General features: G+C 38.8%; 1 protein-coding gene and 2 pseudogenes across 6 annotated transcripts; 1 reads left to right on the top strand and 2 right to left on the bottom strand.

Moving 5' to 3' along the window:
* Nucleotides 1-5128: 5128 nt before the first annotated feature.
* Nucleotides 5129-7260, top strand: LOC125395864 (prolyl-tRNA synthetase associated domain-containing protein 1-like; annotated as a pseudogene). The gene is made up of 3 exons (XR_015002529.2): nucleotides 5129-5297; nucleotides 5335-5414; nucleotides 6740-7260. The product of XR_015002529.2 is annotated as a prolyl-tRNA synthetase associated domain-containing protein 1-like (transcript).
* A 3361-nt stretch (nucleotides 7261-10621) lies between these two features.
* On the bottom strand, nucleotides 10622-162991 carry Ccdc88a (coiled-coil and HOOK domain protein 88A). Of its 5 annotated transcripts, none has more exons than XR_015002849.2 (33): nucleotides 162220-162988; nucleotides 162023-162123; nucleotides 112518-112626; nucleotides 97099-97168; nucleotides 94417-94475; nucleotides 88903-88986; nucleotides 87949-88089; nucleotides 81408-81580; nucleotides 77825-77906; nucleotides 73585-73743; nucleotides 73113-73259; nucleotides 72185-72329; nucleotides 65598-65782; nucleotides 62166-62303; nucleotides 59775-60845; nucleotides 58550-58677; nucleotides 51225-51366; nucleotides 47703-47867; nucleotides 44791-44952; nucleotides 43135-43412; nucleotides 42776-42919; nucleotides 36388-36574; nucleotides 31427-31572; nucleotides 28834-28926; nucleotides 28494-28708; nucleotides 24846-24929; nucleotides 23719-23922; nucleotides 23072-23143; nucleotides 21284-21364; nucleotides 19069-19337; nucleotides 18771-18877; nucleotides 14581-14678; nucleotides 10622-14109 (listed from the first exon to the last, which is right to left on the bottom strand). XR_015002849.2 is itself a non-coding variant. In XM_085692315.2 (33 exons), the coding sequence occupies exons 1-32, from the start codon at nucleotides 162280-162282 to the stop codon at nucleotides 14614-14616; spliced, it is 5622 nt and encodes a 1873-aa protein (XP_085548441.1). In that variant the 5' UTR covers nucleotides 162283-162987; the 3' UTR covers nucleotides 10622-14109; nucleotides 14581-14613. The 5 variants fall into 5 exon arrangements, 4 of the variants coding, with proteins under 4 accessions (XP_085548441.1, XP_085548442.1, XP_085548439.1 ...); XM_085692315.2 differs by having other exon boundaries at nucleotides 18418-18877; nucleotides 162220-162987; XM_085692316.2 differs by lacking the exon at nucleotides 24846-24929 and having other exon boundaries at nucleotides 18418-18877; nucleotides 162220-162987.
* Nucleotides 162992-179939: 16948 nt separating this feature from the next.
* On the bottom strand, nucleotides 179940-180219 carry LOC146893975 (large ribosomal subunit protein eL43 pseudogene; annotated as a pseudogene).
* Nucleotides 180220-243031: the final 62812 nt, after the last annotated feature.

Here is a 243031-nt window from a genome sequence, read left to right as displayed (position 1 = left end):
GGCTGGTTTTGGATATTTGTTTGCTTTTAATGGAAGAGACAATGTAAGCTACCTACTTATGCTCACAAGAATTTGAAACAACCATCTTAAAAAAGGGTATTTTAAATTATGGGTGTTTATGTGTATGCACATGTGCACGAGGGTGTGTGGTGAGGCCAGAAGAGGGTACAGGTTCTCCTGGAGCTGGAATTACAGGTACTTGTGAGCCACCTAGACATGGGTGCTGGAAACCCAACTCCACTCCTCTGCTAGAGTAGCCAGTGTTCTTAAGTACTGAGTCATCTCTCCAGTCACCTCCTTTGTTTTTCCCAGCTTAGTCTGCTATACAGATTTTTGTTTGAAGCAAAATCACACTGCTCATACTCTTCTAAACATTTGCCATATCCTTAAATATTAATATGATTGACAGCATAGACACACTAGGAAAATGTCAGTTTATTTAACAGGCCCTTTTGCTGTTAGACATTTCTGCCATTTCTACATGGAATACAGGATCTTTTGTGTCTAGCTTTAGCCCTGTCTCCACTCACTCCATTGTGACATCTGATCATAATGCCACAGGACACACTGCCTTTTCCAACACCTCCCTTCCCCAACTTCTGGAGTTTATAAACCAGACCTCTGGCAAACTCATGACATCACCTTCGCCTAATGCCTTCTCTGGTACATCTTCCCAGTCAGGGTTCCCAAAAGGTCCTTATGGCATAACTAGGCGTATTTTCTTTAATCTATACTCATTAAATATTTCAGTCCTTCTGTGTGTGTGTGTCAGAGAAAGAGAGAGAGCGCATCTTGCTAGATTTTAAGGTCTTTGAGAGCAGAAAGCACACATTTCATGTGCATGCAACATAAATACTGAAAGATTTGTTGAAAGAGATAGCAGCAAGCATCAAAGCAAATACTGTCAGACTTTCTGTTTGGTTACGACGGCTTCTTGGTGTAACAGTGCTGGCTGTCTTAGGACTGCTTTCAACTCACCTATCTTAGAGCTACCCTTATTTTATTCAGCTGAGGAGCTAACATCTTTCACCTAATAAATCCAATGAACCCCTCCCTGTCCTCTGGGTGTTTATAAATATCCCACTTTTTTGGGGGTGGGGGGTTCCTTTTGATTTCCTTTGGCAGGTAGGCTATAGTTGTAATTTTTCTTTCACCAAAAATAAGACACTAGGGTCCTTTGATTGTTGATTCTCACCAGTGGTCCTCTCCACAAGTCAGCCTTTCTGCCAAATGCCTACAGTTTTCAACAGCAGGTCTCCCTTACTGTTATTCTGTGGAAATGCCACAGACTTCCTCTTACTTTCCTTTAAAAACAATTTGTTGGCTTTCACTTTTCAGATGCAGCCACTCCTGTGACTAAATGACTATTTCCTCAAGTCCGCGCTAGATACTTTTTCAGTGGGACTGTTTTCTCTTAAAGTTCCTGTGTGTTTCCCCTGAGGATAAAGGACCATGACAAGCGTAACATTTCTTTGTTCTTAGCACAGGTGTCTGATGAATAGGAATGATGACGCCAACGCTATTTCACCACACACAGATAAATTAGCTCCATTTCACAATACAAACCTGTGGTGGAAAAATCTTCATACAGGATACTTGTCATCCTGTATGTAGACTAAAATTAAGAAGTCATTATTATAGATGAGAGGATAAAGGTAGTAATTTGGGCAGGGTGGAGAAGGTTATAATAGAAAGATTTCAGAAACTAAATGATAGACAGCTATGGTCAAGAAGGCACCCCGAGCTTATATAGCTGATGTCTGGTCAGAAAGATCAGGGTTTAAGCATTTTCAATTTGTGATCCCTTTTTATCCAAGAGATTGGTACATGACCCCAAGCACATAAAACAGGTATACATATCAACATTTACTAATAATAGATCATAAATTTTAAGCCAGTTTTTGGGTATGCACATATTTTGTCATTTGTTAATGAGGAACAAAAATACATGTACCAATAGAATAGATATACTTCATTGTCCTGTACGGAATTAAATTTTTCTGAATATTTCATATTAGAGAGTTGGAGCATCTTCAATGTTTTTCAGAGTTGATCAGTATTTTGATTTTATGAACATCAATACTGAGAACATCACGTTGCTGTCATGTGGGTGCTGGGAACCCAGGTCCTCTGTAAGAGCAGTAAGTACTCAGGCCGTTGCTCTGGCCTTGAATTAAACATGCTTAAACTTTTTTTTTTTAAACTCTTGAGACGGGTCTCACTCTGTTGTCTTGCTGGCCTGGAATTCTGTGTAGACCAGGCTGGCCTTGAACTCACAGGGGTCTCTGCCTCCTGAGTGCAGATCACAGGTGTATGCCATCATGCTCAGAAAATAAAATGGATGTTTTATTGCTGGAAGTTAACTTTCTAAACTTAAACCAGAAAAACAAGAAAGAACGACACTTCTGTAGAGAAAATCAGTCTAAAAATAAGTGAGAGAAAGGAAAGAACAAAGTAAACAAAGCCAGCCATACCTTTCTCTCACTTTTTCCCTTTTTATTTTTATCTAACATCAGTGGTTCTCAACCTGTGGGTTGCAACCCCTTTGGCAAACCTATTTCCAAAAATATTCACATTATGACTCATAACTAGAAAATTTACAGTTAAGAAGTAGCAATGGAATAATTTTATGGATGGGGGCACCATGACATAAGAACTGAATTAAAGGGTTGTAGCATAGGAAGGGCTTGAAAACCACTGCTCTAAATGAACCAAGAATAGGAGCAAAGTTAGCTCAAAACTAGGGAAAAATAATAACCATGAGAAAAATGTCTAGCTATCTGGTAATTAGAAAAACAAACAAAGAACCCAAAAAGGTGCCAGGCATCTTAGGTCCCACCTAGCACTTGGTGGCAGCACTAGACTGATCTCTGAGTTCCACCCCAGTCTCGGCTCGAGTGAGCCACTGTCTCAGAAGAAAACAAAATAAGCTCCTCAAACGGAAAGAAAACATTAAGCTGTTTCCTTTGCTACTTTTTTCAGACACACACACACACACACACACACACACATACACACACACACACACATACACACACATACACACACACACATACACACACACACATTCACACACACACACACACACACACACACACACCCCAGAAAAATACATATTAAACAACAAAATGTCCCTTTGATCAAAAATTATCTCCTAAGAACTCTATCAAAAATGCCATTAAAGTTTGGGAAAGCACTCTCTGTGAAGCCTTATGACCTGAGCTTGATTTTTGGAACCTGCACAGTCAAAGGAGAGAACTGATTGCCACAAATGTCCTCCCAGTCCCTCACTGAAAATGCGCAGTAGGTTAATTTACACATGGCTAGTAAATTTAGAATCATTTTGGTAAACAATTCAGAATACCAGAATTGACTAATAATAAACATCTTCATCAATATGGAAGTGGCTAAAGATGGTGATCCAGGCTTGGGTAGCTCAGGGGTACAGCGCTTATCTAACATGCATGAGGCCACTGGTTCCATTCCCCACACCCAAAAAGCAAACAATTATGATCCTGCTACATGAAATATTTACTAAAATAGCAATTAGGCTAGCAACAGGAAAATTCTTATCATTTAAAAAAAGCAAAATATAAAACTGTAAAAAATTGCTGTCTTCAGGGACTTTTTTTTTTTTTTAGATTTATTTATTTATGCAGTATCCTGCCTGTAGGTCAGAAGAGGGCACCAGATCTCATTATAGATGGTTGTGAGCCACCACGTGATTGCTGAGAATTGAACTCCGGACCTCTGGAAGAGCAGTCAGTGCTCTTAACCACTGAGCCATCTCTCCAGCCCCTTTCAGGGACATTTTAAAGGGCTAGAGAGATAGAGCACTGACTGCTCTTCCAAAGGACCTGAGCCTGCACCTACAAGGTGGTTCCTGACTATCTTTAACTCCACTTCCAGGGGATCCCACACCCTCTTCTGCTCTCTGAAGGTGGTGCAGACATAGACAAAACACATAAAAGTAATAAAAAAGATAGGTTTAAAAAAGTTTAAAAATTTTGCAATCCTGAGTTCTGAGAGAAACTGCAAATACAACTCTGAGCACATCAATGTTTCATTTTGTATATGAGCCTTAATCTATTTTTTTTTACATTTTTTATTGATATTTGAGCTCGACATTTCTCACTGCTCACCTCCCTGCCTCTCCTCTCCCCCCTTCAACCCTCCCCAAGGTCCCCATGCTTCCAATTTACTCAGGAGATCTTGTCTTTTTTTATACTTTCTACTTCCCATGTAGATTAGATCTATGTAAGTCTCTCTTAGTGTCTGCATTGTTTAAGTTCTCTGGGACTGTGGTTTGTAGGCTGGCTTTCTTTGCTTTATGTTTAAAAATCACCTATGAGTACATGTGATAATTGTCTTTCTGTATCTGGGTTACCTCACTCAAAATGATGTTTTCTAGCTCCATAAATTTTCCTGCAAAATTCAAGCTATCATTATTTTTTTCTGCTGTGTAGTACTCTATTGTGTAAATGTACCACATTTTTCTTATCCATTCTTTGGTCGAGGGGCATTTTGGTTGTTTCCAGGTTCTGGCTATGACAAACAAAGCTGCTATGAACATAATTGAGCACATATCCTTGTGACACAATTGAGCATTCTTTGGATATATACCCCAAAGTAGTATTACTGGGTCTTGAGGAAAGTTGCTTCCTAATTTTCTGAGAAATCGCCACACTGACATCCAAAGGGGTTGTACCAGCTTGCATTCCCACTTAATTTAAATCTTTAAGTGGAATACTAAGGAGGAATTTGAAACTCAATAGTGAGTGGTCCCAACATTGCTGCAGATCCCCGGCCAAAAGGTATTAAAATGACCACGGCAAAGAGTGAATCGTTACACTACTAATATTTCTATTACCAAAACGGGCTGGAGTACCGACTGTTCTTGCAGCGGAAGAACCCACATAAGTCACCATCTGTAACTCCAGTTGTGGGAAATTGAACACCCTCTTTCGGCCTCTTCAAGCACATGTGGTGCACGGAAATGCATGCAAAAATAAATAAATAAAAATAAAACGCCCATACACATAAAATTTAAAAAGAAAAAGTCGTACGTTACAAATTATAGTTGGAAAGCTATGAAGTCACAGTGCTGCAGCCCCGGGATGAGCACCGTATGGGACGAGCACCGTATGTGGAGCTTTCCACGGGTGTGGTCAGGGGTGCGGCTGGCTGCACTCAAGGGTCCTCAGTTGGGCTAGTCCTGGGCACCAGCCCGTGCTCTGTGCCAAGCGCCGGCGGAGGAGGCACCGCTACGCCCCGGAAGCTGCGACACTTCCGGGCAGGCGCCTCTGTCAGCCTTCGGGCGTAGCTGAAGGACAGCGCCGCCCGAGCTGTGGGCGGCGTTAGAGCAGAGGTTCGGCCCCCTCACCATTCTCACCGAGCTAGTGTAGTACTCCGAGGTGAGTCGTCGGGCCCCGAGTCGGGGCCATAGGGTGAGTGTTTCTTGGATCCAACAGGAACTTGCAGGTTTTTCGATTTGAAACTCGGTTATCATGAACTTGTCTTGGGATGATGGGTGTGACTTAACGAGGGCGGGATGGCTGCCGCCTTATGCAGATGAAGGTACTTAGCTGCACGCCTCCACTTAAGTGGCAACCCTATATTAGTACCTATGCTGTACCAGGTACCAAAGACCAAAGCCGGTCATTAAAGTGGGTTTGGTTTTTACTACTTTGGACAGTTCTGATACCACCGCAGCAAGGCGACAATCATTTCGAAAATAATTACAGAAAAGTATATACCCCTGGGTCTGGAGAATTGGTTTCGCGGTTAAGAGCACGTACTCCTCTTGCAGGTGACACGAATTTGATTTCCAGTATCTACACTGAGCTCTTAACTGCCTGTTTAAAACTGCAGCTTCAGTGGACCCTGAGAGCCTTCTTTTGGCCCTGCATGCCTGTATGTGTCATAAAAATACTTTTAATAATTTTAACATGAGTTATTGTTCTGAAGATTTGCAAGGTAGTTTATGGAAACCACCATGAAGTTAGGTATGGCTTGAGGTACACATTTCATAATGACAAAAATACATGGTTAATATTCCCCATCTTTACAAACGTCAGAACAAAATTGCTTTCTGACCTTCCTTCCAGTTAGTTACATTCATGTGTACGGTGCCTTTTTTTTTCCTTTAAAGTTCTTTATGTACTAACCCGGGGTCTTAAGTTCTCCTGCAGTGTTCTTGTATAGTGGAGACTGTCAGGTATTCTGGAAGTATTAAGGACAGCCGCAAACTTTTACTGCAAAAAGTTCAAAAGCAGTAAGCTTTTCGGGCATCTGAGGCTTTGCTAGCATTCTGGGACAGAAAACTGGCCTAAGAAAAACCGAGGTCCTGAGGTTAGCAACTTTAATGACTTAAGGCCCCCCCGCCCCCCCCCCCCCCAACACAGGGTTTTGCTGTGCAATCATCTGAACTCTTGTTCCTAACCCTAGCCCAGAGTACCACTGTTACAGGGTACAAGGGCTTTAAAGTATTTGGAAATTGAGGGTTTAGATCAGAGGTACCGAACTTGTCTAGTATGCATAGTGCTCTGGGTTCCACCCCCAGCACCAAAAGCTCAACCCTAAGCAATAAAAACATTTATAATGAATAGAGATGGGTCTCTACTAGTTAAATTCAGAGCAGAGTACTCCCCAAGTCTTTCAGTCACCAGGCAAATTATGTACAACTGTGGTTGTACATATGCATGTATGTGTGCTACTTTATGTGTGTGATATTTTGCAGGTGTTTACAGTAGAAGAAATGATGCTTCATATTCAACATTTGAAAGGAGCACACAGTAAGAAAAGAAGAAAAACTACTGGCTGGTGGCAGTTCTTCATGATAGACAAATTAAATGATCTTGGCAAGCAGTTAGGAGTTGGGAGTGGAAATCTTTGCTTTGCTGATGAAACAGCCATGCTAGAAAAAGTGAAAGTTGGTCAAGGCTGCGCTACACCTTGGCACTCTTCTGTGATGATAGAGATAGTTAAGTTTGTTTAGGATTCAGCACTTTCAGAAGGTGGACATGAAGAAGTATACTTCCATCCAGTGACTAATGCTGCAACCATGGAATTGAGTCCTGAAGACTTTGTCGTATTTGTGAATGCTACAGGACATGATCCCATAATTCTAAACTTCGATTAAAAACTGCTAGGCAAAGCAGGCTGGTCTCTTGAGTTCTAGGTCACCCAAGGACTACATATTCAGATACTATGTCAAAAAACAAGCCAATTAGGCTAATGCTAATAAACTCATTTCTGACAGCTGTTTTATTTTGTCTTTGATTTGGAGATTATCATTCATCTTAAGATTTTCATGTGTATGAGCATTTTTGCCTATATATAAATATGTGTATCACATGTGTGCCTGCCTATGGTTGTGGAAGTCAGAGAACATTGGATCCCCGGAACTTGGGTGCTCTGCAGGAGCAAGGAGGTCTAACCACTGGGCTGTCTTCCTAGCCGCAGTCTTAAGGATTTTTTAAAAAGATAAATTGAGGTAGTTTTAGTTGAGAAATTCTACTCTCTCTCCATCTGCCATGGCCATTATTCATTTTAAGAAGGCCTTCAACAGTTGGGAGTCCTTTTGGGATTAATGAACTTAAACCTTCAGATTTTACTGCACTTGGAATATACTGATAGTGACTATTCTTGGGAAATTAGGATTGTCCCCAGTGAGATAATTGAAAACACTTTGCAATGTTGGATGCGTTTTTAAACTAGTGGTTTTTTTTTCAATAAACAAAACTTTCTAGTAAACATTTTTGTTTTGTTGGGATACGGTCTCATGTAGGCCCGGCTGTCCTCAAACTAGCTGTGTATTCAAGGGTAATCTTGACATTCTAATTCTCCTGCCTCTGCTTCCAAAATACTGGGATTACAAGCAGGAACAATCACACTTGGCTTATTAAACTTAATGTAGAAAAATTAGAAGTAGAAAATGTTATGATTAAACTTTTTTTTTTTTTTGGTATTTTGAGACAGGATTTTTCTATAGCTTTAAAGCCTGTTCTGGAAGTAGTTCTTGAAGACCAGGCTGGCCTCGAACTCAGAGATCTGCCTGCCTCTGCCTCCCGAGTGCTGGGATTAAAGGTGTGTACCATCTTTAATTAAACTTTAATAGTTAATAGTTTGATTAACTTTAATGATTAAACTATTAAAGTTACATTTTAAAAACTCAGGAGGAGGGGACTGATGAGATGGCTCAGTGGTTAAAAGCACTTTTTTAAAAAAAAATTTACTTATTATGTACACAGCGTTTTCCCTACATATATGCTGCAGACCAGAAGAGGGCATCAGCTCTCATTACAGATGGTTGTGAGCCACCATGTGGTTGCTGGGAATTGAACTCGGGACCTCTGGAAGAGCAGTCAGTGCTCTTAACCTCTGAGCCATCTCTCCAGCCCCTCACAACTGTTTTTTAACTCCAGTTCCAGAGAGACTGACACCATTACACCAAGGTACACAAAATAAAATAGATAAAGTTTAAAAAATACTCAGGAGGAAAATATATCTTATGGCTTCAGGATTTATTTAGAAACAGAAAGACTATAGTGGTATACTATTTGTGTTTTAAAAAATAAAGCTTTCCTGAAGATCAGAGGGCAAAGCAGCCATAAGGTCAGGGATCCCAGAACTCAGGAGACAGAGGCAGATAGATCTCTGAGTTTAAGGCCATCCTGGGCTACACAAGATTGAATCTGTCTAAAAGAGAAACAGGTCAATACAAAGGTGATCCCAGAACTAGGGAAGTGGAGACAGGATGAAAAAGGAGTGATATGGCTAGGTGGAGAGAGGAATATAAAGGGAACAGACAGAAACTCAGTAGTGTGTGGAGTTTGAGGATTCAGAGACAGGATCTCACCCACTTCAGTCTGAAGATTAGGTAGAGGTAAAAGGTCTCTCTAGTGGTTGGCTGCTTTGCTTTTCTGATCTTCAGGTTGAACTCCAGTATCTGTCTATGGCTTTTTTTATTCATGCTACAAATGGTAGTTTCTTTTGTCCTCTATCCTAATTTACTATCCTATTTTAGAATAACTTTATTAATCTCTGTGATGGTGAATCTTGGTTGTGAATTTGATTTGATCAGGAAACAAACACTTCTCTGGGCAGGTCTGTGAGCACATTTCTAGGGCTAAGTGAGGAAGGAAGACAGCCACACTAGGCAGAACTTTGTGACAGCAGCCTAGACTCAGAAGTCCCAGGAAAGAGCAGTGAGTCCCATCGCTGCTACTGCCATCCTTTATTGACATTTGCCCAGGTGGGCTCCAGGTCAGAGGCTCTTCAAGAATTCTCTAGGCCTTCTGCACCTACCAGGTTCTCAGACTTTACAGCATGTAAAACCGTCACTGTTCAGATACTCAGGCCAAATGTAAGCTGGTTTAGTAAATCCCCTTTGTAATAAATATTCTCTTGGTTAATGTTCCTCTAGAAAATCCTAATGCAATCTTCTTTCACTTATGGCATCTGAAAAACTAAAACTAGAAAAAATGTAGTTGTTTATTCGGTGAGGATCAGACATAGGCGAGACTACAAAAACTGACAGTCAAGTGAGATCTTATTAAAAGAACTACAGTTTTGTTTAATCTTTGAAAAATATTATCTAGTAGAGATTCTGTAATTTGTACCAACTTGTGTTTCAGAAAGGCAAAATAAAAGTGATGCTTGCCTTGTTGCTGAGGTTCCATGCTTGTTTGTCTTACCTGCCCTGTACTCTATCTCTTTCTAAGAGGCCGTGATAGGCACATAAAATAGAGGATCAGGACGAGAATTTGTAGACCTTGGATGTCTTGTTGATAGTGAAAACAGGCCTTGGAGGAATGATGTGGCAAGACTCAGCTGGCTGCCTCAAATGTCTAAGTAAAAATAAAACATTAAAATTATTTTTCATAGTTTATTTTTATTTTATGTGTTTTATCTGCATGTATGTCTGTTCACCACCTATATACATTGCCTGTGGAGACCAAGCGAGGGTGCTGGAATTTCCTGGAGCTGGAGGTACAGACAGCTGTGAGCTGCCACATGGAAATTGAACTTGGCTCCTCTGCGAGAGCAGCCAATACTCTTGATCACAGAACCATCACTCCAGCCCCCACAAAGAGATTAATTTTGCAGCTTGTCACATTCTTGGCAGTTTTACTTCCTGACATTTTAGTAACCTGTGGTTAAGTGATCCAAAATTAAATGGAAAATTCCAAAATTAAACAGTAAGTTTTAAATTGCATGCCATTTTGAGTAGCAGGAGACGTCATCATTGAAGCATGTCTTTGCCTAGCATATCCATGCCGTATATACTACCTGTCACTTAGCCTTTGTGGCCACCAGACTGTGGCAGTGTCTGTGTTTTCACAGTGCTGGTGTTCAAACAACCCTTACCTACCAGTTCAACAATATATTTCCTGTAGCACCTCATCTCACCACCTAATTATTTTATGTCGTATCACGAGGAGAGTGCATACATCACAGTAACAAGTTCTGAGAAAGGAGCTGCCTATAGATAAGCGGTAGACTGCCAGCCCATCTACCATGCTTCAGGCCAGGCAAAATCTCCAGCAGTACCCCCCCCCACACCCCGCAAAACAAAAACAAAACCAACCCTGAGAAACAAAACAAAAATCCCAAACAGTATTGTTATAGCTCTATTTTATTATTAGTGACTACACTTCCTCTTACTGTGCCTAATTGATGATTTAAGCTCTTAGTATTAATGCACAGGAAAAAAAGAAAACAAAAAGACCAGCCGATTCAGGCATTCATTGGGAGTGTTAGAGCATACCCCTTCACGGATAAGGGAAATGACTATAGATTGCATTTAAACATATTTTAGGATTGACAAAATTTGACACTCTCCCCAATCCTCTTAATAACCAAAAATGATTAGGGTAAAATATATAAAGAAGGAAAATAGTTCTTCAGGACAAAACCTAACATGTGACTAATATGCAATTTTAAAATGATAATAACAATTTGTTTAAAAAATTCACCTTTTTTATTTCTTTTTATATCAGTTAATCCAGCATATATATTTGTAAGGAGAATCAAAGGAGGGGGAAAGAAAGTGACTGTAAAGACAATTCAAACAATGGTATCTTGCCATGCATGAAATCCTGTGGCTGATATTAGGCACCACCAAGTAAAACTGTTTTGCCATTCAACTCTACCTCCCTTATTAGCATTAATTTTTAAGAAAATGTTACAGCTTTTTATTTGATTTGGTACTTAATAACAGTTATGAGTACAATGGCAAACACTGAAAAAAAACTAGTAGAAATGAAAAGGACAATTTAAAATCAGGTTTTGTCAAAGGATGTTACAAGTGCAACATTATCCATTAAGCATTCCTCTTAAGGCATTTTCACTGTCCAAATAGCTTAACGTGTACATCAAGGTTTATATTATAAAATGGGCTCTTTTTGTGGTATTCATATTCAAGACTTAAAGAAAAACATACATCTCAGGACAAATAACTGTAAAGAAAACAATTCACTTTTCTCATAAAGAGTAACTTAAAGTACAAAAGTAATTTAGAATACATAATTCCCATTATAATTCCAGGTTTGGTACAGTATTGATTTCACTTCCTGACATGAACTGTTAAAGACAGTACAGGCTGTAGTACTCCATTTGTGAGGTGGCTACAATTCTATAATACACACAGTGATTTTTAAATAGGCTTTTGACATGCCTTGCATGAAAGGTGCTACACATGAACCTGTCTTGTGAACTCTTTGGTAACCACCAACTCAAAAAAACTTGGGTCAAAACACTGCCATGGCCAGCCAGGAGGCATATTATTAGAGTTCTGGGCTGGTGCTGGTATTCTACTTTTTTTAAGTGTTCTTAGAGGTTTAAGGGTTGGTTAAGGAATAGAAAGAACCAGATAACTAAAGGCAGGTTTAAGCCTGTTTAGAAAATCAGTTCTGGTTCATTTCCATTTGGCTTAGCTTCCTACAAAGTCTGCTTCTGAACTAGATTTTCTAGAACAAAAAACTTCTTGTGGTTATTGTTTAGTCCTTTCTTGAAACAGTATGAGGAAGGTAATGAATATAATTATGAACATTTTAATAGTTTCATTGTATTCACTTGGTTTTCTCTTTTCTTCTCAGGGCCGGCCTACTCCACTTTAATGCATTACAGGCGCTTTCAGTTGAAGTGGTCGTGCTGGTTAACCAGCAGGCTCTGCTTCAGGATATTAGTATAAAGAGGTCAAACGCATTATCACTCACCCTCATTAGGTCACCTCACACTCATGAATTGTCCTGGGATATGTGCTAATTGTGCAAATTGGATGCTAGTAATATAAATCTAACTTACCCACTTACTATTTTTATCTAAAACATAATTCTACACTTACTCTCAACTTCTCGATCAAAAATGAATTTACATATTTTACATGCAAATGTCTCTAGACTGCCGTGTACCCATTTCCCAATTTGATACTTGAACTCAAGGACTCATGATGTAGTGAGATTTCAAAGTCTAGAGAATAGATTTTCAGTATTTCTGTTGTGCAGCATTTGGGTTTCAGTAAGAATCCTTTGTATTTACATATATATATAGCACCTTTCATTCAAGAGTTTCAGAGTGATTTCATTTTATAGCATAGTTTTCTGGCAAAGCCTACATTATGGCAACACTGAATTAAATAAATCCAAGTCCTCTAACTTTCAATTTCTGGTCAACTAAGCATTTTATGTCTTTTTTACTGATGGTCTTTCCAAAGGTGGCCTATTACAGAGATAGTGGGGGAGGGGGAGAGAGAGAAAGATGGGGAGCAAAGAGAAGAGACCTTTGTCATGGCTACTGGGTTAGTGATGACACACTGTAAAACCACGTTATAGAATATGTAATAATTGCAAAAAGTTCTTTAGAGCCGGTAGTAAGAGCTTAAGAAGTATACTGTTAAAATAAAAATAGTATTTTTTTTATTTCAAAAGATTATTCTGGTTTTTACGTTAAATAATGAACTTGTCTTAATGAGTAGCAATGTGTTTTTTGAACTTCATAAGAAAATAAAACTGTGATATAAAATTGCTACTACTAAAAAAATTCGTGTTTCTCTGGGTTAACTAAATCTACATTTTTGTGCTTTTTTCCCCAAATGTTTAAGGTAACAAACACATACAAATATTTCAAAATTACCTATAATAGTTATCAAGTTTAATATAATATAAAGGACAAAACAGAAAAATTCTTAGTAATAAATGACAACCTTAATAGTAAATGAGTTCCTGAAAAAAATGTAGATCATAGAAATGATTTACATTGTTTTGCCATAAGAAAACTTGTTAAGTAATAATCAGCTCTCACGTTTAAAAAAACACGTACATAACCCAATAGCAAAGAAGGGAAATGAGTTAAAACACAATTGCTTTATCTTGGGAATACTATTTTCTGGAAAACCATCTCATTAAAAAAAGTTTCAGAAAAATTATTTTATTTTGGATCCATTTATGAATGCCTAGTGCAGCTTAGCAGAGAAAGTTGTAAGATTAATATCATACAGTTTTTATAATTCTAATATGTCATTATGGAATTTTCTGCATATCTTATGAACTGAATTTCCTTTGCAGTGCACCCAAACAATTGGTTCTAAAAACAAAACCAATAACCAGCGTACCAACACATGCAGTCTGCTAACCAAAAAGACCCTGACATGCCAGAACAGTTCTCTCTGTGTCTTGATATATAGTACATTCCACAAAATACTACAGCACTTCATTCAGATTTACACAACTAAATAGAAATGGCTAGCTTTCGGGTAATACTTAGCAGAAGCAGTAAGCAAACATGGATAAATTAATAAATGTTGAAAGAAGTAGGCTGTTCTCAGAATACTTGACCTTAAAACACTCATCCTTAGTGAGAGAATGTCCTTTATTCAGTAGAGCTTAAAGCACTGTACAGTATCTAAAACCTTCTAAAACTTCTGGCAGTTGGATCCAGTAGTGCTCCTTGATTCAAGGAAGGAAGTTTGTATTCTTGCCTGCTCTATTCACGAAGGGATGTGTTAAAATCGCCTTATGATTTTTTAATAGTTCCTATAGTTGCAAGGTGTCTTGTTACTTCAGAAATAAAGTCTTCATACTGAGAAACTGAAGGACACTTTTCTCTCTGTATTTTGTTGAAAGACAGAAAGAAGAAAGAAAACATAAGAACAGCTTGAAGGTAAGAGGGATGTAAACCACAGCGAAGCTAGTATAAGAACACATGCACCAGGTATTTATATGGAAACGAGAATGACAGAAAACCAGAGGCAACATCTGAGCTCTTCTGTGTAAGATAGGTATTTAGTCCATTCCTATCCATTATTCAGAAGTTGTAACGCATAGAAGACAAACTTCACATTATTCACGACTAAAATTAAATATAAACTGAGAGAAAATACTTAGGTTTGCCACCCACATAGACAGGCAAAAACCTATGGCAGCCAACTAGTCTTTACTAAGTAAGCAGGAGAGAAAGTCAATGGATTCAGCAAGCAAAATCGAATCTGTTAATGCAGTATGCACTGTTATCATACTTAATTCTGTTAGTCTGTAGAAATGAGACCAATTTCAGTTACGATTCAAGCAGGAAACTCACCACTTGGCCCACGTCATGCAGTGGGTCACTGAATTAGGAGCTCTGTTGCTCCCTAGACCTGCTTTTTGAATTTCTGCTTTCTTGTACTTTGTTCACATCTGTGGGAGAAAAGTAGTTCATGTTATTTAGCCAAAGGTTAAATATAACACAATTCATGAAAATGAAAGTGCTCACTGAGCAGGACATAGAGGAATATGAACCTGAGAAAATTATTAATCTGACAGGTATCTATTATGTGAAGCCTGTTTTTTTTTTTAATATTTTGAAGCCATAAGCAACACAGCTATGAACGTGGTAACTATTTTTTTTTTTATAAATTTAAAAGAGTTACCTTTTCTCCATCTTAGTTTCAGAGGCTTGCATACTTACCATATTCTTATACTATAGTAATATGGTAATGGTCATCACATCATTTTATGTTAGAAAGTCTTGAAGTACAATAGTAGAACATCTACACTGTGGTACTATTTACTGTGAACACCAGGGCTGAGGTATACCTATACCTGAAGCTGCTCAGGATCAAACTAGTCATAAGGATGTAATTTACAAAAGGCCAGGCCAGGAATTTATAACAGCTATCAGTTTTATTATTTATGAAATCAGGGTACTGAATCTTCTAACTATTTTTGTGAGTTACAAGCCACGGAGTTATTTCAGGGGAAGTAAATGCAGGTGCTTGATCACAGGTGCTTCCTTCTTAATGCTGACATAATTATCTCTTGGGAAACATTTTTCCTATATGATTACTACGAACTCTATTTCCCCCACCACTGAAAACATAACACATGAATAGTGTTTGACGAAACCTTGGCTCCATAGCATGTGATGTTTTCTGGAGGAAGTCTACATTGTGATCTTAGACAACCCTCAGGAAACATGGACATGTCTTACAGGCAATGTGTATGTATTTTTGAAAACATGCTGGATATATCCTTACAGACATTAGGGAGAAGGTACTTAAGTTTACTTTCATAAAATAACCCATATAGCTTTTAATAAAATACATAATTTAAATGTGTTTTAATTAACAAAATTAGTAAGAATTTAAATGTAAAAAGTGCAAAGGCCAATTTTATGATATCAAAAACTAAGTAAAGCATTTCTGTCATATAGTCCCCATTAATATCAGCTGTTTACCATTGAATTTTATTAGTAGGCTATGAAAAAAGTAAAAATAATAGCACAAGAATATCTTAACTATTAATACTGACTAAACAAAATCTGATAGTACAAAGCACTGCTATATTCATGCAGAAACTGTATTAGGTGGCACTAAACTATGTAAAATTGCAGCATGTGTTCATCTATAGTTACCTGTACCAGCACTATTTTTAATAGTAGCTGTAAGGAAAGAAAAGCAGGGGCAGCAATATAAACAGAAGGATCTACCCACTAAGTGACCCTGTGTACATACAAGAGGAGAACCTTTTACAAACAATACAAATTTAATTAAACAAAGACTTGTTGAAGATGTTCCCTTTCATCCAGTATTATAGTAACAGTGCAATACAGTGAGTGTACAGTACTCTCTTCTTCACTCATAGAGTGCCGATGGCACCTACCTAGGCTGAGTTATTTATTACCAGTAACATTTAAGCTGAATCAAAATTGCAAAAAACATTCCTGAGACAGCTTAATGTACTGCAGAAATAAGTCAGTCAGGATTATGGATTTTTAAATCCTCAGAGAGACTGAAGCTGATTTGCTTCAGAGTGACATGAACACAAAGATAAAATGATATGAAACTGGAGTCCATGTTTATCAATATTATTTCCATCTTGTGTGAGTTTTGTTTTGGGGGATGGAGAGCTAAAGACTTGCTCTTCTGCTTTTGTTTGGAGTGTTTGGGACAAGGTTCCTCCCTGGCTGGCCTGGAACTCAGAGATCACCAACCTCTGCCTCCCACAGCGCTGGATGTGCTGGATTAAAGGCATATACTATTACATCAGGCAAGACTATGTTTGTTTTTTAAAAAACATTTCTAAAAATTTACTTATTATTATTTTGTGTGCATTGTTGTTTTGTCTGCATGTATGATTGTGAGGGTGTTAGATTTTCTGGAACTGGAGTTACAGACAGTTATGAGCTGCCATGTGGGTGCTGAAAATTAAACCCAGGTCCTCTGGAAGGGCAATCAGTGCTCTTAATCACTGAACCATCTTTTCAGCTCCAGGCTATATATTTTTTCTTTTTTAAAGGTTTTTTTTTCTTTTTTAGACAGGGTTTCTTTATAGAACTGGAGCCTGTACTACTGTACTAGAACTTAATCTGTAGACTAGGTTGGCCTTGAACTCACAGAGATTCACCTGTCTCTGCCTTCCCCGAATGCTGGGATTCAAGGCACATTCCACCTGGCTCAGACTATGTTTTTAATACAACAAATTTTAGAATGAAGACTACATACTTTTTAATTTTTACTCTCTCAAGTCCTAATTTTATACTCTAACACAATGTATTAACTTTTAAAGAGTCTGCATTATGGATGTACATATTTCATTTAGTAGTAAATGACAAGTTAAATTTTTCATCATTTAAAAAATTGCTATGCTTCTGAATAGAAGTAAAAATACAAGTCCCAAGATAATGAATAACTAGGTTTATTTCTCTTTGATTCGTATGCAAAAAAACTGGAAAAGATTTGTTAAGGGATTCCAAAAAAATAGTGGTCTTGAGCTATTGTGTTTATCAGGAAAAGAATGGCACCAAGAAGTGAATATAACACAAATGTTCCTAGTCACTGTGCAAATCACATTTAAGTCTGATGGAAAATTTTAAGAATAACACATTTATGATTAAACAATATTTTAAATTTGAACAATGTTTTATGAATATGAGAATTAGTCCAAATTAAGTTGAATTATTTTTTGAAAAGAGAACAGGACAGATAACATGATTAAGTGACAAAAGCGAATGACATTTTCAAAACCATTTCCATTATTAATACTGTACATATGCAACATGAACTGCACACTCAGGAAATAAAGATGAGTGAGAGAGAGGAGGCGGGAAGAGCAAATGAACACTCCTTAGAAGCAGCCAAACAACGACGTGGATACGCTTTCTTGGTAACAGAACATGCAACTATTTTAACATGCTTCATGATATCAAAGAATATCATCTTTATCAAGTGACAAAAGATGTGAAAGAAAAACATGTATGGTTGGATTTTTAAAGGCGTGCAAAAATGTACAATGTAATTACTATTTCATGCAGACTTTGGTGTGGTTACACATTCATGTTTATATACATGCCTTTATATACAGCTGAACTCTATGTAACAATCTTAAAAAATATAAACCTAGCAAATAACATCAACATATTTTGATCAAACACAACCATATTCATACCAAACAGTCTGACTATCCTCTGAAACTGATAATGCAGCTTCAGTGTCATCAGGGTAGAGGCAGGCAGGACTGAGAAGACTGTTGCTATCTACAGAGGACTGTGGGTTACTGTCACTAGAGTTCTGACTATCACAAAACTGTTCATTATGTTTCTGTGCAGCCCAAGAGGCAGAGACCTGGTCAGTTACTCTAGTGAGTGACTTGGGAGGTAACCCACTTATGTTACTAACCAATTCTGTGTTCAGGGATAGAAAAGGTTGAGATGAGTGAACCACAGTAAATGGCCCATGACTACTGTCAGCTGATATTCCAAATGCATCATTAGACATTTTGACAGTGGCAAAAGTTTGTCTTAGAAAACTTCCTGGTTTTGATTTTCTAGTCTGGGTATAAAGAGACTCAGATGTGTCTGCAGCTAAATCATCTGGGAGCTGATGCCCTCCAGCATGTGTCAGCACATCCGAAGACCACTGCTGTAAATGGTACTCACTAGATGCTGCAGTGATGCTGCTATCAGCAGTAGGTGGTGCTGAATCAACTGACACGGGCAGTCTACTGTCCTTGGTCAAAAAATCATGGATGCTGGTCCTTCGTGTTGTTCCTTCAGCAGTAGAGATCACACTGCTTGCACGAGGTAAAGTGGCATAAGGATTGCTATCTTTTGATTGTCTTGACACAGAGGTTTCTTTTACTAGTTTTATTTTTCCTTGAGTGCTTGGTGTAGGTTTCCCTGAAGAACTAATGGAGGAGGCATCTTCAGTTTTTCGAGGACCAGGTCTCAAAAATTCAGGTTTAGTTGTCCGTCTATCATAGAAGTCCCCTGGAGTTTTTCCACTTACTGACCTGGCCAGGGCACAGCTAACTGGTTTGTCTTTTCCCAGAAAGTCAGAAGAGACAGACAAACTTTTCATTACTTCATCTAAAAGATTCTCTTGACTTGAGGACTTCAACTGTTAGAAGAAAAAACAATACAGATTACTGAATATAACCATGTTTAGAGTCTCAGATAAACTGAACTATACACTATTGAGTTGCTGTTATCTCTTAGTGCTCCATAATTTAAAAAAAATTCTAAGGCTCATCCACAAGCATTTAACTAGTGTTACTCATCTAAATCAAGGTCACCATTTGTTGAACTAACCTGTATTGAGGTAAGCTTGTTGCTTTCTTCCAAGAACTGTTGTAGGGTAACAACTTCACTTCCAGGGGAACCAGCTTTAATCTTGTGATGTGCTCGACTTTCTACTGTTTCAGACATTTTGTGCTGGAGCATAGGACTTGACCTGGTCTGTCTTCTCAGATACTGGATTGGACTGCTACCACTGCTGGACCAAGCCTCATGATCATGAAGCAGACTAAATTCTCCACTGCTGTGGCTTTGTGGCCTGCTTTGGTTATTAACTGCACCTGCTTTTGGAGTAAATGCTGTGTTGAGACTTCAATAATAGAAATGCGATAATAATACTATATAAAATTTGTTAGCAGAGTTCTAATTCTATAAGTACCACACTGACTCTAAACTTCACTTAGACATGCTTAGGAAAGCTATGTTACTTGTTCCTCAGTCTAAGAACTGCATGCCACAGATGCTTTTCTGGTTTTATTAAACTGACAAATATTCTAAGTTCTATAAGGGCAAAATATACTTTTATCACCAAAGTCAGCCAAATGAAAGTTTCACGTTAAACAATCATTCAATATACTGAACACTAAATGAATGAATAGAGAAATAGACATTAACAATTTAGGTTCAAATAACTATAAAATAACTCACAGTTTACAAAAAGAATATATTTCAAATTATTTCAGAATGTTAAAGCCCCAAACATTTAAATGCAAAAAGTATTTTAATTCTGTCTTTATGAAGTCTTGATTCAATTGCTTATTCGAAGATTTTGTACTAAATGAAAAATTCTAAAATGTCTAAAAAAATTTAAACAGCATACACAAAAGGGAAGTCAGACACAAAATAATTAGACAGGTCCCATAAAAAAGAAAACAAAGTATTTCAGAAAGCATCTCACTGGAAAGCCTACACTTGTTTGGAATGTAGTATGTACGCCAAGCTGGCCTAGAACTTGCAATTCTCCTGTTTCACCATCCCAAGTGCTAGGATTACAGGCATGTCACCAAGCGTGGCTTAGTCTTTCTTCAATATCTGGAGTATCTGATTGGTTCTGATGTTCACTGTTAGTACCGCTACCCCATAACTTTAAAAGTTTACTTGAGGTTGAATTACATAGCAGGGACACTAATTCTAGAATAAAGTTTGTAAGCATATGCACTATTCCTTTATAGGACAGATTACCAGTAATAAACTGAACAGTACATCACAGTAGAAAATTATTCCATCATAAAGAGTAAGGCAGTCATGGAAGAGTTTTCTAAAATTATATTATTTTTTAGAACTAAGATTTTCTTGTATTTCCAAATCAAAAGGAATTTTTCATAGTTTCAGACTATATTATCAGATATGATTTATAAAAAGAAAAATTAATTCTCAAAATCATGTTTCTGATCACTGTAATAAGTCATAAAATTAATTATAATAATGACTAAGACAAATAATGTTATAATCAAAAAGCAATAGAACAAATGCATTCATTGTAGTTGTACAATTCCAGAGCATAGAGAATAGCTGTGGAAGTGTTTAACAAGCACAAGAGTCTGTAAAGGCAATAATACGTTTTAAAGAAAAAGGTACTAGTTAAGGTTTCCAGCTATTAAAACCCTCACCTTGGAATAGACATTAAAACACAAAATAAAAGAATATTGAAATAATTCTTTATATGAGCCATATGTGCATCCATATAATTTTTATGTGACATACATAGATACACGCAAAAAATACAAAAGAGGTGTGTATTCTGTTGACAAAGTAAGCTAACAATATTTCTAAAGTACAAACAACGCAAGTTTAATGCACATGCATCGTGAAGAAACTGAAGGACACCCATTTAGATGTCAAGCACAAAATGTCACTGAAAATAAGGGCCTACGGATAATTCTGAAACAAAGATTACAGTGAAGACTATTTTATCTGTGAAAATGAAGAACTGAAACCAAAATAAATGCTCCTGATTTTACATTTTATACATTGAAATACATCTGTATCACAATGTAAAAGTGCAAGCATTCCAGAGAACTATGTTTCAAACATAGATGATTTGGATTTTGCACTTTTCATCAGAAACTTCATCCCATTTCCAACGTTTTCCACTCTTGTTCTAGAGTTAAACTCAGACAGGGCCTTGTGCATAGTAAGCACAAGGTGCTCGACCACTGAGCTGTCCTTCTACTTGTAAACAATTCTGGAAACCAGAGGGAGCACATGAGTTAATTTACCTACAGCATACCTTTGACTTCATGGAGTGAAGCATTATTATTGCTATTGCTAGTGGAAGTTCTGCCACTATCAAGGCTGGCTGGTCTTGAAGCTAAATGAAAAAATCAGGAGACAGTATAATGAAACATCCATCTGATAGCACTGAATTTTACATGCTGGCCACAGAAGGCTTTGAGGAAATGGTCATGCATACTCTTTTCAGCCTGGGCATGCTCACAGAATGGTGAATCATACAGATTAGAAAGAAAAGACATCTTTAGGTAGTTCACTAAGATGCTTTAAAACACAGCACTTCTGGAAAAACAGCTGCAATTAAAAGACTGAGAGGGAGGGAGAAAGAAGAAAAAAGATCACATTTATATTTGAAAATGATTTCTAGAGATGGATTCCACAACTTTTTCAATTTAATAAAATTCCATATTCCCATCATCTCTGCCAAATGCTTCAGATCTGGTAACTTACAACAGAAGAGGTAAGGGACCTCCATGCTTCAGAGATGCCATGAAGTGGAGGAATGTAACCATCTATACTCTGTTAGACACACACACACACACACACACACACACACACACACACACACACACACACCAAATTATTTTAATTTTATGCGTATGAGTGTCTTCCTGAATGTATGAATGTATATGTACCATATTTGTGCCTGATGCCCTTAAAAGTGAGAGAAGGGCATCAGATTCTCCGGAACTAGTGTTGCAGATGGTTGTAGGCCACCATGTGGGTGCTAGGAACTGAATCCAGTTCCTTTGCAAGAGTAGCAAATTAACTATTGAGCCATCTTCCTAGCCCCCAACATCCTATATATTTAAGAAAAGTTTTAATTTATAATTATTATCATGTACATGCACAAGTGCTTGTGCACATGGGGGTAGGTCAGAGGACAAATCTGGAATTTTCTTTCCATCCACCATTAAATCAATTCTGTGGGTTGAACTAAATGTGTGAGCCATTCTGTTGGCTCTAATAACATATAATAACCTATATTCTTTCTAGAAAAATATATGCATATGAATGCAGTGTCTGTAAAGGCCAGAAGAGGGTGTCGGTTCCCTTGAATTTAGAGACAGTTTGTGAACTACTCACTGTGGATGATGGGTATTAATGTGAGTCCTCTGCAACAGTAGTATGAATGCCTTTTATTTTTTTTTTTAATTTTTTTTTGAGTCAGGGTTTCTTTGAAGCCTATCATGGGACTTACTCTGTAGACCAGGCTGGTATTAAACTCACAAAGACCCACCAGTCTCTGCCTCCCAAGTGCTGTGATTAAAGGTGTGTGCCACTACTGCCCGGCACAGTATGCACTCAACTGCTGAGCTATCTCTCTAGCCTCATACATCTTATATTCTTATCTATACAAGGGAAGCTATACAATTAACACTGCTCCATGTAACTTCTTAAATACCTGCTTACCCATAAAGTTTGTTTTAGCATGTTATCTATTTGTTACTAGTAATAATTTCATTTAGTGACAGGACTTTCCAAATAGAAATTAAAACATCTAAAACTTATCTTTTATCAAAATAAGTATTTAAAACCCAATGATGAACTATAACTCTTATTTGAGAATGGTAACAAAATTACCTCTGAACATTATGTAGGCATACTTTGCAAAAGACCTTAATTAAAAGAGAATATTCACATGAAACAGTAATCTTAAGAGGGACAAATGCAGTATTAGATAAGAAGAAACAGAAGTAATGCACATCCACTGACTCAATGCAAACATCTCAGCATTCCCATTCAGTATTTAATGTATACCATCTAAGTTAAGTTCATTGCTTACCATGAACTCTGGATCCCGTACTAGAATCATCACTAATACACTGTGGACTTACATCTTCAAAGGATGTAGTATCTACATAAAATAGCAAAACGGATATAAATATATTTAGTACTAAAACAATTTTGCTATAATATTTATACAGAATATGGATATTCTTTTTCAGTCACACATAGTACATCTTGATTTAATGTATTCTTAGATTCAGGTAGAAACTGGAACTAGAAGAGAGTACCTCTGATGAGAACTGACTTGTTAAGAAAACACTAGAAGCAATGAAACAATCTCTCCTGTAACCCTGCAAAGCAAAGCAAAAGCCTGGGTGGTTCTATGCAGCTCTCTTAAGGTGCAGGGCTTTTGGGTTTTAAGATGAAACATACCACTCCCTCCTCTTTTCCACTCTTTATTTGGTTTTCTTCTCTTCGTGTCACTTCATTAGCTATTTGTTATGACAGGAGGCCTATGAAAGATTATTTACATACTATCTTAAAAGTTTAAAATAAGTTGGAATTTTCCCCATATCAAATCTAGATCATGGTTTCATAATTATTTCAGGTTGTTTGAAGAAAAAAAAGTACATAGGGAAGTCATATTAGAATTTCCGTTGCCAACAGTTACACAGCACAGTGCAAATAGCAGACGGCCTATACCTTTATTATTAACCAACTGCTTGGATCGGAAGGCTGCAGAGGAGTTGACAGTTGAAAAGTTGATGGCTGTAGTAGAGAAGGCCATAGCTCCCAATTCTTTTCTCCTTTTACCCGTTGAAATATCATCAGGGACCTCCAAATTTTCAGTACTACCTGTCCACTGTCCTCCTGCTAGGACCATGGACTGCACCAGGTCATTCATGGCTGGGATGCAAATGAAAGCATATGAATCAGCATGGTTAATGGATTGGCTTTTATTTCTATTACAAATGATCTGGTTTTGTCTATTAATTAATGCAAATGGGCCCCAAACTGTAACTACAAGGCCATTTGAGTAATGACATGCATTCAACTGAATGAAGTGATGCCAAAGGCTGATAAACTCCAGGACTCTTACCACCCCCCACCGCCTTTAGAAGACAGAAAGGAATTTTACTATATACAATTGCCATGCTTTTGTGCTATGAATTAGAAGCCTTCACAATGTAGTTTTGTGGTGGCAAAATGGGATGAAATAAGATGGAGAGAGAGTCCTTGGTCAGAGCAGGTTACTGAATAAATTCTTCATCTTTATAAATCAAGTAAATATACCAATGTATAAAAACCTGAAAGAGATACTCAAAGTAACAGACATTTAATGTGATTATGTCATTACCCATTTCACTTAAAAAGAGAAAGCCATGATTATTACATAAAGAATGACAAACATTTTCAAGGGTTATAGGCCACTTTATTCATTCATTCGTTCATTTAATTAGATTCATTAAGAAAATAAATTCCTAATGCTGAAGGGTTTATTATATTTTTCCTTAAACTTCTTTGGGGAAAAAGCTGTATGGCATATAAAATTAAGTTTGCTTGTTTTTGCCAGTTTTAAGAATGCACTGGACATTTACAAGTATATTTATTACATGTATTACTAAACATATGCATACATATGTATGGATATACATATAATGCAAATTCAATGCCTTTTTGAAAAAATATTCTTCCAGCTCCTCATATTAAAGGAAGACTGCACTTTGCAAAATAAGCAACTAGTACAGTCCAGAGAAAGGTTAGTGAAAAATTAGTGATGGAAGCCAGTGTGGTCATTTGAAAGAAGCTGAACTGTCATAAAGTCTTACACATGGAACGACGGTAGCAGGCCTTCATTTTGTCTTTATCCTTCGGTCTGTTCCTCAAAAAGGGCAGTCTTTTCAGTGCAACCACTTTAATGTCAGAGCATGAGGAAAAACAGAAACAGGGAAATGAAAGAAAAAAGGGAGAAGAACAGATGGGAGTTAAATGTTGAAATTAAGGACAGGAATGAATGTTGGTCTCACTATGTACGCTACATTACAGCTAATACCTCACACTGCTGAGGATAGTGAAACAGGAAGCATGCACTCTGATACTGTAAACACTTAGAAAGCACTGAAGACAACCATGAGGAACATGTATTTTGAAAGCACTGGCTACAGTCCTATTAAAAACAGGAACTGCTTAGAATTACTTAGGAAGAAACCAAATTTCCTAGTTAAACTGTAAAAGTAACACTTTTAAAATCCGGCTACCAGTGGATTATAAAGTATGAAGCATATAAGGCTCACAAGCATCTATTTTATTTAAAAATTTTAAGTTTAAAGGTTTCTTTAAAAAAGTTAGGAACACACATATCCCACCAGAGAATTTTAGTAATATATGTGTATATCTATGTCTATATACAGATGCAGATAATGCACACATATCAACCAAAATTAGGGTGGTTAGATATTTAAACCAAAATAAGCTTTTAAAAAAGCCTATTTTTTTGTTAGTCTCCTAAGGTTTAATAAAGAAAACACTGATTTAAACTGGAATCCAGTGCACCGTTTAGCAGCACTGTAGAGATACAAACTCTTTCAACAAGTCTTCCTAAAGATGAAACAGCAGGTATATCAGGCTCATTTTACGAAAAGTTGATTGAAAGAAGGAGGAAAAAGAATAGTCTGACATCAGCAATCAGTGTTAGCACTAAGTTCTGAAAAAAAAATAACAAAAAAGGAACCCCAAGGCAAGCAAAATTGGAGGGAAACATTTAAAGGTATTTGGGGGTGGAAAGAGAGAGGGCTCAGCAGTTAAGAGCACTGGCTGCTCTTCAGAGAACCCGAGTTCAATTCCAAGCACCCACATGGTAACTCACAACTGTTTGCAATTCCAGTTCCAGGGGGTCCAATGCCCCCTTCTGGCTTTTGAAGGCACCAGGCATGCATGTGATATCAGACATAAGGGCAGGCAAAACATTCATGCACATAAAATAACATAATAATAAATAACAAATTTAAAATGTATTTTGAAGGGCCCATAGGGTAGATTTATGCAAAAAAATACGAAAGGAAGCACTCCACAAAAATATTTTTGTGAATTAAAGGACTATCGCTCAAGTATAGGAATCATTAGAATAAACACTAAGCTACATCTCAGTATGGCTTAATATAAAAATAATTATGTTTATGAAAGCATTATATACAACCTTAATATTCTTAATGTTCTTTCTCAAAAGGTTGTCATCAGCAAATAAATATTAAAAGCTATTTTTTGATAAATTGGTAAGTATTCATTGAAAGAGGTGCAAACTAAACTAGCTTCTTAACCTGTCTGACTGCTGTGAGCAGAGTTATGATTCATCTAAGCTTTTTAATTTGACATATATCTTTTCATGCTTGGTAAACATAGCTAGTCTTAATGATCAAAAAGGAATGAACCAAAAGCAATGTAAAAAATGGACACTTAGCTAAAACAAAGCTGAATGGGTGCAGCATGCACATGTCATATGTGATACTTTTCTTTTTTTTCCTTTTTCTGTTTTCAGCTGTTTTTCAAAGACTGCTTTACTGACATGACAGACAGACATTCTTCCAAAATGGACAGGATAAAAGAATTTAAAATTTGCTAGGGTTATGATTCTTCTCATGGCAATTATGTTTGAGACATATAATGTTCTTTTCCCAAAGCATACATATATCAAGGGAACATTAGTATTGAGTTTATGTTTATTGAAAAATCAAAATCTAAAGTTGAACAATTGAAGAAAAGGAGAATATTGTTTCTGACTTTTACCCTGAATGTTCCAGGAGGTAGTATGAAAGAATGACTTACACTTTGGACAGACAGGATAATATTTAAAAAAAAGAAAAAAATATCTTTGCAGCATGTGGTGTGTGTGTGTGTGTGTGTGTGTGTATGCTCATGTCTAAATTATACTTCTGTAACTTAAAATAATTAAGGACATATATTATATTTTCTTAGTAGGATGCCAGACAGTTCTGTGTCTGAAGGTAGCAGATCAGCTGACTTATTAGCTACGTGAAGAGGAAAACTTGATGACCTCACCACACCAGAACTTATCAATAGGGAACAAGGCTAGATGGCAAAAGACACCGGTAATAATCATCTTCCATGGAGCTATAGGATTGTACTGCTTTCTATGTATGCATCTGTATTTTTTGTTGTTATCACTGATTGACTATCTAGGCTGCTAAAACTGTATTGGGAAATATATGCTACCGTCCAAATACCACCTCCTTTGGGAGACAATTCATGAGTCCCTAACATTGTACCTTTTTTTTTTTTTGAGTATTTTGAGAGCCATCCACATGGATAGCCTACTTCTGAGAGAAGCAGCATCTGCCTTTGTTTACTTTTTATTTCGTAAGAATAGTGTAGTCTGTTAGAAAGACTGTTTCAAGCCTGGTGGTGATGGTGTGTATCTTTAATTCCAGCACTCAGGAGGCAGGGGCAGGAGGATTGAGGCCAGCCTGGTGTACAGAGCTAGTTCCAAGACAGCGAGGGCTACACAGAAAAATCCTATGTTGAAAAGCAAAAAAAAAAAAAAAAAAGGCCAGGCTGGCCTTGAACTTGCTATATACCATTAGAAAATTCTGAACTCCAATCTTCTCGCTTCCACTGAGATTACAGGTATGTATGTATCACCACACCTGGAAACATGTATGAATTTAGTGACACTGGTAATGATGTGATCAAAGGATATACTTTTCAGGTATTTTATGAGAACACAATCAACTTTTAGACATCTTCAAAGAGTTGAGTATTGAATTCTTTTTCTCTTTTTCATAAAATATATACTTTTCAGGCTCTTTCTTTGGTCTTGCTATTTAGCTAAAACATACACCTGCAGTAATGAACTAAAAAGTCTATAAATTTTATCAGTATTATGTGGGACTTTAAGTCTAATAAAAACTAAATGATAACTTTATACATTTACATTTCCCTATCTTTATTTCATTTTAATCAAACCTTAGCAAGTATCCCTTAACTTTAAACAATTCTATAATAACTTTTCAAATTAGTATTTATTTTTCTTTACTTCCCCAATACAATAACTGTGTTCCAATTTTATACCCCAAAGCATATGAGCAAAAACCATATTATAAAATGCCTTATTTTGTGTAAGTTATGAATACTAATGAAATGAAATCTCATTCTTATTTCTTATCCTTATAATTACTTTGTGAAGCATATTTAACAGCACATTTTAGGAGCAGATATAGCCAAGCTGTTATTTCAATGTTCTTTTTACATATTTTACTTTTCTAGTATAATGATAGTTATCTCTATGTGCATGTCAGAAAACCAGGGAGTTGTACACTACTGTAGTCCGCCATTAATTTTAGAAACAAAGTCAAAATGAAATATCATTCATCAAGCTAAAAGATTATTGGAAGTTGTTTTTTAAAAGAAATCTTTAGACAAGATTCTAAATCAACACTCTGTTTAAAGCACTTAGCACTCACTGCTGCTCTTCTTGGTCCCCAGAGTTTGGCCATCTTCTAAAGAGTTTGACCCTACTGACGAGCTATCTTGGCTATCTTGATGAGGCAGCTGAAGAAATCCTTCACTGGAGTCTGAGCGGGTAGGCGTTAATGTTAGAGATTTCTGACGTTCCCGATTAATATCTTTCTTGGACTTTATCAATTTTCTCATTTTTAGAGTAATCCAGTTGCCTCTCCTAATAGAATTAAAAGAATTCTTAGTCTAAAGTTCAACAATAAACCTCATAAAATGAAAAGCCTCAACAATACTACAGATAAGGTTTTCTTCAAAACAAGATCCATAAAATTTGATTAGTGATACCTTCTAGGAGGAGATGGGTCATAAAATTTGTATTGATCCATAATTTTCTCTTCTAATTTCTCTTTTTGTCGTCTCAATTCATTTAATTTATCACTATAAAAATGGAAATTACATTTTAGAATATGCATAATATCTTATATGATGACTCACGACCATGATCTTATTTCTTTCCAAAACATAAACACCAAAGACCATAATTAGTAACTGAGACCTAAATAAGGAACATGAGCTTCTTCCATAGCTCTTTCTCGAAATGTACTTAAATCAAAGTATGTAGTGCTTAGAAGTCTCAATTTACAAGAGGATTTATTTGAAATCTTCTAAATATAATCTCATCATATAATTGTCTCAACAGCTTTGTTTTTCCCTAGCTTTTTAGCATTTCAAACATTTTTATAATACAGTATGCTTTATTAAAAATAAATAAAAACTGTTGATATTTACTTTTCCAACAATTATAGATATAATAAATCTTGAAACCACTTCTTTATGCAAATATTATTTTGTTTTAGGCTGAATTACTCTTGCTTAACTTACCTTTAAAGATTTAGTTCTGACACTCCTTCCCCCAAGTGTCATCCAAGTGGATGAGTATATATTCTATTCTTCACATCTTAGCCTCATTTTATGTTCTCGCTAATTGTGATGGTTTAAATAGGTATGACCCTCATAAATGTATGTGTCTGAATGCTTGGTCCATAGGAAGTGGCGCTATTAAGAGGTTTGGCCCAGCTGGAATACGTGCAGCCTTGTTGGAGAAACTGTGTTACTGTGGAGGAGGGCGGTCTCATATATGCTCAAGCCATGTCCAGTGTGATAATTCACTTCCTGCTGCTTGAGATCAAGATGGAGAAGTTCTCCAGCACCATGTCTACCTGCAAACCCCTTGCATGATGATAATGGACTAAACCTCTGAACTGTAAGCTAACCCCAATTAAATGTTCCCTTATAAGAGTTGCTGTGATCATGGTGTCTCTTACAGCAATAGAAACCCTAACTTAGAAGTATTTATTACATACAGAAACACTGAAGACCACAGAGCAGGGTCTTATACAGAAACACTGAAGACCACAGAGCAGGGTCTTTAAAAAAGCTTTCAATGCCAAAAAATACTAATTGCACAATAATTATTTAATGATGCTTTACATTGAGGAAGGTATGAAGTTTATATAAAGATGATGCTTGTAATACAGTAGGAAAGAGAACATATATACATAAGTGACTATTACAAGACAATAATAACAACCAAATAAAGTATTGTGGAAATATAATAAATACTTATAAAAGGGAAAACATTTCTATCTTAAACATCTGAAAAATCCTCATGAAGATGAAGGCTATATTAAACTGGGTATGACAACTCATGACTATAATTCTATCACTCTAGAAGAATTACCCACACTTGGAAGCCAAGATGATGTACATAATGAGTTCTAGATCAACCAGGGTTACACAATACCCTGTCTTAAAACCCAACATTGAGGATAGGATTGGAGAAAGAAAAAAGAGCCGTGCAACGGCTCACTGTGTAAAGGTAAAGGTTTTGACTGCCAAGCCTGATAACACAATTATTACACTTTTACACAATATATCTGCATCTCTTGCTTTTTGTTTCACTTTAGATGAGGGTCTTTTTTTATTTTTTGAGATAGGGTCTGATGTAGCCCAGGCTGACCTTGATTCCCTATATACTAAGGATGACCTACACCTTCTGATCTTTTTGACTATGACAAGAGGGTTGGGTTGCTTTCAGGCAAGGACTACCAATGCCTGGCTTATATGAGACCCCTCTACAATCCATCTTGGTCTTGAACTTGTAAAGTCAAGCAGTCTGTTGACTTCTGAGACTACAGGCATATGTCTTGTTTATAATAATTCTCTTAGGGCAGGTCCCATGTTTTCTAGTTAATATTCTGGTTATTAGCAGAATGCTTAGAATATAAGAAACTTGAAAAATCCTATTAGGGCAGCATTTCTCCCCTAAAGTTATTTCTTGGCTGACCAGCATGGTCTCACGTTCACCCCTGGGAAGGGCCTGTCCCAGTCAGCTCTGCCCTACTCTGGTAGGGTTCTTACCTGGCAGAAGACTGACATCTGGTGATGTAAAGGAGAAGATTTACAAACTGACTCCTTCACAAATCAATGTGATCCTGTGAGACTCAACATGGTGCTACACAAGTCTATTTGGGACTAGTAGTAGAATCTTGAGAATTTGAGGTCCAAAACGCCATCTCCTGAGCTACCTAAAGACTCTACCACTTATATGAGAAAGAAGGTGCTGTTTGTCAACACCTTGAGAAGAATGGAAAGGATACGGATGCTAAATTCCATCTGACAGCAATAGAGTGTCAAATTTACTCACCAACTCATTACTGTAAGACAGTGAGTCTTCATTCCCAAATGGAAATGCCTGTTGTCCACAGTCCACTATAGTACTAAAAATTTGTCTTGTGCACTTAAGCAGTAAGATAATTTTAAATAAAAAATACAAACTGAAATAATGATGTAATAACATCAAGAAAAATGTGCATGGATTTTTCTCTGCCCTAGGTACAGCAGTAACATCATGAATACAAAACTCTTTGGTACCTACATGTACTGTCGTTGTTCAACATGAAAGAGATCCTTGCTCTCCATGTTTTGTTCCAGCAGTGTTCTGTTCTGTAGCATCAGTGTCTGGATCTGATCCAATAGGTGACGATTTTCTTCCTCTAAATTTCCTTTAAGTTGGCTGAGCAACTGTTTAGACACAAACATTTATTTTTGAAGACAGATTTCCATTTTATACAAATTACCTGAACCATCTAAAATATATTAAGTATTTCATGAAGAATCACTTGATCAGAACACTGACACTATGCTAAATAACCTGCTAATACGTATATCTTAAGTCTTACAAATATTGGATCTAATATATCTAGTTTCAAAATCACGGACTTCTATATTCAGATCTATTCAAAAGCTACATTCAAATATTTTACCTTCTATTTAGTAGCTAAGAAATAAATGCTCAATAGGATAGTTAATTCTCGAATCTATACAATGAGGATAGCTCCTATCCTGCCTATATTGCACCAAAAATTAAATAATTTAAGCAAAGTACCTGGTTGTAACATGGTAGTTACTTAACACAGCTTATCCTTCTCCCAACCAATGTATTCATGAAAGCATATTAAGTCTGCGAATAGTCTGGGTTGGCTTGATCAAAGAGAGTAAAGTGATTTAATCAATGACTGGTATCAACAGTTAATTTAGACTTTTTGTAAAAAGTCAGCAGAAACTGGAAATATACACTAGCTAAGCCACAGTTTACAAAACCCAAAAGGAGTTATTCTAAAAGTTTATCATTCCTTTTAGGGTGGATTTCTGAATCCCAGCATCAGGCTTGAACAGTCTTTAAATAGCCTAGGGATCTGTATTAAAAGCAGCAAAACAAGCAGAACAAGTCTAACAACTACTATGCCCTACTTTCTAAAGGGGAAGGTAGATATTTAAGAGTTCTCAAAGGTACCAGAAAAAACAGTACTTAGGAATATACAAAATGAATATACATAATACATAACAGTAAGATACAATGGTAGTACTGTATCATGTATAATATTTTTATATTATAAAATTAAAATGTGATAAGACTTGTCAAAAAACTGAATGCATTCATTTTCTTCCCTATCTAAAGTTTTGTTTGGTTTTTGAGACATGGACTCATGTAGCCCCAGCCACATAACTTGCTATATAGCTGATGATGACCCTGAACTTCTGATTTTCAACCTCTGTTTCACCATGTCTAGTTTACGCAATGCTGGGGATTGATCCCAGGGCTTCATACATCCTAGAAGAAACACTTATCAACTGAGCTAAATCTCTACTCCTGCAGTATGAATTCTCACTCTTCCTATCAAGCAGTGACATCTACAGCCTGTTATAGTGGTTTGAATGAGAATGTGACCACTATGGCTCAGATGTTTGACCACTTGGCTCCTAGTTGGTGGCACTGTTTGGGGAGGTTTAGAAAATGTGGCCTTACTATGTACATCACTGTTTGCCACTCCAGGTAGACTTTGAGGTTTCAAGTCTTGTAGATTTCCAGTTCTCACCATCCTGTTCCAGCCACCAGGCCTGCTGCTTGCTACCATGCATTCTTCCCAAGACAGCCTCGGCTCCCTGGCTACCATGCATCTCTCCCATGACAACCTCAGATCTCTTTGGAACTATAAGCTCAAATAAACCTCTTCTATAACTTACCTTGGTCACAATGTTTTTTTTTTTTTCACAGCAATAGAAAAATAATACACGTTTTCTTAAAATTGGAACGGGCTTGGCCAAGAAAAAGTGGCCAACTTTTTATTAAACATGTTTATTTTCATTAAACATGAAAATTTCAAACCTAGGCACTAGGCATTGTATGTGTTTCCACTCAAAGCACTGGGACCTTCTAGAAGATGGAAATTATGAAGAACAGAGAAGAAACAGCACAAAACGTCACAGACCAACCTGCCCTACAGTGTCTCTTCCAACTAAAGATGAAGAAGTGAACACTTGAGCTTAAATATTAGTGGATATATCAATATCTTCTTGAGCCCCCCAAAACATTTACTGCCCATTATCACTGAGGTTCTATTGTTGTTTATGTAGCATTACTGTGACAAAAATAGTCAGAAAACAGAAAGCAATGTAAAACATAACATAGTTCAGTAAATTGCCACAGGTTACATGTTAAACTAGTGCCTAGATGAAGACACAGAGCAAGAACTGTACTTCAGAAAAACTTTTGCTCTGCCTTCTAGTTACCATCCTTCCTACCAAAAATTGACTCTCATCCTGGCCTCCTACAACAGGTTAATGTCTCTACCTCTCCAAATCTTATTCTATCATTTTATATCCAATCAAGGGTTAATATTTTATTCAAATTATTATAAACACCTAGAGCAGACAGCTCACACATTCTCTAATCTTTGCTGATTAGCCTTCTAGATCATCAGGGACATGTGTTGTCTTACCAAACTCACTGTAGTTGTTTCATTTCTTGGAACTCCTAGTTCAATTTCTTACCAGTTCACTGGTCTATTTGCCTAAACCTGATGTGGGATTTCCCTCTGTATACTGTGATTACCATTAATGAATAAAGAAACTGCTTTGGACCTATAGCAGGGCAGAACTTAGCTAGGCAGGGAAAACTAAGCTGAATGCTGGGAGAAAGAAGGGTGGAGTCAGGGAGAAGCCGTAGAGCAGCCAGAGACAGGCGCTGGGAACTTTAGCCAGCAAGCCACAACCACGTAACGATATAAAGATTAATAGAAATGGGGTTAAATTAATATGTAAGAGTTAGCCAATAAGAAGCTAGAGCTAATGGGCCAAACAGTGATTTAATTAATACAGTTTCTGTGTGATTATTTCGGGGCTAAGTGGCTGGGAACAAACTAGCAGCCTCCTTACTACCATTGTAAGTAGAAATTGCTTATTCGTTTCCCGGGCTGCCAAGACCCAAATAATCACACAGAAAGTATATTAAATTACCAGACTGTTTGGCCTATTAGCTCAGTCTTCTTATATCTTAACCCATTTCTATTAATTTATATTTTGACATGAGGTTCGTGGTTTGTTATTTCTTGCTTCTTCAGCTGCTACATGGCTCCTGCCTACTTTGGCAGCTACATGGCATCTCACTGACTCCACCTACTCTCTATTTCATGTCTGGCTTTACTCTGTTAAGCCACTGACTGAAACAGCTTTATTAATCAACCGACAAAAGCAACACATGTACAGAAGGACATCCCACATCACTCCAGAGCTGTCGGTTTAGAGTTCCTGAGCTTTCACGAGCTTGGTTCAGCTGTCTTTGTATAACTCTGTCATGATCTTGACCTCCCTTGCTCATATAGCCCCTTCTCCCTCTCTTCATTTGGATTACTGGAGCTTGGCCTGTTGCTTGGTTGTAGACTTCTGGATCTGGTTACATCGGTTACTGGATGAAGGCTCTATTCACTTTGATTCTAAATATCTTAGCATCCCTTTGTTTCTTTTTTCTTTGAAACTCCTTTATTTATCTTTGCTTCTTGAGTGAGGATGAAAGATGATCAGCTGTTTCATATCCCTTCCATACTTTTCCCTGCTATGATGGAATGCATTCATCTGAACCACAGCCCAAGTTTCTTTCTGTCATGTATTGGGTAAAGTATTTCAACCTCAGGCTAGCTAAAGGTTAACTTTTGATGACTCTCAGAGACAAGGGCTTTCTCTACTCTTTTCCAAATCAAGTCAGTATTCCCAGTAGAAATGCTATTGGTTTGCAGTGAAATCTGTGCTCTCTCAGAACTAACAGTAAACCATCCCTCATAACCACTACCCACCCCTGCCCAAAAAGAAAAAGAAAGCCAACATTTGAAACTTCTCAAGTGGTACAGAAGATCAGGAAGAATGATTATTTATTATAAGTACATGTAAACCACCACCTCCATGTGGCAACTATCAATTTTGTACAATGCATGGTTTATTTAAATGTTTGCTAAATAATATTATGTATTATTTGTAGGAAAGTGGGGCAAGAGAGATGGCTCCACGGTGACAAGCACTGGCTGCTCTTCCAGAGGGCCCAGGTTTGAGTCCCAGCTCCCAGTTGGTAGCTCACAACTATTATAATTCTAATTCCTGGAAATTTGAGTCTCCTGACCTTTGTAGGCACTATACACACATAAGGCAAATGTCTCATATACATAAAATAATAAAAAGCTAAAAGAAAACCTGAACTTCTTTCTTTCTCTACCTTACTGCAATGACTTTGCTCCAAATCAAGTCAGCGTGAACAAGTGAAGAGGAAGAGAAGAGCAGAGCAGAGAAGCCACAGGCACAAATGCTGCATGCTACAAAACAGAAGTGGACTTGATTTTCTGCAGGCCACTCTTTGAGTTCTGGAGTCCTAAAATGGGGCTCTCCCACCCCAGCTTTATCCAACTGTTTTGTTGTTTATTAAGGACTCGATTTAGAACCATGTTTCTCACTCTACCATTCTAGTAGAATCCTAACTATATAAATATTTTTATAATCAAATCACAGGTAGAATGAATGCTTTGAATTTTCTGAGCTATATTGGGTATTAAAGTATACATGATTACAAACTAATTTTTCATCCTATTGGTTTATGATTTCACGCTACATGTACAAAATCATTTTTCTTTTTCTCTCTCTCTTTTTTTCTTTCAAGACAGGGTTCTCTGTGTAGCAGCTCGGCTATCATGGAACTCACTTTGTAGACCAGGCTAGCCCCGAACTCACTAAGATGCACCTGCCTCTGCCTCCTGAGTACTGTGATTAAAGGCACGCATCACCACACCCACCACAATAACATTTTTTAATAAACAAGCACACAATGTGACACATTTCAAAGCATCTGGACATTTTAAGTTTATACAATTAATAAAAAGGTATGAAATAAATCGTTTTTCTTTAATTACTTGTGTATACCAAGACCGTCCTTGTAATATGACTCATACTTTTTAGGCATGCCTTATGCCTTGACACCTAAAAGGAGAAACAATGATTAAGTCTGTTAGCGCTCACCTCACACTGGTTATTTAGCTTGGTAGATGTGATATCCAGCTGCTGATATTGCTCCTTTAGCTTTGAAAATTCAGCTTCTAATCTTGTTTGTTCCAATTTAGAATTATTTAGAAGACTTTTCACATTTTTATGGTCAGTTTGTAAAATTTCAGTCTCTTTTAAAAGTTGACTATATGTGTGATTTAACCTATAATTAAAAATCATCAGAAATATTTCAAAACTTTTCACAATGTGAACATGCTATTAAAATCATTCAGACACATTTAGAAAATATAAAAATTATTTTGCTAGTTACTAATTGATCAGTAATCAGTTTTTCTTCAAAAATTAGATTTTATGAAAAAAATGACCTATCTGGTTATGATTTCACGGAAATTTCAGACTCTAAATTAAACATGAACAAAGATCAGGTTAAGTGAATCAATCCAGTATTAAATACTAAACCAATATGCTGGTTGAAAACTGAGAAATACAGGCAGCAAACAAATTAAAGATATGTAATCCCCACTTACCACTTTGTAAAAATCAAGCTATAATTATTTCTCTTCCTTCTCACAATCTACCTTCAAAACAAAGTATTACTGACCTCTAAGGACAGAGACTGACACTTTTTTAAAGACAAAGTAAGTACATAGGGCATAGTAGACCATACACATTCCCTGTAGCATTCTACTTTCCCCCATCCCACTAACTCTTCAAAAACATTTAACTTTTTTAGTTTGGGAGCTGTTATGTATGACACAGGTAGATAGCTGGATTTGGTCCAGAGAACTAGCTGTAACTGTTAATGTGGAAGCCCTACCTCTGTCTATATATACCCACAAAAGGCTGGAATATTGGGGAACTCCATGTTGGGACCCCATTCCACACCCTGGTCTCATTCCTCCCATTTCAAACCCTGCCCCTCAAAGAGTCCATTAAAAGTCAGCCCCTCCCCGGGGCTGCTCAACACCATGCCTACAGGCTATATCAGGCCTACTAGCCATATTTGTCATGTGATTCCTCCCCTGCCCTCTCAAGGGTCACCCAGTGATATAGATGGGTCTTCTGTCTATGTGTTACTTTCATTGGTCAAATAAAGAGATTGCCTTGGCCTTTGATAGGATAGCAGCTTAGATAGGTGGAGTAGACAGAACAGAATGCTGGAAGAAGGAAACAGAGTCAGGCAGACGCCATGAAGCTCTGGCCCGAGATGGACGTAGGTTAGAATCTTCCCGGTAAGCCACAACCCCATGGTGATACACAGATTACTAGATATGAGTTAATCAAGATGTGAGTAGCCAGTAAGAGGCTGGAGATAATGGGCCAGGCAGTGTTTAAAAGAATAGTTTCTGTGTAATTATTTTGGGTAAAGCTAGCCGGGTGGCGGGAAGCGGCCCACCGCTCCTTTTACAACAATTGGCTGCTCAACGTGGTAACTAACTCCATGTAAAACCTAAAAGGGCTTAAAAAGGAATTCTAGACACAAATATAGAGTTTAACACAACTTTTTGCTGTTTGCTAGGTGTGCTGTAGAGAGATTTCCTGATTCTGCAACGGCAGCAGAAAAAGGCTGCGCCATTTTAAAACGTGGCTTCCTGGGCCCTGTCGTCAGTGCAATCTCCGGCTATCGAGTATTTCTGGGCCCAGATGTTTGTGTGCCCGCTCGGGATTGGGAAGAAAGTACTCTGAGACCATGCCAATGGCTCGGTGCTCCCTGCCTGGGCAGACAACAGGATCAGGCTTGCAGTGGGATCAGGCTTGCAGCAGGAGAGCATGGAGGATTTCTGCCGCCATACAGAGATGTTTCCAGGCTGTGCAGTGCTCTGCGCGTCAGATTTGGCTGTAACTTGGATAAAAAGAGTTTCTGTGCTGCATGCTCAATCTCAGAGTTAAACAGCTGAGTGTGGCTCCGACCTGGAGACCCCAGAGCTAGTAGAAAATGGTACATCCTCCATTTTGAAATTGGAGAGAGGTGGAGCCAACATCCAAATCAGCCCACTGCTCTGCAGCTCAGAGGCACAACTGATTCAGAGTCACAAGCAGCTCTGCCATGTTGGGCTGGGCGGGGCAAGCCCACAGTAACTCTTTTTGACCTAGGAATGTCACAGCTTAGATTCTTAAGCGCTTAACGATTTAAAAGTGCAAAGCAAAAACAGACAATGCAATAGGACAGATTCAGACATAAAAGACCTCTAAATGGGTCATAGTTTTAGACATACGTAGGCTTGGGAGAGAGAAGAAAAAGAATATAGAGAATAAAGTTATTGACTTAAAAAAAAGGTAAAGTCTTTAAAGAGACAGAGTATAGATAGTTAAAAGAAATTAAAAGAAATAAAGAAAAACAAGCCACATAAAAATGGAAAATTCACAGAGAGTTTGGATTCTGTATATTGTATTTTCTTTAAATTTTTTGACTGTAAGGGAGCTAAGTACAGAGAGACATTTCATTGTATGGGTTGCTAGGCTAAACCACCATTATTATAAAAGTATTATGACTGCAGAATTTGGGTCTAAGGACATGATGCTTTGGAAAGGAGGTTCTTCTTTTATTTTCACAGAGGATGAGACCCTGTGGATTGTTTCTATCCCAATATGGTATGGTAGACCATGCCCTCCTGAAAGGTTGCTGTGAACACCCTCAAAAAAATTACTTCATTCAACTGCCGACTGAGAGGAACCTGGCACACAGGATATACCATAAAAGACCTGATTAACAGCGCGCCTAATTTGGAGAGCAATAACTACATCCATATTCCCATATTGTTTATAAATGTTCTTTTACATTTAAAGGGGGATATGATATAGATATGAATAATTTACATTGGTATAAATTTTTCTATATTGATAGGAATTTAAGGTCAATTTTGTTATATGTATATGTATTTCTGATCTTGATTAAGGTATTGTGATTGTGTAGTTCATTTGAAAATGTAATGTATAATTAGGAAATATAAGTTGTTAATGGATAACCATCAATAACAGTCAAGCTTGTAGTCATGTTAGTTAGATTTTCTAGATATATAGAGATATATTTCAGTTAGATAGGCATTCTTCATATCTTTCAAAGACTACAGAATATGGCATTTAATGTTTTAATAACTTAGGGCTGTTCATGACAGTGAGACACGTCTGCTCCTGGCAGCACCAATCTACCTCAAAAGGAAGATGGGCATTGAAGAGGCTCCTTATGGAATTGGTTAGCCATTTGGGCAAGAAACTGCTCTTGCCTGGACTGATGCATAGACTGGATACAAGAACCCGCAGAGAGAGGACTGCTGAACTTGCCTAAAGGTGAGATGGTCTTTCGGGGTTCCTGATTCACGAAAGAGTCTGCGAGACATTCTTCAGGACACAGCAGATAGTGACTGAACTGCCTTTGAAATTTCCTGCTTTATGGAAATTTCTGCTAGATACTATGGGTCTGTAGGCTGAAGATGGATGCCCCAACAGTACTAAAGAACTTTGGGTGACTGTATAGGGAGCAAGATGTCTCTGTCATTTCTAGAGTTTGGAAGTTGCTTATTTCTTGTTTACTTAGGTAGTATTATATCCTTCTGGAGTCTTTGATGGAATTAAAGAATGGATAGATAATTATAGTTTTCCTTAGTTATGATAAAAGATAAAATAGATATAAATATTGTAACTGTAATTCGTGCTTGATAACTGTTTTGTTATATGTAATTTTACTATGTTAAAGTGAAAGACTTTCTTTTTTGTTTAAAAAGAAAAAGGGGAAATGATGTAGGTGGGTCTTCTGTCTATGTGTTACTTTCATTGGTCAAATAAAGAAACTGCCTTGGCCTTGGATAGGACAGCAGCTTAGATAGGTGGAGTAGATAGAACAGAATGCTGGGAGAAAGAAACAGAGTCAGGCAGATGCTATGAAGCTCCGGCCCGAGATGGATGTAGGTTAGAATCTTCCTGGTAAGCCACAACCCCGTGGTGATACACAGATTACTAGATATGGGGTTAATCAAGATGTGAGAGTTAGCCAGTAAGAGGCTGGAGATAATGGGCCAGGCAGTGTTTAAAAGAATACAGTTTCTGTGTAATTATTTCGGGTAAACCTAGCCAGGCGGTGGGAAGCGGCCCGCCGCTACATTACAACAACCCCGGAGTTGCTTTGCTCTGCTCATATTAAACCTGGTCTTACTAATTTGGCTGATCTAACTTCCTACATTGGCAGTGGCATTACTACCGTGGGATTTAAATTTTTTAGTACCCTGCAAAATTTATCTTCTATCATTATGATCAGGAATCCACCGAAGGGGCACAATGAACAAATCACAATCTTGCCTAGGTGGTCTTTGTCCAGAATACCTAATAGTTCACTCAATTCATTCATCAAAGAATTCAAGTCAGCTTACAAAAATCTAAGCAATGAAATATTTGTTAAAAAAATTAAGAAATGATGATAAAATGGCAAACTCCTTATATATCTGGCAAATGTATTATAAATAGGTGAAATTCATGAACAAAAGCATTACCACTCATATAGCTACCTCGGATATATTAATACTTATGACAATAAAAATTTTCCATTGACACTTCACAGGGAATAGGTAGCACAGAGAGAAGTAGTAGAATTTATCAGTGTAGAATTTATCACAAATTCTAAAGTGAGTTAGATGGCTGTCATTAAAGAGAGCCAATTGAAAAGCTCTAGGTTCAGTTAAAGAACTTCTCTCAAAAAAATAGGGTGGCATTCTGAAAGGACAGCTCAGCAGTTAATAGTGCTTGCTCTTCCTACATGGGACCTGGTTCGATTCTCAGCACCCAAATGGCTGCTTAAATCAGTCTATAGCCCCATTTTTAGGTGATCTAACATCCTCTTCTAACCTCTAAGGGTAACAGGCATACACACAGTGCACAGACATGCATGTCAGCAAAACATTAATACACAGAAAATAAGATTTAAAATAAATAAATAAATAAAGAAGATGTGCTAAGAAGATGGCTCAGTGGCTAAATGGCTTGCAATGCAAGCCTGAGGACCTGTTGTGATCCCCAGAGCAATCATAAGTGCGAAGTGGCCCAGGTGGCCCAGTGTAATTTTGGTTTTGGAAACTGGACACAGGAGATCCCCAAGGCAAACGTACTAGTGAGACTAGTGACATCTGTGAGCTCTGAGTTTGACTTGAGAGATCTTAGCAAAAATGAATTAAGAGAAAGAGTATTAAGGAATAATTTTCGACGTGCCTCAAAAAAAGAAGAATAATTCACCATCGACCTTGTACTTCCACACCTACTCCCACATCTGTCCCACTCGTGCAAATATGTATACACAACATGAACACCACATACATACACATGAAAATGGAAAAAAATGGTGAAGTGCAGTTAAAGATATTTGATGCCAACATCCTACTTCCATGCTCCCACACAAACATGTAAACACATATATAACGACACACACATCAAACCCAAAAACCTCCTAAACACAAGTGCTAAAGTAGTTCTGAATTTTTTATATTTTCCTTTAAAACAATAGTACCAAATGAAATCCAGTAAACAGCAGAGGTCAAAACAACAGAGTCTAAGAAAGAAACTTTCTGTGGATTATCTGTGATTAAACAGGATATTTAGAATTATCAGTTTATGTGTGTGTGTCTGTGATAGTTCTTTCATGTTTTACTTAATAAAGCCTTTTATTTCACAAAACACAGACATTAATAAGTAAATGCTGGACAAGAACAGACTTGAGACACAGAAAATACTTTACTTGAGATCATTCATTCCAAGCCTGGGACATTATTTTGGTCAAACTCATACAAGATTTCTTTTTCATTTTAGCCAAGTTGTTCTGGAGATGCCACAGAAATGTACAATTTGATGTTTGGAAAGCCCAACTAAAGTTCATGATTCCAGCTACTTCTTAAAATACCAGCATTAGTTAGCTACAAGATGAGACCTTTATACTTCTCCGAAGTTTGGTATATAATAAAATAACCCCGCCTTTCTATTATATAACTTGTCACAATACGGTCTTAAATTCTTGTACTATCTATATAGCATCCTCTATAAATTACAGTCTATTTTAACTTTGTACTGTGCTTACTTAAGTCCAGTATCTTCACATCAGAATATTTAGCTATAACATCTATGGGAAACTAAATTCAGAATTTTGGAGTATCAAGATGAAGATGGTTCTAGTGATTTAGGGCCTTTTAAAAAGAAAGGAAAAGGGCAAGCTAATTATAAAGTTGAGTTGTATACATGTGCACCTGTACACACACGCAAACATTCATACAAGCACATACACTGCTGAGATGATAAAAATTCCATGGTAAGTCCAAATTGTGGATGCTATTATAAGCTCGCTCTCTCTCTCTCTCTCTCTCTCTCTCTCTCTCTCTCTCTCTCTCTCTCTCTCAGACACAGAAAATAAAACACATAGTATTATTACCTATCATTTTCACCACAAAGCTTCTTGTACTCTGCAGCTACCATCTCATGGTTTTTGCTTTCAAGCAGCATTTTTTCTTGTTCCATTTTGATCATTTTTTCCAAATCTTCCAATTGTCCTTTCTGTTTTAATAACTGATTATAACTGGGGAGGGAAAGTTAGGTATTTAGCATTAAAGAGTTCTAACAAGAAAATATTTTAGAAAAGAAAATGACAAAGTTAACAAGCATCACATAAAAGACATATAAATTTATATAAATTCCCTTCAAAAAATTATCTTAGATGGGTCTAATGTATAAAATTTATTATATTACCCAAAGAAAATTTGTTTTAAATTAACACAATAAAATATAAGTTACCGGTCTTCAAGGTCTTTATGTTCCACCTCAAGATTCTTGTGGACAGACTTTAAGGTTCCATGTTTAGAGATGAGAGACTCATAATCTGAAGCCTGTCGCTCATGAAGAAGTTCCAGCTTTTCGTGATCTTTTATCAGAGAATCATAAAGAGATTTCAAGTCTTCTCGTTCTTTGATTATAGATTCGTTTTCATTTTCTAAGGAAGACTGTTGGATGAGAAGCTGTGCATTCTGGTTCATAAGTGATGTACTTTGTGAATTAAGGGTGGAATTTTCAACCTGTAAGAATGTGTATATTGTTAACAATATAAAGAAAAGTTGCCAGGCATGGTGGTACATGCCTTTAATCCCAGCATTTAGAAGGAAAAGGCAGATCTCTGTAATTAGCAAATTACTTAAGATCTTAGTAATTAGCAAATTAATTAATTAATTAATCAATTAAGCAATCAGCAAATTAATTAATTATTAATTACTATAAGTAAATAATTACTATAAGTAATTAATAATTAATTAGCAAATTAAGTAATTAGCAAATTACTTAAGATCTTAGTAATTAGCAAATTACTAAGAGAGCGAGCAGTAATGAGAACAAAAGAAGTTTATGTTTGTGGTGGCGTGCATGTGATAGTGAGAGGACAGCTTGTAGAATGTCACGCGTCTCCTGTGTAGACGGCAGGGCCTGAGCTCTGTCTGCTGAGCCCTCTTGCTAGTCCTATTTTTTTTAAATGGGCAGGATCTCTTCCTACCCCAGAACTTACTGTTAGGCAAGGCTGGCTAGTAAGTGAGCTACAGGGATCAGGGATCACCTGTCTGTGCCTCCTCAGTGCTGGAATCACAAGCATTTACTACCATGACTGGCTTTTTTTGTGACCTGACTGAACTCAGGTCCTCCCACTTGGGAGTGCTTTACTGCCTGAGTTAGCTGTTTCCTCAACCCACTTGTTACTCTTTTTAACAAAAAGTTACAGTGTTAACTTAAATAAGCTCTATCTAATTAAATCACTGCAGACATATTCCTATTATAAGTAATTTGTATTGTAGCCTCTCAAAGAAATAAGGCTACCTGTTTAATTTTGGAGCTGAAAACCGTTTTTGGAAAGTCTCTGTGGAGTCTAAATTAGTGTTTACTTCACCACTGAGAGAATGTTAAAGATTTAAAGAAGGAACCAGTTTCTTTTCCTCCTCCTAGACTGTTCTGTGTGAACTGGCACTGGCATTGTTAAATTGAAGATGGATCCTTTGGGTTACATCAAATATATCCTTTAGACAAAAAAATCTAAAGACAAAATTGCTATGCTGTATACATTTCAATAACTAAACTAAGAATGTTTTAAGAATGAAATAAAGAAATGAAATACTATGTTGCAATCATACTCTGAAATAAGGGGTTTGTACCAACTGATTAGAATCAACTTGTTGTAAGGACAGAAAGATTCTCAACTAAATATAAGTAAGATCATTTTCACTTATACTGTGAGTGAATTTAGTAATTTATATAAACGTTGACATTTTAAAAACATTCACATTAAAGAGTCTGGCATAGAAGCAAACAAAAATATTTCCATCTATCTTCAATCATTAAATTCACTAAGGAACAATGTTTCTATGTCTAGGTTCCTTTTCTATAACATTGCATAATTTAAATGTTTAGTACAACCTGAAGTTTGGCATTCTGTGTTTGAAGAGTGGTATTCTGCTCCTGTAATGACACTGTCTGCCTCTGAAGTGCAAGAATCTGGGCCTGCAAATTATTGTTCTGTGTTTCAAGCTGCTTCAGTTGAGTTTTCAGTGCTTGCTTCTCTGCTTGCAGTGTAGCATTCTTAAAACAAGAAAAAGAGACCACACTTATTAAAAATAAACATGGGACATTTTTCTTTAATAGATAACAGTATTTTAAAAAATGAGCTTGAACAATCTTAAAAAAGGAACCTTCCTCTTCAATCACAAGTTGTAAATATTTAATCCATAATAAAATGACACAATACTGCTATAACCTTAAAATACTATTGCGCCTGTGTTCTTTCTGCTTTATGATGTCCTAAAATATTTTCTTCCAGTGCTGAAGGTATAGGTTAGCGGTAGAATACGTGACTTTACTGTATCATGGGTAAGTAGTGATCCTGGGTAAAAAAAAAAAGTGCAGTTCATAATAGACCTAACTGGCATTATGTTTTGTTTTCCTTTATCCATAATAAGAAACTCTCACTAAAACTATATTTCATCTCTAAAGACTTCTGAAGTATATCCAAAAATTTTTATCATTTTAAATTTTTTCAGTACATATGACTATAATGACCATATTTCTTCTTATAGTTAAACAAGTGAATTACTATATTGGTCACAGACATTAAAATATTAGGCATGGATATTATACATTTAAGATAAATTACTTATAAATTACATTCCATAAAATCTAAATTTGTACTAAAAATCATAACCAAAGAATCCACCATATAACATAAATAAAACTTGAATATATAAAAAAAAACCTAATTAGGCAATGTAGTACTGACTACACAGAAAAATGATCCAAAGAATCACAATAGTTCTCTTGTATCTTGTAAAGAACACTTCACTTTTATATTATATAAACAACATATCACTGTACAAAACAGAGGTTGTGATTTGACCCCATAAAAATCAAACTGAGAAATCAAGGTGGATGTGGCTCTAATAATAGCCTGAAACATCAGCAACTGCGAGACAGGTGAACAAGACTGTGAGTTTCAATTCTGTCTGAGTGACGTATGGAGAACCTGTCTCAAACAACAACAGAAACAGCAATAAGCAAACACCTGCAGAAGCTGAGGTAGGTAATTATACTGTTCTCTTTTTAACTCATCTGTTAAAAGAACAAAAAAAATCATGGATGAAAAAACATGGAATACTGTCTATCTTGTTCAAACACACACACACACACACACACACACACACACACACACACACACACACACACATTGTTTTGATGTGAGTATCATATAGTCCAGGCTGTTCTTGAACTCACCACGTAGCCAAGTCAGTCATGTATGATGTGATGGTTAAAAATGAATGTCAACCTGACAGGAGCTAGACTATCTGTGAAAACAGCCTGGGCACGTCTATGTTAACTGGGGTTAACTGATGCAGCACCATCACAGGGACTGGAGTATAGGACTGAACACAGATACAAAGGGAAGCTGAGTAATAGTATCTCTGTTTCCTGATTGTAGATGCAGTATGAGTAGGGCCTCAGGATCCTGCTGCCATGATTTCCCTGCCTTCACAGACTCTACCCTTCAAGTTGCTTCTCACAGGTATCTTTGTAACTAACGGAGAGTATTGTTACAAAGTGGGCCTGTTGTTGTGATAACCTGGCCACACAGTCCTCAGGCCTTTGGAAGAAGAATTCAGGAGCATTAGGGAAGAGTTTGAAAATTTGGACTAGAAAGGCACTACACTAATATAAGCAAGGGCCAATCTAGTGTGATTCTGGAGAGCAGAGAAACACAGACAATGGGAAAACTCTAAGGGAACTAAGATAGAGGCCATTCACGTTACATTTTGGCAAACAATTTGGTTTTATTCCTCCAAGTCATGGATGAATTGTTTTGGTGGAGGAAAACTCAAAAAGAGGATAGCATTCATACCATGTCATGGTAACTGTAAGCCCTCAAGTGGCCAGGCCCCTCACCTGAGGACTTCTAACTGCTAGGTTTCACCCACAGAATATCCTAACTTCTGGGCCCTGCTCCCACCTACAGAGTAAAAACTCAATCTCTGGACATGAACTCCCCCAATCTCCACCCTGGAAAGCTCCACCCCCTTCCCAAGAAACTCTGTTTAAGGCCTTATTCTGTTCAGTTCTCTGCTGTTTCTCGCCTGAGTAGAGACAGCCACCCAGCCACTCTCCTGTTTGTTTCCCTCCCAATCTCTTGTGTGATGTTTGTTGTGTGGTGTGACTTTTGTGGTATTCTTTGATATATTTCCACATGAGCTGTAATGCATACAGTTACTGTTCGCTGTTTTTATTCCTTCTACAGCTAACCAGAAAGAAAACAACAACAACAACAAAAAAAAAAGCAAAAAGATACAAAATTTACTAACAGCAGAAGAGGGCATAAAATTATAGGCAAGCTAGGTTCTGAGACAGTAGTTGTAATTATTAAAGAGAAGCCTTCTGCTCTTCACTGCGACTTCATAGGTGGGTGGAGTACAAGACTCCAGCCACCAGACTCCACTGTATAAAAATCAGTGTTGATTTTGATTTTGTACTGCTGAAGGAGTTCCCTGGGAGAAAACAACCAAGTCAGCCTGAAAGGCACACAGAGGCTAATGCATATAATCCTACGGGTCACACTTTACCTGACAGAACTTGATAGCACTGTTTACATGATACTGATTTTGCAGACATGATGGATGGAGCATTGATTAAACTTGGGATTGACTTACAAGAGGGTAAGGAGCAAAGCACACTTTTTATATGATAAACTAGACAAGAAAGTACAAAACAAATTTATGAAAGATAAATATATCCAACAATTCATTATTTCAGAAGAATTCTGTCCCTACTAAGAGTTCTTAAATACTTACATTTCTTTCTACTTCAATTAGCCTGTCTTTAACTTTTAGGAGCTCTCTGGTCGTCTCTTGACTTTCCCGCTCCCACTTGTTCTCTTCCCCAGAGACAGGCAGGGAGCTCTGTACCATCGTTTCCTCATCTTGTCGCTGCTTGAGAGCTTCATAATTTTTTTTCACCTAAAATCATTTAAAATATTTTAATGGGAAGAAAAAAACTCAAGATTTTTATATAAGATATGTCCTATTAATTACATAGAACATTTTATGATATGGGGCTCTCTTCCGTTTACTAAGATATTCTTTATCTTTTATTAATACAGAGTTCTTTAAAGTACTTCATGGTATTTTACGGTACTATAAACGGTATTTTTCTTTTAAATTTTATTCTCAAATTACTACTTGCTAATATATATAAATATGGTTAAGAGTTTAATATACTAGTCTTTAACGTATGATACTTGATAAAACACACTTCATATAATTTTCTATAAATTGGTTAGAATTTCTTGCCAAAATAATCATGTCAGAAGTCAAAAAAATTATCTATATTTCATCCTTTCAAATTTATATTTCTGGGGCTAAAGAAATGGTTCAGTGGTTAAGAGAGCTTATTGCCCTTCCAAAGCATACAAGTTTGGCTCCAGTCACATCAGGTAGTTCACAGCCAACTTTAAGTACAGCTTCAGGGGATTCAACACCCTCTTCTGGTCTCCACAGGCACCCACACATAACACCCACACAAATATACACAAAAACAAAATCTTACAAAAAAATTAGCATTTCTTTTCCTTATTCTAAAACATTAAAACAAACAACACAATGTTTAATAGAAATACTGAGAGGAATAACTTTCCTTTTTCCCCTCTGAAAGTAATAGTCTTTTATCATTAAGGATGATGTTCAGTGTAGGTCATCTATAAACACCCTTTACTTATTTAATAAAGTTCCTTTTATATGTAAGATTGGTATTAAATCCTTTAACTATAATTGCAGACAGGTCATTCTCCATGTAGTTCTAACAATATCGCCATAGTTTGAAGCTGTTGTTAGACATGAGAACATTTATCTTGCTGTGTCATGAAGCTAAAATGATCATTTTATAATTTTTAGATGAGATAAATCATTACTATAAAATCAATCTTCATAATAGCTTTCTTTTGATAAGTGTAACAATGGTATATTATTTTTCATCAAAATTTCTTGTAGGTGGCATTTCATTAGGTTTTACTTTTCCATTGAGTATAATCATCTCTGCTTTAGAACAGAAATGTTTAGACTTTTTTACAGTAAATATGATTTGGTTAAAAACTTCCCTTTTACTATTTATTTTCTATTTGTCCAATCTGTACCTTGTTCTCTGTTTTGTTCTGCCTTTTTTTGGATTTTTAAAATTCCCTTTTATATTTCAATACCTTAGTTTACATTGTTTATGTCTAAATTTCAGGGTCTATTTTCAAGAAATACGACTCTTCGTGTACAGTATTGAAAGCTTAGGAAAGTACAATTCCATTTGAATTCTTGTATACAGGAGTAAGTCAGTTTATAGCTATTATAAAAAAAATGGCCGAAGTTAAAGATGGAATTTGGTATCTCTGATATTTAGACTTAAAACACAAAAACTAACTCATGTACAAACCTACTTATTTTCTTGCTGAGTAGCTTCATAAAGGTATCATTATTTATGACTTAATAATTTTGCTTATTAAAGTATAAAATTCAGAACCTAAAGCTGATTAATAATTATCTATGCTAACAAAACAGAACACTGAACCAGTGTAATAGGTTCCATCACGGCAAAATCAGCAACAAACACCAGAAAAGATACTATGGGTATATGGTGAACAAAAAGTCTTCCCTTTCTGCCAAAGAAACCCTAATTTGGTTAACTGTTCCTCTAGAACAGTGGCTCTCGAACTTCATAATGCAGTTCTTAATGTTGTGGTGACCCCAACAATAAAATTATTTCATTGCTACTTCATAACTGTAGTTCTGCTGTTACAAATTATAATATAAAAATATGATATGTAGACTCCAAAGGGATTGTGACTCACAGGTTGAGAACAGCTGCTCTAGAAACATAATAAAACTAGAATATTTGATTATTAGGCAATAATGCTTATGGGAGGAAGACCCATGATTGGTAGACTATCTGGAATAGGAAAACTAATTACCTAATAGAAGAAAGAATTACTGGATTTCTCTACAGGCAGCAACTCTTATAATCAGGACACACATTTTGGAGATTTTAAATTTATGCTTTCGGAGTTGTAAGGCTTAATGACTGCTATGAAGCATTAAGTCTCAAACCAGGGTAGCACTCTCCTACTCCAGTGTAAATCTTGTTTTGCTTGAACCATTTCAAGCAACCATTTCAGCTTGTACAAATACATCTCATGGATCAGCAAGACAGTTCAGTAGTTAAGTAGTTCAGTAGTGGTGTTTGCTGCCAAACCTGACAACCGAGTTTGATTACCCAGGACCCATATGGTAGAAAGGAGAGACCTCCCACCAGTTGTCCTTTGATCTCCATAGGCAACAGGCATGCTGTGGTCTTCTCCCACCCCAGTGTGTGTGTGTGTGTGTGTGTGTGTGTGAGAGAGAGAGAGAGAGAGAGAGAGAGAGAGAGAGAGAGAGAGAGAGAGAGAGAGAATGTGTAAATACAAATAAATAAAAAATTAAAGAATCTCACATAATTATAAGGAGAGACCCGTAACACTGCCTAACCATCTATTTGTACTTCCTAGGGTTATTCTGAATAGAACAGTCTTAAATGTGGCCTACAGGAATCTCATCACTCCATCTGTTTGTCATGTGGAACACTTCTATAATCCCTGTGCTTAGGAAAGATGTAGGATGATCAGTTCAAGGCTATCACTGGCTACAGAATAAATTTAAGGACAACCTGTGCTACAAGAGATCCTGTCTAGAAAATATGGAAAATTAAGAGAAAGCCAACATCTGGAGCAATGTGGAGGCTGAACAGGGAAGAATAACACAGAATGGAACTCTTCTTGTTCCCCTTTCAAATAGGTGAGCCCTTTACACTTCAAGTTACTCATCTAGTGAACACAGTGCTTAACTTCACTCAATAATTCCAAATCTCACAAGAAAGCAGACCTAGACAGCATCTTATTTGTGAGCAGATCAGCTGTTTTCCTACACAAACTATCTATGCCTGTCCTCTGCATCTTCACAGTCATATCTTTATTAAAATCTACCTGGAGGCTCAACAGGAAAAATGCACCAGGGAAAGGTATCAGTATCTCAAAAACTGAGTTTCTGAAATGAAATTAGCCTACTTCTTCTTGTCAACCTCATTTCTACAATCTTTTATGTCCTCACCTCTAAGAGGGACTACTGCATATTTGAAAACACCGAGTAAATTGTAGCACCTCCAAACAAATAAAGATCCATTTAAGTTATACTCCCAAATATATGAAACAGAATGAAATATTAACATAAATACAGCTGAGTTTTTATTTTTTATGTTTTTCTGTTCAAGCACTTATGAAGTTATTTTGAACAAAAACTTACTGTTTTAAGTTCTTGGCGCAACTGTTGATTGTAATTTGTGGACTCTTCCAACCGAGCTTCCAAAGCAGCAATTTTTTCTTCTTTTATTTCAAGGGACTTCTTAAGAGTGGATTCTAATTTTGATTCCAAAAGTTTGTACCTACTATCCAAGTACAAGAGTAATACAGTTTGTCACTAGATGTCAAAACATTTTTTAGAGACAATCTATGACTACAACACTGATGTATTAAATGAGATCTATAAGCTTTCATGTTTGATGTAAATTATACTCCCCTTAGTGGTAGTCACAGAACAAACTTAAGTAACTAAATAGAACTCTAATTACTATCAACACTACCAAAAGAACTATTAATGCTCAAAAGGGAAACTGAATAGTTAAATCCCCAAACATTTCTTTTAGTTTTATAAGACCAAAATAGAAAAAAGTTGATGTATCTATTATATCACATATATGTCTGTGATATTATGTATGCCTTTTTACATGATGGCCAATATGAGCAGTTAAGACTTAGAACTCAACCTAAGTTGGGCATGGTGACACACACCTTTTATTCCAAAATTTGGAAGGCACAGGCATGCCTAGCCTTCAAAGAGAGTTCTAGGCCAGTCAGGGCTGCATAAAAAGACCAAACAAAGAGCAAAACTAAACACGTCAATACTGGCTGTTTCTTCAAACAGTTACAGTAAAAGAAACAATGCTATAGTCATGTCACATAGTGGTAAGAGTTAGACAAATACCAATATTCTAGTTACTTTACAATATGTTAGAATTCATAAATCAGTTATTAAGTAGTTTTAAAAATTGTGCATATGTGATGTATGCATGTGTGCACATTTATGTGCGATGGGCAGAGGGGTTATCATTTTCTGTTGCTGTCTTAGTCCTGACAGGGTCTCTCACTGAACCTAGAGTTTTTCAGTCAAGCAGGATGGCCATCACATCCCAGAGGTCTTCCTCGTCCTCCTATTATACAATCCCTAATCTCTGACCCCACCCAGGGTTGCAGGCACACATACCTATACTCGACTTTCTACATGGGTACTAAGGATGCAAACTCAGATCTTCACACTTGCACAGCAATTTCAGAGTATACAGTAAAATAAAGGTCTCAGTTAATGCAATTTTTATACCTAAAGCTCCCAAAGAGAGAGCTGGGTGTGGTGGTGCATACTTGTAATCTCAGCACCTGAGGTCATTATCAGCAACATCACTAGTTAAAATCCAGTATGAGCTACACAAAACCCTCTACAAAGGAATCTAAAGGCAAAACCACTGGACAAATGAAACATCAGAAGGACAAATAATCAAGCGAAAATTATTCCAAGAAGAAAAGTAAACTGGCCTAACAGTATAGTACATTTTCAACATGATAGAATTTCATAAACCTCCCCAAATGTTTGTTTCTAATGTACTCTATAGACATATAATGCAAATGTCATTTTTGTATTATCAACTCCCTTAAAAATTAAGGCTGGCTTTTGAGTTGGAGGATGGCTCTCTCCTTTAGGAGAATCCAAAATCTGTCTCATGTAAGAAGAGCCACCTGGTATGGGACAGAAGAAAACCAAAATTAAGGGACTATTCTATCGCTGTTAATCTCATAATCCTTTGGTTTTGACTTTTTAAAACTTTTTAAGGTATAATTTATAAGATTATTATATATCTATATATAAATGCTCTGTTGTGATATTAATGGTCATACAGAGTACTAATTAATTCTAGAAATAAGCTTCATCCAGTTTCTTTGTACATGACTTCAGGCTTGAGTCTGAAGCAGGTAACTAGCAAAGTTTGTGTACCCTGGATATACTTTAACAGATTATGGTCCTTTAACTTCTCAGAGATCTGTTGCATATGACATTTAAAATATTTTAAGTTTTCTGCAGGAAACCGTGACCATTCCTGACAGTGACCTTTGAGGTCTCTAAGATGATAGGGTCCCACAGTGATGAATCCACTTGGATAAGCTGACAAAAATGACCCAAAGAGCTGTGGACGACAAACTGCTCAGGACAACTTTAAAGTGGTTAATTAAGATGGTCCAGCCTCACAGACTACTCCAGTCAGGACTTCAGATAAGCCCTGCCCTTTCCCATTACACTAAGAATGGACAACAGCTAGCTCTCCCAGGACTTGACCATTATCTTCATTTCCTCAGGGTTCACGAAAGATGCCGTTGCCCTCAAACAACAGGAATTAATTTTAAGAACATGACACCCACATTCCCAAGAGGTAGTGAGTGGTTTTTGGTTGTTCAGTGGATTATAGATGTTTAGTATTGTTTAAGGGGTTTGGTTGCAAGCTGTTTTTGGTCATATAGTCAGGAAGGAAATTAAGCAAAGGAAATTAGATTCAGGGATTTCATTCTGAAAAGAAAAAGGGGGATACAGGAACAACAGTGTAAAAGGGTATATTATTCAATCTACTTTTAAACTAAAAAGCAACTATTAATCTCAAATATTTTATATTGGTATGGATTTTTTTTGTATATTGACACAAATTTAAGGTTGTTTTTGCTAGAACACACTATATGTTTTCTCTGTTGTTTAAGGTATTGTACCTATGTAGCTCATTTAAAAATGTAATGTAAAGTTCTAGACGTTGAAAGCTACCATCAAAAACTATTTAGGATAATAAAGAAATGCAGGTTAGTAGTTCATCATCTATAACAATCAAAGTTGTAGTCATAACAGGTATATTTTCCAGGTCAAACATATATTTTAAACAGATAGATGGTCTTCAAACACTTCAGAGATCTGCAGACAATGGAATTTAGTGTTTTAATAATAGGCTTTTCATGAAAGCGAGACACATCTACTAGCAGCAACAATTTACTTCAGAAAGGATGATGGACAACAAAGAACCTCCACACGGAGTTTGCTTTCATTGTGGCAAAGTTAGCCACTGGGCAAGAAACTGCCCTTGCCATGACTGCTGACAGTATGCTGTCCAAACTGGACAAGCACAATACTAAGGAAGTGGACTGCTGAACTTTGCCAAGATAAGGTAGGACAGTATTTCAAAATTCCTGCTTCACAGAAAAATCTGTCAAATATTCTAGGCCTGTAGGTCAAAGATGGATGTCCCAACATTGCAGAAAAACCTTGGGTGACTGTCTAGGAAGTCATGGGTGACTGTCTAGGCAGTCAGATGTCTCTGTCATTTCTATAGTTTTGGAAGTTGCTTGCTTTGCACTTCCTGTTTACTCATGTAATATATCTTTCTTGGATTGCTGATGGGGTTGAAACTATAGTTACAGTTTTCCATATTACCAAATTCAAAAAAGAAACTCACAAAAGAGATATAAAGTATAAGACTGAGAGACATAAAAGCTTAAGTTGGTTATCTGAGAAAATGTTTTAAGGTCTAAAGATTTTTCTAGTTTGGTAATACAAGTTATGATAATAACTTTGGAGTCACCATGATAGGACAGATTGAGTCTTTTCTCTGTATTTGCCAAATAAAAATTGACTGGACATTGCAAATGTAATTCTTAATTGATAATTATTCTTATTGTATACAGTTTTATTTTGTCAAAGCTAAACCCTTTCCTTTTTATTTAGGCAATACCTGGAAATCACTCTTATTGTGTGTAGTTTTACAGTTAAAACCTTTCTTTTTTATTTAGACAAAAGGGGAAAATATTGCAGGATATTTGTTTGCACTGACATAGAGACCAGAAATAAAGTTTACCTTGATTCAGAGGGCAGATTTAGGAACTAGCTGACTAGAATTAGTCATAGAGGTTTTGGAGGACCCAGCATGCGGACAGAGACAAAGGAAGTAGTAGGGAGGGGCTTAGAAAGATTCATGGTCTTTTTGGATCAAGGAAGGAGACAGAGAGGATGTCACTGGAGGCTTCTCCACCACTTCTCTGATTCAAGGTAAAGTTTATTGGCAGTCTCAGAGTAATAATGCGAATATCCCACTATACCATCCTGCCTGTTACTATAGTTAACACTTTAAGAGTTATTTTTATTTATGTGCATGAATGAATAGATGCCAAATGTACAAGTGCTTATAGAGGCCAAAGGGGTCATACAACATAGGTGCTGAGAAGTGAACTTGGGTCCTCTGTAAATATAGCAAGTACTTTTAGCCACATAGCTAGTTTTTCTTTTCTTAAAATTTTTTATTTAAAAGTTTTTTTCAATTTACATACTGACTACAGTTCCTCCTCCCGCTCCCCACACCTTCCATCTACCCAACCCCCCCATCCACTCCTCAGAAAGGGTAAGGTCTCCAATAGAGAGTTAACCAAGTCTGACATAGCCTCTTTTCAGCATCCATAGTTAATTTTTATATTTTCGTCCCCAAAAGATTTTAAATTTCATGAATACTTAGAATAAATCTCATTCATTTTGTTGTTGGATTGATTCTAAAGCACTTTTTAATACATTTACTGGGTCTGATTTTGGCTGTGTTTAATTCTGATAGTTGAATCGTTTTAGACAGTTCTGGAAGTATGTAGAAAAAAATAAAAATCTCAGGTGAGCAGATAAAATTTCTGAAAATATAAATTTCAAGAAACAACTATATTTAAGAAGAAAATAGGATAAAGAGACAAAAGCATCTGTTCACAACTGTAGCAATGACTTACTTTGTTATGTATTTACATATTTGATCCCACCAGTAACCTACATATGCTTTAATGATAAGAAACCAAACTTTAGTAATAGTTGTATCTTCAAAGTGGCAGTGATGTTAATTATAAAGATAAGTGTAAGAAAGGGATTAGGAACATCACCTCATGCTGAGAGGCATAAATTCCAAGATGGAGAAGATTAAATATTTAAAGTATTTGTATCTGTGAGCCTCTATTTCATTTGTAACATAAAAGCTTACTAGTTAAAAGAAGCTGATTTAGTGGCTTAAGACAAGGCATTCTTTTCTGTTTTCCCCAAATTTAGTTATCAAATGTTTCCAATCCCATTTCCTGAAAGTTTTGTTGACAATATACTCAAAAGCTCTCATTACATAAACAAACACATGGAGCTGGATGTGGTCATTTAATACCAGCACTTGGAGGCAGAGGCAGGTGGATCTCTGAGAGTTCAAGGCCAGTCTGGTCTACAGAACAAGCTCCAGGACAGCCAGGGCTGCATAGAGAAACCCTGTCTTGAAAAAACAATAATAACAATGATACTAAACAAACACAGAATAATGGATGTTATTACATCTTGTTTGCAGGTTTTAAATTGCTCTAAGAACCAATAAATATCGGGTTCCTGCACAATAAGGATTGGAAGAGGTGACAAGCCCTAAGAAGGGCCCATCTAAACTAGGCTCATAAGTTTTTAATGAAAGTGTCACTTAGGTCAAAACATGCTTTGCCAACAAACTGAAATATAGTGTTCTATAAACAAAAGGTAATTTGAATAAAGAAATGATATACATTTAGAATCTATACTAAGATAGTCGATTAAATTGGCAATTAACATTCTGATTAAATCAAATGAAGAATTACCCCAGGAAGTTAATTTAATAATAGTTGCCTGACTTGTTTTTAAATTTTAAATATTTTCTAAGATTTATTTATTTTAATGGTATGTTTGCCTGAATATATGTCTATGTACTTATATCCATGCTTGGTGTCCAGAGACATCAGAAAAAAGTGATAGAACCCTGGAATTAGGATAGTTCTGCACACTCACAAGGGTGCTGGGAATAAAAACCCCCTGTCCTCTCCAAGAGCAACAACTATTTTTGTTGTTCTTGTTTGGCTTCAAAACAGGGTTTTTCCATGTAGTCCTGGCTGTTCTGGAGCTCTCTCTGTAGACAAGGCTGGTCTTGAACTCAGAGATCTGGCTGCCTCTATCTTTAAGGTGCTGGGATTAAAGATGTGCACCAACAACTGCTGGGCTGCAGCAAGGATTCTCTGATCATTGTGCCATCTCTAGGCTCCTGGCTGCCTGACTTATAACTGAGTAGGAAAATGCCTAAAATTATTTCTTTGTATTACAGAGCTGACCATTTAAATATTTAACCTACCGACTAGTCTCAAAACTACATTATTAAATGCCAAATAATAAGCATTAATTCTTTCTAATTTGTATATATTAATCTGTATTAACGTATATGCGTAAGATATCAAAGCTAGAATAGTAAATAATACAATGTAACTTGTATCAAGGTAATGGTACCAATGAATTAAAATCTATTCTACATAAAACAGAATTCTTTTTATTTTCTGTGTGTACGGTACGTGATTATGTATTCTAGTGGACATCTGGTGTCTTCCTAGATCACTCTTATGTACTGAAGCTCAGTCTCTTGATGAACCAGAAAATGAACAATTTCAGTTTGTCCATCTAGCAAGCTTGCCTGGAGATTATAGGTGGCCACTATGTCCCACATGGCTTTCACATTAGTCCTGAAGATCCTAACTCTGGTCTCCATGATTGCAAAGTGAGGGCTTTATCAACTGAGCCATCTCCCCAGCCTCAAATAATATTATTATAGAAAAAGGTTAATTACATTTGTTTGTGTATATGTGTGTGTGCACATGTGTAGGAGCATGTGTGCCACAGCATGTGTATGGAGGGCAGAAGTTGCAAGAGTTGGTTTCTCCTTCTACCATGTAAGTCCTGAGATTTATGCTTATAGGCTATCAGACTTGGCCTCAGGAGCCTCTACCTACTGAGCCTTCTTATTGGCCCACAAAACAGTATTCTTAAGTCTAGCTGAAACACATGGCCCTTTGGCTACTAAATAAAAGACTACTTGGTAGATCTCTGTGAGTGCAAGGCCAGCATGGTCTGCAGAACAAGTTCCAGGACAGCGAGGGCTGTACAGAGAAACCCTGTTTTGTAAAACAAAACAAAATCAGATTATTCCTAACTAAAAAACTATGATTAACATTGAAGAACAGAAATTTTAAAAGAAATCTGTATCAATTACTTTAAAAGTTAAAGAGTAATTTTTATACTGTTTGTCCACATCACTTTTAGACACTAATTGTATCTCAATATGTATTTTCCTTTGTTTTATATTTTTCTCTTTTTGGTCCATGTCTGGCAACAAAATAAAAGAACTGAGCCACTTAGCCAAATGAAAACCAAAAAGGTTAATTTCCTGAAAGGAATGTTTTGTCTGTTGGTTCTTCACTCTACTCTCAAAGGCGGTTTCTAATCTTCTGCCACTTCTGGCATCGTGCTTTTATATAAATTGTCTTCTTACAGTTACTGGGTTGTCTTTATTCAATTTTTTCTGTTCTTACAGAACTTTCTCCAAAGCAGGAAGGAACCAGAAACAAGAAGATATTACTGTTTGGGCACAATCTCCCCAGATAAAAACTCCAGTGATTTGCTCACACAGTGCTCACCTGTCGTCAGTGCTCTGCTCATCGTGTAAGAGTCGCTCTTTATTTAAGCCTATCTTCTCAAGCTCATGCGTGAGCTTTTCGAGATCATTGTTCATTTGTTGTGTCTTCAATTTTTCACTCACTAAGTCCTTATTTTAAAAAGAATGTACAATTCATATGTCAAGAAAAGAAAGTCACTCAAGACTCTAATTATTACAACAGAAGACAATTTCAACCAGATAAGGTCACTGACACTGTCTTTATTAACAAGAAGAAGCTAAGGAGTATACTACACCCAAGCTGAAACCATTTAATAATCTCCTGTTCAAAATACTGTCTAAAAAACATTTTTATTAGAGACAAACTCTTTCCATGTGCTGCTACTTCTTTATAATGCTATGCTATAAAATGAGAAGAAACTCTTTCCTGGTAAACACACAAGATAGGTTTGAAAACTGTAAAGAACCTCCAATATACCCAAGGACTTTAAAGAAACACAAAAACTTACGTGCACATTGGTTCCTAGAAGAGGCCTAACACATTGATCTAAAGACTCAGGGACATGTTTATTGGCCTGTTGCTCATATTGGGAAGTTCCTTCTTAATGTTTTGCAATAGAAATGCAGACCACAGAACTGTAAGGTATCCCTGTCCTCATGCCAACATCCATTTCCATACCTGAGAATGAGTACAGACCCTATTTTCTGACGTATTTCTGATGTTGCAAGTATTATAAGAGATACCACCAACCTAATCTTATGTCAGAATTTTCAATAGTGCAGTGTTGCAGTTTAAGTTGAACCTGATTTCCATTCTCAGGCATCTCAAAAATCACAGGGCTTTGGAGTTTGAAAAATCTGAGATTGAATGCAGAAATTTAATTCTTTTATTAATTCTATGATTCTGAGTAAGTTAATATTTCTGAACTTGTTTGCTAATATGAAAGTTAAACAATATTTAAATGACTGGTTGTGAAAATCATATCAATTTATTTGAATATAATCTACATGTGACTCCTTTACTCCCCTGGTAAAATCACTCACTCTAATTAATAATACCCTATTACTAACATTTTTAAATGTAATTTAAACTTTTCATCTAAATAGGAAAGTTAGAAATTATTTCTAGTTCCAATTCCAGAATTCACCGAAGTATAGAAAAGGTGATACAAGTGAAAAATGGGTTCAATAAATGTGGGGTACAAATACAACAATGTCAGTAGCTTAGCTTAGGTGAACACACTTACCTCACGTAACGTCACCAAGGTTTTCATGTCAATAGTTGCTCTCTTTACAAGCTCCTTGTTTTCTTTCTCTAATTCTTTCAGACGAATACAGGACTCTTTATATATACTAATTTCTTTAAATAAAGTTTTGTTTTCTTTTTCCAGATTTCCAATTTTCACATTATTTTCTTCTAATGTGGTATCTTTTATTTCTGCTTGTTGCCGGAGTCTCTTATTTTCCTTCTCCAGCTGTTTCTTGTCCTTTTCAAGTTGAGATGTCTCTTGCTCTAACGATTTATTTTCTTTTTCTAGTTGTTCAAGTCTTTTGCTAGATATTTTCAGTTCTTCTAGGTTTTTTTGTAATGTTTGATTTTCCATCTCTAAGTCTTGTAGCTCACTCTCTAATTGTTGGATTTTTTTATTGCTATTTTCCAGAGCTTTCTGTAGCCTTTGATTTTCTGTGTCTAGCCCCTGGTAGCTCACTTCCAAACGTTCTGTCTTCTTAAAAGAGGCTTTCATGAGCTCCAGGCCCTTCTTGAGCTGCTCCTTCTCACTCTCCAGCTCCTTGTTCTCCAGCTGGAGCTGGGCCATTTTCATGCTTGCGCACTTCAGAGACTCCACACTCCTTCGCAGCTCCAAGTTTTCCTCATCAAGTTGGGAATTCTCTTTTTCTAGGGATTCTAACTGAAAAGTAAGATTTTTAAAGCTATCCAAAGTTTTTTTTAATTTTCTATTTTCTCTTTCTAGCTCCGAATTTTCTTGTTCTAGTGCCTCAATTTTTTCACAAGTAATCTTTAAATTAGTTATCTTCTTCTGTAACAATTCATTTTCTTTTCCAAGATGATGCAACTCGTTTTCAAGCTCTTCTGTTCGCTCCCCCTTTTCTTTATAATGCTCCAATTCTTTCTTTATTTGTCTTTTTTCAAATTCAATCTTGCTTAGTTTCCCACTTGTTTCTTTGATAGATTCATGGAGAATTTTGTTTTCTTTTTCAATGTCTTTCACCCTTGCCTCAGCACTAATCTGGGAGCGTTGCCGTAAGGAAGACACTGTTTGATTCAGATGTTCATTTTCCTGCTCCAATATTTTAATCTAATTAAAACAAAGAATAAAATGTAAGCTTACAATGAATAAACATAGTCTTTAAACTATCAAAAACTAACAAGAAAAGAACATGGATACCAGAGTGCATGGCTTACTGTTTTAATATGAAAAATATTTACTGAAAGGCCACTTTGTATATGTACTGTCAGGCCACTAAAGTTCATGTTTTCAGGGGTTTTACAATCTAAAGTAATATCTAAAAGAAAAGTATTTACAATTAAAGTGATCTTCAGATTGTTTAGATTTGATCTACTTCAAATATCTTTAAGGACCTAAGGTTTTAATTTTCATTAAATAATATTTATATTGCCTACCTACAAAGATGGGTCCTTGATAAGAATGCGTACATTATTTGTTTGTGTATATGTCATTTCTAAAAGAAACTTTTAATTGGATAACATATAAACAATAAAATGCGCTAGTACATCTGAAAACAAATCATCTGATTTGCAGCATAACATGTTCTGTCACCTCCCTTCTTCCTTGTTACTGGGGAGGGAGTGCTGTGCATTTTCTCCAACTTCTCTTTAAAATCTGCAGGGCAATTATTCTACAGACACCTAAAAGCACAGGAACTGAAGAACATTTATAATAAATTATCATTATTAAGCAAACTAGCAATTTAAATTTTCTGAGTTTCTCTTCAAAGTTTCCAAAATATATGATATCGAATATGTAAAACAATATAGCGATTCCTCCCTAAGACAGAATATATTTCAAGATCTTCCATGAATAACCGAAACTGCAAAGACTTCTAAGTCTGTACATACTGCTTTGTTTCCACACGCCATGCTGATAATTTATTAGGCACAGTAAGAAGATTAACAATAATTTTATCATAGGTCTCAGTGTATTTTTCCTTTCCTCACTACATGGAAAACTCGAAACTTCTCATCTTAAGGAAGTACTTACCAGCTTCTCTGACATATGAATAGCTAATGTTACTACTTTTACAACTTAGGGCCATTATCAAGTAAGAACAGGTGACACTGTGACACAAGGGTGACAAGCAGTAGTAGGCAGTAGTGGATCTACAAGGGGGAACTTGTGTGGGCAAAATAACCATTCACGTGCATGGCCTGGACGCTACTGAGAACAATAGACCACTTAGAATTTACAGACTGCTGATTTCAGGAAACGGGGATACAGAGGATGACTTAAAATTTTTGAACTGTAAAAGACGGCAGGTTACAGTGAAATGGCAGAAGCAAAACTACACATAAAAGGGAGCTCATTGCAGCAAGTCAGAAATCTAGAATGCTCTAGGAGGTTTCCGTGCAGTGGTGTTTGAGTGGGAAATACACGAACCTGCCTCTCCGAATTTTCTCTAAGCGTTTCAATTGTTTTTTCAAGCTGAGCTTTCTCTTTCATTAGATCCTTGCTTAAATTTTGACAATTCTGAAGACTTCGCTTTTCTTGAATAATTTCATTTTCAAGAATTTCAACCTAGAGAAATTAAATCACAAAACCAACATAATACATAACAGACAAAACATTTCATATCAAAAGACTAAAGTTAAAATCAATTTAATATTCAAATAATAAAAGTTAAGAATCTCATATAGAATTTCAAGTAGCATTTCATGTTAATTTTATGAGCTGCATAAAATCGACAAACATGACTCTTTTTCTCTCTTTATGTTAAGACAAATTTGTATTTTTGAAATACAAAGGCAGAGCAAGAAGTGAGTATAATGTGCTAATGAGGACTACCCAGGTCTCACTGGAAAACTCTTGGCTATAGTGGATTTGTAGTATACAATCTTCATTAGCCTAGGAAGTTCAGTAAGAAAGGAAGAAGAAATTATAAAAGATCAGGAAGGCAAAAAAAGATGTGGAGTTTGATAAAACAGCAAACAAGAGACTCGGCAAAAATAAAAGGCATAAATAAAAATAAAAGACAAAAATAAAAGGAGAAAAAAAGAATAATACTGAAGAAATAAACTGCAGTAAAATCTTACATTTTCAGCCAGGCATGGTGACATGTGAATAGTGAGACCTTGCTGCACCTCCTGACAAAACTTCAAATGTTTACTTATTTATGCAGTAGTGGGGATTAAACCCCTCATGTTGTGGCACTGACCACACTAGGCAAGCACTTCAGTCACTGAGCTATATTCTCGCCAGTCTGCAGTGTTACAAGAAAGGGGCTAAAGGAAGTAACAAGCTAGAATCCTTGCACCCTCCACTCTCTCTTCCTTTGCTCCCCTCCAAGCTCCTGACCATTGAGTTCTGCTTCATCACATGCCAAGAAGCAATGGAGGAGCCAGAGAAAAGGCTCTGTGGTTAGGGTTATTTTTCTAAAGGGTCTGGCTTCAGTTCCCAGCACCCATGTGGAGGCTCACCACCAATGATAACTCTAGTTCCAGGGGATCTGATGCCCTCTTCTGATCTCCTTGAGCATCAGACACACACGGTACACAGACATAGAGGAAAAGTAACCATATACATAAAAAATAAAAACTATTTAAAAAAGCCACAGAGCAAGTCCACTGTAGACTGAGAAGCTCTGAAACCGTGAGTAAAGTAAGTTTTTCCTACTTATAACTTTTTCATGTCAGGTATTTTAAAATCACATAAAGGAAGTAGATACATGGGAGGGTCTAGAGAGAGAACTAGTAGGGGAAAATGATATAATCTCAACAAATATTTTTAAAAGATTCTCACCAGCCCACAGTTGTATAGTTAAGTAAAATAAATGTGGTAGGCTGAATTGCCTCAAATATTTTAAAATCCATGAGCTCAAACAAACACTACATAACCAACAGTCTGAGTTATCTCAGGAGGGCATGGGGAACCAGTTCACAGTCTGAGTCAGGGGAAAGGATACCAGAGCTCTTCAGTCAGCTGATGATTTGAGTAAATCATACCTAAGAGCAGGAGCTTTCAAAAGGAAGCTTTCTTTGTAATAAACCCAATTAACAAATTATGAAAAATATAATTAGAATATCAGAATTTGTTAAACCTCTTAATTAATCACAGGAACCAAACTTTCCGTAACACCACACAAAACAGAAAGCAGACAAGACATGCCTCCTAAATGAGATATACACACACTCTACAAATATTCTTGGTTAAAAAAAATCATTTTAAAGCACATTTAGTCTGTAGATAAAAGAAATACAGAATACAAAAGAACTTGCTAGGTGACAAAACAAGGGAAGTATCTAGACTGTGGACAAATTATAACATACCTAATTCTGTTAGCAGAAAACACGCTAGGAGAAACGGAGGGGACTTACATGCTAATTCAAAGACTTTGGTAATACAGTAATTGATTATACATCTCTCAGCTGTATTCAGCCTACTACACAATATAGTCAGCCATGGAGGCACATAACCGTTTAGTCCCAGCACTCAATCCCCATGAGTTTGAAGCCAACCTGGTCTACATAGCAAATTCCATGCCAGTGAGGGTTACAAAGTGAGCCCTGTCTCAAGCAAACAAACAAAAAACTCAATGTAAAAAATAAAGAACAGAATAAACTGAGAAAAGTGGAAAAACTTGACAAAAATGTTTGAAGTACTTTCCAAAGGATTTTTTTTCTCTTTTACTTTTTTATTTTTTAAACTTTAACTTTATTTCATGTGCATTGGTATAACAATGTCAGATTCTCTTGAACTGGAGTTACAGACAGCTCCAAGCTGCCATATGGGTGTTGGGAATTGAACCTGGGTCCTCTGGAGAAGCAGTCAGTGCTCGTAACTACTGAGCCATCTCACCAGCCCTCTCTTTTACTTTTTAATTTATTTTTTTATTTTTTAGTTTCTTGAGACAGGGTTTCTCTGTAGTTTTGGTGCCTGTCTTGGAACTCCCTCTGTAGACCAGGTTGGCCTCGAATTCAAAGAGATCTTTCTGTCTCTGCCTCCTGAGTTCTGGGATTAAAGGCATGTACCACTGCCTGGTCTCCAAATAATTTTTTTTTTTTTTTAAATAGAGTAGTGCTCTACAGTCTTAGACTCTTAGGAGGCTGAGGTAGGATGACTTCTTAGAATTCATGAGATTTGAGAGTAATCTCGGTAATACAAATTTGTTTTTAACAACAAAAAGTTAATTTGGGGGAGTAAGAGGCCTGGAGACAGGGCTAAGTGATTAAGAGCACTAGCTGCTCTTGCAGAAGACAAGAATTGGAGTCCTAGCACCCACCGGGAAGCTCATAATTGCCTGTAATGCCAGTTCCAGGGGGATCTGATGCCCTCTTCTGGCCTCCGCAGACACTGCATACAGTGCACAGACATGCAAGCAGACAAAACACACACAAACATAAACTAAAAACAAACAATAAAACCTTTAAAAAGTTAATTTTTCTGCTGTGACATCACTGTTCTTCTAGAAACTCCTTACTTTTTGGAGATTAACATTCTAACGTTTTAGTTTCAAAATGATCACTGATCCCATGGCTGTGAGGAGGAAACAGGAAATAATAAAATAAGATTAGCTGCAAGTGGGTTCTTAAATTTCTTTCTTTGAAGTACTGAGGGTTGAATCAAGGAATTCTCCATATTATCAGGCAATTGCTCTACCACTGAGCTGTATGACCAGCCCCAAATTCAGCTCACTATTACTGACTGAGTCTGGATGACAGTAGAGGGCTTGGTGCATCCATTCTATTTATGAATACTTGAAAAGAGCTTAAACAATATATTACAAATGGAAAATAAAAGTACTAACATTTATATGATATTAATATTTATATACTAACATTTGAACATTACAATAAAAATTGAATTTTTATTTACCTTTTTATTTAGTCTCTGGTTTTCTTTTTCAATTTTCAGGATTTTGGAAGTGTTGCCTTCTGCAGAGTCCATAGTACTCCGAAGTTCTTCTACAGTTTTTGTCAAGCTTTGGTTTTCCATCTCCAACTTTAATAACTTACTGGAAGTCAACTCATTTACCTCATGGCCCAAGGATTTCTGTGGTGCTATAATATTGAAAAATATGTCACTGGTAAATTATTTTTACCTTTTCATATTAAAAATGCTTGACTTCTCATGTATCCTGACACTTGATCTTTAACTTTGTAAAAATGTAAGTTATATAAGAGACACTATTAAAAAACTAAATGAAACAAAGTCTTGAGCTTCTACCATATACAGTTTAGACTAAAGAGACCATAGAATTCTAATTCCATGAGATATTATTTTGTAATGGCTACGTCCAAGTCAATGAATCTTGGGTTACTCTATAAATTACAGATATTGTCCTGCAATCTTACAAGATCACCTTGACTCAAATAAGAAATATAAGGTATATCATAAAATTTTGGAGCAACTTCAAAGATTAAAAGGCAGCTGAAGAAGAACCCTTAAAAATGATTTGAAGATCTTATATACTGCTCATATTCTGGACTAAGATGCTAATGTTCAGCTTAGGAGCAAAGACCACTACCATCTGCTCTATTTTGTCATGACAAAGTATCTTCATAAGTAGATTTTTTTAAAAACAATTATTTATCTGTGGATTAGTGCTCTGCCTGCATGTATGCCTACATGCTACAAGAGGGCACTAGATCTATTATATATGGTTGTGAGCCACCACATGGTTGCTGGGAATTAAACTCAGGACCTCTGGAAGAGCAGGCAGTGCTCTTAGCTTCTGAGCCATTTCTCTACTCCCATCATTCTTGAGTATAGCATCACTGTCAATTCAATCTGGATTAGATATTTAAACAAGAACAAAATAAGTTCACTTGTTAGAATATGGCACTGTGCACAGTTTATTCAAATTATATATAATGGTTTGATCTACAAAATAATTCGTATAATTTTCCATTATTATCATTGAAGAATGTAAAAAAATTGAGAATTATGGAAATTATCTATGTTATTTCTTATTATTTTGTTTTTCAAGACAGGATTTGTTTTGAAAAGTTGTAGCCCTGGCAGTCCTAGGACTTGCTCTATAGATCAGGTGTGGACTTGAACTCAAGAGATTCGCCTGCCTCTGCCTTCAATTTCTGGGGCTAAAGGCATGCACCACCACCACCTGGCTTATTTATGTAAATCTTAAATGTACATTTTCACATAATTTATTTAGGTTCTCATGTTAGTACCAATATACTTATTTTTTAACTGACAAGTAAAATTTATATTCAGAGCATTTAACATGAAGGTCTAACATACACATACACACCTATGGAATAGCTAAATGAGGTTATGAAGGATATGTATTACTATACATATTTTTGTGGCTAAAAACATTAAATTTTACTCTGTTAGCAATTCTCAAGCATACAAATAAATGGCTGCCATTAACTGTAACCACTGATGTACAACAGACCTTATGAACTTATTCCTATCTGAAATCCTATCCTCTTTGTCCAACAGCTCATTTTAACAAGCAAACTTTTAAAGATTCCACAAGGATGGTTCATTACAATATAACATAGTATCCTTCAAGTTCATGCATGCTCTATCATGTAGTATTTACTTTTTCACACGGTTCATTACATATGACATAATATCCTTCAAATTCATGCATGCTCTCTCATGTAGTATTTACCTTTTCACACGGTTCATTACATATGACATAATATCCTTCAAATTCATGCATGCTCTCTCATGTAGTATTTACCTTTTCACATGGTTCATTACATATGACATAATATCCCTCAAGTTCATGCATACTCTATCATATAGTATTTACCTTTACACACGACAAATGCACTAACCTAGGTGACGTGAATACTATTGGAATAGACATGAAAGTGCAGATATCTTTCATAAACTATATAAATTTTGGCTACGTATACTCCTAGGAATAGGACTGCTGAATCACATTATTTTGTTTGCTGTTTTTTTTTTTTGAGAAACCTGTTTTCCACATTGGGTATACTAATTTACCCTGCAATTAAGAGTATGCATTAAGTTCCTCTTCTCCACAACCTGCCAACATCAGTGTGATGATTCATTTTCATTTGTTGATTTGGTTATATTTGGAATCACCTAGGAGAGATAGTTCTGAGTAAAGAGAAATGTGAGTGAATCTTACTGGCTGGGGCCACAGGCTGAGTGGAGCAGAGCACCAGGGCTATTCTCCCTCTCCTTTCCAACTGTCTACAATGTCACCATCTATCTCATGCTCCTGCACTGTCATCTTTGCCAGGATGGACGGTTCCCTTTTAAAACATGAGCCCAAACAACTCTTCCATCCTTAAGCTATTTTGTCAAACGTCACAACAAAGAGGTGATGTATGTGCTTATCTTCCGTGTTTACAACAGCCACTGTAACAATGGGCAGTGCAGATAGGCTGTGGATTTTCATCTTTATGATGATTAAGACACTCAACATCTTTTTATGTACTGTCATGTTTTAAGAAATGCCTACTACTGATACTCTTTGCCTCTTTTGTGTGTATACATGTGGTCCTGGGAATTAAACTCAGGTCTTTTGTGCATGCTATGAAAGAACTCTACTATACAATTACTTTTCCTGGTTCTCAGATCAGTTTTTAATAAGGTTACTTCCTTTTAACTATTGAGTTTCTTACAGATCAAATGTGTATTTCGCAAACATATTATACTATAAACTATCTTGATTGTTTCATTTTGTACAGAAACTTTTTTGCTTTTGCTGTTTGTGATCTGGGTATACTTTTTAAAAAAGTGCCTAAACCAAGATCATGAAACTTTCTCCCTGTATTTTCTTTCATAGTTTTACAGTTCCAGGTCTTCCATTTATTTAAGCCTTTCATCGATTTATACTTGTGTGAAATCACAGTCTAATTTACTCTTTTACAATAGAATGTAATTTTCTCAGCATCATTTATTGAAAAAATTATACTTCTCTGTATCATTTCCCTGTCATTTTTGTCAAAATTCAGTTGAACATAAATGCATGGATTTATCCTTGGGCTTACTATTCTGTTACACTTGTTTATTATTTTGCTTTTGTTGTTGCTAGTATTTGTTTATACAGTATGCTATTTTGTTTGTATAGATGTGTAGACTTTTAAAATCACATATTATGATTCCCCTGTGTTCAGAATGTTTAATTATTCATAGTTCTTTATATTTTTACATCAATATTAGCATTGTTTCTTTTCTATGTCTTTGTTTCTCAAGATGGATTCTCTTAGCTCAGGCTGGTCTTGAATTCACTAACTAGACAAGGTTTGAACTTGTGATCCTCTTGTATCTGGCTCTGGAGTCATGGCTATAGCCACCACATCCAATACTGTTTATCATTTCTGGGTTTTAAACTGTATTTTAGTAGACTGCAGTGAATCTATAGATCACTGTGGTTAGTATGAACGTTTTAATAACATCAATTTTTGTAACTACTGAATATGGGATACTGTTCCATTCCTCTTCTTTTTTAGTGATGTCCTACAGTTTTAGCATAGTCATTTTTTACTTCCTTTTATTTTAGTGTTCTAAAAGGTTTACTTTTCCTGGATGGTGGTAGTGTCAGCACTCGAGTTTGAGGTCGGCCTGGTACACAGAGAAAGCTCCAGGACAGTTAGAACAGTTACACAGAGAAACCCTATCTCAACTGAAAAAAAAAAGTTTATTTTCACTTTTTGTTTATATGTATTTGTGTCTGTGTTTGTGCATGAGGATGTCTAATGTGTGTGGGTGCCTTTTAAGGCCAGAGGAGTGTGCCAAATACTCTGGAGCTAGAGTTATAGGAGGTTGTGAACTGCCCAACATGGATGCCAATAACTCCTGTCCTCTGGAAGAGCAGTAAGCACTTTTAACCACTGATTCATCTCTGTAGTCTCAGTAAAATTTATTTTTACATGTTTTATTTTTTAGGAACTTACAAAATATTTTAAATTACATTTTAAAACATTTTTATTTTTGTGTGTGGGCATTTTGTCTTCATCTTTATCAGTGAATCACTTGTATACCTGATGCTCTTGAAAGCATGAAGAATGCATTAGATGCCGTGGAACTGGAGTAACAGGACAGTTGTAAACTGCTATTTGAGTACTGGGAATCAAACCCACGCCCTCTGCAAGAACAGTCAGTGTTCTCAACCACTGAACCTTTCTCTAACCCTAACTCACATTTTAAAAACTCAATGTGTTGTTTTTCTCCTTTTACCATTTGGGTCTTGGGGACTGAACTTAGGTCACCAAGACTAGTTGCAGGTACAATTACCTATGAGCTATCTTGCCAGTCTAATTTTTTCTTCTTTTTTTAAACGACTTTTTTTTTGTTTTTTTTTTATGTGCACTGGTGTTATGTCTATATGAGAAGTGGGAAGTCTTTCTGTCTGTGTGTTGCTTTTATCGGTTAATGAATAAAGCTGTTAGGACCCGTGGCTTAGCAGAATAAAGCAAGGTGGGAATTCCAAGCCAATGGAGGAAGAGAGAGTAGGCAGAATTGAGGGGATGCCATGGAGCTGTCACTGGAGACAAACTTCAGGGAACCCTGCCGGTAAACCACAAGCCTCATGATAAAATATAAAATAATGAAAATGGGTTAATTTAAGATATAAGAGCTAGCTAGCAATATGATTAAGCTATTGGCCAAATAGGATTGCGAATAATAAAGTTTCTGTGTTATTATTTTGGGTCTTGGTGACCGGGATCCAACAGAGAGTGTGAAATTCCCCTGAGCTGGAGTTACAATTGTGAGCTAGCACGTGGGTGCTGGGAATTGAAGTCAGAGTCTCTGGATGAGCAGCCAATGCTCTCAATCACTGAGACATCTCTCCAGTCCTGTTTCTTAATAGACACTACAAGTGATATTGTTTTATTGAATAATCTGTTCTTATTTTGACTTTATATTCCTAATCTTTATCAAGTTAAGTTTTTTGTTTATAAACTTACAATTTTATGGTACGTGTACGTTTATGTTGTAAACACAATTTAACTCCTTTCTAGTTTGGATGCCTTTCATTATTTTTTCTTGTCTAACTACTCTTGTAGAATTCTAACATGTTGAAAAGAAGTGGCAAGTATATCCAGTTTTGTCTTAGTAATGATGGAAGTAAGAAAGGGTTTAATATTTTCATTGTCAGGTATATGGTGACAGCATGAACTTGTTACTCACGGCTTTCATTATGTTCAGTTACATTACTCTATACTTCATCTGTTGAGCATTTTTATGTCAAAAGTGCTTGAGACTCTGAGTTCAAACCCCAGAACCATGGGATTAAAGAGCGAGCTATGGTGGCACATACTTACAATTGCAGCACTGAGGAGGCCAGCAGGAAACTAACCAGACAGACAGCTGAGCCTGCTTGTAGAGTTTTCAACTAGTGAGAGACCCTGTTCTCAAGGGGGAAGGAAATGACAGTGGCTCCTGAGGAAGGACATTCATGGTTGTCCTCTGTACTCTACAAGTAGGTAAGCACACATAGATAGGCTTTTTAAGCAGAAAACTTAAATCTGTGCTGCTTTCTTGTAGCTCAATTTATAGAAGTAAAATAAAAAGTTTCAAATATTTAGCCAGGTGGTACTGGTACACACCTTTAATGCCAGCACTTGGGAAGCAGAGGCAGGCAGATCTTTGTGAGTTCGAGGCCAGTTTAGACTATAGAGTGAGTTGTCTACAACCTCACCCCCCCCAAAAAAAATTGCAAATACTTTAAGTAAAACCATGAGTTCATTAGTTCACTACTTATTATGTAACCAGTACACAGGATACCAGAATTTTATTATTAGGTTCTCAAATAAAAAAATCGGAAAAATCTAATACATAATACACAGGACGAAGCATTTATCTGCACAAATAACTATTTATAAAAACTAGACTAGAAATTCTTTCAGAGCTTATATCTACCGGATAACTATGTCCTCAAGCTCAATATAGTGTGCTGTATTTCTAAGCGCTTAACAAATTTAACTTTTATTTTGTTTTGTTTTTTGAGACAGGTTTCTCTGTAGCTTTGGAGTCTGTCCTGGAACTAGCTTTTGCAGACCAGGCTGGCCTTGCACTCACAGAGGTCTGCATGAATTTAATTTTTAAGAAAGTGTCTAGGAAAAAAAAAAGAGGCACAAGTACGAATTTATTTTTTGTTTTTTGAGATACTTTTTAAAAGCTATATATTGTCTAATGTATAATAATTTAATATACATACTAAATAAAGCTATAATAGAATTATTTTAGACCATTTTAAAGAGAAGTATGGAAATTCAGGTTTTTAAAAAGCCCCTTTTCCCAGAACAAATAAAGTTGAGTTTTAAGATACAGAGAAGTAAAAACCAGACCTAAAAAAGTAAAAACAAGATATGACTTTGTGAGATAGCAGTTTTGGAGACAACTGGCAGTTTTATATGATCTTTCGCTAGAGAAAATAAAGAATTACAACACTATATTCAAAAATAAAACTTATTGATTAATCCACTTAAATGAAGTAAAATTGAGACTACCTTCAGCAAGTTCACTAGTTCTGGATATCTGCTCCAGCTCCCACCCAAGGTGTAATGACTCATCCATACTTTGTTTCTGTGCCATTTCCAAAGTCATATTTTCTTCCATTAATTCTTCAATCTTCTTTCTATCCATATCTCTTTCCTATTCAATTGCATAGAGTAGAAAAAGAAAGCTACTAAGTACTGCAGTTTTCATTCATTATTCATTATTTTTTGCATATTTTAAACTGAATAGATCTTTAGTTTCTTACAATTTTTGCACTAAAGGCAACATTTAGTTATTATAATCATCACTGATCATTATTGACCAGGTACCAGACATCCTTTTAAAATGATCTTAAAAACCTAGTTCTCTGAGAATTTAATACACATCTGGATTGTTTTCATTCCCCCTCTTCCAACTCCTAAATCTCCTCCCTCCTACCCAAGTCTGTGTCCTCTTTTGTTTTTTTAACCTATGAAGCCTAATTTGTGCTGCCTATATATTCCTGGATATGTGGCCTTTTCAAATAATCTTTAGGGACAAAATGAAAACGTTCCTTCACACTCGGTATATTATTTTAGTCATCTAACAACATAATTATGGCCACTGTTAAATTTCATCTGATAGCTATAAAACTTCTGCATTTTAAGACAGAAGTTATAAAATAGATTTACTGTTTTTGAAAGGAAAAACTTAGTAATATCCATCTATAATTAAAACAGAAAATATTACTATATATTTATTTTATGTAATGGTGGAGATATCTTAAGTTATATAATATATATAATTTATATACAAATTTATATATATAATTATAGCTATCTTATCTATGTTAAAGCCTTATTAAGAACTCTAGCCATCCTTGTCATTATAGAGGATTTAGATGAATCATGGAATTCTTCCTCAGAAGGCAGGAAAACTGACCAATCCCATAAAACTTACCATTTCCATATCATGCAATTTAGCCTTTAGTTGTAAATTCTCTTTCTCTAACTCATGTAATTTGTCAGAACGAGCTCGAGTTCCTTCTAGTTGGTCTTCCAACATGGTTTTTGTTTCTAATAAAACTTGATTATCTTCTTTTAATTCCTATAAATATTCCAAATATATTTTTAAAAAATGAATTAAAAATGTGCTAATATATGTTTTATATAGCTGCAGAATATAACAATTCATCATTGCAAATAAACACACTAACCCATTCTTATGGACACTTCTGTGCACAAGTAAAGCTACCAAGCACTATACTGTTGATGGTTTTTTGCTTCACCCACTTTCTACCTCCCTGTCCCAGAATTAAACATATTATGAATTCAACTTAATGCTTTCTCTACATTTAAATCCTCGTTTATAAAATGAATTCTGAAAATCTTAACACTTTAAAGAAAAAAGTATGAATAACTATGCAACATACCTCAACTCTTGCCTTATAAAATTCAATGTCATGAAGTCTCTCCTTATATCTGCTGAGTTCACTTTCAAGCTTATCAACTCGGACTGCCTTCTCTCGAAGTGCATCCAATTCATCTCGGTACATTCGAGCAGATCGAGCATCCGAAAGCAAATTCATGTTCTAAATATAAATAAAATAATGCTTTCAATACTAACTTTCCCTTTCAAACTTTATTTTTTTTGTTCAGACAACCTCATTAATTTAATAAAAGTCATCAGTCATGTATTTGAAAGGATATTGTACATAAGTAATAGCAGCTTCTTAAAAATGAGGACATATTCCTTGGACCAATTTTAAAGCGTTTTATATACATGTTTATATACAAATATATATAATATTTACACACATATATATAACATACTTACATAATATTCTCTATTAGCAATGTTTTTTAAAAAGAAATTGTAAATTAAGCTAACCTCTTAACACAACATTCACAATAAAATTTAAGCTTAAAAGTTAACTTTGGGGATGGCTCAGAGCTGTTAAGAGCACTGCTCTACCAGAGAACCCTGTTTGATTCCTACCACCAACATGGTGGTTAACAACCATGTGTAAGTCCAGTCCCAGGGGATCTGTCACCTTCTGGCCTCTGTGGGCACTGCACTCATGTGATACAGAGACATACATGTAGGCAAAATACCAAGAAACACAAGATTAGTAAGAATGTAACTTGAAAATACACAATTATAAACATAGAGAAAATCTAAGTGATACAACTAAATTACTACTTTAGAAAAAAATGTTTTATCCATATATGTGGCCTACTAAAATTTAGCTGAATTTTTCAAATGCTTCTAAGTAAAATAATTATCTCTCTTACAAGCATTTAACTATTACAATATAATCTTTTAGGAAATTCTGCAATCATTTACAACAGAAGTCCTAAAAATGTACAGAGCAATTTTGTGGACCTCTGAAATATTCATAGGAAATTTATAAGATCAAAACTATTTTCATGATTTCTTTTCACTTTTAGTCTCTCATGATGTCACTGGACTGTGAGAGTTCAAAAGATTTTTTTTTTAACTAAAATAATTTTGTGAGTACTACAGAGGTTGAAGGACAGCCGACAGAAGCTGCTTCTCTCCTTCCACGGGTCCTACGGACTGAACTCAGCTCATCAGGATTGGTAGTCAGGGCCTTTCCCACTGAATCACCTCTGCAGCCCACATCGTAAGTGAAAAATAGTCTTCTATGTCAAGCATAAAGAGATTTGCAAAAATAAAAAATGAATTTTTCTTCCTTCTATTAGTCTTATTTGTTTTAGAGAACCACTCTTTTGGGGGCAAAGGAAGTGTATAAACACATGTGTACACACACATGTGTGCACACACACACATACACAAACATCTGTTATCAGAAAAGTGGAATAAGAGAGCTCATTCATGTAGGATGGTCTCAGTTTATGATCTCAAATATAGTTTTTAACATTCAAAATAGCAGACAAGGTATGTAAGAGAAAGACATAACTGTCCAGCCTTACTCCAATCCTTGGCATTTGTGGTTTGGATATCCAATGAAAAACTAAAGAAAACAGTGATTAAAAGAAGCAAATTCTTTAAAAATACAAAAAATATAAAAAACCCCTCTTGTTACTAGTTTTTAAGGTTAACATATATTAATTAAAAACATAATGGATTTTACTATGACACTTTAGTTTTTTTTTTGTTGTTGTTTTTTAGTCAGTATTACTCTGTGTAACAGCCCCTGACTGTCCTGGAACTCACGGTAGACCAGGTTGGCCTCAAACTCATAGAGATCCACCTGCCTCTGCCTCCCAAGTGCTGGGATTAAAGGCATGCGCCACCACCACCACCCGGCACGTTATGACATTTTAATACAAACATATAATTTGATTATTTCACTAGATCCTTTTACTGTTATGTACACTATTCTATCTCCTCCTTCTTCTCTATCAATCCCTTAAAAAAAATCTTAATACTTATGGCTCAAGAGGGGGGGGGAAAGCCAAAAGACAAATACAAAAACCATTTTGATATATATCACCTAACATAATCACATTGGGAAAGCAGAAAATTCTCAACAGAGGAATTTCAAATGGCTGAGAAATACTTGAAATGTTCAACATCCTTAGCCATCAGGTAAATGCAAATCAAAATGACTTTATACCTGCCAGAATAGCTAAGATCAATAACACAAATGACAGCTCATGCAGGCAAGGACACGGCTAAAATCAATACTACAAGTGACAGCTCCTGCAGGCAAGGACGTGGAACAAGGGGAACACTCCTGATGGGAATGTAAACTCATACAGTCACTATGGAAATCAATGTGGTGGTTCCTCAGAAAACGGAATGGATCTACCTCAAGACCCAGCTATACCACTCCTGAGCTTATACCCAAAGAAAGCTCCTCCATACATGAGGACATTTGCTCGATTATGGTTCATAGCAGTTTTATTAATAATAGTCAGAAGCTGGAAACAACAGAGATGTCTCTCAACCAAAGAATAAATGAAGAAAAAAAATGTGGTACATTTACACAATGGAGTATTACTCAATTGTTAAAAACAATGACATCATGAAATTTGCAGACAAATGAGTGGGACTAGAAAAAAAAATCATCCTGAGTGAGGTAACCAGACCCAGAAAGACAGACACTCACTCATAAGTAACACTGGATGTAAAGTAAAAGATAATAATGCTACAATCCACAGACCAAAAGAGGCTAAGAAACAAGGAGGACTTGGGGGGCAGACACATTGATCTCCTTGGGAAGGGGAAATAGAATTTATTTTACGGGTGGGCTGAGGGCAGGTGAGGATGGAAATAGGAGGGATCAGGCTCAAGGGTCAGTTGTGGGGGATGGCAGAAGAGAGTAGTGGGAAAAACTGGAATTGGGGACATTTGGGGAGGCGTTTTAGAAACCTAGTGCAATGGAAACTCCCTGGAATCTACAAGGGTGACTAGTGAAGACTCCTAGTAATAGGGGATATGGAGTCTGAACCAACCATCTTCTGTAACCAGGCAAGGCTTCCAGTGGTGGGACTAGGAGGACATCAACCCAGCCACAAAACGTTTGACCTACAATTTGTTCTGCCTACAAAATGTGCTGGGGTAATGGTGGCACAGAAATTGTGGAAGTGGTCTACTAATGAACTGCCTAGATGGTTAGGTACCAGAAGTTGGGTAGCCCAGAGACCTAGGACAGAACAAAACACAATCGGCCAAAAACAAACAAACAAAACAAGTCAATGAAATGATTCCTAATGATATTCTCCGATATTCATAGACTGGAGCCTTGCCCAACTGTCATCAGAGAAGCATCACCCAGCAATGGACTGGAGTAGATACAGAGAGACCCAGAGCCAAACATTAAGGGGAGCTCAGGGAACCACACTGAAGAGGGGGAGAAAGAACTGCAGGAGCCAGAGGTGTCAAGGACACCACAACAACATGCCCCACAGAACCAACTAAGCAGGTTCATGGGGGTTTACAGAGACTGAAACAACAAACACGGGTCTGAGCTAGGTACTCTGCATATATGCTACTGTTGCATAGCCTGATATTCATATGGAACTCCTAACAGAGGGAATGCAGGGTGTTTCTGACTCTTTTGTCAGTTCTTGGAACCCTTTCTTCCTAATGGGTTGTCTCGTCCTGTATTGATATGAGGGTATATACCTAGTTTTATTGTAATTTGTTATGCTATGTTCAGTTGCTATTCCTGGGAGGAAAAGCTCTTTTCTGAAGAATGGAGGGGGAGTGGATCTGGAGGGACAGAGGCAGTATGGGAGGAGGGACTAGGAGGAGTGAAGGGAGAAGAAACTACATTTGGGATATAGTATATGGGAGAATAAATAAAAATTTTAGTGTATATGTGACCTAATATAGTCACTATGGGAGACTACATACAGACCCATAACAGCTCAACTCAGTACACAGAGGTATGTGGGTAAACCAGCGATGGATGACAAACAGCGATAGATAAAAACGAGTGACAGACTTAGAACTGCTCCAGTCTAAAACGACTACTTTGAATCTTGGAGAAGTTTGAATAGTAGGAACAATAGGCCTTGATTTCTAGCTCTGGCTCTGCGTTTTGGTAAAGGTAATAAAAAGTCACCAGATTTTATATAAATATATGAGGTAACTGAGAGGTCATGGTTATAAATTACAATGAGACAAATCAATTTCCAACTATGTCATTCTCCAATATAATAAATCCAGGTACACACCTCTTGTTGCAGCCTCTTCAATTCCATTTCTATTTGTTCAAGTTCTTGTTTACAGTCCAGTAACTGTTCAGTCTTTTCTTCCCTTAAATGCAAAAAGATATTTATTAAAGAATAAGCATACTCTTCCAGAATCTGTGATCATCACAACATTAAGACACAGTGACTATTTCTTAAGTAACTGAGGGCTGCAGATGGCTCAGCAGTTAAGAGTACTTGCTGACCAGCACCAACACAATGACTGAGAACTGTCTGTAATTGTAGTTCTAAACATTTCAATGCTTTCTTCTTGCCCCTGTAGGTATCAGACATACATTTGGTACACATACATGTTTGCAGAGAAGCACTCATACACATAAAATAAAAGTAAGAGAAGCACTGTTGGACAAGATGGCTCCTACCTTTAATCCCAGCACTAAGTAGGCAGAGGCCAGCAGATCTCCACGAATTCGAGGCCAGGCTGATCTATGCAGTAAATTCCAGAGCTATACAGTAATACACTGTTGCAGAACAAAAACCTAACTGAACGGAGTATTACCCCTAACCAGAACACTTGGGGGAAATAAAAGCAAGAAAAAGATACTATGAATATATGATTAGATGTTATCAAACTTTCACCAGTGATGTTAAAAGGACAATAACTAATTCCTTACTGTTTAGTATATACTTTCTATCTCTTCATCTGTCCTCCTACCTTAACTTTCTCTCCAACTCTGCAAATTCAACAACAATTAAGCATGAATGATTTTTATATATACTGTGTATGGGGAATTCCTCATAAAGGAAAACCAAACTAATTTCTACATTTACAATGGCCTAAAGGAAGCCATACACTTACTATTTGCCATACATATACCCCAAATCTCTACATATTACTTAATACATTGTTAAATATATACATAATATACATAGATGTTCACATATATTGACACAAGGTCTCACTATGCAATGCTAGCTACCCAGGAACATACTATGTAGACCAGGCTGACCTCACAAAAATCCACATCTCTGCCTCTTGTTCTGAAATTAAGTGCTGAAATTAAAGGCATGCACTACCATGCTCAGCAATATATCTCAATTTTTATTGATTTTTGAACTGCTTTATTTTTTTATTTTTTCATAATTTTTCTATCAGAGCTAATCTTCTCAAAGGAAGATTGAACTTAACTATTTTCTGCTTTCTGTTGTTTAATAATAAAGGGCACTGTATCAAACAGCTTACTTTTATATATCTAATTGTTTCTCTGGGTTCAAAACCCACAAATGTTTAAATGGTAGAGATATTTCCTTTGATAAAAAATATAATTTACTAAGTAGGTTTTAGTTTTCAATATAATGAGTAGTGTTTTATTTACAAGAGTACTCTAAAAAATTTGTATTACATGTCTGGACATATTTCTAAAAGGAAACTATAGTCTCGGTTCTTGGTATCTACTGTTAAACTGCCCTGTTAAAAGAACATTAACATCCTGTTATTTACATTTCTCATTAGCCCCTCTTTCCCTCCCTCCCCCCACCATTTTTTCATTTGCTGAAGGAAGGAGGTTGAGTGTCATGGTGTATGGGTGGAGGTTAGAGAACAACTCGACTGAGAAAGGTTTTCTCCTTCCTTCCACCATGTGGATTCTAGCGACCGAACTCAGGCTGTCAGGCTTAACAGCAAGCACCATCTTGACTGCCCTCTTCTTTCTAACTTTCATTCTGTTTGTCTTTTTATAGATTAGAAGGTTCTGCTTTTGTCATTATAACAAGACATTAGCTACAGCACCAATGAACCTGGAGGACACCATGCCAGACAAGAAGGCCATACAGCATTTGTTCCCTTTATGTGAGTGTCAAAAAGAGGCAAACCCAGGGAAATACAACAGATTAGCCACTGCTAAGATCTGAGGGCAAAGTGAATGGACAAAGAAACTTTTATTCAATTATTGTGGAGATTGCACAACTTAAAAATTCATTTAATTGTATACTTTAAAAGGAGGAATTGTCAGATACTGAATTATATCTTAGCAAAATATTTTCTTTTTTAATAAAATAATTAATCATTATATTAAAGAAACTCCCAAAACATATAACCAATGGTGGTTGAAAGAACTGCTGAAGGAAGTCTTCAATAATGTTAATTATTGTATAAAAAGCTTAATTTATAAATAAATTATACTTTTACTCTGTAAATCAAAAGCAATTATACTATTTGGTATTACCCATAATATTCTAATTATTTATTTTATAGTTTCCATTAGGTATAAAACAATCTGGACTTTTTTTTTAAATCAAGATTTCTGCTGCTAATTCACTACAGGAAATATTTGTCTCTTTTAAAACAAAAGAAAGACTTAGTAAATGTCCTCTTAAGAAATATATAAAAGAAGACGTTTTCAAAGAGATGGGGTTTGATAAAATGCAGCTACTGAAATACTTGCTGCATGCGTCTGCTATCTTTGCTCACTCAAAAGCCTCCACTTATATTTTCAAATCATTACACACGAAAACAATTTTTGTCAATCTTCTCAAGGTTGTTTGAATTTTTAATATATTCCAAGGCCAAGTAAATTCTATTTGAAAATTAAACTCTAATATAATGCAACATGGTAAATGAATTCACAGCCAGCACTGTAGCTCTAATTGCATGCTTCATCTAAAGACTGGAGAAGATTGGGCTAAATTATATGGAAAGAACTAGTGCTCACTGTCTAGGCTATCCATTAGCTGCCAGTCAAACTAATAACAGCAATCTCGTCTCTAATTCTCCTGGTGCAGCTGTTTATACAATATCCTGGGTGTGCGCACGTCAATAGACACATAATAATGCAGACATCCACAAATGAAAGAGTGTTTTTTTTTTGTTTTCAAATTTTCCTACAGACTATTTAATGCTTTTTCTACCTTCCATATCCAATTCACTTTTCTAAGTTACTTTAAATAATTAATAAACAAAAGTAATTACTATTCTGGGTATTTAAATTTAAAACCTACATTCTGAAGCTCAAATTCCAGGAAAACAAATTTTAAAAAAGAAAAAAACCTATAAATCAAAATTCCTTTGTTCTTCTTAAAGTACAAAACACAAAATCTTCAGCAAAGACTGGTCTTGTTTTCACTTGTGGTTCATCCAAAAATGAATATGTAAAATTTATACTATATTTTCTGTAGTGAGCTTTGATAACTTAGTAAGTACAATTTTATCAGTACTAATGAAATCTGAATATTTTATTAAGTAGATGACTGGCACATCATTGACAATGTGGATGATACATATAAAATTATTTTTGTAATATTATATGTCAACAATTCAGTCTTGAAAACATTACTGTCATTCCTACTATTACTCAGGCAGGGTTTCACAGAGTCCAGATTAAGCTCAGATTTACTTTGTATCTGACAATGACCATGAATTGCTGAATTCTCCTGCTTATACTTGAGTATTAGGATTGTAGGCAATTTTTTCTCAGTTTGACAAAATACTAATAAATAATTTGATTTAGGTTAATGACAGAGGACAATTGGTTTATTGTCAAACTTAAAATACCACTAAAGTCATTTTTGTTACCATATAATTTCAATGAATACTAAGTCAGGGACTTACAATTCCTGCCTCAGTCTTCGGATCTTGGCCTTAGCATCAGCCAGTTCCACTGAGAGGTGCTGTCGACTCTCTGTTCGCTTCATGCCCGGAGAACCGCAGGGTGACTGTGCAGACGAAGAGGCATGGGGTAGAAAATGAAGACCATCTCGCTCTTCAGAGAGCTCTACGATAGTCTGAGAATTACAAGGTAAACACAGAATCCGTTTTAGTGTCCTAAACATCAGTAACCTAGACACGGCAACACTAGTCACTGAATAATCTTATAAAATAAAACAACTCATTCATCAAAAGCATCTAGACTTTGCCAGGAGAGGTGGTGCAAGCCCTAAATCTCAGCACTTTGGAGGCACAGACGAAGGTGGTGGGTGGTTCACTGTGAGTTTGAGGCCAGTGTAGTCTACTTCGTGACTTTTGGCTCAGCCATGGCTACATGGTGAGACCCTGTCTCCGAAACAAGGAAATAACAACAACAAAACCACCATTTTTACTTTTTAATATTAGCTGTCATTTCAAGTTTTAATCCAACAGTTTATGCATGAGGTTTTTAGCAGGTAACACTGAAAAACATCAATGCTTTTTTTCATCTCCCTAGTTTTTTAATAAAAGAAATCACAGGACAAAATAATAAGATAACAACTATTGGAAAGGTATAAAAGACATGTCGACACAGGAAAGAAAATCAAAAAGTGATCTGTCTACAACTGTGATATCCAGTTATGATCGCTAATAGTACAAATGGTTATTTAATAAAAATTTAAACAGCTCAAAATTCAGTTCTTTAGTCTAATGAGCTATGTTTCAAGTGAAAACCAGGCATCTGTTGCTGGCTGGTACTACCACAGGTGGTATGCTTACACCACCAGCTGCACGGTAGCCCATCCACTGTGTGTTCTGTATTTTATAATATTGTACTGCTTCCTATATCAAAGCTTCTCTAATTTCTTTCTCCAAAGATCTCAGTAGGACATAAACCTTTTTATTTTCCTATATCTCAGCTTTATGGATTAAGTATGTAATCAACCTACAGTTTCCACACCATGTTATTCCATTCTCCTAATTTTCCTTTTCTTTACTGGTAAATTATTTTATTCTAAGTCATTTTTTGTTTGTCTCTTTTACTTTAAACTTTATCAGGCAAACGAACTTACCTTGTAAGGCAACTTTAACTGTCCACCCAGACAGAATGGGTGGCACTACTATTCTAGGACCATGAAATCACAATCCTTAATCCTCATCACCACATCTACCCTCATCATTTGTTTTTTTATTTAAATTTTAATAAATTCTATTTTATAAATGAATGTTTTAACTGAATTTATGTACACCATATGCACGCCTAGTACCCATGGAAGTCAGAACATGTACTGGCTCCACTGGAAGTGGCCGTTACGGATGAATGTGAACCACCATATGGGTGCTGAGCTTCAAACCTGCATCTTCCATAAGACAACACATGCTCTTAAATGCTGAGCCATCTCTAACTCCATTTTTTGTTTTGTTTTAATTACATAGCAGGATTGATTTATTTATCTTTGGAAAATATTTCAGCATCTCTGTCTTCCTGCTTATAACTACTGCTTATACACTTTAGAGAGCACTGACCAAGTGTATGGTCTCTCTACAACTCAAGGTCTATTACTTATTCAATAAATACACATTCCCCCAGTAAAGGAACCGACTGTTTTGTAGTATATTTCCTTTACTGTCACTGCTCCTATGTGGCCACCCTACCCTTGAACCTTCTTAAAACTCAACTGCCTCCTTTGGCCACATAAGAGATCATTTCTAACTACTCTAGAGTTCCCAGAGTCTGGAACTAGAGTTAGGTATCTTATGTATCCTTTTTCCCTTCTAATTTTAATACTATCATTTTATTGTCTAACAATTACTTGTACTTTTTTCTATAATATTCTCCAACAAGATCTCATTTAGCACTGTAATTTTCATTAAAGGCCTATTTTAGACATGAGAAATTGAGAATTATATAGACCAATATAAATTTAGGTCACAAAAGCAATGTTGGGTACAAGAGTAATTAAATTTCAAGTTGACATATGTATTTTAAAAGTGCTTTTTATAAAAATGCTACAATAAATTTGCTATATATACATTTTTACAAAATAAAATTAAGTTTGGCTATAGTCATTTTTTTTCTGGTTTTCTTCTTTGGTTGGTTGTTTGTTTTGAGACAGGGTTTTACATAGCTCAGGCTGGTCTCAAACTTGGTATGTAGCCAAGGCTGGCTTTGACCTCCTGAAGCTCTTACCTCTACCTCCATAGTTCTGAGATTACAGCTGCACATCACATCTGACATCTTGATGCCTAAGGATGACAGAACTTGTGGACAGTCCTAGATCTTACCATCCATTTTTAATGAAGCTCTCTGTATTATGCAATGATCCTTTTACCTAATTATTTATTCTTGGGCAAATTGCACCATAAAGACTTTGTAAATGATTTCCTTTCCTTTGTTTAAACTTCCAACTAAAAGCTGTTATCATTGATACCTTGCTCAGCCTTGCTGCAGGCAGGAAGGGCTTGGTCCTGCCTCACCTAGGTATGCCAGATTTTGTTGATCCCCAAGGAGGCCTTACTCCTCTCAGAGGATGGGGGGTGGTTGAAGGGGAGGGAGGGGGAACTGGGATTAGTATGCAAAATGGAAAAAAACTGCTATCATCACTTCTCAATCAATGACCTCCAACTAATCACCTAGGGTTAGCTGCTTCATTATTATATAATTTTCACTCAAAACATGCATAAACTTAAATTTTTCCTTCTTGTTCTTCAAAGATAGGCACACAGCTTCTTCTATGTTTTTTTTAAAGAGAGAGAAGCACCAGATTCCTTCCTTGTTACTTCTGAAGGTGACTTTACATGTCCCTGACAGACACCTGTCCTCCTATACAGAAGCACATCCCAGAAATTCCCCTGTCTTTATGGACAATGCAATATTATTCTCCACAGTGGACAAAGGTTCCATTTCCAGAGTCAACTTTTTGTTCATTTTTCTTGTTGTCTTAATTATCTTTAATATTCCTAACACTTTCTGATTTTAATAATAGTACCTAGGAGATAATAGTTAATGAACGTTTGATTCCTATACAAATCAATTAGTATCTACTTATATACTAGCCTTCATTTCTACTTAAAAATAATGTAGTTTTTTCTCAATAAACAAGAAATAATCTTTGTTATTCCTCCTCTGTATCTTTCATCCTCTCATCTAGCATAGTATGAAGCACAAAAAAGGTGTTAAAAATATTTCACTATGTAATACACAAGTAATTTAAAACCAAGAAAAATACAGCAGTCCATGGTGGTATATTCCAATTATCAATGGGTCAGGGCAGCTTGGGGATATATTTTATATAAGGGCAAAGCAGGAAATTTAAATAAAGTATACCACAACAAGGCTTGTGACAGATGAAACGTAAAAATAACTGGTAAATGTATGGTTAGGCTGGCTTTTACTAAAGGGTATTTAAAGAAATCCCCATGGCTAGGAAGAGTGGCACATGTTAATCTTGGCACTCAGAAAGAAGAGCAGGTGGCTCTCTGTGAGCTCCAGGGAAGCCTGGTTTTTGCATAGTGAGTTCCAGGACATCCAGAGCAACATAGTAAAACCCTATCTTGGGGAAGAAAAAAAAAAGGAAAAAAATTCCCAAGGTCAAAATATATAATATACTAATATAGAAGCAGGATATAATTCTCTATGTTTAAAGCAAAGTTTTCTTTAAAAACTAGTTTATTACTTACAGAAAGTGAATTTTTCCCCCTGAGACAATATTTCTCTTTGTAACAGTGTTGGCTGTCCTGGAACTTGCTTTGTAGACCAGGCCGGCCTTGAACTCACTGAGATCCACTTGCCTCTGCCCCCCCCAGTGGCATCTGCCACTGCTGCATGAAGAGAAATCAAATCTTTAAAAGTATTTTAAACCTCTGATTTTAAAACATATTTAAATGAGTATTTTATGGCTCTAGTTAAATATATATTGATTATATTTGTTACCATTATGTCTATAATTATGGATACATATGTATTTGAGGGCTTAATATGCTATATACTAAGCTTTGCCTAAATGTTATGGTCATTTTGTAGAGGAACACAAGTATTACATATACAAAGATAAACAGTAAGTGCTCCTTTTATACAATATTATTTGCATCTAGTTCTTCAATAGCCAGAAAGCTCTTGGTCTTTGCCAGCTGTATTCATTATCTTCAGATAAAAGGACTACAGTATTTGGCTACTCCTGCTATTTGAAACCTGCTATATGTGTTTGCTTTAATTAAACAAACGTTTTCCCATTGTATATGTGAGATGTACTTGTTCATCAACTACTAAGTTATTATGGCTGACTTCTGCTGTTTTCTAAACTTGTAAGAGGTCTAAACCTATTAACAATTCTAAATTTCTCTTTGATAGTTAAAGCTAAGTATATAAGAAGCTTCTGTATATTATTGACTTTTTCTATACTATGTTCCTCCATTATACATTTTTCCCAAATATAAATTTTAGAATAATTTACCAAGTTGGTATCAACTAAACTAAAATTCTTAATAATGATAAACTTTTTGCATAGGAATAATTAAATGTACCTAAGTATTTTAAACTTTCAGCAGTTAGACAATGGTCACCAGGAAACCTGGTAATAATAATGTCTGTAATAAAACTAGAGACTGGTTTGTAAACTGCTAAACTTTCTTTGGTTATAACTGTTGTTTGCTGATATGCTACAGGAGTTTAATTTTCAAATCAACCTTAGTAGTCTGAGATACTAGAACCATCACATAAAGATGAGATGAAATTAAATTTAAAATAGATTCCAGGTAAAATCAGTTTAAGGACTTTCCTCTAGATCAATTTGACTAAAAATGTGTCTGGGACCTTGGCTGCTCACACCTAAAATCACAGTACTTGGTAATTGGAAGCAAGAAGAGGAATTCATGGTCAGCCTCAAATATATGTTAACTTTTGTAGTATGAGGGGGCCGGCTTGTTGGGGTTTCCGTTCTGCCCGGTACCCCACAACCGGCAAATCCCAAAGAGAAATTACACACAGAACTCCATAAGGTTATAAACTGATTGGCCTATTAGGTCAGGCTTCTTGTTAACTCTTATAACATATATTACCCCATTATCCTTATCTATGTTAGCCACATGGGCTCCGTACCTTTCTCAGTGTGACAGCTTACATGTTGCCTCTTCGGTGGTCTGCGCAGGAATGGCAGAGGAACCTCCCTGCTTCCCAGAATTCTCTTGTTCTCATTGCATCACCTCTACTTCCTGTCTGGTTTTCCCATCTATACTGCCTGCCTGGCCAATCAGCGTTTTATTAAAATATGATTGACAGAATACAGACAATTCTCCCGCATCAAACTTTGAGATCCGTCTGAGGGTAAAATAATTTTAAAGAATAAAATAAAACAAAAAGGTTGTTTGCGCACTGACTCCCTAACTGCTTGTCCCCTCCCCAACTAACTTGAGATCAGATGGGCAACCAACAAGAATGTAGCAAATTCTTGTGCTACAATGCATTTCATTTTCCACTTATATCAACTATATATTCAGTTTCATACTTCTGCACCATTGCCAAAGTAATGGGGTAACTTGAAAAACAGGAACAAAATCAGAACAATAATGATTTAAAAAGAAAAAGAGAAAAGAACTAATAATAACGTGCTTATTAGAAATTCAAGATTCGAGGATTAGAGAGATGGCTCAGAGGTTAAGAGCACTGGATGCTCTTCCCGAGGTCCTGAGTTTAATTCCCAGCAACCACATGGTGGCTCAGAACCATCTGTAATGAGGTCTGGTGCCCTCTTCTGTCCTGCAGGTATATGTTCAAGCAGAATACTATATACATGATAACTAAATAAATCTTAAAAGAAAATCCAAGGCTCTTTTATTTCCTCTCTAATTTCTGTGTTTTACACACACACACACACACACACACACACACACACACACACAAGCAAGCAAAATATAACAACAACAAAAGAAAGACATTATAGTTTGTACACCATCTAGGTTTCACATCTGCAAATTAAACCAACTGTGGATGAAAAATAATAAGGGGAAAAAATCCCTGTGTTTGCACTGCACATATATAGGTATTTTCTTGCCACCACTCCTAAATAATACAGCATATCAACTATTTGCCTATTATTTACATACTATTCATTATTATAGGTAATTAAAAGATGATTTACAATACACAAGTTATCTGTAGTTTTATATGTAAACACTGTACTTTTTTAAAAAAAATAAACTAAGAATTTTTGGCTTTAGTATCCCTTTTTTGTGACAGGGTTTCTCTGTGTAGTTATGTCTGTTTTGGAACTCACTCTTTAGATCAGAGGCCCACCTTCCTGGGCCTCTCAAGTACTTAAGAAGGTCCCAGAACCAACAATACGCTGCACTGATACCAAAGAATGACTATACTTTATTACCTGTCCCTAAAAAACAGGATATCCATTCTAGAAAACATTTTTTTTTCTTTTAAGAAAGCAAACTTCCATAATACAACGAGTGAACCAACCTCTGAATGTTCATCTCTCTCATCGATCAGTCTTTTTAGATGTGATGCCATATTCTTCAAGAGTGGTTCTATATCTTCCTGAGACATATCTGTAACCTCCATCCATTGCAGGTCAAACACATTTTCCTGATTATGAGTTACCTTTAGAGAGGCAATCAAACAAAGAATGGCTAATAATTAAATATTGATTTCACTTTAGTACAAAATCAGTTCAATTATAAAAGCAGAAAGAAGTAGATATGAAGTAAAGGATAAAACTAAACATTTTAACTGAAAAAATAAACTCTCATCCGGATTCTGAAATTAACTAAGAGAAAAAGATGACACGAAATAGTCATCTGAGACTATTTTAAATACAACCAATTTTCACATTTTTAGAATTCTCTCCCAATATGCAAAATTTAATGTATAACCTAATTCTACAAAAGACATTGTAAGATTTATAGCTCATGAGTAAATAGTTATGGAAGTGGAAGCTTTTAAAATAAATCTTAATTAAAAATTACAATAACATCTATAATTTGACATGATACATTATGCCTCAGATTTGTTTTATATGAATATTTTTAAATAATCAATGTATTTGTGTAATTTGAATAACAGCCCAATAAAATGATCATTTAAGAAAAAGACACATAGACTAAGTTTATTATCTTTACTCCTATCATTCATTGTGTGCTACCTAATAAAAACAAACTTCATTCAACATTCTCATGTCCTCATGGAAAAGAGAAAGGAAATGTGTGGCAAGCATTGTGCCATACATAACACAAGTCACTGGTGGAATTACCTATCTCTAAAGAAAATAAATTTACATAAAAGTAAGGTTGATTTATATTTGATCTTTAATTGTTCTTGTTTATCTTGTAACTAAGTATTTGGAGAGATATTATTAAAAAACGTACTGCAAACTTCATAAAAACACATTAAATATATATATATATAAGTAATTACCTCTTGAATATGTGCGGCAACTGCTGCTTTTGTATCAAAATCTAAACCTTGAATTCTTTCAATAAATTCTTCCTTTTTCTGACACTGAAATAAATGAAGGGGGTACCATTCAGACTCTGTATTGTCCTTAAAATGCTACCTATAAGCACCAAGTTTTACAGTATTTCAACAGTACAGTGAGGGTTTTGTTCTACATTTAGACAACCTCTCAGATATACTTACCTAATGAAGACACAATGATTTTGAAATATTTAAGAGCCAGACTCTGAACTCTACAGTTTTATACTGGAAAGTTCTGAAGTAGGAACATATTACACAGCACATCTGAGGTCAGGATATTATTATGCTAACTTAACAAACAGAGAAGTAAAGAATCAAGAACTTGTTTCAGGGAGAACAAGTGACTGCCAAAAACCACAGTGAGTCAGTGGCAGAATTCGGAATACTGCCAAAACTCTCAGTCAGTCTCTGACTGTCACCAAACAACACCGCCTTTCTTCTTGGGGAGAAAAATTTGGCAATTTTTACTTCAAGCTTACAATTTATTCTCATATACAGCCTATTAATCTTAATAAAAAAAACTAACTCCGATGGCCCAGGTCAACATTTATAAAGTAATACAATAAATATCTGGTTTGTTTCTACTGTAACAAAGAAACCAGGGGCAAAATTTAACAATTATAAAAACACATGCAACCAAATAGGAACAAGGCAACAATTCCTTATTATCAACTTTTTAAAGCTTTATTTCTGCTAAAAACATAAAATATAAACATATTTTTTCCCAATAAGGATTAAATAACAACAAACATCTTCATCTCCGTTTCTGTCTACATCTCGCATATTGAAATTCAACTGCTGATACAATTGTATTCCTGCAGCTACCAAATGAGAGGTGCATACAAATAGAAAGCACTGCCTCGTGCCAAGCTAAGATGCATCTCCTGGGCCAATTACAGACCCAGAGAAGACAATAAACCCTAAAGAAGAAATACTGGCTCTTTGATCAGTAAGAAACTTACAAAGCTCTGATTCAAGTCAGTTAAGTTGCTAATGCTCTATTTCTGTCATTACATAAGCTAAACAAACGCTACACTTTCATCCACAGTTCTATATCCCAGTAAAAACTAAAGTATTGTTACAATATAAAAATCTTTTAAAGTAAACTACCGGAAAGCACAATTCCCAGGTCTGATTAGGAACTGAGGAGTTTTGGAGGAAATGGAATAGAGAGAGCAACAGGCTTAAAAACACGGACTTCTTTTGGTCTAGGAAATATTATCAGGTCTGTAAGAACAACTGAGAATTAACTGTATATTTACAGTGCATGTAAACTAGCTTTTCAGAAACAATTTCAATCTTTTAATTCAACATTTCTGTAATTACTGACTTATAAATAGTTTTTGGGCAATCAGAATATAAATGGCAGGGTTATTATGAAATGTAATAAATAAAATTTATTCAAAGTATTCCAATTCCACTGTCTTATGATTTTTGTTACAGTTTTAAAAAGAAACAGACATTTCCTTTTATAAGCCCTGCAAGCCTCTGTTTCTTTACTAGCACTACCTTGAGAAGCTCACCATTTATACAGTGTAACATTCACCAAGAAAGGTATTTTTTTTAAAGCAAATGTAGTGTATAGTAGCTGTAAATGAGTAAAAATAGTGTTTCCAACTAAAGACCTGTTGACCAAATTAGAAGAGCAGAAACATCAGACACTATATCTTACTATTTAATCAGCTGTTAGGTAAACAATCAGGTACAACACATTACAGAAATGCAATGACTTAATTTATATATGAACACTGCCCCCATAGTGATTACTAGAATTCAGAAAGGATGTTAAGAAGAGGAAGACGGTGGGAATAGATTAGATCAGAGAATTGATACAAATATAGAGATCAATGGATAGGATGATAACTTATGTCATATGTAGTACAGCAGGATTAGTGTGGTGAACAACAATTAACTGTACAAAATCTCAAGTACAGACAATTGTGTATGCCCTTAAAACAAAGAAATAATGTCTTGAGGTAGTAGGTACACCAGTAATCCTGATCTGATCATTACCTACCATATGTGTGTGGATGTGTGAGTGTGTGTGTGTACAGTAACACTGACCCACATATTTAATTAATTGCTACATGTAAATTAAATATTATATCTCCAAAGTCAGCACTAAGCGTCAACAAATCTAGAATATAAAATATATGTAAATAAATTACATACATATATATGAACTATCACCAGTGAACTTGTTTGTTTGTTTACAAAAATCTCATTTCATAGGCTGAGGATGTAGTTAACTTGGGAAAGTGCTTGCCTAGCACACATGAATACAAGGTTCAATTCCAAGCACTGTAAACATTGGGTATAGTGGTACATGCCTGCAATCCCACCATTGGAAGACAGAGGTAGAAGAATCAGAAATTTAAGGAAAACCAGAGCTACAAAACAAGTTTAAGGCCAGTCTGAGATACATGAAACCCTGTCTCAGAGAAAAAAAAAAAAGGAAAGTCAAGCCCTAAAATAAGACCCAAAATATTTCATTCTATGAAGAGCTAGGATAATTATAGATTGAAATAATTTATTAATAAACTAAAAAGTTAGATTATTGAAACTACTTTTAAAAAGCAACTACTAGTTTTAAACGTTTTACGTTGGATTGGATATTGCATACAAATTTTGTGCATTGATACAGATTTGAGATTAATTTTGTAGAACATGCTATACTTACATTTCTACTTTTGTTCAAGGTATTGTACTGTTACAACTTATTTAACAATGTAATGCAGGTTAATCACCTATATAATTGAACTTGTAGTCACATCAGATATGTTTTCAAGGTCAAACAAATATATATTTTAGAGAGCTAGGTCATCTTCAAACACTTCAGAGATATACAGAATACGGTATTTAAGATATTTTAATAACACATGTACTTTTTGTTTAATGACAATGAGACATGCATGCTCCTGGTAGCACAAGTCTACTTCAGAGAAATAATGGGCATCAAAGAAACTCCACATGGAATTTACTTTTTTTTGTGGCAAAAGTAAGCCACTGGGCAAGAAAATGTCCTTACCTTGACTGCTGACAATATGTTGTCCTAACTGGACAAACAGGACACAAAAGAAAGTGACTGTCAAATATTGTCAAGACAAGGCAGGACAGCCCTTTAGAATATCCTGCTTCACAAGAAAGGTCTGTAGGCCAAAGATGAATACCCCCAAAATGCAGAGGGACTTTGCGTGACTGTCCAGGCAGCCAGCTGTTTCTGTCATTTCACACTTTTTGGAAGTTGCTTGCTCATTCTTCTTACTTACTCAGTTAATATTATTTCTTTCTTGGGTCTCTGAAGGAGTTGAAGTTATAGTTTTCTTTGTTTACCGGATGCAGAAAGCAAGTTATGATAGAAACTAAATTCAGTACAAGACTTTGGACTCACCAAGATAAGACAGACATGGAGTATTTTCTCTAAATTTGTTAAATGTAAATGGACTAGACAGTGTTGATGTACTTACTGCCTGTATATATTGTGTATAGTTATTGTACTTATTGTATATAGTTTTTCTTATGTTAGTTAAAGCCTTTTTATTTTAGAAAAGAGGAAATAGAGTGGTATATTATTTGTATTTTAATAAATAAAGCTTGCCTTAAGAACATAATGCAAAACAGCCACACTAGTCAGCCATACAGGCCAGGCAGTGGTGGCATACACCTTTACTATCAGCAGCCTCGCTAGTTAGCCATAGAGGCTGGGGCAGTGGTGGTGCACAACTTTAATTCCAGTAATCGAGAGGAATAAAAGGTAGGAAGAGACAGGTACTAACCCTCTTTCAGTCTGAAGGTTTCCGAGAGGTAAGACCTCTCTAGTAGCTTGCCTGCTTTGCTTTTCTGATCTTCAGGTTGAACCCTAATATCTATCTCTGGGTTTTTGTTAATCGTGCAACAATTATTCTCTTAAAAAGTACTGGGCTTCAGATATAGCTCAGTGGGTAAAACGTCTGCCAGACAAGTGGGATAGCCTGGAATAGGAGCCCCTGGATATTGTGTGCAGCTGTAATCCTAGGGTTCTTACAAAGATTGGACAGAGACAGAAGAACTCCCAGAAATTAAAAAAAAATGAGGCACAGGTGAACAATCTCAATAAGGTTGTTCTCTTACTTACACAAGTGTCATGGCATGTTCATGTACACACACACACACACACACACACACACACACACACAAACACACTTTTTAAGTTAATCAATGAAAAATTTAGCATAGTACATTTGGAAGTCATGCCAGTGTTCTTTAGCATATTAGCAAATTGACCTAAATCTAAAGTGACAATCTCAATTTGCTGCAGATATATAGACTCCCACTGTAATTATTAAAGTAGCATACTGTTCTTGCAAATGTCCAATAATATAAGAAAACCTTAATAAAATATAACACCTGGCAAACTGCATATCCAATAAATCTTGGCAGTTAATACTGATACAAACATCTATAAAGGAATAATAAGACTGAGAGTATTGTTTGTAAGGAAAGTGCTTACTGGGTGTGAAACTGTAATTACAATGATGGAGGCGGAGATGGGAGGATCCCTGGGACTTGGTGGCCAGCAAGTAGCACTGAATCAGGGAGTTCTAGGTTCAGTGAGACACCCTATCTCAAGAAATAAAGTGACTTAGCTGGGTGGTGGTGGCACACCCCTTTTATCCCAGTACTTGGGAGGCGGAGAGAGGCAGGTGGATCTCTGTGAGTTTGAGGCCGGCCTGGTCTTTAAGAGCTAGTTTCAGGACAGGCTCCAAAGCTACAGAGAAATCCTGCCCCCCCCACAAAAAAAAACAAAATAAACTTAAACCAATAAAAGCAGAAATAAGGTGACTGACATGATACTGACCTCTGACCTTCACATGTCTACATGCATACATGTACAGTCATGTACATAAACAAATACCATACATAAAACATTTATCACAAATTTTGTATTTTAAGATTTATTTATTTTTATGTGGAGTGGCATTTGCTTGTATGTATGCCTGCATACCATGTATGTGCCTGGTACCCACAAAGGCCAGAAGGAGGTGTTGGAGTCCATGAGACTAGAGTTACAGACAGCTATGTGCTACCACATGCATGCTGGGAAACAAACCCAGTCCTCTGAAAGAGTAGTCAGTGCTCTCAAACTATTGCTTCAACCCCTAATCCTCTCAACTATTGGTCCCTCTTCTCTTCTGCAGCATAAGCTTGTACAAGCAAACTAAGAGAGATGTATGGGAGAACCCTCTGAAGAAGCACAAAGATCTGAGCCATTAGAAGCATCTAAATAGGAAAAAAAATAACTAAAAGTTTTTAATACATGACACTGTTGCTATAGTTAATTTCTGAAATAAATGTTCTCATACATAATTTCATTTTAAGAAGATATATTTAAAATTATCAAGTCTTTCAGAAAACTAGATAGAAGCTCAAGGACAATTGATAAGAATGAAAACATGAAGAAACACATTAACTTACCTGAACTGCACAACCCAGTAAGAGTAAAAGCAACTTTTTAACTTCTTCTGTGCCTTGTTCTGAAATAAAAACACTAGTGAATATAGCATTTGGCTTTGTTTCAACTCTTTCAGACACTGGAACAATTGACTCTAAGAGTCAATCACCACAACTTGACCAAAAGATGAATTTTGTAAATAAATGGTGTAATTTAAACACGTGGTTTCTGTGTGCATAATATGGTGACAGCAGAAGACATGGCTAGGAGACTCTTTCTATTTTTTTTTTTTTTTTGGCTTTTCAAGACAGGGTTTCTCTGTAGCTTTGGAGCTAGCTCTTTTTTTTTTTTGAGTAATTGATTTTTTTTATTAAATTATAAAAGTTTCCATTTCAGCCCCTCCTCCCAACACCCTCCCACTCCCCCCACTCCCTCTCCTCCTCCCTCTCCATCCCCTAGAGCAATCAAATCTATCAATGTAATCCATCATATAAATAAACTGAAAGAAAAAAACCATATGATCATTTCATTGGATGCTGAAAAAGCATTTGACAAAATTCAACACCCATTTATGATAAAGGTGTTGGAGAGACTGGGGATACAAGGATCATACCTAAATATACTGGATTTTGAAACTAGCTCTTGTAGACCAGAACTGGCCTAGAACTCAGAGATCCGCCTGCTTCTGCCTCCCAAGTGCTGGGACTAAAGGTGTGTGCCACCACCACCCGGCTAGGATACCCCTTCTAAAGAGTTACAGTGTAGATAAAGAAGCTTTATGCTAAGTCTGCTAACTGCATCTACACCTTTTCTCTAAATTGTATTTACCAACCCTCTAGATAGATTATGCTGATATAAGAACGCACCAGAGTTGCTTGGGTCTGCCCCTCTTTAGTATTTTTTAGTAAAATACAAATATTATGGTTCATCTACCTATACAATTTAAATACATTTTTCACTGCACAGGTTCCTAAGGATCAGAACCTTAAATGTACATCACAGTGAGTCTAATAAAATAAGCTGGGTGTGGTAGTTCATACCTATAACCCCAGCACTCCAGAGACTGAAGTAGGAGAACTACATGAGCTACCCTGGGCTACACAGTGAGTTCCAAGCTAGTTTGAGTCTACAGTATGAGAATCTATTTCACAATAATAAATTATAAGGAAAGAAAGAACTGTATATTAAAAGCTGGAAAACCTTATCAGTCTATAACAGAACTGCAGAACAATCTTTGTTAACATGCATTCAATTAAGATTGTCTTAAAATATTCGGGTGAACATAACCACAGACATAAAATTCAGAAACATTTTCACTATCAGGTTAACTTTCCTGTGATGAATTTCAAATCTTCATATTAGAGACTCTTACTTTCCATGAAGCTAATTTTTTCTAGACTTGCTAGGTCATTTTAACAATCAGTACACACTCTTCGGTTGTAACTTAGGCTACAAGTTGCTTTCCTTCCCCTCCTCAATTCCTTAGTGAACCACTTCCACCACCATACAGATCTCCTATGTGTAGTCCTTCTTGAACATGTCACCAGAGTCCCAAGTCTAACCCTGACAATTTTAAGAATAATTAACATTCTATATTTTTACATGCCTTAGTATTTTGTACGTATCTCTGTCATATGAATTATATGATCTTACATTCATCTTTGGATCTTTCACCAAATCATAAGATTTTCTAGCACATAAACCATTTCTACCCTATGATTTGGTAGTTAGTTACTAAATACATATGAAATAAAAAACAGTTCCATTCTACATGCTAATCTTCCTGTTTACTTGTATAACCAAACATCCTAGTGGTATCTCTAAAGATTATCTAGGTTAAAAAAAAAGATTATCTAGGTAACTGAATTCCTGAGTTTATTACTAATGAATTTAATTGGTAGTTTCCTCTATTAAAACAGCTGCTTACATACTGCCTTCTATTTGTTTCAACTGGGCAAGGGTTCAAGTAAAAGAGGACATATTCAATTTAGTATCATGCAGCCTGCAAGGATTAAGCCCTTTCTGGAAATGTTTCATAGCTACTAGGTAATTGTTCAAACATTAAATTCTAGGGTGGATGGGTACAGCAGCTGTCTGGTGTATACAAGGCCCTAGGAGCATGTTCCAGAAACAGCAAAATACAAATAAAAATAAAATGTTAGCAAAGGAGTATGAGTTTTTGAGCATAATTTAAATAATCTAAAAACCTGCCTTTCATCCTTCCACTAAAGCTGTTTAATATAAATCAAAATGTTCACCAGTAAAATTTTCAACTTAAAGACTGGAATACCTTTTATGATTATAAAAATGAACTAGCAAACAAACAAGAAAATCCAGAGCTCCAACAATTTTGGCAATAATAAATAGGCATTTAAGTATAAAAAAAACCAAGTTTCAACATCATTTGTTTTCTAACATGACTGCTTAGACTGAGATAATAAAAACCATAAATACATCACCAAAATACCAGCTTAATATGGTAGAGAAGACCACTGATTTAGTGTTGCACGTGTATCTCACCAACAACTTAAATATTGTGAGCTTCTTTTTTCTCTACAAATAGAAATATCATTCCCAACTTTTCCTACTGATGTTGTGGAAAAACCTACTGAGAATGGAGATAAATAATCAAGTCCTTGGTAAAGATTACCAGTGTTACAAAAACATAAGGCATTATTATCCCATTATAGCAGCTTAAAACTTACCAGAAAAGGGATTTTTGCCAATGATTAAGATATTTGGCAATGACATCATAATCAACTGCTGCAAAGTCTCCTGTAAAATGATATCCAGTAATTAGTAATTATATGGCTAATGCTGACTATGTAAGCACTCACCACATTATCATTTACGATTTGTATACACTTCTGTGGGTGTGCTACATTAAAAACAAACATGCAAAAGATCTTAAGTTTTGCACCTTATAAATTAAATAAGTTATGACAGACTTAAATGATCAAGCATGGTGGCTCATATCCATAACTCTCTTACCTGTGAGGCTGAGATAGGAGTTCTTTTTACAAGTTTGAGATCAGCCTGGTTTAAATATTGAGTCTGAGATAGCCTCAGCTAAAGAATAAAACCCTATCTCAAAATATAAAGTAAATAACTTAAAAGGGAAAAACCTCAATTAATTTTGATTTTTAGATTTTTTGCATTGAAGCAAAATGAAGACTATCACTTTAAGTTTTAAAAAACATAAATATTTATTTTAAAGCAATTGCTACTTTTTTCTTTTTAGTTTTTTGAGATGGCATTTCTCTGAGTAACAGCCCTGGCTGTCTTGGAACTCACTCTGTAGACCAGGCTGGCCTCGAAATCACAGAGATCTGCCTGCCTCTGCTTCTTTAGTGCTGGTATTAAGGCTGACTGTCAAGCCGCCACCACCTGGCAGCAATCACTATTTTGTCTATACCATGCTTCATGAAAATAATCTTCCTCTGAATACAGAACTTTTAAATTCACCCTCATAAATAAAGCTTATGGAAAAAAGTTTTATCTTAAAGACTTTACAGATAAAAGATAAAAACTTATTTTTGAAGAACATGAGTCAATATTGACAATCAAAACATTAATCCATTGACTTGTCATGTGACACTCTGTATCAGTCAACTGTTACAAGCAAAACTGTCCAAATGGGTGATAGTCTTTAGCATGGTCACAACTCTTGTTTCTTCACTCTGTTCTCAGTACCCCACCCTCTCACTCTATCGTTCCCTACTTCTCCCAAGTCACTGTTCCCACAATGATAACATCATGCTCCCTCATCAGCAGTGGGCAGCAGTGACCTCAGGCAAACACACCCTGACATTTACACCATGAGTCTGCTTATATTTTGAGATAATTGCTAAATTTACTATCATGTAAAATTAACATACAATATGAATGCTTAGTATAGTGTACCCTGTTGCAATGTAACCTGAACTCTAGGCTTATGTTTATAAAAACTTTTGTTGGGAAGAATAGAAAGTGAAACAAAAGTACAAAATCATTAAATTGTAGAAACTGTTACCTTGAAATTACTATGAAAATTTATTTTTACTTTACAGTGTTAATTTAATTCTGATAATGGTAATATGGAATAGAAAGAGAGCTAAAATTACATAATGTTTTTAAAAAGAAAATTATTTTTTTAATTGATTTTTATTGAGCTCTACATTTTTCTCTGCTCCCCTCCCTGCCTCCCCCCTCCCATTCAACCCTCTCCCAAGGTCCCCATGCTCCCAATTTACTCAGGAGATCTTGTTAAAAGAAAATTAATTTCTAGTTGGTTACCCTGGGATATTTTAGATCTTAGCTTTGTTTTCATAAACCATCCATATATTTCCCTAATTTAGTCTTACAAGTGGTATTTTCAAATATATACACCATATAAGTTGCAATGGTGTCACAAGCCTGCGACCCCAGAACTTGAGGTCAGAGGAGTGCTGCAAGTTGAAGGCCAACCTGGCCTACACTGAGAGGCCCAAGTTAGGAGTGCTGATGTATACCTTTAGCTCAGCACTCAGCAGAGGCAGGCAGAGTATTGAGCTCAAAGCATACCTGGTCTACATGGTGAGGTCCAGGAAAGCTAAGGTTATATAGAGACCAAGTCTCAAAAAAAAAAAAAAAAAACCCAATCAAACAAACAACAACAACAACAAAAACCAAATACAAAATAAAACAAAAAAATAAAAAAAAAACCAAAAGCAAGATATAAAAGCACTAACATAATTAAAGCTTTACTGTGTTATTCCCAGGCCCGCAGGAATTCATCTAACTCTAAAGATTGTCATATCAAGGTATTAGAGAAACTGGAGCAAGGACATGGAAATGAACACAGGATAACCATGGCTTTACTAAGAGGATCATAAAACAGAGCGATGACAACATGTACATGAACTAGTTAAGATAATTTTGATTTGATATATGTGATAAGCCTATAAAATTCATGAAAAGGTAAAAACTGCAATATACCTGAAAGAGAAATATTTTAGAAAATTGGAGCATTTGTTCAACAAATACTGAAGGCTCACTATTTGTCACATATTATTCTAAGCAATCACCAGCGCTGAGGGAGCGTACATTTTAGTAAGAATGAACAAAATAATAAACACATACTTTAGGTTGTGAGTGCCACAGATAAAAATAAAGCAAGAAGGGCTGGAGAGATGGCTCAGAGGTTGATGTGCGGTTCATTCAGAGGACCTGAGTTTAGATCTTAGCACCACTTCAGGTACCTCACAACTACCTCTGATATCCAGGGGTGACCCTATTCTGGCTACACAGACATCTGCACAATGTGGCACTCACACTCACATATACATAAATAAAAATTTAGAATATATAAAAAAACAAAAATAAAGCAGGAATGAAGAGTATTAGTAGGTCGGGTGAATAAAACTGCAAAAACTCTCAACAAATAGAAAACATCATTCATTATGATCTTTATTTAAGGGATACAGGGATGGTTCAACAAACTCAAACCACTAAATGTAATATATACCACATAGACTCAAGGACAGAAATCTCTTTAAATCATTTTTTAAAAGATTTATTTATTTTAATTTTATTTCATACATGTAAGTGTTTGCTTACATGTGTGTAAGGCACCAACTGGGTGCCTGGTGCTTGAGGAGGCCAGAACAGGGCATTGGATCTCCTGGAACTGGAGTTATAGACAGGTGAAAGTGCCTAGTGGGTGCTGAGAAATGAACCCAGGTCCTCTGCAAGAGCAGCAGTGCTCTTAACCACTGAGTCATCTTACATCCTACTAGTCATCTTCATAGATGGCTTTTGGAAACAAACAAACAAACAAGCCTGAAGAAACACAGAATAGAAGATAAATCTCAATATAATCAAGAATATAATGCGACAAACATGAATATCATATTAAATGAGGGGGAAATATCAAGGTATTGTTACCTAATTAGGAGAAAGAAAATGTCCACTTGATTCACTCTTTTTTTTTAATTTTTTTATTAAATTATAAAAGTTTCCATTTCAGCCCCTCCTCCCAATACCCTCCCACTCCCCCCACTCCCTCTCCTCCTCCCTCTCCATCCCCTAGAGCAGTCAGGGTTTCCTGCCCTGTGGGAAGTTCAAGTTCCTCCCCCCTCCCTCCAGGTCCAGGGAAGGTGAGAGTCCAAACAGACTGGAGTGCCAAAATCCAGTATATGCAGAGGAAGCAAGTCCCAGTGTCATTGTCAATGGCTTTTCTCTTACTCAGTACAGTGCTGGAAATTTTATATACAGCAACAAGACATGATATGCACACATACAAAAGGAACACAAAACGGAAGGGTAACCAAGTATTTTTATTTGAAGATAACAACTGTATACATAATATACTACAATAAAAAACCCTTGGAACTTGTAAAAACTTTAAGCAAGGATCAGAAAGATGGCTCAGAAGTTTGGAGCTCTTGCCGTTCTTTCAGAAGACCCAAGTTTGGTTCCTTCCCACCATGCAAATGGAAATTTACAACTGCTTACAATTCCAGCTCCAGAAAAACATGACATTCTCTTCTGTCCTCTGTGGGCAGCACTCACACCACACCCAGTCACATATACTCACTCCACTCCATACCGCACTCACACACCCCACACACCACACCACACCCAACCCCCCCGAAATAAATCTTTAAAAAAAAAATCAACAAATCTGATATTTAAGCAACAGAAAAAAAAAAACAAAAAACCCTTTCAACAAAGTAGCAGAATACAAAATATACACATAGGGCTGGAAAGATGACTCAGTAGTTAAAAGAACCGGGCCTGGGTTCAATTCCCAGCACCCACATAGCAGCTCACAACCATCTGTAACTTCAGTTCCAGGAGATCCAATGCTCTCTTATCACCACCACAGGACATCAGGCAAGCACACAGTGTACAGACACACATACAGATATAACACTCATACATGTAAAACAAATATAAACGTAATTATCAGTGCATTTATGCCCATTCAAAAACAAAAACAAAATATATTATATCAATAGTAAGCAGGCTGGGGAAGAAATCAGAGAAACAATCCCATTCAAAACTACCTGAAAAACAAACAGAACAAATAAAATACCTTAAAATAAATGTAATCAAGTGGTAAAATGCCACTACAATGAAAACTTTAAAATACTTAAAGAAAGGAATTGAAGAAGACACTAGAAAGAGGGAAAAAAACTTGCAATGCTCATTGGTTTTAAGAATCAATACTGTGAAATGGCTATATTTCCAGAAGCATTATACAGATTAAATACAACCTCCATCAAAACACCCATGCCATTCTCGTAGAAACAGAAAAAAAATGCTAAAATTAATTTGGAAGCAAAGAAACCCTATGAAACCAATGAATCACCATACACGATTTCAAGTTATGCTACAGAAGCATAGGACTAAAAAGCAGCATGGCACCGGCACAAAAACCAGACACAATCAGACTGAATCAGAGTAAAAGACAAACATAAACCCACATAGTTTGATGTTTTGGTTTTTCCCTCCAAAGATGTCAAAAACTCACTGGAAAAAAAAGACAGCCTCTATTTTTCCAACAAATGTTGCTGGGGAAAAAACTAGAAACACAAAGGTAGAATGAAACTGGCTTCTTATCTCTTGCCCTACACAAAAATCTACTTCAAACAAACAAAGCCTGCAACAAAGAAAACTGCTGGAGGAAAGCAGGAAGAAGCCCTGTACCCCACAGGTGAGGACTTTCCGGGCGCAGCTGCAGTTACATAGGCTATATGGCAAATGGAGTCTCATGAAGTACACTTCTGAACAGCAAAGGAAGCGGGGTGAAGAGATAACGTACAGAATGGGAGGGAAATCTTTGCTAGTTGTACATCAGTATCTAGACTATACAAGAAACTTAAAACTGAACAGAGAATTCTCAAAAGAAATACAAGAGATATTTTCAAAAATGTCCAATATCCTTAGCTTTACAGGAAGTAAAATACCTTACTATGTGGCAGCACACAGTGGCAGGGATATGGAGACAGAATAAAACCTTATTCACAATTAGAGTGGCAACTAGTGCACTATTATGGAAATCACTGTGGAGAGTTTTGTTTTAGACAGGCTTTCTTAGTGTAGTCTGGATTGCCTTGAACTCACTATGTAGAAAACTAGGTTGGCCTTGAACTCGGAGATCCACCTGCCTTCCAAGTGCTGGGATTTAAAGGTGTACACCAGCACCACTCAGCATGGAGGTTTCTTAAAAAGCTGAACAGAATTACCCAGCTATAGCATCGTAGCATATATAGATATATATCCAAAGGATCCTATATCTTACTATCATCCATGTTCACTGCTGCTCTATTTGAGATAGAGAGGAAAGGAGCCAACCCAGATGCTGTCAACAGATGTCATACATGTACACAAGGAGTTTTAATCAGTCACAGGTAAGAATATTTATATTTCCCAGTAAAAAACAGATAGAAATTACTTTAAGTGACATAATCCATGCTCCAGAAGAAAAAATAAGGAATGTCCCTATAGTACTCAGGCATTTTGTGCTGTATGGGAAGGTTTAGGAGGTGCAACCTTGCTGGAGAAAGTATGTCACTCGGGGTAGGTTTTAAAACCCTACTTCCAGCTGGGTGGTGGTTGCGCACGCCTTTAATTCCAGCACTCAGGAGGCAGAGGCAGGTGGATCTCTGTTAGTTAGAGGCCAGCCTGGTCTACAAGAACTAGTTCTAGGACAGGCTCCATAGCTACAGAAGAACCCTATCTCAAAAAACCTAAATAAATAAACAAGTAATAAATAAAATCCTACTTCCAGTTGGCTCTGCTTTGTGCATGCAGTAATGGATATGATTTCTCAGCTTCCTGCTCTGTTGTCATCCCTGCAGCTTACTGCCATGCTTCCCAGTCATGAAGGACTGCTATCTTTCTGGAAGCATAAGACAAAATAAACTTCTTCTTTAACTTGTCTTAGTCATGATATTGTATCACAGCAACTATCCTAGTTAGGATTACTATTACTATGATAAAAACACAACGACAAAAAGCAAGATAGGGAGAAAAGGCTTTATTTGGATTACACTTCCACATCAAAGTCTATCACTGGAGGAAGTCAGGGCAAGAACTCAAGCAGGGCAGGATCTTAGAGGTAGGGGGTGATGCAGGGGCCATGGAGGAATAGTGTGTACTGGCTTACTCCCTATAGCTTGCTCAGTCTATTTTCTTACGAACCCAGGCCCACCAGTCTAAGGGTGTCCCCACCCACAAAGGACTGTCCCATAAAATCACTAATTACATACAGTTCCTCATGTTGTGGTGACTCTCAACGATAAAATTATTTGTTGCTACTTCATAATTGTAATTTTGCTACTGTTATGAATTGTAAATGTAAATATCTGATATACAGGATATCACCCACAGGTTGAGAACCACTGCCATACAGGCTTGCCTGTAGTCCTATCTTATGGAGGGAGTTTCTCAACTGAGTTTTTTCTTTCAGATGACTATAACTTGTGTCAAGTTGACATAAAACTAGCCAGCACAGTTCAGAAAAGTAACTGATACACCATATTACTCCAGTCAAAATGGTTGTCATCAGAAAACTGAATGACAAGTGCAGGAGTGGATATGCAAAGAAGGGAACCCTTAGTTATCGACTGATGCAAACATTGCAGGGTACCAAGGAAACTAAAAACAGAACTACCATATGATTCAACTATGTGATGTTGGGGTATACACACAAAGGATTCTATATCCTAACATATATACTTGGATCCATGTTTACTGCTACGTTATTCACAACAGCCAAAAAATGGTATCTAGATTTCTATCACCTGATGAAGAGATAATGAAAACATGGTACATATACGCAATGGAATTTTATTTATTCATAAAGAAAAAATAAAATTAAGGAATCTAAAGGAAAATGGATGAAACAGCAAAAGGTTATATTTAAGGGATATAACCTAGGTCCATGAAGACAAATACTACATGTCCTTTCTCATATGTGGATCCTAGTTTCTAATTATTATATATGTGTATTTATATGGGAATAAGTGCAATAGAAGCCTGGAAAGTAAAAAGAGGTACATGGCGGGGGAAAAGATTTGGATGGGGTTGGCTGGTAAGTAGAAGACAAGTGATATAAAAGTGAAAGGGGTAAACTGGGTTGGAAAGGTTTAAGCAGGGAATAAGGTCAAGAAATGGAGAAGATGGTTAATCAAAACTTACGAAAAAGCAGTAAGAAAATCTACTGCTTAATTAGCTAATTTTAAAATAAAATTTCAAGAGAGATGACCCAAAATAAGTAAACTGAGAGATAAAAAGGGGGACAACTACGAGAGAAATAAAATACAGATTACTAGAGAAGACTTTTAAAAAATATATTCTAACAAATTGCAAAATCTAGGGAAAAAAGGATACATTTCTTGGCACTGATGATCTACTAAAATTAAACCAAAAGGAGGTATAAAAAACATAAGTAGACCTGTACCAAGAATTGATACTGAAAAAGTAATAGTTGTCTTTGTTTTTATTTTTTAAGCTTAGTGCATGGTCACTGTTGAATGTTACTAGATCATTAAAGAATAAATTATTTCATAAAATAGAAAAGGAAGGAGTGTTTCCATTAGAGTAGCAATAAAGGCTATTAGGAAAAAACTACTTCTAATCAAGAAAGTACAACCTCTGGTCCATGTGGAGACCCCTAAGGAAGCAGGTTCACTGTAAGCCACGCTGAAGAGATAGGCGGAATAACTAACCCTCTTTACCTTCTCAGAATTCCTGCCCCTAAGGTGCAGTCTCTTAAAGAGCACAACCAAATGGCTTAGACCTATTCTTCTTATTACTCAGAAAAGTAATATTTCCTTTTTGCCTTTCTCTGTTCTACACATGTGCTCCACAATACTTTGGGATTTCCTAATATTTCAGTCTTCAATCTTTTTCTAAAGCACTTACATACACACTTCCCATTGTGTGGTTGCCTCTGTATGTATTTTCTTTCTCTCTTCTAGTTATCTTCTGCGCAGCAGCTGAAATCTACAGCTTGCCTGTCTTGTAGTGTATTTCTTTTAAACTCTTAATTTTACTGGCACTTCCAATTGAATCCATTCTTGAATTATTTTATTAATGAGACTAAGAAACTCAAGATGTCTCAAGACCTTAGTCTTGGTATCATCTGGCAACATAAAGGGATGCCATAAAATATCTGGAGACACTTCCAGACCTTCTCCTAAGAAAGCAGCATTATCTCAAAACCCAAACCAGGCATGAACACTAGGAAACGAGAAGGTGAAGAAATTTTTAGTAAGATAGCAAAGTGAAAACTCTATGCATTAAAAATTAAGTAAATAAATAAATAAATAATAAAAATCAGGTAATAAAAAGAGTCAGGTTCCTTTAAAGTATTCAGAACAAAGTGCCTCAATTCTTTGTCATTTCTTTGAACTGTTAAAATACGTCTATTATTCTTAGAATTATTCTTACTGGCCAGGGAGGGTAGCAGCAGCCATCCACCAGACAGGGCGATTGTTCGAGTCAATACCATGAGCCATAATTCCCAAGCTATGAGACAATCAAAAAGGAGTATGGGGAGACTGAACTGGGAGAATCCCAGAACTCAGATGTGGTGAGGACCACCTTGATCAACATGCCCAGAAAGGTCTCTGTGCCTGACCATGTCGTTTGGTCCCTGTTCAATGAACTCTTTTTGAATATCTGTTGCCTGGGTTTCATTGCCTATGCCTAATTTGTGAAGACCAAGGACAGGAAGAAGATGGGCTATGTGATTGGAGCCCAGGCCTATGCCTCTACTGCCAAATGTGTGAATATCAGCTCCTTGATCTTCAGCATCCTACTGGTCAATATCTGTACCATTATTGTCTTCACCACCTCTGTGGCAGTCTTTCAAGACTTTTCACAAAGAATGCCACATTTCGGATTCAGTCCTGCCCTGTGCTACACAGTTCAGAGCTGCCTGCCCCATAATCCTTTCTTACTCTACACATATGCAAATGTTACCTTCATATATCTGTCCACAGTGGATTCAATAAAGTGTACATGCTGATAAAAAGAATTATTTTTACTTCTTATATTATTTTTTAAAAATATTTTATTTACAATCTTATTTTTAATCCTTTTTGTAGATTTACTTCATCACATTTGTTCTGTTACTTTTTTTCATCTTGTGCTTAAAAATTGTTTTTCTTTTTTTGTCTCATTTTACCTTCCTTTTTCATTCATTCATTCATTCATTCATTCATTCATTCAGCATCCTTTAGTTTACACATATACTATTATTTTTATCCTAGTTATAAACTTCATAATTAACATGAATTTTCCCATTTTCTTATCTAGTGCATTTAGTGGTTTATCATTTATAGTTAATTTTTATTTCTGTGCATATGCTTTGTCTTGGTGTGTCTGCAGTTGGGGAAATTTGTTTTCTCCTCTCTGAGATGCAACAGGAATTGAGCACGTGAGAGAAGGTTTCCACCTAAGATGAATCCCTAGTAAAGAGATAACATACCTGACAAAGGTATAAACTGCAAATTTTCATGTTTGCAATTTAAACATGAAAAAAGCAACAGGCTTCCTCCTGTATAAGTTCACACTTAGGGGACATGTGAGGGCCCATGGCTCTAACCTCAGCACTCCAAAGGAAGAATCTCTATGAGTCTCGGGTCAGTATGGCCTACATAATGAGCTTCAGAGTAATCTACATAGTGAGAGCCTGTCTAAAAATCATAAAAAGTTTTAAAAAGAAAATTCAAAATAAAATATCATTGCATGAATTAAAAGATACAGAAATGGTCTAGTTTAAAACTGATCAATAACCTCAAAGAGACTTCAAACAAGCTGATGAGTAGAGTATGGAAGTAGATTCAGGACCTAGACAACAAGGTCAGCAATACAGATAAGAAATCCAGCAAGCAAATGGATAACACACAAAAGAAACAAACAGAAGTGAACCCAGAAAAGTAAAGAAGTGAAAATTTCAATGAATCAAATAAAAAAAAATCACAGTGACTAGCAGCACCAAATGAGAGATAGTCAATGACTGATGACAGAGAAGAAGAAACATTACAGCCACATACCCCTCCACAAAAAATAACCAAAACTATCAAGACATCTAGGCCACAACCAAGAAATCCTGAGGACCCACTGAATACACAAGAAGTTGTCAAAACACAAACTTAAAAAGCATAGAAAATATTTTTAAAAATTAATACAGAAAATTCCCCAAATCTAAGAAAATCCTGGGAATATCCAAGTACAGGACCCATTAAGAACCCTCAACAGACCAAACACAAAAGAAATTCTACACGGTGTTAAAATGCTAAAACCATAAAATGAAGCAGTTTTAAAAGTTGCAAGAGAAAACACCAGTTCACTTAAAAAGAAAACTCATCAGAATAGCACTAGGCCTCTCAGTGGAAAGCGCTAGTCAGGGAAATACACAACACATTCCAAGAGCTGAGAGTAAAGAACGGCCCACCAACATGACTATAACTAGCAGACTTTTTTTTTCTTTGTTAAACTGTCTCCTTTACTACAAAATTACTTCATTTGTCACATTTTATGCTTTTGACCTAAATTTCACTGTTAATATAAATATTTTATATTCTATTCACCTTTGTTTCCTTTTTCTATAAAGTATGTTCATTGATGCCCTAAGTTCAAGCTATATTTTACTCTTGAATTGTTTCTTTTCTGATGAACAAATAGTTCTTTTTATCTCCATCCAGCTGTTGTTACTATTTTGACTCCAGGTTTTATTCCAAGTATATGCACAGTTAATGATAGGTAGATATATGTCCATGCTGTTATTTTCTGAATGTTTTAAATATGTTCTTTGCATTGTTCCAATTTGTTTTTGGTTTAGTGTTTTCATGTGCTGATAAAATTCTAGCAGACTCTTTTAAAATCAACAGAGAACAAAAATGTTGTAAGTGCAGCACAGACTAAAGTAATGCATGGCTACTAAATCAGCACTGCAGAAGATAATTAAAGTAGTTAAAGGGGGAAAGAAAAGTCATAATTTTTAGATTAGGAAAGAATAAAACTTAGAAGCAGAGATAAACAGATGACAAAAGGGAAAAAATAAAATATGTCCAACTCAGTAAAACACCAAACCTCTAAGGTAAACAAAAAAGAAAGAATGATGTCTTTTCTTTTTTTTCCAAAGAGGAAAATAAGTTTACAGAAGTCAGCAAATAAGTCAGTAATACAACTAAATGTAGACAGTCCTAACTAAATTAAAAGATGCATTCCAGGGCTGAGGACACAGGACAGTGATACTCAGTACACAATACAGCAAACACACACAAAAATAACTTATTGAATTAAGAAAATCCTACTGTTCTCTATCTACAAAAAAAGAATGAAAGTGAAAAGATAGAATTAAGTGGAAGCCAAGACAATTAAGAATAGCAATATGTAATTCTGAAAAGAGCTGATATCAAGTCAAAAGCAATCAGAAGAGAGAACTATTGTTACCATCAACAAACTATAAGATAATTAGTCAAGAATATACAATTGTAGGGGCTGAAGAGACAGATGGCTCAGTGGTTAAGACTGTTTGCTGCTCTTGCAGAGAACCCGCATGGCAATTAACAACCTCTGTAACTCTAGTTCCAAGAGATCTGATGCCCTTTTCTGATACCCATGGGCACTGCACACATGTGCTACACAGGCATAAATATAGGCAAAACATGTGTACACAAAAACTAAAGTCTCAAAAATCAAAAAGGACTGAAGAGATGGCTCAGGGGTCAAGAGTAACTGTTGCTCTTGCAGAGACCTACATTTGATTCCCATATGGTATTCATAACCATCAGGACCACCAGTTCCAAATGATCTGACTCCCTCTTCTGACAACCTTGTACATTGGACACTCACATGGGAGAAAAGAAATCTGCAGTTTGATTTAAAGAAATACGGGTTTAGCCAGGCACTGGTGGTGCACGCCTTTAATCCCAGCACTCGAGAGGCAGAGGCAGGCAGATGTCTGTGAGTTCGAGGCCAACCTGGTTTACAAGAGCTAGTTCCAGGACAGGCTCTAAAGCTACAGAGAAACCCTGTCTTGAAAAACCAAAAAAAGAGAGAGAGAGAGAGAGAGAGAGAGAGAGAGAGAGAGAGAGAGAGAGAGAGAGAAAGAAACACTGTGGTTTGATTTGAAAATACTTTGTCAAATTAGAAGAAAATAGAGAAGCTGAAGAGATGGCTCCGTGGTTAAGATCACTTGCTGTTTTTGCAGAAATTTCATTTCCAGCACCCACATGGCAGGCAGTTCACAACTACCTGTAGCTATAGTTCCAGAGGATAACACACCCTCTTCTGGCTTCTGTAGGCTCCTGCCCAAACACACGGTACACACAAATATATTCAGACAAACACTCATATAATAAATAAATCTTTAGAGCAAATATACAAATCAAGAGTTTAAAAATCATAAAGATTATTTAATCTGTTCTATGGTTATAGCACTATTTTTTACAGAAGCACACAGATACAGGCTAACTTTGGCCTTTGTTATGTTAACTATGATGATCACTTAAGTATTTTCAGAGTGGAGGAGAAACAAATTTCATATAAAAATATTAATTTCAAGAACACTGAGAAAGAAGAGGTAGAAAGAACCTAACTAAGAGCCAGAGGGTCTCCAATGCTGTCTTCTGGACATGACATCACTATTGTACCTAGGAACAGGCTGCCAGCAAGATCAGTCACCCAGCAGGCAGCACTAACAGGACTTGGTGGGGGAGGGATTCCCAGGAGGAGTGGGAGGGCATAGCAAATGAGGGTAGTTGGATATAATTAAGACACACTGTATGTATGTACATGAAATTGTGAAACAAGAAATAAAAGATTTTCCTCAGAATACTTAAACCAATAATCAGGGAGAATTGTAGACACAATGATCCAGTTCTCTGCTTGAAACAATGGTCTTGTACCCTGTAAAGATTTGCCACTTGTATTGGTTTAATAAAACGCTGATTGGCCAGTAGCCAGGCAGGAAGTATAGGTGGGGCAACCAGGCAGGAAGTATAGACGGGGCAACCAGAATAGGAGAATTCTGGGAAGACGAAAGGCTGAGTCTGCAGTCATCACCCAGATACAAAGGAAGCAAGATGAGAATGCCTCACTGATAAAAGGTACCAAGCCATGTGGCTAACGCAGACAAGAATTATCGGGTAATTTGGGATATAAGAGTTAGTTAATAAGAAGCCTGAGCTAATAGGCCAACCAGTTTATAATTAATGTAGGCCTCTGTGTGCTTCTTTAGGACTGAATGGCTGCAGAACCGGGTGGGACAGAAACCTCTGTCATCATTCTCCAAAACAATTTTATGTTCATCTGTACCTACTAACAATGCTTCAAAGTATATAAAGGAAAACTTGGTAAATCCTTCAGCTTAAAGTAGCACTTCAACTCTTCTTTCTCAATAGTCAAAAGCTCAAGGGAGAAATCAATAAAGCTATACTAGGTAATTATAAAGAAATGTCAGATGCCCATCTACCTCAGTTGGTAGAGCATGGGACTCTTTTAACTTTCTTTTTATTTATTCTTTGTGTCTTTCACATCATGCATCTCAATCACATTTATTTCCCTGTCCCTTCATATATGCCCTCTGTCCTTGCAACCTTTCCCTACCACCCACAAATAAAATAAAATAAAACTTAGGAAAAAAAAAAAGGACAAATCTTGTTATGGAAGCTGTAATGTGACATAGTAAGCCACATAGTAAAAACTTTTATTCGTATATCTTTACTTGCAAATGTTTATTGCAGAGGTCTGGTTTGAGGCCTCTGGTTTCTGCTATACTATCAATACTGGGCCTCACTGGGACTCCTCTTGATTATCCTGATGTTGCCCTGTGTTGTGGAGATCCTGCAGCTTTCGGTCCCCTTCACATGCTTCAGCAGATCACAGATAGCGTGGATGTTGGGGTGGGCCAACACATAACCCTGGTTCTGGGCCAGGGTAGTTGCAGGGTTGGTCAACCTGCTAGTTTTCCCTTGCCCTCATCACCAGGGTGACCTCTCCTGCATTGCTCTGGCTAGTTCACCTGCAGTGATGACCAAGGGGCTGGGCCCTTGGTCCAGGAGAACGCTCCTGTTTTCATGTCCTCAGAATTAGTTCTCCCACACCTACACCTTCAGGGTCAGCTCTACTGTAATGCCCAACTGTGGCATAGCGGTCACTCTCTTGAGTGCTGCAGCTGAAGGGAAGCAGTGCCAATTTTCCAGTTCTATGACCTCAGGGTCAGCTCTTCCTCCCACCTCAGGCATTGATGAGAGGGGGCATCTCTTCCCCTGTCCTGAACATGGGACTCTTAATCCCAGGGTTGTAGGTTTAAGCCCCATGTTGAGAGGTGTCTGTTTTTGTCTGGGTGAGTTTATATATTCAACTCAAATTTGGAGCCAGGCTTGATAGGTGGCTGCACTCAGGAGGTAGAGGCAGGCAGACCTCTGAATCCAGAGCCATCCTAGTCTATACAGCAAGTTCCAGGACAGTCATGGCTACAAAGAAAGACTGTCTCAAACAAACAACCGAACCAAACCAACCTGCCTTCCAAAAAAAAGTCAAAAAATTAGAAGCAAACAAACTAAATTTTCTGAACAACAAAGAATTTAATTACATAAAAAGCTTTGTAAGTTTAAAAGGGCACTTCTCCATAACTCATACATGAAACAGAACAAAGCATACTAAAATAAACATTTAAATATTGGTCATGAAACACAAGTTTGTATAAAGCAAATACATCAATTTTAAGTGATACATTAGTGACATTAAGAATTAAGGTTTGGGGCTGGAGAAATGGCTCAGACATTAAGAACACTGGATGCTAGTTCTGAGTATTCTGGCTCACTTTACAGCACCCACATGGTGGCTCAGTTATTCCAGTTCTAGGGGCTCTGTCTTTTTCTGGCCTCCATAGTCACTAGGCATGCACATGGTACACAGGCATACATGCAGGCAAAATATTCAGACATTTAAAAACAATAATAATAATGCTCAGAATTAACAACTGAAATATGTATTCAACTTAGTGCAAAAAAAGTGTACATCAAAAATGTAGCTCATGTAGACTACCAAACTATTACATTTATGAAAGTTCTTAATAATTATTTTAAAAATATAAATGTGTACAAAAATACTAATTTAAAAGAAAACAGCCACTTACCTGATAATAAAATTTTATCTGTTTCACCAAAATGGATAGATTATGAATTCTAAGTGAAGCATCATTGTTGACTTTTTTATTTACTCTCTGACTCTCCGATTTAGGATTACTGAAAGAAATTGGGAGGGAAAAACACCCTTTTAATTATACTGAAACAAGATATAAAATAAATACAATAGTTTCTTTTAAAAATTATGCATCCATTTGTGCTAATAAGTGATATGAAACAAATTATTGTGTTCTTACGTATTCTTTGCTTCTAATATCAAAACATGCAATATTCTTTAATTGGTGGCAAAATATATCTGAAACTAAAATCAGATGTCCTTAATTGTCATGTCACTTTTTATTCTTGAAGGAAATAACCTCTTAATTCCATCCTCCTAAAATAAATCCACTTACACAAAGAATTCAAAATATAGGTTATTATTCTGAGTGATTATTTATTCTCATACAGTAATGTGAATTATATTTCATCAGGAAATATCCCAGAAATAAAAAAAAATGAAGTAGATGACAGAAGTTGGTTCTTTAACCTTGTGTAAATTTTGGAAATTGAATAAAACCAAAGGGATACATATTTTAAAGAAGAAAAAAATTATAGTAGAAACAGTCATGATATGGTTAAGAATGAAAAATTGAAAATTGGTACTGGGACTGGAGAGATGGTTCAATGTTAGAAGCACTGGTTGCTCTTCCAGAGAACCAGGTTCTGATTCTCAGCACCCAGTGATATCTCACAACTCTCAGTAATTCCAGTCACAGAGGATTCCATGCCTTCTTCTGGCCTCTTTGAGTACCAGGCACATGCATAGTACAAAGACATGCATGCAGGCAAAACACCCATGCACATTAAAAACAGGGGGTGTGATATAAGTGCAAAAGGTTCTGACCAGAACATAAGCTATGAGCTAGTTTATTAAGAGCAGACAAGTCAACATGGAGAACAATATTGATAACCCATTGAAGGGCTAAGTCTACAATATAAAATAGCCTGTTGAACAGTTGCTGGCACAAAATACAATGACCCTAATATCCAGCATACAATAAAATAATTACTAAATACAACAAATGAAAAGCAATCCATGACTTGGAAAGAAAATGGAAACAATCATTAAAAACACTCTTGGAGAGTGAAGATCATGAGAGAGGATAGAAAGGGAGGGAAGAGGAAGAGAGGAGAGTGGAGGAAAATATATAGTTCAATAAAAAGAATTAAAAAGGAAATGAATGAGAAAAAGAAGTCTCAGATAGTGATTTTAAAACAGCCACTATAAGCCTTGGAGTGTGGAAGAACTGTAGAGTATAATGGTGAGGTCTAACAGTCAATCTCCAATACCATAGGTGGAGGAGGCAAGACAAAAATAAATATAACCATAATCCCAGGAAAATTCTTCACACACCTCGAAATAACAATACTCTCAACTTCATATGGTTGTTTTTCATATGAAAAACAAAACAAAACAATCCAAGATAGCCAAAGCAATCCTGTATAGGATTGTACAATAAAAGAACTTCTGGAGGCATGATCATCTCTGACTTCAAACTCTACTACAGTACTAAAAACAGCCTGGTATTGGCATAAAAACAGACAGGAGGACCAATGGAACCAAACTGAAGACCCAGATATCAATCCACACACCTGCAAACACCTGATTTTTGACAAAGAAGCAAAAAAGTAAAACAGAAAAAATAAAGCATATTCAACAAATGGTGCTGACATAACTGGATATCAACACGTAGAAGAATGAAAATAGACCCACATCTATCACCATGCACAAAACTCAAATCCAAATGGATCAATGACCTCAACATAAAGCCAGCCACACTGAACCTCATAGAAGAGAAAATGGGAAGTACACTTGAATGCATTGGCACAAAAGGCTATGGGGTGGGAGAACTGTCTGTACTCTGTCAATCATGTATTTTAATAAAACACTGATTGGCCAGGCAGGAAGTATAGGCGGGTCAACAAGACAGGAAGTAGAGGCGGGGCAATGAGAACAGGAGAAGGCTAGGAAGGAGGAAGCGCATTCCTCCATTCCTGCCCAGATCACTGAAGAAGCAACATGTGAGCTGACAGCTAAAAAAGGTACCAAGCCATATGGCTAACATAGATCAGAATAATGGGTTAAGATAAGTCATAAGAACTAATAAGTAGCCTGACCTAATGGGCCAATCAGTTTATAACCTAATGTAGACTATGTGTGATTTTCTTTGGAACTTGCCGGCTGTGGGGTACCGGGCGGGATAGAAACCCCAACAAGCCGGCCCTCATGTTACATATGGCGCCCAACGTGGTTAACTGCATCCGCAGAAAGCCTGAGAAAGTTTGGGAAAGAATAGAGTAAAGCATATTTTCTTGGTGGCAGCAATTTCTCAGGTCTGCTCTGCTTGCTAGAGGCAAGCAAGGCTCTCATCTAAGAGAGGCTTCCTGACTCAGCTTTAGCTGCAAAACCCTGCAACTCCATTAAGAGGTCCTGCCATGAAACGCTTAAACGGTGTTGGTGAAAAACTGAATGCGTGCTTTTTGGCTTTCAGCCATAGCAGGATAAAAGCTGCGCTGTTTTAAAATGCCGGCTTTCTGGGCTGTCCTGCCAGGGCAATCTCTGACTCTTTCAGGCAGGCAGTCCGACTGAGTGTGGTCTGTGAGCAGAAATGCTGCGGCTTGCTTGCTGGCAAGGACCTTGAAACGACACAGAGTTGTGGCGATAAAAATGGCTCCAGCAGTACCTCTGCCATGAGGCTGGAAAGCTAAGGAATGGGCTGGATCTAGCCGTCAAAGCCACAGCTTTCCGTATTGCTTTGTAAATTAAAGGCTCATGTGGTCAAAAAAGAGAGATATACAGTAAAGAGAGATTCAAAGAGGAAGAAAACCTCTAAATGGTTTACAGTGTGTTAAAAATATTTGCAGGATAAAAGTTAAAGTTCTTAAAGTAAAAAGAAAGAAAGAAAGTAGTTGGGTGTGGTGGTACACACCTTTAATCCTAACACTTGGGAGGCAGAGGTACATTGACCTCTGTGACTTCAAGGGGCAGAGGTAGATTGACCTCTGTGACTTCAAGATGTGGTAGCACACGCCTTTAATCCCAATGCCTGGGAGGCAGAGACAGACAGATCTCTGAGTTCAAGGTGTGGTAGCACACACCTTTAATCCTAGCACTGGCAAGGCAGAGACAAGTGGATCTCTGTGAGTTCAAAGACAGCCTGGTCTACAGAGTTATTCCAGGACAAAGATATACAAAGAACCTGTCTCTAAAAGTAAAAGTAAAAATATAAGAAATAGAGGTTAAAGTAAAGCCACATAAAGATGGAAAATAAACAGAGAATCTTGATACTGTATGCTATTAAGCTCTCTTTGAATTGTTTGAATGTTGAGGAAGGAGCAATAGCTGCTAAAAGACTTTTGTTTATAAATGCTGCTGAACTAACCCAAAATAGATATTTTGAAAATACTTTGGCTTCAAAATTGAAGTCAAAAGGTATGCTACTTTGGAGAAGAGATTGTGCTTTTGTTTCCACAGGAAATGAGAGGCTGTGGATTCATTCTGAATTAAGAAAAATCAGGTTCAATCAAGGAAGACCACCCGAGAAATCTCCAGTAGGAACAGATGGCCTGGATACAGAGTTCTACATCCAGAACTGATTCAGGATTGCTGCCTGTGGTGATCAAGACTCACAGGATACTCCGGACTTGATAATAATTTTCTTTAGTTCCCCGTAAGATTATCAGCACCCCCAACCAGCAGGAAGTAGCCTGAAATACTACGCCCACATTCCCAACAAATGGACTATGGGTATTTTCCTTTGTTTAAAAATAAAAAAGAGGAAAATGGTATGGGAGAATTGTCTGTACTCTGTCAATCATGTATTTTAATAAAACGCTGATTGGCCAGGCAGGAAGTATAGGCGGGTCAACCAGACAGGAAGTAGAGGCGGGGCGATGAGAACTGGAGAAGGCTAGGAAGGAGGAACCCCAACAAGCCGGCCCTCATGTTACAAGACTACTCCCTAAATATAACCCCAGAAGCACAGACACTGAGAAACAATTAATAAATGGGACCTTTTGAAACTGAGAAGCTTCTGTAAAGCAAAGAACACGGTCAACAAGACAAACAAACGGCAGCCTACAGAATGGGAAAAGATCTTCACCAACTCCACATTGGACAGAGGATTGATCTCCAAAATACACAAAGAACTCAAGAAACGTGACATCAAAAGAACAAACAATCCAATAAAAAAAATGGAGTACAGACCTAAACAGAACTCTCACCAGACGGATCTAAAACGGCTGAAAGACACTGTTCACTTTTCACACTGAAAGAACTGTTCAACATCATTAGCCATCAGAGAAATGCAAATCAAAATAACTCTGAGAGTCCATCTTATACCTGTCAGAATGGCCAAGATCAAAAACACTGATGACAGCTTATGCTTGAGAGGATGTGGGGTAAAAGGAACACTTCTGCATTGCTGGTGGGAATGCAAGCTGGTACAGCCCCTTTGGATATCAGTAAGGCAATTTCTCAGAAAATTAGGAAACAATCTACCTCAAGACCCAGCAATACTGCTATTGGGTACATACCTAAAAGATGCTCAATCATACCACAAGGGCATGTGCTCAAGTATGTTCATAGCAGCATTATTTGTAATAGCCTGAACCTGGAAACAACCTAGATGTCCCTCAGCCGAAGAATGGATAAAGAAAATGTGGTTCATTTACACGATGGAGTACTATACAGCAGTAAAAAATAATGACATCTTGCTATTTACAGGCAAATGGACAGTAATGGAAAAAAACATATTGAGTGAGGTAACCCAGACCCAGAAAGACAAATGTAATATGTATTCACTCATGAGTGGCTTTTGGACATAAAGAAAAGAAAAACCAGCCCACAGGCCATAACCCCAGAGAAACTAGATGACAAAGAGGACCAAAGAGAGACATACATGGAGCTACATAGGAAGGAGAAAAAAAAAACAAGATCTCCTGAGTAGATTGGGAATGTGGAGATCATGGGAAAAGGCAGAAGGGGAGGGGGGAGGAAGGGATGAGAGTGAAGAAAAATGTATAGTTCAATAAAAACAATAAAAACTAAAACAAAACGTAAACATGGCAGACTTCCCATCCAAGCCAGCACAGACTCAAGACAGGAAAAGGTAAAGTTCATACCCTTTCTTCTGGTGCAAACTTCAACTGCCCACTAGATCTGCTCCAGAGAAAAAAGAGATGCACAGCCTCCTACTTCTAGGCAACAGTTTCACCACTCAGTGACACCCATTCCAGCTAGGAAGGTGAAACATTGCTTGATTACTAGTATATCAGAATAGAAAAACTTCTAGTTAAGAGAATGGACTCTCTGGCCAGGTAGAGGCCTAACACTCTATATGAACCTCATTATTCATTATCTTTGGGAAGGCAGGCTAAAGAAATAAGTGGAATAATTTAGTCATTTCATGAGAGACTAAACATTTTCTTCCCAGAATCTCCACCAAGTGTAATTACTTATAGAGAACAGACCTGTAAGGTTGTCCTGAATTATTTAGGAAAGTGCTTATTTCTTTTCTAATACCTTTTTTCTAAGCAAGCTCACCTTAAGAATTTGGGCCTTCCTCCCAACATTTTGGGCTTCCTTAGTCTTTCTCAGAAGTCTACCATGTGACCCTCCATACCCACTTAAATTGACATGGCCTTTTTCTTTCTTTCCTCTATTAGGTTTTACTCTTGTCTGCTGGGGGCAGGGGGGTTGGTTCTAATACAATTGTTCTTGAGCTTCCATTTGAGAAAACTCTTAATTTTTTTTCATTAGTAAGACAAGAATCCCAAAAGAGACCCAATTTCCCTGTTAGACCCTCTCCAAAGTAGCCTGAGTAGTCAAAAAAGCCCAACATGTAATCCACCTCCAGTTCACACCTCTGCCACTGAAGGGAAACGACAGGACATAATCCACTCTGTTTAACTGGCACACACACATAACACTCCATACACACCCTGGCTTGTGAAGTAAAGAAGCCAAGGTATCCTCTACTTCAATGCACACTTCCACAAACCTTACCAACTACTGGCTCTGAAGATCAGAAAACACAAACACTGCCCCCAGTGTAAATCCCCTCACTACCACGGCCCACTGCCTCAGGCTTATAGGGCTGTGCTCCTCTCTTCCAAACTGACATCACCTTCAACTACCTCTCCCTAGAATCAACACTAATTCCACAACTAAGCTTTAAGCAACAATGTATACTACCAGGACTCATGAGGTAAAGGAAACATGAAGCATAGAAGCATGCCTATTCTTCTCAGCTGTGCTGGAAAGAGTCAACCAACAAACTTTGGACAGGCAGATCTTCATATAAAACACGAGTAACATATAAAACCATCACAAAAATGTCTCTTCAAAAATCAACAACCCCACATACACCCCAGTCCATGGGGATGTCCCCAGCTAGGTCCTTGGGCAGCAGAGCAGAAGGTGCCCCACTATCACACTGATGTTCATCTCGAATATCACCATAGAATCTTCGTTCAGCTACAGATGGAAATAGAGACAGAGACCCTCATCAGAGCAACGGACTGAGCTCCCAAGGTCAGGATGAAGAGCAGGAGGGAGAAGATGGGCAAGGAAGTTTGGACTGCAACGGGTTGGTCTACCCACTGAGACAGTGTGCCTGTTCTAATGGAAGCTCACCAAATCCAGCTGGACCGGGACTGAATGTGGCTGACAATGGGGGCTGACTGAGAAGCCACTGATAAAGGTACTGGGACCTGTTTCTACTGCATGTACTGGCTTTTTTGGGACCCTGGTCTATTTGGATGCAAAGCTTCCTAGGCCTGGAGGTAGGGGGAGGGCCTTGTACTTACCACAGGGCAGGGTTCCCAGCCCTCTCTTAAGGAGGAAGGAGGAGGGAGAAGGGTGAGTGGGGGAGCAGGAGGGGAATGGGAGGAGGGGAGGAAGTGTAAATTTTTGAATGGAAAAAATAAAAAAAAATAAACCACAAAAAAACCCCACTAAACATACAGAACAGAGAAAGAATATTAAAAGTTGAAAGGGAAAAAGAACAAGCACCCGATTTCTCAATGGAGACACTAAAAGCCAGAATGGCCCAGACAGATGCCCTGCAGGCTCTAAGGGACCACAGATGCTGGTCCAGATTACTATACCCAGTAAAACTTTCAATCACCATAGATGGAGAAAACAAGATATTTCATGATAAAGCCAAATTTAAACAATTATATATCCACAAATCCAGTACTAGAAAAGGTACTAGAAAGAAAACTAAACCCAAGGAGGTTAACTACACCCATAAAAACATAGGAAATAATCTCACACCACAAAACCAACGGAAGAGAAGCAAACGCCCCCCCCATCCCCCACACAAACACTCTCACCACCACCAACAACAACAAAAACAACAGGAATTAATAATCATTGGTTATAGATAACTCTCAGTATCAATGGACTCAATTACCCAATAAAGACACAGTCTAACTAACAGAATGGATGACAAAGCAGGATCCAACCTTCTGCTGCATACAAGAAACACATTTCAGCATCAAATACAGACATTATCTTAGGGTGAAGGTATGGGAAAAGATTTTCCAAGCAAATAGACTTGAGAAGGAAGCTGGTGAAGCCATTCTAATATCTGACAAAATAGACTTCAAACCAAAATCAGTCTAAAGAGATAGGGAAGAACACCATCAAAGGAAAAATCCACCAATATGACATTTCAACTTGTAACACCTATGCCCTGAATGCAAAGGCATCCACATTTGTAAAAGAAACATTACTAAAAATTAAATCAAACATCGACCCTCACATATTGATAGTGTAAGTCTTCAATACCCTACTTTCATCAACAGTCAGGTCATCCAAACAAAAACTAATTATAGAAATACTGGAGCTAACAGATATCTACAGAACATTTCACCCAAACAAAATATACCTTCTCAGTACCTCACAGAACTTTCTCCAAAACTGATCACATACTCAAACACAAAGCAAGTTTCAACAGATACAAGAAAATTGAAATAACCCCCTGCATGCTATCAGACCAGCATGGGTTAAAGCTAGACTTCAACAACAACAGAAATAACAGAAAGCCTACAAATTCATGGAAACTGAACAACTCTCTGAAAGACTACTGGGTCAAGACAGAAATAAAGAAATTAAAGACTTCCCAGGAATCAATGAAAATGAATGCTTAACTTATCCAAACTTATGGGACACAATGAAAGTGGTGCTAAGAGGAAAGCTCACAACACTAAGTACCTATATTAAAAAAAGGGAGACATCTCACACTAGCAACTTAACAGCACATCTGAAAGCTCTAGAACAAAAAGAAACAAACACACCCAGGAGGAATAGATAGCAGGAAATAATCAAACTGACTGCTGAAATCAATAAAATAGAAACAAAGAGAACAATACAAAGAATCGATGAAACAAATAGTTTCTTGGAAAATCAACAATATAGACAAACCCTTATCCCAACTAACTAAAAGATGATGAGAATATCCAAGCTAACAAAATCAGAAATGAAAAGAGGGTCATAACAACAGATACGGAGGAAATGCAAAGAACCATCAGGTCATACTTCAAACCTGTACTCTACAAAATTGGAAAATGTACAAGAAATGGGAAGTTTTCTCAATAAATACCACTTACCAAAGTTAAATCAAGACCAGATAAACAACTTAAATAGATCTATAACCCTAAGATATATAAGCAGTCATTTAAAAAAGAAAGAAAGAAGCCCGACAAAACAGCTCAGGCCTGACAGTTCCAGTGTGAAAGAAGAGCTAATGCCAATGCTCCTTAAATTATTCCAGAAAGAGAAGGAACATTGCCAGATTCATTTTATGAGGTCACAGTCACCCCATACCCAAACCACAAAAATATTTTTAAAAAAACAGAATTACAGACCATTTTTCCCTCATGAACACAGATGCAAAAATACTCAATGAAATACTTGCAAACTGAATCCAAGAATAAATCCAAAAGATTATCTGCCATGATCAAGTAGGCTTCATTTCAGAGATGCAGGGATGATTCAATAAATGAAAATCTGTCAATATAATCCACCATCTAAATAAACTGAAAGAAAAAAACCCCACATGATCATCTCACTAGATGCCAAAAATGCCTCTGACAAAATCCAAAATCCCTTCATGATAAAAGTCTTGGAGAGAGTAAGGATACAAGGGACATACCCCAACATAATAAAGGTAATTTACAGGAACCCTATAGATAACATCAAATCAAATGAAGAGAAACTCAAAGCAATTCCACTAAAATCAGGGACATGACAAGACATGACAGTCTTGTCATGATACTCTCTCCATATCTATTCAATATAGTTCTGGAAGTTCTATCTAGAGCAATCAGACAGTTGAAGAAGATCAAGGGGATACAAATTAGAAAGGAAGAAGTCAAAGTATCACTATTTGCAGAAGATAGGATAGTATTCATAAGCTGCTACATCCACGGCTGTCTTGCCAGTGTAGCAGAAATGCTGACTGGGCAGGCAAGTATTGCCGGAGGATTGGGATTTGTGCTTCTCGGAGCTATGTGTTCCAGGCTGTCCCTTGGCAATCAGTTGTGGTGTAATGCCACCTGAGTCGCCATTTGTATTGACTCTACCTGACTGTCCTTGGAAGCCATATGTGTGTCTTTTTCTTTGTCTTTGTGTTCTTTGTGATCCTTGCATATTGCTAACAGATCAGACTATTCCAGGCAGTTGCGGATACAAACAAGACTGCTAAGGACACTTTTGAATTCTGCTCCACTATTAATTAAAGCCTTAAAAGAAGTAGCTAGTTCTGGGAATTGGCAGGGTCATCATTAGGACAATTCTTGATGATATGGAACAAAAGGAGTTACTTTTACTAGGAAAAACCTTAGAAGCCTTCGGCATTTGACTGAGAAATATATACAGTTGTAAATAGAAGGCCTATGAAACCTTTCTTGTGGGAAGAAAAAGACCTAACCTAAGCTGACAATATCTGAGCCTGAGAATTGAAAAGGGAGGAGAATTGAGGTTAGTGATATAGAGTAAACTTTAGAGAGATTCAAGACTATGTCTTAGAAATTTCCTAGCAGAAAGCTTTCCCAGGGAGATAGTAGCCTTTTTTTCTCACCCAGGCACACAAGCTCACTTAGCTCAAACCAGCTAGCCACCTGCAAGCTGATAAAGATGGTCTAGCTCAAGGGCAATAGTCTCTCTGAAGGCAAGAAAAAAGTATATTTTACAAAATATGAGAGAGCAGAAGTCCTTGTGCTCAAGTCAAAGCATCTTCAAAGATTCTTTTTGTAAACTATTTTATGCTGTTCTTTTCTGTTTTATGATTTGATGATGTATGCCTTTGCCAAGTTCTTTGATTGTAAAAAATATGTAATCCTGCACTGAAAAAAGTAAAATCGCAGCAGCATTTTCAAAATACACTGAGAGTGACTATAAATTTCCTCGCCGTATCCTGAAATCTTCCGTCCTTCGTCCTGTTCCCTCACTGTCTGAGAGGCTCCCCTGAGCAGGTCCGTAGCAATAAGCAACCTCAAAAATTCTACTAGGGAACTCTATTCGCTGATAAACACCTTCCATGATGTGGCTGGATACAAGATTAACTAAAAAAAAATCAGTATCCCTCTTATAAACAGATGACAGACAGCCTGAGAAAGAAATCAGGGAAACAGCACCCTTCACAATAGCCAAAAACAATATAAAATACCTTGGTCTAACTCTAACCCAGTGAAAGACCCATATGACAAGAACTTCAAGGATTTGAAGAAAAAAAACTGAATAGGATATCAGAAAATGGATTGGTAGAATCAACACAGTAAAAATGGCCATCCTACCAAAAGCAATCTACAGATTCCATTCAATCACCATCAAAATTCCAACACAATTCTTTACAGACCTTGAAAGAACAATACTTAACTTTATTTGAAAAAACACAAACTCCAAAGAGGATACAATGGAGGGGTAAGTGTGTTCCTGACTGCCACACAAGTCCGGAAAGGGAACACACAATCTTCCCGCCATCCTTATCTCCCTGGCTACTCCAAAGGGGCGGCTTCCCCCAGCTAAACCCCCTCTCCTCCTACACCATCCCGGATTTCTGCCTGGAACCCCTACCCTTCCTCTATCCCTTTTTCGGGGCTTAAATTCCTCCAACTCAGCCTGGGTGGGCACCGCGGCCAGAACGGGCGGTGAGTGAACACAGGAGGGAGTTCCTTTGTTTTAATAGCCTGCCTGCAGCAAAGTAGGACTGCAGGCAAAGTGATTCCTGGATAGCAAGGGGCAATAATCTGGTAGCAGAAGACCCAGCAGAGGGAAGAGCCACTGGAGAGCATCTGAAGGAAGAGATGGGCAGGCGCCAAGGCAAGAATTCCTCCAAAAATCTGAAAAACAACATGAAAACACCAGATCCCAGTGATCTTACAACAGAAGGACTTGAACAGAGAATTAAGACAACAATGAGGATCCTAAGAGGGACATACAAAGATCTAATCAACATGGGAAGTAGAAAAAGACAAGATCTCCTGAGTAAATTGGGAGCATGGGGACCTTGGGAGAAGGGGAGGGGAGAGACAGGAAGGGGAGCAGAGAAAAATGTATAGCTCAATAAAATCAATTAAAAAAAAAACCCAAAGGCTTTCAGCCACGAACCCCTTCCCTTCCTCTCTCCCTTTTTCGGGACATAAAATCCTTCAACTCAGCCTGTGTGGGCTCTGCTGGGATGGGGTGGTGAGTGCAAATGGAAGGGAGTTCCTTTGTTTTAATAGCCTGCCTGCAGCAAGGTAGGACTGCAGGCAAAGTGATTCCTGGACAGCAAGGGGCACTAATCCTGTAGCAGAAGACCCAGCAGAGGGAAGAGCCATTGGAGAGCATCTGAAGGAAGAGATGGGCAGGCGCCAAGGCAAGAATTCCTCCAAAAATCTGAAAAACAACATGAAAACACCAGATCCCAGCGATCTTATGACAGAAGGACTTGAACACCCTATTCCAGAAGCAGTGGAAAACAGTGTCATTACGAAAGCAATAGAGTCTCTTAAACAGGGTATGAATAACTCACTTAAAGAAATAGAAGAGAAATATAACAAAAAAATGGAAGAAATGAGTAAAGAAATGGAAAAGAAATATAACAAAAAGTTTGAAGAAATGAGTAAATTCGTAAATGATACCCTGGGAAACCAAGAAAAAACAATCAAACAGGTAATGGAATCAATTCAGGAATTGAAAACTGAAATGGAGGCAGTGAAGAAAACACAAACCAAGGGCCGGCTGGATATGGAAAATCTAGGTAAACAAACAGAGACTTCAGGAACAAGCATAACCAATAGAATACAAGAGATAGAAGAACGAATCTCAGATTATGAAGACACCATAGAGCAAATAAACGCTCTGATCAAAGAAAACAGCAAATCCAACAAATTCTCATCACAAAACATTCAGGAAATATGAGACATAATAAAAAAAACCAAATCTAAGAATAATAGGAATAGAAGAAGGAGAAGAATTGCAGATCAAAGGTCCAGAAAATATATTCAACAAAATTATAGAAGAAAACTTTCCCATCCTAAAAAACGATATTCCTATGAAGGTTCAAGAAGCATACAGAACGCCGAATAGACTGGATCAGAAAAAAACATCCCCTCGCCATATAATAATCAAAACACAAAGCATCCAGATTAAAGAAAGGATATTAAGAGCTGCAAAGGAAAAAGGTCAAGTAACTTATAAAGGTAAACCTATCAGACTTACACCAGACTTCTCTATGGAAACCATGAAAGCCAGAAGGTCCTGGATAGAGGTAGTGCAGAAACTAAGAGACCATGGATGCAAGCCCAGACTACTATACCCAGGCAAGCTATTGTTCACTATCAACGGAGAAAACAAAATATTCCAGGATAAAAACAAATTTAAACAATACGTAGCTACTAATCCAGCCTTACAGAGAATATTAGAAGGAAAATCGCAACCCAAGGAATCCAACATTCCCAACACAGCCTACAATAACTCAAACATCTAGCGACCCTTCACAAGCACAACTCAAAGAAGGAAAACACATACACTCTACTACCCAAAAAAAATGACCGGAGTCAACAACCACTGGTCATTAATATCACTTAATATCAATGGACTCAATTCACATATAAAGAGGCACAGACTTAGAGATTGGATACGAAAACAGGATCCAACATTCTGCTGTTTACAAGAAACACACCTCAACCACAAAGACAGACACCTACTCAGAGTAAAGGGATGGGAAAAGGTTTTCCAAGCAAATGGATCTAAGAAACAAGCAGGTGTGGCCATTCTAATATCTAACAAAATCGACTTCAAACTAAAATCAATCAGAAGAGATGGAGATGGACATTTCATACTCATAACTGGAACAATTCATCAGGAAGAAGTTTCAATCTTGAATATCTATGCCCCTAATATAAAGGCACCCACATATGTAAAAGAAACTCTTCTAGAACTCAAGGCAGTCATCAAACCACACACACTAATAGTAGGAGACTTCAACATTCCTCTCTCACCAATGGACAGGTCAATTAGACATAAACCAAACAGAGAAATCAGAGATTTATTGGAGGTATTGAATCAAATGGACTTAACAGACATCTGTAGAACATTCCACCCAAATAGGAAAGAATATACCTTCTTCTCTGCAGCTCATGGAACCTTCTCGAAAATTGACCACATACTCGGTAACAAAGCAAACTTTCACAGATACAAAAAAATATCAGTAACCACCTGTGTCTTGTCAGATCACCATGGATTAAAATTAGAATTCAACAACAATGCTTCCCCCAGGAAGCCAACAAACTCATGGAAGTTGAACAGTCAACTACTAAATCACCCCTGGGTCAAGGAAGAAATAAAGAAAGAAATTAAAGTCTTCCTTGAATTCAACGAAAACAAAGACACAACATACTCAAACCTATGGGACACTATGAAAGCAGTGCTAAGTGTAAAGTTCATAGCACTAAGTGCCCAATTAAAGAAAACGGAGAAAAATACATTGGAGACTTAACAGCACACTTAAAAGCTCTAGAAAAAAAGAAGCTGATTCACCCAGGAGGTCTAGAAGACTGGAAATAATCAAACTGAGGGCTGAAATCAACAAAATAGAAACACAGAAAACAATCCAAAGAATCAATGAAACAAAAAGCTGGTTCTTGGAGAAAATCAACAAGATTGACAAACCCCTATCCAAATTAATCAAGCGGCAGAGAGAGAACATGCAAATTAATAAGATCAGAAATGAAAGGGGGGACATAACCACAGACACAGAGGAAATTCAGAGAATTATTAGATCTTACTACGAAAGTTTATATGCCACAAAGTTGGAAAATGTAAAAGAAATGGACATTTTTTTAGATAAGTACCATATACCAAAGTTGAACCAAGAAGAGGTGAACAATCTAAATAGACCTGTTAGTCGCGAAGAATTAGAAGCTGTTATCAAAAGTCTCCCTACCAAAAAAAGCCCAGGACCAGATGGTTTCAATGCAGAATTCTACCAGAACTTCCAGGAAGAGCTAATACCTATACTCCTTAATGTATTCCACAATATAGAAACAGAAGAGTCATTGCCAAACTCCTTTTATGAAGCTACAGTTACCCTAATACCAAAACCACACAAAGACACAACCAAGAAAGAGAATTACAGGCCACTCTCATTCATGAACATTGACGCAAAATTCTCAATAAAATACTGGCAAACCGAATCCAAGAACACATTAGAAAAATTATCCATTATGATCAAGTAGGCTTCATCCCAGAGATGCAGGGCTGGTTCAACATATGCAAATCTATCAATGTAATCCATCATATAAATAAATTGAAAGAAAAAAAACATATGATCATTTCATTGGATGCTAAAAAAGCATTTGACAAAATTCAACACCCATTTATGATAAAGGTGTTGGAGAGACTGGGGATACAAGGATCATACCTAAATATAATAAAAGCAATATACAGCAAGCCAACAGCTAACATCAAATTGAATGGAGAGAAACTCAGAGCCTTTCCACTAAAATCAGGAACATGACAAGGCTGTCCACTCTCCCCATACCTCTTCAATATAGGGCTTGAAGTTCTAGCAATAGCAATAAGACAACATAAGGAGATCAAGGGATTCGAATTGGAAAGGATGAAGTTAAACTTTCGTTATTTGCTGACAATATGATAGTATACATAAATGACCCCAAAAACTCTACCAAAGAACTCCTACAGCTGATAAACACCTTTAGTAACGTGGCAGGTTACAAGATCAACTCCAAAAAATCAGTGGCCCTCCTATACACAAAGGATAAAGAAGCAGAGAGAGAAATCAGAGAAACATCACCTTTCACGATAGCCACAAATAGCATAAAATATCTTGGGGTTACTCTAACCAAGGAAGTGAAAGACCTATTTGACAAGAACTTTAAGTCTTTGAAGAAAGAAATTGAGGAGGATACCAGACAATGGAAAGACCTCCCCTGCTCTTGGATTGGGAGAATCAACATAGTAAAAATGGCAATTCTACCAAAAGCAATCTATAGATTCAATGCAATCCCCATCAAAATCCCATCAAAATTCTTCACAGACCTTGAGAGAACAATAATCAACTTTATATGAAAAAACAAAAAACCCAGGATAGCCAAAACAATCTTATACAATAAAGGAACTTCTGGAGGCATTACCATCCCTGACTTCAAACTCCATTATAGAGCTACAGTATTGAAAACAGCTTGGTATTGGCATAACAACAGAGAAGTCGACCTATGGAATCGAATAGAAGATCCGGATACTAACCCACAAACCTATGAACACCTAATTTTCGACAAGGGAGCTAAAAGTATACAATGGAAGAAGGAAAGCATCTTTAACAAATGGTGCTGGCATAACTGGATGTCAACCTGTAGAAGAATGAAAGTAGATCCATATCTATCACCATGCACAAAACTCAAGTCCAAAAGGATTAAAGACATCAATATTAATCTGTCCACTTTGAACCTGATAGAAGAGAAAGTGGGAAGTAGTCTACAAGATATAGGCACAGGAGGCCACTTCCTAAGTAGGACCCCAGTAGCACAGACAATAAGAGAAACAATGAATAAATGGGAAGCTTTTTGAAAGCTTCTGTAAAACTGAGAAGCTTCTGTAAAGGAAAGGACACTGTCAGTAAGACAAAAAGACTACCTTCTGACTGGGAGAAGATCTTCACCAACCCCTCATCAGACAAAGGTCTGATCTCCAAAATATACAAAGTACTCAAGAAACTAGACACTAAAACTCTAATTAACCCAATTAAAAAATGGGGTACTGACCTGAACAGAGAATTCACAACAGATGAACTTCGAATGGCCAGAAGACACTTAAGGTCATGCTCAACCTCCTTAGAGATCAGGGAAATGCAAATCAAAACCACTTTGAGATACCATCTTACACCTGTCAGAATAGCTAAACTCAAAAACACCAATGATAGCATATGCTGGAGAGGATGTGGAATGAGGGGAACACTCATCCATTGTTGGTGGGAATGCAAACTTGTGCAGCCACTGTGGAAATCAGTGTGGCGGTTTCTCAGGAAACTGGGAGTCAACCTCCCTCAGGACCCAGCAATTCCACTCTTGGGAATATACCCAAGAGATGCCCTATCATACTACAAAAGTATTTGTTCAACTATGTTCATAGCTGCACTATTTGTAATAGCCAGAACATGGAAACAACCTAGGTGCCCCTCAATAGAAGAATGGTTAAAGAAGGTGTGGAACATATATACATTAGAGTTTTACTCAGTGGTAAAAAAACAATGACATCTTGAATTTTGCATGCAAACGGATGGAAATAGAGAACGCTTTACTGAGGTAACCCAGACCCAAAAAGAGGAATATGGTATGTACTCACTCATAAGTGGTTTCTAGCCATAGTTAAAGGTCTTTGAGTCTAGAATTTGTGATCCTAGAGAAGCTAAATAAGAAGGTGAACCTGAAGAAAATCATATAGTTATCCCCCTGGATAGTGGAACTAGGCAAGATTGCCAGGCAAACTCGGGTGCATGGGGGGTGGGGGGGGTGGTAGTAAGGGAAGATGTTCAGGGAGAGGGGAGAGGGGGAGGATTGGGGATGGCTTGGGGGAATGGGAGGGAGGGAGGGAGGAAGGATGGCTGTGGGAGCAGGGAGGTTTATATCTCAACTAAGGGAGCCATTTTAGGGTTTGCAGGAGACTTGATTCTGGAGGGGTTCCCAGTAAAAACTAAATAAAAAATAAAAAAATAAAAAAAATAATAATTAAAAAAAAAAGAAAACGCTTTACTGAGTCAGGTAAGCCAGTCACCAAAAAGAGGAATATGGTATGTATTCACTCATAAATGGATTCTAGCCATAATTAAAGGTCTTTGAGCCTATTATTCGTGATCCTAGAGAAGCTGGATAGGAGGGTGAACCTGAAGAAAATTCAGGTAGTTTTCCTCCTGGAGACTGGAAATAGACAAGAGTCCCAGGTAACCTCGGGTGCTTGGGGGTGGTGGTGGGAGGGTTGCTGGAAGGGGAGAGGGTTAGAGAGAAGGGAGCAGGGGAGGAATGGGGAATGCTCGGGGGACTGGGAGCGGGGGAGGGAGGAAGGATAGATATGGGATCAAGGAAGAATATTTCTCAACTAAGGGAGTCAGTTTAGGGTTTACTAGAGACTTGATTATAAATGGGATCCCAGGTCCAAGGAGACTGTTCTCTGGATAGAGGAGAGGGTGCCTGAACTGGCCTTGGCCCATAACCATGCTGATGTATATTTTGCTTATCACCATAGATCCTTCAGCTGGCGATGGATGGAGATGGAGACGGAGACCCACATTGGAACACTGGACTTAACTCCCTAGGTCCAAACGAGAAACAGAAGGAAAGAGAACGTGAGCAAGGAAGGCAAGATCAGAGGGAACCTTCATCCGACGATGGATGGCGATACAGACGGAGACCCACATTGGAGCACCGGAAGGAGTCCCCCAAGGTCCAAATGAGGAGCAGAAGGAGGAAGAACATGAGGAAGGAGATCGGGACAGCGAGGGGTGCGATCACCCACTGATACAAGGGGACCGATCTAATGAGAGTTCACCAAGGCCAGTTGTCTGGGACTGAGCGAGCACGTAATCCAGCCAGATTCTCTGATTGAGGTCGGATTCTCTGAATGTGGCTGGCCCGGAGTCTTTCTGAAAAGCCATTGACAATGACACTGGGACTTGTTTCCTCTGCATATACTGGATTTTTGGGATCCAGTCTGTTTGGATGCTCACCTTCCTGGACCTGGAGGGAGGGGGGTAGGAGCTTGGACTGCCTGCAGGGCGGGAGACCCTGACTGCTATTGGGAATGGAGAGGGAGGAGGGGAGGAAGTGGGGGGGAGTGGGAGGGTGTTGTGAGGAGGGGCGGAAATGGAGACTTTTGTATTTTAATAAACTTTGAGGGGAAAAAAAACCCACAAACTCCAGGATAGCTAAAAGAATCCTGAACAATAAAAGAACTTCCAGGGGTATCGCTATCCCTGACTTCAAGCTGTACTACAGAGCTATAATAATAAAAACCACGGGGTATCAGCATAAAAGAAAGAAATGTTGATCAATGGAATCCAATCAAAGACCCAGGCATACATTCACGCACATCTGGACACCTGATTTTTGATAAAGAGGTCAAAGCATGTTCAACAAATGGTGCTGGTCTAACTGGATGTCTGCATGTAAAAGAATGCAAATAGACCCATATTTATTATCCTACAAAAAAATTCAAGACTAAGTGTATCATGTATCTCAATATTAAACGAGACATACTAAAAAAGTAGGGAATAGCCTGGAAGGTATCAGCATGGAAGACAACTTCCTAAGCAAAACATCAATAGTGCAGGCACTAAGATCAACAATTACTTGAATGGGACCTCACAAAACTGAAAAGCTTCTGTAAGGCAAAGGACACCTTCAATAAGATAAAAATGGCAGCCTACAGAATGGGACAAGATCTTCACCAACTTCACATCTGATAGAGGGCTAATATCCAAATATAACTCAAAAAACAAGATACCAACAAACCAAACAATTCAGTTTAAAAAAATAAAAAGGGGTACAAAGTTAAACAGAGAATTCTTATTAGAGAAATCCCTAACAACTGTGAAACACTTAGGGAATGTTCAATATCCTTAGCCATCAGGGAAATGTAAATCAAAATTACCTTGAGATTCCATCTTACACCTGTCAGAATGATTAAGATGAAAAACACAAGTGACAGCTTACACTAGTAAGGTTGTGCAGCAAGGGGAACACTCCTCCATTGCTGGTGTAAGTGCAAACTTGTACAGTCACTATGGAAATCAATGAGGTGGTTCCTCAGAAAACTGGGAATCCATATACTTCAAGTTCCAGCTATACCACTACTGAGCAAATACCCAAAAGAAGCTACCACAAGAGCACTTGCTCAATTATGTGCTTAGTGGCTTTCATAATAGCCAGAAACTGGAAAGAACTTAGCTATTCCTCACCTGAAGAACAAATAATGAAAATGTGGCACATTTATACAATGGATATTGCTTGGATGTCAAAAAATGGCATCATGAATTGTGCAGGCAAAAGGTTGGAACTAGAAAAAAATCATCCTGAGAGAGGCAACCCAGACCTAGAAAGACAAACGTGATATGTACTCACTTATAAGTGGACATTAGTTATTACTAAAGGATAATCCATTACTATCCACAGACCCAGAGAATTTAGATAAAGAAGAGAGGTCTGGGGGATCATGGTTCTCACTGGGAAGTGGTAATAGAATAGATTTTGTGAGTGCACTGGGGGCAGGTGGGGATGGGAACTAGAAGAATCAGGTAGGGGGGAGGAACAGAGGAAGAGAGTATGGGGAGGTGACTGGCCTTTGCGAGTGATGCGGAAACCTAGTACAATAGAATTTCCTAGAACCTATGAGGGTGACCCTAGTGAGGACTCCTAGTGAGGGAGGATATGGAACCTGAACCGGCCATCTGTAAACAGGCAAGTTTCCCAGTGGTGGAACTGGGACACCAACCTAGCCACAAAACTTATGACCCACGACCTGTCCTGCCTACAAGATGCACTAGGGCAATGCTGGCTCAGAACTTGAGAGAGTAGTCAACCAGTGACTGGTATAATATGAGGCACAAGCCATGAGGGGGAGACTATGTGGACACTACCCAGATGGCCAGGATTAGGAAGCTGGATTACCCAGAGACCTAAGGCGTAACCAAACACAACTGACAAAAAAAAAAAAGTCAATGAAATGATTCCTAATGATATTCTGCTATACTCATGGATTAGTGCCTAAACCAATCATCATTAGAGAGGCTTCCTCTGGCAGCAGATGGGAACAGATACTGAGACTCACAAAGAAGAATTAGGCAAGGGAATCCCCCAGAAATAGGAGTAGGGGTGGGGGCTTTATAGGAGCCAGAGGGTTCAAAGATACCAGGAGAAAACAGCCCACAGAAGCAACCAAGCAGGGCTCATGGGGGCTCACAGAGACTGCAGCAACAATCATGGAGCCTGTATGGACCTGCACATAGGCCCTCACACACATGCTGTGGTTGTTAGCTTGGGTGTCTCTGATTCTTTTGCCTGCTACTTCATCCAGCTTTGATATGAGGGTTTATGCCTACTTTTATTGTACCTTGTTATGCCAAGTTGGGCTGATAACACTGGGAGGCATGCTCTTTTCTGAAGGGAAATGGAGGAGCAGTGGACCAGGAGGAGAAGGGATGTAGGGGAGGGGAGGGGAGGAGGCAATCAGGATGTATTGTATGAGAGAAGAAAAAAAAACAACAACCCCATAGTAACAGGCTCCTCATGACATGTATAAATGTTTGAACAAATTCAAACAATCTCTTTAAAAAGAAAACAAAAACAGATGAATGAAAAAAATAGGAAGTCAACACAGGATACAATGGAATTCAACAAAAAAAATAGATATACAGAAGAAATAATAAATTGCAATGAAAAACTCAATTAAAAACCTAAACCCAAATAACAGAATTGATCATATAGAAAACTAATATCCTACACAGGACACTGTTGTGAAATATTATTTTAAGATGTGTTACATTTGTTTATCCTGTGGAATATTTGTTAAATGATGCAAAGCTGTGCTGCTCTGGCTGTCTAAACATCTGATTGGTCTAATAAAGAGCTGAATGACCAATAACTAGGCAGGAGAAAAGCTAGGCTGGGCTGGCTGGCAGAGAGAATAGGAGGAGCAATCTGGGAAGAGAGGCTCAAGGAACAGGAAAAGAAGGTGAGAGGACATCAGGGGTCAGCCACCATGCTACACAGAAAGCCAGGCAGTAAGAACTAAAGAAAGACACACAGAATAGAGGAAGGTAAAAGCCCAGGGACAAAAAGTAGTCAGGATAATTTAAGAAAAGTTGGCAAGAAACATGTCAAGCTAAGGCCGGGCATTAATAAAATTCCATGTATTTATTTGGGAGTAGGGTAGTGGGGCCCCCTGAGAGCAAAGAGTAAAAAAAGAACAAATACAGGACATATAACAGGACTTGAGAATAAGGTAAAGAAATGAGATCACTTCTTAAAGTCAATAACATTTTTTTAAATACAGCACCAGACCATACAAGATTTGTAGGCTATTAAGAAAAAGCTAAGTTTAAAAGTGTGAACATAAGAGGAAAATAAGTTAAAGGCATAGCAACTATTTTAAGAAAAAAAAATCATAGAAGAAAAGTTTCTAGATCTAAGCAAAGAGTTGTCAATCCAGGCACAAGAGGCCTACAGAACACCAAATAGAACCAGAAAGAACAGCCCTTCACCAAGGCAAACTATGCCATGCTTAAAACAAGAAATACACAGAACCAAGGCAAGCCCGTCAGATTAACAGCTGACTTTTCAAAGGAAACTTAAAATCCAGAAGAGCTGAAGCAATGTACTTCAAGCCCTGAAATTTCAAAAATGCCAAACCTGACTACTACTGCCAGAAGAACTACCTGTCACAAAGGAAGAAAGAAACTTCCCATGGGGAAAAAAAAAAGCAGGGTACAGCAATTGATAAGAAAGAACTAAGCCAGCTCTCTGCAGAGAATAATGGAGGGAATGAATCGAACATAAGAGACTGATAAATCTAAGAAGCTACACAGAAAGAATAATGGATAAGACATTTGTTGAACAAGTAAAGACTAAGAAAAACAACAAAATGAAAAGAATTAATTCAAACCTTTCAATAACTGAATAGCAACAGACTCAACTTTCCCATCAAAAGACACAAACTTGCATTATTGGAGCAGTGCACAGGACCCTTTTTTTGTCTTGCCTCCAAGCAAACTATCTTGCCACCAAAATTAGACAATACCTTTGGATAAAAGATGGACAAAGGTATTCAAACTAAATGGAACCAGAAAATAAGCAGGAGTCACTATTTGATATATGGTAAAATAGACCAACACAAATTAGAAGTGATGAAAGTCACTTCATAACGAGTAAGGAAAATCTAACAAGAAGACATTATTATTCTAAACATATACATACAAAACACAGGTATACCTGGTGTTGGAGGTCCTTTTGTTTATGTGTTGCTTTCATTGGTTAATGAATAAAGAAACTGCCTTGGCCTTTTGATAGGGCAGAACTTAGGTAGCCAGGGAAAACAGAACTGAATGCTGGGAGAAAGAAATTAGAGTCAGGGAGAAACCATGGATCCTCTGCCTGAGATGGACGCTAGTTAGAATCTTTCCTGGTAAGCTGCTGCCATGTGGTGATATACAGATTATTAGAAATGGGTTAAATTAAGATGGCACACACCTTTAATTCAAGCACTCGGAAGGCAGAGGCAGGCAGATCTTTGTGAGTTCAAGGCCAGCCTGGTCTACAAGAGCTAGTTCCAGGACAGGCTCCAAAGCTACAGAGAAACCCTGTCTCGAAAAAAAAAAAAAAGACAGAGAGAGAGAGAGAGAGAGAGAGAGAGAGAGAGAGAGAGAGGAGAGAGAGAGAGAGACAGAGAGAATATTTCTCAAATAATCCCATACCTGAATTCTAGTTCTATTATAGAACCACAGTGTCGAGAGGCCTTGCTGGCCAGAGGTTGTGGTCTAATATGCCTGGCAGCTTTCTCCAAAAGCTTAACAACATGGGAACTCCCTCCCCAGCAAGACTTCCTGCTCTCTACCTGTAAAGGGAGACTTCTTGTTCATTTCCTGGCTGCCTGTCTGAGACCAGAATAATCTACCTGCCCTTATTTGCAGAAAGAATGTCCCTGGGCCCTGCTGTGGGTTAATGCTCTTGTACAATGTAAAGATTTGTCACTTGTATTAGTTTAATAAAATGCTGATTGGCCAGTACCCAGGCAGGACATATAGACAGGGCAACCAGACTAGGAGAATTTTGGAAAGAGGAAAGGCAGAGATACAGTCACCAGTCAGATACAGAGGAAGTAAGATGAGAATGCCTCACTGAGAAAAGGTACCATGTGGCTAAATAGAGGCAAGAATTGTGGGTTAATTTAAGTTGTAATAGCTAGTTAATAATAAGCATGAACTAATAAACCAAACAGTTTATAATTAATATAAGCCTCTGTGTGTTTATTAGGGGCTGAATGGTGGCAGGACTGGACAGGACTTCTGTCTACTAATAAAGTCTCAATTAAGGATTCCTGGAGGCAGGACTGCCATTTTGGTTTGAGGTAAAGGTAAGAGTCAGTGGCTGGCTGCTTTGCCTTTCTGATCTTCAGATTGAACCCCAGTATCTGTCTCTGGGTTTTTTATTATTCATGCTACAGGGCCCAAAGCACTGATCTTATCTGAAAGCTGTTTATAAGCCTGGATAGTGATTTACCTTTAACATGACCCTTGGCATAGTTTTCTGCTAGGAGCCTTTCACCTGCTGCACATATGGTAACTAAGACTTGTACTAAGCTTTGCTATAGGACCCTGCTGCCACATACAAAGTCTTATGATAGGAGCATGCCACTTATGCAAACTAGGGTTTGTTCCAAGGTTCCCCAATCCTATATATTTCCTATACTCTGGAATAAAGCTGAGCGGATTCACTGAAATCATTTCCATCATATCCACGGTCATATGAGCCCTGTTCCTCGCTTCTGCTCCCTTCACTCTTGTGGATCAATGCACCAAAAATCTCAAAGAAGCAGAGCCAACCCATTCTAACAAAAAGAGCATGATATTGGCACAAACACAGATCAATAGAAAACAACAGAGAACCTACCAAATATAAATCCATGCAACTACAACTATCTGATTAATTTTTACATAGAAGCCAAAGTACACTTTGAATAAGTCTTTTCAAAACATGATATTTGTTAAACTGGATGTCTACATGTAAGAATAAATGCAATCTCTTACTGTATGCAAAAACCTCCAAATGGATTAAGGACCTCAAGAGAAAACCTGAAACTCTGAAAATGCTACAAGAAAAAGTAGGGAATATACTACAAGGACTTCATAAATAAGACATAAGTAGCTCAGGAAATATGACCAAAAACTGATTAAAGGGATTACATGAAGTTAAGTTTCTGGGACCTGGAGAGATGGCTCAGCAGTTAAGAGCACTTGCTGCTCTTGAAGAGAACCTGGGTTTGGTTTCCAGCACCCACATGGAGTCTCACAATGATCCTTCACTCCAGCCCCAGGAGAAACAACATCCTCTTCTGGTCTCCACAGGCACCACGAACACATGCTGTGCACATACACACATGTAAGTGAAACACAAAAATTAAATAAATATCCATACATGAAATTAAATGGTATTTTTAAAGTTTCTGTAAAGGAAACTGTCAACTGTGTTGTAGTAAAAATTCTAATTGTTCTGAACAAAAATACTGGCATCAGATATTGTGGGGTGAAAGCTGAGAGATCAGAGAAGCAGTGCAGCCAGTCACTAGAGTTCTTACTTCTACCAAAGCTCAGATCAAAGAGGCAATCTCATCCTCAGACTGCCTCTTCAGAATGCATCTTCTGACTACATCCTCAAACTGTCTGTGTCAGACTGCTGCCTCAGACTGCATTTGAGTTACTGTCTTCTCCCACCTTATATTCCCCTTTCCAACCAGCCTTATCCCTGGTGTGGAAGAATTGTCTGTATTCTGTCAATCATATTTTAATAAAATGCTGATTGGCCAGACAGGCAGTATAGGCGGGAAAGCCAGACAGGAAGTAGAAGTGGAGCAAAGAGACTGGGAGTATTCTGGAAAGCAGGAAGCTCCCTCAGCAGTTCTGCTCAGACCACCGGAGAGGAAAGATGTAAGCTGCCCCCGCTGGAAAAGGTACTGAGCCATGTGGCTAACATAGATAAGGATAATGGGGTAACATAAGTTACAAGAGCAAATAAGTAGCCTGACCTAATGGGCCAATCAGTTTATAACTTATAGAGATCTCTGTGTGGTTGATTTCTCTTTGGGGCATGCCGGGGCGGGACAGATACCCCAACAAGCTGGCTGTCATGCCCCCACTGGAAAAGGTACTGAGCCATTATGGCTAACATAGATAATGATAATGGATTAATATAAGTTACAAGGACTAATAAGAAGCCTGACCTAATGGGCCAATCAGCTTTATAACTTATAGAGATCTCTGTGTGATCGATTTTCTTTGGGGTATGCCGGCTGTGGGGTACCGGGCGGGACAGAAACCCCAACAAGCCGGCCCCCTCATGCTACAGATCCCTTCATGTCTCCACCTCCCTACAGCTGGATTAAAGGCATGGGACTCCCAAATACTGGGATTAAAGGTGTGAGCCACCACCATTTGGCCTCTAGTGGCTTAGCTCTGCACTCTGATCTTCAGGCAGGTTTTGTTTGTTAAAACATAAAGTATCACTACACTGACTGAAGAGGCAACCTATAGAATAGGAGAAAATATTTGCCACCTATATCGAATGGAGGATTAATATGAAGATTATAGATTCCAGAACACACACAAAAACTCAAGAAGACCTAAAACATCAAGGAAAGAAACAACTCAATAAAAAAAATTAAGGTCCAATACATGAGATGGAACCATGCCCGATACTGCTTATGTTGTCAAGAACCTCAGACTAGATAGGCCACGAACCTAGAAGAAAAGCAGATACTATTGTTCTGCCAAAGGAACATTTCAGTAAAATGGCTCTCAGCAACATTTTGCTATACCCATAGATCAATGCTTCCTCAGCCATCACCAGAGAAGCTTTCTCCCGCAGTAGACGGGAATTAATATAGAGGCCCACAGCTGAACAATGTGCAGAGTGAAAACCTTGAAACATTCAGTTCGAAATGGGATGTCTTCATCAAATCCCTCCCCTCAAGACTCGGGAACTATGTGGAAGAGAAGGCAGAATGAATGTAAGAACTGGAGGGGATCTTACACAAGGAAACAGTAGCTTCCAGACACAACAGGTCTAGCACACACGAATTCATAGAGACTGTGGCAGTATGCACAGGGCCTGCACAGATCCAAGACAGACGGGGAAGTCGACACAAGCTCCCACCCCAAACTAAGACACTATCTCCAATTGGTATCTACATGCAAAGGAGTACAACTGGGCATACAAACTACACTTCTGGCCAGGCCCTATAACCAACAGTAATGGCCAACAAAAACAGAATTCAATGGTATTTTTGAGACTTCATTTTTGCTTTCTGATGCTTTGTTAGTGTATTTTTTAAAATTTTAATTGGTCTTTTGTTTATATATTATAATTTCTGATTTTGTGTTTGTGAGTATGTGTGTTTGTCATTATTTTTGTGGATTTTTAATTTTTTTCCTTTTATTCTGTTATTTTTATTTGCCTGTTTTCTAAAGAGAGAGTAAGACTGCATAGAGTTTGATGGCTGGGGATGTGGGGAGAATCAGAAAGGAGATGAAACGGGAAACCATGATCAGAATATATTACACGAAAAAATTATTTTCAACTAAAAAAAAAAGAATTCCACACACAAAGGGGGGGGGCTATGAAACTGAACAAAGAGTTCTCAAAACAAGAAGTATAAATGGATGGAGTTAGAGCAATGTCTCCGCAGCTAAGAGCACTTGCTGCTCTTCTAAAAGGACTCAACTCCCCTCCCAGTACCCACACTGAGTGGCTAGGTCCAGGGTATCTGATACCTTCTTTGGCCTTTAAGGGCACACACAGGCACACATGTGCACACACTAATACACAAACACACAAATATTATTTTTTTAAATTTCAAAAACAAAAAGAAATATTAATGGGTAATAAATACTTTTAAATGTTCAATACTCTTATTCATCAGGCAAATTAAAGCTAGATTTCATCATCTCACCCCAGTCGGAATGAATCTTTTCAAAAAAAAAAAAAAAACCAAATGACAGGGCTGGAGAGATGGCACTTGCTGCTCTTCTATATGACTCCATTTCGATCCCCAACACTCACACAGTGCCTCACAACTGTAAGTCCAGTTCCAACTGATCTGACGCACGCTTCTGTGTGCAATGAACACACACGGAGCACAAACACACATGCAGGCAAATACTCTCATAGACATAAAACAAAAATAAATAATTTTTTAAAAGAGAAAGAGAGCCAAAAAATAGTAATAAGCATAGATGGGTATTTCTCCGCACAGCAGCAGCTGTCAGGCCAACTGGAGCCTAACAACACTGTGCAGCATGTGCCAAGCCGGAGTCAGCAGTAGATGGCACAGAAATGCTCTTCCAGGCACCATGAGACCCACTCCAGGCTACAGAGACAATCAGAGACTAGCTCTATGCTGTATGTAAAACAATTGCTGGAGCAGAGGAAGCTGTGGAGACAGAAATGTGGCGTTAGTGAAGTAAAGCTTCTCAAGTTGTCCAGGAAATATCAGAGAAAACAACGCCCTGTCTCCCAATCACCTCCACCATTGTCTGAACAAGTTCCAGCGTCTCAGGGTACAGTATCCAGGTGGAGCAGCAGCACCCTGGGAAATAACCTCTCAACACATTTAAACATAGGTGAGCTAGCACTCCATACCCTTGTTTTGTTTTGTTTTTCAAGACAGAGTTTGTCTGTAGCAGTCCAGGAACACTCTTTGTTGACCAGGCTGGGCTTGAACTCACAAAGATCAGCCTCACTGTGCCTCCTGAGTGCTGGGATTAAAGGCGTGTACCACCGCACCTAGCTTCATTTTTACGTTTTAGTCATGTACTTTGTACTTTGTTAGGTTGGGTTTTAATTTATATCTTGTGTGAAAAGGTATTTATTACTGTTTCTTTCTCTTCAACTATTCTACAACACTTTCTTTACCGCTTCTCTTATGAACAACTCATACATTTTACTCTAATTATTTATACCTTTATTTATATCACTTCCAATTCCCTTTTTATTACTAAAATGTTGATACAGAGGCTCAAAAATACAACAAAGAAACAAAAAAAGAGACAATGACACACAATAACTTCTCCACAAGTTCCTAACACCTCAATACTAGAAATCCAAGAAAGTAAGACAGCTGAAATGTGAAAAAAAAATTTCAAATCCTTACTTAAAAAAAAAAAAGAAAAGAAAAGAAAAAAAAGATCACAGAGGGGCTGGAGAGATGGTTCAGTGGTTAAGAGCAGTTGATGCTCTTGCAGAAAACCCAGATTTGGTTCCTCACAGGGGTGACTCACAACCATCTGTAACTTAAGTCCAGGGAACCTGATGCCCTCTTCTGACTCTGTAAGACCAGACATATACATGGTATATATATGTATGTGTAGTCAAACACTCTCATACATCAAGTAAGTCTAAAAAAGATCACTGAGAGACCAACGAGATTGCTCAGTCCAAAAAAGCATATTCTGTCAAACCTGACCTAAGTTTGATCCCTGGAATACATGGTGGAAGGAAGGAAAGGACTTCTAAAAGTTGTCTTCTGGTTACCACAAGTGCACCATGTACACACACACACACACACACACACACACAAGGGGATAATCAACTGCGCACATAGAGGACTCAAATAAAGCAAGTGAATGAAGTAAACAAATAGATTTAGGAAACACTCTTCCCAACAAGCCTTTCTCCTACTTTTGTATCTTTTTGTAGGCATTTGTCTTGAGTCTTAGAGGAGATTTTGAACTCAAAGCTTTTTGAACAAAGTTGAATATTTAAGAATTAGATGCACTTTGCATTATGAGATGATCATGTGCTGTTGGGGGCTAAATGTCATAGTTTGAATCTGAAATGTCCCCCATTCCCCGAAGCTCATGTTTTGAATACTTAATTCCCAGTTAATTATGCTATTTAGGAGGTTTTGAAAACTCTAGGACAGACCTAGCTGGAGAAGTCTGCCAACGGGGGCATGTCCTTTCACATGTATTATCCCTGACCATTACTTGGTTGACTTCTCTGCTTCCTGAGCCTCCAACATATAAACAGCTACCCTCAGCAACATACCTCCACTGCCATGGGACCAAACATGAACAGAATTCTCTGAAACCATAATTAAGAGAAATCTTTCCTTCCTTAAATAACAGAATAACAAAAAGTAACCAATACACTTGATAGAATACTCACTATATGTATACAATCATTTAAATTTTGTGTAATGTTCTTTAGCAATCATGCAAAACTAATTCGTAAGGGCTGTCTACTAATCAGTCTTAGAAGTTCCTGAAGAAAATTTGTAGCTTTTCTCCAATTACCTCAACACCACTTATTAAAGAGTTAATGATATACCCAACTTCCAAGGACAGGTCTATTTTTAAAATCTAGTCTGATCCTTTTCCTTAAATATGTTAAATGCCATGTCCAATCTTATACATCCTGACTGCCAGGATAAATATAACTGGGAGCAACAAGGGAATGAAGAAAAAGACAGGCAGACAGAGATACACGGACAGAAAGCTGGTAGTCTGGGCTCTTATCTGGAGAAGCCTCTGCACTCCCACTCAGCATGGATTTGAACAGAGAGGCAGGATACTGCCTACAGCAGAACAGGAGATAAAAGTTATTACATACAGATAAACAAGAAAGCAGGGTTAGCATGTCTGCAGTCTTTAGGTCATAAACATTCAAGGGGAGAAAACCATGAAAGACATTTTCTACACACACTGTCAACATCCATACGTGGACCAGAGGAAAGAGGAAGGCTTTGGCATTTCTCTATGGATCTGAGGCTATAGGGTCATTAACGTGGCCAGCTCTTATTAACACCACACATTCACCCAGGACTTCACTCTGTCAGGGTTTTCTCCAATCCCTCCATGTTAATATGGAGATTTTCCTGTTATATTTCCTAAGAATAATCCCCCAAATCCTAGACTACATATTCTTTCAGGTCTAAGTCATGGTATAATAACTGTTCCTTGACTTGGTACATAATTTTATCCTATGTTGTTCTGACTCTTGGTCTCTCATTTAACCTGAAAGCTCCTTGACAGAAGCACAGTATCTTATAACATTTTATTTCTAAGGGCATAATTCCAGACACAAATATTGCTGATTAAATAAAAATAATCACTGACTACACAACATTGTTTTAATAGTTGCTTTCTAATACCAACTTTTAATCTGTCATTCTCCAATCTACTTGGCAGCCTGAAACAGTCACTCCCCACTCATATTTTTATCTCACACAAAGTAAATACAGTTATTCTACTGAATAACAAGATTCCTAAATCAAGGTATGGGGTATGCAAAGCAAAATATTGAATATTGCTAAGACAGGCTAAACCTGTGACTGGCTCATGCTTACAAGAGAAACAAAGAATAAAGACAAACAGCCCAAGGCAAATGAGAATTTAAATAGAAAATCCGCTAAGTCTTTGAAGTAAAATGACCAATTAGAACTAGTTCCTTATAAAAATGCTACTTTATCTCATAAGTCAGATTGCACATCATAGCAAACAAAGACAACAGACGCATGGTCAGAAAGTCACGGTTACAACTGCAGAAATCTGGAGAGGAAATCTTTTTCTATGTTCACAACAAAACAAAATATTAGATATGCCTATGTGTAAACACACACACACTTTATTTGCAACCATAAGCATTCAGTAAATACCACAGCTCTCTAGCTACCTTCAAGCTTTCATATAAATTTGCATTATATATTTGAGGCCTTTTATGCATTTTGTAACTTTGATCATTTGCATTCATACACTGACAATGTTTAGAACTAGAAAATATTTTACTAGTACCTAAAAATAATATAAATCACTACACTGAATTCCAAATTTACTCTACTTAGATCTACTGAGCTCTTTGACTTTATTCTCACTTAGGGAAACAAAAGGCCAATAGGAAATTCCATCAATATTATCTACAAAACCCAAGTAAATAATAAATCACCATTTATTTTATTTTTGAGATATTCCAATTCTGTTTTCACAGTAAGCAGTCAAGCTAAAGATGATGTACTTGCTTTTTCCTACCAGTTGCCATCACAAAGATGTCTTATTATGAATATGGGTTATTTAAATCTAACAATATAATTTCAATATCACTACTGAAAATGTATAGATACTAAAATAATTGTATATACTTAGTGATAATTCCTTATATATTAGAGTATAATTCCATGCCTTGACCATGACAAGGACATACCCAAACCTCAAAGTTTTAAACGTCATACCCAACACTTTACATATGACATCTCAAAATTCTTTTGCTCTTCTAAGAACTTCCATGTATTCATACCTTAAGTTTTGGTTTGACCAAAATATTTCAAGAACTTTATGTTAAAAACAATTGTTAGGTTTTAAGGTTTTTTTCTATTAAGCTTCTGAGAAAAACTGCTTTTAACAATCCAGATAATTATAAATCTCTAAAAGGGAGTTGTTTTTTTTTTAACATGGGATATCACTATGTAGTCCAAGCTAGTTTCAAATTCGTAATCCTCCTGCCCCAGCATCCTGAGAGTTCTGAGTACCAATTCCCAACATTTTTATGTATTAATGATATGAAATAAAATTATTTTAGAAACTAGAGGGGAAATAAAAATGACAAGTTAAGCTAGAAAAAGTAAAAAACTGGAAAAGAACACCCAAAATTAATCCTTATATTCAACGGGGCTCTTTAAGAAAAGGGATTTTAAAAAATAAGTTTGTTTCATTAAAACTGTTTTGCATGAACAAATCTGTTAAGTACACACATGAAATCTGAGGAAATTTATATGATTAAGCAGACTTGACAAGAGTCTAACAGAAAGTAGAGTTACTTGAATAAGGCTGAGCCCTACTAGTTTTAGTTTCCAATCTATCCTGTGTCTAACTGAATGCTCTTTTTATTATGAAAATAGAGCTAAGAGATTCTTACCTGATTAGAGTAAGTGGATATTACATCACTGTTCTAAAATCATAAACTTTATGGACTTGGAAAATAGGATAGTCATTAAGCACTCTAGGCGTGAGTAGACAGAGCAGTAAACTTTCGATTATAAGGCTCAGGTTTCTGATGTGATGCATACCTAATTTAGAGTCACACAGACATATGTTAGGGTCACGGAAAACAGACCTTTTCACCCCAAGGATGTGATTCTTTATGTGATAAATATTGCTCTTGGGTAAAATACCCACAAGAAAAGAGCCTCAATTCCTAAACCCATGAAAAATATTTTACTTTTAAAGGATGAATTTACAGAGAATCACACGCACAAAAATATCAATTTCAGTAACTCCAGGAAAAGAAATACTTAGTTGTGTACTAAATATTTTATAGTAACAATAATGTAGAAACTGATTGCTGTCTATCTTGTAAAAACCATGTTAGAAAGATATGATAAGGAAAAATACAGATTACTATAAACTACTAAAAGAAGTCAACAGGTAAAGTTTAAAAATGATACACGAACACATAAAAGATTAACTATATCTAGGTAGATATATGCGTATATCTATATAACTTCTCTGTAAACAGTACTTTTCTATTGTTTGCCAGAAAGTACTTTATGTGCAAACATATACATGTGTATGTATACCTGTATCTGTGTGTGCGTGTATCTAGAAACAGAAAAAAAAATACTGCTTACGAAAAGGCCATAACTTCTTTTGCTGGAGATCTGCAGTGAGATGGGAGGAGGGGTACAACAGAGAAGCACTGGTTTTCACTATAAGCCTTTAACCAAGTAAACACATTTTTAAAAAGATTGAAAAGCAACCAAAAAACCTTTCTGCTTTATGAACCTTATCCATTTTATTTACTCCTAGGGGCAAATACTAGTAATTCTGTCTAGTTATATAGTTATAACTATATATATATAGATATCTATATATATAGTTATATATCATATAGTTATATATGATAGTTATATAGCTGAAGTACATATTTAATGAAGGCATACTCTGCTTTGTATAGAACCTAGGAATTTTAATGAACAACTAATCTATAAAGAATACACCTTAAATAGACACAAATACCCCCATTCCTTTCTATATTCTGTTATTTAAATATATATGTACATTTATATATATATATGTATAAAAATCTCAGTAAAATATTCTTAGAAATACTCCAGAATTTTCTGAAAGAAAATATATAGTATATTAAGTATTCTAAATAGCCTGCCTTTCATTTCAATATTTCAAATGCTAAAAAATAATGATCAAAAAATTTTATATTATTTTTGGAAAAGCCTTTAAAAAAAGATTAGCCTCTAAATGCTACACATGTAACATGGACAACATGAACAATACCTTTCCAATCAAACACAGCTATTTGCGAACAATCTAATCACAGACCGCCCATCTCTTTTCACAAGAAAAAGAATGTTCTAGTGCAAACAGCCTAGCAATATAGCTTAAAATGGTCTTGTAAGAGGTTAAACCAATCTGTCAGTAAAACTGAGCCCCAAACAAGTGATCATATGTAAATGACCCACTTACAACTCACTGCGCCAATTCTAACTAAAGAATATGCAGGTAAGTATGTTACCTACCACTGCCCACATACATTTTATAATTAAGAAAAATGTAAAGGAAAAATCGGCACATTTATAACATGAATAGTCTCAAATTTTCAGTGGTACAAACCAGGATTACATCTTTATCTCTTCATTGACTATATGTATGAAAAACAGAAATCTGATAGTTTTAATGGTGTTATGCTCTTCTCTCCAGACTCCAAGCCTGTTGTGTCTCCTCTCAGGCCATCTGGTCTGTGCTGGTACTTAAACGTTGGTGCATAACCAACAATACTTTAGCATGTTGCTAACTTTGTGTACATTTTTGTTGTGTACATTTTTGTGATCACGCCCCTGTAACTTAAAAATACCTGTATACAATTTGTTTTTATTTTTGTGATAATTTCACATTTTGTAAATATGTTCATTTGTATTTAATTATGAAACATTTGAAATAACTGATTCATATATCTAAATTAAAACACACATAAACCAAAATTTTGCTTTATGAAAACAACTAGATAAATATCATCACCGTTAAGAATTATCCAAATACTAAATAGCTCATCCTTGAGTATAATCAGGAAGAAAGGTGACTTCTTAAAAAAAAAAAACAAAAAACCTTCGGTTTAATGTCCCCTCTAACCTTCTCATAAACTCACTCACTGTGCATGGCAACAATACAACCAAATAATAACAACGTGTGTGTGTGTGTACATAATACATTCACTTAGATTAACTAATGTGATCTTCACAATCACATTACAGTAACTCTTGGAAAGATACCTAATATAACTATCACAGAGATTATAGGCATATTTTCAGATACATCAAGTTATATTTCTTCAAAAGTTAAAAAAAAATCTTGGTTTCTCTCGTTGGCCCAGAAAGAGCTAGCAAGTGCAGCCTCACAGTCCCCCATTTAACATACAGAAGCAGTGATTTTGAAAACTTCACAGAGATACAGCAATCATAGAAGTCCAATGCTATACAGGTCTTACCTTTGGGTGTTGCATAACTATATAAAATACCAGGAGAGCTATGCTATCTTTCTTTCCTGATTTCAGGAAATCAACTATGTGCATCTGTATTTGGTGTGTTTATACACTGTTTTGCTTAAAGTATAAAAAGAAAAAAATTTATTTTCATATAAACATACAACCAGAAGAATGTAGTCATATATTATGGCCTTTTCAAATTGTATTGCTATTACTATTTGATGCTCTCAAATCCAGTAAGAGGTACTGCTATCTTAACAGTTATTTGCAATGTGGATTATGAAACTTATCTTTTCTTAATTTGAAATTAAAACCTATTTATTGCTCCAATACCATGCACTGGGAGAGAGGTAGAGAAAGAATGAGGGAAGGGAAAGAAAGAAAGGAGAAAAGGAAGGGAAGAGTAGTGAGGCAAGGAGAAAGAGGAGGGAAGGGTGTAAGAAAGGATGGAAAGAAAAAAAATCTACTGGTCTGCCTACAATGGAAAATACAAGGATGTATGTGATTTTCTTAGCTAAGAGACAGGTAATTTTAAATATACTGCTTTATAGCTGGGCATAATGATGCATACTTGTAGTCCCAGAGCTGGGAAAGACTGAAGCAGAAAAATCAGGAATTTAAGAAAACCCTGTATATAAGTTTGTGGCAAGTCTGAGCTATGTTGAGACACTGTGTCAAAACAAAATCTGATTCACTGAATTATGCATACATTTTATACGTAAATTATAAATATAAATTTATAAAAACATAAATTATAAAAACAACATAAATTATGTTGAGATAATTTTTTAGAGCTATAAAATTCACATACTTGCTCTTGAAGAGGATCCAAGTTCAGTTCCCAGCACCAACATGATAACTCACAAAAATCTGTAACTCCGGTTTCAGGAAATTCATTCTCTTCTGTCCTCAGGCACCAGACACATGTAACACATACACACAGGCAGGCAACACACTCATACAGGTAAAATAAAAAAGTAAACACACTAAGTCTTTAAATATTGAGATGTCAATCTTTTCTGTAACTCAAATTTAATTATATATTTATTTATATATATATTATATAATATATATATAAATATATATTATTATATATTTGTTGCTATATAATTTAGCAACAAATTAGTTGTTTTCCTTTTTAAAAAAAAGTTGTTTAAGTCATTTAAGAGTATATATCTGTTCCCAATAATCATCATCAGTTGTTCTTTCAAGCAAAAATAAGTGTCCCCAAAATTCTGGACTTGTTTGGCTTGCAATTCAAAATTTCATCTAAGTATTTTTGGCATAGTTTCCATTAAAAAGACATATTAAATATTAAATAGGGGTTCAGTGGTTAGGAGCACTGGCTACTCTTGCAGAGAACCGGAAACACCCTCCTGGCTCACACCCTCTTGGCTCCTCACACTGCCTGCAACCCCAGTTCCAGGAAATCAGGCACCCTCTTCTGACTTTTGCAGCAGCAGACAAGAGACACATGTAAGCAAAACACATTAAAATAAAAATAAATCTTGAAAAATATGCATGTTAACTAGACAAGCTTGACTAGGGTTACACCTGTAATTTCAGCACGTTAAGAGACTAAAAGAGGATTAAGGCTAGCCTGGGCTACACAATGAGTTCAAGTCCAGCCTGGGCTGCAAAACAAGAACCCACCTCAAACAAAATAAAACAAAAGACAAGCTTGTACTCTAGGCAGTAACTTTTACTACTTCATCATTTTTATTTGGAAACAAATTTTTAACTACAAGTACCGTGTGATACCAGGACAAGGTAGTAGAAGTTTTGATGATATCATATCAAGGTGACAACAATTTTACCCACTATTTACTTATTTATTTACAGATCAGGTCTCTTTACTTAGCTTGTGTGCCCTGAACTCACATACCTACCCAACCTTTATTTCATAATCAGTACTTTTGTAACATAGTGGGGGAAGACAAATGGCATTTATTTTGGTTTGGCCTATTGCTCAGGCTTATTACTAGCTACCTCTCACAACTTAAATTAACCCATAATTCTTATCTATGTTTAGCTATGTGTGTCTTGGTATCTTTTCTCAGTAAGGCAAGCTCATTTTGCTTCTTCTGCACCTGGCTGGCAACTGCGTCTCTGCCTTCCCTCTTCCCACAATTCTCTTAGTCTGGTGCAAATGGCATTTTAATAGTATAAAAATAATTCTGATCTCACAGACAACCTCCAGAGTCTCTAGAGTGGCAGATTCTTGCAAATCTCACTTTGAGAACCACAGTATTGGGCAAATCAACTCATGTTCTTAGACTGTTGTAACTCACCACACAACCAGCACAAGGTGATAAGGCTTATGGCAGCCATCTGTGAAGCTTTAACCCACCACCCTTGAACCCCAAGACAAAGTCAGAGAGGCCTGCTTTCATTAGTAATCTGGGCCATATTTGCTCAAGATCTAGTATATAGACAACAAATTTAAAAGTGGGATGATATGATCATCAATTTATCTTTTTCAACATACCAGTAAAACAGACTTCAAATGGATTAATACTAAGCATTTCATTTTAATGCCACCAATTTAAGACAAGATAAAAGATATTTATTTAAGTGCTGGTAAAGACAGGCAAAAAGCAATAAATACAATAAAAATAGTAAAGCATAAAGCAAAAAGGTCAAGACAAACAAGAGCAAGACTGCAAAAGTTATGATCTACTGAAACTCGGGTTAGAAGAAAGGTACACATACAGAAACAAACTTGCAGCAGAGTCTACAAGAGAAAGAACCTGTTTAGTACACTTCTACTCTAGTAAAATGAGACACTAGTTTGTAAGTGGTAGAAGATAGTGGTAGAAGACTTAGAGTATGTACAAATGAGCTGAAGACAACCAACACTGTTGCACACAGTATTTAAAAGAAAAAAGTAGGCTGGAAAATGTCCCAAGAGTTTAATAGCATGTAATGTTCTTGCAGATGACACAGAGCAGGTCACAACTTATTGTCAGTAACTACAGTTCCAAATAATCCAAGTCACACTTCTGGCCTCTGAGGGAATCAACACAAGGCACAGACACAAACCCACACACTTTAAAAAAAATTGCTGACTATGGTAGCACCTGACAGTAAGCAAACTACTGGAGACAGGCAGGAAGATCATGAGTAGGAGGTCAGTGTGAACTATATCTTTTAAAAAGCCTGGAAGAGGGGACAGGATTGGATTTTTCCAGACAAGGTTTGGGAAAAGGCCATGTTGGCTTCAAAGTTACTATGTAACCTAGGCTAATTGCAACCTAGAGATCTTGCCTCAGCATCCCAAGCATTGATACCACAGGCATATACCACCACGCCCAGCTTTTAAAAAGTTTTAATATTAAGTACTGAAACAAATTTCTCCATTGCAGAAAAACAACAACACAACCCTCTGGTTAACTATGCAAAAAAGTGGTGCAGGACAATTCTATATTCTATCAATTACGTTTTAAATAAATGCTGATTGGCCAGTAGTCAGGCAGGAAGTATAGGAGGGAAACAACCAGACAGGAAGTAGAGGTGGGGCAATGAGAACAGGCATATTCTGGGAAGAAGGAAGCTCTCTCTTCAATCCTGTCCAGACACCGAAGAAGCAGGATGTGACCTGCCCCGCTGAAAAAGGTACTGAACCATGTGGCTAACATAGAAAAGAATAATGGGTTAATATAAGTTATAAGAATTAATAAAAAGCCTGAGCTAATGGGTAATTAGTTTATCATTAGTATAGAACTCTGTGTGATTTTCTTTGGAACTTGATTGCAGGAACCTGGTGGGACAGAAGCCCCAACAAGCAGGCCCTCATGTTACAAATGAGATCAGAATTTTCTTTCAGAATATAACTCAAAAACAATTATGGGCTGGGTGTGGTGATGTATACACTTTAATCCTAGCATTCAAGAGGCAGAAGCAGGCAGATTTCTTACCAGCTCCAGACCAGCCAGAGCTCCACAGTGATACCCTCCCTGAAAACAACAACCAACCAACTATACATCTTACGGTTGACAGAAAAATTATAAAGCAGAATGATTATATGATTCTTTCAATAGTAAAATTTGCTGAAATTAGTACTGCCCTAACTCTGAAAAGGTGCTTAACACTTCTTAGCATAGATACAACTTTGAATCTTCACAATTATTTAGAAGTATAGCACAAAGATCACTAGTAGCTAACTAAAATATGAATTGGGTTTGGAAAATGGCTCATTAGATAATAGTGTTTGCTGACCAACAATACAAGCCTGATCATCTGAGTTCAAGGCTCAGCACCCATGTAAAAAGTACTCCAACATCCTAAAGAATAACTGGAATAACACAACTTGAAATTTTTTATTTACTAAATGAATTCAAAAGTGAAATATTCACTTTCATCAGTAAGAAAAATTTAAACAAGTGTGCAAATACACCGTGATTGGGAATGGTCTTCTCCAAAGATCTGAATGATTGGTCATTAGAAAGTGGTGCTACTTGGCAGGGATTAGCAGATTTGGGGGGTAGTTGTGGCCTTGGAGGAAGAAAGTCACTGAGGGTGGGCTTTGAAGTTTCAAAAGCTCAAGCCAGACCCAGTGTCTCTTCTTTCCTGCTGCTACCTTTGCAGCTGGATGTGTAGAACTCTGTTATCATGTCTGTATGCCATGAGAATAATGGACTAAATAAATCTCAGAAACTGTAGGCAAGTCCCAATTAAATGTTTTCCTTTATAAGAGTTGCTATGGTCAGTGTCTCTTGATAGTAATAGAATACTGACTAAGACACACAGCTACTGAATGTTCTCAAACAAAACTATGTACACTGATGTTTTATATATTTAAATGTTTTTAGGTGCAAGTAATAAAAATAAAGGCAAATTAACCATTCTCTTTAAAATTAGCATTTTCTCCTGTAGATACATACCTTAAAAGATATGCTCTACTTCGGTGTTAGCATCATCTTTTATACTGTCTTCTACACATCTGATCTAGAATGTTATCAATTGTCTTGCCAAGGCTCTTAATCTGTTCGTTCTTCTCCAGCTGCATAGCCTAATCTGATCTAGGACCTGGTCGCAACCATCACATCATCACCCATCCTTCTTATTTGCTCTTACCTGCCCGCCTCCTTAGCTTTAGAGCACTATTACAATTTAAAATGTACTGATGTACTGATGTATCCTCAGTATTTAACAATAGGGTACATGTTCAATTAGATTACATGAAGTTGTATATTAAATATCAAATGTACATCCTAAATTACACACTGAACCTATTTATGTAAATTAAGGCTGAAATTATTTTCCAAAAGAGTATTTTAATCCCCTATTAAGAAACCGTAAAAGGTTCTCAAATGTCTGTCATATACAACTAATTTTCTAATTTGCTATAATCTAGTTTATTCTCATTTTACGTATGTACTTGTAAAACAATCTTCTCTTGTCTATAATTATCAAAATCCAGTTATCCTTCAAGGACTGATTCAAATCTAAATTCTTCCATATATTGGTTTCCATGAGTAGCCACACTTCCACGATCAAACATACCTTGCAAATATCAGGCTCACTAATCTACTACAACTATCAATAATCTGGCATTTTATTACAGTTCATTCATTCTTCTAACCAGACTTTGTACAAATGTATTTCTGTACAACTTCTTTATCCTTCATTCTCTGTAAACAACCCCTATCTTAATAAAAGACTAAGACCCAGCACCTCTCAGTGACCACGGTAGGCACTGGTAATGTTGCCAGTGACGTAGTGAATTTTAACTTCTTCTGTAGCCTTTATTAGGAAAATCAGCCACATGGTAACATTAACACATTTTCCTGAAGCATTACTAAGATAGTTTGCAAATTTTTTTTCAATATAAAGATTATGGGCTGAAGAGATGACTTGGCCATTAAAGGCTAACCAAATATATAAAGATTATATTTATAAACCTGTAAATTATCAGTTTTTATACAAAATCATTATTAAGAGCACTGACAAATCAGTCAATTACTGCCTTGTTTTCTACTTTAATTTTGAATTCATAGTCATTTCTACGTCTAGTGGTAACCAAGAGATCATGGCTTCATAAAGAATAATGAATTTAGTTCCCTTCTCAACTCTGGTTATCTCTACTCCAGTCATTTTATGTACCTGTTAGCAACTGTCTGGCTTTCATCACTAATCAAATTTCAAATTCTCCAAGTCCCCCAAACTTCAATTTTCTATCCCCCTTTCATTTTGTTTCTTTTAAAACCTACTTGTCCTTTATTCTTACTGCAACATCTAGTCCCAAATTCTTAAACTGTGAGTTACAACCCTGTTTGGAGTCATAAAACTGAAATCAGGGTTTACAAATTATTGGCAGTATTCCATTGCATGAAGACAGCAGTTTCTACATTTTTTTTTAAAGGATATCATGTTTGCTTTCAGTTTGAGGAAACTAAGAATAAAGGTCCTATAAATATTTTTGTGCTGTCTTTAAAACCCAGGTTTTCACCTCATTGGGACAAATTCCTATGAGTGGATTGCTAGTTCATATGGTAAAACAAAGTTTAGTTTTGTAAGAAACTGAAAAAAATGTTTCCTAAGTCCAGTTTCTTAAAAATGTGGGTTACAATCCCATAGGGAAGTCACATAACTAAATATAAGGTCAAAAAAATCTGGCAACAGTGAAAGGTTTCTAAATATACAGCATCCAAAACTTAATTCAAAATAAAATGTGTAATGAAACCAAGATGTCTCTGGCAGCACTTACCTGCACTGGGCCATGAAACTTCACTTCAGCCTTGACTCTAGACGTAACCTGTATGCTGCACTGTGCATGTCACCACACCATGCCATGCCAATGAACACATTGCTAAAACATCTTGGTTCAGATTCAAGACTATTGTGTGCCATAAATGTCAGCGTTTTGAATGGATATACACTGTTTTCTGCTCTTATGGAACCAAAGATGGTTTAATTATGGGAAACAAATACTATTAATATTTTCCTGTGATCATTGGAATGTATCCAATTTGTGTATTTTTGTATGGTATTATGTTAGAGTGTTTGATTTTTAAAACTGCTAAGTCAAGTTTAATTTTTAAAAAAAGGCTGCTCAATGACAATAAATTTTGGTTTGGGATTAAAAATTAGAATATCTAACGGCCCTATTAAAATAATGATCATCTCTGAAAAAATGCTAAAGATGCTTTACATCCTACAGTATCAAGTATTCAGCCAAGACTTAACTCTTTATGTAAAAGTAAACATATCTTTATCTTTAGTACGTGAATTTGCTTTTGTTTTTAATAAATGATAGTTATATGAATATCAAAGAATTGCTTTAAAATAAATGATTTATTCATGATTTGTGTATTTATGCTTGACTTGTATACCTGTTCTATACAGCTATACAGCTAAGCTTATGGAAAAATTTCTCAAGTGCAAAGAGGTCATCAGTGGAAAAGTCTGAGCTCCGCTCTAGTCTATCAGCCGCCCTCTGATGCCTCTGCTTTTCTTCCTCAATGCCTACACACTTACTAAAGAATTCAAGTAGTGGAAAACTAACTGCAGAAAGAAAAAAAAGAGGAGGGGAGGTGAGAGGATGGCGGAGTGAAGCAGGGAAGAAAATATTAACAAAGTACAATTATTTTGACTTATCATTCATAAAATGATATAATGAAACCGTACTGGGTGATTTTGAGTGTCACTGTGACACATACTTGAGTCATTGGAGGACGGAGCCTCAGCTGAGGAAATGCCCCCTCGAAATCCTGCTGTAAGGCATTTTCTCATTTAGTGAACAATAGGGGAAGGCCCAGGCCATGGTGGGTGGTGCCATCCCTGGACAGCTGGTCCTGAGTTCTGTGAGAAAGCAGGGTGAGCATGCCATGAGGAGTAAGCCAGTAAGCAGCACCCTTCCATCGCCTCAGCATCAGCTCCTGCCTCCAGAATCCTTTCCTGTTTGACTTCATGTCCTGAATCCCTTCAATGATGAAGTGTTCCTCCCCAACTTGCTTTTTGATCATGGTGTTTTGTTGCAGCAACAGAAGCCCTAACAAAAACAGAAACCTATGATGTATGCTAACCAAAAATAAAATATATTCCAAAAAGAATTCACTCACTTTAGAATCTGTATTATATTTTCTTTTATCTTGTACTTCCAATTATAAATAAATTTTACAGATGTTTTTGCCAGTTCCGGAACAGCTAAAGATTATTGCTTAACCAACCATGCTGACTGGCTCTTCTTACATGAATATGTGATTTCCAAACTTTCAATGGGCCTGCCCTAACTATACTTGTATTCATCTTTAACTCCCTTTGTGACCTCTCACCAATAAATAGTTTTGCCATTTTTTCCATTTCCCTCAAGTTTATTAATTTTACCACTTTTATTTACATCTTCATGCTTTTCATTTACTCTATATGTTTAAAATGTCTTTCCTTCTATTCTTCCACTGTTTATGAGTCCTGTTCAGTTATGTCCTCCTTAAAATGCCCCCCCACCGGGGCTGGGACTCAAGCTCAGGGATTTTACACACTAGACAAGTACTCGTATTACCTAACCACACTCCTAGACCTACAAAAGTTCTTCCATGTAAAACACCACTTCCCTCTTTAGGCCAACACTGTATCAAGATCCTACTTCTACCACTTAGCATAAAAGACTTTATTGGTAGAGAAATGAGCATATCCCATGACCTAGCAGACAGCACTCAGAAACTATCCACTTAATGAAATTCCCTTCGAATGAACCATCCCTTCATCCATCTCATCCAGTACTATACCTAGATACTGGCAAAACATTGCTGTTCAGGCTTCCATTCTTGGCCTCACTGGGCCACACACTTACTTCCACTAAATAAGAAGTGCATATAAACAAGATGATACAAACCAACTCCTCTCTTGCAGATGACACTTTTAACCTTCCCCCAAGTCTGTGCTTAGGATGGAATGCACTACAGATGAATGCAAAGGAGCAGCAATTTGCAGAAGTGATTCTAAGAGCCTGAATTGGACACACTTGGCATGCTTTGCATGAAACCTCTGTGGTAACAGAGGAGCCTGAAACGATGAAAGGAGTCTGTGTTCAATCATGCTCTACTGTGAATGGTCAATTTATAAATCCTAAATTTTACTAATTATAAATGTAAACCCTTTAAAGATATATATATATATACATATATATATAAATAAAATGGTAAAATGCTAAAATACATTTAACTATTTGCTAGACTATCTTATAGTCTCTTAGTATTTATATCTATTATAAATGAATGTCTGTCTTAGGTCCCACAAATAATAGGGGCAGATCTCTTTCATTAACCTACTTTATAAATTATTAAAATATCATTATAGGATGAAGAAAGCATAGAAGTAAAATCAGAAATGAGAAAGATTATTTTCCAATATCAATAACCGGTTAACTATTTTATTAAAATAACAGGTCTACACCTTAAATCTTAAAACTATAATTTCTGTCTTTATATCACACCAATCTAAAAACAAATTGTTACTGATAAATTAAATGTCCTAATAAAATAAAATCTCAAATATTTTTAAATTTGAAACTACTACTCAGTTAGTATCAAACTGTTTCACAGAGCCTAAAGGAAAGTCAACAAGTATCTTTCTGAAAAAACAGTTAAGGAAGTCTTATGTTCCATTTATCCTGTAAGGATGTTTCTCATACTTAACATTACAAAGATAATTCTTGGTGAAACACTTAAATGTATATCCATATGTAGCTAATCGCCCTATTCTCCTCTAGTTCTCATAATTTCTTCAAGTTTAGGATAGTTACACAGAAAAACAATCAATTACTACATACTGCTCTTGAAGACATCAGTCTAGAGCAGGGCAATGAACAAACTCTCAACATGCTGGACATTACCCTGAAAGTTACTGAAAACCAAACTGCAAGCACTGCTGATTACAGTACACATAAAACCACAGCCTGTCATTCAGACCACTTTCCCTCATGGGAGATACAACACAAGAAGAGGGTTTCTACTTTACTAATATCAAGTCTTATGTTTAGTAAGAGTCATGAAAAAAAAAAAAAACTATTTCACTCAGTTAAAGTAGGAAAATGCCCTGAAGCATAGACAGTAGCTGGCTTATCTTCTGGAGTTCTGCAGAGCTTTTCCCTCCTGTTAAAGATGGCTAATGCTGTGTCACAGGCTCTGACATTCTTTGATTCTAGGAGCTACTCAATGAAATCCAAGATTTAGCTCTAAATACAATGAATTCCACATCACTGAACAAAGTACAAAATTCTACAACAAAGTCAATAGAAACCGTCACAAAGCAGTCACCTTCTCATTTTCAGGGTCTGGGTCCACACTGGTAACACCAGCATCGATGACATGATAAACATTCTTACTCTTAGCAAATATTTTGAATGAAAATGTTTCCAAAGTAAGTCTCCTCTAAAAAAAAAAAAAAATCTATATTCCAAGCCAGGCGGTGGTGGAGCACGCCTTTGATCCCAGCACTTGGGAGGCAGAGTGAGTTTGAAGTCTGTCTGTTTTACAAAGAGAGTTCCAGGACAGGCTCCAAAGCTACAGAAAAACACTGTTTCGGAAAACAAAACAAAACAAAAAATCCAAACAAATAAACAAAAAAAACTATATTCCATATGAAAGTAGTAAGAGCAAAAATGTCATTAAAGTATATAAGCTGATTTCTACTTCTTGACAATAAGAACCAAATGTGCTCACCTGTCTGAGACAATTGGGTACCGGGGGAAGACAAAACATAAGAAGTATTTTTCAAGATACTGGACAACAAAAACCATGATCCTTGATAGATGGGCACAACAGTCACATCTTACTGCCTAGACAATCTGCAGTCCGTGAACAAGGAGGAGGGAACCTAGGTAGTACAGTAGTATTCCTGAGCTGAGTAGAGGGAATGAAGTCTGGACATAATACAGCTACATACTCATGAAGAATATCACAGAGAAGAGAGCTAAACAAGAAAAAGATTGCAGAGGATATCCCTACAGACTTCTGCTGAGTTCCTGTCAGTACCTGTTATGCAAAGTCACTGAAAAAACCCGAATATATATACACACATATATATACACACACACACACACACACATATATATATATCTATTTCAGGTAACAACACAAACAGTTACTGTTCCCACCAACTATAGTACTTGGAAGAGTTCTGAGTCAATAGTACAAAAAGGTACTGCCCAACAAACTTATAGCCACTATGGATGTACACACTTTTGATTCTAGTACTTGGGAGGCAGATCTCTGTAAGACCAGCCTGGTCTATTCAGTAAGTTCTAGGAAAGTCAGGGCTATATAAAGAGACCCTGTCCCAAAATAATCAATTAATTAATTAAATGCAAATTCTGAAAGGATAAAACTGTTTCTGAATAACTCAAATACATCCCAGAATAAAGTTCAAAATATATGTATTTTGTGGAATAATAAAATATCCAATATCCAACAAGAAGATAGAATTTCAAATATTTGATATCAAATAAAAATCACCAGGATACAAAAGCAAAGAAATATAATTCATACTGAGGAGAAAACTCAATCAAAACCAACTAAATGAAATGAAACAATTAGTTTTTATGGGCAATAAGACAACTAACTATATCCAATGTTTAAAAATTTAAAGAGATAAAACTGAAAAACCTGAACATGGAAGGTATAATGGCAAGTTTCCACAGAGCAAACTATGTCTAAAATGAAATATATGCTGGGTAGGAGTAAACATAATAGAAAATATTCACAGATACCACAACAGATTACTCAAAGAAAAAAAAAACAACAACACACCCATGAACCTCTCAATAAGCTTTAAAACACATCTAGGAACCTAATATACACGTAACTGGGCTTCCAAAGGAGGAAAGACAAGTAAGTTTAGGTGCGCACGCACGCGCGCGCGTGCGCACACACACACACACACACACACTATATATATATATGTGTGTGTGTGTATATATATGTATGTATGTATACATATATATATACATATATACATATATATATAGTCTTCATTTTTTTCCAAATCTGATAAAAATGAAACCCACAGATCCAAGCTCAACAAACTTCAAGTATAAAGAACACAAAGAAAAATACACCATTTCATTTACAAAGGATTCTTGCTCACAAATTCTATAATCAAACGTGATCTAGAAATGTTTTTAATTAAGGCTCATCTTTAGGTTAACTATCCTTTCATGGCACAGAGTTTCAAATGGCACTTTAATAGAGTTCATTATGTCATGCAGCCAACTGAATAAACTCTGTAGCACAATTTCTAACCATTGGCAAAATATAGTTCATAAAAATAATCAATTGTGATGAGACATGTATTTAATCCCAGAACCTGTAAGGAGAGGCAGGTGGCTCTCTAAGAGCTCCAGACCAGCCTGATCTATATAGCCAGGGAAAGCTAAGACTCTGTACCTAAAAACAAATAAACAAAACAGTAATAAGGTATTTTGTTGCTCTACCACTGAAATATACTTGTGTTGACCCAATTTTAATAAACTATTCTTTTAAGAAAGCAAAGAATAGTTCTATTCCTTTTATTTTCCTTATATAGGTCATTCAGAACAGAATTAGGACACTAAAAATCAGAGAAACTGAGAGGTGGAACTGAAAACACAGAAGTAGATCTGAGGTTTAGAAAGCAGCTAGTCCCCTCCCAAGGCGCTAGGGAGGACCTAGCAACTATTCTTTTGGAACGTCACTATTTTCAATATACATACATACATATATACACACATATATATATTTTTTTTTAAATGAAAGTGTGAACTCAAAGTGAAAGCAGCTACTATGTTTTTAACTCTTCACCCAAGTACTAAGTTCAAAAAAACAAAACAAAAATATTAAATAAAAAACCTTAAGGTGAAAAATTAATGTATATTCCTATTTTTGGTAGGATTTCAGCACAAAAAAAATCCAATTTTCCTCCCTAAAATTAAGCAGATAAAGGGACATAAGGGAAACTGTGGTTATCTATTGTAGTGGCTTCCATTCCTAACACAGTATTACAGAACGCTATCATTCTGCGTAGGAAATGGTAGGCTACTTCCAACAAAAAGTAATTCCAGAAATATCTGCTAAGACCATGCTGATCCTGAAAATGACTACACTTGGTTTTCCTTTCTAAGGAAGAAATATACATACATTTTTAGTTAACTCACACATTTAAGTGCCTGCACACAAATGTTCTTTTCTTTTCTTGGAAAAGGTCTAAAAACAACAGTCTTTCCTGTAGGGTCACACACACACGAAAAACAGCACTGAACCTCCGAGGACGCAGAGGTTAGCACTGAAATAGGCTTATGCATTTGAATTCTAAACTCGTCCTTGTTTGCTGTCTACTGCTGTGCTAAATACATGACCAAAAGCAGCTTGGGGAGGAATGAGTTTATTTCCTCTTCCTTCCAGGTAACAGTTCATGACTGAAAACATCACGGCAGGAGCTGGAGGTAGGAACTGAAGCACAGACCATGAAGAAATGTGTTCACTGTCCCCCTCAAACCTTTCTCATACAACTGACCACCTGCCCAGGGATGGAACTGCCAGCAGTGGGGTGGGTCGTCGCACCTCAAGCAACCAAGAAAATGCCCCCAGAGACTTGCCTACATGCGAAAAGGACAGAGTCGTTTAAAATCTCAACTGAGGTCCCCTCTTCCCTGATGACCCTTGTGTCAAGATGACAAAAAACTAACCAGCACAAATCTAGAAAGAAAAATAATTTTCAGGAAAATACAGAACTGACATGTGCAAAATTAACAGAATATGAATTTAAATAACAAGTATTTATACTGCATCAATTTTCACATATATGACAAAAATATCTTCAAATCCAAAGTTGCAAGATTACTCTTGTAATGAGACTCTATTAAGAAAGAAGTGTCCAAACTCAACTGTAATACCAGCAACGATAAGCACTGAAGTACTTACAGTGCACCTGTGCCACAATACCAGAACGATAAAATGGAGTCACTTTGACTTCTTTGATCTAGGTACTAATACGCTTCCAACACTCAATTTCTATCTCTAAAGGCACATTTCTTCTTAGCAGAAACTCAACACGACAAACAAAAGACTTAATTAACCCAGCTCTCATGGATTCAGTTATTTACATAAACCTCAAAATATCTTTAAATAATTTTTTAAATAATTCCCCAAATATTAAGCAATTTAATAACTCATCAATAACACGGTAAGTCATCTAATCAAACTTAGATATTTAAATCGCTGGCTACAGAAGTCTTCTTGACCAATCAGCAATGTTAACTGAATTTTTCACTGCTGAAATGTTACTTCACCAGTTTCAATTTTTGAATCAGTTATTCTGAGATTTAAAAGGTTAATAAGAAAACACCTTTGCACATAACTTCACATTTAAGTCTTTTTCCTTTCGTAGACAAGATTTCTCTGTCTCCGTCATTTTACCAAATTACCAAAGATAACACAATGTGGTTTGAATTTCAGCACTTCAGACAATAAATGACAATACAGACAGGACTGGCAGAGTGAAAGATTTAGTTTCTCAATTTCAGGAGGTTAAACTACTTGGTTAATAAGCAGGATGGACACTTCCTTCCAAGATCCAATTAAACTACCTGGGTTTTTTTGTTTGTTTGTTTGTTTTCTGGCCAAAGAACCAAATTAAGGGTTTAAGACGTGAAATCTAAGTTCAAAGTATGTTATTTTTCACAGAAAATAAGTTAGCGAGAGAATAAAAAAACACTTACATTTGGAGCATGACCTGGTTCAAGAATACCCCATCCACCAAAGCCACATATTCATCCAGGTTGGTCCCATTTCCTGCAGCCAGAGGTCCAAACGTTTTAACCTAGAACACAAGGATTATCACGACGTTAACGCCCACCTCCATCTCCGCAGCCGCAAATAACACAGCAAAATACACAATAAAGGACATCCTACTTACCCAAGTGACCAAGGGGCTGGTCATGAACTGCTCCAGAAGGGGAGTAAAGATTTCGTTCTCCATTTTACAGATTATATATTCGGGCGGGGAGGAAAAAGGGAAGTACCACAAAAACGCCTAGGGAATTGGTCACTAAACGTAGAAGTAAGACGAAATCAATGAAAGTCCATTTCGGCAAGGCAGGAAAATCCCATCGAAGAGGGGGAAGGACTCTCGCTCCTCACAACCCCCCAGGGAAAACGAGCCCAAATCCCGCGCAGAGCCGCAGCCGGCGCTGGCAGTGTCTGCACCCGGAGAGGAGGGGCAGAAGAAAGGCATCTGGAGGAGGAGGACGCGAAGAGCGGCCGGGGCACGAGACAAAAAGCCCGTCAAGGTGGCCCCGCTCCCGGAGGGAGCCGTTCAGCGCAGCGGCCGCCGATGAATCGCGCGCGCCGCGGAGGCTGCGGGACGGCCGGGCTGGACCTAGGCGAGCGGCTCTGGGCGTTCCAGTGGCCGGAGGGCACGGGCGTCAGGAGCGTCCGCCCGCAGCCTGCCCTCGCCTTCTCAGGCGCGGCTCGCCCCTCGCCGGGCGCTCACCATCCCTCTGCGGTCTCGCGCTCGCCTCAGCCCCCTTGCCCTGCCCGGGGCCGAGGGCTCCGCTGCGTGTCCCTGACCGTCCGGCCGCGGGAGCCCCGCCAGCCTCTGGTGCCTCAGCGACACCCGGGCGCTCCGCCGCCGCCGCCGCGCTCCAGCCTCCTCCGCCGTCCTCTAGAGGAGCTGGGGTAACGGCCTCAGAACCGCAGTGCCGCAGCACACCCGCACCCGCCGCCGGCCGGCCGAGCGCGCCGCTCCCTCCGCGCCGATATCCTTCCGCCGACTCCCCGCCCTCCGCGCCTCTGCCTCTGGATTGTGGGAGAAGAAAACCGCTGCATGAGCGCGCCCCCAAGCGCGCGCCCCCGGCCGGCCCGCCGCCGCCCAGGTTCTGGCGGCGTGTTGGGGAGCGCGCGGGGCGGGCGCGCGCGCGGGCGCGAAGGGCTGCAGCTGCGGCGCTGGACCGCGTCGCGCCCGCGCTCCGGACGGTTGCCAGGGCCCAGGGGGCGGGGATGGGCTAGGCTGAGGAAGGGGGTCTGCCTGCCTGCTCGCTCATGCCTAATTATGGTTTATTTCCTCCCGGAGTGCCTTCTTTGATGTGCGAAGGAAAGGGAACGAAACCCATCTCTTTTAAACAGGATGGATGCAGGCATCCTCTTTTGGACACTTTGATTTGCTCGGTTAAACATGCATTCTCGCCCGCGAAGAGGAATAGGAAAACTGCAGCAAAAAGCAAAGGCGCATGGGGGGGGGGGGGTAGAAGAGGGGGTTGACTTTGTCCCCCCCCAAAAAAAAACCCAAAGAAAATAAAAGTCCGTCCTTTAAACAAGAATAGTCTTGAAAGTTCAAGTGAAATGTAGGTTTTTGAGTAATCAAAGCTTCCTTTCAATATGGCATTTCCTGACGGGAGCTACCGTGATTCAGGCATTGTTTTTGGATTGGTTGGTCATCGAAAAATATCCAAAACTAAGAGCCACAAGAGAAAGTGTTTGGAAGCCATCCAAGCTGTGTGACAAACATTTGTCAAAAGTCATTTATGTTATGCACTAGTGGGCGCATCAAAATAAAACAGTTCCCTAGCAAATTAGATGTTATTCTTCCTAATGTCTAAACGTTATTCCTTCTCATATCCAAGTTGTACCCAGGATAAAATGGAGTATAAAACACTTTTTTTCCAAAGCAATATAGTATTGTGAGTTTTACAATGCATTCCGTGTTTGCATGGTATTTACATGTACTTATCTACTTTGACTGCTCATATTTTATTTTTTAATGATGCATACTTTTGTATCTATTTTCATATTTGTATTTTATCTTTATTTTACTTTTATTATATGAATGATTTGCCTTTTATGTATGTCTGTTCGCCACATACATGCTTGGTCCCTGTGGAGGTCAGAACAGGGCATCAGATCCCCTGAAACAGGGGTCAGAGGCAGCTCTGATTCAATATATGGGTGCTGGGAATCAAGCCCTAATCCTCTGCGTGAGCAGCCAGTGCTCTTAACTGCTGGGCTGTCTCTCCAGCCCTCATATTTTAATATCAGTAAAAAAATGCTTTATCATATATTGGATTGATCAGCACAATTCCTTGGAGCCTGAAGGACTCCAGGACCTCTGGTGGAAAGACTCACTAGACACGTTACTGAGCCTTTCTGTACTTCGTTGCCTTCATATGTAAAGCAAGAAAGGTAATAAGGTTCGATGAAGTGGCAGTTCATAGTAAATGCTTTGCTACTATGAGGGGTGGTCTTTCCATCATTATTCCCCCAAACGTGAAATCTTTACCAAACGTTTGAAATATCACAGCTTTTACTTGAGTTCAGTTACAGGAAGAAATACCTTGCTTTTGGAGAATCTGGGAATAAACACCCTTCCAAAATCATCTTAATTCAAATTAGAATGCATTCATGTGGTACAGAACACAGTCTTGAATTTCCCTGGCCTATACACAAATCTTGAGTCATCCTGGTTGCAAGCAATCTTTCCCTTTTGTTCTTGCTGACTCGTTCTTAATCACAGTTCTTTATTTGGTAAGCGAAATGTAGCGGGAGAGTTGGCACCAAGGTGGAAGCTTAACTTTCAGGAACACCAACGTCTGACATTTTGACTTCTCTTCATAATCCCTCAGAAGCCTGATGAGGCAAAAGTATCCCTACCTATACTTGGGTTCTTCTAAGACAGGCTGAGCTGCCGCACTTAAAAGTGAAAACCCATGAAGTATCCAACCTATCCTGCACTAAAGTCTGGATTCACCTCTGGAACCAGAGGGTCCAGATGCTTCCTGGTCTATCTTTAGGTTACACACACACACACACACACACACACACACACACACACAAAGAAACATGAGGAGTTAATTGTAAAAACAGGAAACTTTAGACCAGACTGAGGTCTGCAGGAACTTATTTGAAACCCTCCCAATTTGCCATTCTTTAGTTTAACAGCAGCCTTAGAAATGCTTTATAATATCTCAAGAGTGCAATCAGGAAACTTCTCTGTCTGGCAGAAGAGGGATTGTGCATTATGCACCATTTAAGGGTCTTTGAATTACAACGTCCTGTACAATTAGATTCAAAAGTTTTCTTTCCTTTCAATTAGGAAGATATTTGTAAAGACTTCTTTAAATTTCTTCAGTTTTGTATTTTGAAGACATGTTTCCATCTATACTTTCTCAAAATAGTAAATCTAACAGGAAAAGACATGAGAAAAAACTTGGTCTGATTAGAGTTTAAGTCTTCAGTACAAATGATTGGAGTGCGCCATTGAGAAGTCATTACAGAAAGGTCCATCCTATGTATTATAACTGAGTCCCCACCACATTTTACACATCTATAACATAAGCTATATACCAGGAGCTTCCCTACCTACCACAACCAGAGTGTATTTTGATATATACTGCAGGAAGTAACAGACTTGCCTCCAAACAACCTCCTTGGGGACAAATATTTTAAGTACAGATTTGGAGAAATGACCATATTTATAAACAGTAAAATGGTACTGTTATTTAACACCCACCACAGAGTAGAAATATCTGAAATGTCCGTTGAGAAGGGAATATAAGAATGGAACCCAACTCTTTTGTAAACAAACAGTATGAAGTAGTGAGAGGTGCTAGCTATGTCCTGGATGAACCTAGAGGGCTGTGTTAAGTGAGGAGCCAGGCACAAATGACAACATAGTGTATGATCCCTTTATGCAAATGCTCATAAGACAAAGCACTGTAGAGTCCCACAGAAGATTAGTGGCTGCCCAGGGCTGGAAAGGGGGTGTCTAAGTGGGCAGGTACACGGTTTCTTCTTAGAAAATTAAATATCAGAAAATATTTTTCAGTAATAGACATATAACTGTGTAAGTATGTTTAAAAGTCATTGGATTGTAGACCTTAAATGAATTAATTGTGTAGGATATAAACTATATCTCAGTAAAGTTTTCTAAAGCAGAATAATGTCATTGCCTCCCGAGAAGAAGGTTTATATCAGCAGCACATCCACCCTCCAGTTTGGCATGGTAGCTATGTCTGTAGTCTCCACTGCCTGAGTGGTTAAGGCTGCAAGATCACTTGAGTCCAGAAGTGAGTTTATGGCAATCTTGGGTAGCATATTATGACCTGCCAAAGAAAGAAAGAGAGGAAGTGATCAAGAGATAGGAAGGGGAGAGAGAGTGAGAAGAAAGGGGGAAAGGGAAGACAGAAGAAAGGCGGAAGGACAGGGAAAGAAAGAGGAGAAATCCGATCTCTTGTAGACTTTTTCAAGAGCTCCTCGATGGAAGAAATAAGTTTTCAGGCTCAACTAATAGCATATGTGCGATACGGTCATAGCTATCCAACACAGTGTTGAAAGAGAAAGATCAAAACCAAGCACGCTGTCTAACTTCTTTGGGCACAGTTCTCTCAGTTGTAAAGAGGGGATACTGTTTCCATAGTGTGCTGGGCATCTGCTTAGACCAGTGACTTGACTGCTAAAACAAGAAATAGCAGAGAAGAAAGGAGGGGTCCTTCTTTCCATCAAGTATCAGCTGTTCTTCCCCAGAGCCCCAGTTCTGTGCTCCAAAGTGAACCGTCTCCGATTCAATGTCACATTCCATGCACCGGGGCCACGACACCCGCTTCAGATTGCCTGTCAACCAGGCAAACTCCTATCCATCCTCTGAGATTCAATTGTCACCTCTCCATGACAGGCAATGTCACCTCTTCTACCACAGGCAAATGGAGCACTCACCTTTTGTGGCTACATCGTAAGTAATCCCCACTTTATTTCTGTAAATTGCTCTGAATGGCACATGCCTGGCAAGTGAATGGCACATGCCTTCTCCTAAGTGACTCTGCTTTGTTTGTCTTTGCCTCCTAAGTCTAGAGTCACCTTCTCAGTGATGGGCACCTCCATTAGTAGGCCAAAGCATCTTCTCTCAATTCAGCTGACCAGTTTAAATTCCCAATAATAAGCCTGAGGCCAGAAGATCATCAAATCAATACCAGACTGGGCTACATAGCAAGGCCCAGACTCTCCTGGGTTATATAGCAAACACTTATCTCAAAAAACATTAAAAAAAATCAAAATTACCTTCTTAGCAAATAAAAAAGTTATTCTTCAGAAAAACAAAAACAAAATATCTGAAACAATCCACTAAAAATGAAGAAAAGCTTATTTTTATTCATAAGCTCAGAGGATTCAGTCCATGGTTGCTTCGTTCAATTGTTCTGAGGTCTTAGTGGGGGCTGAACATAGGGAGACAAGGGAAAACAAATTGATCGCCTCAAGGCTAGGCACAAAAACCAGGGAAAGAAAGTCCCCAGGGCACCATAGCCCCTCCTAGGGCACAGGACCTTGCTTTCCCCATAAGGTCTCAATTCCTAAAGGTTCTGATCTCTCTCTATTTAAAACTTATTAATTTTACAAGGCACATGTTCTTAATCCCAGCACCCCAGAGGCAGAGACAGACAGATTTCTATGAGTTTGAGGCCAGCCTGATCTACATAGTGAGTTACAAGCCATAGTGAGACCGTGTCTCAATCTCTCCCTATCCCAGCCCCTCAAAAACAAAAACAAAAAAAACGAACCTTTTATTTTGTGTTAGGAGTAGATGTACATTTGATTGTGTGTGTATGTGTGTGTGTGTGTGTGTGTGTGTGTGTGTGTGTGTGTGTGTATACGATAACTTGTAGAAGTGGATTCTCTCCTTCCACCATATGAGCCCTGGAGCTATTATTTAGGTTGGGAGCCTTGCCTGAAAGCACCCTTACCTGCTGATCCCGCTCACAGGTCCTAGGTTTTAAAAGCAGCATACATTGACAGCCAGTCCTCTAGCATATAGGTCTTTGGGGGATATTTAAAGTCCATATCATAAGAGGCTCATAGCAAGCAGCTTCTGGCAGCTTTTGTAATTAGCTCATGACCTTGGAGAGACATTAGCTAGAGATTTATTGTTTCAAGCAAATTTTAAAGACTAAACTATTTGCCCCAGAACATTGAATTCATAAAAAAAAAATCCCTCAAGAAAGCCTTTACCCAAGTCTGTGCAAGTTTTTCCAAACGAAACCTTAAACGCATACATAGGCATCATGTAATCTTTTATTTTTCTCAAGTCAATATGTAATAGAATTATGCTTCTCAACACCCAAATTATTCTTAGCTTCCGTATGTGTCTTTGCTGTGGTTTCTATTGCTGTGAAGAGACACCATAACCACGACAACACTTACAGGCAACTCATTTTACTGAGGCGGCAGCTTCTGGTTTCAGACTTCTAGTCCAGTCCATTATCATCGTGACGGGGAACATGGCAGCATGCAGGCAGACATGGCGCTGGAGATGGAGCTGAGAGTTCTACAGCTTCATCTGCAGGCAGCAGGAAAGAGCTGTGGGCCACTGAGTCTGGGCTTAGGAACTGAGAACTCAAAGCCCAACCCCATAGTGACACACTTCCTTCAGCAAGGCCATACTTACTCTGGCCAAGTCACACCTCCTAATAGTGCCACGCCCTGTGAGATTATGGGAGCCAATTACATTCAAACTACCAAAGTATGTGTATTGTTTTTTTGTTTTCTTTTGTTTTGTTTTGTTTGGAAATGGGATCTCATCTTACACGGCTGGGCTCCATCGGTTCTCCTGCTTAGACTTGAAAGGAGGAAGGTCTACAATTTCGCTGGTGGAGGCAGGAGGATCTGGCCTCCCCCTCAGCTCCTGCCCAGGAGATGATACTACAGTCCGCTGGGCCCAGTCATTTCCATTTTTCACCATTTTGACAAACATCTCCTAAAAATGTTTTATAATCTACTAATGTTTATTTCAGAATGCATTCTGCACATAAGTTGGCTGTTTTCGTAAGAAATTCCATCATCACCTTTGCTCTAAATGAAAAAGGGCTTTAACAAAGGAGACACATTCAGAGGCTTTTAAAAATCTTTATTTTTATTTTATGTGTGCGGTTCACCTTCCTGCACGTCGCTTGTGTGCCTGGTACCCTCAGCACTAGCTACTGTAGAACTGGTGTTACAGAGGCTGTAAGCTACCGTGTGCATGTTGGGAACCGAACCCAGGTCCTCCACGAGTGCAGCATGTGCTCTTGACCACCGAGTCATCTCTCCAGCTCCACAGAGGCTCCAAAGAAGTTCAAAGACCACAGTCTGTGACCACTTTCTCTGTGCAAGCCACCTTTCCTGGGTAAGCCTAGCTAACAACTCTCATCAAAGAAACCTCTCTTTACATCACAGAAAACCATAACGGGACACAATCCAGAGAGCAGTGCAACATGGGAGGTCCCAACACAGTGGATACATCTATGCCATAGCTCCTGCATCTGTGGACCAGGGAACATCTTGGAAGAGGGAGTGTAAAGATGGTTAGACAGAGCATCAGGAAGTCTGTTGTGAAAGTCTCTACTAGAAATGGCTATATAAACAATTACCTGAACAATAGCAATATCAGTAGATATACTAACACAAAAACGTTTGGGTGGGATCTTGCCCCTAACAAAAACTACAAGCAAATAATGACTATGGTGAGAAGAATTAGCCTCTCCCAGGAATGAGACACAGTAGGTCTTTGGGGGAGGGTGTCTGAGAGGCAAAGGGGGCTAGAGGGAGGGAAGGAAGGGAGAAAATGATGCAATCCTATTTCAATTAAAAACATACTAATTTTTTTTAATTAAAAAAGAAATGCGAGGGGCTGGAGAGATGGCTCAGTGGTTAAGAGCATTGCCTGCTCTTCCAAAGGTCCTGAGTTCAATTCCCGGCAACCATATGGTGGCTCACAACCATCTCTAATGAGGTCTGGCCTGCAGACATACACACAGACAGAATATTGTATATGTAATAAATAAATTTTACAAAAAAAAAAAAAAAAAAAAAAAAAAAAAAAGAAATGCGAAGGTATACCCACTCCAATGGCTCCAATGGCTATGGTTTAAGTGTGGTTTAAGTGTGAATTTAGAACAAATTCTAAATATCAGATGTAAATTTCTACAGTCATGTTAAATTAAAATAGTAAGTCTTTAAAAAAAATGTTCAAAATGCATTCTGAGTTTAAAGTACAATCGGAAGTGAATTGTGTATTTGCCAGTGCACCCTGTCTTTCTCTATGGTCACTTCCTACTATGAGCATGTGTGTAAGACAAATATATTGACTGTAAAAGACACAGAGAGGACTGAGTCTAAATAAGGAGAAAAGAAATGACAAGTAGATCATTCAGTCGGTTCAGAGGTTTGTAACCTTTCTCTGTAAAGGCCTTATGGTAAATATTTGAGACTTTGTGGTCCATAGGTCTATGTTGCGGCTGTTCGACTCCACCACTGCAACACAAAGAGTAGGAATAGCTAAACTCTACTTACAAGGAGAGGTGGTGGATCGAGGTTTGGTTCCCAATAAATAGTTTGTCAACCTCTAACTTATTTGAATGCTTAAATGCAAAGAAAAGAAACAGGGTTGACAATTCCCTAACTTACTAGTTAGCTTTCCAAACAACTAAATTAACCTTCAATATTGTGTATTTTCCAGAGCTACACGAGTTGCTTGGAAGCTGAATTCCATGCCTCAAGCGCTTCAGATACAGTTCAAACAACTTTCAATTTTCAGTCCCATTATCACTGGTATTAGTTTTTCTCATGCCAGGAGGAACCTACCTGGCAGAAACAAATTAAAGGAAGAAAGATTTATTTAGGCTACGTCTGAGAGTCTGAGAAGGACAATAGGTCACAGTGTGTCGGGGGATTGCAGACAGGGGATGGTCAGGAAACCAACAGGTGTTCAAGCTTCCTCCTCTTCCCCTTTTATTCCGTTTGGGACCCTAACATCAGGATCCTGTTATCCACAGTCAAGGTGGCTGGTCCTTCCTAGCTAAAGCTTCAGAAACACACCCAGAGGTGACTGCAAGCCCAGCAATGGTGGCAATGAAGCTGTGACAACATACTTTTCCCTTCGTGCAGAAAGACTCCCCCAGCCCGCTCTCCCGCCCCCGCCCCATCTCCTTGGGCTCTGTTTGGAACTGCAGGGACTATTCAAGGTGTTTAGCCGAGGAGAATTTAATAAAAGCGTATTCGGGAGATGTGGGAACACTAGTGAGAAACTTACCCAGTAATGAGCGACAGTGGGAAACTTCTTTACCTAAGTCTGAGGGAACGAGAGGAAGAAACTGTTACTAGAACCCTGAAACCACTGGTGGCCTAGAAAAGAGCCCCCTGGACTGGAATTGCACCCAGAAAGCATGGAATCACTCTGTAATCATGACTCAGAGACTAAGCAAATAGCCCAGTCTTTCTGTCCGTACGTTTCTCACCGTGCTTCCCTGGGGCTAACAGGGGCTAACAGGGGCTCTGTGCTTGTCAGTGTGCCCTTTCTTGCCTTCTGGGACGCATAGAGGAAAACACTGCAGACAGTGCAGTTGGCAGAGGTCAGTTTATGGACACAGACAGCAGGCAATGGAATGAAAATCTCCAAGAAAAAACTATATAGCATAGAACTGCCCAATATAACTTTGGGTAACAACCAGAGCCAGGTCTACAGATTTCCTGACATACCAAGTGTCATAGCTTCTCAAACTAACAGAGGTTTTGACTTCTTTTTAAAAATATTTCCTTGTTTTTATTTTTTATGGGTATGAGAGTGTTTTACCTCAATGTGTGTCTGTGAACCACGTGCCTGTGAACCTGGTGCCTGTGAAGTTCAGAAGAGGGCATTGGGTCCCCTGGAACTGGAATTACTGTTGCCGGTGAACCACCATGTGGGTGCTGGGAATCCAATTCAGGTCCTCTGCAAGAGCAGCCAGTGCTCTTAATTAGTGAGCCATCTCTCCGGCTTGCAGAAGCTTAACCATTGGTAGACTATCATGAAGATTAGGGATGTTAACAGCTCTAAGCTTGGTATATCATTTGATGTCTGCAATAATTAATGCACAGTAGTGACCAACTTTATGCGAAGACAGGATCTCACTATACAGCCATGCTGGCCTTGATCTGCCTGCTTCTGCCACCCCAGTGCTGGAATTAAAATGTGCACCATTGTATCCAGCTTAACTTATTTTTTATAGACAAATACTCAGCACCAATATCCTTTAGTATCTCATTCATAGTTCTGTGTCAACTGGACGATTATATTTGCTACAGTGATCAATTTTCATAGCTTTTATTTGGATAATTTTTAAGTAGCACAAAATATAATTTATAAAGAGATATTGTTTGAAAATGAAAATAACAAAGTAAGGTTAACTTGAGCGTGGAACACATTGCTAGTGATTCTCTTCCATGTGTCCCCACATTTAGCAAAAACCAGCCACTCAGTCAGAATGTATACCCAGCTGAAGTTATTCATCATTCCATTTAATAAAAAATCAGTAAGAAATTTGAATCTATATCTTTTACTTATGTTTAAAAAACCTTTTAAATGTGTATGACTATTTTGCTTGCAGTTATGCCCGTGAACCATTGGCATGCCTGGTGGTTCTAGCAGATGCTGGAAAAGGGTGTTGAATTCCCTGGGACTGGAGTTACAGATGGTTGTGAACCTCCGTGCTGAAGCTGGGAATTGAGCGCAGGTCCTTTGGAGGAAAAGCCAGTGTTCCTAGCGACTGATCCATATCTCCAGTCTCTCCTTTACTTATATTTCATAAAACTCAACCAGTCTCTTCAAAGTTATGCAAGCAATACAATAGGTAGCTGCAATATTGACTGAGATGGTAGACAATCTCTCCAGCAAATATACTTATTTTTTTCTAATCATCAAGTAAATCTGTACTTGGAAGTATATCATTCAAGAGAGGGTCTTATTTCTAAATGAGGAAGAAGAAAATTTATGAGCAAATTTTGCTTTTTGCAGATGTGTACAAACCTCTTGTGAAGAAGTAGAGTACACAGGCTGCCAGGTTCTGCACTGCGTATACTTTGACTCCAGGGGCTGCCTAGTGTTAACTTTAAATCACACCTTCCTTTTATTTTAAGCCATGTGATGGCATATCATTGATACTGTGCTGGCCGCAGATATGCTCTTAAGTGTGGCTGTTCTGAATTAATAAGTTATCTCAGCCTCTTTTGTTTACTAAGATCCTAGCTAACTTACAGTTGAACACACACACACACGCACACGCACACACACTTACACGCACACACTCACATGACAAGGGTCAGAAGGACAATGGCCACATTTTTTCCTGGAGCACAAATGGGAAAGCTTTTTCCTCTTACTCAATTTGCAAAAGGCATATCAGGTTACATAGAACTGGCAAAATCAACATGGTTCTTTTTGTAAGAGTAAACCCTGGCAAACTGATTTCTTTCCTTCTTTCTTTTTTAACCAGCTGCAAATGTGGCAGACGGTAGAGCGGCGAGCACCTTGAGAAAATATTGTCTGTGTCTGCTTTTCTTTATATATATATCATGTGTTTTCGACATCCGTGTGATCCTGTCTGAGGTGGAATCGTAAGGAATGCTTCCCTCTCCCCTTACTCCACCCTGAAAAGCTAACTTCAGCAGACCGGCCTCACCGAGACTGGAGCTGGTTATTGAATAGACTGAGCACACACACTTTATAGATCATCTCTGTCTCGGGAGACGCAGGAAAGTAGAATCCCACCTGGTTTACAAATCAAATGACCTGATGTTACTCAGATTTCTGAAAAACTCCAAGTAACCTGATATCATGTATCTACATTGAAGCACCGCTGTCTTCTGGAATACTGGCCACTTAAGTCTCAAGGAAATTAAAATTTACCAAGAAGTTCCAAGGAGTCTAAAAGCAATCTTATAGTAACATTTGCTGTTTCCGGAACCTGTAGAAGCAGGTCCACAGACGTCAGCTGTGATGCCAGTCTAGCGTGTAGCCAGGGTGTCTGAACAGTCCGAGGGGGATCCTGCTCAGCTTCTTTTCTTGTTCACTCTGCACACACAAGATGAGTATTTACTGTAAGGCAGACTCCAGGCACAGAGAGTGTAAGAGTAACACACTTCCTTTTTGACACGTGAGCCCTCAAGGAACACACACAGAAAGTGCAGTGCTGTGTGCCCTTGAGGGGCTAGCAAGGTTCGCTTTTAGTGAGAAGTCAAGACCAGCATTACGGTCAAGCCATCCTTCACATGAAAAACCAGTGTGTGATGGGGAAGGGTAACATGGAGAATTTCAGGTAAAAGAAAAAGAGAAGTAAAGCGTAGAAGAGCGTAGTGCACCGAGGGACCCCGAGTGGCTTTACGAGACTAAAAAATGAGCATGTAGCTGCCAGACTGGACAACGGCGAGAAATGAAGTTTGGAGTTCATTGAAGAAGAACGTCAAATGTCGTGACTTTATCCTACTGGGTATGACTTGAGGATGGTGCCGCACCCCTACAATTCCAGAACTCAGCAGACGGAGGAACAGGGCTAACCTCAACTATGTGTTAGATTTAATGACAACCCAGGTTAAGTGAGCTGCTGTCTCAAAAATCAAGACAGGGCTGGAAAGATGGCTCAGCGCTTAGGAGCACTGGCTGCTTTTAGAGAGCCCAGGTTCAATTCCCTGCACTGACACGGCAGCTCTTGAACTTCTGCGTTCCTAATTCCAGGATCTGAGGTACTCTTCTGGCCTCCATGTGCACTGCACACACAAAGAGCACAAACACACATAAAATAATAAAATTAAATTGTAAATAAATGTTTAAAACAAGCAAGCAAAACTGGGAGGGTAAGACACAGAGAGATGAGACAGAGAGACAGTGCAAAGGGGCTTTCTAAGAGTGAGACTGCAGGCAGGGAAAGCAGGAAGTCCTCCCGCTAAAGCTACAGTTTGAACTGAGCCTTTTGTTCCTTTGGGGAAGATCAATGCTGCCTGTCTTGAAATTTCTTGAGGGAGGGCTCTGAGCACTTCAGTATCTCCAACAACTTGTTCATGATGCTTTCTGTTGGCAGAAAGTAAATCACTATCAAGAGCATCATTTCACATTTTATGTTCTCAGGTGTTTAGATTTCCCTACAATAATGTTTGTTTCATTGGCAGCATGAAGACACATGCATGATGCTGCTATCTTATGTGCATAGCTCTGCAAGATACTGACTTGTTCTTTCTACACTATTACCTGCTTCACATAGCTTGTCTCCTCCTCCTCTTCCATCCTCCTTTCCTTCCTCCCTCCCTGCCTTCTTTCCTCCCTCCCTCCCTCCTTCCCTTCCTTCCTTTCTTCTTGAGCATGGACTTAGTAACCCAGATTGTTTTGGAACTCATGGCAATCTTCCTGCCTCAAACTCGTGATTGCTGGGGTTATAGACATGAGCCACCATGCCTGAATTTTGATCCTACTTTAAAATTAAATTCTTTTGAAAAATCTACTAAAACTGTGTCTATAATATAATATAGTATAATACAAAAAAATTTTTGAGACAGTATTTCTCTTGTAACCCTGGCTTTCCTGGACTAGCTCTGAAGGCCAGACTGGCCTTGAGGTCACAGAAATCCATCTGCCTTTGCCCCCCAAGTGCTAGGATTAAAGGTATGTGCCACCACCACTTGGATAAAAAATTCAATAAGTATAGAAGAATAAAATTTAAAAATATCATTAGTGTGGTTGTCACAAAAACATTTGGGACGAAACACAAGCAAAACTTCTGACATCTACAACTGGAAATTTTTTCTTTCTCTTAATGAGACAGTCTGCTGACCTCGAACTTGCCATTAGGCAAGCGTGGACTTCTCCTCCTCCTGTGTCTATCCCAGGAGTGCTAGACTACAGACACTCAATATAAATAAAATCAACAAAATTATAATTTTTTAGATAAGCTGAGTTTTACACATATATCTGGCAGAGAAAAATCAGACATTACAGATAAATACAAAAATGACCAGAGAAAGAAAAAATTATACCTACAATCCCATCTACATAGGCGACTCTACATAAGTCCGTTCTGTCTCTCTGTGCTCATGCCCACACGTGCACACATACACACAGATCTTCACGCATGTGATCAGAGTATAGACAGGATGTATTACTCTTTTCAATTTTAAAAATGTACCAGGACCAGATATACGCATCAATAACTAAACTTTGAGAACATAAAATTGAATTAGATGGATACGGCTTTTAAGTGTAATTTTATATTGTTGCTTCCTATGTTTTTCTAAATTTTAGATGGTATATTAACAAACATCCTTTCAGCTTTGGACTCTCACCATTGCTTATTCCTTTATGATAAATTAAATTCCCAGAAGTAGATTACTGAGACAAATGTCAAGAACATTTTAAAATTAGAACATTATGTTCCTTTTTTGCATATGTACAAATTCATGCATACTTATTGTGGTGGTTTTAATAAGTGTGGCCCCCATAGACTCAAGTATTTGAATGCTTGACCTATGGGGAGTGGCCCTAGCTGGAAATGTGGCCTTGTTGGAGTATGGTGAGAAATTGACACTTTGCAAGACTGCTTGTATCAGCATACATGAAAATCACATGTTCAGACTTTACATACAGTAATTTTACTACTCAGGAGGTACTCAAAAGAAATACATTCCTATGTATAGCCAAGACGCGAGTGTGTAGGAGTGTCCATGTGGTACTTTTTATAAAATTTTCAAACTTGGAATGCAAATGTCTTCCAAACCAAGACAGATAAGTAGGAATAGACATGAGAATGAGCCACGAGATGGCTTCGCTGGCAAAGCAGTGGCTGTCTAGGCCTGAAGACCTGAGTTCCATTTCTGTAGTATGTGAACAAAATGGCCCCCATGGTTTCAAATGTCACCAGGGAGTGGAGCTGTTTGAGAAGGATCAGGAGATGTGTGTGGTCTTGTTGGAGGAGCAGTGCCACTGGGCGTGGGCTTTGGGGTTTCAGAAGCTCTTGCCAGGCCCAATGCCTCCTCAGCTCATGTTCCATCACCATGCCTGGTATGCTTGCTGCCATGAAACATACTACAATTATCATGGACTAAACCTCTGATACTGCAATCAAGCTCCCAATGAAATGCTTTCTTTTATGAGTTGCCTTGGTCACAGTGTCTCTTCACAGTGATAGAACAGCAACTAAGAATAAACAATGTGTGCTTTTCGCCACTCAGCCATCTCTCCAGCCCCATGCTGTATACAATTTAAAAATAATGCCCAGTGGTATAATAATTAAATAAGCAGTTGTACAGCAACAGGAAGAAATAATAAAGAACTGTCGAGGAGATTAAGATCTCCAGGAATGAACATAGACTGATTTCATGGACTATTGTTACCTGTGAAGAGCAAGGTGCAAAAGAGTATTTATAGAATGATATGCTCTGTGTAAGAAAATAAGTAAATACACGTATATGTGGTAGCTTGAATGAAAATGGCTGCAATAGGCTCTCAGGAAGTGGCACCATTAGGAGGTGTGGCCTTGTTGGATGAAGTGTGCCACTGGGTGTGGGCTTTGAAGTCTCAAATGGTCAAGCCAGGCCCAGTGTAGCACTCTCTCATCCTACTGCCCGAGGATCCAGATGTAGAACTCTCAACTACTCCTCTAATACACTTGCCTGCATGTCACTCTGCTTTCTACCACGACAGTAATGGGCTAAACCTCTGAACTGTAAGCCAGCCCCGATTAAGTGCTTTCCTTTATAAGAGTTGTTGTGGTTATGGTGCCTCTTCACAGCAATAAAAACCCTAAGACAGGATATGTATTCTTTGTTCAAGAAGAAGGAAGAGGAGGAGGAGAAGCAAGAAAAATGAATGGAAAGAAAGTGGAAGCCAGAAACAGGCGATGGCTATTATCTTAGTCTGGGCTACTATAAAAATTAGCACAGACTCAATAGATTACGGTCAATGGAAGTTTTCTTTCCCTCCAAGTTCCAGAGGTTACAACTGAGAGCTCCAGTATGGTGGGGTCTGGTGAGGACTCCTGGGCTCCAAACCGTCAGCTTTTCATCTTCTCATCAGGTCAAAAGCAGGAAGAAGCAAGCTCTTGATAGAAAGTGTAGGCAAGTGATAGAGAACTGACCTGGCACAGGTGAGGGCGGTCTCATCCACTCCACTTGAAAAAAGGCAAGCTCTCTTGGCTCTGCTGCCACTCATGAGGGTTGTGACCGCATCTCAGCTTCGCTTCCTGCCCAGAGCTTTATCTCCTGAAAGAGATGAAAGCTTCAACGACAGAGATATGTCATCTAATCGTGTACTTTTTCCCCCATCATTTAAAATTTTCCATTCTATGAAGCTTTATTTTCAAGTGTGTGTTTTTCTTATCTAGAAGTTTTGGGGATTTATTCAGAGCAAAAAGATACACAGATGCATGTCCACTGGCGACTATAAAAGAATGTTCCTAGCAATGTAGTCTTGCGCGCAAAATGAACTAGGAATAATGTAAAGATCTGAAAGCAGAGCTCTGTGGATTACTGTAGTACGTTGCACTCATTACCGTACAGTTATTTAAAATAATCTGGATATGTCATCATGCAAAATTTTCACAAAATAACTTTTGTTAATTGGAACTCTTCCTTTGCAACTAGCCTGACCTGGTGTGACAGTGACTACACGGTCGCTTCTCTGCCTCACACCCGGCTTCATGGTGTTGGCACTGGAGCATCCAAGTCCTTAAGTTCTTAGAGTCATGTCCACATCCCTATTCCCCTTCCAGCTCTGAAGACAAGGATTTGCAGCTGCTTCCTGTATTTGCTACTTCTGTGGTGCTGTTTTAGATCATCAGTTACCAGATTCAAATGTTTAATGTGGACTGTGAAGTAGATCTTAGACTACCTGTCTCATGAGCACAAAGCCCTTGGGTTCAAGCCTCTCCCAGCACTGCAGGAAAAATGAAGTGTCTTGTGGGATCCCAGGGCACTGGCCCCTCAGGCAGGCATCGTGTTAAAAACCTGACCAGCAAACAGGAACCTGGGAAGCGCCTCCTCCTGTCTTATCCCCACTCTTCCACTTAATCCTCATCTCTCAGGTTGGAACGAATTCTGCTATTCAGGCCACGCATCAGGTTACGACTAATTCAGCTTTGAAAATTTGAACTTTCTTTCACTGGGGAGAAAAGATCACTGTCAATAAGTATCTTATGGATCCAGTTTGAAGTTTCTGGTAGAAAGAATTTGACACGCCCAGTTTGGGTCACATGTCTCTGGGTGGTTTGATTTTCTTGGACCAAGCATGAAGGGTAGAGTAGAGATATAGACATGTCTGGAGCCTGCTTTAAAGAGAGGAAACAAGCAGAGTTACTACGCAATGAGCCAACTGCCCTCATAAAAGGACCTGTTTTAGTTAGTGTTTCTACTGCTGTGAAGAGACACCATGGTCACGGCAACTCTTATAAGGAAAACATTTAGTTGAAGTGATGGCTTACAATTTCAGAGGTTCATTCCAATCTCATCATGACATCAGGGAGCATGACAGCCTGCAGACAGATGAGGTGATGGGTTAGTAGCTGAGAGCCCTGCATCTCACAGGCAACAGGAAGTAGACTGAGGCACTGGGTGATGTCTTGAGCATAGGAAACCTCAAAGCCTGTCCCTCCAGTGACACAGTTCCTCTAATGAGGCCATACCCACTCCAACAAAGCCATACCTCCTAATTAAAAGTGCCACTCCCTATGAGATTATAAGGGCCAATTATATTCAAACCACCACAGGACCTATTTGAGCAGACACAAAAAAGACCCAGTAATACAACTGTATTTCTTTGTTGTTGTTGCTGTTATGTAAATTAACCCATTTACTGCGGGCAAGTCTCAAATGGTAGCACTTCTACTGATCTTTCAATTTCTTCTCTCCTCTGGTGGAGACTTCGCTGTGACAGCAGAAGTAGTGTTGTAGGTCCAGGTCCCACCAGCCACAGTTTTCAAGCAGGAACCACAGTGCCAGATGTCAGTGGTTCCTCTCTCCATCTTGATCTTGCCACAGAAGGAGCAAGAGGACCTAGCGCACTGGCTGAATTTAATTTTCTTCACCAGAAGGAAGCACCATGGTGGATCCCATATTTCCCAATGACCCCAACATTCTTGGTGCATTTAGCCATGTCATGGAACCTAAGCCCAGGCCCAGAGACAACTGCATTTCTTTAAAACAAGAAAAACCAAAGCTCCCGATAAAATATGCCCATTGCTAATTCTGTGGTAGAGACTTTTGTGACATGTATTCAAAGGCTGTGCGAGTGGAATATATTTTAGTTTCAACTGCATTATGAAGTCTCAGACAGGCAAAAATAGGACAAAGAATTCTCTAGTCTTCACTCAATGTCCCCGAATGTTAAACTACACATCACAATAAAACAATATGATAAACAGAAAAGGTAACAGTCAGCTAACCTACAGGCTGCGTTTGAATTTTGTCACACTGTGCCATCTTGTTTCCTGATCAGTATGCTACCCAGTCACACAGTGTATTTGCTGACTTGTCTCTGTGGGCTATTTAACCTGGGGCAGCTTCTTAGCCTTTCTTTGTCTCTCATAACCTGATGCATTGGCACAGCACATGCCAGTGATTCTGTAGAAAGGCCTTCATTGGGGTTTTGCCTGACTTTTCCCTATGACTAAAAGCAGCTCTCATACTTTGGCAGTAATTCCACAGTAGTGGAGAAATAGGATTTTTTATAGTGTTAAAATATCTCCTCAGAAGGGAACTGGACTAGAAAAAGCAAAGCAGTTGAAAGACTCCAAATGCATTTGTAAGCCCCCTCAACCCTAAGACATTTTTCTAAAGCCTTATACTCACTCTCTCTTGGAAACGGAACAGACACACACACACACATACACATGCTGGACTGCTCATCCTCCTGTGTCCTTGTGAATAATCTTCAAACATAACTCCATTCTGGGAATTAAAGCAAAGACAACCACAGATGATGACTCAGTTCCTGATGTTTGATTTAGTCACTAGAACAAGGTAAGGATGGCCCACAGATGCTCCCTTTATCTCACCTGACCACACACAGCTATTCTCCTGCCCTGGAATAGACCAATCACTGCTAGTGACCTTTTAAATAAGCCAGTCCAATAAGCTGGAAAACAACCTTCAGGTTCCCCCCTTGTGTCTGTGGCTTTTTGCTTTAAAAGATGGGCTATAACAGCTATTGGATACCCTTCATATCCCGAACCTGAAGGGCCCTGTCATGACAGAATAAAAATCCTCTTGCTTTTGCATCAATTGTGGTTATGAGACTGGTGTCTGGAGCAACTCCTCCCTGATGTTTAGACTTCAAGTCCAACACAGTAGAGCCATGGAGAAACTGGGGAGAGCCTTCTCCACTGAATGACTCTAGGTAACACCACAGCAGGAAGCTGTCCTTCCACATGCAGGAAGCAGAAAAAGCAAACAGGAAGTGGGATGGGGCTACACATCCTCAAAGCCCACCCCAGTGATGAGCTTCCTCCAGCAAGGCTTCATGTTCTAAAAGTTCTGTAACCTCCCAGAAGAGCTCCACCAACTTGGTCCAAGTGTTCAAATACACGTGCCTGTGAGGGCCATGTGTCATTCAAACCACCAGCTCCTGCATTCTTCCCACATGCCCCATCAAGATTAGAGGGATTGAGTTTTGAAATGGCAAGATACTAATATGTTCCTTCCCTGGCAGCTCTGTAATTTGTCATTTCTTCAAGGACCCTTAATTAATTAATTAATAATTAATTTGTAAAAGTTCTCTTGGAAAATTGTATTTAGGAAGTTGGCTCAGGTGTTAAGGGCATGCACTGCTCCTGCAGAGGACCTGGGCAGCCCAGTACAGCTGTAACTCCAGCTCCTAGGGACCCAACACTCTCTTCTGGACTCTGTGGTTACCTGCACTCATTGACACACACACACACACACACACACACACACACACACACACACACACGGGAGGGGGGGCGCAAGTTAATACCACATACCTTTAATCCCAGCACTCAAGAGGCAGAGGGAGAGGCAGGTGGATCTCTGTGAGTTCGAGGCCAGCCTGGTCTACAAAGCAAGTTCCAGGACTGTCTCCATAGCTACTAGGAAATACTATCTTGAAAAACCAAGCAACAACGACAACAAAAAAAATTAAAAAATAAAAATAAAACAATTCTTTGAAATTAGGAAAATAACAGTCTAAGCACTATGTATGCTCATTACTACTAACAACCCTGTAGCTGGAAGAAAGTGACTCTTTTCTCTGTGTTTCCTGTGTGAAGAAACCGAGACGTCTGTAAGTTAACGAATGTGGTTAATTAATTGTTAGGTGCTAGAGCTAAAATTTGGCTCCAGGAGTTTGACTCCAGAGTTCACATTGTTGGCTACGGTGTAGGTCCTACTGAAACAGCCAGAGAAAACTGGCACACTGTAAACACAATTGCGCGTGTCCCCCTGGTTATTCCTTTCCAGACACACCTGGAACTGTGGGCGTGTGCCAGCCCTTTCCCCGAGGGGTCATTTCAGGCAGAGATCTTCGTCTTGCTTGGCTATCTGCATTACAGTCTCTGTCACGTCCGTCAGCTTTGAGTTAAAGCGTTTCTCATTGTCCTGACTGCAGTTGGCAGCCTGACTTAGGAATATTAGTCTTGGCCCTACTGACCCAGAAACACCACAGGAAACTGACCTAGTAATTATTCTCTTGGCAGCGTTCACCATAGCCTTGTGCCCATATGCAAACATTTTCTACAAATTCATATCTTGAAAACTTGCAAATCTTCAAAACATGTTAAATAATAATATAGTGAATACGGTATACTTTTGTACAGCTACAAGAACCAAAAATTGACACCAGATTCAAATGTATGTGCTCATCTGAAACATTTCTGGGCAATTTGCTTGTTTTCCCATATGGCTTGGGGTGCCATGACCACCTGAATCCTGCCTTACTACTTATCAGAAAATCTCATAAGGCTTAATATCAGGTTATACTCATAGCTAAACCTTATTATCACAAAAGGTACCAAAAAAAGCATCAGGAAAAGGATAAATATTGAGTCAAACCCCAAAAAACAAAAAGTCCTTTCCCATCAGGAGTCATGCTAGACATAACTTTTATCTGATATCAGATATATATATATATATATATATATATATATATATATATAGTGGCTCACCAGTTCAAACCTCAAGATCCAAGACTTTTCATTTTTTTTAATGATGATTTATTTTTACTTCATGTGTATGACTGCTTTGCCTGTGTGTGTATATGTACCAAATGCAAACCCAGTGCTTGGAGGTTGCCTTTATTTTGCTCTTTCCCGTATCTATGTGGCTATTCTCTCTTATATAACAATAACGAAGCAACAGCTCCATGCCATGTCTTGTGGCTGGGGTGGGCAAGACTCAACCAAGCACCACCCGGGGTCTTTAGCTTCTGGTGGCAGGTGGTCAGACATCATCACAGTGCGGGAGTAGAGGATGGGCAGGTGGAAGGGAGAGACAGAGGAAGAGCGATTCATGAGCTGGGAAGAGAGGTGGATCTGAAGAGGTGAGTGTGGTGAGTAACAGGCTGCCCTGAATGACCTGCTAACCCTCTGAGTTTAAGGTGATGTCCCAGCTTGGGCCATTGCCATGGGCCAAGTCTTGGTCTGCAGTCCTGAAGCAGCTGAGGGGGCCTGAGTTGATGTTTGTGGCTCTTGTCCCACTGGGGCCTGTACAGCGGCCTGTAGTCTGGGTTGCCATCTGGGGCCATGTTGGTGTCCAAGGGTCATACTGACTTGGGGGCCATGCTGATCTGAGGAGCCTGTGCTGCTTGCTACCTGGAGCCAAGGTGACATCCAGGCCTGGGCTGCTGCCAAGGTCATGTCTGGGTCATGTCTGTGGTCCTACCACAGCCGGGGTCTGTGCTGATGTCTGTGGCCCATGTTGCTAACAAAAGCCACACGGATGCCCAGGTTCTTGACCAAAACCTGTGGCCATCTGGGTGTCTGAGGGTCATGCTAGCGCCAGGACCATGTTGAGTGTCCTGCACTCAGCACCAGGGCCATGGTGCTCTCTGGCCCAGGGCTGTTGTTAAGGGCCATGTCTGGGTCTATGACCCTACGGTAGCCAGGATCTGAGTTGGTAGCTGTGGTTCCTGTTCCAACGAGGACCATGAGGATGTCTGGGGTCTGATCAGTCCTGAGACCATGTTGGTACCTGAGGGCCATGCCATTGCCAAACCGTGCTGACCTGGTGGCCTGTGTGGCCATCTGGGCTGCTGCCTAGGGCCTTGTCAGGGGTCATGTAGCTGGGGTCTACGTTGATGTCCACGGCCCATATAACCACAAGGGGTCATAGGAACCATGCATGTTGAAAACTGAGGGCTGTGCTGAGCCAGCCCTGCCCCTCACTGGATCAGGGACAACTGGCTCTGACCCTTGCTGGACACTGTAGCAAGAGAGTTGGTCCCCAATCTTGGGAAAGACAGCCCCAACCCTTACCACAAGAGTGCACCTCCCTTAGAGATGATCCTGTGATCAGGGACATAGGTGAGTCGGCCCTGCGGGCTTGAGAGCAGCAGAGCTGACCCTGACTCCCCTTGTCTGCCCTTGATGCTCTCTCTCACCCTTTGCTACCTGTTGCAGGCAAGCAAGCTGGCCCCGGGGTCATAAGAGTGGGAGGCTGGTCCTGTCCCTTACCAGCAGCAGCACATAGAAGGTGGACCCTGCACCCCACCAGGGCAGCAGAGAGAGCTGACCCCACCCTCCTCTTTTACCCTCTACATTAATCTGAAGAGAGGGCTCTGCACCTCACTGGGGCAAGACAATGGAGCTGGCCCTGGTAGATGAGTGTGGGTGAGCCCGACCCAAGGGCCTGAGACAGGAGAACTGACCCTGCTCCTTGCTGTACGCTGCACTGAGCATGCTAGCCGAGGCAGAGCTGGAGAGCTCACTCGGATGGTGACGGTGTGGGAAAGCTGGAGGGTTGACCAGCTCAGCTACCACTCAGGCCCAGATTCAGGGCTACCAGTTGACCCATCCCAACATCCACTTCATCTAAGGACTGTTGGAGCATGTGAGGGGGCGAACCTACAGATCCAGAACTACAGGATCTCCATGACACAGGACAGCAGGATATCCAAGAGAAGCCCCAATGAGAGATATCATTATTGGTGGGGGAGCCGAGGCCAGAGGCCTCGAACCAGACCAATGACTCATGGCAAATGAACACTTACAAGTGAAGATGAAAGGGCTAAAGGATTAAAGCTGTAACTCAAAGGGCCCTTCCACAACAAGATGCTTCTTCTTCTTCTTCTTCTTCTTCTTCTTCTTCTTCTTCTTCTTCTTCTTCTTCTTCTTCTTCTTCTTCTTCTTCTTCTTCTTCTTCTTTTTCTCCTCTTCCTTCTCTTCCTCCTCCTCTTCTCCTTCTCCTCCTTCTCCTTCTTTTTCTTTGCTTTGTTTTTGGTTTTCCTTTTTTAATTTTGTTTTGTACTTGTGGAGAAGGTTGCAAGGGTGGAAAGTGAATGTTGGGGGGAAAGGGAGATAGGTGAGATCAGGATGTGTGATGCAAAGTATCAATAAAGTTTTTTTTTTCAAAAATAAAGTCAAGAAAGAAGAAGAATGACATGTTTCACTATTCTTCAGAATATATTCAGTATAGAAATTTATCCCAGAAGATAACAATAAAGCATTGGGGTGTCCCTGTTACTGTGGTTTGAAAGAGCATGTCCTTTGAGCTCACAGTCCCAGTGGGTGGCACTTCTTGGGAAGGCTTAGGAGGTGTGGCCTTGCTGGAGAAAGTATGTCACTGGGGGTGGGCTTTGTGAGTTTAAAGACATGCCATTTTCAGTTTGCTCTCGCGGCTTCATGCTGTAGTTGAGTTGTGGATGCTCTGCTCTCAGCTCCAACCACCGTGCCTGCTGCTTCTGCCATGCTGTCCCTGTGAAAACACAGGTCCTAACCTTGTGAAACCGTGGGTCAATATAAATTCTTCCCTAAATTGCCTTGCTCATGATATTTTATCACAGCCCTGGAAAGGCAACTAAGATACCCATGAGCATTAAAATTGCAACTGATAGCACTTGGTCATTTTTAAATCAACTGTGAGTTAGTCCCCATAACATAATGGTCAGATAAACCATAACTTATCATTGTCTAATGGTGCCCATGCAATTCGTTCACTTTGTTTTACTTCGAAGCTTCTTGTTTCCTGATAAAAGTGGAGAAAAATGGTGTCCACATTGACTGTGGTCAGTGCCCGGCCTGGCACTTTATGTCTGGCAGACACTGCATGGAGCGAGCTATTAGCAGCAATCTGTTCACTCTGCTCTCCAGCGGGCACAGTGAATAGGATGTGTTCCAAGTAGGCCGTAGGTCTCCTTGAGAGCTAAATACTGCATATGGCATCCATGGAATCTTTCATTGTCCACAAGATGGAGATAAATTCATCAGGGGTGTTGTTCACCTGCAAAACTCTCAGAGTTTCTTTCCTGTGTATGGTGACAAGTACGCAAACAAGCAGTTTCTATACTCTCAAATTCAAGCGACTGCACTGAATTAGGAAATTAATTTTGTTCATGAAATTCACTTATACCTCCTTTCAGGGCCACTCACACCTGCTCATAATAACCATGTAAGGAACTCGACGGTGGTGGCACGTTCTCCACCTATTAGAGAACAATTAGAGGCAAATTAGAGGCAAACACCTCTAATTCTAGCACTTCAGAGGCAGAGACAGGCGGATCTCTAAATTCAAGGCCAGTCTCATCTACAAAGTCAGTTCCAGGACAGCCAGGCCTACACAGAAAAACCCTGCCTCAAAAAGCAAAATAAGTCAATAAATGATGGCTGAAGGAAAAAACCCAGAAAGTTCTTATGCCAGTGGTTCTTCATGATTCCAGCTACTGCAAAACATGAAATAGACTCATGCCGATGGCTTACAGAATCCTGAGACACAGAAAACAGAGGAGAAGGCCAACACCAAGGTGACAGGGCTGGACCTGAGGCTCGGCAGCAAAGCATTGCAATGCATGCACAATTCCTGGAACCATAGGAATAAAATAAACAAGTATGAATTTTTAAATAACTTAAAGAATATAGAAAGTCTTAATATTTCTCATCTTTCATAACACTCAGTTAAGGCACATATGATGATCCCAAGTACAGGGAGCAGCGTAAGGAGAGCAGGAAGGGCTGCAGAGGTCACGGCAACTGCAGCTTGAGGGAATGGAGTACTGCTTTCTTCTATAACTTTTCCTGGCTATGTGTGGATGTGTATGCAGGGTGCTGCCATCCTCTATTGCTGTCCATTTTGGTTTTTGAGATAGGATCTCTCACTGAACCTGGATCCTGCCTTTACGGACCTAGGCATTTGTCTGGACTAGCTGGTCATCGAGCTCCAGAGACGCGCCCATCTCCAGCCGCTCAGCCCGAGACTATAGGCTACGCCGCATCTCCTGGCTCTTACAGGGGTGACGCTGGTGTTATGGAGTGTGTGACCTCCTGGGAAAAGACTGTAGACTCGATCCAGTTGTAATTAAAAGATTTATTGATTACCTGTTGGCAGGATGAACGATCTCTGAGCCAAATTTGAGATTGCTGAGAGAAGGCGATTGAGGGGAGACTTTTTCGAGGGCAAAACCACAAGAAGACCTTCGATATCTACACAAGCAAACAAAAAATTGGTCTGCTCTGCCAAGTGAAGTAGTTGAAGCAATCAAAAGAATCTGTGGGTATCTGTGCAAGCAGGTCGCTGAAGTAACGAAGCAGTCGTCATAGCTGTACATGTCTGGGTAGCGGTCACTGAGTCACAGATACTGGGAACTTATCTTCCAGGGAATGGAGTCAGAGACAAAAGGCTAGTGGGTACCGAGACGGGTGCCTAGCATAAAAACGGAGCTTCTTTAGCCGTCACACTGCAGATCCAGGCTCATGCTTGTAGAACAAACAATTCATCCCCTGAGCCAGTCCGACCACTTCTTCTTGGTGTCTAACTGTCAAATAAAAGCTGCATATGGTTAAGGTATATAACTTAGGGTGTGACATATGCATCATGGAATAAACTAACGAACAAACCCAGAGCCTCACAGCTTAGAAAATAAAGAAACAACACTTAAGATTAAAATAAAATTTAAAAGGCAGGAAATGTGACTGGACACAGGGTAAACATCTGTAAGCCCAGGTCCCAAGAGGCTGAGGCCAGAGGCTGTCAGCTGGGAGGCTGTCCTGGGCTCTGTGGCACATTCCATACCAGTCTGGCCCCAAAGCAGAACCATGTCTCAGAAGAAAGCAAATTGGGGAAACTTCATAAAGTCACATGCCCCTCCATGTGTGCTTCACACTAATCTCTGTATTCTATTAACCTTAACATCTGTGCTACAGAAGCCAGGACTCCTACCCTACTTCTTGTAATCATCCTCTGTCGTGAACAAAACACCAAGTCCGTGACCCAGAGTTTGCAGAGCACCAGAACCCTTTCCTGGGAAGATTGATTAGGGACTGCTATTACAGTGAGTGACCCAAACCGAGACAGCTCACATCTTCCTGTAACCGGTTCTTGGAGTGGATCCCCTAGGCTCTGGGGTGATAGGGCCAAAAGGACGTAAGCTGGAAGAGTGTGCACACCTTGTGCAAAGGGGTATCAGAAGAGAATCACACCAATGCATGGAAACACAAACTTGTGAGGGAGACAGACAGCCAGAGGAAGGGGAAGAGGAAGCAGGAAAGAGGAGGATGGAGAGATTTAAAATCCTCTGAATCTCTGGGTTCAGAGTACATATGACTGAAGTCTTTCCCTATTATCCCCAGGGATAATATGAAATGCTAAATTCTGTTCTTGGCATAAACGACCAAGACTGAGTGAGATTTTCTGCTCCTTAAGTAACACAAAGACAGAAATGGTCTCAGTAATGCACCTATTTTTAAAGTTAATCTCACTTTTATATTCAGGAGAAAAAAAATACTCTGGCCAGAGAGAGAGGGGGGGGGAGGGAGAAGGAGAGGGAGAGAGAAAGAGAAGGAGAGAGAGAGAGAGAGGGCTGAAGTATCTTTAGCTAAATATTTACCTGGAGTTTGCTTGAAAATGTGCTGTGTGTGCATCTGTGTGTATGAGTGAGTGTGTGTGTCTGTGTGTCTGTGTGCCTGTCTCTCTATGTATCTCTGTGTATGTATGTGTCTTTGTGTGTATATGAATGTGTGTGAGTCTGTGTGTGTATGTATGAGTGTGTATCTGTGTGTCTTTATGTGTGTGTTTTTGTGTGTGTGTATATTCATGTGTGTGCATGTCTGTGTACATATGCATGTGTGTGTAAGTGTGTGTATATGCACATGTGTGACTGTGTATCTGTGTATATATGATATGTGTAAGTGTATCTGTATGTATATGTATATGTGTGAGTGTGCATGTTTGTGTAAATGAATCCACAATTACAAATATTTACCCTTTTTGACACTGCTGATCAGGAGTTCACACTCAGTAGAGGATGAATAGTTAGCAGCTGAAGGACCCTTGTCTTAGGCTACCCTCCAAAGGCAGCTAGGACAGTGTCTGATGTCACTAAGTGAACCTGTTCATTTTCACAGTGAAATGGTTGTTACTCGAGTTCCCTTGTGCAAGTACTTACTCTGTGCACAAATATCGCCAGAGAACGTGGCAGCCTGAAGCTGCAGAGACTGAATAGAAGCACCAAGGCCAGCCTTCTCTATGCAGAATTGCTTCTTTTGAACTGACCGGAAGGCCCTCTGTCAGCATAAGTCCGCATCAGCTCCAAGTGCATCTTCTCTGCAACGTGTTCATTAGACCATCAGGACAAGGCAGTGTAGACTTTATCAAGTCTCCAGGAGCTATTATCTGGCCGTTCTCATTTAGCCCATTCACTAATACACATTTAGAAGCATGAAAAATTTGGGTCTGACACAAACTTTCATTGTAGTAAATCGTAGTTATAGTATTGCAAATTTTACTCTATTTTTCAACAATGTGTAAGTGGAGTACAGTGTGATATTTGACACATGTATAAGATATGTAATGATAGAATCAAGATAATCAGTGTATCCACTACCTCGCATGTCTTCCTTTCTTATACAGAGAGCATTACCAATCATTTCTCCCAGCTGTTTTGGAATGCATAATAAATTACTGTTAGCTATTGTCATATGTTATGCACTATGCACTTCTCAAGCTTCTGCAACAAACGTGTACTCTTGAGTAGAGTCTCTTTTCTTTGGAGGCAGACTAATTTATTGACATATTCAAATCTGGCTAGCTCCCAGTCACTTGCTTTCTTGGTTGAAAAGAGTAAAAAGGTAATTTAACTCCCAACAGGAAGTCACTTAGGGGTTCTTTTTATCTACAACAGTATGCTTCTAGATTCACTGTATTGACCTGCATGCAAAGCAATACACAAAGACCCAATGGGGAATTCAACTGAGTTGTCAAGAATGCAGGGGGGGAAGGGGTTTGTTTTGCAGAGCCCTGTGTCCCATTTACACATAGTATAAGGGCTGAGGAAGGTGGCCTTTCAGGATAGCTGGGTACTAGGTGTTGTGACTTGGGAGTATTTTGAGAAAATGGCCTAAACCCAAACTCAGCATGGGCATGGTGGGGTGAAAAGGGGTGCAGTGGGGCAGGGGTGGTAGAGAGGGGTAGCTTTCAGAGGAACATGAGTGATTATGAACCCCTAAAGTATGGAAACACCAGGGACTTGAAGACCAGAGTTCCTCCCAAACTGTCCCAGCATGCCTACCCCTTGGCATAATATTTATTACACAACTGTGTTACAGAGTTAATTCAAATCGGGGACAAATGCATAATGTAAAACTCAAAAGCAAGCCACCTACAATATATTAAGCTAACAGTGGCTTCTTGGGGATGGGGATCCTTTCTTTGAATATCTTGTCACAGAAGGCTCCATATGCATAAGCAGACTGTCAACACCCGTTCCCACAAGCAGCATGCTTCCTTCTTACTACTGACGATACTGATTGTCCTCTCCTCTCAGAAGGATTAGCTACTTACCCCTGCTAGTCAGCAGTAGACGCAACCTCTTCCTCGTGTCTCACTGGACCACACAATCTGTGCCGGAAGAGCTGCTTTTACTTCTCTGACAGTTACATGAAAGGGAAAAACGTTCTTCGGTTGTGTTTCTTCTACTGACAGAATTCGAGAGCTGAATCCAACCATTCTTCTTCCAGGCATACAGTTAGGCCTTCATGGGCTGTGTCCAGGACTCTATCTGAAATTTGTTTATTCGCCTAAAATGCCGTGGTTCAAAAGGACTAGGTTTGCTATAGTTTCTGCTACACTTTAATTAGAAAGTATGGAGTTCCAAGGCACTAATTTTCCAACCCTGATGTATGTTGAAATTACCTGGACATATTTTTCCCACAAACTAATGTTTCGACCTTCCTCTAAGGTAGTAACTTTTTTTCTTTTCTTTTCCTAGTGTACTTTTTTTGCTTTTGTAATTTATTTTTTTTTTGAAAAAAACAAACTATCTTTTTCATTTTACATACTAATTCCAGTTCCCACTCCCTCCCATCCTCCCCTTCTCTTTGCCTAACTCCCCCACCCCCCTTCCACTCCTCAGAGAGGGTAAGGCACATTGCTTTGGGGAAGGTCCAAGGCCCTCCCTACTATATCTAGGCTGAGCAAGGTGTCCATCCAAAGAGAATAGGTTCCAAAAAAAGCCAGTACAAACAGTAGGAATAAATCCTGGTGCCAATGCCAGTGACCCTATAGTCTACCCCAGCCACACAGCTGTCACCCTCATTCAGAGAAATGAGTTTGGACCTATGCTCTTTCCTTCCCTGTCCGGCTGGAATTGGTGAGCTCCCGTTAGCTCAGGTAAACTGTTTCTATGGGTGTACCCGTCATGGTCTTGACCTCATCCAGCAACGGATTGAAACAGAGGCAGAGACCTGCATAGGAGCACTGGACTGAGCTCCCAAAGTCCAGTTGAAGAGTGGGAGGAGTGAGAATATGAGCAAGGAGGTCAAGACCATGATGGGTACACCCACAGAAACAGCTTACCTGCCAGTAACTCTTACATGTGACCCAAGAATTTGCTAAAGATGCAAACTTTGAACCTCCACCTCAGATCTAGTGATGCAGATATTCCGAGGATGTGTCCAGTAATTGTTTTGGCATCCCTCTGGGTGGTTTAGATGCTCACTAACACGTAAGACTGTTTGGCGTTGGCAAATTAAGTTAGAATGCAGGAGTAAAACGTATTGCTTCAGCTGCTGATGTACAGCCAGCTTTGAGAGCACCGCTTTGGACAAAAGCCCCAAGGAACTCAAAAGAATTCCCCGTTGACTAAGCCTCCATTCCTCACACCTGGCTGCATTCCCCACATCCTGATTTAGGTCTCTTTCCGCGAAAGATTAGCAACAACGCAACAGATTTCAGACTTAACTCCCGAACTGATTCCAGGCTTTCGTTCCACTTCATCTTTAAATTCATTACTTATTTGTAAATACCCATGAAAGTAGGCAGCTGGGTCTCACAGCATATGTTCTCAGGGATTTTTTTTTCCTAAGAACGACTCAGGAATGTATTACAAATGGAAAAACAGAAGAAAATGGAGTTCTTATACTTTAGAGCAGAAGCTCTCAATCTTGGCTATACAGCAGAATAAGCTTTAAAACATCTCCTGATGCCCAGACCACATCCCAGACCAATAAAATAAGAACCTCTGGGGTAGGACCCAGACACACTAATATGTTTTAGAGCTCCCAGGTGCCTCCGGTTGGCTGGAAATCATACTCCAGCAAGAGAAACTTGCCTGGAAACTTGATCTTGTGGAAGAGAGGAGAATGACTAGAAGGCATGGCCAGCAAGCCATCAGCTGCATGTACACGTGTGTGTCCTCTAGGCTTTTGAAAAATACCTTCATCTCTAGGCAGAACAGGACTGGCCAAATTCGCAGGAATGGAGAGAAAAGCTGCGAAGGAAGTGTGGCACACCCTGATAACCGCTCATCTTGGTGAAGTGTGGGTGAAAGTTCACTGTACTTTTTAATCTACTTACCGTTGTATGTATTCAATTTTTTATAGTTAAAAGTTCAGCCATATATTTTCAAAATGAGTATATCATTACCAACTTATAGAAATAAAAAGAATCAAACCTTGATATCAAAGTGTTGTGTTGTTTTTCCTGTGGAAACATGAACAAACAGCTTTTTATGACAGATACAGCACCAATAACAAACCAAAGGAACAAGTCTACCCGATTCAAGGCTACTGACAGGAGCACAGAAACTCATGGACAGCAGCAACACTGAAGAATAGCCCTCCCCACCTAGCCCTTGTTCACTGCTCAGATGTCAATCCTGAGTGGCAGGGCTTTGGATATATGCCCATGGGCTCCTCTCTACCTTTCCCAAAGGAATGTGTGCAATCGTGGGAGGATGTTCACACAGATACTCACAGTTGATCTGTGTGGTGGGACATTTGTAAGCTGTGTGAAAGTGTATTGCTGTGCTTGGTGTCATAAAACACTGAACAGCCACTAGCTCGTCAGGAAGTATAGGCAGGGTTCTGGGCACAGAGAGAGCAAGTAGGAGGTGACAATCGAGGTGCAGAGGAGATGCTAACAAGACGTTGAGGGAGTCAGACAAACAGAATGAAAGAAAGGTAAAAAGCCACAAGCCAAAATGTAGATTAATATAAAGGGGTGATTTAAGTTATAAGAGCTAGTGGGACAAACCTAAGCTAAGGCTGAACTTCCATAATCAATAAAAAGTTTCCGTGTCGTTATTTGGGAGCTGGAGGGACAGAGAAAGACTCGTTACAGATCTGCTTCTAAGTTGGCGATTGTGTCATGCTCAGAGAATAAAGTTCCATAACTCAAAGCCAAAGACATTACAGGAGAACTACAGAACAATATCTCTTTCGGAGACGTATGCAAATGTACTCAACAGAATACTAGTAAATTAATCCAACCACATATTGAAGAAGTTACATGCCATGAACAAGCAAGTAGTCCTTATTCAAGGAACACGAGAGAGGCTAAACATAAACAGAATCCGTGCAAGCCTGACATGGTGTCATTTATCTGGAAACACAGCATTTGAGAAGCTAAGACAGGAAGATCCCTGTGCATTTGAGGCCAGCCTGGGCTATATGTTGAGCTCTAGGACAACCTGGACTACAGACTGATATCCTAATCAACCAAACAAAAAACACCCTTTCATGACAAAACACTTAACCATCGACAAACAGAAGCTTCAATTTGTTGAAGGCCATGTGTAAAAATCCGCAGTCAGCATCATTCTCCGTAGTTAAAAACTGAGAGCATTTCCATTTACACCAGGAGTAACAGAAGAAAGGACAGCTGCTCTTGTCATGTCTATTCAGCATCCCACTGGGCGCTCTAGAAAGACAGATCATGCAAGAAAGAGGCATGCGATCAGGAAATAAAGTAGTAAAGTTACCTCTATGTGTAGATGGCATAATCCCAAAACTGTTAGAGCTAATAAGCAAGTTTAGCTAAACTCTAAAACAAAAGGCCAACATATAAAACTCAACTGTGCTACTAAATTACCTACAATCTCTAAAGAAAATTAAAACAATCTATTCTACTCATAGTAGCATCAAGAGAACAAAATGCTAATGATAAATGTAACCAATGAGAAGCAGAATCATTCTGATGTTGTAGACATTACTGAAATGAATGAAAAATCAAAAATAAAGGGGAAAATATGCCAAATTTGTGAGTGGGAAAGATGCCTGACTGCCTACACGATCTGCAGTATGTCAAGAACATAAATTTTTATTAAAGAAATAAAAGAACCATTCCTCAAATTTTATATCAAACTCAAATGACCCTAAACAGCAAAAATCGTCTTGCAAAGACAAATCAACGTCAAAGGACTCCTACGACTCAATCTCAAAACTTATCACCAACAAGTGGACTAGAAACAAGACTTCAGAAATAAACCTATCAGCTATGGCCAAGTGATTTTTATTTTGTGTATTAAGGGTGCACAGACAACAGCACATGTATGGAGGTGAGGGGACAATTGGAGGAGTCAATTCTCTCCTTCTACCATATTGGTCTGAAGTCTGAACTCAGGTCATCAGGCTTGGGGGAGGTGCCTTTAGCCATTGAATTATATCACTAGTTCCCAACTGCTTTCTGTTTGTTTGTTTGTTTGTTTGTTTTGTTTTTGCTTTGTTTTGTTTTATGCTTTTTTAGAGACAGGGTTTTGCTCGGACTTTGGAGCCTGACCTGGAACTAGCTCTTGTAGACCAGGCTGACCTTGAACTCAGAGATTTGCCTGCCTTTGCCTCCCGAGTGCTGGGATTAAAAGACTGCACCAATGCCTAGCCCCAATTACTTTTTTAAGGAGCCCAAATAATTCATTCTGGATATGAATAATCTTTTCAAGAAATATGAAATTTGAACAACTGTATATTTTCATGCCAAAGAGTAATATTGGACCCCTATTCTCATATTATGTTTTTTATTTTTAATAAATGAGCCAAAGACCTAAATGTAAGACCTATAAAACTCTCGCAATGAAATAGGGAAATGTCTTTATGGGTTTGGATTTAGTAACGGACTCTTAACTATGACAACAAATACCAAACAACAACAGCAGAGACTGAATTTCATCCAATTTTAAGTTGTTATGCATTAAAGAAAGATGACCGGTAGGGTAAGGGAAATATTGGTAGGTAAACTGTGTGAAAAGTAATTGACTATTCAGACTATACACAGAACTCACATAACAATCAACAAAAAAACCAAACAGTTTAAGAATGGGCAAAGGAGCAGGCATGGTGGTGCATAGCTTTAATCCCAGCACTTGGGAGGCAGAGAAAGGTAGATCTTTGCATTTGGCAACAGTGTGGTCTACAGAGTTAGTTCCAGGACAGTCAGGGTTATAGAGAGAAAACTTGTCTCAAAATCAAAAATAAATAAATAAATAAATAAATAAATAAATAAATAAATAAATAAATAAAAACGGGCAAAGGACTTAAACACACATTTCTCCAGAAAAAATACACAAATAGCCAGCAAGCACATACAAGGATGCCTGATATCATCAGTCACAGAGGATATGCAAGTCAAACCATAATGGCAAATTTATTCACACTCACAAGGTTGACCCTAGCTAGAAAGAAAAAAGAGAGATGGGAGGGGGGAAGAAAGGGAAGAAAGGAGAGAGGGATGGACAGAGGGAGGGAGGGAGGGAAGAAGGGAGAAAGAAAGTATTGTTTTATTATTATGTATTGGTGTTTTGCCTACTTGTATGCCTGTGCACCATGTGCATACTTGGTGCCCTCGGAGACCAGGAGAGGGCATTGGATCTAGAGTTACAGGCAGTTGTGACTTGCCATAGTGTGTTGGAATCAAGCCTCTGGAGTAGCAGCCGGTGCTCATAACTGCTGAGCCTTCTCTCACTAGCTTTTCAATGAAAAATTCATAGTTGATAAGGGTGTGGAACTTAGAATACTCATGTAATTGTGGTAGAAATGTAGAATGGTGTAACTACTGTGAAGGACAGTTTTTCAGGTCTTCAGAAGCTTAAACACAGAATTGCTTATTAACCCAAAAATTCTATTTGTAGATACCAATCTTAAAAGAACTGAGAAAAGGTATTCAGGTGCTGGAAAGATGGCTCAGCAATTAGAAACATTCACTGCTGTTGCAAAGGACCCAAGTTTAGCTCCCAGCACCCACACTGGGTGGCTCATAACTACTTGTAATTCCAGCTCCACACTTTCTTCTTGCTCTGGGGACACCTTTTCAGGGACACAGAAACTACTTATTGGATGAAAGTAGACTGGAAAAATATGGTGGTGCCCTGTGGTGAGGGCCGCTCAGCAGCTGTTTGCTAGCCTGTGTGGTTTTTCAGTTTGAAGAGTTCCAGACTGAGGATGATGAAAGAGGCAGAGGGCTCCTCTGTAGTCAAGTGGAAGCATGAATGAGAACATGGCGTTTGTACTATGAGCCTGGCGAAGTCCAAGTCAAATGGGAAAATAAAGACTATTATGCCCCAAAAACTTTTAGAGAACTATAAGCAAGGTTTGGAAGAAACAAAAAGGAAGAAGCTATTATGTACTCAGAAGAGAGTCCAAACTGCTTAGGAAAGTGTGTTTCTTCAACCCCTTATAGCCTCATAATGGTGAGACTATCAAGTCATCTATAGAAGAAATCTCTCCTCCTCTCATACCCACTCCCTCTTTGGTATAAATAGAAGAGTTGAGTATAGCTTCTCAAAACTGAAATATCCCCCAGATTCCCTTACAGCTAGGCATGGTCACATGACCAAGTGCTGACCAACAGAGGCAACACCTGGAATCTTCCTCAGGTGAGAACTGCTTCATGCCATCTGGCTTCTTTCTCCCTCCCCCCTTCCTGCACGGAAGGGTTATTGGATACCATGATCTCTACCTCAGCAGAAGCAGTCAAGCACGGCGCAACAAGGATGAACTCCAGGGGACGACTATGAAGCATTGTGTCATTCCCGGATTACCTAATTGTAAACTTTGGAAAGAAAAATTCCTTACCTTTTGTTTGAACTAATCTTATGTGGGATTTCCATTATTTGAGGTAAGTCAAATGCTGAGAGATACATAATTTTCACATGATAAAATTGAGGGCACAAATAAAGTGCACCACATCCCACAAGCCAAAATTTTGTAGAAACTCCTTCCTTAGGAGGGCCCATTGTCTGGTCACAGCCTGAATTTCTAGATGTATCTCTTGTTGTTTCCTGATACACCTAAGTTCGACCTTTTGGGAAGATCTGGACCAGTGCTGGAGATGTGCCCAGTTTCTTGTGAAACCTCTAGTAATATAGGTTGTTTAGGTGGCTTGGTTTTTATTGCAGATTCCAACATTATAGAAATTACATGTTGCAACGGCAAAGTAACAGCATATGAAATCAACAGACAAAAATTAGTAGTCATTCCATGTGCCAATAAGAAATGTTCTGAGTAAAAAAATCAGGAAAAAAATCCCATTCATAGTATGATAATAAGAACCAGAAACGGGGCTCAAAGGATGGCTCAGTGGGCAGAAGTGCTTGCCATGCAAGCCTGGCATCCTGAGCTTGATCCCTGGAACCCACATGCTAGAAAAGGAGAACAGATTCCCTCAAGTTGTCCTCTGACAGGCAGACAGACTCACAGACAGACAGACACACAGATACTATAAAATTGAAATGCAATAAACTTTTACTTTATAAAGTGTTGTCCTGTAACCTCCATATGTGTTCCCCCAAAAGAACAAAGGCTAAACCTAAGGAGACCAGAGCTCCACAATATTTTTTCCTGCTGTGTATTATGTTTGCTGTATTGTTGAGGCAGGTGATGCTAGTGCGCGTGTTGGGAGGTTGGAGAACAAGGCTGTTGAGTGGTTCTTCCCTTTGTTCAGGGCCATCTCTCCACCCTTGTGTAGGTTGTAAGGGTCAGACTCAGGGTGTCAGTCTTGTGGAGCAGGCTGGCTACCCAAAGAGCTCTCCGTGTTTCTTGCAATAAAAGCCTTTTTTTGCACAGAAAAGTAAATTAAAGCTACTAGAAGATATGAAGGTCTCTTGTGCTCATGGATTTGCAGAACTTATAATTTTATATGTTTATACTATTTAAAGTGGCATATCGATTCAATATAGTTCCTATCAAAATTCCAACTATGTTCTTCCCAGAGCTATAAAATAATCCTAAAATCTGTGTGTAAACATAAAATATTCGAAATAGCAAAAGCAACCCTAAGCTTTTGCTTAAACAGCAGAACCACAATATCTGATCTCAAATTATGCCAATAGCCACAGTGACAAAGACTATGTGGTACTTCACAAAAACAGACACGTAGACCAACAGAACTGTAGACCAAAAAGTAAACACAGACCACCACTCACAGAAGAACAAAATCCAGTCTATGTCTCTCACTTGCACGACTGTGAACTTGAAACAGATGGAAGACCTTAATACAAAACCTGAAAGGTTAAAACTTCTGGAGGAAAACACTTCAAGGCGAAACCATAAGCAAAGCATTCTGAAAAGGACACTAGTAGCATAGAATCAGCAGAGGAGTTCAAACAGAATTGAAAAGCTTCTGCACAGCGAAGAATCAGCAGAGTGACCTCAGCCTGAAAAATGGGAAAAATCTTCGCCAATGTGCACCATCAGATAGGGATTAACATGTAGAATATAAAAACTGCAAAAATGAAACAGCAAAAGATCAAATCACCCAGTTAATAAATGATCTGATTAACCAAACAATTCTTCAAAAAAAGAAGTCAAGTGGCCAATACATATTTTTTAAAAAAAAATAGTGTTGAATATTTCTAGCCACCAGGAAAATGCAAATTAAAATTGTTTAGTGAGTCTATCCTAGCCCATTCAGAATGGCTTTAATCAAGAAAACAAATGGCAATCCACAACTGATGAGGGCGTGGGGAGAAGAGCACATACACAGTTGTGGGAATGGGGACTTCTGCAGCCATGATGGATGCCAGGATGGAGACTCCTCCAACTAGACCTGCCATGTGATCCAGTTCTACCACTCCAGGTGAACACCCAAAGGACTCCGAGTCAACATACACAGAGATCCATACATGTGCATCTATGTTCATTGCGGTAATAGTCACAGTCTCCAGTAAGTGAGCCAGCCTAGACATCCATCAGTAGATGAATAGATACTAAGATGTGGCACACATAGACACAACAGAATTCTCATCTATAAAGGAAATGATGACAGTTGGAAGAAGGTGGGGGAGAACTAGGTATCACTATGTTAAACAAGGTAAGCCAAACTCAGAAAAACAAAGAGCACTTGGTTTCTTTCATACTGAGAGTCTAGAGCAGTGGTTCACAGCCTTCCTAATACTGCGGCCCTTTAATACAGTTTCTCATGTTGTGGTGACCCCAACCATAAAATTATTTTCATTGCTACTTCACAACTATAATTTTGCTACTTTTATGAATTGTACTATAAATATCTGATATGTAGGGTCTGATATGTGACCTTGTGAAAGGGTCATGTTTGACCCCCAAATGGGTTGTGACCCACAGATTGAGAATCTCTGCTCTAGTATTGTGAGTGTGTATGTGTGTTGTGGGAATTCACTCAGCGAATAGCCTTTTAGATACCAGCCCATTAGGGTCTGGTCTGAGGTACTCTAAGCACAGACAGGAAGATGCTTGCCCCTCTTTTGTTCTTTCGCTTAGCTGGTGGCCGGTATTTGGTTCGCAACCCCAGCATCCACAGAACAGAGGAACACAGTGGCCTTCTGTTGTAAGTGATCGCCAATAAACAGATAGCCTTTGCTGGAGAGGATGTGGAGTAAGCGGAACACTCATCCATTGCTGGTGGGAATGCAACCTTGTGCAACCACTTTGGAAATCAGTGTGGCAGTTTCTCAGGAAATTGGGAATCAACCTACCTCAGGACCCAGCAGTACCACACTTGGGAATATACCTAAGAGATGCCCAATCATACTACAAAAGCATTTGTTCAACTATGTTCATAGCAACATTATTGCAGAACCTGGAAACAACCTAGATGCCCCTCAATGGAAGAATGGATAAAGAAAGTGTGGAATATATATGCATTAGAGTACTACTCAGCAATAAAAAACAATGACATCTTGAATTTTGCATGCAAATGGATGGAAATAGAAAACAGTATCCTGAGTGAGATAACCCAGACCCAAAAAGATGAATATGGTATATACTCACTCCTTTGTGGACTCTAGCCATAAACCAAGGACATTAAGCCTATAGTTCACAAGCCCAAAGAAGCCAAATAACAAGGTGAACCCAAAGAAAAACATATAGATCCTCCTGGAAATTGGAAGCAAACAAGATTGCTGGGCAAAAGTTGGGAGCATGGGGGTGAGGGCAGGGGTGGGGGTGGGGTTGGTAAGAGGAGAGGGGGAGAGGGAAGGGAGAAGGGAAAGGCTGAGGAGAGCTTGGGGGAGTGGGAGGGTGGAGATGGAGGAAGGGCAAATATAGGAGCAAGGAAGAAGATAAGGGAGCCATTTGAGGGTTGGCAAGAGACTTGACTCTAGGGGGATCCCAGGTGTCCATGGGGATGTCCCCAGCTAGGTCCTTCGACAGCAGAGGAGAGGGTGCCTGAACTGTCCTTGCCCCACTATCACACTGATAATTATCTCAAATATCACCATAGAATCTTCGTCTGATGACGGATGGAGATAGAGACAGAGACCCTTATCAGAGCAATGGACTGAGCTCCCAAGGTCCAGTTGAAAGGCAGAAGGAGGGAGAAGACGAGCAAGGAAGTCAGGACCGTGAGGGGTTGGTCCACCAACTGAGGCAGTGTGCCTGTTCTAATGGGAGCTCACCAAATCTATCTGGACCGGGTCTGAATGAGCATGTGATCAAACCAGACTCTCTGATTGTGGCTGACAATGGGGGATGACTGAGAAGCCATTGATAAAGGCACTGGGACTTGTTTCTACTGCATGTACTGGCTTTTTGGGACTCTAGTCTATATGGATGCACAGCTCCCTAGACTTGGATGTAGTGGGGAGGGCCTTGGACTTCCCACAGGGCAGGGTTCCCTGCCCTCTCTCAATCAGGGAGGGAGAGGGAGGAGAGGGTGTGAGGGAGTGGGAGGGGATTGGGAGGAGGGAAGGAAGTGTAAATATTTGAATGGAAAAATTAAAAAAAAGAAAAGAAAAAAAACATTTGCTATTTTTATTATGGGCTCTTGAGGACCTTCTTTAGTGACACAACATTTATGTGTTGGTGGAGGTCATGACAGTGCGAAGAGACCTTAAAACGGAAAAGGTCTTAAGGATGGGGAGCGGAGTGGTGCTGACGGAATAATGTAACATGAAAGCCTCAAGAAAGGAGAAGTATTTGGGAGAAGAGGACCAACAAGAAGGGACAGAGGACTGGGAGGAGCTAATGGAGGGGGTGGACTAAAAAGTATAATTACATCCAAGTATGAAAATGCTACAGTGAAATCCATTACTTTGTATGCTAACTTAAAAAGTGACTTAAAGGGGCTGGAGAGACGGCTCAGAGGTTAGAAGCGCTGCCTGCTCTTCCAGAGGTCCTGAGTTCAATTCCCAGCAACCACATGGTGGCTCACAACCATCTGTAATGAGATCTGGTGCCCTCTTCTGGTCTGGTGGCATACATGCAGACAGAACACTGTATACATAATAAATAAATAAATCTTTTTTTAAAAAGTGATTTAAAGATTAATTCTATGCTGGCAAATAATAGGATGGAAAACCATTCGAATACATTTAAAGCTTTTTCTGCTTCCTTATTCTTGCCTTCAAAATAAGATGGCACAGCTTAGTTTTGTTGCCAGCTTTAAGATGAGCTGATGGGCACATAGCTCATTTACTCAGCCAGCAAATGTTTGGTGAGCATATGGCATGCGTCAGCCACCATAAGAGCAGCTCAGGGTACACTGTTCCTTCCCGAGGTAAGGAGGTCATATAAGGAGGTTCCTTGCATTCTAGTGGGCAACCGATAATGGTCTTCATGCTGTCTTTTCAGATACAAGCCATGGGGCTTCCTACACACAGGCCCACATTATTTCTCTCTCTCTCTACAAAAATTGAGCACAGTTTTTCATCAGCGACAGTGATCTTTGTGTTTTTCTTTTACTGAGGATGCTGTGGGTAGCAGGGTTAGAGACTGAACCCGGGTCCTTGGACATGCTGGGCGACTGCTTTGCTTCTGAGCCCCAGACCCAGCCCGTGGAGGGCTTTGCTTTGGGAGTCCAGATGTAGACAGGCTGGAGCTAAGTAAAGAGAAGGGGGAGGAGAGTACCTCATTCTCAGCTGTGAATCATTCCCAGGGGTTCAAGTCAGAAAGACCAGAGGTTCTCAACCTGTGGTCACAATCCCTTGAGGGTCAGCCAACCCTTTGGCCACATACCAGACATGCTACATATCATGATTCATGACAGTAGCAGAATTACAGTTCTGAAGTAGCATTTGAAGATAATTTCATGGTTGGGGATCACTACAACATGAGGAATTGCATGAAAGGGTTGCAGCGTTAGGAAGGTTGGAATCACTGCTCTGGACTCAGGCCCTACATCTAAACCTTTTCATTTCTTTCCAAAGTCTCAGATTCATCCTCTCTTCTTCCACTCCATTGCCGTTATGTTTGGGCAAAACTTTTGTTTTCTTGCTTGGTCCTAATCTCTCCCAGTAAACCAAGGCTGTCATCACAAAGTAAGAGAAACTATCTAACTTAAACACCAGAAATTAGTTCCTCACCATTAAAAACAGCTATATATTATAGTCTGTGTTCTTTTACTTTGTAGAGACACATATATTAAATGCATATATATATACACACACATACATATATATTGTAATTTGAGATAGGGTCTCTGCAGTGATATTTCATCTGCCTTAAGATTAGAGAGTAAAACAGCCCCCCAGTCAGCCTTATAGACCAGGCAGTGGTGACATACACCTTTAATCCCAGTAGCCACACTAGTTTGGTATAGAAACTGGGCAGTAGTGGTGCACGCCTTTAATCCTAGCCCTAGAGAGGAATATAAGATGGGAGGAGACAATTCTCAGACAGTCTCATTCTGAGGATTCCTGGAGGCAGCATTGTCATTTCGCTCTGAGGTAGAGGTGAGATCCAACGGCTGGCTGTTTTGATTTTCTAACCTTCAGGCAAACTTTTATTAAAATACAAATGAAATATCACTACAGGTCTCACTATGTAGCCCTGGCTGTCCTGAAATTTATCATGTAGATCAGGCTGGCCTCGAACTCACAGAGATCTGCCTGACTCTGCCTCCTGAGTGTGGGGATTAAAGGAGTGCTCCACCTAGCCTAGCATCTTGTATTATTTTAGATATTACTTTCATAGTGGAGAAAGGCTAAAGTAATATTTTGAAATGATGGTGTCTATTCGCAGGACTGCATACCATGTACCATGTGGATATCAACATCCTCATTCTTTTATGTTACTATAATCTAATCAAGTTCTCATTTTGGTGTAATTCTGGGTAGCTTTTCTTCTCCCAAGGAATGATTCCTTGAAGGCCTGATGATGTCTTATTTGCTTTTCTCTTGTTTAACCCTATTTATTTGATTAAATTAATCTAGTTACCCATGAAGGTCTAGTTTCTCATATGTGAATAGCTGGAGTCACCTAAATTGGTAAATATGTCTAAAATATGTTAGATGCCTTTAAATGTTCAAATATTGAAGCCTAATAGTTACATTTCTCAAAATAATTATCAGAGATAAGTTCAAAAATGGTTTTAATATTTTAAAGTTACTTAAATATTAGAAGAAACTTAAGAAAATTTACTTTAGAGATGGTTTAAGAATATGGAAAGTATTAATGTTTAAAACACACCATATAGCTGGGTGATAGTTGAACATACCTTTAATTCCAATAGTTGGGAGACAGAGGCAGGCAGATTTCTGTGAGTTCAAGGCCAGCTTGGTCTACAAAGACTGTTCCAGGACAATCAAGGCTGCACAAAGAAACCCTGTCTCAAAAAAAAAAAAAGAGAAAAGAAGAATGAATGAGTGAATGCATACAAGAATGAATAAATGAATGAATGAATGAATGAATGAAGTTCCTGGACGGATCTAGCCTTGAGCCTAGAGGGAAGTTACATTATCAGGTCTTGCTCTCTTCTCCAGAGTCTCTGCTCGGTCTCCTCAGTGCATGACCTCGTTTTCTTCCAGGCTGCCAGAGAAGTAGACGGTTCACAACTCCAGGCTTGCATCATCTTCTTTGAGAATCTTTGAGAGAGTCCTCTTTCTCCCTTGTGTCTCTTTACTAGTTCCAGAGAAGGACTCTCAAGATCCTGCGTGGACCACATGTTCAATCCCCAGCCACATCTGGGGAAGGGAGTGCTAGGATCAGGTGGGCTTGTGATATTTGCTCAGCTAGGACTGGGGGAGAAAAAGGGCCGATGCCAGCCAAATGAAGAAAGACACAGGCACCGTAGCGTGTTACACTAGTACCTTTTACCGTTGTTGGTTTTGCTTTATATTTTAAGACAGAGTTTCGTGCTGGAGCCCAGGCTGGCTTGAAGCTCATGGCTATTCTTCTGCCTCAGCTTCCTGAGTACTGGGATTATAGATGTCTACAACAATTCACTGTCCTCATCCACACCTTGCTTTTTCATATATGCAATTTCAAAAATATCCTTGCTGGATTTAATGCAACAGTTCATCCTCCAACGAAACAACACAGGCTCATCCAGTGACTGTATCGCATTAACACCGACATCTTGGGGTGTATGCTGTTCTTGGCAGCTGAAGTTTGGGCTCCTTGTTGTCTTATAACACAAATGCTGTCTAAATTTTCTTCCCTAACACTGAAGTAAGTGCTTTGTGACTCAGTCTTGTTGCCATGAGTCTACACATATGAAAAGTAAACCATTCTTGCCCATTACATACCAGTACCACACTATGTCACCAACCAACCTTTTTGGAACCTGAGTAGCCCTCAGCTATAAACAGCCACAAGCTTGTCTCCAAGCTGCGGTTTCCTGATGATCCAATTCCCTTCAGACCTCAGCTGGATCTTTGCCAGTTTTATACCTGGGGATTTCATAAACCAGTCACCAGCATCAGAGATCTCACTTGCCCTTGTAACTTCTGTTTCTTAGCAATAGACCTCAGCTTTGTCCACCCTATAGGCTCTCACCATGGCCGCCTCACCCCTGCATCCCACTGGGTAGTGCTTCACTGCAGGTATTAACTTTCACTAGTTTAGTAGGGATAACAAAACTGAGACGAAGGGGCAGGGTTCCCTGATTTGGAGGTTCTTGCCAAGTCCCCAAAGTGTTTCCTGTCTCCCTCTTTTGTATTAATTTCACGTTTGAGGACAAAATTCAGATTTTCAGAGTGCAGGAAGAACTCCTATGAGACTCTCAGTGCACCTGGGCTACTGGCTGAGTCAGGATGGGCCTCCCTGCTCCTGGGGCCTGATTGCTGGGCACAAGTTTAGGCTCTTTCCTTCTCCTTAGACTCCAAGGTTTCCTCTTTGTTCTGGTTGGTTTGCATTTTCCCGCTTTGGTAGTATGTTCAGAGCAAGGAGGTACCATATTTGATTGGAGCAGAGTAGTGTGCCCCCTCTGAGGGCATCTCTGAACAAAGAGGAGTGGGAACGTGTATTGAAGCAGATATCAAACTACAGGGTAGCCTTTAAGAGTCTTGTAATTTCTCTAAAAATATGAAACAGAAACTATAAATCTACGAGTTTAAAAGATTATTTAAAATGGCAAGGTGGCCGGGAGGTGGTGGCACACACTTTTAATCCCGGCACTCAGGAGGCAAAGGCAGAAGGATCTCTGTGAGTTCAAGACCAGCCTGGACTAGAAAGCGAGCCCCAGGACAGACAGGACTATTACACAGAGAAACCCTGTCTCGAAAAACAAAACAAAACAAGCAAACAAACAAATTAAAATGACAAGGTGATCTCAGAATGAAAAGACTTAGGAACAAAGCAAGCAGCAGAAGACAGTCATCCACCATAAGAACATGTGCCCAGCATCCTCAGTGCGCCTGTTGGAAGTTTCCAAATACTTAACACACAGAATTTCAATTTCAAAAGCGCTTTAGATGAGGTCTCATTTAGCGTTACAGTCGTCATTTCCATTTACACATGTGTTTTGTTTCCATAACAACATGCTCTCAAAGTATCATTTTTAGACTTATAATCATTCTGTGAATATATGTAATCCTAACTTGGGGAATTCCTCTCTAGTTATAAACTTTCTCAACAGCTCACTTGGAAGCCCTCTTATTTCTCAGTCATTTTACATTAGCAGGAAATGGCAAAAGGCAGCGCAGAACCCCTGCATACCCAGTACCCCCTAAAGGGACATCTTGTTCAGCCAGGGTACCCTTGTCAGAGAGAGGCAATTAACATCCGTATGTCATTATTAACTTAATGACAGGCTGCAGGGATTACCAGGTTTCCACTAATATTCTCTTTTTATTCCAAAATCCAAACCAAGAGAGCATATTGCCTTTAGCCTGCTAAATTTTTTAAACAAATTGCGTTTCCAAGTCACTTCCAGTTAAGCTGTGACAATTATGAAGACGGTGGCATTTTAATGTTTAAGACAAAGTATTCATTGGCAAAACAAAAGCGTTGTCAAGAAGGCACTCGTACCCTTCCAGGAGGTGGTCTCCTCACATGCTAGCTAAATATAGCGCCACACATTCGCCAGAACGTAGTTTACACAGCAAGGAGAGTTGGAAGAAGCATAAGTGTTATAAAAAGCATTTCACCTTTTAATGGAAAGCAATCTTCTTCTTCCTAATGTAATTAGTAGACTTGGGAGTTTGCTCCCATGTCAGGCCGTATGAGTAGTCTGAGCATAATTTATTAACGCAAATCTGATGTAACTATCACAGTGTGAGCCACTGAAACCACAAAGACTGCACAACCCCCTTCTCCAGGGAGAGGGCTACTTGCCAATAACCTCAGAATGCTATCCCTAGGAGTGACATCTAAAGCTTCCCGGGAGCAGGCAGTGAAATGTACTTTACAGTTTGAAGGGAAGCTGTTACAGCTAAGGGCTGGAGAGATGCGCAGCGGTTAAGAGCTCTCCAGAGAACCGGGCTTTGGCTCTAACACCCACGTGGCAGCTCACGATCATCTGTAACTCCAGTTCCAGGGATCCAGGGCCTTTTTTTGGCTTTCGTAGGCACCAGGAATGCACACGTTATACACATAGATGTAGACAAAACATATATACACATAAATAAGAATAACAATCAAATCGTTTTAAAAAAAGAAGCTATTGCCACTCTGAAGAGACTGTCTTATAGTTGAGACTTTTATATTTTTCCATGTATAACTTATTATGTTAGAAATAAATTTCTACTATATTAAAGTAATGATGCTTAACTTTAAATTCAAATGAATTTATATTAATTTATTTTGAGACTAATATTTTATATATTTAGGGCGTTAAAACAAAAGAACTCTGAAGAATTCCATGTGACATGTCCTCCAGACTTACTTAACCAACTGCATAATAGAACTTTGCCAGGTGTATAGTCCATCTAGTTCCTACCACAAATAATAGCCACCCTTAGGTACTGTGACCAGTCACAGGATCACATGTAAAAGTCTTACCAACCTTGCACTCTTCCCTCACTCTCTCCACCCCAGAAAAAAAATTCAAGCCTTATATGAGCTATTTTGTATCGTCTGGAGCAACAAAAGGCAGAAAGAATGCAAGGAGAAACAACAAGGTATTTTGTCAAGTATTGGAGTATAAAGGAAGGAAGTACAGTATGGATGGATGCTTTCACTAGCGATGTGTTTTTTTGAGAAATATAGAAGATGGGCAATCCATCGTATTAATTCGAGAAATGAAAAATGAAAAAAATCATATATTGCTTCCTAACCACTTGCTCGTAAACACTTTCTACAACCATTGACTATACTGTGCTGTGGAGCAACCCTTTTGTGTACACTGTGAAGATAGTTTGCTCTCATTGGTTTAAAAAGAGCTAACTGGCCAATAGCTAGGTAGTAAGAGGTTAGGTGAGAGAGCCAGACTGGGAGACCACTGGGAAGGAGGAGGGCCATCGCCAGCCAGAAGCAGAGAAAACGGGATGAATACGCAGTGCTGGAAAAAGGTACTGTCACATGATAGAGTATAGAAAAGAAATATGGGTTGATTGAAGTTGTAAGGGCTAGTTAGTAATAAGTCTGAGCTATATGCTGAGCGTTTACAATTAATAATAAGTTTCTGTGTGGTTATTTGGGAGTTGGTTGGCAGGACAGAAAAGTTCAACAATATTTTAGACACTACTGTCATGAATATTGGCACAAATTAAGCAATGTCTAATTGATCTCTGAGGCTATTTCAGTGAAACCTCCTTGTAGTTTTCTGACTCCCCTTCCTCAGCTCCTGTGAGGGACAGGGACTTCTCTCTCTTAGGAACACAGAAGACCAATTATTTCCTCTTATTTCCATTGTCCTAGTTTGGTTCCTGTTTTGTGATGAACACCAGGGTCTAAAGGAACTTGGAGAAGAAAGATTTTATCTCACCTTACAACCCCAGAGGTCTTTATCCATCACTGAGAGAAGTCCTGGCAGGAACCAGGAGCCAGGAACTGTAGCAGGGACCATGAAAACATGCCGCTTACTGGCTTGTTCTCCATGTCCTGTTCAGTTTTTTTTTTTCTTATACAACCCGAGGTTAGCACCACTAACAATGAGCTGGGCCCTTCCACATTAATAATTAATTAAGAAAATATCCCACAGATTTGCCTACAGGCCAATCTCACAAAGGCCTTTTCTCATTTGGGGTTTCCTCTTCCCAGATGAGCTTAGTTTGTGTCAATTTGATAAAAAAATAAAAAAGAAAAGAAAAAACAAAACAAAAACAGTATGTGGTGTGTAGTATGGTGCTGTGGGAAGGTCTGCTTTTCGTCCTGCATGGCTTCCACAGAGCTAGCTTAGCCCTGGAAATAACAACACATAAGTTGTATTCATTTAAACACTGCCTGGCCCGTTATCTCTAGAGAGTTAGTTACTGGCTAACTCTCACATCTTGATTAACCCATTTCTAATAATCTGTGTAGCACCACAAGATGGTGGCTTACCGGGAAAGATTCAGCATGTCTGACCTGGTGGCTGGCTCCATGGCGTCTGCCTCATTGCCCTCTTCCCAGCATTCTGTTCTGTTTACTCCGCCTACCTAATTTTCTGTCCTATCAGAGGGCCAAGGCAGTCTCTTTATTAACCAATGAAAATAACACATAACAGAAGGCTCACCTACATCAGTAGTGTAATATTTATTTAACCAAGCAAAGCTTCCTTACATTTGTTCATGCCACATTTGCTAACTATGTAAAGATGTGTTGATTTTCTTTAATTAACATTAACCTGGGCTCATGGAGGTGGGATTAACAACTGGTTGACCAGAAGTAGAAGGAAGAAACTTAGTGTGGGTTTTTTAGTTGAGGCAGCATGAAAGGGGTGGGTTCCAGGTCACCAGCAAAGAGAGAAAGTTAGCCAGTTGCTATTCTCACTCTTGGGGCCGCTAGCAATTGTAAGTGTGGCCGCTGTGCCGAGGGTGAAACAGCAGCACACTCACGTCAAAACTTACCGCATTGTTGCCTCTACAGTAACACTGGATTTCTCATCTTTACAGCTCTATGTAAAGTCACAGTATTAAGGTTAAGCTATGTACTGTCAATTCATTTGCTGGAAGCCTAGCTCTAGTACTTCAGAAAGGGCATTTGGAGACAGTGCCTTGAGAGCGGCGATTTGGCTAAAATGAGGCCACGTGGGAAGTCCTAATCAGAATGACTGGTGGTATCCTTGAAAAAAGAGAAAATTTAGACACACAGCACCCAGAAACACGCACAGAAGAAACCAAGCCTGTGCCACGATGATCTTCTGATTCCCAGAGCTATGAGGATAAATCTCTACTGTTCAAGCTGCCCAAACTGGTGTTTTCTTATGGCCTCAGTAAATTAATGAAGTCATTGGTAAATTACAATTGAAAAAAAGCTTTCAATGTGTCAAGACCTTGGTGCAGGAGTGGACCAATGCTATGAGAGTAACCAGTCACTTTGTAATTGGATTTAAGGCCTATTCTGTAGGAGGATACACTTGCCTGGTACTGGAATCTGGCCAAGAATCCACGGCTGGAGAGTGCATACACCCCAGAAGCTATTGCTATTTTGCTAGTGGACACAGAACCAAACTGCCTACATACCTCTACATTCATATGTTAATGCAGCTCGCAGACCTTAGCAGAGAAGTTTCTTTGGATGGCAGTTAGTGGAAAAACTCACAACTGGCCAAAGTTTAGAGAAAAAGTGTTTGTGAAGCACTCAGCTGCAAATCAAGATCACACCCTCCCACAAATGCTTGGAGAAGAGAGGGCAGGACGACAATAGGAATCAGAGGTTGGTGTGGGAGGTCCTTCTGTTTGTGTGGTGCTTTTATTAGTTAATGAATAAAGAAACTGCCTTGGCCTGTTGATAGGGTAGAACTTAGGTAGGCAGAGAAAACTGGACTGAATGCTGGGAGAAAGAAGGTAGAGTCGGAGAGATGCCACGGATCCACCACTGGAGATAGAGGTGCTAAAACTTTGCTGGTAGGCCATGACCTTGTGGTGATGCACAGATTAATGGAGATGGGTTAAATTAAGATAGAAGAGATTAGCCAATAAGAAGCTAGAGCTAATGAGCCAAACAGTGATACAATTAATACAGTTTCTGTGTGATTATTTTGGTTCTGGGCAGCCGAGAGGAACAAGTAGCTCCCTTCTCCAACAAGAGATCAGAGAGAACCAGGGTGAAAAGTCTCAGGACATGGAAGGTGTGGTGCATGCATGAACTTCCATCCTCTGTGGTTGCCTGCCTATGATCAAGTTAGCAGATATTCCAGCATGGAGAGGAGGAGCTTACAAATCCTGTCCCTGATAGAGGAGCTACTAATAGCTGATGGCCTCCAAGGAAAGATGAGTTATCTGTTGCAAGTGTGTAGTTATATCTAGTCCAGTGGGATGGAATTACACCCATGAGTATATGAGAAGCCCAAATCAAAACCTGTGGGCCATTAATAAAAAGGACATAGAGTTGGGGGCAGATCTGAGAGGAGTTGGGAGGACTGGGACTGTAAGTATGACCATAATACATTGTACGCATGTATGAAATTCTCAAAAATTAATAGAATATGTTAAAAAGTGGTACTGACCATGTGTAACTTGTAATTAGTATGTAGATGTTCTATAAATTATATGTACAGTAAGTTTTAGGAACTTGTGTGCATATTCATGTTGTTACTAAGTTTCACAGATGTTGGTTTCTTTGTGTGTTAAAGTGTAGAGCATTTCAGGGCCAGGGAGATGACTCAGTGAGCAAGAACACTTGCCTTGTGAGGGTGAAGACCTGTGTACAAATCTTCATCACCAATGTAAAAAGCTAGGTTTGATCATGAATGCTTGAAGCCCCAGCACTGGGGAGTCAAGGCTGATGGGTCCAGAGAGCTCACTGGTCAGTCAGCCTAGCTGAAACAGTGAGCTTCTTGTTCAGTGAGAGAACCTACCTCAAAATCACAGGTTAGACAGGAGTAGAGAGGACACCAGATATGTTGTTCTGGCCTCTGCGTAGGTTCACACATTTGTGTGCATGGATGATACACAACACACAATAATGCCCCCCCCACGCACTTCATATGTTTTAATAATCCAATTAACTGGGGCTAGAGAAATGGCTCAGCAGTTAAGAGTAGTGGCTGTCCTTCCACAGGACCCAGATTTGATTTTCATCACCCACATAGAAGCTTAACAATCATCTGTGACTCAAGTTCCAGAGCACACAGACGTATGTGGAGGCAAATCACCCACACTCAAAAAATAAAATAAAATAAAAAACATTTTTTTAAAGATTCCAATTAACTCAGGAGGAAAATCATGGTTCTAGCTTTAGGTTTTTAACTACTTTTTCATATTTTTTCTCTTACTTCCTTTATTTTTTTATACGATAAAGCAAAGAAATAAAGCAAGAGTTAATTTTTTAATGTAACTACAAGGAGAAGAAAGGAAACAAAATATTGGATCATCCTGTGTGATTTGAAGAATCATAGCAAAAAAATGTAGGTGGAATACCCCTCCTCTTTTTTAATGTTTGTTTGTTTATTTACTTATGTGTTGGTGAGGATACCCTTAGAAGCAAGAGAGACAAGGGACCTGCAGTGTGAGGAGGCACTGCCTTTGTGAACCACAAAGCACACTAAAATAATTTCACCTCCCTAAACACTAGTGTTTCTTAAATCACGTGACTTGTCCTTTCCCTTCATTCCAGCTACTACTCCACGGTCACCTGACTAAGCCTTCGCTGTTGTCCAGATGAAACACATACAATTTCCTCGGTTCTCTTTGTTCTTAAACCCCACCCCAACATCTGTCAATTCCTGACTGCTATGCCTTTGGTCATCTGTCTGCTATCTCTCTCCTTGCTGCAAGATCTCCAGGTTCGCAGGGACTGGGCTTTGCTACTACATACTGATTGGATATGTTTTAGCATCAAACATTAAAGTCTGGGACTATAGCTTTCAATAATCCTTAATGGGAATGAGTGTGAAGTGCAGTAGAGAAATAGAGTTGAAGAATGAGTCCACATAAAATCCATACATTGTGTTGCACTGGAAACCTGATTTTATCCCCCCATCTCTCCGCCCCCGTGTTGCATAGGTGACTCCTCTGAGGACGTCTGTTCTGCCAGGTTTTCTTCCACTCTGTCTTGTAGAACTGTCCCAGCTCAGGAACAAATTCTCAGTAGCTGTAAACCGATACCATTCCAGAGAAATGTAGCTTGTGTTACATATGTACCTTAAGAAGAACTAGTAATCGCAGCTATAATTCTTCAAAAGTAAAAAGAATAAGTAAGACAGATCAATTTGCTTAAACAGCACGTTTAAACTGTTATCATTTCAACATGTAGTCACTAAAAATCTGATGACTAATCTGGGGGTGCAGGCACATGCCAGTAGTCTCAGTGAAGGTACAAATTAAGGGACACTGTTCTAGGCTGCTGACAGGATCCTCAGAGCGACCTGGGTTTCCGCCTTTCGGTTCTCATCTGCAATCTGTGAGAGAAACAACTACACTTCCAGCAAGTTCCCTTCACACCAGCAAGCTCAAGGTGGTTTTTGTTGTTTGTAATAATAGTAAGTAGAAAACTAACAGAAAAATCACAGCAAACAGCTTTTCTTCAAGAGAAACCTATATAAAAAAAAACATAATCATTCAGAAGGTTTATATATGCAAAACTGCTTTGACTACCTTAGAAAAATCGTAACTGTTCAGGGTGGTATCAGTCCTCCCCAGAGCAGAGCATAGTGCAGTTCATTCAAAACAGCCAACGGATACAAAAATGCAGCATTTGTTTGATTTTGGACGGCATGCCTGTGGATTGGGGGTGGGGAGGAGGGGAGAATGAAGTCAAGAGAGAGTTTCCTAATTGTTTTACAGAGAATTTCATCAGCATGAATACTCCAAGAACGACACTGATCACACAGCAGGTGTTTGATAAATGCATGTTGATTAATTGATTTACAACACGCCAGCTGCCAGTGAAAGAATGTAATCCACAATCAAACCGTTTAACAGAAGAAAGCCAGGATGGCTTTTAAAATTAGTAACAAAGATGGTGTTGGTTTCCTTTTGAGATGAGAACAAGATGGTTGAATTCTGCTCTGGGAGGAAGGGACCCGGTATTAAAGGTAAATGCTCTGTTGTCCCCAGCTCTGAGTGTAAATGTGGCGTGGCTTTTGGTTGCATATGTCATCTGTGATGGTGCGGATCAGAAAAGGGCCCACACAGTCGTAATAATGCCTTCTGATCTTGGGAGCTTTGCTTTTTTTTTTTTCTTTTTCAGCATCAGAAGTCAATATATAAATTTTACAAGGTAAAAAGAAAAGCAAGAGGATTTCAGGATTCCAGGCTCTCGGGTTGAGGTGGCTCTAATCAAGCCGCTATACTACCAGATTACAGAAAACATCAGCTAAGAAAAGCACATGGAGCTAGATCAGCCAAATCCAGACTATAAAAACTTCTTCAGAACAAAATGACCTGGCTCTTCAACAAGTAACACATTCTAGAATTATTTTGTAAATGGCCCAATACCAGTGGAGGACAGTGCCCCTCCAGTAGGACACTGAGGCTCCATTTCTCCTTAGGTAACTCTTCTGACTGGAGAAGCTGACTGCAGGTGCGCACCTCTTTGAGAAGGGGAGAAAAATTGGGTTGTGTACTGGAGAAGCTGAGCCCAGTGAGGCTTCATCTGAGCCCTCAGTAACCACATGGGGTAAGTTCTGGAGTGGAGTCAACCCTTCTTGTTGTCCCACACTGAGGCCAAGAGGCCAGGTCTCATTTGATATGGACCACAGCTGCCTCTTGGTAGGGTACACACTTAAGCAGAGGAAGTTCCTGTTGCTTAGGGATATTTTCAGTGGAGCACACCTGCAAGTGATCCCAGTCAACCGGAGATGAAGACAGAATCACACTCATGGAGAGCATTGCTACCAACTATAATCATACAAACAGAGTCAAAGCCTGAGATTACTATCAACAGTTATCAATACTCAAACCATAATTTGTATATAATGGATACTTTATTCTAAAGCTTCTAAAACATTTCCATAGAAGTCCAGATATTTCATAACAATTCTTTCAGTTGTATATTTTGATGTAGGAAAAGAAATTACTTTGTTATATTCATTTGTTAGACATTTATATTTAAGACCATTCTTTGAGCTATGGGCAGGGGTGTGTTTTTTGCTCAGCTCTTAGACCCTCATACTTACCCTCTCACCTCTGTGGGTCTACCTTCTGATTCTTTGATACTTTCTATCATTTCTGGCCATTAAATTTAGGAATGCTTTAGGTAAGTGTGGTGGTTTGAAAGAAAAATGTTCCCAAAGGGAGTGACACTATTAGGAGGTATGGTCTTGTTGGAGGAAATGTGCCACTATGGGGGTGGACTTTGAGATCTCATTCGCTCTAGTGTCCCTCAGTGTGACAAACAGTTGACTTTCTGCTACCTTCTGGTCAAGATGTAGTCAGCGCCATGTCTGCCTGCACGCTGACATGCTCCTCATCATGATGTTAATGACTGAACCTTTAAAACTGTAAACCACCCCAATTAAATTCTTTTTTTAAATAAAAGTTTCCATGTGTCTCTTCACAGCAATAACAACCCTAAGACAGAAGTTGGTACCAGGGACTGGGGTATTGCTGTGATAGACTTGACTAGGATTTTTGTTGGGAATCCCCAACTCAGGTCCCATTCCAAACCTCACCCAGATGTTCCAGCTGGGCACTCCTGACCCCACTCCTCCCATTCCAAACCCTACCCTCAGAAAGTCCACCAAAGGGTCAGCATTTCCCCTGGCGATACTCAAGGTCATACTTACCCGATATTTAAAACCCAGTCCCTAGATCCATGCTGTAATTTCTCCCCCTCCATTTCCCTGAGATAACCTGGGAATGCTTCGCTAATTAAACCTGGACTTTTGATTCAACTTGATTTGGCTTATTGCATCAATGGGGAAACCAGTTACCAGAGATTTTAAAACACTTATCAATTTTGTTTATAGAAATATGGACTTTGGCAGTTTGGGGTAGGAAAGCAGTGGAATGGATAAGGGCTGCTTAATGGGTCATACTAGTAGGAGCATAGAAGACAGTGATTTGATAAACTCTGAACCAAGAGATTTCAGAGAAGAATTTTAGTATGTTGCCTAGAGATTGTTCTTATGATATTTTGGTGAAGAAAATTGCTGTCTTTTGCTCTTGTCTGAAGAGTCTGCCTGAGGCTAAAGTGAAAAGTTTGAATTAATTTCATTGGCAGAAGAAGTCTCAAACAGCCTAGGATAGACTCTGTCGTATGGTTTTTAGTGGTAACTCTAATGAAGATTTATAATAAAAAGGAACAAGATGAGCAGCATGAAACTTTTGAGAAGAAAAAAAGCACTAGAAGATAGAATAGAGTTAAATTCTGTGTTCAAGGAGATAAACAGATTAAGAAATAGAATAAAGGGAGTAGCAACCTCAGGGCAAGATTATACCCAGCGAAATTTCCAACTTGTGAGAAGGAACTAAATAAAGAAAAGCTTAGAGCCTTGTGATGTATTACACACTTTTTATCTCAGCACTGGGAAGATGAAGGCTGGCGGATCTCCGAGTCTGAGACCAGCCTGGTCTACAGAGCAAGTTTTAGGACAGCCAAGCTTAGGCAGAGAAGGACAAAAGGCTGGTGAAGAAATAACTGAATGAAGGGGCCATTCATGTTCCAGTCCCAGCAAGTAGCAGAACTTGGCAGCATTGCTCATGTGGTTCTGGCTTTAGATAAAGGACAGAAGAAAGGAGTTATAAAATAAAGCTGCTGAAGCCAGGCATGTGTCCGGCGTGTCCCTGAATGAAGGCTTAGGGAGGCCATTTTGTAAAGCTGTGAAGCTGAAGCCTAGATTGCCTTGGAGATCCCAAGATGTTAGCAATGCCAGTGCCATGGGATCTCTGCTGAGGAGAACTGCTAACAGGGAGTGGAACCAGCCCAGAGAAAGAAGTGTGTTGCAGTCAACAAAGCTGAACAGAGTTGGAGATCTGAAGAGTGCTTTGACATCAGACGTGGAGAAGCACAGTTTGGAGTTTGCTCCAGTGGATTTAGGTCCTGTTTGCGCCAGAATTTCTCGCTGTGCTCCCTTCCCTACATTTTGGAATGGTAATGTACATCCTGAGCCATTATATGTTGGAAGACGGTGATCTGCTTTTTGATTTTGATTTTTACAGGGGGATTACAGTTAAGAGATTGCCATGCATCCCAGAAGATACTTTGGACTTTGAAATGAGTTTGAGACTGTTATAGACTATGTGGACTTTGGAAGCTGAATGCATTTTTTTTTTTACATTATGATATGGCTACAAGCCTTTGTGGGCCAGGGAGTTGAATGTAGTGGTTTGAAAGAGAGTGGCCCCCAAAAGAGTGACAGTGTTGTGTGGCCTTGTTGGAGGAAGTATGTCACTGTGGGGGCAGGGTTTGAGGTCTCTTTGTTCAAGCTTCTCTCTGTGAGACAGTCAATTGGCTTTCTGTTGCCTTCTGGTCAAGATGTAGCCAGAATCACATATGCCTGCATGCTGCCATGCTTCCCATCATGATGACAATCAACTGAACCTCTGAACTGTAAATACCCCCTGCCTAGTTAAATAGTTTTCCTTTATAAGAGTTGCTGTGGGCATGGTGTCTCTTCGCAGCAATAGAAACACTAACTAAGACAGTAGGCTTGGCTCCTCCTTCTCTATTTTAATTTTATTGTTGTTGTTATTTATTTGTGTGAGGTGCATGGATGCCAAGTCAGAGGACAACTTTCGGGAGTTGGCTCTTTCCTTCTTCTTTGTGGGTCCTGGAATAGAACTTGCCTCATGAGTCTTGGCAGGAAGGGCCTTTACCCATGGAGCCAACTGGCTGTCCCTTCATTTTTAAAATATGTGCGTGTGTGCGTGTGCTCATATGTACATGCAGGCACACATACACATGCATGCACGTGGAGGCCAGAGGATGACGTTGAGCGTCTTCCTAAACTACTCACTACCTTATTTGGGTGTTTGCTTCTGTTTTTGGAGGCAGGGTCTCACTCTGTAGACCAGGCTGGCCTTGAATTCATGGAGATCTGCCTGCTTCTGCCTCTGGGATTAAAGGTGTGCATCACCACGCTCACTCCACCCTCTTATTTGAAACATTATCTCGTGGAGCCTAGATCTTGCCTGCCTATTGGACTAAACTGGCTTGCCAGCAAGACCCAGAGGGGCGCCTGTTTCCACCTGCCCCAGGTTGGGATTACAGGCATGAACCACCTCTCGCAGTTTTTAACTTGGGGTCAAGGAATCTGAACTCAGATCTCCACACTTACACAGCAAGGCCTTTACACACTAAGCCATCTCTCTGGACATTTTTCCTTTTTCTTAAAAAAGAAGACGACTTTTATCTCCTGTATGTCCTCACCAGTCTCACCACTTTGAATATCATGTATCCATGATGACTCACAGAGTTTATCTCTCCTTGAACTTGAGACTGCTATATACAAATGCTTACTCAACGTCTCTGCTTGGGTGTCTACCCACCTCTCAAGCTTGACATGTGCAAGCCAAACCCATTATTTTACCCTGCTCTCCTCCTCTGCAAAATTGCTTCTTCTCATGTCTTAAACAGTCCTACGAGCAGCAGCTCTGCTCTCGCCGTTGTTCAAGGCGACCGTCTCGGACTCATCCTTGAAGAAAGGGAATTGTCTCGGTTTCCTATCAAACACTTCCCTTTCATCTCTAGTACACAAGGACTTGTCATTTTTTTTTCACACAAATGCCATACCGAACAAAACAGCATAACACTTTAATATTATCTGATCCTGGTCTATATTCAAATATTCCCAATTATCTCAAAAAAAACGCCATTGTAAAGTTGTTTTATTCTAATTAAGACTCAAATGAAGGGGCTGGTGCGGCAGCTCTCTTGGTAGAGGGCTTGTCTAGCAAGCAAAAAACCTGGGCTCTGTCCCTAACACTGCATAAAACCAGGTGTAGTGGCACATGCCCCTAACCTTAGCACATGTGGTATGGAGGCCGGGAGACAGGAACTCAAGGTTGTCCTCCACAACACAAAGCAAAGCAGAATGGGGGGAGGGACACAAGGGAACTAGAAGCAGGATGAGTATGATTCGAGTATACTGTATAGTGTGTAAAAATATTTTAGAGAGATCACTAAAATAAAATTAGATAAAACAGTATCGGGCGGTTAGAGTACTACAGGTAGGGAAGGAGTAGAAGGTGCCAAGTAGAAGCCAATTGGTAAGACTATTTAAGCCAGGATGCTCAAAAAATCCTCTCCGATAGAGAGCCATATGAACCGAGACTGGAATAAAAATCTGTGTTAGTCTGTATTAGTTGCTTTTGTCTGTCTTAGCTACTTTTCAGTTACCGGGGCAAAATACCTTCACAAAATCTACTTAAAAGAGAAATGGGACTCATTTTGGCTTATGGTTCCAGAGGGATAGGGTCAAACACCAAGGAAGACTTGGCAAAAGTCAGGGGAATTAGGATGGCAGAAGTGGGAAGTTGGTTGAGTCATATTTTCATGCACACATCCAGGAGAGGAGGAAGGAAGGCAAGGCTACAAACCCTCAGACACCACTTCTGGTGACATACATCCTCTAGCAAGGCTCCGACCCCCAAAGGTCGCATAATTATTGTACACAGTTTTTCTTATATTAGTTATAGCCTGGCGACCGAGGAGTCAAAAAGAGAGCTTGCAAGTGGAGTGACGGGCAGTTGTGAGTCACCATGTGGGTGCTAGGAACCTAACCCAGTTTCTCTGCCAGAACAGCAAATGCCGCTATCTGGCATCTCAGCTCGAAGCACTTCACAGCATGGGGTAGACAGCAACAACAACTCGAGGAAACAGCTCATAGCCCAGCTGTTGCTCTTGGTCTGTTTACTGTTCTCTTCCCTATTTGTCAAAGTTAAAGGACCATCTCCAGATAGGGAGTCCTAGGGGACACTTTGAGAAAGAATGCTGGGGTATGAAATGGGGGACAGGTGACCCTGCTTCCAGAGTCAGCCTGTCGGTGAACTCCAACCACAGACAGCAACTCACTAACATAACGTGCATTGCAATTATTCATTCATAGAAAGGATGTCATTTGCCACAGCACTGATAGAACTGAAGGTTGTTAAGTGAAATAGTTGAGATACAAAGACCAAGGGCATCGAAACGGCGTACAACGATGGCACTGGAGTGCTGGATGCGGTGCCTCCGAGCCCGGAACCCCAGCTTTGGGATGAAGGGGCAGGAGAATAGTAAGGTTATAGTAAGGTGAAGGCCAGCCTAGGCTCTGGAGCATCCTGTCTCAAATAGTCAAAACAAAACAACAGTGGTCACCAGAGACTAGGGAGAGGGTGACAGACAGGGAGAGGCGGGAAGATTGATGCATGGGTGCCTCTCTGCAGTTAGGTAGCATGGCTGCATTGCTGTGCAGTGGGTGACGGTGATGCACGCTGTATGCTATTTATCTCAGAGATGTAGATTAAAGGGTTCTGAATGTAAGTGTTATCATAGAGAGGTGATTAGGTATCGCAGGCAACACCCTCTCGAGGGTTAATGCGTCTCTTACAAGAGTGGGTGAGGACTTGTGAACTATAAAGACTGGTTTCCATGGGAGCAGGTTGCTATAAAAGGGATTTGGCTCCTAGACTTGCTTTGTTACTCTGTCCCATGTGTGCTCTTCTGCGTGTATTTCTGTACCATGTTGGGGTGCAGACAGAAGGCCCTTGCAGTGGTTTGAATGAGATGTCCTTCATTGTCTCTGGGACTTGTATGTTGGGGCCCCAGTTAGTGGTATCCCCAGTTAGCATGGCCTTGCAGAAGGAAACATGTCACTGGGGGTGGGCTCAGAGCTTTCAAAAGACTTACGCATTTTGAGTTGGCTCTTTCAGCTTCCTGTCTAACTTCCTGCAGTTAGAGATGCGAGCGCTCAGTTGTTGCTCCAGCGGCTGTGTCTGCTTGTTGCCACACTTTCCAGCCATGATGGCAACGGACGTTTATCCCTCTAGAGCTGTAAGCTCCAAACAAACCCTTCCTTCTAGAAGTTGCCTTAGTCACAGAAACAGAAGTGTCGCTAAGACGACCGTCATGGAAGCCAGCCAGATGAGGCCCCCAAAACTATGAAATGGAGAATTGATAGCTCGGTTAGCAAAATGCTTTCCCCATAAGCATGGCAATCTGAGTTTGATTTCCTGAACTGAAATAAAAATGCCGGGCCTGGGGATGCATGATTATAATTCTAGCATTGAGGTGGGGCCTGGTGGCTAAAGTGTCTAACCGGTGAGCTCCAGGCCAAGGGAGGCCCTGTCTCAAAGGAGTTTGATGTCATTTCTGAGGAGGCTGTCCTTTCTGAGTTTGCGCACACATACATACACACTGACACAGACACGGGGGTGGGGTGGGGGGCGACAGATACACACACAAATTTTTATTTTATTTTAATTTTTAATGAATGTATTTATTTATTTTACATTCAGGCCACAGTTTTTCCTCCTTCCTCTCCTTCCAGCCCCTCTCCCAAACTCCCCTCTGTTCCCAGCCCTCACTCCATTCCTTCTCTGTTTCTGTTTAGGAAAGGTTAGGTCTCCCATGAGTATCAACAAAGCATGCATATCAAGTTGCAGTGAGACTAAGCACCTCCATATGCACTGAGCCTGGGCAGTATGAGGAATAGGGTCCTAGAAGCCAGCAAAAGAGTCAGAGACAGCCCCTGCTTCCACTGTTAGGAGTCCCACAAGAGAGTCAAGCTACTCAACTGTACCATACATGTAGAGGGCCTAGATCAGTCCCATGCAAACTCCCTGGTTGTCGGTTCAGTCTCTGTGAGCCCCTATGAGCCCAGGTTGGTTAGTTCTGTGGGTTTCTGTTTGTCTTGCTTGTTTGTTTGTTTGTTTGTTTTGGTGTCCTTGACCACTCTGGTTCCTACAATCTTCTTTCCTCTTCTTCTGCAGATTCCCCCGAGCTCTGCCTAAGGTTTGGCTGTGTGTCTGCATCTGTTTCTGTCAGTTGCTCTGATGACAGTTGGGCTAGGCAGTAGTCTGGTCACAGGAGATGGACAGTTCAGGCTATGCACCTGCTATTTCTGGGAGTCTTAGCTGGGGTCATCCTGTAGATTCCTGGGAGATTCCCTTGTGCCAGGTTTTTACCTAACCCTGGAATGCCCCCCTTTCTGGTACTCTCTTCCTGTGCTCTCCCTCTCTGTTCTTCCAGCACCACCTCATCCCTCCTGTCCCCATCCCCCTCCCCTGTCTCCAGTCTACCTACAAACTCTATCCCAGGGAGATCCATGTGTCCCACCTTGAGCTCTCCTGCTACTCAGTCTCTCCTGGTCTGTGGATTGTAGCATGATTATCATTTACTTAACAGCCAATATCCACTTAGAAGTGAATGCATACCATGTTTGTCTTTCTGGGTTACCTCACTCAGGATGATTTTTTTTCCCTAGTTCTATTCATTTACCTTCAAATTTCATGATGTCATTTTTGTAACAGTTGAGAAATACTCCAGTGATGCATGTTGAACGGACGCTTAAAAGAAATCCCACACTAGCTCAGAATTGAGAAATAGTTATTTATTTAGGGGTACACCCACAAATCAGAATTCTCTGCTTGAACGGTGGACAGAGGTCGAATCCAGCAATCCAACAATCCGAACGAGCAGTTGGCGAAAAGGAGGAAAAAGGGACTGACGCAGGCTGTGCGTCAGCATATGCCGCCTAAGAGGCCACGCCCCAGTAGGCGGGTAACCACAAGCTTTAAGACTCCCTACAGCATTCCAGTGTGTATATGTACCACATACTGGGAGAGATGACCGAAATGGGAGGGCATTTTGGTGGCAATGTGGAAACACAGTGCAGAAGAAACTGCCCGCTGGACCATGAGCTGTTTCCAATAGTGCTGCTACTGTCGACCCCATGTTCTGAAGAGCTTAGAGCAGACGGGCTGCAAAGATGCCAGACAGTGGCGTTTGCTGTTCTGACAGAAAAACTGGGTTAGGTTCCTAGCACCCAAGTGGTGACTCACAACTGCCCGTCACTCCACCTGCACGCTCTCTTCTTGACTCCTCGGTCGCCGGGCATGCAATTGGTGAATATTTATTATGCAGCCCAAACACTCGTACGTACAAAGATAAATAAAAATTTTAAACATGCCTATAGTGGAAAAAAGAAGCCAGAACTTCGTTCATGGGAAACTCATCCTTGGTAAGAAAGCGAAGTTGGGAACTTCATCTGGCTCCCTCAACTCCCCAGTCAGTCTCTGCTGAATGTTCTAAATGCCCAATTTGATGACGTCATCTCTGTCTGTTGTTATTTGTTCTTTAACTTGAAAGCCTCACCAAAGAGCACTCTGCTCTTCTCAGGACTGCCTGTCAGGAGCTCCAGCCAACTGCCTCAACAAAGCTCCTGTTAGATGTTTTGAATACCCTGTTTGATGTTTTTCTCTATCTGTATGCCTGTCTGTCTGTCTATCTACTATTTGTATATTTTGCTATATATTATTTTACTTTAGTTTACTTCTATACTTAAGCTTGCTCATTCGAAACTGAATATGGCTATTGTAAATCACTTTCTGCACCACACAAAACAATGAATTCCCTAGCGCAAATGTGCCGTGTGTCCTTTCTCCACTCGTCATTATATGGAAACATCTTTTTAGTCTTTCAGCTAGAACACGCTCTTCCCCGTCTTAAATTACACTTCCACTCTCTCTAGAACACTTTTAGGAATAATGTTCTATTCTTACCACTGCACTAAGCAACTTGAAAAAGGAGCTATGCCCGGATCTCCCTGGAGACCAATTCAACAGGCATCTGTCTGTCTCTTTCACCCACCAATCAGCAATAAAATACCAAGAAAGTCCAAGTGTCTCTTTGCTATACTGACTTCATTTCCTTTGGATTCACCTACAAGTGCTACTTCAGGACCATAGAAACTGACCGAGATGCAAGGTCAAACTGTCTGGTGGTAGCATTCTAGAAGATTACATGGAACAGGTTAACACATCTTTGATTCCTTTGCTTGCTGTCCTCCCTAGGAAAGAATTATGTTCATCAAACCTCTCACTAAGTTTAGCATATTAAACTTAGGTCTCTACCTGGGAACCCACTGGCCATGCTGGCCTGAGAGTCAGGTAGGCAATCTTCACTCTCCTTCCTAGCCCCTGTTTCTAATCCCTAGTCTGATCCTTGGTCCTATAGCAGATCACTTGCAAGGGTCTGTTCTCCCTCGATGGCATCACTCCCTGGAGACTCTGCCAAACCTTGTGGTAAAGCCAGGTTTGCTCCTTCCCAAGGACCCTTTCAGCTCCTAACCCTTCTTGACCATCCCCATTCTTTGTGACAACTCCCAATACCTAGAAATGTGGTCTACCTGGGGACCCCTAGCGGTCACACTCAACAGGAACCCAGGAGCACTCCCTACCAGGCAACCCACAGCCCACACATTCTTAAAATATAAAGAAACCAAGACAGAAGCTTCTCAGTTTCAGGAGGTCCCATTTATTCATTGATTCTCTTATTGTCTGTGCTACTGGGGTTCTACCTAGGAAGTGGTCTCCTGTGCCTATGTCTTGTAGACGACTTCCCACTTTCTCTTCTATCAGGTTCAAAGTGGTCAAATTAATGTTGAGTTCTTTAATTCATTTGGACTTGAGTTTTGTGCATGGTGATAGATATGAATCTACTTTCATTCTTCTACAGGTTGACATCCAGTTATGCCAGCACCATTTGTTAAAGATGTTATCCTTCTTCCATTGTATACCTTTAGCTCCCTTGTCGAAAATCAAGTGTTCATAGGTTTGTGGGTTAATATCCGGGTCTTCTATTTGATTCCCTAGGTCGACTTCTCTGTTGTTATGCCAATACCAAGCTGTTTTCAATACTGTAGCTCTGTAATAGAGTTTGAAGTCAGGGATGGTAATGCCTCCAGAAGTTCTTTTATTGTATAAGATTGTTTTGGCTATCCTGAGTTTTTTGTTTTTCCATATAAAGTTGATTATTGTTCTCTCAAGGTCTGTGAAGAATTTTGATGGGATTTTGATGGGGATTGCATTGAATCTATAGATTGCTTTTGGTAGAATTGCCATTTTTACTATGTTGATTCTCCCCATCCAAGAGCAAGGGAGGTCTTTCCATTTTCTGGTATCCTCCTCAATTTCTTTCTTCAAAGACTTAAAGTTCTTGTCAAATAGGTCTTTCACTTCCTTGGTTAGAGTTATCCCAAGATATTTTGTGCTATTTGTGGCTATCATGAAAGGTGAAGTTTCTCTGATTTCCCTCCCTGCTTCTTTATCCTTTGTATATAGGAGGGCAACTGATTTTTTGGAGTTGATCTTGTACCCTGCCACATCACTAAAGGTGTTTATCAGCTGTAGGAGTTCTTTGGTAGAGTTTTTGGGGTCATTTATGTACACTATCATATCATCTACAAATAACGAGAGTTTAACTTCTTCCTTTCCAATTTGAATCCCCTTGATCCCCTTATGTTGTCTTATTGCTATTGCTAGAACTTCAAGCACTATACTGAAGAGGTATGGTGAGAGTGGACAGCCTTGTCGTGTTCCTGATTTTAGTGGAATGGCTTTGAGTTTCTCTCCATTCAATTTGATGTTAGCTGTCGGCTTGTTGTAAATAGCTTTTATTATATTTAGGTATGATCCTTGTATCCCCAATCTCTCCAACACCTTTATCATAAAGGGGTGTTGAATTTTGTCAAATGCTTTTTCAGCATCTAATGAAATGATCATATGGTTTTTTCTTTCAGTTTATTTATATGATGGATTACATTGATAGATTTGCGTATGTTGAACCAGCCCTGCATCTCTGGGATGAAGCCAACTTGATCATAATGGATAATTTTTCTAATGTGTTCTTGGATTCGGTTTGCTAGTATTTTGTTGAGAATTTTTGCATCGATGTTCATGAGTGAGATTGGCCTGTAATTCTCTTTCTTGGTTGTGTCTTTGTGTGGTTTTGGTATCAGGGTAACTGTAGCTTCATAAAAAGAATTTGGCAATGACTCTTCTGTTTCTATATTGTGAAATACATTAAGGAGTATAGGTATTAGCTCTTCTTGGAAGTTCTGGTAGAATTCTGCATTGAAACCATCTGGTCCTGGGCTTCAGTAAGACAAAAAGGCTACCTTCCAACTGGGAGAAGATCTTCACCAACCCCTCATCAGACAAAGGTCTGATCTCCAAAATATACAAAGAACTCAAGAAACTAGACACTAAAACTCTAATTAACCCAATTAAAAAATGGGGTACTGAACTAAACAGAGAATTCTCAACAGAAGAACTTCGAATGGTCAAAAGACACTTAAGGTCATGCTCAACATCCTTAGCGATCAGGGAAATGCAAATCAAAACCACTTTGAGATACCATCTTACACCTGTCAGAATAGCTAAACTCAAAAACACCAATGATAGCCTATGCTGGAGAGGATGTGGAGTTAGGGGAACACTCATCCATTGTTGGTGGGAATGCAAACTTGTGCAGCCACTGTGGAAATCAGTGTGGTGGTTTCTCAGGAAACTGGGAATCAACCTCCCTCAGGACCCAGCAATTCCACTCTTGGGAACATACCCAAGAGATGCCCTATCATACTACAAAAGCATTTGTTCAACTATGTTCATAGCAGCACTATTTGTAATAGCCAGAATCTGAAAACAACCTAGGTGCCCCTCAATAGAAGAATGGTTAAAAAAGGTGTGGAATATATACACATTAGAGTTTTACTCAGCGGTAAAAAACAATGACATCTTGAATTTTGCATGCAAATGGATGGAAATAGAAAACGCTTTACTGAGTGAGGTAAGCCAGACCCAAAAAGAGGAATATGGTATGTACTCACTCATAAGTGGATTCTAGCCATAATTAAAGGTCTTTGAGCCTATAATTCGTGATCCTAGAGAAGCTAAATAAGAAGGTGAACCTGAAGAAAATCATATAGTTATCCTCCTGGATATTGGAAGTAGACAAGATTGCCAGGTAAACTTGGATGCACGAGGGGTGGGGGGTGAAAGTAAGGGGAGATGGTTAGAGAGAAGGGAGAAGGGGAGGATGGGGGATAGCTTGGGGGAATGGGGTGGGGGGAGGGAGGAAGGATGGATATGGGAGCATGGAAGTATATATCTCAACTAAGGGAGCCATTTTAGCGTTTGCAAGAGACTTGATTCTAGAAGGGTTCCCAGGTCCAAGGAGAGGTCCCCAGATTGTTCCCTGGGCAGCAGTGGAGAGGGTGCCTGAACTGGGCTTGGCCCATAACCATACTGATGAATATTTTGCATATCACCATAGAACCTTCATCTGGCGACGGATGGAGATAGAGACAGAGACCCACATTGGAACACAGGACTTAACTCCCTAGGTCCAAATGAGAAGCAGAAGGAGGGAGAACATGAGCAAGGAAGTCAGGATCAGAGGGAACCCTCATCTGACGATGGATGGAGATTGAGACAGAGACCCACATTGGAGCACTGGACTGAGCCCCCAAGGTCCAAATAAGGAGCAGAAGGAGGGAGAACATGAACAAGGAAGTCAGGACCGCGAGGGGTGTTCACCCACTGATACAAGGGGTCTGATCTAATGAGAGCTCACCAAGGCCAGCTGGACTGGGACTGAACGAGCATGTGATCAAACCAGATTCTCTGAATGTGGCTGACATGGGGGCTGTCTGAGAAGCCATTGATAATGGCACTGGGACTTGTTTTGTCTGCATGGACTGGCTTTTTGGGATCCTAGTCTGTTTGGACGCTCACCTTCCTAGACCTGAAGGGAGGGGGGAGGAACTTGAACTTCCCACAGGGCAGGAAACCCTGACTGCTCTTAGGACTGGAGAGGGAGGAGGAGAGGGAGTGGGGGGCGTGGGAGGGTATTGGGAGGAGGGGAGGAAGTGGAAATTTTTATAAATTAATTAAAAAAATAAAATAAAATAAAAAAGAAACCAAGACAGCTGAAGGAGATCAAGGGAATACAAATAGGAAAAGAAGAAGTCAAAGTATCTTTATTTTCAGATGATATGATTGTACATATATATGACCTTAAAAAATCCACCAAAAGCTCCTACAACTGATGAACACTTTCCGTAAAGCAACAGGACTCAACATTAACAAAAAAAATCAGTACAAATGACAGACTAAGAAAGAAATCAGGAAAACAACAATGGCCTAAAAGAATATCTCAGGCAACTCTAATCAAACAAGTGAAAGACTTGCATGATAAAAACTTTAAGGCATTGAAGAAAGAAACTGAAGAACAAATCAGAATGGAAGGACCTCCCATGCTGATGGATAAATAGGATTAACATAGTAAAAATGACCATCCTACCAAAAGCAACCCACAAATTCAATGCGATCAAAATTACAACAGAAATCTTCACAGAAACTGAAAGGACAATACTCAACTTCGTATTGGAAACACAAAAAGTCCAGGATAGCTAAAGCAATTCTGAATAAATAAAAGAACTACTGGAGGTGCCGGTAGTGGTACACGCCCTTAATCCCAGCACTTGGGAGGCAGAGGGAGGCAGATCTCTCAGTTTGAACCCAGACTGATCTACAAGAATTAGTTCTAGGACAGGCTCCGAAGCTACAGCAAAACCTGTTTCAAAAAACCAGCATGGTATTGGCACAAAAACAGACACGTTGATCAATGGAACAGGACTGAAGACCCAGACATAAATCCATACATATAAGAAAACCGAACTTTTTATAAAGAAGCAAAACATACACATTTGAAAAAAGACAGACATTTAATTGAGGTTGTAGCTTATAGTTCAGAGGTTAAGTCCATCAAAAAATAGTGCTGGTCAAACTAGTTGTCTGCATGTACAAGACTCAAAATTGTTGGAGGAGGGCCTGCTTGTTCTTCCCAGCCACCAGGCTTGCTTAGCCCCAAAATAACCACACAGAAATTGTATTAATTAAATCACTACTTGGCCCATTAGCTCTATCCTCTTATTGGCTGACTCTCACATCTTGATTTAATCCATTTCTATTAGTCTGTATATTGCCACATGGCAGTGGCTTACCAGGAAAGATTCAGCATGTCTGTCTCTGGTGGCTCCATGGCATTCCTCTGACTCTGCTTTCTTCCTCCCAGAATTCAGTTCTGTCTTCCCTGCCTACCTAAGTTCTGCCCCATCAGGCCAAGGCAGTTTCTTTATTCAATAACCAATACAAGCAACACAAAGAAAGAAGGACCTCCTACACCACAAATAGATCTACAACACACTGCACAGAACTCGACTCCAAATGGGTCAAGGACTTCAACATAGGGCAGATATACTAAACCTGGTAGACGCTAAAGTGAGGAAAAGCCTTGAACTCATCGGCACCAGGGACTTTCTGAACAGAACACTGTTCATTGAAGGCACTAAGATCAACAATTAATAATGGAACCTCATGAAACTAAAAAGCTCTGTATGGCAAAGTATGCCGTCATTTGGACAAAGCAGCAGCCTGTGAAATGGAAAAACATTTTTACCAACTATACATCCATAGAGGACTAATATCTAAAATATATAAAGAACTAACAAAAAAGTGGACAGCAAAGAAGACAAATAACGAATAACAAGGAAACAAATAGTGAATAACAAGAAAACAAATAACTTCTGTGGCTGTGGAGAAACTCTATGACCACAGTGACTCTTATAAAAAAATTTGATTGAGGTGGTGGCTTAAATTCAGAGGTTCAGTCCATTACCATCATGGCAGAAAGCATGGCAGCATGCAGGTAGACATGGTGCTGCCTACATTTTGATCAGAAGGCATCAGGAAGTAGACTGAGGCACTCGGTGTTGCTTGAGCATACATGAGTCCACCCCTATGGTGACATACTTCCTCCAACAAGGCCATACCTACTTCAATAAAGCCACACCTCCTGATAGTGCCACTCCCTTTGTGGGGGTCATTTTCTTTCAGACCACCACAAGAAGCTTCTTAAAAATACACATATGAAAGAAATCTAAATGAAATCATCAAATAATAGTGGAGACAAAGCCCCACCAGACATCTCTCACCAAATGAAACCTCTAATTCCAGGTATAGGTAATTTTTAGTTGAGTCATTGGCCAAAGAAGCACCATGGAAACCCCAAATAACTCAGGCTATTGCCAAGGCTATTGATTGCTCTCAGTAAACTGGTAGTAAGGCCCTATTGCTGAAAACAACACCTATAAAGCTCACGGAACATAGAAAAATCGAGTGCCTACCCAAAACCTTCACCTTTACTGTCTAGTGTTCATGGTACTGGAAGGTACTCCAGAAAAGAAAGGCAGACACCAATTCAGCTACAAACACTTTGATCTACAACGGTGACCTGTCTGCAAGATATGCTTGTGAGATAGTAGCACCAGAGTTGTAGAAATAACCAACCACTATCTGATCATATATAAGGCCCACTCCATGAGAAGAAACCCATGCCCAACACTGCTTGGTGTTCAAGAACATGAGACTAGATAGGCCAGGGACCTTGGGGGAAAACCAAATATTACTGTTTCACAACCAGAACACAATATAAAATGACTCCTAGTGACATTCTGCTGTACTCACAGATCAGCTGAGTTGCTCAATCATTAGAGAAGCTTCCTCCCACAGTAGATGGGAACAAATACAGGCACACACAACTTGACAACGTGCAGAGAGGGAGAGACCTTGGAGCACACAGTCCCAAAAGGAATGTTGCCATCAAATCCCTCCCCTCGGGGTCCAGGGAAGTCTGCAGATGAGAAGGCAGAAAGATTGTAAGAGACAGTAGAACTGGAGACACCAAGGAAACAGTGTCTTCCAGACACAACAGGACTGATGCACGTATGAACTCACAGAGACTGTAGCACACGGCCTGCACAGGTCCAGACCATGTGTGGTCCCAGCACTGAGAGGGGAAAATGGACACAAGTGCCCACCCCTAACCCAGAAGCTGTCTCCAGTTGATAACTCTTCCCTAAGTAAAAATTAATTTTCTCTAACAGAGTTCTCTTTGGATACAAACCACACTTAAGGGCAGGTCCCATGCCCAGCAGGAGATGGCCAACAGAACATGATGATATGGGATGTTTTTGGCTTTGTCTGAGCTTTTTTTAATTTATTATTTTTATTTTTTATGACCATACATATAGTGTGAATTCTATTTAATCTTAATAACAAAAACCTGGAGTCAGATATTAGGGGGTGAAAGCTGAAAGATCAGAGAAGCAAAGCAGCCAGCCATCAGAGTTCTTGCCTCTGTGAAATTCTCAGACCAAATAAGGAAAGGCGTCTTGTCCCTCCAACCTTCAGGATAAATACGATGACTTCCCATCTCCTCTCACCTTCTATTCTTCTCCGTGCCCAGCCATATTCCTTCCTGTCTCCACCTCCCACGTGCTGGGATTAAAGGTGTGTGTCACCACTGCCTGGCCTCTCTGGGTAACTAGTAGGACTAACTTCGCACTCTGATCTTCAGGCAAGCTTTATTTGTTATAACACAAACTATCACCACATTGCAAGTCTTTTACTTACATATTATGGTTCCCAGTTTTGTGGTTTTAAGGGATTTCTGTGTGTGCAGATGTGTGTATCTCTACTTCCATGTGTGTTCCTGTGCCTTTTCTTTGGCTGTCTTCTCTTTGCTTGTTTTGTCCTATTCTAGTTTGTTTTTTTAATTTTATTTATGTTTATCTTTTTAGATGTCTGTTTGCTTTCTAATGAGAGAAAGAAAGAAAGGGTGCAGATATGGGGAAGTGGTGGGTATCTGGGAGGAGGTGAGGGAAGGGAAAATCATAATCAGAATATATTGCATGAAAAATCAATTATAATTTTTAGCATTTGACCTTCTGTGGCCTCTGAAATGTGTGCAGAGCTGATGCCCACCCCCTATGAAAAAGCAGCTGTGTAAGAGGCATCTTGTGGTTTAGCTATGACCTGGAACGTCATCGTAAGGGCTGTTCTTTCAGCCTACATGCTAAAATGCAGATTTAGGAACAGAATTTCAATCCATATGCACAACAAATGACTTTTATTGTTTTGAAGTTATTGTGATTTGGAGGGCAGGTTTGTTTTTCAGCATAACAGAGCAAAAAATAATTTTTAATCTCAAAATTCATTCATTATCAACCTCTAGAAAGTTAGTAAAATTATAATAGATATAATTTTAAACAGAAAACTTTCTTTGAAAATGTAATGAAAATCTCCTTAACCTATATACAAAAGAGATACTGAAACTAAAAATATTTTGAACTAATGTTCCAATTACAGATAGTAGTCAGAGAAGCTGTGGCAATAAATGAGCCTAAAACATAGGAGAAAAAGCAAATAATTTCTTAGACAAAAAGGGGAAATATTAAAAATAAAAAGGAGAAATGAGCAAACTGAGCAATAGAAAAGCAGAACACAGTCTGGTGACCTTGTTTCTAGAGTGTGCCCTCTCACTGTTGAGAAGCCTTTTTTGTCATTAAGCTTAACTTCCAAATTGTCTTGGGTCCAAGATTCACTTTAAACAAATAAATACATTTTGTCATATTAATAAGAATATTTAAATGAATATTTAAGAGAAAGTTTTAAATAAAATAACGTTATATGTATTATGGATAAATGATAAGGGGTCTATAAAAATAAAACGGAAAAATATTCTGTCAGACACTTTACATCTTGACCCTGGGGGATTATCAGTTGAAGTCTGTTGTTGTAAGGGGAGGATCACTTGTTTGTCCCAGTCACCTGGCTAGCTTAGCCCTGAAATAACCACACAGAAACTGCATTCATTAAATCACTGCTTGGCCCATTAGCTCTAGTATCATACCCTGATTCTGCTTTCTTCTTCCCAGAATTCAGTTCTATTTTCTCCGCCTACCTAAGTTCTGCCCTATCAGGCCAAGGCAGTTTCTTTATTCATTAATCGATACAAGCAATACACAAAGGGGACACCCACATCAATTTGTGGTCTGCTATTTTTTTTGTCTTTTTAAAAAAATTGTTCTTATTGAGCTATATATTTTAATCCACTCTCCTCCCTTCCTCGCCCCTTCCCTTCTACTCTCTCTCATGATCCTTGTGCTCCCAATTTATTCAGGAGATCTTGTTTTTTCTACTTCCCATGTAGATCAGATTCATGTATGTCTCTCTTAGTATTCTCGTTGTTGTCTAGGTTCTCTGGGACTGTGATTTGTAGGCTGGTTTGCTTTGCTTTATGTCTAAAAGCCACTTTTGAGTGAGTTACATATGATATTTGTCTTCCTGGGTCTGGGTTATCTCACTCAATATGATGTTTTCTTGATCAATCCATTTGCCCACAAAATTCAAGATGTCATTATTTTTTTCTGCTGTGTAGTACTCCATTGTATAAATGTACCACATCTTTTTATCCATTCTTTGGTTGAGGGGCTTTTAGGTTGTTTTCAGGTTCTGGCTATGACAAACAATGCTGCTATGAACATAGTTGAGCACATGTCTTTGTGTTATGATTGAGCATCCTTTGGGTATGTACCCAAAAGTGGTATTACTGGGTCTTGAAGTAGGTTGCTTCCTTGTTTTCTGAGAAATCGCCATACTGATATCCAAAGGGGCTATACCAGTTTGTACTCCCACCAGCAGTGGAGGAGTGTTCCCTTTACCCCACAACCTCTCCAGCATAGGCTGTCATCAATGTTTTTGATCTTGGCCATGCTTACAGGTGTAAAATGGAATCTCAGAGTTGTTTTGATTTACATTTCTCTGATGCCTAAGGATGTTAAGGATTTCCTTAAGTATCTTTCAGCCATTTTAGATTTCTCTGTTGAGGTCTGTACTCCATTTTTTATTGGATTATGTGTTGTTTTGATGACCAGTTTCTTGAGTTCTTTGTATATTTTGGAGATCAGACCTCTGTCCGATATGGAGTTAGTGAAGATCTTTTCCCAGTCTCTAAGCTGCCATTTCTTCTTGTTGACAGTGTCCTTTGCTTTACAGAAGCTTCTCAGTTTCAGGAGGTCCCATTTATTAATTGTTTCTCTCAGCGTCTGTGCTACTGGGGTTATATTTAGGGAGTGGTCTCCTGTGCCAATGTGTTCAAGTGTACTTTCCACTTTCTCTTCTATGAGGTTCAGTGTGCTTGGTTTTATGTTGAGGTCTTTGATTCAATTGGACTTGAATTCTGTTCATGGTGATAGATATGGATTTATTTTTATTTTTCTACGTGTTGATATCTAGTTATGATAGCAGCATTTGTTGAATATGCTTTCTTTTTTCCATTTTATATTTTTTGCTCCTTTGTCAAAAATCAGGTGTTCATAGGTGTGTGAATTATCATGAAGGGATGTAGTATTTTGTCGAAGACTTTTTTGTCATCTAATGAGATGATCATGATTTTTTTTTTCAGTTTGTTTATGTGGTGGATTACATTGACAGATTTTTGTATGTTGAACTATCACTGCATCTCTGGGATGAAGCTGACTTGATCACGGTGGATGATTTTTCTGATGTACTCTTGGATTTGGTTTGCCAGTAGTTTATTGAGTATTTTTGCATCAATGTTTATGAGTGACATTGGTCTGTAATTCTCTTTCTTAGTAATATCTTTGTGTGGTTTGGATATCAGGGTAATTGTAGCTTCGTAAGAAGAGTTTGGCAATGTTCCTTCTGTTCCTATTGTGTGGGACAATTTGAGGAGTATTGGTATTAGGTCTTCTTTGAAAATCTTGTAGAATTCTGTGCTGAAACCATCTGTCCCTGGGCTTTTTTTGGTTGGGAGACTTTTGTTGACTGCTTCTATTTCTTTAGCAGTTATAGATCTATTTAATTTGTTTATCTGGTCTTAACTTAATTTTGGTAAGTGATATTTATCCAGAAAATTGTTTACTTCCTTTAAGTTTTCCAATTTTGTGGAGTAAGTGTTTTTGAAATATGACCTAGTGATTCTCTGCATTTTCTCCATGTCTGTTGTTATGTCCCCCTTTTCATTTCTGATTTTGTAAATTTGGATATTCTCTTAATGCCTTTTGGATAGTTTGGATAAAGTTTAGTCTATTTTGTTGATTTTCTTGAAGAACCAACTGTTTGTCTCATTGATTCTTTGTATTGTTTTCTTTGCTTCTATTTTGTTGATTTCAGCTCTCAATTTGATTATTTCCTGCCATCTTGTCCTCTGGGTGAGTTTGTGTCTTTTTGTTCTAGCATTTTCAGATGTTCTATTAACTTACTAGTGTGGGATTTTTTCTGCTTCATTATATAGGCATTTAATGCTATGAACTTTCCTCTTAATACACTTTCATTGTGTCTCATAAATTTGGGTATATTGTGTGGTCATTTTCAATGAATTTTATTAAGTCTTTAATTTCTTCCTTGAACCATTGATGATTCAGGTGAGCATTGTTTAATTTCCATGTTGTTTGTGGGCTTTTTAAAATTAGTGTTACTGTTGAATTCTAATTTTAAGCCTTGTTGAGCCAATAATATACATGGGGTTATTCCTATTGTTTTGAGGTTTGCTTTGTTACCTAGTGTGTGGTTAGTTTTTGAGAAGGTTCCATGAAGTGCTGAGAAGAAGGTATATTCTTTTCTGTTTGGATGGGATATTCTATAGATATCTGTTAAGTCCATTTGATTCATAACATCTGTTAATTCTCTGTTAATTTTCTGTCTGACAGACCTGTCCAGTGGTGAGAGTGGAGTACTGTAGTCTCCCACTATTTGTGTATGGGGTTTAATGTATGATTTAAGCTTTAGAAGTGTTTTTTTGACATATGAGGGTGTCTGTGAGGGGCATAGACGTTCAGTACTGAGATTTCTTCTTGATGGATTTTTCCTGTGGCTAATATGAAATGTCCTGCTTTGTCTCTTTTGATTGATTTTAGTTCGAAGTCTATTTTGTTAGATATTAGGATAGCTACAGCAGCTTGTTTCTTAGGTCCATTTGATTGGAAATTGTGATCTATTATTAAATCATGGGATCGGTTCAGGAGGGTTTTAATTTGCATGTAATAATAAAAATAAATAAAATTGGGATATAGAATACAATGCTTAAAATGAAGGTAAGTACTGCTTCATGAAAATATTACATATGCCAACTGATATTAAGATGTGTGTCTTACAAGTGATACGTTGAAATAAAAAATTGAGGGTTGGAGAGATGGCCCAGTGGGTAACGGTGGCTCAGAGTAGATTAAGCACACCATATCTCACATAAAAGCCAGGTGTCTGTCCACACCTATAACCCTCTATGTGAGGGAGGAGTCAGGTGGATCCTTGGGACTTGCTGGCTAGCCAGTCTAACAGAAACAGCAAATTTCATGCCAGGCCGTGGTGGCGCACACCTTTAATTCCAGCATTCGGGAGGCAGAGGCAAGTGGATCTCTGTGAGCTCAAGACCAGCCTGGTCTACAGAGCGGGTTTTAGGGCAGGCTCCAAAGCAACAGAAAAACCCTGTCTCATAAAACAAAGCAAAAACAAACAAACAACAAAAACCCCAGAGAAACAGCAAATTTCAGGTTCGAAGAGAGATCCTGCCTCAAAAACTAGGGTAGAGAGTGAGAGAGGAGGACACTTGAAGTCCACCTCAGCCTCCACAGACACAGGCACAGATGAGGGCATGAGCATGTTTGTGCACACGAGCGTATACACACACACACACACACACACACACACACACATGGCGCTGATTTGGGCCCTTGTAATCATAATCTTTGTTCAAAATATTTCCCAGCTTGTAAGCATGCACAGTCAGCCCAGGCATTGCTAAAGCCAGATACAGCGTTAGAAGGCTGCTGCTGTACCAGGGTTGCTGTTTGTGCTGGCTGTGTCTGAAGCAAAAGGCCCGAGTGATGGACGAATCATGATCTTATGAGTATGTTTGTTTTCCGACTCTGTGGTGACAAATGACTGAAGGTATCAGCGTGTAAAGCAGCCCAAATTTATTATGTTCTGGCTAATGCAGAAGTCAGGCATAGGTTTAGCTGAGTTCAGGGAGCGGACACAACCACATTCTTTTGTGAAGGCTGTTAAGGGAGAATCTTCTCGTCTTCTTCAGCTTTTCAACACCATCCACATTCCTTTGGCCACCTTCCTCTGTCTTCACAGCAGCAACGGTGCACCTTATTCTGGCCATCCTCCACAGCCATAGAAGTTCTGAAAGACCCTTCACTTCCAAGGGCTTGAGTAATTTGGTTATCCCCTCCTAAGTAATCCAGAGCGCTCTCTGCATTCCAAGACCTTAACCTTAATTTCACACTAAGTCCCTTGGTCACATTTACAGGCTCCTGAGGACTTGGGACTGAAAAACTTTGGAGAACGTCTTTGGAAACTGCCGGATTTTCTGTATAGTAATCTCCTAGAAGTCTGTGTGGTACTCCATGGGTGTGTTTCCAATGTTCCTAAACCTATGAGCTGTCACTTTTGTTGCTTTCAGCCCATCAGTGTTTCCCTAGGCTTAGCTGTGAAATGGACTGACTGCCTCACACTCAGAAGTGAGAACTTTCCATAGGGAAGAAAAGCATCTATGGAAGCATTCTTCCCTTTAGCCCAAAGGGAAGCCCAAAGTGCTGTTCAATGTGCACTGTTCAGAACCATGGGAAGAGATCCTGGATGTGCCCTTTGCGTTTGGAATGGATGCATTCTTCTCCCATAATAAAGGAGACTTTACACATAATTGCTAGTTTTACATGGATTTGTCTTCTGTAAATCAAGATTCTTGCTTCCTAACACAAGGGGGCTTCTTTTAATTGTGGTACCCCTTTCTCACTCCTAACGCTGATGTTTTCTAGCTGGAAAGGAGAATTTATTTTTCAAAGTCTTTGCTGGCCTTCAAGTTGCTTGCCTTGCTTCTGCCCTGATGTGCCCTGGTCATCCTTTCTTCTTGGTCTGCTCTGACATTCTACTTAGTCTCAACAACAGGCATGCTACTAAATGTCTAGAAAGGAGTTGACTAGTTGCAGCTACCCAAACCATTCAGAAGTAAATTTCTATCAAATGTAATTTATTTAAAACAGCTTAACGTCCACCTAATTAACTGACACTATATTTGTATCAATGACTTTTTAGTATTTCAACTCTCTCTTCTTTGGTGTTGTATTTTATACTGCAAAGCAAGGGCTAAACGTCTGACTACTTCTATTCCAGAACTTCTGCCAGCTAGCTTCCATTCAAGTTTAGCCAATGGGAGTTACCAGTTGGAGAAAAAACCCTGTGGCGCACCTCAACACTGGGCTATCCAGGTTATAAAGCGTTTCTCTGAACGGGGAGCTCCTCCACGGCCACATGAAAACTCGCCTGGCGGCAGGTGGGTGTGTTCCCATCCGAGCTTCTCTTCCAGCTCTCTGTTTCCCAGAATGCAGTTCTGTGTGCCGGTCATCTCAGGCACACGGGGGATCTGGAGTTTAGTTCTCATGGGCAGCATAGAGCAGACTCCAACCCAAATCAACAAAAAACAACACAAGACAAAATGAAGATGTTCTTTCCGTTTGAATTGTGTAGAATGTTTCGTTTTGTTGCCTGAGTTGATGAGATTACTGCCCAAACTATATTCAAAATTAAGAGTTATATTCCCGCTCCACCCCCTCTCTTTTTTAAGAAATGTTGCTCCTATAAACTCTTAATGATACGGCTGTCCGCGTAAGACCTGCAAAGACCACACCAGTGGCGCTGTCAGTGCAGATGGAGGAAAACAAGGTCCGGCCCCAGATGAAAAGGCAGTGAACGGCTGCTGAGGGCCGACAGAACCAACTTGTTTGCTTTGAAGTGGGTTTGTTTCTGGGATGAGATCCCAGTCCTAAATAGTCCGTCAGCTTGAAACACATATAAATAAGGGCATCATTCATTGGATTTAGTGTGTGTGGGGGGGTAGGTGGGTGGGTGTATGCTCATGTGTGTGCGTGTACGTGTGAAACAAAATAAAAATACAAGAGGATATGAATTTCAGAGGCTAACTGGGGAGAAAGAGAGGGTTTGGAGAGGGGAAGGTGGAAATGATGCAAATATTATGTATTTGTGTATAAAATCAGTGCACCCACATACGAAATCCTCAAACTATAAGAAGAAGAAGAAGAAGGAGAAGGAGAAGGAGAAGGAGAAGAAAAAGAAGAAGAAGAAGAAAAAGAAGAAGAAGAAGAAGAAGAAGAAGAAGAAGAAGAAGAAGAAGAAGAAGAAGAAGAAGAAGAAGAAGAAGAAATAGCGAGGAACTCCCTAAACACCACACTATCACACCATTTTCAAGTTTTTTCAAGATGGGGTTCCTTTGTGTGCCTTTGAAGCCTGTCCTGGGACTCATTCTGTAGACCAGGCTGGCCTCGAACTCACAGAGATTCACCTGCCTCTTCCTCTAGAGTGCTGGGATTAAATGCGTGCACCTCCACCGCCCGGTTATTTAACAGTTTTATCACATTTATTTATTATTATTTTGTGTGTGCACACACATCACCATGCTGAGCATGTGGCCATCAGAGGACAAAGTAAGGAGATGAGGTCTCTCCTACAGTAGGGTTCCTACGATTGAGCTCCTGTGACCAGGCTTGCGGTGAACACCTTTTCCTGCCGAGCCACCTCACTGCCCCCAGGTCATATAATTTCCTGTATGTTCACATTATCATTTCTTAGAAAAATGTGTTCCTTGAGGTAAATATACAAGCTTAAATTAATATTATAAACTGTGAACCAGTGAGGAACAAGACAATAAAATTGTGTTTTAACAAGATACCAGCCTAAGCAGCTTGGTTCTGATCTAAATGACTAAAGTCTTCTGTTCCCCTTCCTGGACAGTCAGCCCTGGCTGGAGCTTCCTCTACCACCAGACTTGGCATCTCTGTTAGTAATTTTTTCCATGATAGGAAAATATATATTTCAAACTTGAAATTGAATTTTTAAGTATTCAACTAGCCCTATATTTTAAAACTTTCACTGTCTGCATTTTGGTCACAGGCAATTTCACTTGAAATTAGTTTTTGGCTTTTTGTCATTACTCAGCTACCATTATTCCCAACTACTGACAATTATGACTTAAAAGATGAATTCGTAAAGATGATTTAGCTTCAAATGAATGGCCGTTCCAATCTCTAAAAATAGTACTCTGGGATCCGTTAACCCAAGGAGAATTTACTGAAATAATTCCTAGAGCTTCTAGGTCATTTGAAACTGCCTGCTTTTAAAATATGCATCTACGCTGCATGTGTCCATGCTGCATACAGGAGCAAAGTGTGTGAGACACTGCCAACACAACTACCAAACCTTAACTCTGCAGTAACAGCGGAGATGCATGCACCACTGCATGCAGACTCTGGGTACTGGGAGGCAGTTTCAGCAAGCTTAAAGCATAATTGCAGGAATGGATTCGGGGAAACGGATTCCTTTTTGAAAAGCTGTTCAATGTACAGCTTCAAACTTCATGTCAAAGTATTGGCTCCACTTAGGGTTCCCATTCGTTTTTGCCATCTCTTCGTAATCATTTTCATCTTTGGCAATTTTATCTACAGAATTATATTTGGCAAGGTGTGTTCATGTCTAGTAGTTAAAACAAATCACCTTATTTTAAAAAAACAAACAAGAAAAAATAATCAGTAAGATTGATGGAAAATTACCAAGACAGAAAGAAGTGAGCGCCTGTGACCCACAGAAAAGCAGACATAGCAGATCTCTGTGAAAGGAGCACACGGTCAGAGCGGTGGAGAGCCAGCAAATCTCTGTCAAGGGAGAAGCTAGGTAACAAGGAGGACCCAAAGAGGGACACCGTGGGTTTCCCTGGGAAGGGGAAATAGATGAGATCTCCCAGGTAAACTGGGTGCAGAGGCTGGTCGGGTTGGGGGTGAGACAGAGGGGGAGACGGGGCGCATTTTGAGGTTAGGGAGAAGAATCCACAAGAGTGACCCCAGCGAAGCCTTCTGGCAGTAGTGCAGAGGGCGCCTTAGCTGGCCTCCTCCTGTAAGCAGATTGATGAATGCCCCAACCGTCAGCATAGACCTGAGCTCCAGGAGTCCAGTTGAAGAGATGGAGGAGGGATTGTATGAGCCAGGGGGGTCAAGATCATGACCTGGGTACTCACAGAGACAGCTAATCTGAGCTAGTGGGAACTCACAGACTCTGGACTGACAGCTACGGAGTCTGTCTGGGATCAGAGGCCCTCTGCATGTGGGTAACAGTTGTGTAGCTTGGTCTGTTTGTAGGGTCCCTAGCAGTGGGATCAGGACTTGTCCCTGGAGCATAAACTGGCTTTTGGGAACCTATTCCCTATGCTGGGACGCCTTGCCCAGCTTTGAGGCAGCGGGAGGAGTCTGTCCCGTCTCAACTTGATATGCCATGGTTCATCGGTTCCCATAGAAGGCCTGTTCTTTTCTGAATGGAAGAGGAATTGGGGGCAGTAGTAGGGGAGGGAATGGGAAGAGAGGAGGGAGGGGAATCTGTAATGGATAAGTAAAATAAATGGAAAAAATGTAATAAAAGAAAAATATCTGTGATGGAAATGCAGAGCAATGGAGAGCATTTGTTTCAAAAACCCAAACAAACCAACAGGCCAGGATCACTTCTGCAAGTCCGTCAGGAGCACTTTTAATAATATAAAGTCATTAGGCTGGAGAATAAAACACAGAAAATAACTGGGTGTTTTACAGATCTTCGATGAGCTAAACTCTGAGGGTCTAATGGAACAAAGATGTGGTACACCAAAAACTTTAAAAAGGAGGATAATTTCATAAATCTCAAAACAAAATACTAGCAAACATAGTCCAACAATGTACTGCCACTTTAATCCAGACCAAAGAAACTTATTCCAGAATGGAAAAACTGAAATCACAGAGGAACATATTAATAAGGTAGCCACATTAACTTAATAACAACTCAATAATAAAAATTATTTTCACAGGAAATTAGCCCATCCAGTGGTGGAATTTTTATTTAAGAACATAGGGCTTCTGGAAAGAGTTTTATCCACACATACAACTCATTCAAGCCCTTTTTTTAAATTTTAATTTCTTATTAACTTATTAAGAAAAATTACTTGGTCTTTTAAGTAAATGCTGAAAAGTTACCTAACAAAAATTTAATATTTATATTCTCAATAAAAATAACACTATTGTAAAACTAAAAAAAGGAGGATTAAAAATAAAAATTCAGAACCGAGTAAAAATGTATTATTTATTATTATTAAGTATTTTATATAAACTAACAAGTTTAGCCTATGTGACGACATATTAAAAAAGCAAAGCAATATAAAGGCAAAACAAAAATTTTATATTTTTTTGTATCATAGGTTTGATGAGCAAGAAAATTAGGAAGCGCTAGCTAGGAGGTTGAGGATTCAGCTCAACGGAAAAGAGGGCTTTCCTGGCATGCCCAATGCCCTGGATTCGGTCCTAGCATCATGTAAAATAGGCATGGCAGCGCAAGCCTGTTACGTCAGCACTTCGGAGATGGGGCCAGATCAACTCTTAACAGAATTCATTAAGCACAGCAATTGAATGTTGACCACAAAGTCCAATATACTTCTATAAAACCATCAGCTGAAGCCAGGTGTCGTGGTACACGCCTTTCAGCATTTGGGAAATGGAGGCAGGACAAGCAACAGTTGATGAAGACCAGCATTAGCTATATATGAGTTGGACATCAGCTGTATGAGACCCTGACTTAAAAACCAAACATAAACAAATATATTATAATAGAAGTAAGAAAAGATAGCGCTTAAAGCTCTTTCTGCAAAAATCAATGTATTTCTTTAAAATGATTGAAATCCACTGAGAATAAATATATAAAATAAAATCATTTCTATGTAAAAAATTATAATGTGAATGTTTGCCTGAATATATGTAATTGTACTTAGTTCTTGTTTGGTGCTCGTGGAGTCCAGGCATTGGATAGCCTGGAACTGGAATTAGAGACAACCAGGGCTTGTTGACTGGGTGCTGGGAATGGAACATGGGTCCTCTGCAAGAGCCTCAAGTGTTTTTAGCCTCTAAGTCACCTCTCCAGCCCTCTATGTAAATTTTTAATGAGTGATATT

Source organism: Myodes glareolus, chromosome 8 (genome assembly GCF_982192425.1).
Source record: "Myodes glareolus chromosome 8, mMyoGla1.1, whole genome shotgun sequence".
In the NCBI taxonomy this organism is placed as follows: domain Eukaryota; kingdom Metazoa; phylum Chordata; class Mammalia; order Rodentia; family Cricetidae; genus Myodes; species Myodes glareolus.
The sequence above is the reverse complement of the archived record's forward strand: the minus strand, read 5'-3'. Positions and strand labels throughout refer to the sequence as shown.

Bases quoted from the DNA above. Each gene is read 5' to 3' on its own strand.
- Ccdc88a (XM_085692313.2), bottom strand. From the start codon at position 162,282: ATGGAGAACGAAATCTTTACTCCCCTTCTGGAGCAGTTCATGACCAGC. The intron at 28,709-28,833 runs GTATCACTAATC...TAATTCTATTAG, and splicing joins GACCCATCTCCTCCTAGAAG to GAGAGGCAACTGGATTACTC. The intron at 18,878-19,068 runs GTTAGTTCAACA...TTCTTCTAACAG, and splicing joins ACAAGCTTACCTCAATACAG to TTGAAGTCCTCAAGTCAAGA.